A 288358-nucleotide genomic window follows, 5' to 3' on the forward strand; every position below is an offset into this window, starting at 1 on the left:
GTGCATGTGATCAGCGCAGGGCCAATCAGCACTGTCCAGACAGAGGTCAGGGGTCCTGCAGGACAATCAGGGGAGAATGAAAACTCCTCCTACAAGCTTTAACCAGTGCTTGGCTGGTTAAAATGTTAGCACTAGACCTCCTGTGTAAATCTAAAATGGCAACCTGTAGGCGTTAAAGCATCCCCTATGGATATTAAAAATGTATGTAGTTTGTTGCCGTTGCAAGGGGTGTGCGTAATTTTAAGGCATGTAATGTTTGGTATCTATTTACTTGGCATACCATCATCTTTTATATTTTACCAAAACATTGGCCAAAATATTGTGTTTTTGTGCATTAAAATGCAAAAAAGTGTATTTTTTGAAAAAAAATTGCGTTTGAAAAATTGCTGCGTAAGTACTGTGTGACATAAAAAATTGCAACACCCACCATTTTATTCACTAGGGCATCTGCTTTAAAATTATATATATAATGCTTGGGGGATCGAAGCAATTTTCTAGCAAAAAATACAGATTTTTTCATGTGAACAAAAAGTGTCAGTAAAGGCTTGGTCTTCAGGTGGTTAGAAGAGTGAGTGATGTGTGGCATAAGCTTCTAATGCTGGGCATAAACTGCCAAGATAACAACCCCCCCAAAATACCTCGTTTTGGAAAGTAGACACCCCAAACTCTTTGCTGAGAGGCATGTTAAGTCAAGAGAAGAATTTATATTTTACCACAAGATTTTGGAAAATGACTAAAAACATTTTTTTTTTTACACAAAGTAGTCACTTAAATGATATATTGCTCACACATGCCATGGGCATAAGTGGAATTTCTCCCCAAAATATATTCTGCTACTTCTCCCGAGTATGGGGGTACCACATGTGAGAGATGTTTTGGCAGTCTAGCTGCATACAGGACCCCAAAATCCAATAAGCACCTTCAGGCTTTTAAAGGGCTTTATTTCCTCATTACACTTCATGACTACCTATCACAGTTTTGGAGGCCTTGAAATGCCAGAGTAGTACACCCCCCCCCCCCAAATAACCCCTTTTTGGAAAGTAGACACCCCAAGGAATTTGATAAGAGGCATGGTGAGTATTTTGCAGATCTCGTTTGTTGCCATACATTTTTGCAAATTGAAGAAAAAAAACAAAAATATTTTTTCTTTCCTCGTTTAATTTTTTAAAGCCTTGTGAGAAAAAAATTAGATCCGTAAAATATTCACCATGCTTCTTATTAAATTCCTTGGAGTGTCTACTTTCCAAAAAGGGGTCATTTGGGGGGGGGGGGGTGCTATCCTGGCATTTCAGGGCCTCCGAAACTGTAATAGGTAGTGAGGAAGTGAAGTGAGGACGCTACGCACTTTCAGGCTTTCAAAGTGGTGATTGGATTTTGGGCTCCTGTATGTGGCTGGGCTCCCAAAAGGTCTCACACATGTGATATCTCCATACTCGGTAGAAGTAGCAGAATTTATTTTGGGATGTAATTCCACATATACCCATGGCATGTGTGAGCAATATATCATTTAAGTGACAACTTTGTGAAAAAAAATTCTTTTTTGGTCATTTTCCAAAAACTTGTGGAATAAAATAAACCTTCCATGGACTTAACATGCCTCTCAGCAGATAGCTTAGGGTGTCTACTTTCTGAAAAGGGGTCAGTTGGGGGTGTTTGTACTGCCCTGGCATTTTAGCATCTTAAGAAATGTGATAGGCAGTCAAAAAGTACAAGCTGTGTAAATTCCATTATCTATACCATAGTTTGTAGACGCTATAACTTTAACACAAACCAATTAATATACACCTATTGGGATATTTTTTTTTACCAAAGAAATATAGCAAAATACATTTTGACCTAAATTTATGATGACATTTGAGTTTATTGGATATTTTTTTAATAACAGAAATGAGAAAATATTGATTTTTTCTAAATTTCTGTTTCCTTTTTTGTTTATAGCGCAAAAAACAAAAACCCCAGAGATGATCAAATACCACCAAAAGAAAGATCTGTTTGTGGGGGAAAAAATTATATAAATTACACTTATATACAGCATTACATGACCACACAATTGTCAGTTAAACTAGTACAGAACCGTAGAGGAAAAAATGGCGTAAGTTTCAGTATCTATACCATAGTTTGTAGACACTAAAAGTTTCACATAAACCAATTAATATACACTTCTTGGGATTTTTTATTTTACCAAGTCATGTAGCAAAATACATTTTGGCCTAAATTTATGACAAATTTGAGTTTATATTGTTTTTTTTTTCAAAATTTTTGGTCTTTTTTTGTTTATAGCACAAAAAATAAAAAACCCAGAGGTGATCAATTACCACCAAACGAGAGCTCTATTTGTGGGAAAAAAATGACATACATTTCATTTATGTACAGCATTGCATGACCGTACAATTATTAGTTGAAATAGAGCAGCGCCGAATAGCAAAAAGTAGCCTGGTCAGGAAGGGGGGTAAATTTTCTGGAGAGCAACTGGTTAAATGTAGAACAGCCCAACATAGAATGGTATCAAAGTTTTCATTTTGTAGAAGACAGCTTGTGTAATTGTTACCAAGGCATCTGTTTGAGAAGTCCACTCAAACATTCAAAAGTAACCTGATTTCTGTTTCTAAGGCAAACAAACAGATCCTTTCATGTAAGTGTAAGAAAAAATCATAAAACAGACATTCATTTATATCAAATGTAACACGCCCTGCTTCTCCATCCTCTTCTCCCTCCCTTTACCAAGCTAACAGGCTGACTGGAGACTGCACTGTCCATTGTTAACTCTTTCTTGTGATGACCAGATGTTGAGGAAAGCAGCACTGAGGGAGCAGGACCCAGCAGCAAAGAAAGTTGTAAACTGCAAGTGTTCAGGTAAGAATTTTAAATAGTTTACTTGGAAGTATTTATTTTATTGTGCTCAATGTGTTAAGCTCATGGTTTGAAACAGCTTTCTATATCAGTGGGTTGAGAGGGGGGCATTACATTTGCCATGTCACTTAGTCCTTAAGGAGTGTCTCTTTAATTGCAAAAACTGTGTTGTGAGCAGCAGTTTACAGTTATAACCATCTAATAAAAAATATCTAAAACAACAAAAAAAAACAAAAAGTGTAAACCACTGGTTTTAATAATGTCTGCAAACACCCCACACTACCACCTTCCCTCATAGTCTGTCTGAAAGTTTCCATTTAGTTGGAAAGGAAACATTCTCATATACTCTGTAAAGGTAGAGTGGATGGAAAGCAGACAGTATTCTGGATAGAGTACTTTAAGCCTGGGGAAGTGCAGCAGGAGTGATCATGGTAAATTCCCTCCACCCAAAGCTTTGAAGCTCTTGTGAAGTTCTTTGATGCTACAGACCAGTAATATATCCTTCATGAACAAGCTGTGCATAATACATTATAGAAACAAACATATACAATATGAATGAATGAAACTGTCCTGAAATGTACTCATTTTGTGAATACATACAGCAGAACACCAGGTCTGATTTAAAGTAAGAAGTATCCTTCACGGTCACTTGTGAGCAATCTTCGAGTTTTCATTGGTTGTGTATAGTCTGTCCAGTGGTCTTGCCGAGTGCGAACAGATCTGTAATGTTACATAACAGAATGTAAAATATGATTACCAATAATCTACATGACAGAAGCCATGAAACATTTTGTTCAAGCTCCCTCTTGATTTGATCACAAAGTAGCAGAAGAAAGGACAGAAGGCAGTGTTCTACGTTTGGCATGCTGTAACATTCCCACATACACACACATTATCCTGTGCCGAATTTCTAACATCTGGTCTTCAGACTGCTACAGGAGTATATTATCCAATTATGCCCAGAGTCAAAGGCACATAACAAATTTACAGGTGGACCATTGTAAATTCCAAAATGAAAAAATATGTAATAGATACTACAGGAAAAACACAAAACTACATCCATTTTACAGTAAACATATGCTGTAACAGAACAATGTCAACCCCTGCATGTAGCCCGCAAACTGCTCAGCGCTAATTTGGCAGCAGAGTGACAGCAGGGAGCTGGGGGCTGGAAACATCTCTGTGTTCCAGGATCCGGCACTGAATGAAATACTGTATTGTTAATAGAGCCATCTCCGCCCAAGTACAAGCAAAGTCCTAGCCTGGAGAGGGAGAGAGAGTGGTGCAAGAGCATGTGATCAGGTAATTGATCACCAATGGGGGGGTTAACTTACGCTGCACTAACCACTAATGTGGGTGGTCACGGGGAGGAAGTTCAACTTTCATTGATATGGCCATCAATGTAGAGGGGGATGGGGGTTAACTTTCACTGTCATGACCACCAATGTGAGGGGGGGGGGGTTATCTTCCACTGCCATGATTACCAATGCAGAGGGTGGGATGAGGGGGTTAACTTTTACAGCCACTTATCACTAATGCAGGGGGGAGAGATTAAAATCCACTCATAACCACTAATGTGTCAAAATACTGCTTCAGATCAGATGCGTCAGCTGTTCAGCCAACAATTTTTTGCTTGATTTTTCAATCAGATGATGTTGGGCAAGAGGAGGTAGAATTTCAGCTGGTTCATCAGGAAGCAGCCAAAATTTGCACAATGTATGGCCAGCTTTAAGCCTAGTACACACAATGATATTATCTGATGAATGACTGTCCATTTTTATTTGCATGCTAATCTCAGATCGAAAATGAACAGGTTGCTAAAGATATGAAAATTCTTGTAAAACAAAATAAAACATTCTGCAATGATGTAATGTATTGTATTGTAATGTATTATTTTGTTTCTGAGCATGCATGGTCTTGGCTACTAGATTTTTTTTTGGATGAATACTGTACTGATTAAAACAAGAATTGTTTATTCAGTTATCGTACAAGAAAATTTTTTTGTGACTGTCCCTTCGGATAATTTCACATGAACTGTTATCATTGGCTCTCGAAAGCTGTTTACGAACGATCAGATTATCAGATGATCGCTCTGAAAATGTTTTTTTCTGATTTTCTCAAAGTGTATACTAGGCATTAGGCTGCTGAAGACTAACAGGCACATAATAATATATTTACTGTAAAAGTTTGCCTCCTTAGAGTCCTGAAACCCCCAAAATAATGGGCACTCTGGTGGCATGGGCAAGGAAAAGGTTAGTATTCATTCTCCTGCATTGCAGTTATAGCGGATTCCGTTTTTTTATGATATGGTACTTTTAAGTCACGAATAGATATGAGCAAACTAAAGCTGGCCATAGACTTTAGAGGTTTGTCAAGCACCATATATTTAGTCTAAATTTTGATGAGCTGCATCAGTCTAGTGAAAGACAACTATGGTTAGTACAATATCATTCACCTTTCCATCTCCGCCACCCCCCTCTGCCAATCCCTCCACTGGCTTCCGATTGCGCAACGGATCAAATTCAAAATCCTAACACTGATGTACAAAGCTGTCCACCATACTGCCCCGTACTACATCACTGACCTAATATCCAAGTACCGCCCAGCACGCACACTCCGCTCCTCACAAGACCTCCTTCTCTCTAGTTCCCTGGTCTCCTCCTCCCACGCCCACCTCCAGGACTTCTCAAGGGTGTCACACATCCTCTGGAACTCCCTGCCCCAACCCATCAGATTATCACCTACTCTCCTCTCCTTTATGCGCACCCTGAAAACCCATCTCTTCAGGGAAGCCTACCCCACCCCCTGCTAACCTCCCGACCTCCTCCACTCTTCCTACCACTTCATCCCCCACAGCTATCTCCTCCTGTGCCACCATCCCCTCCCTCCTAGATTGTAAGCTCGAAAGAGCAAGGCCCTCGATCTCCTCATGTTTTGCATTGTATTGGTATTGTTCTGTCACATGTTCTGTCCCCCTTTGTAATGTACAGCGCTGAGCGAACCATGGGCGCTTTATAAATACTGTATAATAATAATAATATGCACAGTCTAGAGGAAGTTCAGTCTTTTGGCATTCTGCTCCACGCTTGGGTTCCACTGGTTGAGCATTACACAGTGGATGCCTACCACACTTAGCAGGAGGGCCATCTCCACAGGTCTTTCAATTATCAACTGACTTTTACTAAACAGAAAAACAAATGATTTAATGAGTTAACTGCTACAGGAAGTTATTACTGCTAGCAATAATTAAAAACAGAGGGCTTTAACTAGAACATAAAAATGTGCAATACTTTCACAAGTGAAAATGCAAGTTTGAAGAATGGTCTGAACATTTTTACAGTTTGTTTTCAAAATACACAGATAATGCTTGAGTCACAGCAACAATAATGGTACAACTGAATATCAATATCACTTGTTATACTGAGACTGGGATGCCATTAAAGTTCATGTGCGTGTAAAGGCAGGCATCCCAATAGTTTTGGCAATTTAGTGTGTGTATATATATATATATATATATATATACATATACACACACACACACACACACACACATATACACATACACTATATTGCCAAAAGTATTGGGACGCCTGCCTTTACACGCACATGAAATTTAATGGCATCCCAGTCTTAGTCTGTAGGGTTCAATATTGAGTTGACCCACCCCTTGCAGCTATAACAGCTTCAACTCTTCTGAGAAGGCCGTCCACAAGGCTTAGGAGTGTGTCTATGGGAATGTTTGACCCAGAAGTTTGATATTATTCCAGAAGCGCATTTGTAAGGTCAGGCACTGATGTCAGACGAGAAGGCCTGGCTCGCAGTCTCCGCTCTAATTCATCCCAAAGGTGTTCTATCAGGTTGAGGTCAGGACTCTGTGCAGGCCAGTCAAGTTCCTCCACCCCAAACTTGCTCATCCATGTCTTTATGGACCTTGCTTTGTGCACTAGTGCACAGTCATGTTGGAATAGGAAGGCGCCATCCCCAAATTGTTCCCACAAAGTTGGGAGCATGAAATTGTCCAAAATGTCTTGGTATGCTGACGCCTTAAGAGTTCCCTTCAATGAAACTAAGGGGCCAAGCTCAACCCCGGAAAAACAACCTCACACCATAATCCCCCCTCCACCAGCTTTACACTTGGCACAATGCAGTCAGGCAAGTGCCGTTCTCCTGGCAACCACCAAACCCAGACACGTCCATCGGATTTCCAGACAGAGTCCAGTGGCGGCGTGCTTTACACCACTGCATCCGATGCTTTGCATTACACTTGGTGATGTAAGGCTTGGCTGCAGCTGCTTAGCCATGGAAAGCCATTCCATGAAGCTCTCTATGCACTGTTGTGCTAATCTGAAGGCCACATGAAGTTTGGAGGTCTTTAGCTATTGACTCTGTAGACAGTTGGTGACTTCTGCACACTGTGCGCTTCTGCATGCACTAACCCTGCTCTGTCATTATATGTGGCCTACCACTTTGTGGCTGATTTGCTGTTGGTCCCAGTTACTTCCACTTTGTTATAATACCACTAACAGTTGACCGTGGAATATTTAATAGCAAGGAAATTTCACAGATGGACTTTTGTGCTCAAAAGTTTGCATACCCTGGCAGAAATTGTGAAATTTTGGCATTGGTATTGAAAATATGACTGATCATGCCAAAAATGCACTTTTCTTGAAGGATGATGATCATATGAAGCCATTTATTATCAAATAGTTGTTTGGCTCCTTTTTAAGTCATAATGATAACAGAAATCACCCAAATGGCCATGATCAAAAGTTTTCATACCCTGGAATGTTTGGCCTTGGTACAGACACACAAGGTGACACACACGGGATAAAATGCCAATTAGAGGTTAATGTCCCACATCTGTGGATTTTTAAATTGCAATTAGTGTCAGTATATAAATAGTCAATGAGTTTGTTAGCTCTTACGTGGAAGCACTGACTAGGCTAGATATTGAGCCATGGGGGTCAGAAAAGAACTGTCAAAAACAGGTGCAAATTATATAGGAGGATTTGTTTCATCTCTGTGTATCACCTGAGGCCAGTCACTTCACTGGGTATATGTAAGGGTTTACAATAACTTTAAGCAAGAACTCACAAGTCTTCTCTAAAGGACCCCTACCCTGTCAATCAGGGCCATGGATAAGGGGTACCACCAGCTCTCCTGAATGGGGCCCCGGCCAGCATGAGGGCAGGTATGGTGATTGGTACAGTGTGGGGGGGAGCGCAATTACTGGAAATGATCCCCTGCGCCGATTTCTAAAGTAGTACATGTACTACTTTTGGTGTGATTTCTGTCAGATGTCTTGCAAATTGCCCCTAAAATTAGTATCTCACCCGACTGAAATAGTGTGACTTCACTGTAAGTCGCATGATTTCAAAGTCGGACTTGATGTGACCGGGGGTAACAGTAACATTCATTATATGTGATTTCAGGTGCGATTTCAATTAGCAAATCACACCTAAAATGACACCAGTGTGACCGGGCTCTTAAATCATATTTAAAGAAGACAAAACGTCAGCGCCCAGGACTCTCTTATTACACACACAATTCCCCGTGAGATGCTGCTGTACACAGGTACAAAAACCAATCTTGGTCTTGATAACGCCCTGTGGGTGGGGCGAAACGCGTTGACACACTTCCGGTTGCCTGTTCCGTCGTCTGACGTCATTTCCGGTGAGTGGAGCGCACGCCGAGCGGTGCGTTCCAAGGGGCCATCTTAGCATAGTGGATGAGTCTGCATCTGAGGTCTGCCATCCTGCTGTATACTAGGCTGTGGGGTCTCTTATGAAAAGTCGCTGTACTTGAAAAGTGGATCATTTTGAAAGATAATCATTGTTGTTTCAAATAAAATGCGGGTTATATCCCGCAAAAGAATGTGAGTGGTCTGGAGAGATTATTTTGAGGAGAAATCACTACGGTATCACGCTATGGTCTTTTCTTCTTCCTGATTTTCCTTGGGGGATTCGGTGAGAGGAGTAAGCAGAAGAGGTACCCAGACATAAGAGGAAGCAGCATTTGGAGGTCTCACAAAAAGTAAAGGGGGTCCAGGAGCCCTTAATTTTCCTGAAAGGCGTGTGACTCACTATTATCTGGTGAGTGCGGTTAATGTTGGTTTTTGCACTGGTGGATGGTGAAGGGATCAAAGGCACAGAAGAATCCAATGAAAATTATAATTTAATTACTATTTGATTTATTTTGTCACGGGACTGTTAATTCATTTTTTGGGATTTTTTTTGTCACTGGACTTATGAATTTAATGTTTTTTATTTATATATTTATTTATATATATATTTATATATAATTTATTTTTTATTTTATATATTTTTTTACTAGCACAAAAGTGGTTTTGTGTCACGGTCTTTAAGTTTGTTTAATAAGTTGAGTAATGCAATTGATTATGTGGGTTTGCGCTGGTTTTTATTGATATAAGTCTTAAATCATATTGCTCACAGTAAACATCATTGTATTTAGTTGACTCACTGTTCAAAATTGTCCACAACCTGCACCTGTCTGCTATAACTACATTTAAATGAATTGTTTGTAAAAGTAACCATGTATATCATAATCACATCCCTGAATCTATATATATAAAGTTCAAGTCTCCACCCCTTCACCTGATGTGCCAAACTATAATATTCTTTGATGTGATTGTGACATACAGATCATTGCTTCGCTCTGAAACGGCTTTACACTGATCTACAAATGCTGTGCATAGTTCATGTAAAAAAAAAAAAAAAAGAAATACACTTTCCTCCCACACCATAGTACGTAGGCATGTAAAGACAAAAGCAAGGACTGCTGCTGACTTACTAGGGGATTCAATGTAGTAACAAGGTGTACCTCTCACATGTCAATGTTACATGGCTTTGTTGGTCCATCACACATGCAGATAATGTAGTAATGATGCACAGGGAGAGGGTTTTTCACCAATGCATGCTTCTATTGGATGGGCCTGGAAGAGTACTGGAGCTAAGGGCATGGACATGGTATGATTAGACTCCAGGCACTATTTTCCCAGTGCCTGTAAATGAATGTACAAAGGACACTAAAAAAGGGCATTTTAGGGAGAGGCACTACTGCCAAAAAAGTGCTTAGAGAGTAGGCACACAAAGTTCTTTCACAATTAATTGTAATCCTATCTGTAAATAAAAGAAACACATTTCTGAGGAATCCAAGGAGGAAAAAACTGAAAAACGTTGTGAACTTAATTTTTGTGCTTTTATAAAATGCTAGCTAATCAATATTTTAGGTAGTAAAACCTGCACACATTCGTATACTTTTACCACCATGCTTCACGGTTTAGATGAGATTTTATGGCTGGTTTGCAAAGTTTTGTTTTCTCCACGCATAATATTTACCTTTACAAATTAGTTAAATTCTCGATATTTATTCATGGTATATTGCTCTAGTAGTGCTGTGGAGCTTTAAGATAGATGCAGCAATTGTTTCCTGGAGAATAGTGGTAACTTCCCCAAAACATAATTATTGTTCAATAATTTCTTTATGGTAGAATTTGTGAAGTTAAATCCAAGCACATCTTTTGTCAGCTTTTGAGGATTCTACAATATTGACCTTTGAATCAGCCATTCTTAGAGTTCTTTGGAAACCTAGTGTTCCTCTAGAGGTATCTAAGGTTTCCTTGAGCTGGGCTTGTTGACTTCCCTTTTGATGGTGCCTGCATAGTTCCAGAGCCAACACCGCTTCCGATAGCCAGAGTCATGATACCAATGATCTTTTTAGCCAAATCTAAAGGTGGCATTCTGGCCACCACAAGAGGCATTTTTCACATTGATCCCTGATGAATTGATTTTATCAGGGGTACTTTGAGACCAGAAAATTCCTCTAAGGTTTACCAGGGTTCCTTCATGGTACTGGAGTGGCAACAGACTTCAAGGCTGCTGGAGTGGCAACAATTCTGGATTCCTCCCATTTGTAATTATTCTGCCTGTTTACCAACAAAAAGGTTTTATAACCCTTTATAATCTATACCTTGACTTCACTTCATTACAGGGAATCTATAACTGAAGGCTACCATTGCTGACCTCCATCTGAAAAGCTACCTGCAGATTGTGAGTTCTAACTTTACTTGCATGCTTGTTCCATTTAGGTGACTCAATGAATGACTGGCAAGCAATGAACAGTCTCAAAATGGCACGACAGCTAGTATTTTAAAAACAGCCTTCTGTTGGGAAGTGCAGCTACCAAAAGTGTAGAAATGATTATTATTTTTTTTTTGCAATCTAATAAACATTTTAAGAGGTAATAACCCCATTTGTCAGAAATGTGTATAGAAACTGAAACGTATGCAATATGCTAAAGGAAAAAATAGGCAAAGCAGTAGAGTTGCCACCTCAGCCCTTTAATTACTGACACATATGGATTACTCAACCACTGAGGCTGATTAAATAAAGGTAACTCACTGACCGAACCTAATTATCCATATTAGATATGTCAGTAAAGGGTTAAGTTACCAATTGCAGCCCTGTAAAGAAAACAATTGCACATTGCAATTATTTATCTATTTCATAAGCATGTCACCACTGCTGCAGGTTGTCCAGATAAGGTTAATGGATCTCATCTTGCTGTAAGCGAAGGTCATCTCTGTGAAGATTGGGATGATTTATCATTTAAGTCACTGTACTGTTATTTTACGAATGCTATGCTGTTGTCTCTAAGGACTGGAATATAGCAAATAGGAATATAAGAATCCAAGATTCAACCCAACACATCCTTAAAAACACAATACAAGTTTGAGAATTACTGGGACAACACTTTCTTTGTGGTTATGTATAAAAAGTATGGCAACTGGTAAATACATTTTTGCATAAAAGAAAAACAAGAAATATCCTTGTTAGCAAACATTTCATAAATTAGCCCCATCAAGATTACCTATTTGCCGAAACTGTTGTACCCTTTTCAGACCGTTCCCATTCATATACCACCTCACATCCTGCATATTATAAAATGGGGTATCCTACATTTCATCTGGGCCTCAGCCCATCCATGCTTGGCCCACCACTTATTGCATCACCCTAAAATCCAAGGGGGCCTCGGGGTTCCTTATATCCAACATTAATATCTTGCGCCTCGAATAACTCCTTTGACCCAATACTACTTCTTAGGCAACGACTTGCCCCTTTGGGCTATGATCGATATTATGGACGCTCATCCTATCCCTTTACCCTCTCTTCCCTGGATCCCGCCGGCTTCCCGCCCTACACTTCTTAATCCAGTATTAGCTCACACTTTGGGAGTTTGGAACAGCTGCAAATATTCTGCAGGCTTGATGTGCCTTAATTTGCCATTACTACAGCTGTTTGATTGTCCCTTACAGTATTTCTCCCAGGAATAGTGGATAAACCTGATTTTTCATGGTGGATCTCTAACAGTTTCATGACAGTCCTTTCTATGCTGACTGTGACAGGCCTCTGCACTTTTCAGCAATATAAGGAAAACCATCACGAACCTTTCCGCTACTTGCAACTACGCCATTTCCTCACTCTAATCTGAAACCTTGTATAGCCTAAGTCTCTGACAAACTTCAAATCCATCTGCAAATCGAAAGCTACAACGAAGGGAACTCTGTCCTCAATTTATGCCTCTATTCCAGGCCACACCTTTACCTTTATATTGTACTACTTGGGCACAGGACCTGCGTGAATCTCTAATTTGAAGCAGATTGGGTGCCGATTTGGCAGACGATCTTGAAATGTTCCCAGAATATACAAACTGTAGAGAATGCATATAAGGTCCTAATGAGGTGGTATTTCAGCCCCGGCGCATATAGCGAAATACATTCCCGGCCCACTTTGCTTCAGAAGCTGCAAGGCTGAAGAGCCCGTGTGCCATATTTGGAGGACTTGTCCAGTAGCTCACCGCTTATGGTCAAGAGTATATAACATGATCTACTCAGTCACATATCTTAATATCCAGAAAAATCTCTTCTCCATAAACCACTCAAAGACGTTCTGCAGTGGTCACATGCCCTCATTTTGTTCTTCTTTATGGCAACAAAACAGACCATAGCTTATGCGTGGAAGTCACCCTCTCTGAATTTTGAAGAAGTCAAGTGCAGGATCCAGGGATTCTTTATGAATGAAAATTTGACGGTGGTGCTTGGGGACAAACACGACACATTTCTCTCCATTTGGCAGCTGTGGCTTGACTACTGGCCAGTCTCCTAATTCCCTACCAGGCTGCTTAATTTTTAATTGGACACTCTAGTATTGCCTCCCAAAGGGGTTAGAGGGACACGCTTTCTGGCTACTTATCCCCTGTGGTGAACGTTCCTCGACCCCCTATAAACCCTCCCCTTTTCTCTTTTTCTTCTTCCTTTTCTCTTCTCTTTCTCTCTCTTTTTCTTTCTTCGGCATGTGTTAGTTTAAACCCTCTTACATCCAATCCACTAAAAACAGGTGGAGAGGGGATCCATTACCCTCTGTCTGGGTGGATCAGCTGGCTGTCCCGTGTATACAGACAGGCAGTCCGTTTACATCCAACCCACCATAGAGGAGAACAGGCTGTATCTGTGTCCGCCTTGCATAAGTGGAGCCGACACAAACTAGTCATCCACCCTGTCAGTGGGGGATCAGCAGAGAGAAGGGCATAACTGCTGCAAATTTAAGAACCTGTCACTGTGGCAGTGAAAGGTCTGAAAGAATTACCACCAGTTTACACATCAGGAAACTGGTGCTTTATTATATCCAAGCCTTGAGCTAGTGTACAGAGGTCCAGTAAGGATATTCCAACCTCAGTGTCGTACAGATTCATGTACCTGTCCCTGATAGTTGCATGAATTGGGCTCAAGCACTGACAACTTCAGTACAGCAACATAACAGAATTCTAAAGGATGTGTACGACCCCCTTTATGTATTCCCTCCATTGTATTTACATTTACTGTATTTGCATTAAAAAGAAGAGCAACCTGCTAAAATAGGCTAAAATGTATTGAAAACCCTACAAATTATGGAGTTGAGGTGTTTCTAGTTAATGTTACATCATACAAATGCCTTTTTAAAAATTGTGCACTTGTGACACCAGTTTGGGGAGGGCCCATTTCTAGCATGACTATGTCCTTGTGCAGAAAGCTAGCTCCATAAAGATATAGTCTGACAAGTTAAAAGTGGAGGAAATTTTGAGGTACACACAGAGCCCTGACCTCAACCCCAGTAACAGAAACACAGTTTGCAAGTTAGGTGGTCTTGCCCCAACATAATCATTTCACTTCACAAATGCTTTTCTGGCTTATTGGGCACAAATTACCATGGACACTCTACAAAATCTTGTGGAAAACCTTCTCAGATGGGTAGCAGCAAAGGGGAGAGGGAATTAGTCCATAATAATGCCAATGGTTTTAGAATGGGATATCCAACAAGCTCGTATAGTCAGGTGTCTACACGTTTTTGACTAGTGAATGTAAACAGTTATTTTAGGCTAAGAGAGGTTTCCTTAAAGTTGTCCACAATGTTGCTAAGGTTAAGTGCAAGAAAACAAAATTCAAGGTATTTGCTTTGCACACCTTTAACAATGCAACAGAGCATTTGAGCAGCTGCTAATGTATGAGTTATTGTCTGTGTGTTTCAATGCCTTATTACTAATAATTGGCATTAAAGAGTATGTAAACCCAACATTTCATATCCCTGATATGTGCTTGCTGTACAATGTACTTGTATGAAACAGTATCCTATTCGCTTTGTATTGCTTCCTTTGTGTGAAATCCTGCCAGTCCCTCTGCTTTCCTATTAATAACTGACTACACTAGGCGTGAGAGCACACTGTGGTCACTTCTCTAGTTGTGCTGGGAACTCAGCCTGTTCTACTTCAATGATCAGACTTCTGCTCACATACCCCCTCCAGCACAGCCATTCACTGGGAAATTCAGTGTGCTGATGTTTTTCCTCCCCCCAGCTCTTAGTTCTCAGCTGCATAAAGAGCTTCAAGGGTATGTGATCACCTATAAAACAGAGAAAAAAAAGTATTTATAATGTTTTTTATATCTATACTCAAATGTTTTGCTTTCCATTTCTATTTTAAATTGAATGGGCTGTTTTACAAGGTGACAAAAGAGGTTGTGGGTGGAGAGTCACAGTTGCTTCCAGACAAATCAGTTGTCTATGGCTTCACAATCTCTCAAATCTTGCAAATGCTTAAGTGACAGATCCCAGGGGTAACTGACACCCACGGCTGAAGCAAAAACAGCCCAGGATCTGTGTATCTTGAGTTTGCACTGAAATTTGAATATAAATATATATTTATTTTACAAATATCTATAGCACTGAAATGTTTTTTTACAGCTCATTTAGTGAGAATGTTACACCATAAATTTAGTGCCTTTCACTTTAAATTTGCATTAGAAGGAACTTTCATCTCAAAAAGATGCACATTTAAAACACAACCACAAACTAAAATAATTTTTACAAACCGGTACTTACAGTATTTGGTTATACATTCATTTATTGATAAAGCTCAAAAATAAACTTTTGACTTGTACCATTCCAGAAGCCTATTTCAGGAAATTCAGTTTGATCCAATAGTGGACACTTGGGCAATGCTTTTCACTGCGATCCTTATCTGCTGGGTGGAATTAGTATTCCTCTTTCCCTAGACATGCTGAGATTTTTATTACAGGCTAAGTTTAGACCGCATTTTAGGTGAAAGCCTTTACACAGGTAGAGGGCAGAAAGCTGGAGGGAGTGTGTGCAGGTACCTGACATTGCACCAGCGAATCCACTGATCATTGGTGCAATGTTCTGCAAGCTCCTGTAGGAAAAATATTTAATGCACATTTTAATCGCAACTGTTATAATGGAATTCCAATAAAATGTTTTTTGGAAAGAGCGGAGGAAAGGAACCTCGGGAAGTTGTTTTCCCACTCTGATAACTATCACTTCCTCAGAGAGTGGTAATTCAGTCAGGAAATTAGGAGAAATCCCTCCAACAGGACCATAGAAGACAACATAGATACTGTTTTATGTTTGGGTAGAGAATGCATAGATACCAGGGGCAGACTGACATGGGGCCCCCAGGCAATAAGAGATAATGAGGCCCCCTGTGTCTACGCCTACACTAAAGCCAAAGCCATACCCACACAACACCCCACCTACATATTGCAACTCAGCTGCATAGAAAGGGCATTAAAAATAATTCAAAATAATAAAACAATGTTGTGGGGCCCCCCCCCTCCATTCATACCAAGCCCTTCGGGTCTGGTATGGGTGTCCCCACGCCAAAATTACGAAAAAATTAGATCCATACCAGACCCTTATCCGAGCATGCAGCCCGGCAGGTCACGAAAAAGGGGGGGACAAGCGAGCGCCCCCCCTCCTGGACCATACCAGGCCATATACCCTCAACATGGGGGGGTGCATTGGGGGATTCCCCCCCAAAGCACCTTGTCCCCATGTTATGGGGACAAGGGCCTCTTCTCCACAACCCTGGCCTGTGGTTATGGGGGTCTACAGGCAGGGGGCTTATCGGAATCTGAAAGCCCCCTTTAGTAAGGGGGCCCCCAGATCCCAGCCCCCCCATGTGAATGAGTACGAGTATCCCCGATTGATGACACCACAAGCAGCAGGGTCACACACGTGATGTCCCCGGGTGGCTCCGCCCCTTACATATTTAAGAACTGTCAAGCCAGCAGAACAGTCAGACGGCTGGGAGCCAGTGTTGGGAGTGGAGCCTTTCCCCCCCAGATTCCAATAAGCCCCACACCCTCAGATCCCCACAACCACCGGCCAGGGTTGTGGGTAAGATGCCCTTGTCCCCATTAACATGGGGACAAGGTGCTTTGGGGGGGGAGCCCACTCTGCCCCAAAGCACCCCTCCATGTTGAGGGCATGTGGCCTGGTATGGTTAAGAAGGAAAGGGGGGCGCTTGCTTGTCCCCCCCCTTTCCTGACCTGCTGGGTTGCATGCTCGGATAAGGGTCCAGTAAGGATTTTGGGGGGGGCCCCATGCTGTTTTTTTTAATTGCCGGCAATTCTTTCTTTTACATTCAGCTGTCAGTGGAAACCCTGCTGACAGCTGAAACATTAACACATGGTTTTCACTACTAAAATACCGCATGACTTGATAAAATAACTCATGCAGTATTTTAGTAGCTTTTTTTGGTGAATTCAAACTTTTTTTTCTTTTAAATGCTATGCGGTATCCTACCACATACTCAGATGCGGTAAGATACTGCTTAGTGAATTGTGCCCAGTGAAACTCTCACCGGCCCCCTACTGACCCCGGGCCCTTGGGCAGTGCCCAAATTCTCAAATGGTCAGTTCGCCCCTGATAGATACTCTGAAATTATTTCATAACATTTTATTGGGACCTGCTGGTACCCTGTAGCAACACTGACAAGAGTAAATGCCTGAAAGAGGTTCTACCCCTTTCCTACACTAATCAAAACTAGAAAGAAAACAAAATTTACAAGACAACCACTTTACATTTTTTAATCTCTAATGTGGCTTTTAAAATTGAAATGAGCATGTCTAGATCGTCTTAGTGTCACCTTTCATTGCAGTGAGGACTATACAGTATTGACTTTAAAAACATCAATACAACAGTCGCCTAAAAACAATTAAAAGATAACAATGAAGTACATTGACTCGCTTTTATTGACGCTGAAAACCAATTGCTGTATCTTACATAGAGAAAAAACCTGGTCTCACGTGTGCTGCCTATAATTTCTTCTAAATGAGCTGTAAATTGCTGTCCGTACTTTTCAAGAACCTCATTTATTCTGTAGGCCAGGCTGAGGGTTTCTGAAAAGAGACACGATAAATAGAAAATTGAACACTTCAGCTCTTATACAGACCATTTACTTTTCTTTTATCTGGCACGTGTGAAACAATAAATAATACGTAGACAACTAAGGTCTCATTGTATTTACCAACATTAGACCTTTACAAATCCATATTAAATAACTGTATCATCATCTATACTGCTTGGAATGACAAGTTAGAATGGTTGCTGTAGGACATTAATTGTAAAGTTATCTTTACGTAACAAATAAATTGGTCATGTGTTAGCAGTGGAAGAGACTCAGATATACAGTACTATACAACAGTTCTTCACACATACCTAAAACGTTTGCAAAGTAAGAATGCTTTCAAAAATATATATTCTAATTTTTTATTTTTATCAATTTACAAAATGCCAGGTCAGCAAACAGATGAAAAAACTAAATCAAATCAATATTTGGTGTGACCAGAGCCGGACTGACCATTTGGAAACTCGGGCACTGCCCAAGGGCCCGGGGTCAGTAGGGGGCCCCATGAGATGCCCCTGGTACCTTTTTCATAGGCTTTTTTGAGTTTGGGCAAGGACACAGGGGCCCCATGATCCCCTATTGCCCGGGGGCCCCATTAATTGTCAGTCCACCCCTGGTATGTGACTATCCTTTGGTTTTAAACCAGCATCAATTCTTACACTTGCACAAAGTCAGAGATTCTGTAGGATTTACAGTCAGGTGTATGATTAACCAATTATACCAAGCAGGTTCTAATGATCATCAATTTCATATGTAGGTTTCAACACAGTCATTAACTGAATGTAGGAGGCTTAAAATGGGTGAGAAACAGCCAAACTCTGCTACTAAGGTTGTGTTTCATGCCACAGGTCATACACTATGACAAGACTAAGCACAGCAACTAGACACAAGGTAGTTATACTGCATAAGCAAGGTCTCTCCTAGGCTACTATTTGAAAGCAGACAAGTGTTTCAAGATGTGCTGTTCAAACTCTTTTGAAGAAGCACAAGGAAACGTGCAACACCGATAACTGCAGACGCAGTGGTTGGGCAAGCAAACTTAATACAGCATATGAAAGACATATGCTTACTTCCCTTTGACATCGAAAGATGTCCAGCAGTGTCATCAGCACAGAACTGATGGAAACTAGTGTGTGCAGAATTGCTGCCAAAAATCCATACCTCTGATGTGGAAACAAGGCTAAACAACTCAAAAAGCTCAGAAAACATTCTCCATAAGGTAGACATGGAACAGTGAGTGCAAAATACAAATCGTGGTTTTAGTAGTACCCCAGACTTGGAAGAAAATGGTGGAAGCAATGGCTGATCTTCTATCTTAAAAGTGGTGTGTATCTCTTCAATAAGAGCCAAAGCAGTCTGACACTCCTCAGAGGTACGTTTGGAATTAAAATCAGGCAAAGTAAAGACCAGCTCTAGTAGTAATGTCCAGATTGTAGAAAAAATGTTTAAGAAAAAAATAGTGCTGGTAAAAAGTATGTTAGTCTTTTCTCAGCAAAGCCATCCTCATAAGGCACTATCAAAAAACATTCTGATAGTAGGAGGAGTTATCCTGGGCTGGCCTACAGGTATATTGCTTGCCAGTGATAATTCTCCTGTAGGTGGCAGCATAACTCAACAGTTACAGTCTTCTTGTGTCTCTCAATGGACATGAAAGAAATTGTGTTTTTAAGTAATTTCAGTTTTAAACATTCTTTGAAAGTTTACACATATGTCAAAGTCACCAAGACTACTGAGTCATTGACTTGGAACAAGCTTTGCAGCAACTGAAGGTAAAGTGAAGTTAAAGCTCCCAAAGTACTGGACCTATTGCATCAGCATGACCAGCCAATTAGCATTCGTTTCTAAAGAAAGGCTAGTAATTGAGGCCTTCATATTTTTTTAAGTACAGGTTTTCTTTAAAGCTGATCTCTAGGGTAATTCCTTCCCCCAGGCATTGCTCTTCAACGACCTCCATTTAATCCCAAATACTCCCAAGACGTCCCAAATTCTCACCTAAATATGTGGTCATGGGACATCCAAAGTCCCAAGTCTTTTATCTCATCAACTGTAGAGTGGAAGGATTCTTTGTCATATTCTGGTAACATGGGCACATCCTGTCAACTGTCCATTGGTCGAGTCCTCCCAGGGCCAGAGGATTCCAGTGGCTGCAGGATGAAAACATGAAAACAGGTAACTAGACCAAGAACCGACAATGGAAGGATCCAGTCTTCACAATTTTGTGACAGCAGTAACAAAACATGCTGGGAGTTTCCTTTTTAACATTGCAAATGGGTGGATTGTATTGATTGGGAGGGGGACCAATTTGTCTAGAGATAGGTTTTAAGTTTTCATACATATGACCACAAATTCACATTGTGTCAGTCCTGTCACTGAAAATAATTTGTGGGTTCTTTGTCAGGTTTACAAACGTGGATCTTGCGAAGATTGCCACGGACATCTACTGTTAGGCAGTGACTGACAGAGTTTCCAATCAGGTGCAGTATACTGTATGTTGACAATCTAAATAGCTTTTTATTTAGTTCCTAAATATTACCTACCGGGTTTAATACACAGTAACCATAGTTTATATTAAAAGCTCAGTGCACAACCAATTCAGTCATGTTGCAACACTGACACTCATATCTATTTAATATTTCAAGTATGAAACTGCATATTTCGTATATTACAACTCCTTTAAGAATACACTTGAAACAGTGAGTTTCCACTGGCATGCAGTGAGCTAGTAGCTGTTGAATGATAGGCACTTAGAAAGAAAACATAAGACTAAATATAGGATGGTTACAAAAAAAATGCAAAAACCTCTGTATCAAACACCACTATACACTCACTGGCCACCTTGTTAGGTACACCTTGCTATAGCCAAGAAAATATCCCCCCCACTCCATTACACCACCACCAGCCTGAACCGTTGATACAAGACAGGATGGATCCATGCTTTCATGTTGTTTATGCCAAATTCTGATCCTACCATCTGAATGTCGCAGCAACCAGTCTGCCCATTCTCCTCTGACCTCTGACATCAAAAAGGCATTTTATTCCACACAACTGCTGCTCACTGGATATTTTCTCTTTTTTGGACCATTCTCTGTAAACCCTATGGTTGTGCTTGAAAATCCCAGTAGATCAGCAGTTTTTTAAACACTCAGACCAGCTCGTCTGGCACCAACAACTATGCTACTTTCAAAGTCACTCCCTTCTTCCCCATTCTGATAATCAGTTTGAACATCAGCAAATTGTCTTCATCACATCTAGATATCTAAATGCATTGAGTTGCTACCATGTGATTGGCTGATCAACAATTTGTGTTACCAAGCAATTGAATATGTGCACCTAATAAAGTGGCTGGTGTGTGTATGCTAAGTTGATATAAATGGATTGTTTTTAAACAAAGAAAACTGGAGCAACAATCAGTTATGAATGAGGACCAGGTCTAGGTCCAAATGCATCAGGCAGGATTGTCTACTATGAAGTTGATTATACATTATACAGATCTTCTGGAGTACTGGGGGATGGCTGGCTGTCTCTGTATGTGTTGTGTAGGATGTTTGAAGGAGTGTACTGCAATGTACCACACCCAGTATGCCCTGAGCTGGAGATGGCTTGCTGAAAGGTGGGATCATTAAGTTTTTTTTTAACATTCATTCCAAAGTCCTCCAATAGTTGCAGAGATATGCATTTATGATCCTTACCCTTACTAGTACAAGAATAGAGTGATGGTTGCTCTCTATTTGAATGGAGACATGTGGAAGTGAGAACAGTGATGGTACACACGGTTGGCACCAAGAGTCATGGGGGAATGGGGATACAGTAGCACTGGTAAATGTTTCCAGTGACCTGGCTAAAAGCAATCACATCAAATGACTATTATCTAATAATGTGTACGGAAGCACATCTGTAGTGGTGACAAGTATGTCTGTCCTTTTTACAAAGGGCTTACAAAAAACAGGGAAATATCCCACTCAGTTAGGTCCTCTCAGTGCTCAAAACCTCACAAAACCTTTTCTGGGAAACATTAGGACCTTAATTTGTTTAAAATGCCTGGCAGAACAAAAACAAAATCTGACCACAGAAATACAATATATTTTGTAAGGAATCAATAATGTGTGACACTACTAGTTGATTCTCAATGTCTGCCCCACAATAAAATGACAGGACCTACAAAAAAAGGAACCACATGCTAGACTTCCAAAAAAAAAAAAAAACTGAGGACATGTAACCCCCCCTTCATGTTCAGGGATCTCCTCATATCACTATCTTTAAAATGATTAATGGAAGTACTCCTTCAGCAAACTGCAGTGGACACGTTAGCTGATTCATTTTGAGTGACAAGCCCTCTTTAGAGCTCTGAGAAAGCTAGCTTGCCTCTCAAAACACATCTGCAAAGATGGGTCTGCTGCAATTGACTGAAGAAGTATCAGTACTTCCATTGAACATTTGAAGATAATGATATGAGGAGGTACTGCCTATGGGATGTGATGAATTATTGCATGTCAAATATTTCACATTCTGCTCTGGACGAGATCACGATCCAAACTCCACAATCACATTTCAGGTTTTGGCTTGCCTCATCTTCCCCAAAGCAAACTCTTGTATCAGCAACAGGAATGCCACGCATCGAGATGCAAAATAATCTTCCTTCAATAAAAAAGCCAGCAGGAACAAATACTCAACATGTTTTGTTCTAGGCACAGCACTTTCTGAAACAATGAGAAAGTGCTGTCCCTAGCGTGAAACATTTCAGAATAGTATTTGTTCCCCCTGGCTTTTTTAAAAAAGGGAGTATTATTTTGCATCTTGGCGTGCAGCATTCCTGTTGCTGTATGGATGATTACATGTCTGTCATTTTAGTACTTTTGTAAGTATTTGATTTGAGTTTTTTAAATAAAGTGAGGCAAGAGATTATTCGTGAGTTTGGTGAACTTTCTCTTTTTGTGTTGTTAGGACAAATAGTTTGAAGATTCTCCCAATCAAGGGAGCTGCAAGGCCATTAATGACTCTATCACTTCATAAGAACTGGACTATGAGAGGTTTTTCCTATTTTGCACTTGACCTATATCCTTTAACACTCAAGCGTTGTCAGCATGTTTGTTTTATATCAGTGTATTTTGCTTCTCTTAAAACACCAACTGTTGAGCTATGTGAATATGCAGACCTAGTATTCCCAGTCCCACAAACTGTAAGCACCTTATCATTTATTACAGTGAGTAATAGTGGATACTCTACAACACAAAGTATGGTGACAATAAACTACACCAAAAAGCTCATATGAAGATATCAAGAATCAAGGCAGCAAAGGGTAACTCAGAATATTTCTATTTACTCTGTCTTTTTCAAAATTTACCCTATGTAAGCAATAATGGTTTTTATGATGAAGTTGACATGAAAGTTCAAGAACAAAGATGTCACATCCTTCATCAATCAAAATCAGATTAGTAAGCACACAGAGAATCTATCCATTAAACAACAGCTATACCAAAACCAAACTTACTCATAGTCTTTATTTTTTTCTGTTTGGAATCTTTGGCACTCTTCACCTCTCATTTTCCTTTTCCTTCTTCTATAAGGTGAATCTCACAAAGAATAACTCAGAAATGCATTGTTTCTTGTCAAAACATCAGCTATAATTATTAATTGATAAAGTCCACAGTACAGATCATGGCAACAAAGGTGTTTTATTACCGAGCATGCTAAAAAATAAAAGCATTGATCTGAGGCACTGCTGTGGTTTCATGAAGAATTGCACAGTAGGAAAACAAATACAAACCAGCAGGCAGATCAATCAATCCAGAATGACAATGATTTGTTTGAACAACACTGTCTAAACTGACTTTACACAACAACTCTCACTGAGAAAAGGGAGCTGCTCACCAGTTAAAAGCCATGATTTCAGTTTATTAATCCTACCATTGTACAAATTATACCACCTTGTATATAGAAGCTCTAAAGCATTTCACTCCAATTGGAGCTCACTCTATGAGTAATCTGCAAATGGACTAGAATGTGTTAGAGCATCTGTATTTTAGGTGGTATAGTCTGTACAATGGAGGGTTCAATAAACTGAAGCCAAGACTTTTCAGTGGTGAGCGGTTCCCTTTTCCCTTTGAGAGAAGGTGTGTATAGCTTGTGGAGTGTCCAGCAACAGCCAGGAGCCAGCCCACTGTATTGGAGAATTAGTGAGAAATAGTGCCTGCAGAGGATCATTACGTCTTGCTCTCACTATCAAAACTGAAATGAACCAAAGAAAGAAACTCCTCTCAAACACAACATGTAGCTTATAAAGTAGTGAAAGAAATATTAGGTTGTATTGCAGCTACTAGAAGCCTCCTTCTGAAAAAGCTATCTACCTAGTTCTTAAGCTGACCTTGTACCTTCAATATTCTAACACTGATCTGCAACAAGTTTGTTAGGAGTCTGACTTTTCTCTGCTACATGCATGCTTTTCATTTGGCTACATTGCATTCCTTAGGGTGGGCTTTATATTGGAAATAATAACAGATCAAATCGGCAAGTAAGCGTTGGTATTGCCTCATATGGAGCATGTCACAATGCAGAAAACAGGGACACCCAATACAAGGAGTGCAAGAACAAGGATCTTCATGGAAGTAGCACCAGGTATTATTTTAAATTTTCAAATTTAAAAAAGCTTGAAAATGACCTTTGAAACTCCATTAACTTGCTAAGGATTATATGAGATTTTGGTGATTGGCTTTACATTTACTTTAAACTGACCAAAGCATAGCTTAGAAATTGATAATGCAATTTCTCCATGGATTAAAAGGTGCTGCATGTCCCCGGTGAACTGCATATGACACTTATAGCAAGCTCTAGAGTTCAGATATTAATTTCCCGAGTTATAAACATACTCCAAAATTATGTAAAAAAAAATCTTGAAGCCGCAATGTAATTAATATTCTGTACATTTTGTGTTCCGATAATGATCATATTGCCTCCATCCAGTGCTGACAGCATGTGCAGTAATCACTGGTGTCCTTGACATATTTTTAAACCTTAGAGAGATATACATAATGTTAAATAATGTACCCATCTGTAGGAAGATGAACATGCAACACAGTGTAGGTAGAAAGCTAAATGATAATATATTTTAACTTTTCCACTAACATAAAAAAAACAAACAAGACAAAAAAATGTGTGTGTGTTTGTTTGTATAAGAGGGGTGTTCAAGTCATATCAGGACTTTTGAGTTTATATAGTAAAAGAACAAATTTCAGGGAGTGGAAACTGCATTTATCTTTCGACATACTCCCCTGTTACATTTATACACCTATCCCAGCGTATACCTAATGCCTGGAAAGTTTTGTCAGTATGCCTGAACTATCCTAAGACAGCCTGCTGCACTTCGTCATTAGTGCTGAACTCTTGACCTCCAAGGAACTCTTTTAGGGGTCCAAACAGGTGGCAATCACTCCAGGATTATCCAGGATCAGGAATGACTGCTGTGGGCTGGGAACCACCATGCCTGGGATCTCAACTGATGGACGTACGACCATCTTTGAAATGTTTACATCATTCAAATGTATTACTGCGGCTGAACGTCTCATCACCATACTGTGATTGAAGTCTTCTGTAGATATCTGCGGGTTTTATGCCTTCATTCAAAAGAAACGTCATCACCACCCGCTGTTCCATGTACGCACTAACACTGTTGTCTGCCATCTTGCCGGTCTCTGGACTGGCCTGCAATATGTGCACCACCTATCAGTAATAGGACACACCTGCCACTTACTATTACGTGCAGTACTGCCACGCTAGTATCCCTTTTTATACCTGTAAAATTAAAAGTCCCGGTTTGACTTGAATGCCCCTCGTGTGTGTGTGTACATATATATATATATATATATATATATATATATATACACATACACACTGCTCCAAAAAATTAAAGGAACACTTTGAAAAAACATCAGATCTCAATGGGGCAAAATATCAAGCTGGATATCTATAATGATGTGGGTAATGAAAGTATCAACCTACAGAGGACTGAATTCAAAGACACAGTGAAAATCAAAGTGAAAAAATGATGCAGCAGTCTAGTCCATTTTGCTGAAATTTCATTTCAGCAACTCAAAATGGTACTCAGTATTTTCTATGGCCCCCACACGTTTGTATGCATGCCTGACAACATTGGGGCATGCTCCTAATGAGGTGACGTATGGTGTCCTGGGGTATTTCCTCCCAGATCTGGACCAGGGCATCACTGAGCTCCTGGACAGTCTGAGGTGCAACCTGGCAGTGTCGGATGGACCAAAACATTATATCTCAGAGATGTTCTATTGGATTTAGGTCAGGCGAATGTGAGGGCCATTCAATGGTATCAATTCCTTCATCCTCCAGGAACTGCCTGCATACTCTCGCCACATGAGGCCGGGAATCGTCATGCACCAGGAGAAACCCAGGACCCACTGCACCAGCGTAGGGTCTGACAATGGGTCCAAGGATTTAATCTCAATACCTAATGGCAGTTAGGGTGCCATGGTCTAGTCTGTAGAGGTCTGTGCATCCCTCTATGGATATGCCTCCCCAGACCATCACTGACCTACCACCAAAACAATCATGCTGAATGATGATACAGGCAACATAATGTTCTCCATGGCTTCTCCAGACCCTTTCACGTCTGTCACATGTACTCAGGGTGAACCTGCTTTCATCTGTGAAAAGCACAGGGCACCAGTGGCTGATTTTGGAAGATTCTGCCAATTCTAGTGTTCAGTGGCAAATGCCAATCAAGCTCTATGGTGCTGGGCAGTGAGTACAGGGCCCACTAGAGGACGTTGGGCCCTCAGGCTATACTCATGAAGTCTGTTTCTGATTGTCTGTCAAAGACATTCACACCAGTGGTCTGCTGGAGGTCATTTTGTAGGGCTCAGGTAGTGCTCACCCTGTTCCTCCTTGCACAAAGGAGCAGATACCGGTCCTGCTGATGGGTTAAGGTCCTTCTATGGCCCTTTCTAGCTCTCCTAGAGTAACTGCCTGTCTCCTGGAATCTCCTCCATACTCTTGAAACTGTGCTGGGAGACACAGCAAACCTTCTGGCAAAGGCACATGCTGATGTGTCATCCTGGAGGAGTTGGACTGCTTGTGCAACCTCTGTAGGGTCCAGGTATCGCGTCATGCTACCAGTAGTGACACTGACCCTAGACAAATGCAAAACTAGTGAAAAACTGTCAAAAAGATGAGTAGGTGCAATGAAAGGCTGGACACAAACACCAAGAGCAAGTCACACACACGGTACAGGTATGATCAACCAGCACTCACACCATAGTTTCTAAGTTTGTGAGGGACACACTACCAAGTATAAAGCTGCCCTGGCACATTATGCAGCATTCACTCAGCACCTCAAGACATTGCATAATCCAACTGCAGTGTTCTTGCACTGTCAAAACCTCCACTTTTATTATCACACGATATATAGGAGGATATATCTTATGGTCATCACAATCTGCATAATAACACACACCAATAGTAATGTGAGTATTACAGCATGAAACAAACACATCTTTTGACAGTGTCACAGCATAGAATTAATACATTACCAAAGCTATGGGAAGAAGAGAAGGAAGAGTCGTCATCAAAACCACAGTGCACAGGAGATCGTGGAGAAGCATAGAGCACGATTGACCGATGAGGTCATGCAGTTTCGGCAAAAGTCCCAGCATCAGAGCATCCCCCAAACGCATGGGATGGCCTCTGATCACATCGTCTCCAGGCCCCTCCTAAATACTCCCACTCAGTGCTTCTGGCCACAATCCCAGAGTGGGCGGCGCCTTACTCGCTCTGAGACTTTGTTTCAGAGAACACTGAAGGGTTCTGTGAGGTAACAAAGTCACACCCAGTCACTTATCGCTGTCATGCCATCTAGCAGGCCTAATAAACAAGTGATCAAACTCTTATTTACATACTGCCATCTAAGTTTTCTCTAAGTTCAAGAAGTTTAAACCTTTTAGCAGTAAGCCCCCTGGGAGGAGGCCTAGATAAAGTAATGAACATTTCTAACTGCACAAACAAGTCTTATCTCCTAATTCTAGCGGTATCTTGGGACTCTGCAAGTTCCCCTTAGCCTAGAAAATGACATCAATGTCATTCTCCATGCTATTGGCATATGGGCAGCGATGTTTTATTGTAAAAATCCCCAAGGAAACAAAGGGCGCAAGGCCAGCACATTTCATAGGCATTACAGTAGGGGAAAAATGTCAGTGGCCTACACCTGTAAAGCCATTCCTGTTTTGGGGGTCATCTCACTGTTGCCCACCTAGTGCATCTGTTGTTAATTTCATTAACACCAAAGCAGCTGAAACTGATTAACAACCCCCTCTGCTACTTAACTGACCAGATCAATATCCCAGGAGTTTAATTGACTTGATGCTATACTCTGACTAAAAAGTCTTCCTCTAATTTTTTTGAGCAGTGTATATATATATACACACACACACACTCACCGGCCACATTATTAAGTACACCTGTTCAATTGCTTGGTAAACCAATTTGCTAATCAGTCAATCATATGGCAGCAACTCAATGCATTTCGGCATGTAGACGTGATTAAGGCAACTTGCTGATGTTTAAAATGAGCATCAGAATGGGAAAGAAAGGGGATTGAATTGTCTTTGAATGTGTTATGTTTGTTGGTGTTTGTTGGTGTCAGATGGGCTGGTCTGAATATTATAAAAACGGATGATCTACTGGGATTTTCACAACCATCTCTAGGGTTTTCAGACAATGGTCAGAAAAAGAGAAAATATCCAGTGACTGGAAGTTGTGTGGATGAAAATGCCTTGTTGAAGTCAAATGTCAGAGGAGAATGAGCAGACTGGTTGATGTGACATTCAGGTGGTAGGGTAAGAATTTGGCGTAAACATGAAAGCATGGATCCATCCTACTTTGCATCAACGTTCAGGCTGGTGGTGCAATGGTGTGGGGGATATTTTGTTGGCCCCAACAAGGTGTACCTAAAGTGGCTGGTGAATGTGTGTGTATATATATATATATATATATATATATATATATATATATATACGCACACACATACTGTATATAAGCAGTAACTTTGTGCCTGATTGTGAGACAGCACGTTTTTTGTTTGTTGCCCACATATTGTTTCTGGCAGGGGCATTGCAGCAGGTATACAACATATATATTGCAGGAAATAAAATTCTTAATAATGTATGATTTACCTGTGGAATGTGAGGTGAATGAGTCAATTCTCTGTTTTCTTGTATTGTTGCATTTACAGATAATACACCTGTTGCATGCATGGAAACCCTTAAGATCTGTGAATAGTGAGATATTTTTAGGAGGGTCCACTACAATGGGTGCTAGTTGATGTCTTATAGAAGTGGCTTTGCGGAAGATGATTTCTGGTCTTTCCGGTAAGATATTAGATAGGATGGGGTACCCAGAGGAAGGGAGCCCTGTATCCAGGCTTAGCACCCCTCCATCCTAAAGGGGACCTCTGGACCTAGCAGATTTACCCTAAATCCCAAGACTTGATGACCAACCCATAGAAGGAAGCTGACACATTCCGCCTACCTAAGGGATCCTTGGTGATTATATTTATATGCGCATTACCTATGCGCTTCCGGTGAGTGCGCATTTTTACTGTTGATTCCAGTCACAAGTCTTTTTGAAATCTGCTACGGAGAGGATTGTGTATTCACATTATATGAACTCTTATGAATTTTATTTATTATTAACTATTTATATCGGATAAACTTTTAATTTATCAATTTTATGAATTATTTATTAGCGCTGCACTTCCTATTTTTTCCAGTTGTATGAAGGCTTATTTTGGTTACCTTTTAGTGCCATAGCTGCTATTTCAGAGTGCTCACTTTCCCATATTATATACTTGTATATAAGCAGTGTTCACACTCTATGCCTTAATACTCCACACAAACGAACCATGTAGCAACAGGTATAGTAGGCACTGAAAGGACAGAATCAAAGCTTTATTGCGCCATTTCAGAAAGTCACAGTGCCCCTTTCTCAAGGCCTTGAGAAAGGCAAGCTGTGACTTGACGAAACATTGGTGCATCAAAACTGTTATACTGTCCTCTTCGCTCATCTGTGGAGGCCCCTTGAGTGCTTACTATACCAGATAATATATACAATATATATTCTGTGCTATAGCTGATGATGGCTGTGTAACGTCTTCCTTTGTTACGGCTGTATTATCCTTCTGCTGTATGGACAGAGTTAAACTGAATATTTATTAATGCAGAAGTGCAGCAGCTATCTTTAAGATCCAGTTTTAATGCAATGCAACAAGGCAAGGAGAAGTGGGTTGGTGGGCTGGTGATGACTGTCTTGAAGCAAGCAGACTGGGCTGCTGCTGGCTGAACATATCCCTGCCATAGCTGACCACAATTAGGTGAGGCCTCAGAAATGCAAACAGACTAAGAAGCTTCTCCTTTGGAGGGTGTGATTTGATATCTGGTGGGTTAAACTATACTAGAGAGCACTCTCACCACTTGTAAGGAAGGAAAAGAGGGACTGTCTCAGCAGGACTGAAAGAGAGAGACATCACAACAAATCATTTTCCTGTCTGAGGATTTGAAATTAATCCACAGCACATGTCTGGAGACTCAGAGGAGGGCACCTTGGGTCTGGTAAGAGACTAACATAGCACAAGTTAATCAGTTTTCTGCTGTGAGCTGTTGTGTCCCCCCCCCCCCAAACTTTTCCAGCCAATGGGTTCTATTTTTTTTTTATTCAATCAATGGCCAGTGGGATAAAACTGAGAATGTTATAGCAAGTTAGGACTGTCATTATATACTGCAGCTAGGTAAATGCAGTTCAGTTCTGATAAATTACTGTTAGTCAGAACACTGCAAGTCTTTAAACATATCTCTCAGATTAACATTATTGTCTTATTGATTGTTAGCATACATACAAATACACTTGTTAATCCTCTCTTCTCTTAGCTTATGCTTGGCCTAATAAATCCTTTGAAATACCTCAAGCTGTGTTGGTAAGTACTGGGTGTATCATCTTCAGGTATGCAAAGAAATCACAAAAACAGTTAAGTGGGGGTAGAGCTGTAGCAGTTATAAATATGTATTATGCAATAATACATTTCACCTTCATTACTTTTGAAATAGGTGAGAATGCTGTTTTAGGTGACTTCACAGGATGGAACTCTATGCAACTCCACAGGACTCACATAGACAGGAGTGCCTGTAAACTGCACTATGCATGCCTACTATGCATAGGTGGATTATTATCATTTTCAGAAATCAGTTCCTCCTCACTGGTATGAATTAGTGGCTGTTGTACTAACACATTATTAAAAAGGTGCAAAGGAAGAGATATATGCAGTAAAGTGTAAAAGAAATGGATAAAATATAAAAAAAATGCATAAGCAGACCTTAAGTGAAATCTGTTTGTCAAAATAATTAGTCAATCCAAACATATAGGCAGCAGATGTAATATGCAAAACTCCATTTTTCCTTTGAAGTTAAGCTTGGTCTCAAGCCCCACCTGCATCCAGACCCCTTATTGTTGCTTCTTTATTGTGATTGATGGCCTCATTGACCAACAGGGAGACTTGGCCACAGGGGTGTTGTCAAGTTGAACTCCAGTAGGAAAAGTCAAAATGTGTATATCACTTCAGCTGCCTAAATCTCTGGAACCCACCAATAATGTTGACTTAATTTTTTCACTGAAAATAATCTGTGATTATATATTCTTATCAATTGCTCCATTTTATTGTCAAGGATTCTAAGATGTTTAAAGGATAAGTTCACCTTTAGTAACATGTTACACCTGTATGTGGAATGTAACATGTTACTGTGCACCTCTCCCTGCACTCCCCAAGAACCCCCTGTGACAGTAGGCGGGTAATTCTCTCTCCCTATCTGGCGTCACAATTTAAAAACAGATCTGTGAATAAATGAACTACAAGTCTTGTCTGTCACCGAGCCAGATGGCTTGTAGTTCTCAATGAACTGCGAGGGTGTTTATGAGCGCCCTCACATTTCATTACTCTTCCTGCACTTCAGTAACTGTCTGCCCATACAAGACGTATAGGCAGACAGCTGTAATGAGTGTCTGTAGAAGCCTGACATTGTACTGGTGATTTGCTGATCATGGGTAAAATGCTCTTCAGGCTCCTAAGAAAAAATAATAAATGCACTTTTTTTTACTTAAGAGTTTACATAAAGTGAACTTAGCCTTTAAAGCAAATGCACTATGAGGAACCTTATCTACTAAAAAGAGGTTATATTACCCATTTTGTGTGTTGTTTGCATGTTGATTTGTAATTTGATGATATTCCTGTACAATGCTGAATACTGCTTTCAGCGTTACATTGAGATACTGTTCCAGACAGAGAGAAGACCCCATTATCATTTACACAGATTACCTGTCTGCTCTGTATGAATCCAGTTATTAAGTATTTGAAGAGAAAAGTCTGTAGACACGGAGTTCCCACCATCATCTTTGAAAACTGCCAGCGCTTCCAGTGGTATCTGCTGAAGGAATCTGTCTACCAATACTATAATGAAATCTCCAGCTTCTACTGAGGCACCTAAAGGAATTGAAATTATTGCATCAGATAAAAGTTAGAATATACACAAATTCCCTAGAGAATATCAAAACACATCATATAAGCCATGTCCAACACATACGAAAACAGCCATGTTCTAGGCTCAGCTAATATCCTTCACTAGCATACATCATTTTATGGTCTAAATACTCATTCCAGCAAACAAATTGCTGTCTTTGTGATGTTGATGACAGGAAAGCTTTATAGTGTCTTTAATCCTTAAAGATAGTATCTAGGCCAATAAAAGAAAAAAACAACTCATACATCTATGTCTTCATATAAAATTATCAAATGTACTCTTGCAATTAGTTAAAGTATCTAAATTTGACTTCCTTATGGAATTATTTCTTACGTAATTGCAAATGTTACTTAAACAAGAACTTCAACTTTTTTTCAAGTCAGTAGCTGCAAATACTGTGGCTGCTTACTTTTAAAAATCAGGTATTTATCAGTGTTTGGAGACCAGAGCTGTCTTCCTGTGGCTGGTTATTCTTTCCTGAGGAACCACAGCCGGCTCCTCACTGTGCATATGCTACCTCACAAGGTGCTCAGTAAATGGTCCTTCAACCTTCTGGGACATATGATGTGTCACATAGGGCTGCGGAAGGGAAGGGGGTGAGGCAAGTGATGTCATCCTCGCCTAGGCAGGAAATGAAGTGGGAGCGGGTATCAATTAAAACTGGTACTCGCCCTAAAACCTATAATCCAGTTACAGGCTGGAGGGAGTGAACCAGTGGTACTTCACTTTTTGAGTGATGTTCCGCTTTAACTGCAACAAGAAAAGTCAGGTCTCCAGGTTGGCCGTCTGCTTGTTAAGTTTGTGTACATTTCAATAAAAAATGGAAAAAATACATATCCTTAGAAAGGTAACACAAGTGTGCAGCACTGCTACCCTTGATCTGACATACTGGTCATCTGCCAAAATACTGTCTCTTTACCTTCAGACCTCCAAGGTGTTCTGGCTCCAGGGTACACAAAAGTAGTGGCAATGGTCAAATTTTCTGTTTCCTCCAGTCAATATACTGGTACACCAGTGACTCCTGGTACACCAGGTGGTTACTGACATACCACCTATTTTTTTTTTATCAGAACAAGTATTTAGAAAATACAGTCATAGCACCAAGCCAAAGACTGCTTGAGCTCCAAACAGCCCTGACTGCTGGTACGTACTTGATGGTGGTTTCTCTTCCTTCTTTCTGAACTTTGCTTGAACTGACTCAATGGATGAAAGTGCTGGAGTTGGTTGGAATCATCACAAAATCACCTTTCAAAGGAACAGCAATATCAGAATAGATTTATATCATTTGATTTTTCTTTTCTGAGCAAGACATTTCTCAAAAAGGTACATGTATTTTGTATCATATGTTTACAGGAAGCAAATGTGTCAGTTCAAGTCCGCGTTAACAAAAAAGCGAATGACTAGTATGTACTTACCAACCCCTGGTTGGTTAGAAACAGTTCAGTGAAGGAAACTATTTCTTCCTAAATTGCTAAGGGTGACTATGAATAAGCAGATGGCTTCCAAAAAAAATGGCTGGTGAAACATCTGCCCTAATCTGCTCTATATACAAGGCTTTTGTACACTTTAACTTTAAATATAGTGAACTATTCAATCTAACTGTATCATATGTGGTCAGTGTTACACGTGATTAATAAATAATAATATGTTTTATCACAGAATGTTTACTGGGACCTACTTTAAATGGTCCAACTCCCAAAGCGCTTTAGTTTTATATTTATGTGCATCCAAGATTCTGGCTCAACAGGTTGAAAACCAAATAAACAAAAATAGTAAATTATAAGTGATAGGGACATTGTCAAAAATTTACAAAATCTTTAAAAGTACCATACTATCCTTATAAGGAATTACACAAGCATTTTAAGTGAACTGGTCCACTGGAGGTAAAAAAAATAGTTTGCTCTCTCCATGAAGCTAAGAATCGAAAGAATGCTCCAAGATTGGAAATGTAACCAATTTGTTCATAGTGTGTTAATCTTATTATAATGTTTATACAAAGTCATTAAGGAAACAATGAGGTTGCAGAACAGAAAAATGTTGCGTTAATCCCTATTTTATTAATATTTAAAGGATTAAAGGAAAACTGATCTATATTTTCAGTAAACATTAATTAAAAAATTTAATCAAACATTTCAAAATTATTTTTTATGTCTTTTGTATATTTTAAAAGCATATGTGTTACATAATATAATTTCTTATGAAAATCTGTAAATCTGGTTGATTTACTAAAGGCAAATAGACTATGCATTTTGCAAGTGCAGTTGCTCTGCAACCTAGAAAATGAGGCAAAGCTCCACTTTGCAAAGAATACCCAATCACATGCAAGTAAAATAAAAAAAATAGCATTTTTGTTTACACATGATTGGATGATGGAAGTCAGCAGAGCCTCTCCCCATTTACTAAGCTCTGGAGCAATTGCACTTGCAAAGTACACAGACTATTTGCCTTTAGTAAATCAACCTCTAGAGGATATACAACTTTGCATGTCAACAAAATTGGTATACTTCCTGCATTGCTATTAGAAGAAAGTCATTCAGAACAGAAATGTATGATATTAAGCAAATTTACAAAAAGTAGAGCATGTGAAAATACAGTTTTTGTCCATGGCAAGCAAAGACATTCTCTAATTTATTTTCCTAAATCTCACACTAGTCCTCATTTCTTTGCTCTAGTTTAGTCAGCACTTGTGTATAAATGAGCAAGCTAGAAAGGTTTGCAGAGAGAGAAGTTTCAGTGACCCTCTAAGGCAGCCTTTGTCAAAGTTTTTAATATGAGGGAATCCTTGAAATAATTTCCAGGTTCATGAAACCATTGCTAGTAATTACTATAACTACAGCTCTCAGTGCATTAGTGAGATGACTACTAGGAAGCATGCTCCTTACATTTGTGGTCATTGGGAAGAAACCCCCCTTAGATAGCTAAAAATACAACTGCTGTCAATTTTTACTCATCTGAGAAGCAGAAATTGCTCATTGCTCAAGGAACCCCTAGAAGCCTGTGGAGGAACCCTAGTTGGGAAAGGCTGCTCTAAGATCTAAACTTTTCACACTCTCCAATGCATGAACCACACTATGGCTAAACAATAGGCGATGATGGAAATCCCACATATAGTTATGAATATTAAAAGCAAAAAAAATTGTCTAAGATAAGTAGAGCAGCTTTTCTCTTCCACCATTTAAAAAAACTTCCAGCAGGATGTGTAATAAGTAAAAGTACCAAATGCTTAATATACAGTAATAATTGCATCAAAAGATAAGAAAGCCAATAGATACCTCGGCAGAGAGACCTCCAGCTGTAGCAGAACACGGCTCAGGTAGATACTCAAAGCCTATAATAGCTCATGAAACTGTGCACTGCATTTTTTCTCACTCTCATCTTCTGGAATACTGGGCACAAACTATACAAAATCAATTATCAGAAAATATATTTTAAAAAACTAACAAGAGCTAACTGGAATTTACCTATCTGTAGCAGAAAGCAGCCAGAAAAATAAAAAATATATTTCTGGTTAGTTGATACACCTTACACATCCCTATTTCTATTTGCTTGAGCGCAGGCACTTCCCAAGATATCTGAAAGTGAGATAAAATCCTTCCAACAGTTTCTGAATTTATCTTGGTAGCTCCCTACAATTGGTTGAGCTTGGCATAACTTGAATAAGCACCTAACAGATCATCCAAAATAAATGTCCAAACTACCTCAACTAACTCCCAATTCAGAGGACCAGTGACTTGCCTATAGGGACATATGACTATTATACTTCTCAGCCTATCAAAGTGACCAAGTTTGGCAACACTATGGAATATCTATGAACATGCATTGTCTGTCTTTGACTTATGGCTTATACTCACTAGCATCTAACTATACATCCAGGCTATTCTGCATTTTCTGCTCATGAGCAGTGTGTGTAAATGTTTTCCTGTAAAGATAACTCCTCTCTATGGTGCACATGGCTGTCAGTAATGTATTACTATAAGTATCATTTGTTGTGCCTCCAGCTTCAGAAAATTGCAATAAAAAGTAATAATCACGTATAAAGTAGTAAACAATAGTTTATGTAATAGTCACATTTACACCAAACTTGTAGAAGCTCAAAGAAACCTTTTCTTTTCCTAACACTCAATAACGTGAAAACGTCAATATAATACTTGCAACCTTTAGGTGACTCCACATACTTTTACTATTTGTGGGCGCAGGTTTCCATACCATGAGAAAGTCTGATGTGCAAATCTCAACCTTCACAGAAAAAAGTCAAAGCTCAATCCACCTCTGCTTGTATCTTGTGGCTCCCAATTAAACTTTGCTGTAGTCCATCAGGCTGAAGAGCCAATATGGAACTGAAGGGGGCAGGAAGGGAGCGGCCTTAAAATTTCTTTGGAGAAACTGAAGGCTTGAATATTATGAAAAATTGAAGATATGAAAACTATGTACAGACAGCTAAAATACATGACTTGAATTACGAGCTGCAATGTTACTGAATGCTAGGAAAGGAAATGTTAAACCTTTTCATATATTGTACTAGTAACATATTTCTTGTGTATTCTTTATTTTATCACTTTCACTAAATCTGGCCATAAACAAACTGAAAATGGCAATAATGCACTCAATTTTAAGCTATAATTGGGTAATTTCTGATCTCTTGGTGACAATAATGAAAGTCTTTGAGAGATGCTTCTGATCGCACAGGATATTTATCAGCTTCCCTGTAAGCTGTCAAAATTCCATTTAAAAAATGAAGGATCAGTATTCATAATCCACTGTCACCATTAGGTGAGGATCATGGTGGGTCCTATACTTACAACAACAGTGATAAATCCCCTACTTCCTTGTACGCCTAGAGATAAAATGATTTTTGTATGCACCATAAAAATACCCTTTCTTAGAGTCCAAAAAGGACACATGAAGTAGTTCAAATTCAGTCTATACTGTTGCCTACAGGAGGAGTAGTCACTGGCAAATAAAAAAGACTGCTGGCCAGCCTCAGATACCCCCCCCCCCCCTACTTACAGCATGCCTGAGTTTTGTAGCAAAGCAACATCGAGAGCATGAACATAAATAGAGGAAGCAGGACCTCAAAGGATTTTATGGTGTGTACAAACATTTTTTCTTTCCCATCTATTGAGGAATACAGGAAGTAATTCACCTCTGAGAAACCAAAAAGCAGTCCAACTAATGGGTAGGCAACAGAGCAAACATACAATAACAGGCTCAAGAATAAACAAGAGTAAGTGGGGACTTCCTAAAGTTCAAAAAGCCACCTGAAAAACCTTATGCCTGAAGCTGGCACCAAAAGAGTCTTGAACATCCACGTAGTAGAACAAAAGACCAAACAGCAGCATTGCACTCTTGGAAACAGTAGCCTGATGTTAAAGCCCAAGAACTCACAGATCTAGTAGAGTACACCTTGACAGAAAAGGGTTGAACTTGCTCCTTGAGACTATAAACATGGAAGATGGTCTGTGTGAGCCACCTACAGATGATGGCAAGAGTAACTGGTGTACACTTTCAGGGTACATCTAAAATTACAAACAAAATAATCAGTCTTTTGGTAAACTGGAGCCAGACAGAGGGACAGAAGAATGATGCTCTGATTTAGGTGAAAGTCAGAAAACACCTTAGGCAAGAGACAAATCTTAAACCTTAGCACCCTTTGTCCCTATGCAAAAAAAGAAGGGTACCTTGCAGGATAAGGCAACCAGTTCAGATATTTACCTAGTACAGTTGATGGCGATGAGGAATACCACCTTGTGGACCAAGGTAGAGAGAAGAATGTCTCAAATTATTGCTTTTGAAATGCAGAAGAAAACAAATTCAGATCCTACAGAGTCACAAGGGAATGAACAGGGGGAGCTATAAAAGAGATTCCCTCTACAAGGGTCTTACCCAAGAAATGAGAAGCCCCCGTCTCTCAAAATATGTACTTCAACAGTCATGCTTTTAAGACCATCAATCTTGAAGCAGGATGGTAAATCAATTCTTGAGACAGAAGAGCCAGATGATTTGGAAGAGCCCATTGAGTTTTAGGCAGAAGTCTTACCAGGCTTGATTGACACATGCACTTGGGCTAATTTGAAGCTATAAGGATCACTGAAATGCCCTTTGTTTCAATCCTGTGGTGCAGATAAGGAAGAAATTTCAGGGAAGGGAAAGCATATACCAGGGTGTACTGGAGACAAATCTGTCCAGATTGTTGTTGAACCTGGAAGACAGGAGGTCCACGTCTGGCATCCGTCACCTATGACACAGGTCCTGGAACACCTCTTAGTTTAGATACCACCGTCCTGTTTCAAATGTAACAAGCTGAGGAGGTCTGCCTGCCAACTATCCACACATGGGAAATAAATGCACAGCAGGCAAGGCTGGAACATGACGTTCTACCCAGGACAGAAACTGATCTATTGGCCTATTGGCAAGACACCTGGCTTCTCCCTGATGAGGTGGTTTCAGTGTCAAGTTTTAAAGACTAAAAGTTCATTGAGACCTCTGTAAGTTCTGGACAGTAAAGGCTACATTGTCTGCAAGAACCTGCACCAGTTGTTCCCTCATTAAGAGGTCACCTAGGCATTCTCATAATGGGAATTCCCTGAGAGCACAGCAGGGCTACTAATGATGTGTTGAAAAAAGACTGAAAGGCAAGGCCATGAACTAAAAATGCAGAAGAGCCACAGCAAAGTGTAAATACTGTTGGTGTTCTAGAAAGACAAGGACATATTGGTACATATTCTTGATGTCCACAGATGCCAGGAAGTCTCCCTATGTCATATGTGATGATATAGCTGGTAGATTTTTATATGTAACTCCTGAGTTTGAATGAGGACATTCATTGATTTTAGTTTCAAGATAGAGTGCATGCCTCTTTTGAGTTTGGGAACTGTTAACAGGTTAGGTACAATGACACTCTGATCCAGAAAACCCATTAGAACTTCCTGGAGATCTGTGTGATGATACCGGGAGGTTTGAATTGATGAACCAGGCAACAGGCCTGAGAGCACAACTGTAGTTTGTAACTCTTGGAAACCAGCTGCAGCACCCACGCATCTGACTGATATCCAGGCTGTGCAAGTGCCTGCAAAGGCTAACAAACATCTGCACCGCATCTTGGAAAGTAAGGGTGCACCCTCATGCCAAAGACTTGTCTGGGAGTTTGACTTGGACTGGAAGCCAAGTCTAAAACTGAAAAGTGCAAAATCTGCACCAGATGTCAAAGCGTAATTGACCAAGCTGAGATTCTGAGTGCACCAGTTCTAGTAAATCTATCCCATAAAGCAATGGAGAGGACTTTTCTTGGCCTATAGTAAGGAGTGAGCCTTTAAACATTAGTTTTAGGCTTCCTTGGCTGAAGATGGGTACTCTCTTGCCACCTGAGAGGGCATCCAGATCATTCCAGAAAAAGAGTTGTCCCTCAAACACTTTGCAGATAAAGTGCTTCCTAGACTGTGAACAGCAGTGGTAGAAGTGACAAACTGATCCTCTAGTTTAAAGTGGTATGTACTGCATCAATAACAGCAGAAACTGGTCTTTTTTAGTTTGGCATTGATGACAGAAGACTGCAACTCCTTAGGGGCAGGTTTGTTCATCAAGTACTAGAGAGACATGGCCATCAGACAGTGTCATGGTGGCTGACGGTTTGCAGATCATGGGCAGATCAGTTAGGGAATCTGCAGGGAAAGGAGCAGAACCACACTTGTTTCCTCTGCGGTCATAGTCAGCAGACATCTGTGCTATGCGGCCCACAAACGTCTTCATGACTGCAGTGAAATCCTCCTTAGATAGAGAAGAGACCATATCTGACTAAGTTAGGGAAGACTCAGAAGATGGCAAAGACTCTAGAAGAAGAGGAAAAGATTTTCGGTTAAAAATGTTAGGCATATCAGTTGACATGCTAGAAGAAGGACCAGTGCCTCTGTGGAGTGTAACCTCTGGTCACCTGGTACAGAGGGACTGGTTCCCCTGTGTCTAGAATCAGACATGTTACAATGAAAGATGACACGGCAACATAACTTAGAGTATGAGACAAGGCTTCAGGTACTCCCAAACTGAACTGCTGGTAGCAAGTATAGCATCAGAAAGCTTTAGCTGCCCAAGTCATTGTAGACGGGAAGCAGGAACAGACTGAGGATCAGAAGATGCTTCCTCTATGCTGAAAAGTGTTAAAGAATGTGTTTTTTTCTTCTCTTCTTTCCATCTCTTTTTGTCCCTATCACTTACCATTATCAAGGAGAAAATGGATTCCCAAATTTACCAAAATATCCTACAAGATCATGATATGGTGGCTTTCTGCTAGCTGAAGCTTAGTAGAAGTTGGATGATGCTGCAGGACAATGACCTTAACATTGATGTAAGTCCACCACAGACCGACTTCAAAAAAAGAAAGTGCACCTTTTGGAGTGGCTCAGTCAGAGCGCAGACCTTAACTCCTTACAAATGCTGTGGAATGACCTCAAGAGAGCCAGTCACACCAGCTACCAAAAGCACCTGTATTCAAAAGAAGGCTTGTATTTTATCAATGGATATAGGGCTTCGTCTGAATGGCTAAGGTGGAGATTATGACATCATTAGCCTGCCTCTCCACCTCAGCCAATTATATGAAGCCTTGTATTGATTATTGAAATACAAGGCTTCCTGTGAATGGCCGAGCGGCACTCATCCCAATTTGATTTTATTCCGCAGCAGATAGGAAGTCTCCATACTGCTGCCAGAGCACAATGCCGTATACTGTATGGTGCTGATGTTACATACAATGTCTACAGTGTTGACTACGAGTGCATGTAATCTGATAGTAAAGGAAACAGTTCCTTTGGGTCAGCTTGTCTAAAAATAAAGTTTTAAGGTGAAAGTAAACACAGAGTTAGGCTTTAATAAAAAGCATATGCCCATACTGAAGGCACACGAGGAACAGAAAATGAGTAATGTCAACCAGGGACAATCATCATACAGATTCATCAAGACACATAAGTGTTGCAAGCATTACCATTGCTGGATTGTTGTTAATGTTTTCAAACACATTCCTCTGCCTTGTGAAGCTTAGTTGATGTTCCCTTTTGAGGAGATTCTGCATGGTATCTTGTTTGAACAGCTCCATTTTCTCCAACAAGCTGGAAAACATCTGACGATTCACAAAACATCAGGCCACTCTGGCTCACACTGATGAAATGAAGTAAAGACCAACTAATGCAGTAACAAGAACAATTCTAATTAACACAAAGAGAACAGATACTTCTCAGCACAAATGTTCCTTCCATTGAACAGTGCCATTAACAAACTTACTGGTTCTTTGTTGTTGGTTTAACTTTCCTTTCTGTATTACGATAACTTTTGGCTTTTCAAGTAGAGCTTCCTACAAGAAAGATCTATTGGAAACATTAAAGTAGATTTGAATACAAAGTAATTACTAACACACAGATCAGTTAGATTCAGATTCTCAAAACTCAGTAATGAACATAAAATGCTATGTGTTTGATAAACTGTAACAAATTATTGTCTCCTTTTTGTTAAATGTTGTTACAGCAACCATGTAATGTAGTTTCAAATTCTAGTACCCAAGATAGGTAAACATGGATAAAGGACCAGTAAGACATGAAAGAAAAGCCTAACTATAACTATTGTTAAAAATGTTCCCTTCCTCCTAACTATTTTGTCTAACTTGTATAAAAAAGATCTGTGTACTTATCTATTTTTAATTGTATCAAGTCTAATCATATGATCCACAGCTCCAGCTACCCTGTGTCAGTGAAAAGCTTCTGCAGGGGAAAGATGGAAGTGTCGACAATGGTTAGTACATGGAAGCCCATGGGTGGTGTCATGGCTCCTGAAAATCACAGCCGTTGTCGAGCATTCAATTACACAGAGCTACAAGATCATGTGACTGGACCAGAGGGAATTAAAATAGGTAAGTACACAAATCTTTTTTATAGAGGTTAGGCAGGATAGGTGGTGGGGGGGACATTTTTAAGAATAGTTATAGTTAGGGCTTTCTTCCACTTTAAAGGCTCACTATAACAAATAACATTGTGCTCAGTTAACTGTATGGGTTTGATAATGGTATGGAAATAATTTGGTATACAAATTCCTTTTTTTTAAATTCACGTGCCTTTATTTATATTCTTTTCCACATTAACATGCAGACCAAGCTTACAGTTACAAGGGCTGGGACACATCATATAACATTCCCAGGGGATGCTTACAATCGTCACTTTTTATTCATATGGTTGAACCTTCCCAACCCCCCACCCCTCAAAAACAAAATGTTGGTTTAACTGCTGTGACAGCACAAGGCACTGCCAGCAGGAAAATGATTGTAGAAAGGACACAAGGTTTGCATGTATGTAGAGTGTAGGACTCTGGAATATTGATTATGAGCAGAGAAAATGGGTTTTACAGCTTTCTCCAGATTTTGGTGTTCCTGGACTGGGTTACATATTTTGAGATTCTGAAATGTTTTGCAAAAGAAGAAATCTCTAACTCAATGTCCTAGTCTTGCAGAAGACCAACAAGGCATGTGTCCAGGAGCATACAGCTCTTATAACGATAGGCTTGGGCATAGCTCAGGACCCCTGTTAGGAGACAGGTGTGCTCCATCCAGGAGACAGATTTGCTTTGTCGAGAGGACAGGTGCACTACACCTGAAAACCAGGAGGTCTCAGGCTAGGAGACAGGAGGGCCTCAGAAGGGTTCCAGGAAGTCCCTATTGAGAGACCAGGGCAAGAGCCCATGCAGCAGTGTGCTGTAACTAAAGGCTGAGAGCTAGTAGAACTCAGGGAGCTAGCAGAGCTGGGTAAGAAAGTCTGAGAGACCAAGCAAAAAGCCAAAGTTTGGGGTCTAAGCAGTGGTGCTGCTGAAGAGAGAGACAGGTGAACTCTTTGTGGGAAACCCCGATGTAAGGACTTTATTTTTAAATAAAAGTGGGCCAGCAAACCCTAAACCATAGTTCCTGATTTACATGGACTCACTGAAAATGCATCTACCACTGAGCTGAATTTCCTACAACATCACACTGCTTAAAATGGAGTATGGTTTTAATTTGCCACTCAACTAGAGCTCATTCCAAGCTTAGTGTCCATTTAAGACTACTCTCTCTGCAGGATCACAATACTGACATGCAATTTCACTGTAGAACCCACAGTATTGTCACTCTGTTAAAGGAAGTGGAAAAATATCTGATCTGCTGGCAGTATCAACTAGTAATAAAATTATGTTATGGGCTAACTCATAAAAACAGAAATTGCGGTGTTAATGCTGCTGACAAACTGCATCACATAGTCCATAGTTCCACTTTAAACATTTCCGTATGCTCAGTGGTGACTGATTTTCTTTAAACTACCCATCCTGAAATGACAGCTTTTTACTCTTAGTTATATGAGATTTATATATGTCTCCTTTATTTAATTTTACTTATGTCTTTTTCCTAGGACAACTGGAAAAGAAAATTTTAGCTGATGAAATCCTTAAAGTGAGAGAGTGTCTATGCTGATAACGCCTACTATCTAACATCATTAAAAAATAGATTCATAGTTAAGAATGTAACAGTTATGGGGATCTGTTATTTGATGCCAATATGTACAATTAGGAAGTGAGATGCAGCATTTTTAGCATGAGGTCTTTCAGTTGACAATGGAGCAAATGACAGACCTCAGGGAGTCTCTCAGCTCTTAGGTCATGCATACTCTTGTGGTTGGAGGGTGTTAAAAATGCAAAACTGAGACATATTTTTGCTACCTCTCCCCCCATCCAATCCCACTTAAGTTGCAAAAGCAGCAGAAACAGGTGTACATATGTCGTGTCTACAATGTTTTGCATCATGGCGCAGCAAAAATGATCTCCACTGTCTTGCTTGGTGGGCAGTACCACCTGCCGAACGTGACCCATTCAACTGAATTGAGGAGCCCTGCAACTGCATGTTCTTTAGAGGGAAACATAATTTAAAGGATGCCCTACTCTCAGTTCCACAGTCATCTTAAAAAGGAACTTTAGTCAGACAATTATGTCCTGCTGGATCCCTTCAGGCTGGCCTCTTTTGCAGGGATAGCTATGTAAAACATTCAAAATAAGTGCCTGTACTGTTTAAAATCCAGTAATACACGGTATCACCCTGCTCTGCACATGCTCAGTTGCTCTCTATTTTTAGGCAGTGTGCTGAATTTGCAGAGGTCTATCTGCTGACAACCTAAAGATTTAAGGGTTGTTCACACCATAAGTGCATAAAAACTGATGGAAAAATGTGCAGATTTCATCTCCAGAGACACAAGTACATCGGTTTTCGTGTGCGTTTCAGTGAGTTTCATACACTTTGCATATTCCTGCGCAGAAAAAATCTGCATGTGATACTAGTGTGTTGGGAACATGCACACAGAGAACAATTGTTTTCCTTGTCCCCTTGCAGAACATGTGCAGAAAAATGCATGTCTCTGCACACTGGTGTGAATGAAGCCTTAATGCTGCTCAGGACTCTGGCCTTAAGCAAAATGGCAGCCACTGGCAAGAAGAAACAGGTACAATTCTGGAGGCAATTTACAGTGACACTGTGGAATGTATGTGCCTTGATAAAGAACATTAGTTTTATCAAGCTGTTATGAGTAAAATTCTGCTTTAAGACAAATTAAACAAAGCGACATAAAAGAACATATGTAAATGTTTTATATGTAAGCTCGAACAAGCATAATCATTTCAATCTATACATTCAAATCCTTAACCAATGGTAAGGCCAGGCTCCTGGTCTCAGGCCTCCATTTGCACTCGATAAATTGCATATTCATTGTGTGTAGATGTATACAGCAGTAAATGTGTAAAGAATAACAACCAGGGGTGGACTGACAACTCATGGGGACCCGGGCAATAGGGGATCATGGGGCCCCTGTGTCCTTGCCAAAACTCAAAAAGGCCTATGAAAAAGGTACCAGGGGCATCTCATGGGGCCCCCTACTGACCCCGGGCCCTCGGGCAGTGCCCGAGTTTCCAAATGGTCAGTCCGCCCCTGATAACAACACACAGACATCCCTTTGTGTCTGCATTTTTCAGCCATCCGTGTCAGTCAAAAAAAGTACTTAAAGCTTCCTGTTTTAATATAAAGATGAAAAGGCACACATACAATACTCCCCCCATAAGGAATATAAGATAAACAGAGACAAATAGAAAGAGACCCTAGCAGTTCACCAAGCTGACATTCAGAATGTTGACATGTAATAAATCTGAAAATCAGTTAAATCATAAAAAGTTTATAATTAATATTTATATAGGATTTTGACCTTTCTTGCTCCAGCAAGATCAGTAGTGCACTATTAGTTGTTAATGAAACACTGATCTACTGTACAGCATAGGAAATGCATGTAACATACAAAAGACAGCTGGAAGGCAATAATATGCTGCAGGCAACATCCTGACGTTCCTCTGCTTTCGTTAAAGTAATGTTAAACCTAAAAGCAAACATGTATTTTATTGCAGCTTATTAATTCTTAGATGTAATGGCTACATTAGTTCTATTTTTTAGGGTTTCCTTTATTTTTACCTTCCGATCTGACCAGTAAGTCTGTTGTTTTTAAACAGAACAAGCTGTTCTTACTAAAAAAGTTGCAGCTCATTCACTAACATGTGTTCCCAAATAAAACAATAATTAACTTAACCACTTGCCCTCCTGAGGATTTACCCCCTTTCCCCATTTTTTGCGTTATGGCGCTGCATTACTTTAACTGACAATTGTGCATTCATGCAACGCAGCACCCAAATGAAATTTACATCCTTTTATTCCCACAAGTAGAACTTTCTTTCTGTGATATTTGAAAAGAAAACAATATTTTTGACTTTTTGCTATTAAACATGTCCAGTAAAAAAATTTTAAAAATCTAATTTTGGCATAAATGTAAAACAAAATGTATTCTGCTGCATGTCTTTGCTAAAAAAAATCCCAATACTGTACGTGTAAATGAATTGGTTTATGTGAAAGTTAAAGCGCTTACAAATGGGGGTATATATAAAGGGATTTTTTTTTTCTAGTAGTAATGGTGGCAATCAGCGACTTACAGCGGGACTGCGGTGGGCATCCTGACACTGCGGGGAAACTGACTTGGTATCAATGACATCCCCAGTGACACCAATACAGTGATCAGTGCTAATAAAAAGCACTGACATTGTACTAATGGTACTGAGCAGGGAAGGGTTAATGTGGAGTGATCAAAGGGTTAACTCTGTGCTGTTTCACAGTAAACTGTGTCTGAGCCATACAGAGCAGTGTACAGAGCCATACAAAGCAGTGTGCAGGAGCTGACAGGGGAGAGCTGTATTGTTTACAAACAGTTCTCTTCCCTGTCAATAATAATTGGCGATCACCAGGCGCTGGCCAGTAATCACGGGTTGGGACCCGGTGATTGACAGCAAATAGCAGCCTCAGAGGTCTGAAGAAAAAGCGGAAGCTTTGAAACCTGACTCATCACCTGACCCATCCTCGCATCCTAATTGGTTGCCCTCTGGTTCCGGACTTCCATGCATTCCATGCTGGTTAAAGTGCCTGTCACAGCGTCCACCACTGACACAGCATTTCAAAAGTACCGTATGAAAGATTCTTACTCTTGAGATGGCGGCCAGTTGTTGCTCAACCTGTTTCCGCAGAGATCCTTCATTTCCTTTCCCTTGTAGATAATGTATGAGGTTTAGTAATGCTGCAAATTGAAAGCTGCCAGTATTGTGTGTTGCTATTAGCACTATATCTTCAATCATCATACCAGAAGAACAGCTCTATGGAGGTACAAATACAAACCAGCATAATGATAATCATAACCAACTTTGACAAAATCTTACTTTGCATACAAACTTACCCACCAACCCACTTTCTTAAAACATCCTTTTCAATAACCAATATTAAATATACACTAACATTTTATAGCCACACTACTTAGATACTGTACATATATATCACCCTTCTAGTGTAGCATGCTAGCTAAATCTGCTTTGTTGTCTATCAGGTAATCATTCTCAATCAATCAATCTATCTCAATCTTAATCAATCTATCTCAGAGGTAATCATTTACCCTGGTCTACTTAAGGTTCAATAGACTGGGAGTTTGATTGTTTCCCCCTGCCTCTGGAAAAAGCTTCTAGAGCTTAGGGCGGGAAATTCAAATGACTGGCCTGAATATTTACTATGCCCTGGCCAATCCATGGGGAGGTGTACCCAGAAGGCGCTCAGGAAAGTGGTAAAAAGCCAGGAACCCTGAGGAGACTGCCCTTTGTTCTTTTCCTCATGTGCTTCAGGGGGCTGCTTGCCCCTGAGGAAACCTTTTGGACTGAGTTGCTGTGCTGTGGTAGGACTGGAGACCTCATATCATTTTGAAGCTGAATGTTAGATTCCATTACAAGGGGATCAAGTCTGTGGAGGCGGCAGCTGTCCTGGGATTTGTGAGTAAGGACCCTGACTTACCCCTGCAAACTGTGCAGCACCCTAAGCTACAGGTAATAAACTGTGCAGCATTCATGCTACCAGTAGATGCCAAAGAGACTTGCCTCATGCTTCTCAGCTGTGAGGCCTTAGACTGTTCTGAAGCTAACCATCTGTGGTAGTTTAGACTGTGCTACATTTATAGGGAGAACAGTGTTCAATGCTAAATGTCACTGAGCGCTTTGGAGGATCCCGTGCCTTAAACTCTCTCCTGTTACAAGGTCTTCATGCAATAAATGACAAAAAGTCAACCCCTAGGCTGTATATTGGAGCCAGAGTGAGTGAGCTTGTGCTTAAGTGGATGGGCAGCCCTACGCTATTGGAAAATAACTAGTTAATATAATGGGGGGGGGGGGGGTATGCATTGCACAAAAGTTTTAAGCAGGTGTGCAAAAATGCTGTAAATTAAAAATGCTTTCAGAAATAGAAGTGTTAACAGTTTATTTTTATCAATCAAAAAAATGGAAAGTAAATGAACAGAAGAGAAGTCCAAATCAATTCAATACTTAATGTGACCACCCTTTGACTGCAAACAGCATCAATTCTTCTAGGTACACTTGCACACTGTTTTTGAAGGAACTCGGCAGGTAGGTTGTTCCAAACATCTTGGAGAAGTAACCACAGATCTTTTGAGGATGTGGGCTGCCTCAAAATCCTTTTGTCTCTTCATATAACCTCAGACAGACTCAATGATGTTGAGATCCTGACCAAATCTCCACTCCATTTGCAGAAATGCAGCCCCAAACTTGCAAGGAACCTTTAACTGTCCACTGTTGCCTGCAGACACTTATTATTGTACTGCTCTCAAGCCCTTCTGTGAGCAAACAGCCTTCTGCTACAGCCAAATATTACAATTTTTACTCATCAGTCCAAAGCACCTGCTGCCATTTCTTGCACTCCATTTTTTCATGCACAGTTGAGTCACTTAGCTTTGTTTCCACGTCGAAGGTATGGTTTTTTGGTCGCAAATTCTTCCAAGAAGATATTGCCGGTTTCTTTGTGCTTCTTTAAAAGAGCTTGAACATTACATCTTGAATTCCCAGTTTGCTTTGAAATCTTGAGACACTTAGGCCATGTTGGGAGCTAGAAAGCACTGGATCCTGCAGCCCATCCAAAAAGAAGTGTCTATGCCAGGCAGGCACCTACAGTTGCAAGAAAAAGTATGTGAACCCCTTGGGATTACGTGGAGTTTTGCATGAATTGGGCATAAAATGTGCTCTGAACGTCATCTAAGTCACAACAATAGAAGAACACAGTCTGCTGAACATAATACTACACAAACATTAGATGTTGCCATGGTTTAATTGCACATAACATGTAAACATTCACAGTGCAGGGAGGAAAAAGTATGTGAACCTTTGGACTTAATAACTGGTTGACCCTCCTTTGGCAGCAATAACCTCAACCAAACGTTTCCTGTAGTTGCAGATCACACCTGCACAATGATCTGGAGTCATTTTGGACCACTCCTCTTCACAAAACTGTTTCAGTGTAGGAATATTCTTGGGATGTCTGGTGTGAATCGCTCTCTTAAGGTCATGCCACAGCATTTCAATCGGGTCGAGGTCAGGACTCTGACTGGGCCACTCCAGAAGGCGTATTCTGTGCTGTTGCAGCCATTGTTTTGTTGAATGACTTGTATGCTTTGGGTCATTGTCCTGTTGCATCCCCCATCCTCTGTGGAGCTTCAGTTGGCGGACAGATGGTCGTATGTTTTCCTGCAAAATGTCTTGATAAACTCTGGAATTCATTTTCCCATCAATGACAACAATTCGTCCAGGCCCTGGGGCAGCAAAGCAGCCCCAAACCATGATGCTCCCTCCGCCATGTTTCACAGTGGGGATGAGGGTTTGATGTTGCTGTGCTGTGCCTTTTTTTCTCCACACATAGTGTTGTGTGTTCTTCCCAAACAACTCCATCTTGGTTTCATCTGTCCACAGTATATTTTGCCAGTAGTGCTGTGGAACATCCAGGTGCTCTTTTGCAAACTTCAAACATGCTGCAATCTTCTTTTTGGACAGCAATGGCTTCCTCCGTGGTGTCCTCCCATGTACTCCATTCTTGTTTAATGTTTTCCTTATTGTAGATGTGTCAACAAAAATGTTAGCATGTGCCAGAGATTTCTGTAGGTCTTTAGCTGACACTCTGGGATTCTTCTTTACCTCATGCAGCATTCTGCGCTGTGCTCTTGCAGTCATTTTTACAGAACGACCACGCCTGGGGAGAGTAGCAACAGTGCTAAACTTTCTTCATTTGTAGACAGTCTGTCTTACCGTGGACACATGAACATCAAGGCTTTTGGAGATACTTTTGTAACCCTTTCCAGCTTCATGCAAGTCAACAATTCTTGATCGTAGGTCTTCTGAGAGCTCTTTTCTGCGAGGCATGGTTCACATCAGACAGTGCTTCTTGAAACCAGTAAACCCAAAACAGGTGTGTGTTTGTTAAGGGCAGGACAGCTGTCAGCAACACATCCAATATCATCACACTATTGGAGTCAAGGTTGGCTCACTCCTGGCTCCAATTAGCTCTGGGAGAAGTCATTAAGCTAGGGTCTCACATACTTTTTCCTCCCTGCACTGTGAATGTTTACATGTTATGTGCAATTAAACCATGGCAACATCTAATATTTGTGTAGTATTATGTTCAGCAGACTGTGTTCTTCTATTGTTGTGACTTAGATGACGTTCAGAGCACATTTTATGCCCAATTCATGCAAACCTCCACGTAATCCCAAGGGGTTCACATACTTTTTCTTGCAACTGTATGTGGATACCCAAAAAAGAACCCAAACCAAGAAGCAAACAGAAGAGGAGAAGACTCGGGGACAGATCTACAGTATGAATGGAGAGGGCGAATCTATCAATCATCCACTCACGGATTATGTTTCATTCATAGAAGCTGTAGTACAGCTTCTATGAACATAGGAGCTGGGTGGAAAGGACAGGTATAATTGGGCTCTTTAGAGTGCCTGTCACAGCCCTTAATCTTATTAACCCCCATCAACTTAAAGATTATGGTGGGAGCAAGGGGAGGGGTGGGGAGCATCAGAGGAGGAAGATCTTAGCAAAATTAAGAAACAGTAGCACAAGGCACACATCTCACTGAAGGAAAGTAATATCCCTTCTGCCCCTTATACCTTAAAACCTAGATTTTAACTATCCATCCAGTAGAAATATAACTCATATACACTCACTGGCCCCTTTATCAGGTACACCTTGCTAATACCAGGTTGGACTTCTTTTTGCCTTCAGAACTGCCTTAATTCTTTGTTGCATAGATTCAACAAGGTTTTGGAAACATTCCTCAGAGACGTTGGTCCATATTGACATAATATGATCAAGCAGTTGTCGGCTGCACATTCAGGATGCAAATCTCCTGCTCCACCACATCCCAAAGGTGCTCTATTGGATTGAGATGTAGTGACTGTGGAGGCCATTGGAGTACAGTGAGCTCATTGTCATGTTCAAGAAACCACTTTGAGATGATTTGAGCTTTGTGACATGGTGCATTATCCTGTTGGTAGAAGCCATCAGAAGATGGGTACATTGCAGTCATAAAGGGATGGACACACTTAGCAACAATACTCAGGTGGGTGATGGTGTTTAAACGATGCTCAAATGGTACTAAGGGGCCCAAAGTGCGCCAAAAAAAAAATTCCCCTTACCATTACACCACCACTAGACTGAACTGTTGAAATACAAGGCAGGATGGATCCATTCTTTCATGTTGTTTATGCAAAATTAAGACCCTCCATCTGTATGTCGCAGCTGAAATCAAGACTCATCAGACCAGGCAACGTTGTTCCAATCTTCTATTGTCCAATTTTGGTGAGCCTGTGCGAATTATAGCCTCTGTTTCCTGTTCTTAACTGACAAGAGTGGCAGCCAGTGTGGTCTTCTGCTGCTGTAGCCCATATGCTTCAAGGTTCAATGTGTGTCTGTGTGTGAGCGGCCGGCTCTGTCCTTCCAGCGCCATCCAACCCAGAGGACATAGTCAGCAAGACAGAGGAGCCCAGCGTCCAGAGCCCAGCCACTGCTCACAGCCCACACAAGAGCCAGGCACCCTGCTGTGTTTGAGCTGGATTAACCATCTGATCAGTGATCAGTATTACATCTGAGTTGATCTGGTTTAATGAATTTCCACATCTATTGGTATCTGATTTAATGCTCATTAAACACCAGCATCTGGTGAGTTTGCACTTTGATGGGATGTTGAGCACATTGGAGAGCATGGTTGTGGTGGATACTTTTTGAAAAGAAAGATTTTGGACTTTATATTATGAATAGAGATGAGCGAATCGAACCTGGCGAAGTGGAATTCGTTTCGAATATCAGGAAAAATTCGATTCGCATCGAATCCGAATTTTAGCAAACTTCGGGTGCACGAATCGAATTTTTCCCGATCAGCCGGCAAAAGTGTCACTGCAGAGAGCTCCGCTATTTCTGACAGTTCTGACAGTTCATTTACAGCGGTTGAAACATTGTATCTATTTGTTTCCATTTAGGATACAGATGTTTTTATTCGGAAATAAATAGATACAATGTTTCAACCGCTGTAAATGTGAAGGAACTGTCAGAGAACTGTCAGAAATAGCGGAGCTCTCTGCAGATACACTTTTTGCTGTACTGGAATTCTACTTCTTTTCATTCTTCTTCTTCTTTTCATTCTTCTTCTTCTTTTCATTCTTCTTCTTCTTCTTTTCATTCTTCTTTTCATTCTTCTTCTTCTTTTCATTCTTCTTCTTTTCATTCTTCTTTTCATTCTTCTTCTTTTCATTCTTCTTTTCATTCTTCTTCTTCTTTTCATTCTTCTTCTTTTCATTCTTCTTTTCATTCTTCTTCTTTTCATTCTTCTTCTTTTCATTCTTCTTTTCATTCTTCTTCTTCTTCTTTTCATTCTTCTTTTCATTCTTCTTCTTCTTCTTTTCATTCTTCTTTTCATTCTTCTCATTCTTCTTTTCATTCTTCTTTTCATTCTTCTTCTTCTTTTCATTCTTCTTATTCTTCTTTTCATTCTTCTTTTCATTCTTCTTCTTCTTCTTTTCATTCTTCTTCTTCTTTTCATTCTTCTTCTTCTTCTTTTCATTCTTCTTCTTTTCATTCTTCTTCTTCTTCTTTTCATTCTTCTTCTTTTCATTCTTCTTCTTCTTCTTTTCATTCTTCTTCTTTTCATTCTTCTTCTTCTTCTTTTCATTCTTCTTTTCATTCTTCTTCTTCTTTTCATTCTTCTTATTCTTCTTTTCATTCTTCTTTTCATTCTTCTTCTTCTTTTCATTCTTCTTCTTCTTTTCATTCTTCTTATTCTTCTTTTCATTCTTCTTTTCATTCTTCTTCTTCTTCTTTTCATTCTTCTTCTTTTCATTCTTCTTCTTCTTCTTTTCATTCTTCTTCTTCTTCTTTTCATTCTTCTTCTTCTTTTCATTCTTCTTTTCATTCTTCTTCTTCTTCTTCTTTTCATTCTTCTTTTCATTCTTCTTCTTCTTCTTTTCATTCTTCTTCTTCTTCTTCTTTTCATTCTTCTTCTTCTTCTTTTCATTCTTCTTTTCATTCTTCTTCTTCTTTTCATTCTTCTTTTCATTCTTCTTCTTCTTTTCATTCTTCTTTTCATTCTTCTTCTTCTTTTCATTCTTCTTTTCATTCTTCTTCTTCTTCTTTTCATTCTTCTTTTCATTCTTCTTCTTCTTCTTTTCATTCTTCTTTTCATTCTTCTTCTCCTTTTTATTCTTCTTCTTCTTCTTTTCATTCTTCTTCTTCTTCTTTTCATTCTTCTTTTCATTCTTCTTCTCCTTTTCATTCTTCTTCTTCTTCTTTTCATTCTTCTTCTTCTTCTTTTCATTCTTCTTTTCATGCTTCTTCTTCTTTTCATTCTTCTTTTCATTCTTCTTTTCATTCTTCTTTTCATTCTTCTTTTCATTCTTCTTCTCATTCTTCTTCTTCTTTTCATTATTCTTTTCATTCTTCTCATTCTTTTCATTCTTCTTCTCATTCTTCTTTTCATTCTTCTTCTTCTTCTTTTCATTCTTCTTTTCATTCTTCTTCTTTTCATTCTTCTTCTTCTCATTCTTCTTCTTCTTCTTTTCATTCTTCTCCTTCTTTTCATTCTTCTTTTCATTCTTCTTCTCATTCTTCTTTTCATTCTTCTTCTTCTTCTTTTCATTCTTCTTTTCATTCTTCTTCTTTTCATTCTTCTTTTCATTCTTCTTCTTCTTCTTCTTCTTCGTCGTGCCCCGTGACTGCCCAAATGAGTGAAGTGTGCGGTGATTCTAAGATCGACGGCACTCATCTGCATGTCATACTGACTGACAGTATTATTTCTCTTCCCCAGCAGACTCCAAGGGCATTTAAATTAAAGGTACAGTGTTCTGCACTAATATAAAGGCTCTCTGAAGCCTAGAAACCCTTTTAATAAGTTAAATTCGCGGCAAATAAATTCGCATCGAATCGAATTTCTCCCGCAAATTCGGCGAATCAGCCGAATTGAATTTTTGAATAATTCGCTCATCTCTAATTATGAACTGATTTTTTTCACATTATATTATGAACTGATTTTTTCACTTTTTGCACTGTTTGGTGGAAGTATTAATATTATTTTTATTGTTTCTGTATTTACGTTCATTTGCATATATATTTTTTATCATTTTACATTTCATATAATTTTTGGGGATAGTATTGCATCTCATTAGTGAGCGCTGTTTATGGTATTTCTTTATGTACCTAATAAAGTGGCTGGTGAGTGTACATTAAACAAACACAGAAAAAAGTCAGGCGCTAAAGGTACTGCTTTGGGTCCTATATTGGACCAGTTTTAAGCAAGCTTGTAGCATCTTGGTAATGCAAACACTGTCCCACACTCTTGCTGCTCCATAGTACACAACTGAGTAGGTTGGAATCAAAGGAAAAACTGTATACAGAATATGAAGCACACAGAGATCTTGGGATAAATCACCATTATCAGGCTATATCAAAGAGAATTATCCTATATGGGCTTTATGAATAGCCATGACTGCAGTGGGTGGGTTATCCAATTGCTCAAACATTTGTAATAAAAGTCTTGCCAACTATTTATATATGCAAAAGTAGCCAACACCTTAAGATTCTCATAAGACCATTACTCACCGATATTACCAAAAAAGTTCTACTTATTGAAGCATTGGGGTTAATTTACTAAAACTGGAGCGTGAAAAATCTGGTGCAGCTGTGCATGGTAGCCAATCAGCTTCTATGTTCAGCTTCTTCAATTAAGCTTTGACAAAAAAAAAAAAACCTGGAAGGTGATTGGTGCTTATGCAGAGCTTCACCAGATTTTGCACTGTCAAGTTTTAGTAAATCGACCCTTTAAAATCTAAAAAGACATGCAAAAGGTAAAAATAATTGTATGTGGGCTTACAAAGAGAACGCAGGGGGAGACATGTAAGCTCTCGTATAAGTGTTCAAGCAATGGGATACCCACCCACTGCAGCCATGGCAATCCATATAGCTCATATAAGATTATTCTCTTTGATATAACCTGATAACGGTGATTAATCCCAAGAATTCTGAGTGCTTCATTCTCTGTATAAAGTTTTTGCAACTAATTTACAATAAAGACTGGCAATGACAAAGCATTTAAATCACAGGCACTCATTTAAAGAGACTGACATATATTCATGATGGTGCCTTTGTATAACTGGTAGAAATGTTAGACAGTTATTCAACAGATAGTAATGTGTCAGCAATAATATGTCTCTGCACACTCATTTATATAACAGACTAGAAATGACAGTACATTAAAATCACTGGCACCCGTATAATGAAAATGACACACATTCATGATGGTGCCTTTGTATAATTAGTAGCATTGTTAGCCAGTCAGTCAACGGACAGTAATGTGTCAGCAACAATATGTCTCTGCATGCAAATAAGTACAGTGTATTGGTATTCCGTGCTCCTGATTGAGATATCAGTGATACAGTTAATGTGCTATTCCTCATAATGTGCCTATGTAACTAAATGCATTATTCTGGATATTTTAATGATATTTTAGATGTCTAGGTGCTATAAGAGCATTTACACCAGATGTCAACGTGTTGGAAAGTAACATGCTGAACTATTATAAAAATGCTTTCGACATCCAATTTGTAGGTTTTAACAAATTCAAGCCCAGAATAGCTTCTTTCAGCATTTATGAAAAAAATGTATTTCCTTTTCATTTGAATTTTACCTTTCTGACTTTGACAACTGATAAGTCTGAACTGTGGCATGAATATTTGTTTTCAAATGTTTATTCATTATACACTAAAGTCTATACCAAAGCAATGGAGGTTGAACTGAAAAAAGAATATATCCCTCCATCTAAACAAACTAGGTGGATGAAAGGATTCCTCAACTCGCCCCCCCTCCCCTGTTGGGACATTGTATTCTGACAGCAATACCTGGAGCTGTTAGAATACATTGATCAGTGGTTGCAGATGATTGACCAATGCTTTACAGTTAGTCTGTTTGAATTTGATCCAAACAGTGAGGGCCCACACACAGATCAAAATGTGCCTTATCCCTGGTGAATTGGTTGAATTTCGATCCGTCAATGGTCATCCTAAGATTTCAAAGAAGCAGCCACAGCTGGACTAACATAAGAATCTGTATACCACAAGATATGAGAGGAGCAGATAATATGGTAGCCGCTAGCACAAAAGGCAAAGTAACCAACCCACAGTAATCAATTCAAATGTAAGTGCAGCGCTAAAGCATAAGTGACAAATGCAATCATAAAGTGCTTATGTGAATAGAAGTGTTCATACAATATTCCAGTGAAATAAATCAAATAAAATGTCTTAGAGCACATAGAATCATAAAATCATAAAAAACACTAAAGATCTTAATATAAATAGTGGATAGTCCGTGGTACTGCAGGTCACAGAAGGGCCAAGTGATATATGTGTGCTTATTTAGCAATAATGGTGATTATACATAGTCCGTGGCACTACAGGTCACAGCAATGCCCAGTGTTCGTGGAACTATAAGGTGCAGCAATACCAGCTGGGATGCTCAAGAGTGTTCATGATCCAACATAGGAATCCACCACCTAATATGGATATGTACTCACCAGAATGCTACTTGTATAATAGAGTTAATGCTGATCCTTATGGGGGGTCTCAGGAAGCCATAAATAAGGACCGGACTTCTCCGGGGTCAGGGCTATGCAAAACCAGCAAAGGATCCTCCTCGGGGCAGAAACTCACTACAGGAGCTGAAGGTATGGCAATATAGTGTAGTATTTATTGTAAATAGTTAAAAGCAATCCACATGGATACAGCAAAGAGTTAAATGCATAAAAGCATACCAAAATGGCCACAGCTCCGAGCTCTGGCTGCGGCAGCGGGACGTCAGCATGTAAAGCTCCACATTCCAGCTCCAGGGGTGGAGCCTTACGTGCTGACGTCACGCTGCCACGACTGGAGCGGTGGCCATTTTGGTATGCTTTTACGCATTTAACTTGTAGTTCCACGAACACTGGGCATTGCTGTGACCTGTAGTGCCGCGGACTATGTATAATCACATTATTGCTAAATAAGCACACATATATCACTTGGCACTTCTGTGACCTGCAGTGCCACGGACTATCCACTATTTATATTCAGAATTTTAGAGCTTTTATGATTTTATGATTATATGTGATCTGAGGTGTTTTATTTGATTTATTTCACTGGAATATTGTATGAACACTTCTATTCACATAAGCACTTTATGATTGCATTTGTCACTTATGTTTTAGAGATGCACTTACATTTGAATTGATAAGAATCTGTTATAATCTTGTTATAATTTAGCAGGTTAACTTGTGAGCAATGTATTTAGTATTTGCTTCCTCGGTTATTCATACTCTAAATATGACTTTTCAGCTTGAGAGTCAGAGGTCAGAGTTTATCAGAAATCTGACAAATACTATCCTGACAACTGGTTTTACAAAATGCCTTTCATCTCCCAAGGATACATAAAAGCGTCCTGCAGTGGACTCAGAGCTCTGAGCACATAGCTTATCACTGGTTTTGACCCTCTCCTCCTTTCATTGATGTCACTTCCGCCAGTGCGTTCCATGCTGGTTCCGGTGCACTTCCTGAGATACACAGGGCGTCCTCTACTGCAATCCATCTTCAAGTTGGATTGCAGTAGCGGACACTGCAGGACTTTAGAGTGAGCGGTGACCCAATAATGAAGAGCCTGTAATATTCACATATCTTGTGAGTGTTTTTAATCTTGTATTAATAATTACTTTTACTAATGCTGCACTTAGCTGGCGCCCCCCCCCCTTTTCTTCTTGCATCTTTTTACAGGTCCACTGTCAAGATACTGGATAGTAATATACAGATGGAGGTAAACATCTATTTAAAAGCTCTATAATTGTGATTAAATGCTATCAGAGTTTGCAGGGAAAAAACATTCTGGCTAGCTCCTCTTCCTACTGGGCATGCATGCCACTGCCCTATACATTCAAATGAATGAGACATACTCCAGTAAGTGGCTGGAGGACATCACCGGTAAAAGTTCATCTATAGAATGAATGTGGCCAAAGTAGGCATGAACGGTAGAGAGAGGAGGTGGGAGGATTTCCATTCAATGGCTTTGTGTGGTGCCAGACAAGATAGCAGAAGGAAAAAGGCATGCTGAAGAAGGTAAGTATTTTGCCAGATAGGATACATTTGGGCGTTTGGGGGGTTTAATTTAAAGTGTTACTAAACCCAAGACCCTGCATTCACTATATCTGGTCTCGCACAATACACAGAACATGGAAGTACAATTATTTTAGTAAATATAAACTGTTAAATACTTTTTCTCATCATCAGTTACAGCAGTCTTGTTACTTCAGCTGAGCACTGGTTAAAGCTTGTAGGAGGAGTTTTATTTCTGCCCTAGGAGGATGCAAAACCCCTATCCTCTGTCTGGACAGTGCTGATTGGCCCTATGCTGATCACATGCACTCCCCCCAAAAAAAAAACAAAACACATCTCTAGCAATACACACCAAACTGAGCATGTGAAGAAGAGCTACGGGTTCAACCTGTCTTATCAGCATGGACATTTGAACAAGAGGAGGGGCAGAGAAGTCAGGATCAAACAGCCTTTTATACAATGCAGAGGATTAACTCCTTAGATTCCACAGTGAGTATAACAAGCATGCTTTACTGCATATACAGACTGATTTTTCTGTTGTGGGTTTAGTAACACTTTAAGGACAAAATCTACTAAAGGTACAGCTGTCCTGTAATATCATTTGTTTCTTAAAACCTCTGTATATGAAGCAACAAGGCAGTCCCTCTATTTTCTTTACACTTTCTTTGCAGCATATTTTTCCTATGACTCAGACAATTAATTATTTCATTATTTGTGTAATAAACTAACAGACATACGATACAGATTCCATACACAAAATAAAAAAAAAGCTTACCTTAAAAGTTGCAGCTTTCTTTGCCAGCTGATGTAGCTGCTATTACTTGGCTTTGTATTGGCATCAGGCCATTCAGATTCATTATCACTAATGGTTCCTGGAGTTTTTCTTTTATCCTATAAGACAAAATGTGTCAAACCGCAATCAACAATTTAAGTAAAGTGTTGTTTTAAGGTAGTTTTTATGGCATTCAGCTATATATTACATCAAACAGAATACAAAAATATAGCTGTATATGACATTTGCCAGCAACCAGCAGGAGCGCCATGCCAATGTTATTTTGTCTCAGCAGATTGCTGATTAAAACATGTAAAATTCGAAGCCATTTGTAGACAGCTGTTGCTTTTTAGAAGACTAAATCTCTTCGTCTTTGCTGCACATCTCTTTTCTCTAATAACAGCAAGCACAGATGACAAGAAATAAACATACCAAATAATGTTCATTCCAGTACATGTCTGCATCAAGCGGATCGACTGTAAAAGACTGCAGCAGGAGGCATCTTCTGGTTAGATACAAACACCATGCCTTCAGATCATTACAACCACCTGCTAGTGTCAAAGTACTCGCCATCTGAGACAGCACGCAGGAAGATATTGTACGGCTAAGCGTTTTCCACTCCTATACCAAACAGAAAAAGGAGAGCAGTTACTGAACACAATTACATAATTATCATAGATGAAGAAAATATAGGTCCTATAGTGTGTGACTGTGACCATGACCTCAATTGAAACTCCATTTAGAAACAACGTATGAAACTGAGCAATGTCTCTAAGAGAAGGTCACACAGGGTACCTACATATACACTATATTGCCAAAGGTTTGATAAGATCTAATCAGCACAACTATACTCACCGGCCAATTTATTAGGTACACCTGTTCAATTGCTTGGTAACACAAATTGCTAATCAGCCAGTCTCACGGCAGCAACCCAATGCATTTAGGCATCTAGATGTGGTGAAGATGACTTGCTAAAGTTCAAACCGAGCATCAGAATGGGGAAGAAAGGGGATTTAAGCAACTTTGAACATGGCATGGTTGTTGGTGCCAGATGAGCTGGTCTGAGTATTTCAAAAACTTCTGATCTACTGGGATTTCCATGCACAACCATCTCTAGGGTTTACAGAGAATGGTCCAAAAAAGAGAAAATATCCAGTGAGTGGCAATTATGTGGACAAAAATGTTGATGTCAGAAGTCAGAGGAGAATGGGCAGACTGGTTGCTGTGACATTCAGATGGTAGGGCCAGAATTTGGCAGAAACAACATGAAAGCATTAACCATCCTGTCTTGTATCAGCGGTTCAGGCTGGTGGTGGTGTAATGGTGTGGGGATATTTTCTTGGCACTAACAAGGTGTAGCTAATAAAGTGGCCGGTGAGTGTACATGGGGTTGATTTATATAAGGCAAATAGACAATGCGCCTTGCAAGGGAATTTTCACTAGAGCTTAGTGAACGTGGTGAAATTTCTCTTTGCAAAGAATTCCCCATTACATGCAAGGAAAATAAGAAAAACAGCATTTTTGTTTGCACATAAATTGATGATGGAAGTCAACAGAACTTCACCTCATTCTCTAAGTTCTGGGGGAAATTCCTTTTCAAAGTGCAACTTCCCTTGCAAAGTGAACAGTCTATTTACTGTTAGTAAATCAATCCCTATGAGTTTGTTAGACATCACATTTCAGAAGCATGGGAATTATTATGGAGTTGTCCCCCTTCTCTGACCCAAATCTCAACAGTCCGACTATCCACCTTTAGGTAATCCCTGAAAACCCATCTCTTTAGGGAAGCCTATTCTGCCTCTACCTAACAACTGAACATTGACGAGGGGTTAACAAGGCCTATAGTGACAAGAATACCATCTCCACTGTGAAGTATGGTGGTGGCTCACTGATGTTTTGCAGGTGTGTGAGCTCTAGAGGCACAAAACATCTTGTAAAAATTGATGGCACGGTGAATGCAGCATGTTATCAGAAAATACTGGCAGACCATTTGCATTCATTTGCACGAAAGCTGCGCCTGCAACACTCTTGGACTTTCCAGCACGACAATGACCCTAAGCACAAGGAAAGTTGACCCTCTAGTGATTACAGCAGAAAAGGTGAAGAAGTGGCCATCACAGTCTTCTGACCTTAATATCCTCAAGCAACTCTAGGGAGATCTCAAAAGTTCATGCAAGATTACTAAAGACTTTGCATGACCTGCAACTATACCAACTGAAAGAATTTGGGGCCTCGTAGATAACTATTACTAAAGTTTGCACACTGTCTGCATCCCAGTCCACTGGCGCTCAACACATGTTCCCACTATTCAAGAATGGTTTGCAAGGATCAACAAAATTGAGGAAATGGAGGAAATAATTTCTGTAGCAAAAGACCGTCCCGAGAGATTCAGGAAGACATGGGCTTGTTGGAGTCATTTCAAACCACCACTACCTATCACATATTATTGCATGAACAACCTACACCCCCTGATTGAATTATTAGACACAATGTTGACTCGGGGGACGCGCTGTCCGCCGGTGACGCATTTGTGGCGCATTTGATTGGATTGAGACTAGGCATCGTGGCCTGTATTTTGGGTTCTTGACCCAGGTGTTGCCCCATTGAATGATCTTGTACGTATTGAATCCTAAGCTATATGGCTATCTTTCTGGCTCGTACAAAACTATGTGATTTATTTCATCTGCAGCTACCTATTCTAACATCCCCTCTACTCCTTGCCCATTCTCCCCTCACTCTACATCTCCTCTTCTATCTATTCACCTCTCTGACTTCTCTTTATCTCACACCTTTTGTACGCTTTCATCATTCATATATCCCCAACAAACTGTAGCACTTAATCTCTCATACAGGTGTGACTAATTTCTCCTGGATCACACGCTCCCGAACCGGGCACACAAATCATAACGAACACATCATCATGTGCTATTCTTTCCCAACATTTCACATTCCCTCAACATAAGGGCTTACAAGTAGATAGGTTAGTAAATATTATACCTATAACGATTTATCTATTATATTCTAGGTATCTGCTGGTTTGCTATATACCTTTGATATAAAGATTTACCTCATCTTGATTTGTAATACAATTTAAACCCATAGCCCGCCTGCGAAACGGGATGCTACATATTGTGTCTATGTTCGGACTGTAATCTATATTTGCATGTACATTGATCTGCCTTAACTTTCCTGATAAAAATTTTTGGAAAAAAAGGTTGCACACTGTCATTAATATTAAAGGGGGAATACACAGTATTAGGAACAAAGAATATGCAGACTTTTGAACAGGGGTCATTTTGTTTACTTGTTGCCATATTTTGTTTTATGATTGTGCCATCCTGTTATGATCTACAGTTGAATACGAATCAAATAAAAAAATAAATGTTTTTTGCCTGCCCAAGGCTATGAAAACTTTTGAGCACAACTGTATATATATCCAGAATACTCAGAAACTGCAACTTACAGAGAGGCCCATGTTTTGCACCGTTGAATGTTCTGGAGCATACAAATCTGTTTACTGTGTGCACTAGGTCAGGATTAGTATGTATCAGGATTTTGAGTTCAAAAGACACATAGGAGAGAAGCATAAAGACAAAAAAGTGATTTTTTTTTACTTTTTATCTTTCTCTCCCAGCTCTATTCTCCTGTTCTTTCTTTCCTTCAGAATTCTTACTTTTTTCCATTCACTCTTTGGGGCCCACTTAAAATGGAAAAACAAACCAGCTTTGCATGTTTCCTGATCATCAAAGACCACACCAGCTGATGAAATGCAATGCTATTTACTGCACTTTCTCATCTACAATTGACAATTGCTCAACATTTTTCTGTCATTGACTGATACATTATATTCTTGCAATTTGCTTGTTATATGCAATCCCTGTCCTAAGTAAAGAATTTACTAAACAAATTAAGTAGCACTATGTTTTTTTCCTATGTGGAAAATCAACATGCAAATTTCAAGCAGAGTTAAATGCAATGCTACAATGAGGTTATGATAATCCCTGTACTGACATAATTGTTAGCATTATAGGTAGAGTATATTATCACAGCTGGATTTATACTTTCCACCCCCCTAGACCAACTGTATTGTGCCATTCCCTCCCCCATCCTATCCTGTCTAGATCGGATGTCTTAGGGCAAGCATTTTACAGGGGCAGAGAGGTAAGACAAGTAATAGTTTGCCGTCAGTACACCTAGAAGCAATGACTAGAAGACTAAGACAAACTGTTACCCAGGCAGGCTTGTTGCCCTTGGCCACAGCATATGTTGGCGATGCATCAATTTGTCCCCATATATAATGTAATCTTTCCTTAGCTACCTCAAGGCAGTTCAGCTTTTAGGGCTCTATTCGCATCAGTACATTTTAATTGAAAGACGACCCTTGATATTTTAAGCAGCTGAGATGACAGAGAAAACTGTATGACCTACCTGAGGAAATGAGGCACCAAAACTGCATTCTAAACATTATTTTCATGCACCATATTGCTAGTCCTCACATATACAAAGAGAAATGTTAATATCCCTGCTCAACAGAACTATTTAATTGCATACTGTATATCTCTCAACCACATTAAAATGAAAGTTCAAATGAGACAAATTTACTGATTTGCATAAAAATGAAGAAACAGTCTAAACATGGAAAACAACTACAAATAAAAAGTATTGCAGCTGTTGATTATTTTTCAATAAAAAAAACAAACAAAAAAGAAAAAAAACAGTTTCTTTGAATGTAGTCTTCTGCTTCAGCAACCAATCAGTGCCTTAAATTACACAGAAATATGTTAAAGTTGGCCTCTAGAGGAGTGTGTTCTAGGGTTCTAGGAGATGGTTAAGTACATGTTGGGTGTAGGTGTGGTTTGTTTAAAGGCAGCAGCATGGGAAAGTTGTGAACCTGAATCTGTTTTTGGACAATAAACTACAAGAAAAATACTAGAAGAGTTTTTTTTGAGGAAATGTTGCCAAATCACACAACCACGGATTTCACAAAGAATTTCTTAGACACACTCTCACTTGTCTGCATGATATATGACAGTGCAGGTGATGGATTTATGTACCTCTCAGGAAGAGGGACATGCATGAAGGAAGCAACACTGAGGCTGGAGTGTCCAAACCGCAGACACGCAGTCCTTAGTGCATGTTTATCCGTCTGCTAGCTAGGACACTGTTGGTGGCTATGCAGCAGACAGCATCCTAGCAACTGACAACCTATCCCTGGCCCTCTTCTGCAGTCAACCAGGAAATTCCCCTGCCGGCCACTGAAAGTAAACAAAGGGACAGGGATGCTGACTGATATAATTATCCAAACATGACCAAATACTGATCAATGATACCAGCATCCCAGCAGCTCAAGACCCTTGTGTGGGAGGCTGTTACATTAATGACAGATTCCCAGCACATACTGTATTGCTCAACTTAGAGTGTTCTGTCCCATTTATCCATATTTTCTCTGTGGTGTATTGGACTGCATCAGGTTATTATTGTTCTGTAGTATGCTGATATCTAGTGATGGTTTAGAGCCACTACAGCTTGTTTACTTACAGTACTGTGCAAAACGGGCAGAAGACAGAGGGAAATACCAATCACATACAGTACTATGCAAAAGGCAGGTGTAAAAAAATGTTGTAATTTAAGAATGTTTTTATAAATAGGAGTGTTCATGTGTGATTATTTTTTTTCAATTAACAAAATGGAAACTAAATGAACAGAAGAGAAATCCAAATAAAATCAATATGTGGTGTGACCACCCTCTGCCTTCAAAACAGCATCAATTCTTCAAGGTACACTTGCACACAGTTTTTGAAGGAACTCGACAGTTAGGTTGTTCCAAACATCTTGGAGGACTAACCACAGATCATTTGTGGATGTAGGCTGCTTCAAACCCTTCTAAACACACATGAACTTTCCTATTTCTGAAAGCATTCTTAATTTACAGCAGTTTTTTCACACCTGCTTGTGACTTTTGTACAGTACTGTATGTGATTGGTTTTTCCCTTTGTCCTCCACTCCTGTTTAGCGCTAGTTAGTGTAGTCCTCCTTGTTTCTTCTATGTTCCCTAAGTCAGTGTTATTTTATCATAGAGATAGGGTTTAGCAAAGAAATTGTCTTCTTACATTTCACTTCACTTACACTTGGTCTAAGGAGTTACGTCAACGCATAATGTGGCATTTGAAACAGAACACTGAGTACTGACATCTTTCTGTATGTCAATTCAGAGTCGTTCTTAATTACCACCAGTTTATCTGCGGACTGGCAGAAATTCTAATTGAATATATTGCAGTTATAGCAACAGACTCTAAAAGTGGTTTCCAAAAAAAACTACCTACATTTGGTGCATGTTTCAATGCTGATACTGAAACTGCCTCAAACCTTTCATGAATTACTGTAGTACTGCAGGTCATGTTAAAGGGGGTCATACTGCCATATACAGTTATGTCCATATATATTTGGACACACGCACAATTTTAGTTTTTTTCAGGTATTTACCAAAACAATAGAAGACTTCACGAGAGCAAATACAGAGGATTCACCACAAGGTGCAACCATTCATAAACCTGAAGAATAGAAAAGCCAGATTAGACTTTGCTAAAAAAACATCTAAAAAAGCCAGACCAGTTCTGGAAAAGCATTCTTTGGATGGATGAAACTAAGATGAATCTGTACCAGAATGACGGGAAGAAAAAAGTGTGGAGAAGGCTTGGAACAGCTCATGATCCAAAGCACACAACGTCATCTGTAGAAAATGGAGGCAGTGTGATGGCATGGGCATGCATGGCTTCTAGTGGCACTGGGTCATTGGTGTTTATTGATGATGTGTGATGGACCTAATTTTCCTTACCTATGGCTCACTAATTTAAAGGAAAGCCTCCTCTAAGATCTGGTCAACGAGCTATATAAGGACATGTATGGTTTTACCTTATCTGCTTGAGAAATGCAGGATCACCAAGCCCACTGTCCCCCTTAAAAGGTGATAGTACTGTCCAGACAACTTTGATTTGTCATCTACTTACATACTTGCCTGTACCTACCAGGGGCGGACTGACCATTTGGAAACTCGGGCACTGCCCGAGGGCCCCGGGGTCAGCAGAGGGCCCCATGAGATACCCCTGGTACCTTTTTCTTAGGCTTTTTTGAGTTTGGGCAAGGACACAGGGGCCCCATGATCCCCTATTGCCCGGGGGCGCCATGAGTTGTCAGTCCGCCCCTGGTACCTACTACAGTTCAAACTGGAATAAGCTAGTCCTCTAACAGAACATCTAGAAGCACATGTCTGCTTAGATCATCTGCCAAAACTGTTGGAAAATGAGTGGGGACCTTTGGAAGAGCATCTATATTCTACCTGCAGCTAAGTGTTTTTTGCATCATTTGATACTGTTGCATTTGTATTTTTGTCACTATTTCTATCATTACTTAATTTAATTAATTAAATGTTATACTTATAAATATTTGTGTGATCTCTCCTTGCACATATCGAATATGACCCCAAATGTGAATTCTCACTTATCAGTGATACAACAATGTGACAGAAGACAGAAGCAGCCAGTTGAATTCTGCAGTGTTTAAAGATATACTATCAGCCCAGATTCAGCCAAATGCAGCAAAGTTAATTGGACGGCGCTTCACAGTACAAATGGACAATGATCCAAAACACACTGCAAAAGCAACCCAGGAGCTTTTGAAGGAAAAGAAGTGGAATATTCTGCAAAGGCCGAGTCAATTACCTGCTCTCAACCCAACTGAGCATGCATTTTACTTGCTGAAGGCTAAAATAAAGACAGAAAGACCCACAAACAAAGAACAACTGAAGACAGCTGCAGTTAGAGCCTGGCACAGCATCAGAAAGGAGGAAACCCAGTCTTTGGTAATGTCTATGGGTTCCAGACTTCAGGCAGTCATTGCCAGTAAAGAATTCTCAACAAAATATTAAAAATGAACATTTTATATATGATTATATTGATTTGTCCAATTACATTTGAGCCCCTGAAAATGGAGAGACTGTGTATAAAAATGGTTGCTGTTTCTAAAATTTGTACTTGATATTTATGTTCAACCCCTTGAATTAAAGCTGAAAGTCTGCACTTCAAATTAATTTGGATTGTTTTGTTTTGTTTTATTTTAGTCTGGTGACAGAGCCAAAAGTATAAAAATTGTGCCTGTGTCCAAATATATATGGACCTAACTGTAAGTTTTGTTATGGCTTTATTGAATTCCTCTAATGTTCAAGTATTATTATAGAGGTGGTCTGCATGAAAGACGCATCACCTTCTAGCCTAGTCTGTTTCTGCTCACCTCTCCTATCCTCTTGTATCTACATGAGCTGCAGATGGTGATCTCGCATTGGGTATAGATAGATCCTGCCAAGGTGGGAACCCTCCTGGCCCTCTACTCTCTGTAGCCAACACTATGTATTGAGTTCTTGTTGCTGTGTCAGTCTTTGACTGACCTCCAATGTCTTTGTTTTGCTGTTTTTTGCCTTTATGTATGCTCACTTCCACTGCAAATACCACTGCTAGCCCCTGCATGGGCAAATCTATTGCTTACCTATTTTCTGGTAAAACCAAATAAAAATTATTGAAATCGAAAGAAGCTAATATCCTCCATACCTGGCTTAAAATTTGCAATCAGTTAATGTATTTGTATAGTGAATAACACCCACACCAAGCAAATTCATCCTGGGGTAGGTACCTACAGACAGAAGATTGCTAAATGCAACTGTTAAAGCTTGCACACCTGTTCAATAGAATTATATTCAGGGGTGGCTCTGACAAACTCTTCTATCATGACAGTTGCTTTTTCCTCCTGTAGTTTTTTACTTTCCTCACTGATGGCAAGATACATTATTTCTAGTTACAGTACAGAAAAATCCAGTTTCTTTTTAGCAAGTTTCCTCGGGACAGGCAAATGAATACCCCCTGCCTGTAACACAAAATTAAATCATGCTGAGACATAATCCACAATGTCTAAAGAAGGATTAATATGTTTTGTAAGAAAGAGGCAGAAATGAAAGGAAATACTTCAGATGAACCATAAAATGTATGGCATGCACTTTGTATGAAGGCTATTGAAATAACACATAAAACATTTATTACTCTTTATTTAGCTCAGTGCTACCCATATAAGCATGTCAGCTATGGGGATTTCAGCAAACAGTAAACAGTGACAGCAATGAGCACAGTCCTTGTCATCAGTTTGATACATTTCTGAGATCATTCAGAATTCATTGCAGGTACAGCTAACCAGCAGTTTCAGCTGCTTTTACATTCCCATAGATTGGTATGGGGACAGAATAAAATCCCATCGACATTCGCTGCACACTTTTCTTTTTAAAGAAATATTATTCATCACTTTTTTTGGTCTAATTGTCAGCCAATAATATTTGATCTAAGCTGGGTATTTTATTAAAACATTTAACAAAATAAAAACCGTACATATCCTTAAAAACAGGAGGGTACAATTTATTTAGGCAGGCAAATTAGCTACAGAGCTATGGTTTCTTCTGGTCACACCTTCAGAGGCTACAGTATACTTTTACTGTGGGATGTATCAATATTATATGTACCTACACGATTTGTAACTGCACCGAGTATACAATTCCAATGGGGGAGTACACACTCTGCAGAGGATTTTAAAAATTGTTGTATGTCTATGCATATTCAATAAAGTAATAATGTTAGTTAATATGGTTGTAGTGCCCACAGAGTCCACTCAATGGCCCTCTTTCTTTTCCAATAGTTTGAATAGGATGTGGCACTTGGGAGCGTTGTATAGATTCTCACAGTCACCACTCTGTGTTGGATACCATATCTTTACAGTCTGGATGCGGTTTGAACCACATCCAATCTGCATGACATATGAAAAAACATTGCTTCCTATGGCGCCTGTTCACATACTGTATGTCCGATGCACCCCAGTGCCGTTTCAGTGCAGATTCATTGCGGCAGTAAAAAGAGTCATGTCCGATTTCTGAGCAATGGCGTCCGGTTGAGGTGCAGATTACAGTCTATTGACTTCTATGTTTAGAACCGTTTCTAAACTGCATATGTGTGAACAGGATAAAATCCTGAGCTAATCCTGTCCTGAACCTGATGTAAACTTGACGTAAACCTGTGAACAACTACTGTATCAAGTAGCTGTGAAACCTGAGCTTCAATCCACACCACGCATGTGTGAATCAGCTCCTAACTATTTTGTGTATAGTAAGGGTTAAATGATTGTTTAGTCTGGGTGGAGGGATAAATAGAGGGATACCCACCTTATTTCTCCCTTGTTTGCCAGCCATCTCAGTATGTGGATGGGTCCATGATGTCCTCAGATACAATTCCTGCACTAAAGATCTTTGTTCAGGCACTTTCTGTAATAGCGTAACAACACACTGTCCTGTCTACCTATTGTACTCCTGTATTGCCAACCCCTCATACAGAGTTCTAGGGGAAAGTGGAAGTTTCAACACACATTACACAGGCCTGGTCACGGAAGTGACGTAGAATATGCAGGAGATGGGCAGCAAAGAGATACAAAAGATGAGAAAAGGTTAACAGAAAACAATTTTTAGAAAAAAAAGGCACTAGTCATTCTACTAAGGATTCTACTTTAAATTGCTTTCAAAAACCTCTCCAGAATTTATGTTCTATAGAAAAAAAAAAATTCCCATTAACCCCTTGAGTCAATAAATAACGCACATTGTGTGCTATCATCACATTTTCTGAATTGCCATCCCCCGCTAATTGAAAAGAAAAACATATTAATATTCTCTAAATTAACATAATTAATCATTTTAGCTTACCTGCCCCACTCTGATATGGTTAGCTTTACATTTAATTCACCCAACTTCTAATGACATTCATGCACTAAGGAAACTAGTGGAAAGTGTGCAAAAATGAAGTAACTAAGCACTGCGAATGACCAAGAGTTTTACAACACATGCCCACATATTTCACCTTGTGAAGGTTTTCTTGTACATCTTTTAATTTTAAAAAACCTGCATTTGTATCACAGCACTACTAACCATATCAGCAGCCATTTAAAAAAAAAAAAAAATTAGATAGTGGACATAAGAAGTACAAGGCATGGATACGTAGATGACAGTACTTTTTACTCTTGAATGTTTTGTGTGACACTGATGCTGAAACACTAGCACTATATTTAGATATAAACAGCTTCTAAGACAGAAATACAATAAGTTACAAAAAAGAAAAATCATAAATGTAACGAAGTAATTGCATTGTTTACCTAACTTCGGGAAGTATTTTCAATGCTGTACAGTATTTGTTCTGGTATGCTTATTGCTTGTTTTACAATAATATATGCATCCCAATAATAACTGTATTTGCCTTCTTCATCTTCCACTGTCCTAGCATGGATTATTTAAAAAAAATGGAAATAAGTGAACCAAAAATAACAAGAATGCTAGAATAAGGCGGTCAAAAATAATGAGAAAAAAAATTGAAATAAATAAAATATTTCCACCCACTCATTAAATTGGAAATCCAGGTAAATATTTAAAAAGAACACAATAGCCTAGTAACGCATTTATTCAAAAACACATTAAAGCAGACCTATAGTCTAAAAATAAATATTAATTAGGGCTCGTTCACACTTGGCTGTTTTACCTACGCTTGCCAAATGCCCCTATAGCGTTTGGCAAGCGTTGGTCCCGCGTTTGCGGAGCGTTTTTCTAACGCTTGGCAAACGCTCTGCAAACGCCACATGCGCAGTTTAGCAGGGGTTGCTAGGCGTTTGCTGGGCGTTAAAAAATGCCCCACAAACACCTATAATGCAGTTTGAATGGTGTTACCGCTCCGCAAACACCCCGAAACCACGTCGCAACCGCACCACAAATGCCGGCTGGGTGTTTGCGGAGCGGCACCATAGACTAGAATAGGAGGCTTCAACGCAATCTGACTCGACCAGAGGCGTCCGTTTTGCCGCGACGCAACGCAACGTAACGCAAACACTCCCGTTAGAACAGCACCATGTGCTGTAATGTGCAGAATTGGCAGAGGCGTTTGGGAAGCTGTAAAAACACTTCCCAAACGCCTCTCTGCCGCCTGCACACAACGCTAGTGTGAACGTAGCCTTATTCTACCAATCCTAAACCCAAGGGGAGGAACAAGAGTTGCCCAATACCTAGCTCTCACGGAGTAACCACCCATCAAGTTGTTTGTTTTGATGAAGAGGCTTGTGGTTATGACGTTCAGAAGGTGCTGCTCAGTCAATGGCTCGACCTGAACACTGGACTTATTTCTACAGTAAAGACTATGTGATCGACATTCAGGATTTTTCTCATAGCATGTTTTTCTCATGGCACGATAGAGGGCTTGTAGGGCTAATTACTGTTCTTGAGACAGTTTAGGAAATGTGTACAAGACACAGGGCAGCTCTGAATTTGAGGCAGGATCAACAGGTATTTTTGGCACTTTTTGAACAGCTATAACAAAATGCTTTCAATGGCATATTAAACAGATCAAAAGGGAGCAAAAAGGAGTTCTTTCCTTCTATGTCTGTTTTCAAAACTGGTATAATTTGTTTTAAAATTATTTTTACTAATAAACATTTGCAGTTTCCAGAGTATGTTTTTAACCCCTTCCTGCTGACAGTATGCATACATGCGACCCTACTGAACTGGGCTTTTATCCATGGGGCCGCAGAAATGCGCATCTGTCTTTGTGCTGTGAGCATGCTGCACAGCACACTCCCAGCACAGAGACTGGGCTCTCAGCGGGAGCCCTGGATCCCATACTAACGATCAGGTTACCTAAGACTCCCAATTCCGGGTCACCTGATCACTGTGATAGCCTCTGATTGGCTTTCACAGTGATCACTAACTGTGCAGTCAGCCCCCGTGTTTACAATCTCTCTGAATAGATATATATATATATATATATATATATATATATATATATATATATATATATATCATATCTCTCTCTCTTTTTGCAGGAAGAAAGCCAAGTAAAAAAATGTGTGTAAAACAAAAAAAACAAAAGCAAAAAAAAAAATCAAATTAAAAAAATAAAGAAAAATTAGCTAGATCGAGGATAGATCTAGGTCAGTGCCAGGGTTTGTGTTAGCGTCAAAGGTCAAGGTCAGTTTATTTTGGGCAGGATTTTTTATTATTAAAAACAATTTTTTAAATTAGTATCAGTTAGTGTCAGTGTCATTATGTTTTAGGCAGGATAAAAGTAAGCAAAATGTGCACTATTGTTTCTGGGCCTTACTGAGGGTACAAACAAATAACATACACATATGTGGTATTGCTTTGATCATCAAAAGCAGGATTTTGTGGTGTTCTTTGGTGCTAGATTATGGCAGTAGCAAGAAATGTGCAGCTTAATTTAAAATGTCCTCACGTAAAATGCAGAAAAACAGATACAATTCCTATACTAACGATTTTTGTTAAGGCACTTTCTGTAATAGGGTAACAACACACTGTCCTGTCTACCTATTCTACTCCTGCATTGCCAACCCCTCATACAGACTTCCAGGGGAAAGTGGCAGTTTCTACAGCTAAATTTAAAAACTTTTTTTTTTTATTTTACTATTTTGGGACAGTTATTCTTTGATAATAAAAATCAATAGATATCAGTTACCATCTAGAAACAAAAGAAAGCATCATTTGGCCCCCCAAAAAACTATCTACCTGGATGCACAAAGTAGTTGTGATGATATGTACAGTTTTACTAACACATTGTGTTGAAAAATTGAGTCTAGGCATTAACACTTGTTTACCCTAAGTCACTAAGGGGTTAAATAAAGTAGAGCACTGCTTTTCAGCTTGTTGATTGTTACTGTCTAACTAACAATTTATAAGGATTCATATGATCTAGAAGACAGGGAATGGAGTATGTACCTCTGACTTGTTCAACTGTTTGCCATGAAAAGACATTAATAGCTGATGTCACTGCAGAAATCCCAGTTACAGCCTCCTGTTGCCTACAAGTGGTATATATAAAATGTTCATATGTAATATTTCATGCAAATAAACTTTTTTTTTTAATTTAGCAGGCTGGATAGATATACTTAAAACACTATACATTCTCTTTGATGGTATATTGTGTGTGTATTTATTATCTTAAAAGTGGAGATTTCTTTTGATTCAACAATGTACAGGTAACACATGATATAGCATTGTAAAATACTGAAATTCAATAATCTGAGGTACAACCACTCAAACCACAATTAAGGGAACAGCCAAGAAAAAACCAACTTGTCATAGGATCACACATGCAGAAAAATAAAAATTGCCAGCACTCTGCAAATCTTGCAGCATATTTTATTGAAACTTGATTTTATTGAAACTTGAGTAAAACTAGAAATGAAAAAAATAACATTCAGTGTATACAATATACAAAATATACAGTCCTGACACACTAGTCTAACTAGAAAGGGTTTTAAACATACCTGCGATGTTTCTGATAGGCTGACGACAGAACTGCAGCTGAATAAGTGTGGAGTACTCTGGAGGAGATGTAAGATGGCTGCTAGGAAATATCTCTAAGACCTCATAGTGAAGACCATAGGATGATGGGAAAACTACGGTGGCTTTTAAGCAACAATATGTGTAACTACAGAAAATAATCTATAAAAAACTGTAATTATACAAAAGAGCCACTAGTTGGCGATATTACAATTTACCTTACATTCCATAGCATAATAAACTAACAAAGGACATGACATAAGCATATGCTGAAGGCATGACACCTTCGCTATTGTTTTTCGCGGAGGTCAAGAGCTGACCCAGCAGGGAATGATGCCTCAGAGTAATACCTGCCAGACGTAGATTAAGAAGAGCTTGTTGTAGGAGCAGGGGATTGACTTTTGCAATAGTTTGTGTAAAATTTCATAAACCAAGGTCCCAAACTTTTGTGCCACCGGGCTAGTCTGGATGGTACCGGGTGCCATCAAAAGAGGACTTTATAATTGGTCTCAACAACTGTTAAATGTTTGGAGCAGGACTTGGCAATACTTTATATTATACACTGCTCAACAAAAATTAAAGGAACACTTTTTAATCAGAGTATAGCATAAAGTCAACTAAACTCCTGGGATATTGATCTGGACAGTTAAGTAGCAGAGGGGGTTGTTAATCAGTTTCTGCTGCTTTGAGTGTAAATCAAATTAACAACAGGTGCACTATATGGGCATCAATGAGAGGACCCCCAAAATAGGAATGTTTTTACAGGTGGAGGCCACTGACATTTGTTTCCCTTCTCATATTTTCTGACTGTTTTTTGCTAGTTTTGCATTTGGCTAGTGTCAGTGTCACTACTGATACCTGGACTCTACAGAGGTTGCACAGGCAGTCCAACTCCTCCAGGATGGCACATCAATATGTGCCATTGCCAGAAGGTCTCAAGAGCATGGAGGAGATTCCAGGAGACAGGCAGTTACTCTAGGAGAGCTGAACAGAGCTGTAGAAGGTCCTTACCCATCAGCAGGACCAGTTTCTGCTCTCTTGTGCAAGGAGGAACAGGATGAGCACTGCCAGAGCCCTACAAAATGACCTCCAGCAGGCCACTGATGTAAATGTCTCTGACCAAACAATCAGAAACAGAAATTTCATGAGGGTGGCCTGAGGGCTCAATGGCCTCTAGTGGGCCCTGTGCTCACTGCCTGGGCACCATAGAGTTCGATTGGCATTTGCCATTGAACACCAGAATTGCCAGGTCCGCCACTGGCACTCTGTACTTTTCACAGATGAGAGCAGGTTCACCCTGAGCACGTGTGACAGACATGAAAGGGTCTGGAGAAACCACAGAGAATGGTATGCTGCCTGTAACATCATTCATCATACGTTTTTGTGATGAGTCAGTGATGGCCTGGGGAGGTATATCCATGGAGGGATGCACAGACCTCTACAGGCTAGACAATGGCACCCTGACTGCCATTAGGTATTGGGATGAAATCCTTGGACCCATTGTCAGACCCTACACTGGTGCAGTGGGTCCTGGGTTCCTCCTGGTGCACGACAATGCCTTATGTGGTGAGAGTATGCAGGCAGTTCCGGGAGGATGAAGGAATTGATACCATTGAATGGCCCCCATGCTCGCTTGACCTAAATGCAGTAGAACACCTCTGGGAGATCATGTTTTGGTCCATGCTGTATCATTTTTTCACTTTGATTTTCGGGATGTCTTTGAATTCAGTCCTCTGTAGGTTGAGAATTTTCATTTCCATCAAACGATGGGGCATCCTTACGTTCCTAACACATTACCCAGTCCACATCAGTATAGATATCCAGCATGATATTTTTCCCCATTGAGATCTGATGTGTTTTCGAAGTGTTCCTTTAACTTTTTTGAGCAGTGTCATTTTTATTCATATAAATACAGTATATGACATGAATAATAACTAGAAGTGGTGCAAAAAAAATAGATGACTTGATGGTTAACTGGTTTTATCTCATCAATTGTTAGTAGGAGTGCTGATAAAAAACGCCAGTAAAGAGAGAATCTACAGATCTCTATAGAAAATATAATCAGGAAATCTAGATTGGCAAGTATGTCATACTGTATCCAAAATTACTTTCAGGTAAAATAATAACTCAAAATGATTACTCAGTTTCCACTTACAGTTAAAGTGGTTGTAAACCCTTACATAGAAATGAAATGACTCACCTTAGGTGATACACAGAGACAGGGCTCTTTTCTCTCAGAAAATAGGTGCAGGAACTCAACCACGACTCCCCAAAGCATCCACACACACACCCTCCAAACCACATCAAATAGTGGGCATGGCCAAATTTCACTAAGAGAGGGTCTTAAAGGGGCATTAAATATCAGGAGTGCATAGTACAAAACAAAGTACAGAGTGCAGAGTTTGCGGGGTTACGCACAGAGTGCAGAGTTTAGAGTTGCACTGCATTCAGAATTTGGGGGAGTGCTACGTACATAGTGCAGAGTTCAGGGGTACACTGCATACAGAATGCAGAATTCAGAGGTGCACTACACACAGTGCAGGGTTCAGCTTTCTTCCAGAGCTGCTTACCTCTATATCTCCCATCCACATCCCACTTTCACCCCTCTTCTTCTCTAGTACCTTCCTGCACACTGTAGGTGGCTCCACCTCTCTCACTTGCAGGAAGATCATCCAGTGGAGGTGTCAGCATCCTCACTACACACCAGACACATGCATCTTCCTTGTCTTCAACCTGCGCTCAGTGGAAGCTGCTCAGGAGACCAGATCTGTGGGAGCCGTTGGGAGACAAGCTGTCACTTCTAAACACAGAAGCCAGGCTTCTGTGTTTACAAGTGATAGTGGTGAGCAAGGAGCAGAGGACCTGAGCCAGAGGTGGTGGAACTGAGTTCCACCAAGTTCCAGCTGAAAGAAAGCCTTGCATAGAGATGAAACAAATTCTCCTACATAAGTTGTAGTTGTTTATCTGCACCCATCTCGTATCCACAGCATTTAAAGTATAAAATCTATACAGCATCGCTGATCTTCAGAAGGCAGGGGGCAAGGATCTGAAGTTACATACTGCACATGGAGTGTAATCTGAGACATGAGTGGAGGAAATGGACATACCCTCCTATACAGAGTCTCATAAGGAAACATGCACAGCTGAAGCTCTCATCCTGCTGGATCCCTTGAAGTTAGAAGTGACTCATGCAGATAGAAGAGTAAGGAGACAGCGGACAGAAATCACACCTACAGTGGGGAAAATAATGATTTGATTCCCTGGGTCTACAATCTTGTCCCTGACACCCTTTGGTCCTGCCCATCGTGGTGCCCAATTAAAAGATTCTGTGGACAGGTGTCTTTTATACACATAACGAGCTGTTGTTAGCAGTACCTTCTTAAATTGACAAAACGAATCTGTGTACCATATGAACACATAGCTAGTCTGTGGGAGCCAGAATATTGTTGGTTGGTAGGGGATCAAATACTTATTTTACTTACTGAGCTGCAACTCAATTTATAACATTTGTGTCGTGGTTTGTGGGGATTTTTGATTAATATTCTGTCTCTATCATTTAAAATACGCCTATGATAAAACTGATAGACCCATCATTTCTTAGTAAGTGGGAAAAATTACAAAATCTGCAGGTGATCAAATAATTATTTTCCCCACTGTATGTTCTTTGGATTGGGGCAAGTACACACTTTAGAAGGATATCCATTGTTCATTTTTCTTTTCAGAGGTTTACAACCACTTTAATATATCACAAAAAAGGAGGCAATCCAAATGATTTTGGGTCGGTTCATACTATAGAAACGTGTGTTTCCAGTGTGTTTTTACCCTATATTTCTCTTCATATTAAATAGGGACATATGCATTCTTGGTGCTTTTTGGTTCATTTTTGATGCGTTTTGCAGCATTCCAGTATAGTTCAGTGCAGAAAAAATGAGGCATGTTTTTTCTGCATTGGAACTGACAGCATTAGTGTGAATTAGGCCACTGGAACTCATATAACATATTGTCCATGTTTTTTTGATGAAGGAAAAAAACGTACTGGACTGCATCTGGTCTGAACTGGCCCTTCAGCAAGTTAATGGTGAAACTTCTTCAAAATTGCAAAAGTCCAGTTAAGTGTGACTGACTACTACTAATTATCCAAAATTTATCTAAAACTGCAAGCCATTATGAAAGTGATGATCCCTTTTAGATGGGCAGCCCAATGTCAGATTTCTAGGATCACGTAGGTCCTAGAAATCTGATATTTGTTTTGTGTTGGTGGATCTGGTCTTTAAAAAAAACCTTTTGTTCAATATAAAGGAAAAGCATGATATTTATTTACTATTAGGATATGTTGAAATTACTTAGTAACACCAATTAACACAGTCACCACATTTTGTTATAAGATAAGCTTGTAGGTAAGGTTTAACTTATTTCCCTCCTTGTAGGAAGTGACATTATAGCTTTGCCTGTTCTGTCAGAACCCTCATATATATATATATATATATATATATATATATATAGTGAATGAAGTTTAGTAAAGTACTGTGGCCTGGTTGAGCAAGATGAATAAGTGAGGTAGTGAAACATTTCTCTAGGTTGCCCTGTGTGGGCTTACCCTGCCATGGGCTTTCTTGTACCTGACATGAAGTGCTGATCATATGGGAAAAATAGACTTAACATTATACCAGATTATGTGGGTTTATAGACCTTAACATAGTACATAAAGTGTTACTAAACCCACAACAGTAAAATCAGTCTGTATATGCAGTATAGCATGATTGTTATACTCACTGTGGAACCTAAGGGGTTAATCCTCCTCATTGTGTAAAAAGGCTGTTTTATCCTGACTTCTTTGATCCTCACATTCTTCTAGTGCCCCCTTCTTATCTCCTGATAAGACATATCATATGGATACACTTTGTACATGCTCAGTTTGATGTGTATTGCTAGAGAGGTTTTTTTTTCTTGGGAGATTGGCACAGGGCCAATCAGCACTGTCCAGACAGAGGTCAGAGGTTCTGCAGTCTCCTATAGAAAAATGAAAACTCCTCCTACAAGCTTTAAAAATTGCTCTGCTGGACACTGATAGAAGAAGTCACAAGACTGTTCTAACTGCTGATGAGAAAAGGTACTTAGCAGTTTATATGTACTGAAATAATTGCACTTCCATCTTGTGTGTACTGTGGGAGACCAGATATAGTGAATACAGAGTCCTGGGTTTAGTAACATTTTAAAGTGCTATAATTTGTCCATTTTATGTCAACACTATCTGGAAATGTTGCCATTTTATTTCTGGAGTAAATAACACGAATTTGGCTTCTGGCTGGAAGTGTTTTTATTCATACAGGATGCCTGGATACTTATGTATCAGCTTGTAAAGTGGGTTTGGATGCCATTGGACTGCAGGCAGCTGTACAAATAATCTGATTCATATCATTTGCTGGACTAGTAAAAATGTCAGGGTCCTGCATGACAAGGTTCAGTCTGTACACCCAGTCAGGTCAGTGGTGGCTTATGGGCCCTAGGTGCTTGGTTGGACCTTCTGAGCCTTAGCCTGAAACCATGAAGAGAGTGCAAGGCTTTGCAATCTAAGTAACTCCCTAGTGAACAGAGGGGTTCTGGGGTGGGCCAGGGGAATGGGGTAGTGGGGTTTAGAACATGTGTTAGATGTACTAGCAGAGTCAGATACATTAACAAATTGAAGGCAAACCCCAGCTAGTACTTCATAAGCAGTTTCAGCAAACAGTTGGTTGGTTGAATGACTAGAATGTTATATTCCACAAGCTTTAGTTGCTTTTGAAATATTACATTAGGCATTCCAAAGTTGAAAACATGTTTTATAAGTTACATAAAGATGTTACTTATCAGGGGATTATCTTGCTACATGCAAGCTCAGTTAAGTATACAATTTGAATAAAAGCTGTCATAAGAGAAATATGTAGGCTGACATGTTCAATTACTTCAGGGAGATTCATTCTGGGTAGGTTTGGACTGGCAAATTTGTCATTTTCTAGAATAGCTAAGAGCTGCTAAAAGTTCTTATGGGCAGGTCAGCCAATATCAGCCCTCCAGTAAATGGTGGATGTTTGAGGTTTGTTAACATTAGTAAATTACAAGTCTATGAACTATTATGTTTTCATGTTATGGTTGCTCAACCCAACTATGGAGCTAAGAACATGACATGCCAACCAGATATTGCAACACTGAGTACATGCTTGTTCACAGGTAATTCCATACCATTCATTGACATTTTGACATCATTGACATGAGTGTTGATTGAAAGAGAGGCATGTTGCGTACCAATGTAAAGATAAATGACCCATACCTTTCTTTCTCTTCCATCTTTTTTCTTCAACTAAACCTGTCTCATTTAATGAACATGTGGTTTCATACAAAAGCTTTGCATTCCTCTTCAGATCTTTGGCTTCCAGAAACAAAGACCTGGCTTGTCCATGATTCTTCTTACAGTTTGCCAGTACTGATAATAAATTACGACATTTACCTGTATACATGATAGGATTCTTCTACCAAGATCTATCAAAGAAGAATGTTGAAGGAACCAGTACAACTAGGGTTTTTAACCCCTTTTTGATGTCTTAAAATGCATATATAGAATGTTTCTTACTTGCTCAGGGCTCCAGTCTTTCAGCTAAGTTTTGTATTAGTGCACCATTCCACCGTATTTCCTTTCATCGGTGATCTGAAACCCCCTCTTGCAATCTTCTTTTATTCCAGCAAAAGGGGCAATTCCCACAAACTCTACAGGTTCATCTTCTATATAACAAAGCCTGATTGATCAAAGAGTCTCTACTAAATTCATCAGGGACACTGTCAGAGCCTGGGTTCAAACCTGGGCCTTCTGCGGTGAGAGGCAATGTTTCTTCTTGCTGAGCCACCTGGATTACTGGACAGCTCCCTTGACAATTATTTGGATCATCCTACCTTGACCTTGTTTATCTTGAACCTTGAACCCCTTGCTCCTCCCTAGAACTTCCTGATAAAATCCATGTCTCTGCATTTCCTGTTTGCCAGATTATTGTGCCTTCTCCAGCCAATATCCCGCTTGTCTCTCCTGCTGCCGTCTATACCTACGCTACCGATCTTTGGCTTGTTCCTGGACTACGATTCTGCCTCATCCTCATCTACTACTGTTTGTGACCGACCCTTGGCTTGTTGACTGTCTCCGATTCTGCTTGATCCCTAACCTGTTCGATCTGCTATTGGGTTCCGGCTTGCTCATTCCCTGGTGGGGTGATCCTGAGATCTGCAACCCGATACTATCACGCAGCCAAATCCATCTCCACCATTAGGAGCTCTGGTGAAAACTGGTTAGTGCTTAGACTCCGCACCTCAGGTGAGCCTGCGTCATTTCCCAGGGTGACCTGCTGGTGTACCTATCCTGCTGGTTTCAGGTAAGCCTTACACTGCTGTAGCAACTGGTCTCTGAACCTGACCCAGACCGTGACAGACACTGTTCAAATACGTTATTGAAAAAAAAAAATACAAGTAACAACAACATCATAAGATACATAAAGATAGGTTGTTACAAAGGTATCCCACCATAACTGTAGATGTAAGTACACTCTTAAAGAGGATAAGCACACAGAAAGATAATATCAGTTACATCATATCAGTAAGATGAGTTCCATCAGATACACTTTTTAACAGCTACCAATCCGGTTAAAACCTAAATTAATAGTTTGAATCTGACCAAAGTAAATAAACACAGAAGGACTGCTATATCTATATCTAGGACAACTATGTGTCTTAAACACATAAAAAAGCCTTCCAATTTATAAAGATGTTCCTGTAAAAAGACATTATTTAAAATAGATTTATGTTACCTTTGTTTCACATTTTGTACATCAATGTAATTTTCTTTCCAATGTCATTTAATATTTCATAATATATTATACAGCTACTGTTTTGTCAGAGATTAAAGAAAAGTGTTCTCACCTGGAATGACTTATAATGCTTGTGACAGAAGGATTCAGGCTGATTGCAAATGCCCAAGCTGTATCAATATATCAGCCTTCTTCACCCACAGATAAGGAAGAGAAAGTCCACTCAATCCTTTCCCATCTGCACGTATGCTCAGCAGCTAAAGAGAAACAACAGGATTAAAATGAAACGGTTCACCAAAATAAACTCTTAGTCCAGAATATATTCATACACAACATAGGTCTTTACAGAACCCTTCATATATTATGCAATTCATTATTCCAAACAAGCCTGTGCTTTTTTATTTTATCCACTATGAACCTTCATCAGCTGTACAAAAATGCAGACTTATTCGCTAGCACAAACAGCACTGTATTAAGAACTGTAAACTGTAACCTGAAATCAAAAAGCTAAAATCTGACTAGAATAACAAATGAATATATATAAGCTGCAAAAAACAACCTATATCTCCACGCTTGAATGGAAAGAGTCAAAAACTCTCATAAATCATCAGTTGATCAGATATAATAGACTCTAACAAAGCAGCCATTTCAAATAAATAAAATGAAATGAATAAATGCATTGGACACCCTGGCTGCCGTTGTGCTACATGCTGGGTGTCAGGTGCGCTCCCATGTCCTTAATGAGGGGTGGGCTCCCTCAGGTTCACCTGCCCTTGTTTCTATCCATTTAAATGCATGTGCCTCCATTGTGAGGACTCTCAAGATTTATAGAGTTAGGACCACAGATACTCAGGGTGCCGTGATGTGGCTCTGTGGCTTATGTATGTATTTGCGAATGTGTGCTAACTAAACCCCTGTTTTTAAACGTATGTTCTTAGACAGGTTAATTTGGTTTTTGATAGTTGGCTAACTGGCTGGCAGTTTGAACTGGCTTTCTTATCCCCCTCTTTTGATAAGTTATACTTTATCCATGTTCCTTGCCAACAATAGCCATTATTAGACTGGGGTAGGCTGGCAAGTTGAACTGGATAGTCCTATTTTTTACTTTGTGACGCCTTCCATGTTCACTGTTTAAAAAGCCAGTTATAGACCTGGGTAGGTGACCAGTTTTTTCTTTGTAAATGAGTGTTAGAACTGTTCTCATAAAAAGCGCTCAGTATTGCAAAATTAGGTATACAAATATCGCCTCAAGAATATATAATATATAACAAAAATGAGTGCTGAGTTTGCATTCTGATGGGGTGTTAATCATGGCAAGATCACTATGATGGATGAAATTATCTGAAGAAATTAGTGAATTAATTCAAATGAACTGAACTTTTCACATTTGTGCACTTTGGTGGAAGTTTATATTTTAATTTTTTTTGTTTAATTTTAATTTTTGTCATGATTTTTGTTATATATTATATATTCTTGAGGTGATATTTGTATACCTAATTTTGCCATACTGAGCGCTGTTTATGAGGACAGTTCTAAAATCTGATTAGTTGCTACAGGTTGTTGCATTCGGCACCAGTTAACTGCATAGGCATGATCGTGTCTGACATGGATTAGGAGCTCACCCATCAGTGGTGGAGCTAATGTGACTACAGTAGTGTTTTTCAGCTAGAAATAAAACGAATGTAGGTACTGGCTCCTTTACCCATATTAAAGCAGTAGTACAATGCTGCTTTTCATAAAAAAAAAAAAAAAAAAATCCCCTGCAAGGCAATGGCATAAGGCATATAAGCATATTATAAAATATTTACCTTATGAGGAAGCTCTCCAGAGGTGTGCTGTCACTGCTGACAGGGCTTCCATCTTCCCCCGGTCTTCATTCTGGGTTCACTGTCTTTGGTCCTTTTGAATGGCTGAGCAGCAATGACGGTCACATGGGAGTCACCGTTTAGGACACTCAGCTATCAAGGCATGGCCTGCGTATGCCATCCCTTCAGAGTGTGTAAGCCGTGTACCGAGGTGGGCTCCCCAGGATACAGTGAAGTCACGAACGAGGAAAGCAACCCTGACACCAGCTTTTGTCACAACAGAATTCTACTTAGATGTGGCAATTAAACAAAACCACAAAAGCTGGAATATACAATAAATTTACATACACTCAGCCCAAAGGCTGAGACCCTTGTGCTGCACAGCACGGCGCCTTCTAATGGATGAAGGTAGAAAGTGTAGTAATTTACCTACTGGCGGTCACAACTAAGCTGCCACACCTTACCTGTTATTACCCTAAAAGAACAAGAACCAGTGTATGGGTGTATGGTATGGGCTAGCCTGCGGTGCAGCACAACAGCTTACAATCTTACACAAATCTACAGTATTCCCCCTCCTATAACTGGTCCTGTGACACGTACCTGAGTATTCCTTCTGAGCAAAACGCCAGTCTGGCTTGAATTTGTAGGATTTTATCAGCTCTCCAATGTGAAATGTCACTTTAAGTTGTGGAGTCCTTCCAATGATCAGTAACAACACTTGTGGCCTGACACAAACAGAGACCCTAACTAACTAACTATAGGCCTGTCTCAGTCCTTTAGGCGCCAACACTGAAATGAGGTGTGTGCACGATCTTACCGACCCGGGTCTGCTTTGCATCCGCTGGTGACTCTGAACAGAACAGATGTCTCTCCGCAAAGAATGCGATGTCATCAGCAGTATATGTTGCTTTGCTCCTCTGTCCTCATCAGCTTCCTGGCAGCAAATCTTCCTTTCTTTGAACAGGGTTAGCGTCTTCAACACCATCAGTTTCACTCAAGTGAATTTCTGATTACAGAGGGCCGTCCTCACAGCTGGATGGTGACGGATTCTCAGATCACTCAGCCATCTTCTCTCTCAGGCATGGCTACCCTTCTTTTTCCTGTTCACACTCCAAGTGTCAAACCCCACCCCTTCATGAATATAGAAATCTCTATGCAGTCTGAGGCTGTGTTTGAAAAAAACAGTGACATCTTGTGGCTAAACTGCAGAATGTCAGTCAGAACGTTTTTAATTTACTTCAATCAGTTTTCAAACAATGAAAGCTGTTTCCCCATCTCACAAGCGCATGCACCGGAGACGGCACCAGCTACATCCAGTGTGAATATCTCCTAAACACCCCAAGTTTAGGAGATTTTCACTGTACCTACAGGTAATCCTTATTATAGGTTTACCTGTAGGCACAACTTCAAAAGCAGACTTTACTATCACTTTAAAGTGTATATATTATATTATTATATAATACCAAAACTTTTTTTTTTCTAAGTTGTGTATGCAGTAAAGAGGGCTTAAATTACTGCTTTTTATTGATTTAGTCAAGGACCGATGGACTGAAAGTGCAGGCTAAGATGCAGTCCACAATGGGAAAAGCTGAAGGCTTCTAGATCAACAACATAGACAGGAACTGAGACTTTGGGGTAGATTTACTAAAATTGGTGAACTCAGAATCTGGTTCTGCTGTGCATGGTACTCAATCAGCTTCTAACTTGAACTTGTTTAATTAAGCTTTGAAAATAAAACCTAGAAGCTGATCGGTTTCTATGCAGAATTGCACCAGATTATGCACGCTCCAGTTTTAGTAAATAACCCCCTTTATGTCAGGAAGGCCATGCCAGTATACATAATGGTGCATTGGGATAAACATATGTGAGCAGGCTGGCACAGTCACACATATGCAGAGGTGTGTGTATGCGTGCATATGAGAAGGCACTCATCTGTCACTAGTGCTGGTGCCAAGTGGGTTACTGTGCACTTCTACCCCCTGCACAGACCAATTTTCAGCTTTCAGCACTGTTATAGTTTGACTGACAATTACTAGTGCTGTCACTAGTGCTGGTGCCAAGTGGGTTACTGTGCACTTCTACCCCCTGCACAGACCAATTTTCAGCTTTCAGCACTGTTATAGTTTGACTGACAATTACTCAGTTATGCAACACTGTACCCATATGAAATGTTGGTCCTTTTTTTCCACACAAATAGAGCTTTCTTTTGGAGGTATTTAATCAGCACTGGGGTTTTTATTTTTTGCGCTATAAATGAAAAAAGACCAACAAATTAAAAAAAAAAACAGCATTTTTCTTTGTTTCTGTTTATTTATTATTATTATTATTATTATTATTTATTATTTATTATGTATTATTTTGCAAATAAGTAAATTTTCTTCATACATTTTGGGCAAAATTTATACCGCTACATTTCTTTGATAAAAATAACCTAAATCTGTCTATATTATTTGGTCTGTGTGAAATTTATAGAGTCTACAAGCTATGGTACCAATTAGAGATGAGCGAATCGAAGTATCCGAAGTGGAATTCGAGTCGAATATCGGAAAAATTTCGATTCGTGCCGAATCCGAAAAACAGCCTAATTCGGACGCGCGAATCGAAATTTTTCCGAAAATGGCGGCTGACATGTGCGGCGACGGAGCGGGGATGTCGGGGAAGGCGCGCAGACAAGGCGCGCTGCCCCATAATGCATTCCTCAACGACATGTGATCGCATCAGCCAATCAGCAGCCAGCCAGCCAGCACTGTGTAATGGTCGAGGTATATATAGCGGCCATTTTGGAAATCTTCATTTGCCTGCAGTCATTGAACAGAGGCAGACCGCTCTGTACTAGGGACAGGGACAGAGTTAGGGCCACAGAAACGAGAATTGGGGACAGAGAGAAGTTACTTAGGGACAGAGAACCATTACTCAGGGACACAGACTTGTTAATGAGGGCCACAGAATCGTTATTTAGGGACAAAGAAACGCTAGTTAGGGCCACAGAATTCATACTCAGGGACAGACAGAATTTTCACTCAGTGCCAGAGAATTGTTACTTAGGGCCACAGAAACGTTATTAGGGCCACAGAATTTTTACTCAGGGACAGACAGAATTGTTACTGAGTGCCAGAGAATTGTTACTCAGGGACAGACAGAATTGTTACTGAGTGCCAGAGAATTCTTACTCAGGGCCACAGAATTCATTCTCAGGGACAGACAGAATTGTTACTCAGGGACAGACAGAATTGTTACTGAGTGCCAGAGAATTGTTACTCAGGGACAGACAGAATTGTTACTGAGTGCCAGAGAATTGTTACTCAGGGACAGACAGAATTGTTACTGAGTGCCAGAGAATTGTTACTCAGGGACAGACAGAATTGTTACTGAGTGCCAGAGAATTGTTACTCGCACAGACACAAAATTGTTACTTGCACAGACACAGAATTGTTACTCGCACAGACAGAATTGTTACTCAGGGCCACAGAATTCATACTCAGGGACAGACAGAATTGTTACTGAGTGCCAGAGAATTGTTACTCAGGGACAGACAGAATTGTTACTGAGTGCCAGAGAATTGTTACTCAGGGACAGACAGAATTGTTACTGAGTGCCAGAGAATTGTTACTCAGGGACAGACAGAATTGTTACTGAGTGCCAGAGAATTGTTACTCGCACAGACACAAAATTGTTACTTGCACAGACACAGAATTGTTACTCGCACAGACACAGAATTGTTACTCAGGGCCACAGAATTCATACTCAGGGACAGACAGAATTGTTACTGAGTGCCAGAGAATTGTTACTCAGGGACAGACAGAATTGTTACTGAGTGCCAGAGAATTGTTACTCAGGGACAGACAGAATTGTTACTGAGTGCCAGAGAATTGTTACTCGCACAGACACAAAATTGTTACTTGCACAGACACAGAATTGTTACTCGCACAGACACAGAATTGTTACTGAGTGCCAGAGAATTGTTACTCAGGGACAGACAGAATTGTTACTCAGGGACAGACAGAATTGTTACTGAGTGCCAGAGAATTGTTACTCAGGGACAGACAGAATTGTTACTGAGTGCCAGAGAATTGTTACTCAGGGACAGACAGAATTGTTACTGAGTGCCAGAGAATTGTTACTCGCACAGACACAAAATTGTTACTTGCACAGACACAGAATTGTTACTCGCACAGACACAGAATTGTTACTCAGGGCCACAGAATTCATACTCAGGGACAGACAGAATTGTTACTGAGTGCCAGAGAATTGTTACTCAGGGACAGACAGAATTGTTACTGAGTGCCAGAGAATTGTTACTCAGGGACAGACAGAATTGTTACTGAGTGCCAGAGAATTGTTACTCGCACAGACACAAAATTGTTACTTGCACAGACACAGAATTGTTACTCGCACAGACACAGAATTGTTACTCAGGGCCACAGAATTCATACTCAGGGACAGACAGAATTGTTACTGAGTGCCAGAGAATTGTTACTTAGGGACAGACAGAATTGTTACTGAGTGCCAGAGAATTGTTACTCAGGGACAGACAGAATTGTTACTGAGTGCCAGAGAATTGTTACTCAGGGACAGACAGAATTGTTACTGAGTGCCAGAGAATTGTTACTCGCACAGACACAAAATTGTTACTTGCACAGACACAGAATTGTTACTCGCACAGACACAGAATTGTTACTCAGGGCCACAGAATTCATACTCAGGGACAGACAGAATTGTTACTGAGTGCCAGAGAATTGTTACTCAGGGACAGACAGAATTGTTACTGAGTGCCAGAGAATTGTTACTCAGGGACAGACAGAATTGTTACTGAGTGCCAGAGAATTGTTACTCGCACAGACACAAAATTGTTACTTGCACAGACACAGAATTGTTACTCGCACAGACACAGAATTGTTACTCAGGGCCACAGAATTCATACTCAGGGACAGACAGAATTGTTACTGAGTGCCAGAGAATTGTTACTTAGGGACAGACAGAATTGTTACTGAGTGCCAGAGAATTGTTACTCAGGGACAGACAGAATTGTTACTGAGTGCCAGAGAATTGTTACTCGCACAGACACAAAATTGTTACTTGCACAGACACAGAATTGTTACTCGCACAGACACAGAATTGTTACTCAGGGCCACAGAATTCATACTCAGGGACAGACAGAATTGTTACTGAGTGCCAGAGAATTGTTACTCAGGGACAGACAGAATTGTTACTGAGTGCCAGAGAATTGTTACTCAGGGACAGACAGAATTGTTACTGAGTGCCAGAGAATTGTTACTCGCACAGACACAAAATTGTTACTTGCACAGACACAGAATTGTTACTCGCACAGACACAGAATTGTTACTCAGGGCCACAGAATTCATACTCAGGGACAGACAGAATTGTTACTGAGTGCCAGAGAATTGTTACTCAGGGACAGACAGAATTGTTACTGAGTGCCAGAGAATTGTTACTCAGGGACAGACAGAATTGTTACTGAGTGCCAGAGAATTGTTACTCGCACAGACACAAAATTGTTACTTGCACAGACACAGAATTGTTACTCAGGGCCACAGAATTCATACTCAGGGACAGACAGAATTGTTACTGAGTGCCAGAGAATTGTTACTCAGGGACAGACAGAATTGTTACTGAGTGCCAGAGAATTGTTACTCGCACAGACACAAAATTGTTACTTGCACAGACACAGAATTGTTACTCGCACAGACACAGAATTGTTACTCAGGGCCACAGAATTCATACTCAGGGACAGACAGAATTGTTACTGAGTGCCAGAGAATTGTTACTCAGGGACAGACAGAATTGTTACTGAGTGCCAGAGAATTGTTACTCAGGGACAGACAGAATTGTTACTGAGTGCCAGAGAATTGTTACTCGCACAGACACAAAATTGTTACTTGCACAGACACAGAATTGTTACTCGCACAGACACAGAATTGTTACTCGCACAGACACAGAATTGTTACTCAGGGCCACAGAATTCATACTCGGGGACAGACAGAATTGTTACTGAGTGCCAGAGAATTGTTACTCAGGGACACCTAATCGTTGAATTAAATAGTATGTCAGACAACATGCAGAGGAGTGGCAGAGGAGGCAATGTTTTAGGAGCGAGCAGACGTGGCAGCAGAGGAAGGGGTCGAGGCAGCAGTATTCGCAGCCAGAGGCCAGTGCTCCCGGTGTCATCCAGCGGTCGTGTCTCCACCGACAACCCTGCCGTCATTGATTGGTTGGCTCGGTCGTCTTCCTCTTCCCAGGTCACCTCTGACACCTACAGCCAACGGTCGGTGGGTACGTCAGACACAACCGTTAGTTGGCATGGCCCGGGAGCAAGCCCACTGAAATCACGTGTCCTCTACCTGCCCCTGTCCTTTGCTGTTCCCTCACCAAGCGAAGTATCGCATGCTGTGGGCTCAGCCCCACTGTACAGTGAGGAAGAGCTAACAGAGGGCGGTCAGGAACGGGGGGAGACATCGGCCTTTTCAGCAGCCAAGCGAACAAGTACTGGCGAGGAGAGTGGCTCGGTAGCCGGTCTAGAGACAGGTCTGTCTCCTGACCCAGACGCAGCCGAGGGGGCTAGTAGTGAGGCGGAGACCCTACTTGATGATGAGGAGGTTGATCGCACTTGGCAGCCTCGTCGTCATCAGGCAATTTCTTCCGCATCATCAGGAGAAGAGGGTGGCAGCTTGGCAGCGAGCAAAACAGTCGGTGGGTTGCCCAGGAGACAGCAGCAGGGTCGCATCAGTGTCAGTGGAGCCAAACGTCCACGGAGTAGAGCACCAGCTCCACTGCAGCCTACCACCACGGCCAGTAGTGGTGCCGGTGCGCACGGAGGAAGTAGCAGTCAGCCAGTGAAGAGTAGCGGGGGCAAAGTTTCCTACTCGGTGGTGTGGCAATTTTTCCTCAAGCCGCCCGAGGAAGTAAACGTAGCCGTATGTCGACTATGTGGCCAGAAATGCAAGCGTGGCCAGGGGGCCCATGTTGGGACTACAGCGTTGCGTCAGCATATGCAGCGTCACCATTCGGTGGCCTGGGAAAACCGTGATAAACATACGGCGGTTCTGCCTGCCCCAGCCCCCGCTCCATCACCCGCTCCGTTACTTGCTCCGTCACCCGACGTCGTCAATCGCCCTCTATCAGCCAGTCAAGGCTCCAACACCTCTGCTGAGGGGAGTTGTCGCTCGTTGGCATCTTCCGCTCGTTCAGATGCTCCTTCTCCTGCTACTCCTCTTCTCGGATTCCGTCAACAGTCTTTCTTGGAATCCGTATCCAAGAGACAACAGTTTGCGAGCACGCACCCGACGGTGCAAAAGCTGAACGTCCTCCTGTCCAAGTTGCTGGTGCTGCAGTCCCTCCCTTTCCAACTGGTGGACTCAGCACCTTTCCGAGAAATGATGGCTTGTGCCGCGCCGCGGTGGAGAGTGCCAAGCCGTCATTTCTTTGCCCAAAAGGCAGTGCCAGCCCTGCATTCACATGTAGAAGAGATGGTGGGCCAGTCTTTGAGCATGTCGGTCTCTGCCAAAGTGCACGGCAGCGCCGACGTGTGGAGCTGTAACTACGGTCAGGGACAGTACATGTCATTTACGGCCCACTGGGTGAACGTGGTGCCGGCACAGCCGCACCAGCAACTTGGACAGGTCACGACGCTTTTGCCTCCACGTTTGCACGTCCTTGGTCCAGCAAGCATGTCCGCCTCTACCACCTCTTTTTCCGCCGTGTCCTCAGCCGCCACCCCCGTGCCAAGTCCCATTACCCGACCGGCATATCACATGTGCAGGGCGCAACGGTGTCACGCTGTGCTGCACCTGGTATGCCTTGGCGAACGTAGTCACACAGGGGAGGAACTGCTGAGTGTAATGAACAGAGAAATCGACAGATGGCTGTCTCCGCGCAAACTAAAAATCGGAACCATGTTGACTGACAACGGAAAGAACATGGTGTCTGCTCTGCGTCAAGGAAGGTTGTGCCATGCGCCATGCATGGCTCACGTGTTCAATCTGGTTGTCAAGCGGTTCCTAAAATCCACCATCCCACTGCAAGACATCCTTAAAATGTCACGTAAACTGTGCATGCATTTCAGCCATTCCTACACCGCAAAGAACACCCTCATTGAGCTGCAGCGGCAGAACGGAATTCCACAGCATCGCCTGATCTGCGACGTTGCAACAAGGTGGAATTCAACCCTACACATGTTAGACCGCCTTTACGAGCAGCGAAAGGCCATCACCGATTTCCTGATGTTACAAGCGGATAAAGGTACTCCCCTGTGTAACTTAGATGTCAGCCATTGGCAGCTCATGCGTGACACCTGCCGCTTGCTCAGGCCCTTTGAGGAGGCCACGCTATTCGTGAGTCGGCAGGACTATGGGATGAACGACGTCATTCCTCTGTTGCACGTCCTGGAACAAATGCTGTTAACAATGGCTGGTCAGGGTGCGGTAGACGTGGCGCACAGATCTCAACGCCACATGACCCCTGTGGGGGCAGGACAGGAAGAAGAGGAGGAGGTAGAGGAGGACATTTGTGCTCAGGAATTATTGAGTGAAATGGGTGGTTTTTCCACTCAGCGGACAGGAGTGGAGGAGCAGGAGCATCTGGTAGAGGAGGAGGAGGAGGAGACAGAGGACCCAGACGCACCGTGGCAGTATGCTGTGGAGATGGAGGCAGGGAGTCCCTCGCATTCCTTGGCACAAATGGCCCATAGCATGCTCGGTTGCTTGCGTAGCGACAGCCGAATAATAACCATCAGACAGAGGGATGACTTTTGGCTGTCCACCTTGTTGGACCCTCGCTACCGGTCCAAAATGGTGGCCTTTTTCACACCTGCTGAGAGGGAGGCCAAAATTACGTACTATAAAAACCACCTATGTAGTCAGTTGGTCTCTGCCTTTGTGCGCCAACGTCCATCCTCAGACACTGTGGGCCCTGTGCGCTCGCGTTCCGCTGGCATGGCAGCAGGGGAGGGGTGGGGTGGTAGGAGCAGTGGCAGCTCCACCAGCAGCGGCTGCCTCAGTCTGCAGTCGATGATGAGTAGCTTTCTTCACCAGCGCAGTGAGGAAACTACTAACCAGCCGCAGCAGCAGCAGCAGCATCAGGTGGACCTGGAGCAGGAGCTCAAACAACAGGCTTGGGCCTACTTGGACAGCACCCTGCCAACCGAGGTAGACAATCCCCTTGACTACTGGGCAACGAAACTTGACCTTTGGCCCCAACTAGCTGAATTTGCCCTTGAAAGGCTGTCATGCCCGGCCAGTAGCGTGGCATCGGAGCGCGTGTTTAGTGCGGCAGGAGGTATTGTAACTCCGCGGAGGACACGACTGTCCACCCAAAGTGTGGAGAGACTCACGTTTGTGAAAATGAATCAGGCGTGGATTAGTCTGGATTTCAAACCACCAGTTCCTGACACAACTGACTAAATCCGCCATGAATCATGCCTCAAACATGTGCCACTTTCAGGTCTCCTCACACTGCTGGTGTGTTTAATTTTTTGACATAGGGTGCTGGCAGATTACGGGCCTCCTATAGCTGCTGCCAGGCCCCTAATCTGCCATAGGCCCCTATATACCGCCTCCTCATGCTGCTGCTAGGTCCAGAGTCTCTCATGGGTCCCTGTACGGCCTCCCATTGCTGCTGTCTCCATCGCCACACTCTGCTGCCATGTGCCACTTTCAGGTCTCTTCACACTGCTGGTGTGTTTAATTTTTTGACATAGGGTGCAGGCAGATTACGGGCCTCACATAGCTGCTGCCAGGCCCCTAATCTGCCATGGGCCCCTATATACCGCCTCCTCATGCTGCTGCCAAGTCCAGAGTCTCTCATGGGTCCCTGTACGGCCTCCCATTGCTGCTGTCTCCATCGCCACACTCTGCTGCCATGTGCCACTTTCAGGTCTCTTCACACTGCTGGTGTGTTTAATTTTTTGACATAGGGTGCAGGCAGATTACGGGCCTCACATAGCTGCTGCCAGGCCCCTAATCTGCCATGGGCCCCTATATACCGCCTCCTCATGCTGCTGCCAAGTCCAGAGTCTCTCATGGGTCCCTGTACGGCCTCCCATTGCTGCTGTCTCCATCGCCACACTCTGCTGCCATGTGCCACTTTCAGGTCTCTTCACACTGCTGGTGTGTTTAATTTTTTGACATAGGGTGCAGGCAGATTACGGGCCTCACATAGCTGCTGCCAGGCCCCTAATCTGCCATGGGCCCCTATATACCGCCTCCTCATGCTGCTGCCAAGTCTAGAGTCTGTCATGGGTCCCTGTACGGCCTCCCATTGCTGCTGTCTCCATCGCCACACTCTGCCATGTGCCACTTTCAGGTCTCTTCACACTGCTGGTGTGTTTAATTTTTTGACATAGGGTGCAGGCAGATTACGGGCCTCACATAGCTGCTGCCAGGCCCCTAATCTGCCATGGGCCCCTATATACCGCCTCCTCATGCTGCTGCCAAGTCTAGAGTCTGTCATGGGTCCCTGTACGGCCTCCCATTGCTGCTGTCTCCATCGCCACACTCTGCTGCCATGTGCCACTTTCAGGTCTCTTCACACTGCTGGTGTGTTTAATTTTTTGACATAGGGTGCAGGCAGATTACGGGCCTCACATAGCTGCTGCCAGGCCCCTAATCTGCCATGGGCCCCTATATACCGCCTCCTCATGCTGCTGCCAAGTCTAGAGTCTGTCATGGGTCCCTGTACGGCCTCCCATTGCTGCTGTCTCCATCGCCACACTCTGCTGCCATGTGCCACTTTCAGGTCTCTTCACACTGCTGGTGTGTTTAATTTTTTGACATAGGGTGCAGGCAGATTACGGGCCTCACATAGCTGCTGCCAGGCCCCTAATCTGCCATGGGCCCCTATATACCGCCTCCTCATGCTGCTGCCAAGTCCAGAGTCTCTCATGGGTCCCTGTACGGCCTCCCATTGCTGCTGTCTCCATCGCCACACTCTGCTGCCATGTGCCACTTTCAGGTCTCTTCACACTGCTGGTGTGTTTAATTTTTTGACATAGGGTGCAGGCAGATTACGGGCCTCACATAGCTGCTGCCAGGCCCCTAATCTGCCATGGGCCCCTATATACCGCCTCCTCATGCTGCTGCCAAGTCTAGAGTCTCTCATGGGTCCCTGTACGGCCTCCCATTGCTGCTGTCTCCATCGCCACACTCTGCTGCCATGTGCCACTTTCAGGTCTCTTCACACTGCTGGTGTGTTTAATTTTTTGACATAGGGTGCAGGCAGATTACGGGCCTCACATAGCTGCTGCCAGGCCCCTAATCTGCCATGGGCCCCTATATACCGCCTCCTCATGCTGCTGCCAAGTCTAGAGTCTCTCATGGGTCCCTGTACGGCCTCCCATTGCTGCTGTCTCCATCGCCACACTCTGCTGCCATGTGCCACTTTCAGGTCTCTTCACACTGCTGGTGTGTTTAATTTTTTGACATAGGGTGCTGCAAGATAACGGGCCTCACATAGCTGCTGCCAGGCCCCTAATCTGCCATGGGCCCCTATATACCGCCTCCTCATGCTGCTGCCAAGTCCAGAGTCTCTCATGGGTCCCTGTACGGCCTCCCATTGCTGCTGTCTCCATCGCCACACTCTGCTGCCATGTGCCACTTTCAGGTCTCTTCACACTGCTGGTGTGTTTAATTTTTTGACATAGGGTGCAGGCAGATTACGGGCCTCACATAGCTGCTGCCAGGCCCCTAATCTGCCATGGGCCCCTATATACCGCCTCCTCATGCTGCTGCCAAGTCTAGAGTCTCTCATGGGTCCCTGTACGGCCTCCCATTGCTGCTGTCTCCATCGCCACACTCTGCTGCCATGTGCCACTTTCAGGTCTCTTCACACTGCTGGTGTGTTTAATTTTTTGACATAGGGTGCTGCAAGATAACGGGCCTCACATAGCTGCTGCCAGGCCCCTAATCTGCCATGGGCCCCTATATACCGCCTCCTCATGCTGCTGCCAAGTCCAGAGTCTCTCATGGGTCCCTGTACAGCCTCCCATTGCTGCTGTCTCCATCGCCACACTCTGCTGCCATGTGCCACTTTCAGGTCTCTTCACACTGCTGGTGTGTTAAATTTTTTGACATAGGGTGCAGGCAGATTACGGGCCTCACATAGCTGCTGCCAGGCCCCTAATCTGCCATGGGCCCCTATATACCGCCTCCTCATGCTGCTGCCAAGTCCAGAGTCTCTCATGGGTCCCTGTACGGCCTCCCATTGCTGCTGTCTCCATCGCCACACTCTGCTGCCATGTGCCACTTTCAGGTCTCTTCACACTGCTGGTGTGTTTAATTTTTTGACATAGGGTGCAGGCAGATTACGGGCCTCACATAGCTGCTGCCAGGCCCCTAATCTGCCATGGGCCCCTATATACCGCCTCCTCATGCTGCTGCCAAGTCTAGAGTCTCTCATGGGTCCCTGTACGGCCTCCCATTGCTGCTGTCTCCATCGCCACACTCTGCTGCCATGTGCCACTTTCAGGTCTCTTCACACTGCTGGTGTGTTAAATTTTTTGACATAGGGTGCAGGCAGATTACGGGCCTCACATAGCTGCTGCCAGGCCCCTAATCTGCCATGGGCCCCTATAAACCGCCTCCTCATGCTGCTGCCAAGTCTAGAGTCTCTCATGGGTCCCTGTACGGCCTCCCATTGCTGCTGTCTCCATCGCCACACTCTGCTGCCATGTGCCACTTTCAGGTCTCTTCACACTGCTGGTGTGTTAAATTTTTTGACATAGGGTGCAGGCAGATTACGGGCCTCACATAGCTGCTGCCAGGCCCCTAATCTGCCATGGGCCCCTATATACCGCCTCCTCATGCTGCTGCCAAGTCTAGAGTCTGTCATGGGTCCCTGTACGGCCTCCCATTGCTGCTGTCTCCATCGCCACACTCTGCCATGTGCCACTTTCAGGTCTCTTCACACTGCTGGTGTGTTTAATTTTTTGACATAGGGTGCTGCAAGATAACGGGCCTCACATAGCTGCTGCCAGGCCCCTAATCTGCCATGGGCCCCTATATACCGCCTCCTCATGCTGCTGCCAAGTCTAGAGTCTGTCATGGGTCCCTGTACGGCCTCCCATTGCTGCTGTCTCCATCGCCACACTCTGCCATGTGCCACTTTCAGGTCTCTTCACACTGCTGGTGTGTTTAATTTTTTGACATAGGGTGCAGGCAGATTACGGGCCTCACATAGCTGCTGCCAGGCCCCTAATCTGCCATGGGCCCCTATATACCGCCTCCTCATGCTGCTGCCAAGTCTAGAGTCTGTCATGGGTCCCTGTACGGCCTCCCATTGCTGCTGTCTCCATCGCCACACTCTGCTGCCATGTGCCACTTTCAGGTCTCTTCACACTGCTGGTGTGTTTAATTTTTTGACATAGGGTGCAGGCAGATTACGGGCCTCACATAGCTGCTGCCAGGCCCCTAATCTGCCATGGGCCCCTATATACCGCCTCCTCATGCTGCTGCCAAGTCTAGAGTCTCTCATGGGTCCCTGTACGGCCTCCCATTGCTGCTGTCTCCATCGCCACACTCTGCTGCCATGTGCCACTTTCAGGTCTCTTCACACTGCTGGTGTGTTTAATTTTTTGACATAGGGTGCAGGCAGATTACGGGCCTCACATAGCTGCTGCCAGGCCCCTAATCTGCCATGGGCCCCTATATACCGCCTCCTCATGCTGCTGCCAAGTCCAGAGTCTCTCATGGGTCCCTGTACGGCCTCCCATTGCTGCTGTCTCCATCGCCACACTCTGCTGCCATGTGCCACTTTCAGGTCTCTTCACACTGCTGGTGTGTTTAATTTTTTGACATAGGGTGCAGGCAGATTACGGGCCTCACATAGCTGCTGCCAGGCCCCTAATCTGCCATGGGCCCCTATATACCGCCTCCTCATGCTGCTGCCAAGTCTAGAGTCTCTCATGGGTCCCTGTACGGCCTCCCATTGCTGCTGTCTCCATCGCCACACTCTGCTGCCATGTGCCACTTTCAGGTCTCTTCACACTGCTGGTGTGTTTAATTTTTTGACATAGGGTGCAAGCAGATTACGGGCCTCACATAGCTGCTGCCAGGCCCCTAATCTGCCATGGGCCCCTATATACCGCCTCCTCATGCTGCTGCCAAGTCTAGAGTCTCTCATGGGTCCCTGTACGGCCTCCCATTGCTGCTGTCTCCATCGCCACACTCTGCTGCCATGTGCCACTTTCAGGTCTCTTCACACTGCTGGTGTGTTTAATTTTTTGACATAGGGTGCTGCAAGATAACGGGCCTCACATAGCTGCTGCCAGGCCCCTAATCTGCCATGGGCCCCTATATACCGCCTCCTCATGCTGCTGCCAAGTCCAGAGTCTCTCATGGGTCCCTGTACGGCCTCCCATTGCTGCTGTCTCCATCGCCACACTCTGCTGCCATGTGCCACTTTCAGGTCTCTTCACACTGCTGGTGTGTTTAATTTTTTGACATAGGGTGCAGGCAGATTACGGGCCTCACATAGCTGCTGCCAGGCCCCTAATCTGCCATGGGCCCCTATATACCGCCTCCTCATGCTGCTGCCAAGTCTAGAGTCTCTCATGGGTCCCTGTACGGCCTCCCATTGCTGCTGTCTCCATCGCCACACTCTGCTGCCATGTGCCACTTTCAGGTCTCTTCACACTGCTGGTGTGTTTAATTTTTTGACATAGGGTGCAGGCAGATTACGGGCCTCACATAGCTGCTGCCAGGCCCCTAATCTGCCATGGGCCCCTATATACCGCCTCCTCATGCTGCTGCCAAGTCTAGAGTCTCTCATGGGTCCCTGTACGGCCTCCCATTGCTGCTGTCTCCATCGCCACACTCTGCTGCCATGTGCCACTTTCAGGTCTCTTCACACTGCTGGTGTGTTTAATTTTTTGACATAGGGTGCTGCAAGATAACGGGCCTCACATAGCTGCTGCCAGGCCCCTAATCTGCCATGGGCCCCTATATACCGCCTCCTCATGCTGCTGCCAAGTCCAGAGTCTCTCATGGGTCCCTGTACAGCCTCCCATTGCTGCTGTCTCCATCGCCACACTCTGCTGCCATGTGCCACTTTCAGGTCTCTTCACACTGCTGGTGTGTTAAATTTTTTGACATAGGGTGCAGGCAGATTACGGGCCTCACATAGCTGCTGCCAGGCCCCTAATCTGCCATGGGCCCCTATAAACCGCCTCCTCATGCTGCTGCCAAGTCTAGAGTCTCTCATGGGTCCCTGTACGGCCTCCCATTGCTGCTGTCTCCATCGCCACACTCTGCTGCCATGTGCCACTTTCAGGTCTCTTCACACTGCTGGTGTGTTTAATTTTTTGACATAGGGTGCAGGCAGATTACGGGCCTCACATAGCTGCTGCCAGGCCCCTAATCTGCCATGGGCCCCTATATACCGCCTCCTCATGCTGCTGCCAAGTCCAGAGTCTCTCATGGGTCCCTGTACGGCCTCCCATTGCTGCTGTCTCCATCGCCACACTCTGCTGCCATGTGCCACTTTCAGGTCTCTTCACACTGCTGGTGTGTTAAATTTTTTGACATAGGGTGCAGGCAGATTACGGGCCTCACATAGCTGCTGCCAGGCCCCTAATCTGCCATGGGCCCCTATATACCGCCTCCTCATGCTGCTGCCAAGTCCAGAGTCTCTCATGGGTCCCTGTACGGCCTCCCATTGCTGCTGTCTCCATCGCCACACTCTGCTGCCATGTGCCACTTTCAGGTCTCTTCACACTGCTGGTGTGTTTAATTTTTTGACATAGGGTGCAGGCAGATTACGGGCCTCACATAGCTGCTGCCAGGCCCCTAATCTGCCATGGGCCCCTATATACCGCCTCCTCATGCTGCTGCCAAGTCTAGAGTCTCTCATGGGTCCCTGTACGGCCTCCCATTGCTGCTGTCTCCATCGCCACACTCTGCTGCCATGTGCCACTTTCAGGTCTCTTCACACTGCTGGTGTGTTTAATTTTTTGACATAGGGTGCAGGCAGATTACGGGCCTCACATAGCTGCTGCCAGGCCCCTAATCTGCCATGGGCCCCTATATACCGCCTCCTCATGCTGCTGCCAAGTCTAGAGTCTCTCATGGGTCCCTGTACGGCCTCCCATTGCTGCTGTCTCCATCGCCACACTCTGCTGCCATGTGCCACTTTCAGGTCTCTTCACACTGCTGGTGTGTTAAATTTTTTGACATAGGGTGCAGGCAGATTACGGGCCTCACATAGCTGCTGCCAGGCCCCTAATCTGCCATGGGCCCCTATAAACCGCCTCCTCATGCTGCTGCCAAGTCTAGAGTCTCTCATGGGTCCCTGTACGGCCTCCCATTGCTGCTGTCTCCATCGCCACACTCTGCTGCCATGTGCCACTTTCAGGTCTCTTCACACTGCTGGTGTGTTAAATTTTTTGACATAGGGTGCAGGCAGATTACGGGCCTCACATAGCTGCTGCCAGGCCCCTAATCTGCCATGGGCCCCTATATACCGCCTCCTCATGCTGCTGCCAAGTCTAGAGTCTGTCATGGGTCCCTGTACGGCCTCCCATTGCTGCTGTCTCCATCGCCACACTCTGCCATGTGCCACTTTCAGGTCTCTTCACACTGCTGGTGTGTTTAATTTTTTGACATAGGGTGCAGGCAGATTACGGGCCTCACATAGCTGCTGCCAGGCCCCTAATCTGCCATGGGCCCCTATATACCGCCTCCTCATGCTGCTGCCAAGTCCAGAGTCTCTCATGGGTCCCTGTACGGCCTCCCATTGCTGCTGTCTCCATCGCCACACTCTGCTGCCATGTGCCACTTTCAGGTCTCTTCACACTGCTGGTGTGTTAAATTTTTTGACATAGGGTGCTGGCAGATTACGGGCCTCCCATTGCTGCTGCCAGACATGTAATCTGCCATGGGCCCCCGTACCGACTCCTCATGCTGTGACGTTGCAACAAGGTGTAATTCAACCCTACATATGTTAGACCGCCTTTACGAACAGCTAAAGGCCATCACAGATTTCCTGATGTTAAAAGCGGATAAAGGTACTCCCTGTGTAACTTAGATGTCAGCCATTGTCAGCTCATGTGTGACACCTGCGCTTGCTCAGGCCCTTTGAGGAGGCCACGCTATTCGTGAGTCGGCAGGACTATGGGATGAATGAGGTCCAATCGGCCATGGGCCCCCGTACCGCCTGTTCACGCTGATGCTGGTCCCACAGTGTGACCTGGGTCCCTGTACGGCCTCCCATTGCTTCCACTCTGCCATGTACCTCTTTGAAATCTCCTCACACTCCTGCGGTTGTCCATTTTGTCATAGGTTGCTGGCAGATTAGCGGCCTTCCATAGGTGCCGCCAGGCCCCATATCGACCATGGGCCCCCGTACCTCCTGGTCACGCTGCTGCTGAGCCCACAGTGTGACCTGGGTCCCTGTACGGCCTCCCATTGCTTCCACTCTGCCATGTGCCACTTTGAAATCTCCTCACACTCCTGCGGTTGTCCATTTTGTCATAGGTTGCTGGCAGATTACAGGCCTTCCATAGGTGCCACCAAGCCCCATATCGGCCATGGGCCCCCGTACCGCCTGGTCACGCTGCTGCTGGGCCCACAGTGTGACCTGGGTCCCTGTACCGCCTCCCATTGCTCCCACTCTGCCATGTGCCACTTTCAGGTCTCCTCACGCTCCTGCTGGTTTCCATTTTGTCATAGGTTGCTGTATGGCCTCCCATTGCTGCTGCCTCCACCGCCACACTGTGGCTCCAAACACTGGTTTTGGCCCCGTGACTGGCCAAAGGAGTGAAGTGTGCAGTGATTCTAAGATCGACGGCACTCATCTGCATGTCATACTGACAGACAGTATTATTTCTCTTCCCCAGCAGACTCCAAGGGCATTTAAATTAAAGGTACAGTGTTCTGCACTAATATTAAGTCTCTCTGAAGCCTAGAAACACCCTTTTTTAAGTTAAATTCACAGCGAATTTATTCGACTCGAATCGAATATTGTCCACGAATTCGCCGAATCAGTCGAATCGAATTTTTCATTTCTTCGCTCATCTCTAGTACCAATCATTGAAAATTGATCACACCTGATGTACTTCTCATTTCTTGAGACACTAACAAGCCAGGACAGTACAAATACCCCCCAAATAACCCCTTTTTGGAAAGTAGACAGTCCAAGGTACTTAGTAAGAGGCATAGTGAGTTTTTTGAAGTTGTAATTTTTTCCCACAATTCTATTGAATATGAAGATTTTTTTTTTTTTTGTTCCACAAAATTGTCATAGTAACAGGCTATTTCTCTTACACAACATATGCATACTTGCAACTACACCCCAAAAACACATTCTGCTACTCCTCGTGAGTATGGGGATACCAACATGTGTGAGAATTTTTTACATCCTAGCTACACAGAGAGACCCGACATGCACGGAGCACCGTCAGGTGTCCTAGAAGTATAAATTACACATTTCATTTCTTGACTACCTATTACACATTTGAAAGCCCTGAAGCACAAGGACAATGGAATTACCCACAAAATGACCCCATTTTGAGAAGCAAACACCCCAAAATATATTGTATGGGGCATAATGAGTCTTTTGAACATGTCATTTTTTTACACAAGTCTTCTTAAAATGTGGAAAGAAAATGAAAAGGTGTTTTTTTTTTTTTTTTTTTTTTAAACACAATGTTGTCCATTTATAAGATTTTTCCAACACAAAAGCACGTACATACCAAACATTACACACCAAAATACATTCTGCTACTCCTAACTATGGGGATAACAAGTGTGTGAAACCTTTCCACAGCCTGGCCACATAGAGGGCCCCAACATCCACCTTTAGGCCTTCTAGAGGCAAACATTACACAACTAATTTCTTGACAACCTATCATGTTTTTGAAGGCCCTGGAGCACCAGGAAAATGGAAACACCCACAAAATGACCCCATTTTGGAAAGAAAAAAATCCAGTGTATTTTTTTGTAAAGCATAATGAGTCTTTTGAATACATTATTGCAAATTCTACAATCATTAATTGATATACTGTACATTAATAGGAAACGTATTTATTTAGGTAACTATGTTAAATAAGGCAATACCTCAAAATACATGGAAATAGACTTATAAAATTAAAGTTTTATTACAATTTTTTCATGAAAATCCTTTTTTGAACTGAAATGAGCTCACCTACACACACTAAACTCCATTCTTCTTCCCTGTGAGGCTCCTCTTGGTGCATTTACGCTTGCGAGTAGCATCTGGAATGTCTCTCTGAAGCATCCAACAGTAGTCTGCCATCATTGTAATGCTCCATTTTCCCTGGTATCTCCTTTCCATCTCTTTAATGTCTTGGTGGAATCGTTTACCTTGTTCCTCACTCACAGCTTCCAAATTTTCAGGAAAGTAGTCAAGGTGGGACTGGAGGAAATGCACTTTCAAAGTCATCAGGCAACCTAAAGCTTGAAATGCTTTCAGCATTCATCCGATCTTTTTGTAGTGAGGATCTTTGTTATTGCCTAAAAATTTCTGTACAACTTCTTTAAATGCAATCCACCCTTCTTTTTGAGGATCCGTCATGGTATTGACAAACTCTTGATCAACTATAAGCCTTCTAATGTCTGGTCCGACAAACACACCTTCCTTCAATTTTGCCTCTGACAGGCCTGGAAACTTGCTGACCAAGTATTTGAAGCATTCTCCATCTCTTGGAAGTGATTTTACAAATTGCATCATCAATCCCAATTTTATGTGGAGAGGTGGTAGGAGAACTTTATGGGAAGGTACCAAAGTTTCTCGGAGGACATTTTTTTTTCACTGACTGTTAGCACCCTCGGCTGCCAACTCTTCTTGGTCCAGTGATTTTGTCGGTCTCTACTGTCCCATAGACACAGAAAACAAGGGTATTTGGTATCCCACCCACTGGATTCTGAGGAAAGATTAACCCCTTTTACCATTAGAAGCACAGACTCAGGGCTGAGGCTTACACATACAGCATGCTGCTGAGTATCCCAGTAGTCAGACATGTCACTCAGAGCAGCACTTGTATTCACCCCCTTTGCAGGGGGGGAGGGGCAGAGATTGTTTACCTGCAAATAACAACAAAGGGCCAGAAGAGAACTAGGGAAATGAGGAAATAGAATTTTTTTTTCCCTAAAACTTGCTTAGCTTATGTATATATTGCTGACCATCAGATTTACAGTGCTATTTTTTTTTTTTTTACATAACTCGGACAACCACTTTAAGGTTTTTTTTGCATTTTATATCTTAGATGCACTTATGTGAATTAATTAATAGTAATTTGGACTTTAAATTTGGTTAAAAACCCATCATATAAAAAAAAATACCAAAAATGTAAAAAATTTGAAGACCGTTTTGCATTTTGTGGCAAATCATGATGTCTAGGAGTTTTTTCAATATTTTATTTGTTTTTAGCACACCAAAAAACATGGAAATTAGATGAAAATAATCAAACAGCTTTTTAGTCGCAGACCTGTGGAATCTTCAGGTGAGGGTGTGGGAGCATTCTAGTGCCTTCTGTGTATAGACTCAGCAAATAACTGGGTAATTTGGGCCAAAAAGGCTCCCATGACTGTAGTAAAAACCTCTGCTGAAAGGGGATTGAATCTAGCTATACTCAATGAGCTAAAGATAACTCCAAGGACAGGATGAACTCCAACAGCAGAAAGCAACAGGATGTCAGGCTGCAAATACTGGCACCATCAGTAGGGATGCTGCAAGAAGCCCTGGTGCCCTTTGCAAAGCATGAGATTGATGCACCCTGTACAGCAGAACTAGAAATCGGTCCGCAGCCATCTTTTCAGAACAGAGTCTAGAAAGTGCTAACTGTACTGGATAACTGCAATCAGAGAGACATAACTCCTGAATGAAAGAAAAAACTGAAGAATATAAAAAGTGCTTGCAAACATATGTGTTCTTTTATAAAACACAGCTGAAGAAATGGTTCCTTTAAGTGTTCAGGTCTCCTGTAGCTGGTTGTAAATCCCAAAGGTTAAAGACTTCCTGTGTCCCTCAATGGACGAGAAAGAAAAATACCTGTGAGCCCATTAACACATAAAAAAACACAGCAGTTAACATGGCTTAGTATAGGCTTAGGGGAATGTGATAATGTTCCATTACAGTTCTGCATGCAGATACTTACATAGTTGCTTTGTAAAATGGTAATACACTATATTTTAATACATAATGGATTCATTGGCATTCTTAAATCTGTCTGATGTTCAGCTGTAATATTTAAGTTCATATAGACACTGTTAATGCACACCTCCTATGGCTATACTGTCCGATAAGCTTTAAATATTAGGGTTACATAAAGATGCTACAGCATTGCAGCTTGACTGAAACATTGCTCATCATTGATTAAAGATGGATATACACTAGTAGGTTTTTGAATGAATGAATGCTTGTACAAATATTCCTTCTAAAATTTGTACGAAAATTCTGTGTACAGTATATTCCATGACTGTACAAATCTCATTCATGAGTCCTTAACATGTTTGTTTGCTTTTAACATTTGATTTTGGAATGAATGTAACTTGAAATGAAAACCACAAACACTTAGAAATTTGTTCATTTGAGAAAAAATTTCCATCCTGCTCCTTCAGATTTTTTTTCATCATTTGTGGTTGAAAATGAGTACTGATTTGACCACACTAACCATTAGAAAATCAAGTAAATGTTCTGAAAAGGAAAAACATTCTACTAGTATATAGCCAGCAGTAGTCTAAAAGGTGGCAGCTTAAAACAGATTTCACAGAAGGCTGCTTTCTCTGCTCTCTTTTCATAAGCAAAAGCAAATGCATCAATGTGCTGACAATCACAGCCTGCAATTGCACTGTCACTACAAGTGAAGGCTGACAATTGTACTGTCTGGCAGCTCCCACAGCAGCAAATCTCTGTTTTGCTATACAGAGCCATGATCAAAGGTTTAGTTTTTGTATAAAGCAGGAAACATCTTTAAAAGACAACTATACTTAGAATTGTATAAATAAGGAATACACATCCCTGCATCTCACATCCCCACCAAACAAGACACAGCAGTGGAGAATTAAAGAAATGAATAGTAAATTAGTACTTACTGCAAAATTCGTAACTTGTGAGATATATATATATATATATATATATATATATATATATATATATATATATATATATATATATATATATATATATATATATATATATATATACACACACTATATTTCCAAAAGTATCGGGACACCTGCCTTTACACGCACATGGACTTTAATGGCATCCCAGTCTTAGTCTGTAGGATTCAATATTGAGTTGGCCCTCCCTTTGCAGCTATAACAGCTTCAACTCTTAAGGGAAGTCTGTCCACAAGGTTTAGGAGTGTGTCTATGGGAATGTTTGACCATTCTTCCAGGGGAGCATTTGTGAGGTCAGGCACTGATGTGTGATGAGAAGGCCCGGCTGCAGTCTCCGCTCTAATTCATCCCAAAGGTGTTCTATTAGGTTGAGGTCAGGCCAGTCAAGTTCCTCCTCCCTAAACTCACTCATCCCTGTCTTTATGGACTTTGTTTTGTGCACTGGTGTGCAGTCATATTGGAACAGGAAGGGACCATCCTCAAACTGTTCCCACAAAGTTGGGAGCATGAAATTGTCCAAAATGTCTTGGTATGTTGACACCTTAAGAATTCCCTTCACTGGAACCAAGGGGCCAAGCCCAACCCCTGAAAAACAACCCCACACCATAACCCCCCTCCACCAAACTTTACACTTGGCACAATGCAGTCAGGCAAGTACCGTTCTCCTGGCAGCCACCAAACCCAGAATTCACTGAGCTGCTGAGAGCAGCCCATTCTTTCACAAATGTTTGTAGGAACAGTCTGCATGCCTAGATGCTTGATTTTATACACCTGTGGCCATGGAGGTGATTGGAACACCTGAATCCAATGATGTGGAGGGGTGTCCCAATATTTTTAGCAATATAGTGTGTGTTTTATTTATATATATATATATTGCCTTGAAAAAGTATGCATGCCCCTTTTTTAGATTTTTCAAATTTTGTCATGTTACAGCCAAAAACGTAAATGTATTTTATTGGGATTTTATGTGATAGCCCAACACAAGGTGGCACATAATTGTGAAGTGAAAGAAAAATTATAAACGGTTTTTAAAATTCTTTTACAAATATCTGAAAAGTGTGGCGTGCATTTGCATTCAGCCCCCTTTACTCTCATACCCTTAACAAAAATCTAGTGGAACCAATTGCCTTCAGAAGTCACCTAATTAGTAAATAGAGCCCACCTGTGTGTAATTTAATCTCAGTACAAATACAGCTGTTCTGTGAAGCACTTAGGGGTTTGCTAGAGAACATTGGTGAACATACCGCATCATGAAGGCCAAGGAATACACCAGACAGGTCAGGGACAAAATTGTGGAGACATTTAAAGCAGGGTTAGGTTATACAGAAAATATCCCAAGCTTTGAACATCTCAGGGAGCACTGTTCAATCCATCATCCGAAAATGGAAAGAGTATGGCACAACTGCAAACCTACCAAGACACAGCTGTCCAGCTAAACTGACAGACCAGTCAAGGAGAGCATTAATAAGAGAAGCAGCCAAGAGGCCCATGGTAACTCTGGAGGAGCTGCAGAGATCCAAAGATCAGGTGGGAGAATCTGTCCACAGAGCAACTATTAGTAGTGCACTCCACAAATCTGGGCTTTATGGAAGAGTGACAAGAAGAAAGCCATTGTTGAAAGAAAGTCATAAGAAGTCCCATTTGCAGTTTTTTACGCCACACATTTTGGTGTCATCTGATCAGAGCATCATCTTCCACATGTTTGGTGTGTGTCCCACACCAAGAAGAAAGCAAGAACACACCAAACATGTGGAAGATGATGCTCTGATCAGATGACACCAAAATGTGTGGCGTAAAAAACTAACACTACACATCACCCTGAACACACCATCCCCACCGTGAAACATGGTGGTGGCAGCATCATGTTGTGGGGATGCTTTTCTTCGGCAGGGACAGGGAAGCTGGTCAGAGTTGAAGGGAAGATGGATGGAGCAAATACAGGGCAATCGTAGAAGAAAACCTGTTAGAGTCTGCAAAGGACATGAGACTGGCATGGAGGTTCACCTTCCAGCAGGACAACGACCCTAATCATACAGACAGTTTAGATCTAAGCATATTCACGTGTTAGACAGGCCCAGTCAAAGTCCAGACCTAAATCCAATTGAGAATTTGTGGCAAGACTTGAAAATTAATGTTCACAGACACTCTCCATCCAATCTAGCAGAACGTGAGCTATTTTGCAAAGAAGAATGGGCAAAAATTTCACTCTCTAGGTGTGCAAAGCTGGTAGAGAGATACCCAAAAAGACTTGCAGCTGTAATTGCAGCAAAAGGTGTTTCTACAAAGTATTGACTCAGGGGGGCTGAATACAAAATTGCAAGAGGTATATATATATTACAATACTACCTTGCGGAAGATATCCCTTCAGCAGCTATAGTACATGCTTATCTGCACATGAAACCTTTTTGCATATGCTTTGGCTTAATTAAATTGGGAAAAACTGCATGCACTTATGCACAATGAATGATGTAAAGTTTTTTTATGTTGTATAGTTTTATTGCCAATAAGTAACATTGGATACAAATCAAAAACACATCAGAGAGTTTTGGTGCCTAAAAGTTGTGGGCCTGTAGGGGATAATTCAAGTGTAAGGGTTAGGGATCAAGGTTAGAGTGGAAAGAGAAGAGAGGTGTTAAAGCTTATTTTGAATATTTATTGCTGTCTGGATAACTCTTAACCACTGTAAAAAGACATGGGGGGGAATCTCTCCAAACGAAATGCAAACAGCATTTAAAGCCTGACAAAGGGGGGCGCATGCGCGGCCAGGGATGATGGCAGACGTGTTCTGCTGAGCTCCGCTCATCCCCGGCCAGGAGTGACTCACCCGCACCGCACTACAGCTGATCCTCTGCCTCGGGTGAGTCACGTTTATCCAAGCACCCGGCCCAGCACCAGGGAGAGGCTTCTATGGGGAAGATAGGGCGCTGGAAGCCCCCCTCCCCGCAGCCTCAGGACCCGCGGCCCTCGCCTCTGCGGCGCTTCCTATATAGGCCGCAATCCCCGGCCTCTAGTGAGAATAGAGGTCCGAGGACTGATCCCGGACCTCTAGCGGCCGCGGAGGGTACTGCACCCTATATAATCCCAGCACAACTGCAAACCTCTGCTCCGATCCTTCCACACATGGGGGATCATGACCCCCAATTGACAGCAGGAGAGGCTATGGACAACCCTACTCCAGGGGGTCTCCCAGCCCCTGGTCTGAATCTTCAGCAGACAAAGTCGTCTCCTCTGCTCACAATCTCCGCGTTAGACGACAAGCTACAAATTTTTTTACGAAACATTACCGCCTCTATAGCCGCTGAAGTGGGAAAATTGGCTAATGAGCTCAGAGGGGAAATAGCCCAGATTGGGGACCGCACGGATAAGCTGGAAAGTAAGTTTGATGATTTGGTGCAATACGTTCACGTTTTGGAGGAAGATAATGCCTATCTGAAACATTCCATGTCCCAAATGCTGCTCCAGCAAGAGGACCTGGAAAACAGGGAACGGCGCCAAAATATCCGTATACGTGGTTTGTCCGAATCTGTTGCTGATGCTCAATTGCACCGCCATCTACTGTCCTTCTTCATCGCTACTGCCCCCATGGTCCCAGAGGTGGATTGGCGGATGGATAGGGCCCATCGCTCTCTGGGCCCTAAACCGATTGAGGGAACCAGTCCACGTGACGTTATAATCCGCTTCCACTACTTTCAAAGTAAAGAAGCCTTACTATCAGCAGCCCACCACAAATCTTCTTTGGAGTTTAAAGGTGATAAACTCCAACTCTTCTGTGATCTTTCTCCGATTACTCTTGCTAAGCGACGGGCTTTTAAGCCGATCACCACACATCTTCAACATCATCGTGTCCTGTATCGTTGGGGGTTCCCCTTTAAGCTGGTGGTTGTTAGGGACAACACCCATGTTGTCCTCCGTGATCTTCAAGAGGCGGATTCTTTCCTTAAGCAGTTGGGACTTCCACCTCTACCTGATGATATGTCCTCGCCGCCGCCTACTCCATCCCGCCCTTCTGCCACCCCTTCCAAGATATGGACACCAGTCCGCGGAGGTCGGAGGAGACGCACACCGCAACGTCCACGCCCTCCCCGATCAAGCGACCCTCCTGCCTGATGATTTTCAGGGGTGACCTTTTGTGCCGAATTGGGTGTTTTGTTCGGCCATAGCCTTGCTGGGTGCATTTTATTTTGTTCTTGTTTTCTCTGGCCGGGTTTGACGTCCTCCCGGAAGTGTCAGATGTCGTGCTGCCCTCGATACTGTCTAGCCAATGGCCTAGACGACTTGGGCTTAGTTGACGTTCCCAAGTTTATATCCTTGCGGATACCTGCTCTTCATTGTGTATTTTTTTCTGTTGTGTTATGTTTTCTGTTTTTTTTCTTTCTACTACATCGATGGTAATTTTTCCATTTGTCATGCTAACACATGTAGCCCAGCCACTGTTCTATAATGGCTTTGAGGTTTCTGTCATACAATGTTAAGGGCCTCAATTCTATTCAAAAAAGGTGGATGGCTTTGAAGGAATTTCGATCCTCAGGAGCAGATATCATTTTTGTCCAAGAGACCCATTTCAAATCTACAGGCTCCTTTCGTTTTGCCTCGAGATTTTTTCCCCGTGCCTACTCGGCTTTTGATCCTTCTGGGAAGGCCGGAGCGGCAATTTTGATTGGGTCACATTGCTCCCTTCGGGTTGTTTCCTCCAAAGTTGACCGACAGGGTCGTTTCATTCTTCTGGAGTGTATGTTTGGTGAGACTCCCATAGTTCTGCTGAATTTATACGCCCCCAACACAGGCCAATTGCAATTTCTATCCCAAACACTCGCCGAACTGGATTCCTTTTCCACTTCGCAGGTGATAGTTGGGGGAGATTTTAATCTGATTCTTTCCCCCCATAAAGACAGGAAGGTTCTTTTTGAGTCCTCTCCCTCGAAGCGGCAATGCTCCTCTTCAAAATCCTTTCGTGGATTAATTAGGGAGCATCATCTCTTTGACGCATGGCGGATTAAACATCCTCTCCATAAACAGTTCACATTTTACTCTACCCCTCACCGTAGTTATTCTCGCCTAGACCATTTTTTCGTTTCTGCTCCATTGCTTCCACTTCTGGTATCTTCTGATATTAATCCCATTACTTGGTCCGACCATGCCTCTTTGACTTTAAACCTTTTTTTCCCCCCTCTTATATCCAAACCTTGTCATTGGCGCCTTAATGAGACCTTTCTTTCCACAGACCATCTTAGAGATGAATTATCACAGGGACTTGATACTTATTTCACCCATAATGTTGGTTCCGTAAACTCCTCCTCAACTCTATGGGAGGCTCACAAGGCGGTTTTTCGAGGGCTCTGTATTTCTATGGGTTCTCGTTTAAAAAAGTCCTCGGCGAGTGCTAGGGCTTCCCTCATACAACAGCTATCTTGGGCGGAAGGTCGGTTATTGGCTAAGCCATCTATTCCTGGGCTCCAGAGGGTAATTTCTCTACGGGATCAGGTTAAAGCTCTTGACTCCAGTAGGACTGCTCAATCCCTCCTTTGGGTCAAGCAGAAATTCTATGAATTTTCCAATAAGCCCCATCGTATGTTAGTCAATCGTCTCAAAGCTCAGTCCCCTTCCACGATGCCTGACTTACTAATACAGCCAGATGGAAGCCCCACTTACGATCCTCGGGCTATGGCACCTCTTTTTGGCTCATTTTACGGGAAATTGTATAACTGTTTAACCCCGGACCTGCACCCACCCCTCACACAGTCATTATTTGATAATTTTTTTGATACATTGTCACTCCCGAGTATTTCACCTTCGGACACTGCCACCCTTAATGCTGACATTACCCTAGAGGAATTACTGGACACAGTCAAACTTCTCCCTTCTCGTAAAGCTCCGGGACCGGACGGACTGCCCTACTCCTACTATAAAACATTTATTGGTATTCTGGCACCGCATCTCCTCTCTCTATATCACAATCTTTTTAAGGGAATTATACCTCAGTCTGAATTTTCCCGTGCATATATCTCGGTCATCCCTAAACCCGATAAGGACCATTCTATCGTGGACAACTACCGCCCCATTGCCCTACTCAATTCCGATTATAAGATTTTCACCAAAATTTTAGCCAACCGATTGTCCGGAATCATCTCCAAGATCATACATAGGGATCAAGTGGGCTTTGTACCTGCCAGACATGCCGCAGATAACACTAGGAGAACTATTGATCTGGTAGATCTGGTTAACAGGTCCTCTACCCCTACAGTGTTATTAAGCTTGGACGCTCAAAAAGCTTTCGACCGTTTAAGCTGGCCTTATATGTTCATGGTCTTGGAGAGATTTGGTTTCAAAGGTCCATTTGTAGCAGCTTTGAAGGCCCTCTATTCATTCCCCCTTTCACAGGTCAGATTAGCTTCTTTTCTCTCGCCTCCCTTTCAGATGTCAAACGGAACGCATTCCCATGAGTACAAATTATCGTTATTTGCAGATGACATTCTTCTCACGCTTACGAGTCCCCATACTTCTTTACCGATTTTGCATAAGTCCTTGAAACAATTTGGGGCTATTTCAGGTTACAAAGTCAATACGTCCAAAACTGAGGCACTCCCAATACATATCCCTCCTATCGTTTTGTCCTCGCTTCAGGAAGCCTTTCCCTACCGGTGGTGCACACACTCTTTAAAATATTTAGGTACTAATATTTCTCTCTCTTACCAATCCATATACGAGGCCAATTTCCCCCCTTTGTTTATAGCAATCTCTCGCTCTCTGAAACGTTGGGATGCCTTGCCCATCTCTTTTCTCGGTCGCATTAATGTTCTAAAAATGACCGTGTTACCCAAACTCTTGTACTTGTTTGCAACTCTCCCCGTTCCCGTTCCCATGTCCAAGCTTCACTCGCTTCAGAAATCTTTCCTACACTTTATCTGGCACAATATGCGGCACAGGATTGCACGTTCTGTTCTGCTTTCTCCGCGTTCTAGGGGAGGTCTGGGAGCGCCAGATATAATCAAGTATTATGCAACTCACCTTAGTTTTCTTCTGTCATGGTCCACGCAACACCCTCCCAACACATGGACTGAGATTGAATCTTTACAACTGTCCCCAGTTCATCCATGTTCCCTTCTTTGGTCCACCGCGGCAGTGGATATCTCTTCCTTCCGCCATCTATTCCTTGGTCCCATGCAATTTTCATTGACGGTATGGCAGAAATGTAAGACTCAATTTACTCTAGCCTCTGAATGCTCCCCTTTGACAAATATCCTCTACAACCCTAACTTGCCAGACAATATGGCCATATCTCGGATGTCTCTTTGGGTGGTATCTAACCTTTTTCAATTGCGTCACATGGTACATCCGGTGACTCGTAAATTACATTCATTCCCGGATCTCCAGAAAAAAGCTTCTTTACCTCCTCATCACCTATATATATATTTCCAAATACGCCATTTTTTCTCTACTCTATCACCCTCATTGATTCTGGGGAAGCCTACACCCTTCGAACGTTTATGTATGCAAAGCCCCCACCAAAGGGGTATTATCTCCAATACTTATAAAATTCTTATGGCTGCATCCCTTTTATCTAATGAAACTCACCTTTACATGCGTAGGTGGTCCCAGTTTGTACAACGTGATATTGATTTACTGACGTGGAAGAATATTTGGGTAAATGCATCTAAATCTTCTGTTTGTGTGGTTTTTAAGGAAAACATTTATAAGATTATGATGTTATGGTACAAAACACCTGAGGTTCTTCATGCTTTCAACCCGAGTGCTTCTCCTGTCTGCTGGCGCTGTGGTAAGGATTCAGGTTCTCTCTATCATATTTTTTGGACTTGTAAATCTATTGTTCCTTTTTGGGAGGATGTCCGTTCCTTGTTGCAATCAATGCTGCATGCCTCGCTCCCTTTTGACCCTCTGCATTTTTTGCTGGGCTTGCATTCCCGGGTCTATCTAATCCAGCCAGAAAACTTGCTGCTCACGTGTTGACCGCGGCCAGGAGAAGTATTCCAATGGGTTGGTTATCTTCTACTCCCCCCACACTGCTGACTTTGTACAAACTTATTGCTGAAGTAAGACGGATGGAGTATTTGACTGCTTTACATAATTGTTTGTCTGCTGTATTTGAGTTGATTTGGCTCCCGTGGGATTCCTTCATTTCCTCTTTGCCGACTCTAATCTAAGATCCTGATTGTTTCTGCACTGATTTTGTATGACTTTGTATGATTCTATTGGACATGATTATATGTAGTTATGCCATCGATGTTTCTCTCTGTTCTGTTTATAATTTACTTATTTGAAAACCAATAAAAATTGTTAATACAAAAAAAAAAAAAGCCTGACAAAGGGGTTCTAATTCTTCCACATTACGTTAACAAAAGATAATTTAATAGTCACGTCTCCTAAATATATGCAGATTAAACTTCATCTTAGATTAACATTGTTTGATTAAAAGGTTAATCTAATAATTTGTTCTATTAAATAGTTAGATTAAAACTACATCAGGAAAATGGCAGGGAAAGAAAATTTGTGGACCCTCCCTTTTTTTTTTTTTTTTTTTCTATGACCACCCACAAGTGACACAGTCATTAGAAAAATCAAAGTGAAATAACAGCACCCTGCAATGGAAGATAACTTTCTGGTGGTGATTATGAGCATGATACGCACGTCTTTAAACTCCAAAGGCACTACAAGGCACAGTTACGTAGTCACTGGTTGGAAGAATCATAGTGTAAAACAGTGACCAGACATGTGACATTCCTAAAAGTGTTGGATTCCAGTAGCAACCGTACCTCTGCATAAAAACAAAGATTGAAGTTTCTACCCATCAGAAAGGAAAGCATGAGTAATCTACTTCTGTAGAGTGCAGTTTTTCCAATTTGAGTTTCCTAACCACAGGGTCACATTAAGCCTAAGTTAAAAAGCTGTGCTCAATATTATTTTCCATTTTGTTTTTATGAATAACATAACAATGCACATATTCACATACTGAACAAATATTTACCTTTTGAAGCCTATAAAAAAATAAGTAAATGTTATAATATACACCTTCTCAACTCTTCAATCTAAAATTCTACATTTCAACAGTTTGAAGGCATTTGTGTTGTTGAAACAACTATAGAAGCCCACAGGATTTGTGGCTTACATTCCCTTCATGATACGTCCAGTAACCCCTCTCACTAACTCCATTCCACAGGCCTTGCTGCAATATTTCAAAGTTCCTAATCCATTACTAGAATACATACAGTAGTTAAATACATTGCAGTTTACAAACTTAACTCTTTAGATTATTTAACAGCAAATTTAAAAAGGAGGATACTCAACAAAGGTCACTTTGGGGGAATTTGAAATTAGAAGCTGATTGCCTACCATGCACAGCTGCACCAGATTTTGCACTTTCCAATTTTAGTAAATCAACCCCTTTGTGTTCATATTGGAGATACTGAGAAGAATTTTGGAAATGTAGAGAAAATAATAGTTTTTCAAATTGCTTTATTTTTTCAAAAGATGAAGCCCTACAATGATTGTTTTAGGTAATAGATCTATTTTTTTTTTTGCTCCAATTTGTGCTGACATTGCAATGTAACATTGCTGTCTTTCATTGTGCATAATCACTTCCATAAAAGAATAACATTATAGTTCACATCAGATGAACAAGATACATTTCGTATATTATATGACATCCTATCTTTATGATGTAGGAAATATGGATAACTTTTGCTACAAAAAATGTGCAAAACCTCCATTTCAGAGAATAATTTATCATCATCTATCAATACCTATTGCTTTAGTGTACTGGTACCCAACATGCAACCCACCAAACCTCAGCATGTGGCCCACAGTGTTCCAGACCTTTGTGCAGGTCTGGAGCACAGGGTTGCATTTACATATGCAGAAGCTGCTCTTGGTGCTCCTGTAGGAGTGAAGACAAAAGCCACCAGCTTGTTAGTTCAGGATTGTTAACACCCACTTTTCTCATGGATGCCACACTGCTCCCAGCTTATTAGTTCAGGAATGAAGACAACTGCTCCTTCCATGGTTCTGTCCCCATCAATTACACTGCTCCTCTCAGCTCTCGCTATCAGACTCCTCTTCTCCTGGCCTTCTCCCCTTTTCCCTAGTCAAACTGCTCTTCCATGACCATGCCCTCTTCCCCCCTGCTTCCCCAGTAAAATATTTTCCAGCCATCTGTCTCAATGTCAGACCCCTAACCCTTTCTCCAACACAAAGCAGCAGCCTCCAGGGATTGTTAGTATAAATGGGTTTGTTTATTTTCAGACAATTCATAATGCAAGAATGGGTTTGAAAGTAAACACAGCCATTCATTTGAAAGACAGCAGATGAAAAAAGACAATAGTGACTGTAGTGGCTTCACGACAAAGTAGTAAAAAAATTATGAAAATAAAACAGTTTCTCCAATAAAAAAAAATAAAAAAATATTTTATTATTTTTAAGCAGTGATAAAAACAAAAGTCCAACTACAAAATACTCCAATTATTACATAAGGCAAAGAATATTTTTTACAACTATAAGCCATAAGTGATTTTTGTATTTTTTTTTTTTTTTTTAATATTTAACACACTATCTTTGGACCCATCAGGCTGCCAAGGACACACCGCCTGGGGGTACATCAGAAAACGTTAAAAAACAAAACCCTTTGGACATGTCAGGGGCCACACTTGAGACACTCTACATTTATTAAGTCGACTATCACTCTTTTTTAGAGGGATAAGAATCTGATTTAAATAACGAACATCTACCAAAATCTTAAATATAAAATTTGTGTTTATGGACCCTTTGAAGAAAACCCATATGCTTGATTTAAAAACTAAACTCCATCTTTGTTAAAAGGAAAAAAAATTAATTCCTCCCAGGTGAACGGAATATATTTCATGGATTCTGATCAAACTTTATCACAGATTCTTAAGATGCTGGTGGAATTTTTGCATGGACCACTTACCAGTCTGACTACTTAATGGGAGCATCTACTTAACAAAACAGGCTCTTCTGGACTGCATTAGGCAGTGGAATTGCAGGAATTGAGAGAAATTATAGTACAATTAATGTGAAAATGATGCCCCTTTAAAATTGGTAAAGTGGTCACTTAGGTGCAATGTTCTTAGGTTTATATGTCAATACAAATTCAAATGGATACTGCACTAGGTGAACCCTTAAAACTTTGTGAGCACTATGAAGACCTTCACACCTCTAAAAAGTGATCAAAAATGTAAAAATAAAACACTGCAATAGTTAAACTAAAGTGCATACATTTACCCTATGAAGACCCTCACCACTCTGAAGGGCAATCAAAATTTGAAAAAAATTATTTGAATAAACTGAGTACAGTAATCATAAATACATGTAAGAAACTGTAGTATGTGGTCAAATTAATCTAAAATTTCATGCATTATCTATGAGACCTATGAAGACCCTTACACCTCTGAGGAGTGATCGAGGTTGAGGATAGGTCAAATCTCAATGTGCAAAATATTTGCCTCAAATATGCATAAAAAAGTTAGTAGAAAATTTTCAAAAACAAAAGCAGAATAACAAAAAGTCCATATAGACATAAACCATAAGTATGAGAAGAAAATTCCACAATCAATGGTATTATTGTAGACATGGCTGTAATTGCAAATAAACTTGCTTCAACTGGTCACCAGATTGCATACCACCACCAAAATAACGAATGGAGGCTTAACTGAAATGATAGCTTTGAAAATACAATACACGTTACCTTTTAAATAGTTCAGGAATTTCCTGGGAACAGAATCAAGAGCCGACATGGCACCACCTGAGGTTTATTACAATAGAAAGATATGCAAGTGATGAATTATCAGCTTGATACAATCATTCTACCAATATGAAGATTTGCCAAATTAATTAATGAGCACTGGCAAAGGTTATTATTCAGTTGTTTTTAGCAATGAATATGTAACTCACACTGCTGCAGACTCTGTCCTGATCAGCAGGGGATCCACTCACAGATCCCCTGCTGATAAAAGCTGGTAGATGACAGATCTGTGTCTGCTCAGTTTATTCAGAGCGGACATGGACAGAGCCCACTCTGCTCTGTGGGTGGCCGGGGGTGAACGGACCCCACTGTTAGGTTACACCCAACTGTCCTACGATCCGATCTTCCTAGACAGAAAGGGATGGATCCCTTTCCATTTTTTTTTTTGTTTTAGTGAACCGTATCGGACTGGAGGTAGGTGGGTGTAAACAGATACAAGTTTGTGTATACCTGCTGGTCCATCAGAATACATGGACCATCTGATAAGGTCCTCCTGAAATACTGACAGGCAGACCTGATCGGGCCTTAGAGTCTATGAAGTCTGTAACATAGGCTTGGGGTATGATGTTTTTTTAATGTACAGATCTTCCTACAAAGAGCTGCTGTTAACATATTAATGTTTACTGTACTGCTAATTAAGATAAATAAACTGTAGTATAATTTATTCTGCAAATCTGACTGCCATTCTCTATGTATGATTACTTCTGTCTCCTGCTGGTCATAGTTCTTTATAAGACTTACTGATTTTACAATGGTACTTCTGTTTTGTGACGTGTGAAGATGTATCTTGCTTAAATGCATCTCTAAACTCTTCAGGACAATCAGACATGGCTTACTCATCTGCTTTTGAAGGTAATACATCAGTTGGTCCTTTCCACTTCGGATTCTCCTTGACCGTGACAAGCTGAAATAAAAAAATGAATATATGGAAACAAATCGTCTTAAACTGTTTCTAAGCCATATAAATTGAGAGGAAGAGTCTGTGCGGTGGTAAGTTTCAATTTTTTTCATGAGTTTCAGTAGCAATTATATTTCTCTGTATTGGTAAAGTCTATCCAGTGAAACCAAGTGTTATGAAATTTTTCATCAGTGCCCTTAAGGGAACTAAAGTAAGGTCCTCCCATATTTTAACGTAAGGTCCTCCCATATGTTTAAGTTTAATTTTATTGAATTGAGCAATTGTAGGTGGATATGACTTTTCCCAGGGGTAGGTATACATGGATTTAAAGTGGTAGTAAACAAATTTTTTTTGTATTTTTACCTACAGGTAAATCTATAATAAAACTGTAAAATGGATATCTCCTAAACATGCATCTCTCTGGTCAGGGCATGGGCTGGAACTCGAGATGGCGAAGATGAAACGCCCTCGCATGGTTGAAGATGGATCCGAAGTGCCAGATGTCCCCTTTAAGGGATAAGCGGGTGAAGATTCCTGGGTTACAGAGAGTTCCCCTCTCTGGGACTGGTAGGTGGATCGCAGCAGGGCTCTGAAAATTTAAAGCTCCTGCCTATGTTGATTATAAATCTCCAAAAATGACCATGATCAAAACTCTTAAAAGAAGAGCTTTTAAAAAGTCGGAAACCACTTAGCAACCAGCACCTGTAGGTTTTTTTCTCCCACTCTCAAGCCTTAGTATCCCTGCTGTTTCCCTCCAGCCAGTTGCTATATTTAAACTTCAAAATTTTTTCCATCAAACATGAGGGTTCTACAAGCAATTTGACAGATTATAAATCTTTATTCTGAGGGAAGAGTTCTGCTTTACTCTCTACACAAGTGTATAATAATTACATTCAGAATTGAGATTATAATAACTACAGTAGGTCCTTTTTTATAAGATGACGTAATATAGTAGCTCTTTAATTAACAAAATGTAGCTGCTGTAGTCACGTTTCATTCATTTTACAGGGGCCAGTAGTAGGGCACTCTGCATGGGTCTGTGTTGACAAGCCTCTCATTATGAATGAAAGCCACATGTGCTTCAGAGAACTTTTCACCCTTCTCGTTGAATAAAACAACAGTCATTCAGTATATTAGGGATTCTGGGGTCACAGGTAACTATTTCATGACTTTCTACATTATATCTCTTGAAGGAAAGACTACATAACAATGATATTTAGTTCTTACATCCAAATTATCCTTTCAGTGCTACCAGCATATTCATGCATGCAATTGAAAAATGCAGAGCTCTTTGAAGAACCAAGTTGGTTTTCCCAAGTCTAGTACATATGAGCAAGTTAGTGGTACTGGACATAGAGTACACCTTGTTGTTCAAGCAATTCCATTTTACCTATGCATAACAATATGTTATTTTTAAGGTAAAGCAGTTTGTGCCGAGTCTACTCTTTACAACTGGAAGCCGCTACAGAGCTAGTGTTCCACACTACAGCCAGTTAGCTTTACCTCCCTCCAGCAGCTTCCAAGGTGAATTCTGCTTTAACCAGCTGCTTGACTGCCAAGCTCTGCAGCTAAAGATGGTCCCTGGAGGTCCCCCAAATCTTCTTTTATGAAGTAAGTGCAATATATGTTTTAGCCCTTTGTGTTAATAAATCTTCTACACGTAGATGGAGGTGCCCTCATGTTTTTTAATATGTGCATTAGGAATATGCAAGACCTGTGTATTGAGGAGAGCTATCCATCTACAGGTTGCCTGTTATTGTCCCTAATTCCAGTGGAAAATTGTGACTTTAGTGAGTCTGTCAGCGCAGTAGTCTTTTTTATTTCTTTTTTACTGTTGGAGCGATTATCCCTTCACTTTCTGTCCCAGTGATACCATTGCTGCTACTGGAAGTGAAAAGAAAATCTCACCAAGATATACAGAAACCCAACAGAGCTCTGGTAGGAGTTCCACTTCAAGCAAACTATACATGAGCTTGAACTGTTGTAGTATTTGAGTTCACTGAAAAAAAATCAGTTCTATAGCTGACTTTGTATGGGCACAAATAATTGCAATAGAGCAAATCAAGCAAATAGCCAAATAAATTAGTACGTAGATTCCTTTAGTTTTTTTTGCAGATTAAACAGAGGTAAATCTATATTGCTGCATGTGTTTAGTTTGAATGAAAAAGTTATTTAAAGAACTCTTTTAAAAAAACTTTTTTTTTTAAATCTGCTGGGTTACTTCCTCCAACAGAAGACTTGCAGCTCTCCTACATAAAAGCTGTACTGTTTTCCATCCACTCCTCTGCCCATTCACAGATTGCTTTGCATTTTTGGTTTACAGATCACAAAGCATTCTGTGATTGTACAAGAGAGGCAGGCAAATGACAGGATTGCTGCTGTGTATGAGAGCCAATATTCTTCTGTTGGAGTTTTGAATTTAGAGCAAAAACTATACTGTTGTAGCTCAATGACAGTATACAGTAAATTGTAAATAACAGGCAGCAATCCAAGAGGTGGCATACACCTCCTGAGATTTAATTATTTGTAAACCAGAAGTTTTTGGCTTTTTTTCTTTATTTCTTAAATTTGTTTTCCTTGGAGTTCTTATTCCTCTTGACAAACAACCAGAAGCCCTCATGTATTGAATTTCTTTGGAGTTTAAGAAATAGTCTTTGTATTCTATAGATCAAGTGATTCTGGTGGCTCTGTGTAGTAAACATTGCTAATCTCCAAAACTGCACAAATGTACAATATAGCACAAAATATAGTGACCAGAAGTCACTTACCAGCTTAAGGAGACCCTGTCGCCAGTTCATTTATTTTCACAATTGTCCCATAAGAGACCATGTGCATTTAAAATAGCTTATGCATGTTGTTTATCTGTAAAAGCCTTTTGTGTGTAGGCATCTATACTCAGACAAAAAAAAATTTCCAAAAAAAACCAAAAAGTGATATAAAACCAAAGCAAAAACATACAGAAACGTGTATAAATTAAAAAAAAAAAAAAAATGAGCAGACTCGATGGACCACTTGATCTTTTTTTTTTTTTTCTGCTGTCACTATTCTATGTATCTATCCAAAAGCCCTGAGCCTGCTGCTGGGTGGCGCCATCGTGGATGTGATGTTAGCAGACTCTGTAGTCTACCCCTTTGCTTCTTGCCCTGCAGCCACCTAAAAGGTATGGTAGGGAGAAGCCGAGGAGTTAGAACAGCACAGACAGTAACTCCCAGAGAAGAAGAGAACTATGACAGGAGGGCTTGGGAATTGACTCTTCCTGAAGTCAAATTTCTTGCAAGTTCAAAAGATACAAAAAATAATTTATGGGAAGGAAAAATTTTGCAAGTAAGCATTTAAAACAATTTACTTTTCTGCTTTTGCCTGCAAATTTTTAAGCTTGTGACAGGGTCTGTTAATGAAAGAAAATGGCTGTCTGGCTGCTGATGGATTCAACTGTCCATTACATCATTAGCTGCTTTCCTGCCACCCTATAGCAGAAATACTGCTACAGGGCAGCAGGGGTGCGCAAAATCACATATATTTATGTAATTTTGCATTTCCAGGTAGGGGGTGTGCAGCTCGGCTGTCAATCACTGGGTCCCGGCCAGTGATTACTCGCTGGCCCCCGGTGATCGCCGAGTATTACTGATGGGGGAGAGAACTGTATGTAAACATTACAGTTCTCTGCCCTGTCAGCTCCTGCACACTGCTTTGTATAGCTCTGCACACTGCTCTGTATGGCTCAGACACAGCTTACTGTGAAACAACACACAGCTAACCCTTTGATCACCTCACGTTAACCCCTTCCTGCTCAGTGCCATTAGTACAGTGTCAGTGCTTTTTATTAGTACTGATCACTGTATTGGTGTCACCCAGTCAGTTCCCCCCAGTGTCAGAATGCCTGCCCCAGACCCGCTATAAGTCGCTGATCACGGCCATTACTAGTAAAAAAAAAAAAAAAAATTCCAGTATATATACACCGCCATTTGTAAATGCTATAACTTTTACATAAACTAATTAATTTACACATATTGGGATTTTTTTTTAGCAAAAACCTGTAGCAGAATACATTGTGGCCTAAATTTATGATGAAATTTAATTTAAAATTTTTTTACTGGACATGTTTAATAGCAGAAAGTCAAAAGTGGTTAAATAGCCTCAAGCATGATTGAGTAAAAATTCCAATTAAAGATTCTAAACATACTCAGTTACATAAAAGTTACCTCACTTGTTTCTTCCTTTCTTTTCTCTTTATGGGATGAAGCAGATTGTGGATTTTGAACAGAGGCCTGATTTTTTTTTTAATGATTTCATGAAAGAAGATGCTGCAGACAATGACACCTACATTGAAAAGAAAAGTCAGACTTCTTTAGAAATTATACATAAGAACAGTCTGCATTATTGATATTAGAACAAATACAAAGTCACAAATAGTGATTCTCAAAACACATGATCTATTCCAACGGTCAAGCTTCCAAACAGTATGACCACTGTTTCATATATTAAGCAACTGTTAGGTCTATAGTTAGAGATGAGCGAATCGAACTAGGCGAAGTGGAATTCGATACGAATTTCAGGAAAAATTCGATTTGCGTCGAATCCGAATATTTGCCTACTTCGGGTGCGCGAATCGGATTTTTCCCGATCAGCCGGCAAAAGTGTCCCTGCAGAGAGCTCCGCTATTTCTGACAGTTCTCTGACAGTTCCTTCACATGTACAGCGGTTGAAACATTGTATCTATTTGTTTCCATTTAGGATACAGATGTTTTTATTCGGAAACAGATGTTTCAACCGCTGTACATGTGAAGGAGCTGTCAGAGAACTGTCAGAAATTCATCCTCATCCTCAGAAGAAGAAGAAGATGAGGATGAAGAAGAAGAAGAAGAAGAAGAAGAAGAAGAAGAAGAAGAAGAAGAAGAAGAAGAAGTAGGATGAAAAGAAGAATAATTCCAAGCCGGCAAAAAGTGTATCTGCAGAGCTCCTCTATTCTGCAGATACACTTAGAGGAGTTCTGCAGATACACTTTTTGCCGGCTTGGAATTATTCTTATTTTCATCCTACTTCTTCTTCTTCTTCTTCTTCATCCTCATCCTCAGAAGAAGAAGAAGAGGATGAGGATGAAGAAGAAGAAGAAGTAGGATGAAAATAAGAATAATTCCAAGCCGGCAAAAAGTGTAACTGCAGAGCTCCGCTAAGTGTATCTGCAGAGCTCCGCTAAGTGTATCTACAGAGCTCCGCTATTTCTGACAGTTCTGTGACATTCACTCCATACAGCGGTTGAAACATTGTATCTATTTGTTTCCATTTATGGAAACAAATAGATACAATGTTTCAACCGCTGTATGGAGTGAATGTTGTTGAAACCGCTGTATGGAGTGAATGTCACAGAACTGTCAGAAGTAGGCTATTTCTGACAGTTCTGTGACATTCACTCCATACAGCGGTTGAAACATTGTATCTATTTGTTTCCATAAATGGAACCATTTATGGAAACAAATAGATACAATGTTTCAACCGCTGTATGGAGGGAATGTCACAGAACTGTCAGAAATAGGTATCTGCTCCTTCGTGCAAGGGGGAACAGGATGAGCACTGCCAGTGCCCTAAAAAGTGACCTCCAGCAGGCCACTGGTGTGAATGTCTCTGATGAAACAATCAGAAACAGACTTCATGAGGGTGGCCTGAGGGCCCGACATCCTCTAGTGGGTCCTGTGCTCGCTGTCCGGCACCATAGAGCTTGATTGGCATTTGCCATTGAACACCAGAATTGGCAGGTCCGCCACCGGCGCCCTGTGCTTTTCACAGATGAGAGCAGGTTCACCCTGAGCATATGTGACAGTTGTGAAAGGGTCTGGAGAAGCCATGCAGAATGTTATGCTACCTGTAGCATCATTCAGCATGACTGTTTTGGTGGTGGGTCAGTGTTGGTCTGGGGAGGCATATTCATGGAGGGAAGCTCAGATCTCTACAGGCTAGACAATGGCACCCTGACTGCCATTAGGCATCGGGATGAAATCCTTGGACCCATTGTCAGACCCTATGCTGGTGCAGTGGGTTCTGGGTTCCTCCTGGTGCATGACAATGCCTGGCCTCATGTGGCGAGAGTATGCAGGCAGTTCCTGGAGGATGAAGGAATTGATACCACTGAATGACCCCCATGCTCGCCTGACCTAAATCCAATAGAACACCTCTGGGATATCATGTTTCAGTCCATCAGACACTGCCAGGTTGTACCTCAGACTGTCCAGGAGATCAGTGATGCCCTGGTCCAGATCTGGGAGTTAATACCCCAGGACATCATCCATCATCTCATTAGGAGCATGCCCTGATGTTGTCAGGCATGCATACAAGCACGTGGGGGCCATATAGAAACTACTGAGTACCATTTTGAGTTGCTGCAATGAAATTTCAGCAAAATTTACTAGCCTGCTGCATAATTTTTTTCACTTTTATTTTCAAGTTGTCTTTGAATTCAGTCCTCTATAGGTTGATAATTTTCATTTCCATCGAATGATGGGGCATACTTATGTTCCTAGTACATTACCCAGTCCATACCAGTATAGATATCCAGCATGTTATTTTTCCCCATTGAAATCTGTGTTTTCAAAGTGTTCCTTTAATGTTTTGAGCAGTGTATAAATGTGTGCACAATAAGCCATTCTACAAAACAAGATACAAAATGCATAGGATATCAGAAGAACACCATATGGTAATATGGTAACATAGTAATTGACTCCGCCTACTTTTAAACTGCTAACAAACATCATCAGGTATAATGGTTTCTAAAAATTCTAAAAAGTTGCGGCTTTAGGCATAAACAACAAGGACATCCTATTTTTCTGGCAGTCCTTAAGTGACACTATGACTGGCCATACATTAATACAATTTTCCTTCAGATTTAACAAAACCATATAACCTAAATACTTTAAATTTTTATGCAATCAGGTAGACCCTTGCACTACACAGTAGAATGCAAATCTAAAGGAAATTGAATAAAATTGTATAATAGATGGCCAGCTTATGTTCCAGAAAGATGAGGGAGAAACGAAGCAGGAGCCAACATCAATGAAGCCCAATTCACAAAGCTTAACAAAAGGACAAGGATCTTTATTTTTAGCAATATGACTAATTTCTCATTGGATTGTCAATTTTTTAAAAAATGTTTTACAGTGTATAATAAATTTACCTATAAGTGGTAGATTCTATTAAAATGGACATGCACCAATGGTAAAACTTTGTTTGTAGTTTGTAAATTGTATACATTTTATTTTCTATAGGTAGTACAAGTAACTATTTAAAGGTAAATTGCACTGAATAGGTTCAGTGGAAAGAGAAGAGAGTGAAGACAGCCACAGATGGATCAAATTCAACCTGTTCAGTAGGGACCAGCCAAATTTCTATCCATCTATGGGAAGGCTATTTTTTGATTAAGAGATCGAATTCTGTACAACAAGCCTGCTGGAAAATTTTCACTTGATCAGTGCCGCCAGCTATAGCCAGTGGTTCTGATGAGTGTATTTTGATGGTGGGGAAGTCTCCCCACTGCCAGAATACAATAGCTCTGTGGGAGGGAGCTTCTGAATTGATTCATTTTCTTTCATTCAACCTACTGGTTGAATGAAAAAAAAATGAACCATGTGTGGCCTGCTTTATACCTAGTGTATAAACATATCTTATCTTCTTACCACTGTGTGATCTCTGTGTTGCGCTCTACTAAGTCTCATCTTCTCATTCTACCTTGCCTGGATGTCACAGATTTCCCAGTAATTTAAACATCCTAAGAATATCTCTGATCGTCAACTTTGATCATTTTCATATTCAATGTGTTTATTGAATTTTACAAATTAAAGATAACAATAACTGGAAGGCACATGGGAGACAGGATGTGCAGGAGATATTACAAAGGTACAGTCTAAATTATATTGAAATCAGCATAGTGAAGTGGGTTTACAAATTACAGAAGTTCAGATTTCCAGGGAGTAAAGGCTCAAGGGTACAATGGTAAACAAAAAGAAAGACATAGTGCCCACTGGGATGGAAGTAATACAGTCAACTGAAGGAATTTTCAATAAGATACCCTATATGTCCAAATGCTAGAAGGAAACATGATCAACCAGCTGGGGTACCCAGACTGACATCCATGTTACAGGGAGATAGGGAGGACAGGAGGGGTTGGAAAGGGGATCATAGGGGTCTACATGATGAAAGACTGGCTAAAGCTTACTGAGTTATAGGCGTGCAGGCCATTATGTCAGGAGCAGCAGTGTGTTGTAGAAGTGCGGGGGAAGATAATGGTCAATGCGTGGTTACCAAATGTTAGTATATTTTGCAACTATGTTGTGTAACACTGCTTTGCACCATTTCTTGGTGGTGCCCACCTGTGTCCTGTATCCATGTCTGCAATAGAAAAGACAAAAGTCCCCTGTGCTCAAGAGTGGTATACTGATGATACAAGAGTATCAGGTCCTAAGCACATCCAATGTCAGCACAGGCCTTGCTGCCTTCTAATGGTTGAGGAAACCCAGGAGAAACACTGTAAAACAAGGAAAAAAGGTGCATTACATGGGAAGTAACTTTGTTAGATCCAAAATAGATGTATACGCACAAACGACTGTAGTAACAAAAGCATATCAAAATCGAAAAGCGACCAAGTCACAAGGTTAGCTCTCTAGCACAAGAACGCCCTCCAGATGGCTGCAGCATTTCAAGGGGCGATCCCCTGTTCCTCAGAGCCAATCTTAACTGTTGCATTAACAGTCTTATTTTAGCAAATTATGAAGGCACAGCTGGAACTGGGGCCTTAGTCAAGGTAGAGGGAATTATGAACAGTTCCAAATACCAGTCAATATTGGCACAAAACCTTCAAGCCTCTGTTATCTTTCAGCATAACAACGACCCAAAGCACAGATCCAAATCAACAAAGGAATGGCTTCACCAGAAGAAGATTAATGTTTTGGAATGGCCCACCCAGAGCCCAGACCTAAATCCGATCAAAAATTTGTGAGTTGATCTGAAGAGGACTGTGCACAGGAGATGCCCTCACAATTTGACAGATTTGGAGTGTTTTTGCAAGGAAGAGTGGGCAAATATTGGCAAGTCAAGATGTGCCATGATGATAGACTCATACCCAAAAAGACTGAGCGCTGTAATAAAACCAAAAGATGCTTCAACATAGTATTAGTTTAAGGGTGTGTACACTTATGCAACCATATTATTTTAGTTTTTTATTTTTACTTCCCTCCACCTAAAAGATTTAAGTTTGTTGTTCAACTGAGTTGTACAGTTTATAGGTTACATTAAAGGTGGAAAAAGTTCTGAAATGATTTATCTTTGTCTCTTTTGCATCACAGAAACCTGACATTTTAACAGTGGTGTGTAGACTTTTTATATCCACTGTATGTTGTATTATTTGGAAAAAAAGTATTATAGTCATACGAGTGAAACATGCGATTGCTTAAGTGCATATTGTCAAGACCCTAACGTAGATAAATGAGAGTCACCATTTGTCAAGACTTTCATGTAGATAAATGAAGGTCATCATTTATGCAAAGTTTGTGCCTTCCTTGACACATCTTTGTATAAGGAATGAATGTTCGTGATTATTGCAATATTGAAGAATTTGTAAAAAACCCGAAATGTGCTGTGCTGCCTTGCTGTTAAAAAATTAATCTAGCATTCTCGGACACCTGCTCTTGGTCTTGTCATCTTTTTCCTTTTGTACTCCTCCTTCCTTTTTTTTTTTTTTTTGGTGTGGCAGTGGATAGTTGCTTTTGGTTTGAGTTACTGTCCGTGTTATACCAATGTTTTTGTCATTTATGTGCCATTGATAGCCCCTGTGTGGGCACACCTTTTGCTCTGTTGGTGTTAGAGCACTGTTTTCTTTATTTTTTTATGTGCAATTGATGGCCCCTGTGTGGGTGTGTTTTGTTGCTCCTGTCTTCTTAAACTGTTTGTAAATTAATAAAAACATTGAAATACAAAAAATGAATCTAGAGTTGTTACTTGTAGAGTGTAGTGAAGTACTACAACACACCTCCCTATACAATATGTGTTTTGTTGTGTACTTCTTCCAATTGTGCATATGAAATTGATGATAAATAAAATATTAAATTGAAAGTGCAGTTGCTGAGATCTGAGGGGAAGCTCTGAAATTAAGGGAAGCTCTGCTGATTTCTATCATCTAATTATGTGCAAGCAAACATGCTGTTTTTTTTAAATTTTCCTTGCACGTGATTGAGTATTGTTTGCGAAGTGGAGCTCATTACTGAGCTCTGGAGCAACTGCACTTGCAGTCCACAGTATATTTGCCTTTATTAAATCAACCGCACAGTGTGCAGGAAAGTACTAGAGCAGGCTGGGTGCTTTAACTTAATACTACAATAAAAGTAAGACATGTGGAAGATGGTGGAACTTGTAAAGAGTGGGGGGGAGAAGATGGAGGCAGTGAAGGAGGGGTTGCATGCAGAGGACAGACCTTAAGAGGGGTGAAAGTGAGATGTGGATGGGGTATGCAGAGGTAAGCAGCTGTGGAAGAAGGCTGAACACTTCATTCTGTGTGTATCGCAAACCTGAACTCTGCACTTTGTATGCAGTGTATCCCTGAACCCTGCACTATGTACGTAGCACACCCCCAAACTCTGCACTCTGTGTGTAACCCCCCCAACTCTGCAGTAATGTTAGTAATGTTCCTAGCTTTTTGCCTATGTAGTGTCTACTAGGAATCTTATTAGGTTGCTGTACCATATCTGCCTGGGCCAGTCTGGAAGAAAAAGTCACCAGAATACTCTCTTTCTTCATGATTTTAAGAGTGGAAAGTCATAGGTCAGAGTGCACTGATCCTATGGAGCCAACAAAGCATCAACTGTTTCAGCTAGAGAATCTGTGTAGCTGGAGCCAAACCTGTACAATTTGTTGTTAAACCTGGAGGCCAGGAGATCAACATTCCATGTCCCCCCACATGTGACACAGTTCCTGGAATATCTCTGGGTGTAGGGACCACTCACTTGGATCCAGGTTCTGCTGGTTGAAATTGTCTATGCCTGGAATGTACACTACAAACAAGGAAGGAAGGAACAATAAGTTCTGTCCAGCACAGGATCCTATCTACCTCTTTTGCTGCATTGAGACTTTTGGTTCCTCCCTAAGAGTTGAGGTATGCCACCACCATGGTGTTGTTTAATTGAAGCCTATTAAATGACCCTCCAGCAGAATAGTGCAACCTGTAGAGACAGCCAGAAGCTCCAGGATGTTAATTATAAGACAGAGTGCCTGTTCTGCTACCTGGCTCAACAAGCTGGCATACGTTGTGATAATCCTCTGAATGACAGGAAGGAAGGGCTTCTCTAATTCCAGAGATGGATTTATGAGAAACCTTTATCTTCGTGACAAGTGAATTGGTCTGTCTAAGGACCAGATTGACTTGTCCCAATACCACAAATTTTTAAATTCTAGATGTAATGAAAAGAGGCTGCCAACAGGCAGAACTCTCATACAAAGGTGTCAGATGAGCTTGAATCACCTTCATGCCAAGGTAAGCTTACCTGAGAAACTGGCAAACTCTTAATCTCAACCCTTGAGGGCAAACTGGGAACTAGTCTTAGAGGGTCTTGACAATGAAGTTGGGGGAGTGGAGAACCAAAGGGAAAGTTTTTCATCAGTCAGAGAGAGGAAAGACTTCACAATCTGATCCTTAGGCTTCTTCTGCTAAGGAAGATGGGTGCTCTTGCCACCAATAACATCTTGATGATAGTATGAATAGTTGGTCCAAAAAGAGATTATCCTTCAAAGGCTAGAGTGGTGTGCGCTGCATCAATAAGAGCTGAAAGAAACTCTTAATTTGAGAGAAATAGCAGCAGACTAACTCCTCAGGGGTAGCTCATCAGTCAAGACTGTCAGGACTGTACTATCTCCACCTTGTTTTGAAGCAGACATGTTATCGCCATTCGTGTCAGTAAGGCAATGTATAGACTCAGGTAAGAAACAAGGCTTTAGATACTCACAAAACTCTGACAGCTGGTAGCAGGTGAAGGCCAGATGGTCCGAGGTGACCAAAGTTACTGCAGGCAGGCAGCAGGCACAGATCAAAGATTCAAGTTTGTTCCTCATGGGTTTTTGCAAGCAGAAGCACCATTAGGAAGAGGTTTCCTCTATGCTACATGATGAGAGAGAAAGCATGAAGTGTGCTTACAACACTTCACCTATTGGTGACATCAGTGCTCAGTCCCATATCGGTATACTCTTCTGTGCTTGAAACAAACAGAAACAGGAAATAATGGCACCCAGTGACTTATAAAAATGAGGTAGTCACTAATGCTTGGCCTAATCACTGAGTCTTTAAAAACATGAAAAGCGCTGAGGTAATGGTGAAACTCAGGACCTGCAATACGTCTGTAGACCCTAATTTTACCAAAACAGGGTCTAGAAAGTCTGGAAGTGACCATCACTGAAATGTCCATGCCATTGGGGTCTGGATGCAGCATATCAAAAGCCATGCTAAACAGCAATTTAGAAAATAATTTTGATTGAATAAAAAAATTGAATCATAAAAAAGTGCTAGCAAGATATAGGTTAGTCTTAACACAGTAGAGCTGAAGAAATACATCGCTAAGACACTAGCAAAAACTGAGGGTTTACCCTAGGCAAGCCTTTAGTTTTTTTATATGCCAGTATCAAGTCCTGCTGGAGGTATGGCAATAGAACCCAAAGCTTAAAGATTTCCTGTGTCTCTGAATGGACAGAAATAAAATAGACCATACACAAGACTTACAGGCATGAACGCTTTATTCTAATTAGTGCATGATAGACAATGGCATGGCGTTAAGCTGTTTGATGTTTTTCACAAATACTTCTACCCTCTTTCCAAAAACAAAGAAAACAAACAAAAAATAAGTTTTGGATAGAAATACAATCTAAAGCACTCTTCACTTCCAGTATGAGAATGTGCATTACATTTGGCAAAGTTGTTCTTTAATAAAGCCCCCGACCCACCTTAATGCAGACAGCCAGGACTTATGCTTACTTTCAGTTCTGACTTAGTAATCTTACCGCCATCACGGACCCAACAAGTGTGTCTTCATTCTGATTTCTGAACATGCATACAAAGAACTGTTTAGTCCTATGAGAGACACAGCAACCACTGGAAGCCACTATTAGTACAGCTGCCCATAGAAATGAATGTAGCTGCAACAGCAATGCGCATAATGAAGAGAAGACGGCTGGGTCAATTTCTGTAATTCGTTAACTGAATCAGGGCTGAAGGCAGGTACAAAACTGGGTTGCTTGCACTTGGGGGGCAGGGGGTTTTGTTAAAGGACAAGTTCTGCTCCTTGTACTTGCTTTTACCAGCTAAGGATACACAGTGCTCGGGAAAACAGCAAAGAAAAATAAGGTCTCCTGCTATATGGCATAGCTGTGTAAACATCAAAAATAGGGCAGAAATACAAATCTCTTGGCAGGTAACATTGATTGCCTGGAGTTCAGCCTTAATTAATGAGCAGAGAGAAATAGAAGTGACTGATTTACAGTCTGTGTCCAGTACTTGGCAGAATGTTGATGGTTTCATCCAGCACTTTGAGACCCGAATCCCAGTCAGTCATTCTTATCAGCATGTAATATGAACAGCAGCTCAAACTCCAGCTTTCAGGCTTGGCTCTACATTACACCCATCTAATTCACTAGAGATGGCTGCAACACAATAACATTACATAGATTAAAGCCAAAGAGATAAAGGTAACAGATTAAAGCCAAAGAGGTAAAGGTATGGCAGAGGCTGTACAATTAACTGCTTTCAGTGTCCGAGTCAGACAAATACTATCATTAGCATACATCAGTGTGTTATTGGCCCAAAATGTATTTTACAGCAATCAGTTATAATGAATACTTGAAAGGAGCTGGAAATCTATATGGGTCTACATGTGACAGTCAGTGATAAGCCATGGTTCTCTAGATGGGTGAAGTTTTCAGTGACAGTTTGTCTTTCACTAACTAGAAGACATAAATCTGAGTAGATGAACTCTATACCTGCAGAGTACCTGCATGTTAAAGATCAGATCTACAGGCCGTAACATGAATATGACCAACAGGGTTCTTCCATCATTTTATTTATCACAGCAACCTCCCTCCAATATGTTGGCAGCTCTAAAGTATACTGTACAATGAGACTGTATGGTCAGCATAAGAAAGATCAATCAAGCAAAGTATATTTCTTAAGCTGACTATAGATGTTTGACAGTACAATCTCCTTATATCTTTTTTATATATACAGTTGTGGCCAAAATTATTCAACCCCCACTGAAATTGAGTGTTTTGGCCAGTTTGACATTGCTTTTGATCATTCAGTCATCTTGCTTACATTTACATTAAAGAGGCACTTGTAGGTCAGACAAATATAACATAACAGTTATAATGAAATAACCACAAATGTCTTTTCTGTGCTCACAGCATTATCAGTTTTATTCAACCCCCAAGTGACATTCAATCTTAGTACTTAGTACAGCATCCTTTTACAGTTATAACAGCTTTTAAACGTGAAGCATAGCTTGACACAAGTGTCTTGCAGCGATCTACGGGTATCTTCGCCCATTCTTCATGGGCAAAGGCCTCCAGTTCAGTCACATTCTTAGGCTTGCGCACTGCAACTGCTTTCTTTAAGTCCCACCAGAGGTTCTCAATCGGATTTAAGTCTGGTGACTGCGATGGCCACTCCAAAATGTTCCAGCCTTTCCTCTGCAACCATGCTCTAGTGGACTTGGAGGTATGCTTGGGATCATTGTCCTGTTGAAAGGTCCAACGTCTCCCAAGCCTCAGGTGTGTGACGGACTGCATCACGTTTCCATCCAATATCTCCTGGTACTGAAGAGAATTCATGGTACCTTGCACACGCTGAAGCTTCCCTGTACCTGCAGAAGCAAAACAGCCCCAAAGCATGATTGACCCTCCACCATGCTTCACAGTAGGCAAGGTGTTCTTTTCATCATAGGCCTTGTTCTTCCTCCTCCAAACATAGCGTTGATCCATGGGCCCAAACAGTTCTAATTTTGTTTCATCAGTCCACAGAACACTATCCCACAACTTTTGTGGTTTGTCCACATGGCTTTTGGCATACTGCAGTCGACTCTTCTTATTCTTTGGAGACAGCAAGGGGGTACGCCTGGGAGTTCTGGCACGGAGGCCTTCATTACGCAGTGTGCGTCTTATTGTCTGGGCTGAAACTTCTGTACCCACATCTGACAAATCTTTTCTCAGTTCCTCAGCAGTCACACGGGGACTTCTCTCCACTCTACGCTTCAGGTAGCGCACAGCAGTCGAAGTCAGCATCTTCTTTCTGCCACGACCAGGTAGCGTTTCAACAGTGCCCTTTGCCTTGAATTTGCGAATGATGCTTCCTAAGGTGTCTCTTGGTATGTTTAACATCTTTGCAATCTTCTTATAGCCATTGCCCTTCCTGTGAAGAGAAATCACCTCTTCTCTTGTCTTCCTGGACCATTCTCTTGCCTTCACCATGTTTGTAACCACACCAGTAAATGTCTAGAAGGAGCTGAGTATCACAGTCATTTTAAAGCTGCCTAATTGGTGCTTATTATGCTTGATTGCTGCTCGGTGACATCCACAGGTGTTTTCAATACCTGATGGAAAGCACCTGTATGAACCTCTGTTCTTCAGAGTGGTAGTCTTTAAGGGGTTGAATAATTGTGGCAATGAAGAAACCACATAAGAACCATTTACTACTGTATTACATAAACAATTGATGTCATTTTAGTTGCATTTGGGTAGTTACAACGTCCTTGTAGGATTTGATTCTGAATACAATTCCAAATGTACACTATAGTCCCTAAACCCCTTTACAGCATTGGGGGTTGAATAATTTTGGCCACAACTGTACCAAAATGATGCAAGATAACTGAATGATCGTACACAATATGTATAAAAATGTCTTGCATCTGGAAGCATTATATTTCTATAATCTGGCACTGTTGCATATGTATTTTGAAGTATATTTTTTTTCCAAAAGAAAATGGTCACCATTTATGGAACAATGTATAATGCAAATGAAGGATTGGCCAGGTGTGGAGAGTATGGTCATATCATTGAGATGTTAAAAAAATATATACTGTTACGGTTTATTTCAGTACCTTCAAAACAGAAAAAAAGTCAAAATCTGCAATGAAGTTTGTAAAACTAATCAAAATATTTTATAAACAGTTGGCTGGAGAGTCCCTTTGAGAGAAGCGTTGTCAAGAGCTCTACATAACGAGTTGTCCTGTAGCTGCTATAATTACAAGAACATTCTTTTACTAATTTACATCTGAATCAATCTGACAAAATGTAAATTTCCAGTCTTTTGGATCATCCAACAACACATAATCTTTTCTGTCATTAATAAATAATAGTGAGCAGTTTTAAAGTATGGAAAATATTGAAATACAATGAATTAACTCAAGGCTTGTCAATCGTTAATGAACATTCTCCTTATGATAACTCTTACAAGAATAAACAGATGAAGACATCTTTTGAGCAGGATTACTTAATCATGTACCTTTAGGATTATATGGGTCATGCACTTCAGGGTTTTCAATTCCTTCATAGGCCACAGGTGAAATAAAGTGGTAGCATTCTCTGACCTGTGAAAAAAGAAAATACACATTATTATTAACAATTAGGTCTTCGGGGAACCTCTTAAGCACAAATATGGAATAGGTATATCCTCTTAAAATCTCATTACTTTTCATTTTGGTGAATTTCAAATAAGAACAACTGAATAATTAATTGCGCTACTTTGAATAAGAAACGGCTTCTTTTTGATTAGTTTTAGTATGACTGTGAATGTTTATTTATTCTATTGAAGATGTTTCACCACGCTTCCTTAAATGAGTGTTGGTAATATACCCTAGTGCTTATAGCCACACTGACAAGCAGTCATTTTAGCCAAACACAATGGTATTGTTAAAATTGCTGGGCAGATGCTGATTTCCAAGAACATAACAGAAGGTTTGAAAGTTTGTTAAAATGGGTCCCTTACATTAAGTCACTTACAGTACGCAAACCGCAGTATTGCATCTGAATCCACGGCTTTCCACAGAGACCTTAGAAACGCAAACTATTTCCATCCAATAGCTATTGCCAAATTGCTACATCACAGGTCTCACTAGTGCAATTTGACCTGATCCTGCTAATGCACTGCTATAGACATAAGCATTTCATTAAGAATCAATTTTCAGCCGAAAATTTGATTTTCGGAGTTTCATATGTATACGAATCTCCAAATGGACATAATAACTAATGTCATTGAATCAAAAAAAAAAAAAAAAAAGTTATATAAAAAAGGAACAAATGCTTTTGTTTCATTCGTATGCCGTCTCATGATGCGATAGTAGTTTGGGCCCATGGGGAAATTAATTCAATTTTCAACTTTGTTCAATAATTTGGAGTAAATTTGTGATTTAAATTAAATTTGTAATTGTCACAGTCAGTCAGTTCAGTTCCACAGTCTAAAGCAATTCTTAGGTTTGAAAAGGGCGGGGCCACCAAATTTTGCATTATTTTTTCTGTTGCATCCGAAAATATCAAGTCCTTCTGAATAATCTCAATTTCTGATATGATATATATAAACTTATAATAAACTTTTTGAAGAAACCACATATAAATATCGAATCCACCTTAAAATATATAGCAATCCACCCAGACCAACAAAATTAGGAAACGAATACCAAAGATTTGAAACGAATCCCGAAAACAAATCAGTTCAACGTAACAAATATGACAAAACAAAACTCTTCAATTAACTAATGCATCCAAAACTAAAATTAAAGAAAAATGTCCAGCATGCGCATGTCTACACTGTAATGCACAATGATGGAAACCACATTATTCTCTATGGTGCATGTTTGCATCAATGCAACATGGTACAGTGCGATTTTTGAAAAGGTGCAGATCATTCCTTCTGTGCAGAAGAGAATGTTTTTGGTAGGAAATTGTGCTTAATCAGTCTCCTCTGATGACTTTTTTTTTTAATTGCATGTCAAAGGTGGGCTTTTATTTAAAGTGATTTTAAAGCTTCAACTTTTTTTTAATTAAAATAATAATTATGTTAAACTCACCTGCTGTGTACAATGGTTTTGCACAGAGCAGCTTCAATCCTCCTTCTCGGGTTACCTGTCGGCACTCCTGGCTCCTCCTCTTCAGTGAGTGCCCCCATAGGAAGCTGCTTCCTATGGGGGCATTCGTGCTGGCTTGCTCTCCCGCTGTTATGGATTTGCCCTATGAGGAGGGACAGAGCAGAAAGAGCCGCTGCTCTCATGCACAGTGCTGGATCGCGATAGAGGTCAGGTAAGTATAATGCGGGGCTGGGAGGGATCCCAGTGACAGAGGTTTTTTTTACCTGAATGCATTCAGGTAAAAAGCTTAAGGCTTTAGAACCACTTTAAAGTTCGCAGAATTTAGTTTAGATGCATTTGGAAGGGAATATATCTTATTTTTTAGATGATATCCAACACTGACCACAGGTATCCCAATGCTACAATGTGGGCCCTACGGTAAAACTAATCATAGTGATTAACATTAAAGTGGGAAGGGATGAGACCAGCATTCGCTGTCACTAGAAAGCTCATAATAAAGTAACCCACGACTCTTTACATATAACAAATAACAAAGTCCTTAAGAGGTTCTAGTTCCTTAGCAGATCTTGTTAGTGGAGAGAAAGCATGCCAAAAATGTTTAGCTGCCTGGAGTGTCAGGGAGGTGCTGCTGGCTTCATCTTTAAATCTATATATATATCTAAATAAAGAGATCACATTGCACCGAAATCTGGCAAGGATCCCCTGCTCTGTTCCTCCTACAGACCTATCTCACTTTTGAAATACGACCTCAAAATTCTGTCCAAGGCCCTGGCGAGGAGACTGATGAAACTTCTCCCTTCACTTGTTAGTATTGACCAGACTGGGTTCATCCCAGGGAAATAGACAGATATTCATTTGCGCAGAGTTTTAACATGTTCAACTCCCTTCAACAGAGTCATCCTCTCATATTTGTGTATTGTTAGATGTGGAAAAAGTTTTTGACTCTGTTGGTTGGGCTTATATGTCTATGGTACTGGAGGTGATGGGATTTGGACTGTATTTCCGTTCCTGGATAAACATTCTGTATATTACACCAATGGCATAAGTAAAACTAGGAGGTGATCTTTCCAAACCCTTCCCTATAGGTAGGGGGACAAGACAGGGATGCCCACTCTCCCCTGCCCTTTTTGCATTGGTTATGGAACCCTTGGCACAGGCTATACGTATATCCCCCAGTATAAGGGGAATACGGGTGGGCACTATTATCGAAAAAGTAGCACTATATGCTGATGACAGTCTTATTCTTTCATGACCCAGGACTGTCTCTTAGAGAACAGATTATGATCTCACAGATTCACAGGGGAACAAATAAAGGGAACTTCATGAGAGATAACCTGTACCAGGGTCCTAATCAGTCAACGAGAAGCCAGCAGCCTCTGAAACAAGATAGAAAGGGCATAAACCTGACCCTTGATAGTGCTGTGAGCCAAATGCTGATTCAGACCCAGCTGTAACAAAGAAAACTTCCTAACAGTTAACATTGTAGGAATCAATGATTCAGAGATTCCTGTCTCTTAGGACTTCAACAGCCATGCCATTAAAGTCAGGGACTGTGAAGCAGGATGGTAAATCAGTCCATGAGACAGAAGATCAGAGATCTACATCCAACATGTCCCTGCAACAGGTGCCAAAACACCTCTAGGTGTAGGGACTACTACCTCAGGTCCTGACTTTGCCAGATGAGGCATTCTGTCTGCCAACTGTCTATGCCTAGGATGTAGAAGACAAGGCTGCAATGTTAAATTCTGCCCACAGCATTATCCAATCTATTTTCTCTTGCTATGGTGAGACCTCTGGCTACTCACGGATGGCTGATGTACACCACTGCTGTGGCATTGTCTGACTGAATCAAAACTGGATGGCCCTCTAAAAGAATAGTCCAGCACTGCAAAGATAGCCAAAATGCCCAGAGCTCCAGGATATTAGTTGGTAGTCAAAACTCTGATGACAACCAAGTCTCCTCCACCCTCCAGGTGTCCAAAAGGCCCAAAAGGATGGCATCTATTCTACAAAAAGGTGGGAAACAATGATTTTACCAATTCCAAAGACAGATTCCTGAGCTACTAAACCAGGGACAACCTGGTGCTGCATGCCAAACAAATCAGTCTATCCAGAGACTAGATGGACTTGTCAACAACAGAATGTTGTGTTGTGTAGGTATGAAGCGAAGCTGGAGAATGTCCACTTTTTCAAGGATTCATATGGTATATCTTATAAAGAAAAAAACATAAAGACAATTCGTCACTCATACACAATCCCCAACATTTCATAAACCTGATAGGGTATAGTATTATGAAAGATACCCTGTGAGGTCTGAACAAATAACTTTTTAACAAAGTCCTCTTCAAATAAGTACAAGGCTAAAAAGTGCTCAGGGGAAACAAACATCTTGCCAGTGGGTGCACTGAGAAGGTCTTTGCGGTCTTCAGGGCTCTAAAGGACCAGAGACTCAGAATAGCACTAGTAAAAAATAAAAGGCTCATCCTCTAGGAGTGTGCAGCATATCAATAAGAGCCAAAGTGGTCTCTTCTCATTTGGGAGTAATGGCAGGATACTGCAACTCCTTGGATGCAAGCCTATCCAATAAGGACTGGTGAAGCTCCGAATCAGACAGCTGATGACTCAAGGGCCGCTAAGGCCATAGAATATCAAATACAAACATAATTCCAGGAGGCAAGCAACACCAGAGCAATTAGTAGAATGTGAGCAGGTGATTTGGTACAGTGGGTCAGCTCCAGGTACAAGGCAAGGCTGCAGGTACTCACAAAACCCCAACAGCTGGTAGCAGGTAAGGGTCAGATGGCCAGAGATGACTAAAGTTACTGTAGATGGGCAGCAAAAGCATTTCAATGGTCAAAGTCCCTTGTGGCTCTTTTCAAAGCTGACACAGCAGAGGGGAGTTGTTTTGTTGGCACTGTATGGTAGGAAAGAATGTGGGGCGCTCAGTGCCACAGCCTCAATCTCTTCTGCAGCGCTCAGTCCCACTGCAATAACACCCCTTCTGCAGTGGAAACTGACAGGAGTGGAGAAATTGAAATGTGACCAGTGACCTGCATACTTCTGATGCTCAGCCTGACTGGCCTACTTATAAAGTGAGCCTTCAGAGAAAGGGCAAGCACTGAGGCAATGCCAGCAACTCTTGACCTGTAAATGACTGCAGCTAAATTTTTACCAGAATCGAGTCTGTAAAAGAACTTACATGAAACTCGGTGCCTGAAAGTGACTTGCTAGATCCGGAACATCTGGTCCAGCTGGGTTTGGGCACAGCATTCTAAAAGACAGTCTGAGGACAGCCGTGCTGGATTGTTGCAATCAGAGAGACCAGCTCTAGTAGCAGTGCAGACAAGAGTCTTGATTGAAGAAAAATTGGTGCTAATACAAATAGGTTGGTCTTTTACATACAAGAGCTGAAGAAAAGTTGTCCATCCACCTAGCAAAAAACAGAGGTATGCTAGTAGTAGGAGGGATTATCCTGGGCTGGCATACAATTGCCCAAGTGGTTATATAAATCAAAAGTGAACAATTTTCTTTGTCTCTCAAAGCATGAGAAAGAAAAGGTTGAAAATGGCGAAACCCATATTAAAAAAAGGTAACTGTTTAATACACAGTACTTTATCAAATTAAAATTTTACCCTGTTACAGTTTGGATTTATTTTAAAGCTCAAATCCAGACAAAACATTTTCTTTCATTTTGGATAGAACAGGGAAATTCATTGTCTTTTTTTTTTTTATTACTGTTTGCATTATGTTCTTACAGGGGAGATTTCACCTCACTTTCTGTGTGGACAGGAAGCGATGGGAAGTCTCTTCAAAGAGGACACAGAAAGACTAGAACTTCTGAAAGTGTTAGGCCAATATCAACAAGTTTTTGTTGGCTTTTTTTCTTGAATCAATCTTGAACTATTTACTGTAGAGCATTGTTCTATACATTATATGATTTAATTTGCCTATTTAAGTGTGTAATTAAAAAAGAAATAAATTATTCCTTGGACAGCTCTTACCTCATCTATTCCTTGCTTTAAATAAAAAACTATATATTCTTACTTTACTGCTTTGATAAGCTGATTAATTTAAATGAAAACATATTTTTTCTGTTGCAGTATTAAAACATACCGTGAACTTATTTCGAAGGCTTTTATGGCAGACAGAAGCAAGTGTTTCTTCCTAGCCAAGTTCTCCATTATGTTCTGGCCCTAGAAGCAGGCAGTAACGCTTAACATCTCACATCCTAATGTAGAACTGTGCCTACAAGAGTGCCCAGCAATTTCCTAATTACTTATTGAATCACGCACTGGCATTGTAATGTTTACAATCACGCATTAGTATTCTTCTGCACCACAGGAATAGCCATAAAACACCAATAAGCATTTACTCAATTGTTAATTTACTTAGCCTTAATGTGGAAAAAATAAAGGATATAAAATATACTGGCAATAACTGGTGCCACTTCTATAATGTAGGAAATGGCATGCAACCAACAAGTACAAGGCTGTTGAGAAACCAAAAGATCCAGCATTTACTTGAGATATTTTCAGGCCTAGCATGCTGGGGCTTGCAAGACAGAAGGTCAGGTGTTATCAACACATGATATAGGAGGCTAACCTATAAGCAAATCTTTTCCCCTTTCTCTGAAAAGCACATCAGCATACAGATCTGACTGCTAGGATGAAATTATATTACATTGGTTAAGCAAACTTTTCTTTTACTTACAATCACTGTTTTCCATTTACTGGTTGACTGAGACACTAGTGATGTAGCCCTGGTCTACATCATAAGTACCTTCCTATAAAATCTTGTTTGTAAATTTTGCAAAATCTCAGGGAAAAGACATACTAAACATTTCTAAATGTACCTTTGTTGTAATTTGTAAGATAAGGGTTAAAGTTCCTCTTTAAACTAGACTAAAGGTGTATGTAAACCCTAAAAATTAACTCTTTTGACCAGTCAACTACACTGTTGAAAGCATTATGTTATATCTAGATGTAGGCAAAAAATAAAAAATAAAAAGTCCCTTGATCATGTCAGAAATTTAAAGATGTCCTGTGTCCTTTTCACTCTCTGTATTATCTGGAGTGTAATAAACCATTTCAGTTCTTGTCTTGGATCACATAACAATTATTCTCCTGTTCTCTACAAGATACAGTAGACACTGAGAGGGTTTGAGTACAAAAGATAACAGGGTATGGTTGACATAATTTAGTTGTGTTGTCAGCCTACAACAGGACTTAGAGTGCCTTGAAAAAGTATTCATACCCCTTGAAATTTTCCACATTTTGTCATGCTACAACCAAAAACGTAAATGTATTTTATTTGGATTTTATGCGATAGACCAACACAAAGTGGCACATAATTTTGAAGTGGAAGGAAAATGATAAATGGTTTCAAAATTCTTTACAAATATGCATTTGTATTCAGCCCCTCAATACTTTTTAGAACCACCTTTTACTGGAATTACAGCTGCAAGTTTTTTTGGGTATGTCTCTACCAGCTTTGCACATCTAGAGAGTGACATTTATGTCCATTCTTCCTTGCAAAATAGCTCAAGCTCTGTCAGATTGGATGGAGAGTGTCTGTGAACAGCAATTTGAAAGGCTTGCTACAGATTCTCATTTGGATTTAGGTCTGGAATTTGACTGGGCCATTCTAACATAAATATGCTTTGATCTAAATCATTCCATTGTAGCTCTAGCTGTATGTTTAGGGTCATTGTCCTGCTGAAAGGTGAATCTCCGCCCCAGTTTCAAGTCTTTTGCAGACTCTAACAGGTTTTATTCCAAGATTGCCCTGATTGTCTCCTTCAATCTTCCCATCAACTCTGACCAGTTTCCCTGTCCCTGCTGAATAAAAGCATCCCCACAACATTATGGTGCCACCACCATGTTTCACAGTGGGGATGGTGTGTTCAGGGTGATGTGCAGTGTTAGGTTTCCATCACACATTGCGTTTTGCTTTTAAGCCAAACATTTCAATTTTGGTCTCATCTGACCTGAGCACCTTCTTCCACGTTTCCTGTGTCCCCCACATGGCTTCTTGCAAACTGCAAATGGGACTTCTTATGGCTTTCTTTCAACAATGGCTTTCTTCTTGCCACTCTTCTATAAATGCCAGATTTGTGGAGTGCACGACTAATAGTTGTCCTGTGGACAGATTCTCCCACCTGAGCTGTGGATATTTGCAGCTCCTCCAGAGTTACCATGGGCCTCTTGGCTGCTTCTCTGATTAATGCTCTCCTTGCCTGGCCTTTCAGTTTAGGTGGATGGGCCATGTCTTGGTAGGTTTGCAGTTGTGCCATACTCTTTCAATTTTCGGATGTTGGATTGAACACTGCTCTGTGAGATGTTCAACGCATTGGGATTTTTTTTGTATAACCTAACCCTGCTTTAAACATCTCCACAACTTTATCCCTGACCTGTCTGGTGTGTTCATTGGCCTTCATGTTATTTTTTGTTCACTAATGTTCTCTAACAAACCTCTGAGGGCTTCACAGAACAGATGTATAAATACTGAGATTAAATTACACACAGGTGGACTCTATTTACTAATTAGGTGACTTCTGAAGGCAATTGGTTCCACTAGATTTTAGTTGGGGTATCAGAGAAAAGGAGCTGAATACAAATGCACACAACACTTCAGATATTTGTAAGAACATATGAAAACCATTTATCATTTTCCTTCCGCTTCAAAATTATGTGCCACTTTGTGTTGGTCTACCACATAAAATCCCTATAAAATACATTTAGGTTTTTGGTGGTAACATGAGAAAATGTGGACAATTTAAAGGGATATGAATACGTTTTCAAGTCACTGTATGACATCATAGACCAGGGGTGGGCAAACTTTTTGACTTGAGGGCCGCAATGGGTTCATATATTGGACCCGAGGGCCGGACCAAGAGTAGATGAATGATGTGTATGTGTCATCCATAGTAAGTATAGTAATATTCCCCCATAGTAAGCATAGTAATTAATCCCCCATATAGTAATTCATCCCCCATAGTAATTCATCCCCCATATAGTAATTCATCTCCCATATAGTAATTCATCCCCCATAGTAATTCATCCCCCATAGTAATTCATCCCCCATATAGTAATTCATCCCCCATAGTAATTCATCCCCCATAGTAATTCATCCCCCATAGTAATTCATCCCCCATATAGTAATTCATCCCCCATAGTAATTCATCCCCCATATAGTAATTCATCCCCCATAGTAATTCATCCCCCATATAGTAATTCATCCCCCATATAGTAATTCATCCCCCCTATAGTAATTCATCCCCCCTATAGTAATTCAGTCCCCCTATAGTAATTCAGTCCCCAAGTCCCCCGTATCAATTCACTTACCTTTGCTCCGCGCGTTCCTCTCGCCCTCTTCCCGCGCCGTTCCGGTGTAGCATGAAAATCTGTCTCCTATGAGGATCTGTCCCCCTCGACGTATCTGCGCATGTGCCAGTTTCAGGCATTAGCAGCCGATCGGCGATCTCCGGCACATGCGCAGATACGTCGAGGGGGACAGATCCTCATAGGAGACAGATTTTCATGCTACACCGGTCTTCAGGGCGAACTGTGAGAGGAGCCTAGCGGGAGCCTAGCTCCGCGGGCCGGATTAAAAGGTCCGCCGGGCCGTATACGGCCCGCGGGCCGTAGTTTGCCCATTGCTGTCATAGACTATGCAATTTTCTTTCCTGCAATAACGGGTTGTAGGAAAGAAAATCGCTTGATTCCCTCATCAACACGGACAGTGTTGATGGAAGAATCCCTCTCATGAAGCTATTATGTTCTCCCTGTAGGGGAATATGTGGGGGGAGCCATCCCTACCAGGAGAACACAGTGAAAAATCTGACATGCTGGTTGTACCCAAGTCATACAACAATTGAATTGGGAACAATCAGCCTGCGCATAGATGATTAGAATCCCAGCTGAACTGTTCAAGATTAGAACCTTCTATGGCCGGCGTTAGGAGCCAATTGCATTTATTGTGGATCAGCTGGTGTTTTTCTGTACTTGCAGGGTCTTTAAAGAAATAAAAACACAGGAATGTGCAGACCCCATTTGCTGCTATGCCTGCTTGTTGGTGGGCAGTTGAGGGTTAGGGTAGGATTGGTGATAAAAATGTAGATCAACTGCTGGCTTTTATTGACCCCTTCCTTCCTGTGTGAAGTCCCGGTGACTAAGGTATTACCAGACGGGCAGGGAGAGAAAATCTGCAATAAAAACACAGACAGCAATTAAAAATTGTAACGGTATATTTATTTCTATCTGTGTTGATTTTGGAGAAATCCCCTGACTTTCAAAGTGACAGTAGGCAAAGGGGTATCTCTCCAATAAAGCCCAAGAGCATTGAAAACTAAAATGAAAAATGTTTTAGTTAGAAAAACATTTTAATTCTAAAATATGCTGGATCTTTTTGTATTTTGTGATAACAAATTCGGTGCTGAGGCTTTATTCACACAGGAATATGCATATTTCCTACACGAAATGCAGGCTTCTGCTGGCAGAACATCATAAAATATGCACCTTGTGTTTAGATCCAATGGCTTATGCATGTATGCGTGCATGCCATTTAGCACACAGTTACATGCATTTATACATATACATACAAAAAAATCTTCAGATCTGTGCAGCCCTGGACACAGCCAAGTCCTGCTTTTTTTGTGCAATGCTAAGTGTGGTGCACATTTATGCATGTGTATGGAGCTGTGTGTATGGGCTTATTGATTACTTCTACTACTGCTGTGTTTAGATGTATACAAAAATGTATACATGCAAATGCAGCATTTTTTTTTGCCTGTGTGAATAAGTTTCAAATGTTAAAAGAGGACTTGTCAAGTTTCAGAACAGTAATGGAATTTATAAAAAATGAAACTGTGACCCTTATCACTATATATGTGTAGCAACCATTCAATAAAATGATCAGTCTAGAAACTGTTGATTGTTTTTTACAACCAATTTGATCACTTTTAACTGATTTTATAGGACAGGATTAAAGATGAAAAAGGGCAAATTAATTGGAAAATTCTGTTGGCTTTCAGGATAACTGCATGGTGAGTTTGGAGCAATCAGTCGATTCTTAAAGTGTTACTAAACCCACAACAGTAAAATCAGTCTGTATATGCAGTAAAGCATGATTGTTATAATCACTGTGAAACCTAAGGGGTTAATCCTCTGTATTGTGTAAAAAGGCTGTTTGATCCTTTCTTCTCTGTTCCTCCCCTTTTTCACCTCTTATCTCCGAACTTTAGGCATTTGCACATGCTCAATTTGGTATGTATTGTTAGAGAGGTTGTTTTTTTTTTTCTTGGGAGAGTGCATGTGATCAGCACAGGGCCAATCAGCACTGGTCAGACAGATATCACAGGTTTATCATCCTCCTAGAGCAGAAAGAAAACTCCTCCTACAAGCTTTATCTAGTGCTGTTCTGGACATGGGATAGAAGTCACAAGACTGCTCTAACTGCTGATGAGAAAAAGGTAGTTAGCAGTTTATATTTACTAAAATAATTGCATTTCCATGTTCTGTGTACTGTGGGAGACCAGATATAGTGAATGCAGGGTCCTGGGTGTAGTAACACTTTAAGCTATCACTTTCTAATTTTATTCACTTTATTCAGTAAACTTTTCACCAGGAAAGGTCACTGGATTGATGGAGTAAAATCTACATTTTGTGTTGAATGATTGTTTAAGAGATCTGATTCATTAAAACTATTGTATCACATAACATATTGATTAATGTGGGGGCAGCATTATGATGTGCACACCCTATTTGACACATCTTATGTCCTATTTTCCTGTAGAGTCAACATCTTTGAGCAGACCACAAACAAAATAAATAGCTGGATTATAAAGTAGCTAAACTCAAGAACACTAATATCATAAACTGCAGCTTACCAGTCTCCAAATGTGGTGGCTGCATTATTTTTCTTTTTTATGCTTGCTTCCCTTTATTTTCACTTGATTCTTTCAGTAACACATTTACTGCCCTAAGGTGACAACTCACTATGGAGGAGCATTATTAATCTAGCAAACGAGGACTACAGAATACCTTCCCTGCTCATCTTTTCTATAACATAAGGGGGAGGTGTCCTGTTGTACACATAAATGGCTGCTTAAGTGCAGCACAGGGAGAGAAAGCACAAGAATCTTTTTATTATAGGTATTTATATAGCGCTGACCATTTATGCAGGCTGTACATTAACATCAGTCCCTGTCTTGAAGGAGCTTGTAATCTAAGGTTCCTGTCTCATATATATACATACTAGGGTCAGAGTTTTAGACAGGAGTAAATTTACCTACCGGTATGTTTTTGGAGTGTGGGAGTAAACTGTGATATCTGGCGGAAACTCACACAAGCACAGGAAAAACATGCAAGCTCCATGCAGATAGTGTCCTGATCGGGATTTGAAATGAGGACCCAAGTGTTGCAGGGCAGGACCACTAAACTGTCCCAAATTGTCAGATCACATTACTGGCTGGATCAATGGGTGTATTTTCTCCCTATCAGACAGATAAAACACTATCAATGGTATTGTATATTTACGAGACCAAAACAGGGCAAAAAGCTTGTAAGAGATTTAGTAACCAATGTGAAAAGTCAAATTTTGTATCAGTCACCAGACACATGGCTCTAGTTTTTTTTAATACATATGGTGTGATATGAAATGCAAGGTTAACACTACTAATGAGATGATGATGATTATTATTAATAATAATAATAATAATAATAATAATAATAATATTATAGCTATGGAGCGGTATAGATATTCTATAAGAGGCAGACATAATCCTTGTATTAAATGAAGAAAAGGATTTAGCAATATTATATTGTGGCAGCAGATGTCAGTGTTGCCTTTCAGTTGGGCCCAGTTCATAAATAATGGTGAGGACAGAACTATTTTGTAGTTTGGGTCTATAATATAGCCTTACTGCAGACAGGTATTTTGTAAGCACTCAATTCACTGTTAATCAAATAAGTCTTTGTGTAAATTAAATATAACATAATAAAAGCAGCTAAACAAACAGACACTGGAATATTTTCTATGTTTACCACTAAGGCCAGTAAAAGAAGAATAAAAAGAATACATAGAAACGAAACATTAACAAAAAACTGAGATATTGAATTGCATTTTATTTAGAAAAGAACATAATAAGTAAATGAAAGAATAATATATAAGCTTTGTCAGCCATTGCACACAAGAATGAAGATCCAAAATGATCCATGTCTGGTTAGGACAGCATTATTTGCTTTGTTCACGTCCGTAGTTAAAGTGGTTGTAAAGGGTCAAGGTTTTTTTTACCTTCATGCATTCTATGCCAGAAGGTAAAAGCAATTCAGTGTGCAGCAGTCCCCCAATACTTACTTGAGCCCCATCTTGATCCTGTGATGTGCAGGAGATCATCAGCTGTCTCGGGACTCTCCCTTTCTCATTGACTGAGACAGCAGCGGGAGTCATTGGCTACCCTACTGTCCATCACGGCCAGTGAGCCAATTAGGAGAGAGCGGGGGACAGGGCAGAGCCACACCTGTGTGCGAGTGGACACACAGAGCTCAGGAGCAAACCTACTTGGGTGCCCCCATAGCAAGATGTTGGCTCTGAGGTAGAGGCTAAGTCCTCGAAACGCATTAGCCAGTTGGAAGTCCAGGGTTCCATTGTTTTAGATTTATATGCTATATGGATTGGACAACGCTGTTTATTGTAATGTGCCTTTGTTTTATGTCCATTGTGAGTATGATACCTACTTTTTATCCTTTTAAATAAATATTCTTTACGATAATGAACTAGACCGGTGCATCCTCTTTTTGCTTTCTTTTGTATCCAGTGACTTTGGACTACCCCAGTCCATTGAGGGCAGCAAGGAGTGCATATTCCAGGATATCTGAACTGATACCAAAGCCTCGTCCAACAAATATTTTATATACAGTATATGCCTTTGTGTTTAGCACATGTAGCGCTACCCTCGAGAGGGCCGTTTGTATGTTTGCCCCAGTTTGCCCTTACTTCGCCCCGCAGCCAGACACAGTGTATTTCGTCAGCCAAATACACAAACACACATTTCCTCTCGTTGTCTTCAATGATCAGTCTAGGGGATGTTTGTTTTTGGAGTTTTATTGTAGAACTGGGGATAGGGATGGGACTGTAGTAGGATACTCCAAACTTAGAACTATTTACATTGAGGACATCTGAATTTATCTCTCAGTTGAGCGATATAGAAATCCCAGCTAAGAGCAAATAGCAGACTTCCTTGTAACATATATCAGCAAGTAGTTTTAGGAATGAGATCCCCAAGATCTCTCAGTGTCTGTACTCACAAGTCCAAGGACAGAATGGTTGCCTCCTTCCAGTCTTCCAAGCGGCTCTCTCCAGTGGTACCAGATAGATCTTTGGCAGACAGTTCCCCTAGTTAGCTTACTGTGGAATCAGGGTCACACTCTCTAACTTTAGGCCCTCAGGTTGACCTACCTGAGGCCACATGACAGCAAGTGCCAGGCAAGGCAGCCTCCCTCCAGCCTGGCTTGGTGTAATCCACTCCCGGGAAAGACCCAGAGCCCATCTGCTCCCAGAATATAAATACCACTCCCAGCATGCCATGGGGCCTCCCCGGCAACTGGCCAGGGCTGTATCCATATTCATGCTGTTCATTTGCCTAGCCCCATCCACGTCCTGGAAGGCTCTCGTAGCTTCTTGAAGGCGGGCAGAACAATCACAGCACTCTGTTAAGCAGAACACCTCATTGAATTTACCTGGCAGCCTCTCTGGTAAGCAGAGAAATACAGCTATGCTTAACCCAACTATACAAATCCTAGCACCTGACTAGGAGTGGGCTACACATATGTCCCAGCATGTCACTGGATTTGGCCACCTGACTTAATCAGTTAGCCAGACCTTTGCTCGGCTAAATATGAAAGACCTGAAAATGTACTATCTCACCCAGACTACCATAATGTGGCTGGCAAAACGGCAGACAAAAAAGGCCACATAACCTAATGAAACATCCACCATATTACCAGGTTTTCCATCCTCTGTGTCCATATGAAGATAAATTGGCAATAGAAGTCTATACATGAAAATCATCAGCAGATAAGACAATGCACTCTACCTAATTATTGCCTAAATGATGGTTTGATTTCCATATAGACATCCAATGCATATAATACACAGAAAACATACGTACACGTCCTGTTTTCTTACCTTGACACCAAACTTTAAAGCTCTCTAGGTACAGGAAAACATTTCTAAGTCCTGAGCACTGTATGCAAAATGTGCCTGGTTAACGCTGCCAGTTCCACAAGGGGATCCGACCAATTGCAATCCAGGGTCATTTTCAGCACCTGTCAATGATACACAATATTAGCACTGAATGACTTGGAGTGGTAATATTTTAGTTTAGGGTACACTGGATTAATGATTTCATTTTCATTCAGAGAAATGAACAAATCCTCCAGCTGTGTAGTCTTAGTCTTAATCTGACCATAAATAGCAGATTGTGCTGCCTGACAGTCCTTGTGTTCAGCTGCAGGGAGTGTGATCTGCAACCACCAAATCTTCCCAATACTGATGTTCAGCACCCACAGCAGAATAACATCAATAGACACATGTCAATATGGCTCTCTTAGGACTGCATCGTCCATCTTGGTACATAACCAAGCCTGTCAATCTCAACAATGTATTTGGGGCAGCTCATACATGGCTCAATTAAACCGCAAAAGAGGAAAAAAAACAAGTTATATTGGTCCATGCGTGGGCAAAGTTCAGACAGCAATCTGGGCTAAACAAATATTGGCTAAACAGAAGAGGCATGAGTATTCTTACTTGAATCTTTGGGGGAGTGTAACTAAAACCGGTGCAACTCTGCATATTAACCAATCAGCTTCTAGGTTGTATTGTCAAACTGAACAAGCTGAGGTTAGAAGCGGATTGGTTACTATGCACATCTGCACCAGATTCTGTGCTCCAGTTTTAGTAAATCTCTCTTTGTGTCCTTCCTGTACATCTTACAAATCTTTGCAGTTATCTTGCATAAAAGAACTCCTTCAATAAAGACTGGTCAATGCTGCTCTCTGGTCTTGTGCTGAGTGACTGGTCTTGAGTCTGCCCACTCTGTAGCTTTGTGCAGGCAGCCTGCCCACATTTAAGAAAAATATATTTTAAAAATATTCTTCCCAAATATATTGACATATTTGAAATACTACAATTTTGGACATGTTATATATATATATATATATATACACATACATACATACATACATACATACATACATACATACATACACACACACACTGTATGTTGAAATGCGTTTTTATTACAAAATAAATGAAAAATATTTTATATTTATATTTAATAATATACTGTATGTCTTTAAAAGTACAAATCTACATTTTTGGAATGCATTTACAAATATATGTAAAAAATATATATTAAAATGACAAATATATATACTGCATGTTGAAATGCGTTTTTTATATATTACAAAATATATGAACATTTTTTTAAAAAATATATTCTTCAGATTTTTTTAACATATAAAAAAGCCATTTTAACATCGATTTTAACATATATTTGTAAATGCATTCCATAAATGTAGATTTGTATTTTTAAAGGCATACAGTACATTTGAAATGTATTTTTAAAAATATTTTTCATATATTTTGTAATAAAAACGCATTTCAACATACAGTATATATATATATATATATATATATATATATATATTGAATATGTCCAAAATTGTAGTATTTCAAATATATGTCAATATATTTGGGAAGAATATTTTTAAAATATATTTCAAATATATTTTTCTTCCATATGGGTGAAGAGGGTGGACTTTCTGGATCTCACCTGCTGCTCTACTCTCTGCACAGGCTATGTTCAGCACAGTGATGATGTTACTGCTATTTATACAGAATAAGGCCTCATGCACACTGGACATTTTTGTAGTTGCTCCTAGGGGCATCAGGGTTTTTTTTCCTGCCTCTTACCTCCCCTGCATGTTAACCTATGTGTCCATGCTCATATAGGCTTTTAGCAGCGTTTAGTGGCAGGTGCTTTCAGAGGCCGTAAAATAAACCCCACTGCCAGTATGTCCAGGAGCGTTGGCAGAAAAAACGCTTGCCGCTGCTAAACATGTCTAAACACGTCCAAATGCTAGGCGCGTTTAGCATTTGAGGGTTTATTTGTTTTAATAGCCAGAATAAATGATTATTTTGGCCAATTAAATTAACGTCCAAGCTATTGATGCCTGTAAAACGCACCTAAAAGCTTTAGACACTTTTACAAGCATCGGGCTTTTTTTCTGCCAAAATGCTACTGCCAGGAGGAAAGATTTCTAAGAGACTTTGCAAAATGTCCTGCGTGCATGAGGCCTTATATCTGTGTTTGCAAAGGCGTTTGGTGCACACAAAGGGGATATACTGTATATATCATTGGAGGCTAAAGAATATACAGCATTATGAGCCCAGAGTACAGCTAAGCTGCCTAGTATGGGCCAGATCTCTACAGTATAATACTACACTTTTAATCTGCATCAGGCAGCATTATAATTGAGAGCACAATCAAAGGATGAAAGAGAAAACATCACATATCTTTCTTAATTTAAGCCTCTCGCCCTGCACCAGTCTTCTTAATAGTGTCTGGACTCCCGGGAGATGGAAAGGATCAGTAATCATGTGACCTCTGTGATTGGATCACTTGATCAGGAGTTGGTTTCACTGATCATTAGTGAGGACCGAGAGCACAGGAACATCGTCTGCCCAGTGACACATGTGTATGGCATGTGGGAGTTAAAGTCCAATCTTTTTCTGGCACGTATATGGGTTACATGGGTGACAACAGGAAAGTCTTTGGAAAATAATCATTTTTAATGCTTGAATAAGAAGTCTCTGTAGAAGTTTAAAAGGCTTCCAGGTGCACATAGTACTTGCCCTTGTTAAAATCTGTTCTGTGGATGCTGACCAGCGTGGTCAGACTGCTCCTTCCACCACCAACCCTCCAACAACCACCACCACTAGCTGACCATGCTGAAGCAAGGAGACAAATACTTAATTACTGCCTCCTCTGCTCCCTTTGCTTTGCTCTGACAATCTTCTGCAACCACCAGCTAGTTCAGGGGATCTTACTACAATAGTAGCTGGTGGATGGTGTTGTGAAAGATGGCAGCTGATAAGGAGCATCATCAGTCACACAAACACAAGCCAGCTACCACATTTGTCTATGAGAGACTAGTGTAGTTGCTGCTGGTGTGTGTTTTTGTGAATGATGGCACACCTCTCCAACCACCGGCATTCACAATACAAGCTGCTTGCTACTACTGTAGGAATCTCCTCTGAACTAGCTGGTGGCTGTAGGAGGTCACAGGCTCAGGCCTTTATTGGTACAAAGGAAGCAAAGGAGGCACAAGGAGGCTACATGGCAAGGAGAACTGCAGATTGGAGAGGGGGCTGTGATATCAGTGCTACCTGTGCCTCCCGATAGTGTGATGGATTTGGTAAAATGCCTATTCTGTTTTCTGTTTAAAATATACATTTTATACATATTTACTTTTCTACTTTTTTATATTTCTAAATATATGTGTTGTGCGTATATATATATATTTTGTCTGCTGGGCTTTGCAGTCCTCCTTAACTTGTTTTGCTCAGAGCGATGCTCTCAACCCCTCCCTTCGCACTGAGAGGACCTTTTACTTAGACTTTGGGAATGTGAAGGGGAGTGAAAAGATAACGGGATGAGAAGCAAGCATCAAGTTTCTACATTTCTCCTATATTTCAACCAAGCAAAATGTGCCTTTTAGAATGTGACTGTATATACGTAATAGTGACGTATACTCTATGTATAAAAGGTTAAGCACCGCCCTGCAATAAACAGAGATGAGATGATGTGAAAGTGGTTGTACTGGACAGTTGTCCGTGTAATTATTTTCCGGCGTGCACGCACTCCATATCTCAAAATTAGGAACAGCAGCAGAAATCCTACCCTGAGCCTGATTGTGGTTCTCCCAACCTTTTTAATAGGAGTGCCCATAATTTGGGCTTTGGGGTGGAGCTGCAGCTAGGATGGGTAAAGATAAAAATGGCCATCTTATTTCCAAACCATAGCACAGATTTTAACAGGGATAAATCCAATTTGGATTTATCGAGTATTTTTAACTTTTGGTGAAAGCTTTTTATGTTGTAGTTCCTACAGTGGTTGACAATGCTAGCACAAGGTTCTGTATTAAGCCATACACACGGGTAAAATACATTGACATTACAAACTGAAAATGATAAAAGGGAGTGGTTTCTGCTTTGATTGAAAGTTTGGGATGGTAACACAATGTGGATACTTTTAACTTGGCTCTGAATCACACATTGTCTTTTTCTCGGTAATTGATAAAAGGGAATCTTTTCCAGACATACAATGATTCTCCATGTCTTCATCTGTCAATGTGGGCTCTCTCCAAGGTATAGTATATGTAAGGAGTGACTGGGCTTTATCAGATCCCCAGGTGGTAGGGATGTAATTAGCTGTTAAAGAAGCTCCCAGGCTTTAGCCACTAGGATTGCCCCCACTGGTGACACTTGGACTGGACCTAGTGGAATAATCACGAGGGTGAGTTGTAGTTAAATACTAAAAATAGGAGCAGGCATCATAGTGAAACAACTAGGCAATATAGTAAGGTTTGTCCAAATTTATTTCGCTGTCACTTATTGGACAGCTGGGTCTGCATGTAACTGTGTAGAAAATTATAAATTAATACTTGAATTAAAAGGAATGCATAGCTAAATGCGATTATGTTTAATCAGAAGAGTGACCCTTCAAAACTATTATGAGATGGCTAGGACCAACTATCTCCACAGAGTAGACATTCAGTTAAGAAGTAGTGCACTTGCTGGGGCGCAAAACTTGCTACTGACCAGCCAGTACTAGAAACAGTCAATTTTCAAAGCCATATTTCCTAACCACTGTATGCTATTGTATTTCCTAATTACTAGAGTCAGGAACAAGTGAAAAGACCTACTTCTTAGTGGGAATGTAACGTAATTGCTCATTTCAGCCTTTCAGGTACAGTTAAGTGCTCAGTATAATCCACAGCAGACTATTCTCTATTTAACGTAGAGAATTGTGTTATTCCACAGAAGTTGTTACGGTTATATACAAAATAATTTTGACTTTTCTTCTTTTGACCTTTTCTTACCAGCAAGAATTCAGTAACTTTCACAAAGATTGTACGTTCTACTAGAAATAAACTGTGCAACACTTTTTAATGTTTTGTGTAACAAGTTCATATCACAATAATAAGAGCTATTTTATAACAATGAGCAGCAAAAGGTGGTTATCGGGTCATGCTTAAATTTATGCTTTCATTATGAACTTTCTAGCAACCTTAGTCCTTTCATGATTCAATTACACCTTTATGACTTATATCTAGAGTTAATATCACAGTGCTTACCTCAATTAACCTGAACGTGGTAATAAATCCAAACGCAAATATTTATTTTCATCATGAAAAATGCATGGAAAGTGTTTTCAAGGTACTCAGATGGACAAAACACTGAACAAAGGATGTTCCTATCAAGCTTGTCACACATTAAAATGACCAATTCACACCTCAGAACTCTCCCACCCTTGGAAACAAAAGATATGTTAATGACCATTCACACCTCAAATTCCCCATGAAGACCACTCTACCAGACACCTGTCCCACCCTTGGAAACAAAAGAAATGTTAATGAGCAACTCACACCTAAGCTAATATCAACACATACTGCTGTCTCTGCTTCTACTCTCTGCATTTCTCTGAAACAGTCTGAAATAGTTAATAATTTACAAGCTTTGAGTGCATTCTGGGCATTTGGGAGGATCTCCTGTGCTTATCTTTAAAAAACGCTTCTAAATGCAAACTCACATAAACGCGCATAAATACGTTATGCAAACATGGCTAAACAGACGTTTTTTAACCTATGTTTTCCAGCAGTCAGTTTGCATCATTCAGAAGTGTCCTGTGTACATGGGGCCTTAGCTGCAGTTTAGCTTCAATTTGTTAGTGTATCTAAATCTGCTAGTACATCTAACACTCCCCCCTCCCCCCAGATTGACAATGCTGCTGCTCAAAGGTGCCCCCTTTGCTCATTCATCTAGAGTGTGGGCAGTCCAATACAGGAGGTGTGTTAGGCCCTGTACACATGATGAGAATATCGGACGAATGATTGTCCGGTTTTTAAACATTTTTTTTGCATGCTAGTCTCATATCAAACGTAAAGAGCTTACTAAAGTTACGAAAATGTTTAGACAATAGAATAAAAATTCCAAAGTGATGTGATGTATTGTATTCTCAGATGAAAACTGTACTGATTAAATGAAAATCATACGATCTTTTATCGTATGAGGAATATTTTCGTGCTTGTCCCTTCGAATAATTTAGAATAAAAGCTGTGTACTAATGATCAGATTATCGTGCAATTGCTTCAAAAGCGGCATTTTTTGTATGATTTTCTGATCGTGTGTGCTATGCTTTATTGGCCAGATTACCAGGTGGAAACAGAAGGAAAACCTTAAAAAAAAAAAAAAAAAAAAAAAAAAAAAAAAGAAGATTGGTAGGCTGCAACACATTACATTTTTCGTTTTGGGTTTAATACTGCTCTAAAGTAAAACTGTGGCCAGGCTATGAACACATAACTAATTACACATTCTTAACAAGAAAAAAATAAACTTCAAAACAAGCCCTCACTAACCTCTGTAGCTGCAAAGATCACAAGAGAAGCAACAAAGTCAAGTCAGGTTGATACACACTGTTCTCACCCCCTCCTTTACTGTGCACCTGCATTGTGTTTAAATTAGAGCCCTGGTGCCCAACCTGTGGCCCTTTTGGCACTAAGAGTGTACCAGGAGCACAGCAAAAGATAAGCTGCAGGATCCCAGGGAAGCAATATGGCACAGCAACGAGAAAGTCCAGGACAGCAATATGGTACAGCAAATAATAGGTCCAGGGTCACAAGGTTGCAATCTGGGAAAGGGACAAGCAGCATGATCACAGATGCAGCAGGCAGCAATACAGTACAGAAAGGACATTCCAGCAAAAGAGAAACTGCAAGCCTTAGCAGTCCTCAGCAGCATGCAACAGAAAAGAACCTACTAGTCTCAGCAGTCCTTACCAGTGCATGACAGGGAGAGCACTACAAAGCTCAGCAGGAAGAAATGCACACACAGAAGCCTGCATAAGCACAGGTACTGGCCTGTCAGTCTGGGTGAAGTACGTCTGTCTGGCCTTTCTGCGGACCTTAAAAAAGTCCTGAGAGGCGCAAGCAGGAAAGAGAAGGGTGGAGATGTACATAGGCTGTTTCTGAGCAACACCCTGAGGGTTGCACAATCAATCGGGATCATTGCATTTGTTTTTGGGAGGCTGGGACTTTTTTTTTTTTTTTTTAGAAATCTCAGTTACAACTTAGAAAACATTTCCTCACTAGTTCCTTACAGAAATATCACAGGGATGGAGTTTAATGTCCACTCTCAGCCAAATATTTTCTTTTTTGGAACAGGAAAGAGTTTGGCTCTCTGTTTTTATTGCCATCTTTATTCCTGATAAGGAAAATTCCCTCGCTTGCTCTATGACCACTGAGACAGGAAGCGAGTACAAATCACCCCCGGGGCATACACAGTGCTGACACTGACAGTGGTTCTAACCATTCCTCATGCCAGTCAAACTAAAAAAGAATGTTTTGTTGGAGTTTCACTTTAATCATATGCACATTTCAATCAAAGTTGCTATTATACAATTGCAATCAGCTTAAAACCATAAATACTTGAGTTAGGCTTGAGACAGTAAATTCCATCAGTCCACGTCCACGGCAGAAATGCATTTCTAAAGCAATGAGGACTCTGGTCATTGGGTTCTGTCCTTCATTATTTTCCTAGAAAAAGTACATACATCATTAAAAATGACATTATATTGCGTTGGTTTTAGCTAAATATGAAAAATGATGAGTAAGGGTCCATCTATTGTGTTGAGCATGCAGGAATACTGGTCTTTACTGGAAAATATTGAATGCAGTTTTACATAAACTTAGAGACAAAACCACTCCACTCCAGATCTTTCTATATAGTGCTTGACCTTATTCCCATTGCAGATTGGCGACTTGACTCATTTAAGCCTAGTAAATCCACTGTAAAAACATGTGAGCTGCCCTCCACACTTCAATTCCACTATGCACTGAGTCAAAACACAGCTTGGCTATGCTCCACCTTTTGACCTGTTTCACACTGTACCAAAGCTTAGTCATCAAATAAAATGCATTAGAAGAAGGAGCCCAAGTGGGCTGTGCTTTAACCACTAGCCTACCGGGCACTTATACCCCTTCCTGCCCAGGTCAATTTCCAGCTTTCAGCGCTGTCACACTTTGAATGACAATTGCGCGGTCATGCAACACTGTACCCATATGACATTTTTATCATTTTTTTGCGACAGATAGAGATTTCTTTTGGTGGTATTTAATCACCTCTGGGATTTTTATTTTTTCTTAAACCAAAAACCACTGAAAAATTTGAAAAAAAAAAATGTTTTTTCTTAGTTTTTGTTATACAATTTTGTAAATAAGTGATTTTTCTCCTTCACTGATGTGTGCTAATGAGGCTGCAGTGATGGGCACTGATAGGCTGCACTGATGGACACTGATAGGTGGCACTGATGGGCATTGACAGGCATCACTGATGGGCACTGAAAGGCAACATTGATACATGACACTGGTATATGGCACTGTTAGGCGGCACTGACTGGCACTGTTAGGCGGCACTGACTGGCAGCACTGATAGGTGGCACTGACTGGCATTGATGGGTGACATTGAAAGGCAGCTCAAATGGGCACTGATATGTGGCATTGATGTGCACTGATATGTGGCATTGATGTGGCACTGGCACGCGGCACTGATGAGCACTGACTGCTGGCACTGATGGACACTGACAGGTGGCACTTCTGGGGCCACACTGATCATCAGGGCACACTGATCAACAGTGCCCTGATGATCAGTGTACATGTCCCCTCTGCGGAAAGCCAATTACCGTCTCTCCTCTCCTCTTGAGCTGTCAGCGTGACAGCTCGAGAGGAGAGAAATGCTGATAACCGGCATTTCCGTGTTTATATGTGATCAGCTGTGATTGGACACAGCTGATCACATGACCGAGCCAACATCTTCGGCTCTTTCCGTGATCTGCTGTGTCCGTGTCACAATCTGGGTCAGGTTCAGAGACCAGTTGCTACAGCAGTTGTAAGGCTTACCTGAAACCAGCTGGATTGGTACACCAGCGGCCCACCCTGGGAATGACGCAGGCTCACCTGAGGTGCGGGGTCTAAGCATCCACCGGTCTTCCCCAGAGCTCCTAATGGTGGAGATGGATTTGGCTGCATGTGAATGCCAGGTCGCAGATCTCAGGATCACCCCACCAGGGAATGAGTAGGCTGGAAACCAAAAGCGGATCAAACAGTTCAGGGATCAAACAGAAGCGGAGTCAGTCACAAGCCAAGGGTCGGTCACCAATGGTAGTAGATAGGATGAGGCAGAATCGTAGTCAGTAGCAAGCCAAAGGTCGGTAACATAGAGGAAGACGGCAGCAGGAACAGTAAGCGGGATATTGGCTGGTAAGGCACAATAATCTGGCAACCAGGAAGTGCAGAGACATGGCTTTTATAGGAAGTTCATGGGAGGAGCAAGGAGTTCAAGGTTCAAGACAAAACAGGGCAAAGGCAGGATCATCCAAAGATTTGTCAAGGGAGCTGTCCAGCATTCCAGGTGGCTCAGCGGGAAGAAACACCGTCTCTCACCGCCGAAGGCCCAGGTTCGATTCCAGGCTCTGACAGTCCGAGGGACACAGCGCATCGGCGATCGCCATGCTGCATGCTCCCTGAGCCGCGCATGCGCGGTGAGAATGGAAGGACGTCATAAGACGTCGTATCAGAACGAGAGAACCACCTTGCACCCATCATTGTACTATATGGCGGGCGGAAGGTGGTTAAAGCGGTTGTAAACCCTTCCATATTCTCAGTGAAGTGACTGATCTCAGGTGATACACAGAGATGAAACAAATCCTCCTACATAAGTTGTACCTGCTTATATGCAGTCTTCTCTTCTCTACATCCACTCAAAGTCCAGAATTTATAAAACTTGTCTCAACTGTCAGAAAAAAGGGGGTGGAGAGCTAAAATTACACACTGCAGAGCTCAGTGACAAAAACTTTGGGTGCTGATTGGAAGGAAGGAACACCCCCCCTTCATACAGCGCACAAGAACAGAGTTGAGGCTGTCAACCTGCTAGAGCTCTGTCCCATCACCTTTATTCTCTTGGTGTTAGGAAACTTGTAAGAAGCGACTCATGCTGATGTCAAAGGAACAAAGCAGGAGACAGAAATGACACTTAGTGCTCTTGTAAAGACAAGTACACTTTATAGAGGCAGCACAGTGGCTAAATGGTTAGCACTTCCGCCTGGCAGTACTAGGGTCGTTGGTTCAAATCCCAGCCACGGCACCTCCTGCCTGGAGTTTGCATGTTCTCCCTGTGCCTGGGTGGGTTTCCTCCCACACTCCAAAGACATGCTGGTAGGTTAATTGGATTCTGTCTAAATTGGCACTTGTATATGAACGTGAGTTAGGGACCTTAGATTGTACGCCCTTGAGGGTTAGGTACTGATGTGAATGTATAATATATATATGTAAAGCACTGTATAAATTGACAGTGCTATATAAGTACCTGAAATAAATAAAATAATAAAAATAAATAATAGAGGGATTTGCTTTGTTCATATTTCATGTCTGAGGTTTACAACCACTTTAATGCCTAGTTAATAAAGATCTTACATACACTCACATGTGAAACTGCAAAGGTTTACCATGCATTGCTGCATGGGTTTAAACAGCTTAATGTGCATTTTTTTAATCATGGACAGTACTTAGGAAGACCTTCAAGCATAGGAAAAAAATTGACTGACATGCTTTAAAAAGCACAAAACCCTATACCACATACATTTCATGCAGTAAAGCTTATTTCTGTAGGCGCAGATAAAAACATTGCAGCAGAAAATAACAGTGAGGCATCTTTTTTCCTCCAGGGCACCATGGTAATCTGAACAGCCTGCATACACTGCATTAGTGTTTGAGGCAAACTCATACATGAAAAAGACCCATAAAAATACAAGTCTACAGATATGCCCAATGTGCCAAAAGACCTCCCCTGCAGCAACTTTATTTAACCAGCTCCTATGGTGCATCACTGTAAAAGGTCATCTTCCAACAGACTTAGGCATGCTTCAGCAAATACACTGCTCAAAAAAATAAAAGGAACACTTTGAAAACACATCAGATCTCAATGGGGAAAAATATCATGCTGAATATCTATACTGATATGGACTGGGTAATGTGTTAGGAATGTAATGATGCCCCATCGTTTGATGGAAATGAAAATTATCAACCTACAGAAGACTAAATTCAAAGACATCCCGGAAATCAAAGTGAAAAAGTTATGCAGCCGGCTAGTCCATATTGCTGAAATTTCATTGCAGCAACTCAAAATGGTACTCAGTAGTTTGTATGGCCCCCATGTGCTTGTATGCATGCCGGACAGTGTCTGAGGATGCTACTAATGAGACAACTGATGGTGTCCTGGGGTATTTCCTCCCAGATCTGGACCAGGCCATCACTGAGCTCCTGGACAGTCTGAAGTGTAACCTGGCATCGTCAGATGGACCTAAACATGGTGTTCTATTGGATTTAGGTCAAGTGAGCATAGCGGGCCATTCAATGGTATCAATTCCTTCATCCTTCAGAAACTGTTCAGGGTGAACCTGCTCTCATCTGTGAAAAGCACAGTGAACTAGTGGTGGACCTGCTAATTCTGGTGTTCAATGACAAATGCCAATTGAGCTCTTTGGTGCTTGTGAGTGAGCACACAGCCCACAAGAGGACATCGGGTCCACAGGCCACTCTCATAAAGTCTGTTTCTGATTGTTTGGTCAGAGACATTCACATCAGTGGCCTGCTGGAGGTCATTTTGTAAGGCTCTGGCAGTGCTCATCCTGTTCCTCCTTGCACAAAGGAGCAGATACTAGTCCTGCTCATGGGTTAAGAACCTTCTACAGCCCTGTGCAGCTCTCCTAGAGTAACTACCTGTCTCTTGGAATCTTCTCCATGTTCTTGAGACTGTGCTGGGAGACACAGCAAACCTTCTGGCAATGGCACATATTGATCTACAATCCTGAAGGAGTTGTACTGCCTGTACAACCTCTGTAGGGTCTAGGTATCACCTCATGCTACCAGTAGTGACAATGACCCTAGCCAAATGCAAAACTAGTAAAAAAGTGTCAGAAAAGATGAGTAGGGAACAAAATGTGAGTGGTCTCCACCTGTAAAACCATTCCTGTTTTGGGGGTTGTCTCATTGGTGCCCATCTAGTGCACCTGTTGTTAATTTCATTAACAGCAAAGCAGCTGCCACTGATTAACAACCCCCTCTGCTATGTAACTGACCAGATCAATATATCCAGGAGTTTCATTGACTTGATGCTGTACTCTGAATAAAAAGTGTTCCTTTAATTTTTTTGAGCAGTGTACATATTATGAAATACGGAAGACATGGACATTTTGCACACAAACATAATAAAGGTTTCTATAACTGCATACACAATCAGCAGACAACAATGTACAACTACATTTACATCCCAAAGGAAACAATAGGAAATCTAATTGCAAAATCAAGTCACCAGCCAATATAATCATCTTGTCTGTGCAAATTAAGAGAAAACCTAAGAATATAAAATATAAACTAGTCTAGAGGAATCTTTTGCTTGCTAAAAAAATGAAAATCAGATCCCTTGCACACATTAGTCTTGGTCTGGGACACCCTCTCCCCAATATTGAATCTGTCAGAGCTGTATAGGTAGCCACCTGGTCAGAGAGTTGGCTTTGTGAATATGGGCATTCTCTGTAACATAGCAAGTGTGGGGTAATACTAATAGAAAGACACTAATAGAAAATATGGCTTTCTTGTAAGCTAGTGACGACCCCCCCATATTTGTGAGGAAGAGGGATACCTTGCAGCACAACATGTGTAGGCAAAGTACATCTTGCCTCTAGGTAAGGGACCCATGATGACTTAAAAGAGAAGTTTAGGTTTGGTTTTTTTTCGGTCCGATGCTACCTCTGTCACCTGCCGGCTGTGAGACTAAGAAATCGCTCAGTGCTCCGTGAGCAGAGAGCTGATGACTAGTTACCAGCTCTCTGCTCTGCCCCAACCGCCCCCCCCCCACTCCTGCGCTCAATGGAGCACTGGGCTGTGGAGGGGGAGGGCGCTGCTGGCTTGGGCTCACAGCAGATCACTGAGAGGCTAAGCCAGGTGCCAGGCCAGACATCTTGGGGGATCTTTCCCCAGCCTGGACCGGCTGAGTGACGCCAGCCGACCTAAGCCCACTGTCAGCTGAAAAAACAGGACAAAGGACTGCAGAACAAACTGCACTCCTGTGATCCTCAGAAGTACAGCCAAACAAGCTTTGGCTGTACTTTTCCTTTAATATGCAAAAAATGAATGGTTAAATTCACATGTGCTTTATTTACCATCACTACTTTTACTTTACACAGGTTTTTCAAAATAGGACATGCAAACATTTTGAGGTTGGATGAAAGTTTTTGTGTAGTAAAATGCTTCAGTTTGTTAAACATTATATTTTTTTATTAAAGGTCTATACATCAGACCAAAAAGAGGGATGAATGAGAAGAAAATATGGTAAAAGTTTTTTGACTACAAATGAGGTACAGTTGGTAATCACTGTGACCCACAACAAAAATGGCAGTTGCTGCTCAAGGCTTCACCAGGCCCTCTTGTATGGCAAAACTCTAGGAGCATAGGGAAAGGATGTCCTAAAAGTTGCACATCACAGCAAAACACCGTAAGGAGATGTATGCTAGCCTCAGGCCAGTTCCAACCAGGCAACGTCGCCCAACACATTTCATGAGAAATCATGATTAAGCTCCGGGGGCCGAGTGAAACGTGTTGGAAGCATGGATTTGCTGGGCTGAGGCTGTCATACACCTCCTCACAGGGTTTTGTTGTGATGTGGGACTTTTAAGACTTCATTTCCCTAAGGGACAGTTGGTAGCTAAGGAGTAGTCTAGAAAAAATTCTAGACTTTAGGAAACCATAATTCCATACTGATAAGTAGAAAAGCCACCAGATCATGAAGCAATTGTATTTATATCTTTACAATGTAACTCCAGAAAAAACTTTTTTTAAAAAATCTTGGACTGCTGTCTGAGTCTCTTCATAGGAAATTTCCAAGCACTTCCATTCCCCATGACCACATTCACCAGGAACAAAAATGAATTAATCAACAGGAACACCTAAAGTAAATAAAACTGAGCACACTATCTAACCATTAAAGTTGTTGAAAATCCTTACATAAACCCAGTGAAATGACTGGCCTCAGGCAATACACAGAGATAAAAAAAAACAAATTCTCCTACAAACGGTGTACCTGTTTATCTACAGCTGTCTGTCCTCTAAATCTACCCAGTGAAATGACTGGCCTCAGGCAATACACAGAGATAAAAAAAAAAAACAAATTATCCTACAAAAGTTGTACATGTTTATCTACAGCTGTCTGTCCCCTACATCCATTAAAACTGCAGAATTTACACAGGATCTCTCAGCTGTAAAAAGCAGGCAGCAGGGAGCTGAAGTTACACTCAGTGACGAGAGCTCTGAGAGCTGATAGGATAGAAGGGACACCCCCCCCCCTCCTCCACACTGCACACAGAAACAGAGTATGCTTTGTTCATATATCATGTCTGAGGTTTACAACCACTTTAAAAATTGCAAAAATAACAAATAAATGAAAATATGATTTATTTGTTGAGTGTCTCCCCACAGGGGGGCATCTTCTGTCTCAGTGACAACTGTTACTGGGGTAGGAATAAAAAGGAAAATTGTTCCTATCAGAGGCATCGGTAAAAACATGAACAAAGTTCTAATCTCCAATCGAAGAAAAAAAAATTGTAGCGGAGTTATGCTTTAATATAAATAGAACAGCAATTTGACACAAACCACTTCACTAAATAGATAGAATAAAATTTCACAACACAAGAGCTGTAACTATGAGCACACACCAATATGCTGTATGTAGTAATACTTTAAAATTCCATAATAATACCTAATGTATTATCTATATATCCTGGGGATGATACCTCAACATAAAGTTCCCAAAATATAGGGAACACTGATGACACTGTACAATCTCCAATTTTTGGGTATCCTTTATGCAGATGGTACCCAAACTGAAAAAGTACCTTCAAGATGATGTCTACTTTTGACAGAAGTCAGACAAAAAAATTACAAATCCAATTATTCAATAGAAGATGACAAATGACAACGTTATAGACCAAATAAAAAAATGACAATTGTAACAATAGGATATTTCATTTCAGTGTCCCCAGGAATTCTGCAGAACTGAACTAATTAAATTTCATGAGTTCTAGTCTTTTGATATTCAAAGCACAGTATACTTGTGAGATTATATGGTAACCTGAAGGCTAAAGTGTAATGTCAATGTCATTTTTGATGGCTTTTGAAATCTACCATTACAAAAAGTGGCCTTATGTTTAAGGCTCAATGAAGAAAGCACAGAATGAGGTGATTATCTACAAAGAACCCTTAGATTAATTCATCAGAAGAGCCAAGTAGCTTACCAGTGCCATCCAATTTTGGTCAATGTTAGAAATGTTAGAACCATAAAAACTTAATTAATTTCTCAATGAATACTGCTGAAAATTATACAGTACCTCCAGGGCAAATTTTATATCAGGAAGACTATTTGGATCAATTGACAAAACATGTGCTGTGCTTGATTTTGTAGGTCCCTTCCTCGACAACCTCTTTCTCTTCTCTGTATACTGACTTTCTGGTCTTTTTTTCTAACACAGGTATCCAAGGCTGAATTAAGCCGTTGGTAATGTATCAAGAGTATCACCAATAGCACTGGGTTTCTAAGCAACAAATAAGAAAAGCTGAAACTTTGGTGAACTGTTCGGTACATGCACATGAAGGTGATTAGGTTAAAGCATACAATTACGAAAAAGTATTGGTCTGGAGAAAGAAGGATTTATTTTATGAAGAATTTGAAAACAAAATGAGCTGTTTAAACTCTTCAGAAAGAAAAAAAAATTTACATTTATAAAACAAGAGTCACAGTTATCTTATGACTATCGGGAGTGATGACAGTAGATGGGATCACGCTCACACTGCTTACATCTCTCAAATGTTATATTCAAATCACTTGTGTTCACTGTCTCATTTGTTCAATGGTGCAGTATTCCAGAGTAACAAATAGCCAGCAACTTAATTACCCCACTATCATTCACCCATATAAATGTCAGTTTTTCGTGGACTGATCAACAACATAATTAACAACAAACGAGTAAAAAAGTATCACAAACCTTCTTAGAAAAAAAAATTATATATATATACACCACACACACACATATATACTTGAATTCCGAGTTACCCCTTGTAAAAAGGATCACCGGAAGCTAGCAACAATAGCCCCCCCCCCAGCAACACTGGAGGTCCATAGGTTTCAATATTGAGTTGGCCCTCCCTTTACAGCTATATCAGCTTCAACTCTTCTGGGAAGGCTGTCTTCAAGGTTTAGGAGTGTGTCTATGGGAATGTTTGACCGTTCTTCCAGAAGCGCATTTGTGAGGTCAGGCACTGATGTCAGACGAGAAGGCCTGGTTCGCAGTCTCCACTCATTCATCTCAGAGGTGTTCTATTGGGTTTTGGTCAGGACTCTGTGCAGGCCAGTCAAGTTCCTCCACCCCAAACACTCTCATCCATGTCTTTACGGACTGTGCTTTGTTCACTGGTACACAGTCATGTTGGAACAAGAAGGGGCCATCCAATTTGTCCAAAATGTCTTGGTATACTGACGCCTTAAGAGTTCCCTTCACTGGAACTAAGGGGGCAAGCCCAACCCCTGAAAAACAACCCCACACCACAATCCCCCCTCCACCAAACTTTACACTTGGCACAATGCAGTCAGGCAAGTACTGTTCTCCTGGCAACTGACAAACCCAGTGAAAAAAAAAACAGGGTATTGATTGATGAATTTGTCTTTGCCTTAGCCCCAATTTGGTATGAATTGGAACACTAAGAGCCAGGTCTTCTTGCTTAACATCAGAACCTGACATTATAAATGATCTTTTATCTTAATGGGCACAACTACCTACAAACTCGCTCCACAATATTGTGAAAAGCCTTCTCAGAAGAGTAGAGGTAATTATAACTGCAAGGGAGAGGGGGGACAACTCCATATTATGCTCATGGCTGTGGCGAGAGATATCCAGAAAGCTCAATATGCATGATGGTCAAGTGTCCAACACACATTGCCAAGCATGGTCCATTGTTGTCATTATCAAAAAAAGGGAAAACAATATTTTATGAAAAAAATTAAAAAACAAAATCTAGTTAGGGTTTAGACCTACTTTAAAAACATCTGGTTCGAAGATCCTTATCTTACATGCAGTAAATCATGTACATACACTGCTCAATAAAAATTAAAGGAACACTTTTTAATCAGAGTATAGCATCAAGTCAATTAAACTCCTGGGATATTGATCTGGTCAGTTAAGTAGTAGAGGGGTTTTTAATCAGTTTCAGCTGCTTTGGTGTTAATGAAATTACCAACAGGTGCACTAGATGGGCAACAATGAAATGCTCCCCAAAACCGGAATGGTTTTACAGGTTGAGGCCACTGACATTTTTTTCCCTACTTGTCTTTTCTGTTTTTCACTAGTTTTGCATTTGGCTAGGGTCAGAGTCACTACTAGTAGCATTAGGCAATAACTGGACCCTACAGAGGTTGCACAGGCAGTCCAACTCCTCTAGGATGGCACATCAATACGAGCCATTGCCAGAAGCTTTGCTTTGTCTCCCAGCACAGTCTCAAGAGCATGGAGAAGATTCCTGGAGACAGACAGTTACTTTAGGAGAGCTGGATAGAGTCCTAGAAGGTCCTTAACCCATCAGCAGGATGGCCTGAGGGCACAACATCCTCTAGAGGGCCCTGTGCTCACTGCCCGACATCATAAAGCTCAATTGGCATTTGGCATTGAACACCAGAATTGGCAGGTCCTCCTCTGGTGCCCTGTGCTTTGCACAGATGAGAGCAGGTTCACCCTGAACAGTTTCTGAAGGATGAAGGAATTGATACCATTGAATGGCCCCCTTCACCCTGAGCACATGTGACAGACGTGAAAGGGTTTGGAGAAGCCACAGAGAATGTTATGCTGCATGTAACATCGTTCAGCGTAACCGTTTTGGTGGTGGGTCAGTGATGGTCTGGGGAGGCATATCCATGGTGGTACGTACAGACCTCTACAGGTTAGACAATGGCACCCTGACTGCCATTAGGTATCGGCATGAAGTCCTTGGACTCATTGTCAGACTCTATGATGGTGCAGGGGGTCCTGGGATCCTCCTGGTGCATGACAATGCCTGGCCTCATGTGGTGAGGCAATTGATGATGAAGGAATTGATACCATTGAATGGCCCCACGCTTGCCTGACCTAAATCCAATAGAACACATCTGGGATATCATGTTTCGGTCCATCCGACACCACCAGGTTGCACCTCAGACTGTCCAGAAGCTCTGTGATGCCCTGGTCCAGATCTGGGAGGAAATACCCCAGGACAACATTCGTCGTCTCATTAGGAGCATGCCCTGACGTTGTCAGGCATGCATACAAACACGAGGGGGCCATACAAACTACTGTGTACCATTATGAGTTGCTGCAATGAAATTTCAACAAAATGGACTAGCCTGATGCATCATTTTTTCACTTTGATTTTTGGGGTGTCTTTGAATTCAGTCCTCTGCAGGTTTATAGTTTTCATTTCCATCAAACGATGGGACATCCTTACATTCCTAACACATTACCCAGTCCATATCAGTATAAATATCCAGAATATTTTCCCCAATGATATCTGATGTGTTTTTAAAGTGTTACTGTAATTTTTTTTTGAGCAGTATATAATTCGGGCCTTAGTCCCCATTTAATGACCAACCTCATGTGTTGACAGCCTAACTTGTAATTCTCATACTATTCAATTCTATGTAATTGTATTATTCTTTATTTAGAATGACAGCATCCCTGAAGTACATGTATGATCACTGAACCAGAACCTGCTGGGAACCAGATAAACAGAACCACAAGTGGCTCCAGGCACTAACATCACAAACGGGAATCAACATTGTCAACATATATCACAATTGACCTGGAAAGTCTCTGTTCACGTCACAGCTCGGTAACTTTGTCAATGTCCAGAGCTAAAAAGTTTTAAGTACTTGAGCTTCAGCAAGATAAGGAATCTTTCTTATAGATTACATCTTTCCTGGCAACACTAAAAAGCGTCAGGCTGCCCAAAACTGTAAAAACAAAGATGTGAGAGAGCAGCCCATGTTTCAGGTGCATAAAGTAACCTGTATGCTCTCTAGAGGTTTCCTATGGCATACATTTACCTTGTCTTTCTATCAGAGTTTTAGCTGAGTCATAATATATGACATTGAAGGGGAGGGAAATTACCCATCAAGTGAAGACTCACGATCAGGGGTCAGGCTCAAAAAACAGTTGCTATAGCAGTGGAAAGGCTCACACCAAAACCAGCAGGATAGGAACACAGGCAGGTCATCGTGGCAGAGGAGTGGGATCACCCGAGGTGTGGAGTCTAAGTACCAACTGGTGTTCACCAGAGCTCCTGATGGTGGAGATGGATTTTGCTGCGTGTTGGCACCAGGTCACGGTTCTCAGGATCACCCCAGGAGCAGAGCAAGCGGAGGTCCAGTAGTGTATTAAGCAGGTAAGGATCAAACAGAAGCGTGGTCAGTAAACAAGCCAAGGTCGGGAATGAGCAGTTGCAGATTGGGATCAGGCAGAAGCGTAGTCGGGAACAAGCCAAGGGTCAATAACGATTGGTAGCAAAATATAGATGACATCAGAGAAGGTAAGGAGTGAGATACTGGCTGGAGAGCACAATAATCTGGAAAACAGGAAGTGCAGAGACATGGCTTATATCAGGAAGTTAATGGAAGGAGCAAGGGGTTCAAGGTTCATGACAAACAAGGTCCAGGCAGGATCATTCAAATAATTGTCAAGGGAGCTGTCCAGCATTCTAGGTGGCTCAGCAAGAAGAAAGATTGCCACTCGCCACAGAAGGCCCAGGTTAGGACCCAGGCTCTGACAGGCTCACAAGCCCACTGACCAGATCACAGCCTCAGCAGCCAAGTATTAGGTCTCATACACACTGGGCAATTCTACAGCTGCTGTTTTGGGCGTCAGGAAAAAAACTCAGAACTACTGCATTTGAAGATGAGTTTTTCAGCTGTAAAAATGCTCTAACACTGAAAAATGCTGCAAAACAATGCAAAGTACGGCTATCTGGCCTTTATTAGCATTTTTGAGCCTCAAGCTTTTGTGTGCGTATAGTTTTGCTAAAAAAATTTTTTTGAAAAACACTAAAAAACCTGACAAAACTCACATTTTTAATGTGACATTCTACAGCTACTGTCGTTTTATAGTGTTCAGTGTGCATGAGGCCTTAGAAGTGAGTGTAAAACAAATGATGAGCTTGGACGAATATGTATTAATCTAAATAAACACTACATTTTTAAAGTTAAACTCTAGGTAAACAGATACATTACATAGCCTAAATACCTAATAAGTTTCCTGATTTACCTGTAAAAATACTGTATTTCTGTCCATCATTTGCTAAGATTTACACTGCCTTCCAGACAGAACAGTCCGGTTGGTGAGCTGACTTTTCTCTATTACAGATATGCAATCCAGCATGGACACCTCCCTGTCTCCAGCCTTTGTCTGGACAGTGAGGGAGCAACAGCAAACTAATGAAGTAATCTGTCTGCTTTCCATCTCTCAGCAAGATACTTGTCCGTACGTGTGCAAGCAGTACACGTGATTGGCTCCTAGTGTGGCCCCTTCCTCTCTCACTATAGTGCACATGCAATAAAAGGAGGATGATAAAAATACAGTCTGATGATTACACTTGTTGCCCTTAAAAATACATTTCCCTATTTTAGTTGCATTTGCACATCTTTTTTTTATATACATCTGGTTAGGTTTAACTATGGGTATACTTTACCAAATATATGTCAACCTATCAATGTTTTTTTTAAATTTCATGTTGGCATGGTAACACTTTCTTACCTATGGTCAATCCATTCAGAATCTTCCTCCAGATTCACAGGGACACAAGGTGCTGAGTGCATACTTGTAACTTTTGGTGGAATGGGATGTTCATTGATTTTACAATCCTCTGGACGATAATTGATATAGGGTCTGAGATTAAAAATCCCATTTCAGTCTTTGCAGATGACACCAAGCTGTGCAGTGGAATAACGTCCTTACAGGATGTCTCCAATTTACAAGCTGATCTCAATGCACTGTTTAATTGGGCAACTATGTGGCAAATGAAGTTTAATGTTGATAAATGTAAGGTTATGCACTTGGGAGCTAAGAATATGCATTCATCATACATGCTAGGGGGGTACAACTGGGGGAATCAATGATGGAGAAGGATCTGGGAGTTCTGGTAGATCACAAGCTTAAAGCGGAGCTCCACCCAAAAGGGGAAGTTCTGCTTTAAGGACTGCTCCCCTTCTCCCCATTAAGGATTGGCACCTTTGGGGAGCGGGTACCCGAATTTGACAGGTACCTGTTCCCACTTCTGGTCCTATCGCCTAGGCGATCAGAAGCGGACGGTGTCCCCCCTCCCTCCCTTCCTGTAGTCTTTTGGGACATGTGACAGGTCCCAGAAGACTACAGGACCATTCACAAAGCGCAGCGCTACTCGCACATGCGCAGTGGGTGCATGGCTGTGAATCCGCAAGCAGTCACAGCCGGGTACCCACACTGAAGATGCTGGCCTCCTGGAATACAGGACGGCCGGTGAAACGAGCTGTGGGGGGACTGAGGGACAGGTAAGTGGCTGTTTTTTAAAAGTCAGCAGCTATGGTTTTTGTGGCTGCTGACTTTTATTTTTTGATAGGTCGAGTGGAATTCCGCTTTAATAATGGCATGCATTGCCAAGCTGTGGTTTCTAAAGCAAGCAAATTCCTCTCTTGTATTAAAAGAGGTATAGATTTCAGAGAGAGAGATTTTACCCCTGTACAAATCATTAGTAAGACTGGACTATGCAGTTCAGTTTTGGGCACAAATTCACAAAAATAACATTGGGGAATTTGAGAAAGGTTGTACATCAGTAGCAGAAACGTCAAAAATAATTTTAGATATTCTAGCTCCTGTGCATAATTTTGGACTAGCTTATAGGCATCAACTATTTTTGTGCAAACACACTCAAATCTGCTCTTCTCTGCTATTTTAAATTGATAAGAGAAGGTGGTACCGAAAGCCTTGTTCCTGAAAATCATAGAGATAAGCTCTTCTTTACTTTCAACATAATATGCTTTAGCAATAAATAGTCTTGCAGCATTTAGGAATCGACTACGTTTTCTTTTTTCTGTATAATGTTCATATTTCCTATGTTAAAACCTCTACTCAAAATTGTCTTAATCAGTGAGATCTTTTACACTTCAAGCTATTAAAGACATGGTAATGTCTCCATATATTCCAAAGAGACAATATATTCCATAGCAAATGGAAGAACCAGTACTGACAATTTTTTGCCGGCACCTCAACTGAAGAGTGTAACATCATGTAACATCTACTGTCACAAGACTGACCTAACAATCCCCAAGGACATTATAAAGCCAGTGCCCAAACCAAAATAAAATGGGAATAGCATCCTATACCACATTGTTTTACAGAAATACAGATATGATGGTCACTTTGTAATGCACATTTTACAGAATATGAAGTTGTAAGGTGATGCTTGAGTAATTAAATATCCAGAAGTTAAGCCAACTCTAGAAGGCTACATTCACACTGGTGATTGAACCAGGTACGAATTGCAGTGACAGGAATTTTCCACACATCCATTGATCACTGCAGGTAATCGATGGTTGTGCGTACAGCTCCATGTTTGGAGTGCCATTAAGGCTGAAGTGCATACAAACACACATCAAACATTTAAGTGCAATGTGGAATTGGTGCGATTCTTCTCGCGATTCCAAATTGCCTAAATGTACACAGGCCTTACAACATAACTATGAAGAAATTTAAAGTGTATCTAAAGACATAAATCTAATATATTGCAGCTTGTAATGACTACATTAGTTTTCTTTTTAGGTTTTTTTACCTGGTAATCTTTGGAATAACACTTTCTGTTCCTTCATTTCTACGTTTTTTTCTTCACTGTATCTATAGGGCAGCCATGGTTGTCATGCAGGCTGGACTTCAAACATGCCTGCTTTTGTTCATCTCCATTACCCTAGGTTCACACTACTGTGGGCCGTGTGGCCTGCCCACTTGAGTGGGCTGCTGTGCCTATTCATCCCACAGAATAAACATGCGGTTTCCCTGTGGTTCCAGCACCCACAAACACATTGCGGATTGAGATGCATGAGCATGTCATGAAGAATGAATGGCAGCCCCACATATCTCATAAGAGTAGTGCAATTTGGCTGCAGGTGGTTGCGGGTGCAGGAGTGGGTGCGGGTCCAGCATCCGCAACCAGCCCACAGACTGCGGGCAAGCACAAACCTAGCCTTACATGGAGGATTCATAGGTCTGGTAGTTTACACAATAAAGATAAGGTTTTTGTGGCAAGTTTAAAGCTCACAGGAAGTGACAAGGACACTGCATTTCTAGCAAGATCAACAAGTATTTCTTGTATCTGTTGAAAATGTTAGCCTGAAAAGTGAAAACTAATGTAACCACCATATGTAAAGACTTGCAAGCAATGTATATTTTTTTTGTTTTTGGAGACAAATTCATTCAAAGGAGTTGTGCTATCTCAGAAGTGTAGAACAAAAGACTTAACTGGAGTCAGGAAACAGACCACTTGGCACAACTTAAATGCCGCCCCCATAAAAGACGTAGCAAAGCTGGCACAGTTCCAATAGTATGGGCACACAAATTTGATAACAGAAGACACACTGCCCAAACTTGATTGGGTTAAAAAAAATAAAATGGCATAGAGGTGCCGGACCTGAAGCTTGGCTTTCTTCAGATGCATCTTAGCAGTGGTCCTTCTCAGATGTACAGAGGACACACTCAAGTTGAGGAGTTTATGTGAACAAAAAGGACTATGTGCACTGTCCATTATTCATGTATTAAGCTGTGTGATAGCTCTGATGAAGGGGGATTTTTTGGCGCCAGTAACGTATTGGATACCTCTTTCTACTGGTTGTGACTTTACCATCAAGAATAAAAGATAGGTAGATAGATGGACTTTTGAAGTTGATTCATCAGTGCTTGTTCCCTTCTGTCCATGCAAACTTACTTGGGGTCCTACATAATAGGGAGGCTTATTTTGAAAAGAACAAATAATATTAGGATGCAGCAAACAACCAAAGTCTAGTCTGGAATTGAACAATGACACTGGCTAAAAACTAAGTGAACTGGCAGGTTTTTGGCAACTCCTCAACACCACAAGAGGAACAAGTAAGCAAGTTATTGCATGCAATATTCAACAAGGAGAGTGCAAACCCCTTATAATGATATTAGTCATCTGTCTCTGAGAAATACCAACCTTTATGTGACTTAACTCTCCAGAAGCTACTAAAAAATTAAATAACAGTTCTGGTTGCACAAACATTTTAAAGAGATTATTAATCTTAAAAAAACAAAAACAATATAAAAGTCAGCAGCTCCAAATACTGTAGTTGCTGACTTTTAAATATACAACACTTAAATAGGTTGATCCAGTTTAAAAAAATGACATATAATATATTTAACTCTAGCCAGGCTGCAAAAAATATACCCGGCAGTCTCTTCTAATTGCTGGCACGGTGGGGACCTCATGACAGACTTTCTACACATATTTTGGCACTGCCAGCAAATATGTACTTTTTGGGAAGAAGTTCTGGGCTTCCTACATTCTCTGACCACCATTACTATTCCCCAATATGTGCCTATTGGGATTTGGCAATGCTCTGGCTAAGACTACACTGTGTGAAAAATTATTAGGCAAGTGAGTATTTTGACCATGTCTCTGAGCACTGAACACCTTGTACTTCTGGGCACTCCAGGTATGTTACAGTTCTGGAATATGACAGCACTGAAGGATAATGGGTTCCTGGTAGATTCACGTTTGATTCTTCTCAAATCTTTGGCAGTTAATTTGAGTCTTTTTTGTCAACACGTTTCTTGTGACCCTGTTGACTATTTGCAACAAAATGTTTGATGGTTCTGTGATCATGCCCCAATATTTTAGCAATTTTAAGAGTGCTGCATCCCTCTAAAAGAATTTTTACAATTTTTGACTTTTCAGAGTCAGTTAAATCTCTTTTTTGGCCCATTTTGCCTGAGGAAAAAGAAGCTGTCTAATAATTATGCACACCTTGATATAGGGTGTTGATCTCCTTAAGCCACACCCTCCCTCATTACAGAAATACACATCACCTTAAAAACAATGCTTAAAAACAATAAGCATTCAAGTTTATACAGCTTGGAGTTGGAAAATTTGCATACAAATTATGATTTGGTCAAAAAACTCACTTGCCTAATAATTGTAGACACAGTGTAGAGCGATCAGAACATTGCTTGGTTTAATCACTTTTCTACATCAGGAAGGCTATAGTTTTGAAATGGAAGACTGAGCACCCTCCCTCTTTGAATCAATGGAAGGCACTTGTCAACTCTGTTATACCTTCACATAAGTTAACGTACCTATCTAGGGGATGCCCTAAAATATTCAACAAAATTTGGGACATATGGTTCGAGTCCTCTTCTAGGACTGATGGAGACACCTCATAAGGGGAAATAATGTGTGATAACCTAAGGGGAAGGGGAGGATATTCAACAGTTGTGAACACATCCATATCCAAGCAGCTGAACACACTATATATAGGGAAGGTTTGTTTGTGTTTGCCTTACTCGGAAAACCCCCCAATTACTATTAGAATGTTGGGTCCAGGATTATGTGTCATCTTCCAGCTTCTGGGAATATGTGTTTCTTCTCTCCACTGGCTTGGATATGTAACAATTTGGGCACTCCTATATGTCATGCTTTTTAACCCAAAATTAAAGTGAATTTAAATTTTAGCTATTCCGGGGCTTGTGACTGTATTGACTTCCACAGGGTTGGGAGCGCTCCTTTATTTGTTGTTTTGTACTATTAGAATGTGTCTACTCTGGAGGATTACTCCAACACGGATGACTGGTATGACTGCCTTGATCACCCATCCATAGAATCTTTTAAAAAATAAATAAACTACGCTTACCTATTCTAGAATCCAGTGCCATCACCAATTTTTCACCAGCCTTCAGGTCCTTGGTTACAACATGTTACTAAGGAAATCCAGATGTGACTCCTAGCATCTTTCCAGCCGGCTTCTCACTGCACATGCTGCACTTTGTGAATTTACCTGCAGCCTCCTGGGACATGTCTCAGGTTATGGGGGGGGGTATTCGCTCTGATTACCTGCCCCTCCCTCTTAGATTGTAAGCTCCAAGGAGCAAGGCCCTCAAATCCCTCTTGTATTGAACTGTATTGTTGCTGTATTGTCTCCCGTTATATTGTAAAGCGCTGAGCAGACTGTTGGCGCTATATAAATCCTGTATAATATTAATAATTACCTAGGTAAAACTAGGTACCCACTCCTTCCCCCCCAAAAAAACCTCCAAAAGTGAGAGAGGAGGGGGGAAGGAAGTGTTAAAGGGTGAAGTTCCCCTTTAAATAAAGTTAGCGTATCACTTTGAAACCTGTAGTGCATGAATAATCTTAGTTTTCTACTATTGGACATTTTAAACTTATGTTGTTAAGCCAATGTGCCACAAACAGTTATTGTTTACAGATGGTTAAAGTAAATGGGAGCTTCCATTTACTTCTGAAATCACAAATCAGGAAAGGCAGAAAATGGGCAGAGCTCCTAATCTACATATTCTTTCTGAAGATAGTCAGCAAAACAGCCAAGCAACTAGCATTTTCAAAATGAAGGGTATGCAATGGCAGTCTTCTTGTTTACGTTATGGCAAGTTTTCTTTAAATTACTCAGCAGCAAAAGAATGAAAAGGTCTACATAATTTATCCCTAGGTAATCTGAAAGCCTGCAATTGTGCGTAATTATGTATGTTTTTTCTTGGAGCTTTTAGGTTTCTTCTCCTCTTCCTGATTTCTAATGCTTTGAGCTATGAAACAACAAGATCAATGTATTATGAAAAAAAATCAAAAGCAAACAGTATTTTCAGCTCAAGCACTGACTAACCTCTGCGTTGATGAATCAGATTTCTGCAAGCATTCTCAATAAAGCCTTCTCATCATTGAACAGCTCAGTATTGGACTTAGAAGTCTCCAGATCTGAACTTGAGTCTTCTTCTACTGCTCTGGACACAGATCAAGCCTTTTGTGCTAATGATAGGTTGTAAATAAAACCAACAGTTTAAAAAGTTCAATCAATACAGTTTCCCAGGTAGATATGTGTCCCATTTAGACCTCGTTCACATGGGCATTTTTCAGCGTACACCTGTGCAAAGGGCATTGTTTGCCCTCATGGGATGCACGTGGGACACAACGGTTGCATGGACACAACTACTGCTCCCATTATGACATCCATGTGGGTACATGTCCCCGAATGCAGACAGTGAGCCCTTAGCCTCCATTCACACCTAGTAAGCATGTAATGTAGTAAGCGCTTATACATGATTTTTTTTGCTTGTTTTTGCATGTGCATACACAAGTTTTTTTAAGTGTTTTACAAGCATTTTTGTACTTGTATGCAAACTCCTGGGTAGGAAGAGAGGAAGAGGACTACAAAGAACAGTTGGTATGTGCAACAACTAAGGCGAAAACAATCATGTTACGTGTTTACAGTCACTTCCATTGCAGTCTCTGGAGCCAAGAACATGTAACAAAGTTCCAAAAAACTTCCAGTAGCTAGCTTAAAGTTACAGAGTGTAGAGCCTGTATTGAAGAGAATGTGATTCCTATTGCTAAGCACTGTCTTGCGTAGGCTTAAGCATCCCATAGATTATGTAATTTTCTTTCTCTCTTTCCACCACAGGTAGAAGGAAAGAAAATTGCTTGATTCCCTCATCGACACAGTCAATGTTGATGGGGGAATGCCTCTCACAGCACATTTGTGTTCAGCAAAACACAATGATCACTGCTGGCGGCTATAGTTGCCAGCAGTTATCCCATGAAAAAGGCTGATTGAATGACTTCAGTAAAACCAGCCTGCCCATAGATGGATCAAATCTTGGCCAGTCTCTGATGAACCGGCAGAGATTTGATCCATTTATTGCTGGCTTTAAGCAAAAAAAAAAAAACATACATAAATGATGAGCTGTAAATGGGGCTTAAGATATTATATAAAATTAAAGCATTGTTCTGAAAAACCAAAGGTCAAGACCCAAATTGAGTTGTGGATGTGTTTGTGATGGGTCACCACATGATTGTGTAGTAAATGCAGTCTAGTTTGTCCAAGAACACAATCAGTAGTGAGAGATACAATTCACTTTATCTATGCTTTGAATCTTATACTTCTGCTCAGCTGTGGCCTATAAATAATTTTGTAATGTACCATGTTCATTACTACGGGATGACATGAAATATGATTGACAGCAAAGACAGAGAGACTGGGGTACTACAGAGCATTCAAAGCAGAAGGCAGTGGGAGAATTGGAGGGATTTATACAGGCAAGGTATATGTAACACTGCTTAAGAGCACAAACTGAAATTTACATACAGGTGAATGACTCAGAGTAGTGAACCCTGCCCCTCTCTCCCTCTCCTTCCAAGGTTTACGTCAGAGAAAGAGTGCCTGAAAGGAGGCATCTGCTGCTATACTGTCTCTGTACAAAACTCATGGGGGAATTTATCAAAACTGGAGCAGTCAGAATCTGGTGCAGTTGTGCATAGCAACCAATTAGCTTCTATCTTCATTTTGTTCAGATTTTTTTTTTTTAGATAACAAACCTGTCATACTTACCTGCTCTATGCAATGGTTTTGCACAGAGCAGCCCCGACCCTGCTCTTCTTGGGTCCTCCGCCTGGAGCTCCTGGTCCCTCTCTCCTGCCAAGTGTCCCCAGAGTAAGCAGCTTGCTATGGGGCACCTGAGCAAGCTCGCTCCTGAGCCACTGTTTTGTGTGTCCATTCACACACATGGCTTGGCCCGCTCCCCCCCAATCACTCCTCATTTGTTCACTGGCTGTGATTGACAGTAGTGGGAGCCAATAGTGACCTGCTGCTCTCTCAGCCAAAGAGGAGGGAGAGACCCCGTAGAGCAGAAGCTCTTGTGCACATCGCATGTGGCTCAGGTAAATATTGGAATATTGGGGGGGAGGGTAGCTGCTGCACACAGAAGGTTTTTTACCTTCATGAATAGAATGCACGAAGGTAAACAACCTTGAGCCTTTATAACAAGTTTAAGCTATGAAAATGAAAGAAAACTGACTGGTTGACAGGCACAGCTGCTCATACACACACCAAAAGCAAGTATAAAACTATGATATAAAAACTTAGAAACATTAAAGTTGGCCCAAACCAATGACAGTATACCTACATGTTTGTATTTGTAGCAAACATTTTTTCATGATCCTTTAAACAGTACACCTGCCTAATTCACATGACAGATGTTTAACCCTTTGATACCCAAATATCTTTAGAACAAATGTATAGCACATACTTTTCATTTTACACTTCAGAGAATAAAAAGGTTAGACATGTCAAAGATATTGCATATATTATGAATGATGGAAAAAGAAAATAAACTTACAAACAGCTGGTGTGGGCACATTCCAGTGGCTATCATCATAAAAAAGGCAAAATCTGTATGCGGTCCCACACACGTTCCAGACCTCCTGTTTCCGAGCAATTTCAGCCAAATCTGCTCAGAGTTTGGCCCTAGTGCAACATCAACAAACATGAAACAATGGAAGTGCAAAAAGATGTAATAAAGAATTATATAATATAATGACATACAATATAGTATTTCCTCCAATAATGTTCTTGATTTGACAAAATATAGATCAGTAGAAATAACAATAATAATAATAATAATAATAATAATAATAGAACCATAAAAAATGTTTGGATAATGAAGTAGAACTTCACCCAAAAGGAGAAGTTACGTTCTGCCTCCTACTCCCCCCCCCTAATCCTTGACATTTGGAAAAACACATTTTTTGCCTTCTCAACAGGGTAGCTGTCCGCTGATCCCAGATGGATGACAGGTCCATGTCAGCTCCGCCAAAGTCATAGTCCGCTGTTCTTTATGGGCAATCGGATGTAAACAGACCACCTGTCCATTCGCATCCGACTATCATCTGATTAAATCCACTAGATGGATGGGGAATGGTTCCTCCATCCATCTGTTTTTAGCGGATCGGATGCAGGAGGGTGTAAATGGACACATGGAGGTTTACATCTGCCTCTCCATAGAGAACAATGGATGGTCCGATCGGGTCCATCTGAAAAATGGACAGGCGAACCCAATTTGTCCGCCTGTGTGAAAGGGGCCTGAAGGTGGTCCGCCTGCTTCATCAGTTCAGTCACGTTTTTTCGGATCAGTCAACATCAGTTTTATACATATGTCTACATTTCCCTTCAGTTCCATTTGTCATTCATCTATATCTTATTATAATCTGTTTGCCATCTGTTTACACCCATTTATGTTTAACAGCCATTTACATCTGTCTTTCGTCTGTTCTGTTTTTTTTTTTTTTAATGGAACAAAAAAAGGATCCAAAACAGTCGTTGATAGATGCAGATGTAAACATTCTTAAAACAAACTTCAAATAAAATTCAACTAGTGTATGGTTGGATTAAAGTGTAAGTTTACTCATTCAAAAAAAAAGAAGAAAGTTGAACTAACACCCTACAACCTCCACACCTTGCCGGTCCCTGTTGCACTTACCTCTGTGGGTGATTAGTTGTCACTGCCCAAGCAGCCGGTGCAGTGGTCCAGGGATCTGAAAGCCCTGCTCTTTCTCCCCATCTTTCCAACAGGGCAAAGTGGCTAAGTGCCAGCGTGTGACCCGTTGGAATCACTCTAATCCATCCCAGAAGCCCCAAGGATACATGGGGAAGAAGAAGAGGGCTTTCAATACCCAGGGCTGTTGCACTATCCGCATGGGCAGTGACAGCTAATCACTCACACAGGTAAGTACAGAGGGGACTGGGGGAGGGGGGTGTGCAGAGTGCACAGTGTTAAATCATTTTTCCATTTTTTTGAAAAGGTGAACTTCCACTTTAAGTAAACTCTGGGGACTGGTTGAAAAGAGGTCCCAAATAAATCAGTGTTTTACAGTTCTTCTAAAATTCCCCTATAACTCTTCGACAAGCAAATCGCATAGCACTGTCGATCAGCCACAGAATAAGGGTTACAGAACAGGACAAAATAATGGCCTTTGAAACTGAACTGAAGAAGACAAGGCAGAGTGTACCTGCCTCAATCACCACCTTTGCAGTCTAATATTCACTACAAAACAGAATCCATGTTACAGTGAGCAGTACAGTAGAACACGGCACCTGTGATTACCATCTGAGTGGCCAAATACACGATAAAAATCAGAGAAACAGCAAGCATTTTCCTGATCCTATTAATGGAACATCCAAAGTTGTTTTGTAATTAGCTAACAAAGAAAAAATGCAATTTCAACTCATTTATTAGGTAGCCCCTTCTAATACAGCACACAGCATGTGCAAATCATAATAGCTCTGAAACATACAGCGAGATCTGTCAACTTCAAATTATTGATGCACGCTGCGGCAAGTTGATTGCATTTTAATTCCAGTGAGAGATGAGCAAGTTCAATCAGCACAGGAATTCTGTAAATAAATAACAATTCAAAGTAAATTATTATGGCTTAATAAAAAAGAAACAGCAAATAAAGTGGGTCGGTAAATTCTGTACAAAAAAAAAAAAAAATTTTTGGTATTATACTGAATTATACCATATCCGTTAAAGAGCTTTAAGTAAATATAAATCGCGTGTGGGCAGTGATAAGCATTAAAGAGCAGCTCTACTTTTGTGAAAAAATATAGCAATTAAAAAAAATACAGTATATAGCATAGTATAAGGGCAAACCAGATATAGTGGATGCAGGGTCCTGGGTTTAGTAACACCTTACTTTCATGTAATAAGCTAAACAAATGTTCTATAAAACTCAGTTTTGTCACAATTTTGGAAATTTATCTTGTGTTCATTGAGATATTGATTAAAATCTTACTTTTCAAAAGAGGTGTATTCATTTATGCTAAGCACTGTATAAGGTGTCCCCATCAGAGTGCAACTTTACATAAGGTGCCCCCAGCAGTGTGCCTCCTTACATCAAGTGCTCCTATCAGAGTACCTAATTACATCAGGTACCCCTATCAGAGTGCCCCCATAAGTCAGGAACCACAAACAGAATACCCTCATATATCAGTTGCCCCCATACATTAGTCGTCCCCATCAGAGTGCCTTGATACATTTGGTTCTCCGATCAGTGTGCCCCATGTATCAGCTGCCCCATCAGAATGTCCCCATACATCAGGTGCCCCTATAGATCAAGTGCCCCCATACATCAGTTTCCCCCATCAGTGTCTCCGGTACAGATCTGGACCATGGTCCACCATTTACTGAAGGCTGATGTAGATTAAAGTAGTGGCAGTTGAAATGTATTTATGTCACACAATATTTGCATTACTGTTTATAAAATCTAAATTTTTAATCAAAATAACACATGAAATAAATGTATTCCTTCAAAATTGTCCATTGGCAACACTTGTAAAGCCTTTACTGTTCCTCATTTTAGAGTTAACAGTGAATGGTGGCCCTAGAATTATAACCATTACTGTAATGTGCACAGCAATGCCGAATGTGTGTCATTTTCAAGTGCATGTGTAGCTGACACACACATTTGAATTGTGTGTACATGTATGTGGAAGTGGGGGAGTTAGAATTTTGCGTTTTTTTTACATTTTTTTATTAAACTTTAATATTTAAAACTTAAAGCGGAGTTCCACTCACCCTGTACAAAAATAAAAGTCAGTTACCTATCCCTCGGTCCCGCAGTGTGCCCCCCCACAGCCTGTTTCACAGGCCATCCTGTATTTCAGGAGGCCAGCATCTTCAGTGCATCTCACAGCACCTGGCTGTGCAGCTTGTGGCTGCGTGAGTAGAGCTGCGCTTTATGAATGGTCCTGTAGTCTTCTTGGACCTGTCACGTGTCCCAAAAGACTACAGGGAGGGAGGACACCTTCCGCTTCCGATCGCCTAGGAGATCGGACTGGAAGTGGGAGCGGGTACCTGTCAAATTCGGGTACCCGCCCCCCCCAAAGGTGCCAATCCTTAATGAGGAACGGGGGAGCAATCCTTAAAGCGGAGCTTCCGCTTTTGCATAGAGCTCCACTTTAAGTGATAAAACTAAGTGCTTTTGAAAATTTTCACAAAGCACAGAGAAAGATTTTCAGGGTGAAATAGTTTTATATATGTTTGTCATGTCAGTGTTTGCTAAAAAAAATGTTTCTCTCCACACATAACACTCAATCCACTATATATTCAATACCTAGTTATAATGATTGTTACCTGCCATAGTTACCATTATTTTCAGCAATGATACCCAATAGGTTCAGTTCACTGATCTATGATGCATGTGGTGTTTGCTACAATGATCGCCATGTTATATCAATTCTTGTTGGTTACCATCATTCAAAACAATGGTTAATTTGTCTTAAAATAGCAATCATTATCTCAAATTATACAGTATTTACATGTATTATAGCTTAACCCTTTTGCTGCCAGGTCTGCATGGTTTACGGACCTACAGCACAGTTTCCAGCTGGTCAGGTCCATATGTTCTATGGACCAGACATTCCTCCTTCTACTATAAACTCATGGTCAGTGACCATGAGCTTACAGCAGAACTGTTCAGCAGACTCTGCTGAACAAGTTAATAGCGCTGATTAGCAGCTAACAAGCTGCTGATCAGAGTTAATAACCTAAAATGTGACCCCCCCACAACCTGCTACTGCTTCTCTGCCTCTCACCCACTGCTTCCTGCTGCACCTCCACATCCTTGCCACTAGCTGCTAAACTGCCCCCTACTAAACAATATGGTAGTGTGACCAGAGCACCCCTACCCAAGGAAAGGAGGTTATTAAATGATCCACGCGGAGTAATATGGGTTCAAAGATTACAAACAGTATTTTATTCGATCACATGGATCATAGGGAGGTTAAACATGAGCACGGTGTACATATCAAACAATTAAAATCATTTTAAAAGCACTTGGCGTCCTCATTTCTGGGTCATTTTGGCAAGTAGAATACCATATAAGGCAATGTAAGGTAGTGGTGTGGCTTTGGTTCTAGGTTTCCATAGATCTCCAGCTTGTATTAGGATAAACCATATATTCGGTAAGTATATTTTCAGTATGAGCCAGGGTGTGTAGAATAGCCTTCTGGCCCGTGGAAACTGGAACATAAAAATAGAAATAAGTATATATGAAGATGTAGGAGTTAATCCCAGCTAAGCCCCACCAGACCTCCCTGTAAAGTGGTCAGTGAACATTTCATTACCTTCTCAGTTGTAAGCCTGTCATACCCGCTTCTCAATTATAGAGACTTCCTGGGTAGCCACCCCAAGTGAAAAAAAAGTCCACAGTACCAAATGATTCTGGGGATATATATAAAAATTATAATATGGAACACAAAGCATCAATTAAACCCTGAAAACAGAACCAAAATATGGGTATATTACCATCAATGAGGATCAAGAGGACTCCCGTCGACTTGAAATAGGATCAGGTCCTTGATGCTTGTTTAAAGATGCATATGGGGGTGGGAAGCCAGGTGGTCTCAACACATATAATATAGCAGTAGCAGGCCGTGAGTACCTGAGTCTATAGACCCAATGAAGGCTTTCCAAAAGTTACTCACTCTGAGAAATATAAAGCGGTTTATATAGGATTTGGCTTTGTCACAGCAAACCGTGCCTCAATAGGATTGCATGTGTATATACATATATTTTTAATCCTCTAAAGAGGATTTCCAAAAGATTCCCCGAAAAAATAGGGTAAATTAGGCACATATAGTATACCCTCTTAACTCCATATATGCTCTATGAGTCTAAACAGCAGTGAGCTAAAATAACTTGCCACCGGTGGAAGATATATTCCCATGGGGGATTGCCGTTTGCGGACCGCTGTAATAGTAGCCTTATGGTAGTTTTCAGAGGGCCTCGTGCCTTCCTAGCAGGGAGCTGTGACACCGCCGTTCCTTCCCACCTCGTGGGCGCCGCACCCTATGAAGACGCCGAGTGTAGTGACGTCATTATGTTGACGCGTTTCGTCCGCCAATCACCGCAGACTTCGTCAGAACTGGGAGGGGACTTCATTCCTTTGCCTTATATAGTGCACTAATTGCATACCAGCGAGTCTCCATGTCGCCCTCTTGTGTTCAAAAAATATCACTACATTCAAAAAATCAAATATCCTTTTTAAAGATGATCTGGTTCACTTTAGTATGGTCCCTCTTCTTTATTACCAGCAGTCAATTTAAAATTTAAATACATGCTTTTTAATTCACTTTTGATTTTTTGAATGTAGTGATATTTTTTGAACACAAGAGGGCGACATGGAGACTCGCTGGTATGCAATTAGTGCACTATATAAGGCAAAGGAATGAAGTCCCCTCCCAGTTCTGACGAAGTCTGCGGTGATTGGCGGACGAAACGCGTCAACGTAATGACGTCACTACGCTCGGCGTCTTCATAGGGTGCGGCGCCCACGAGGTGGGAAGGAACGGCGGTGTCACAGCTCCCTGCTAGGAAGGCACGAAGCCCTCTGAAAACTACCATAAGGCTACTATTACAGCGGTCCGCAAACGGCAATCCCCCATGGGAATATATCTTCCACCGGTGGCAAGTTATTTTAGCTCACTGCTGTTTAGACTCATAGAGCATATATGGAGTTAAGAGGGTATACTATATGTGCCTAATTTACCCTATTTTTTTGGGGAATCTTTTGGAAATCCTCTTTAGAGGATTAAAAATATATGTATATACACATGCAATCCTATTGAGGCACGGTTTGCTGTGACAAAGCCATATCCCATATAAACCGCTTTATTTTTCTCAGAGTGAGTAACTTTTGGAAAGCCTTCATTGGGTCTATAGACTCAGGTACTCACGGCCTGCTACATACATATTATATGTGTTGGGAATTACGTATTGAGACCACCTGGCTTCCCACCCCCATATGCATCTTTAAACAAGCATCAAGGACCTGATCCTATTTCAAGTCGACGGGAGTCCTCTTGATCCTCATTGATGGTAATATACCCATATTTTGGTTCTGTTTTCAGGGTTTAATTGATGCTTTGTGTTCCATATTATAATTTTTATATATATCCCCAGAATCATTTGGTACTGTGGACTTTTTTTCACTTGGGGTGGCTACCCAGGAAGTCTCTACAATTGAGAAGCGGGTATGACAGGCTTACAACTGAGAAGGTAATGAAGTGTTCACTGACCACTTTACAGGGAGGTCTGGTGGGGCTTAGCTGGGATTAACTCCTACATCTTCATATATACTTATTTCTATTTTTATGTTCCAGTTTCCACGGGCCAGAAGGCTATTCTACACACCCTGGCTCATACTGAAAATATACTTACCGAATATATGGTTTATCCTAATACAAGCTGGAGATCTATGGAAACCTAGAACCAAAGCCACACCACTACCTTACATTGCCTTATATGGTATTCTACTTGCCAAAATGACCCAGAAATGAGGACGCCAAGTGCTTTTAAAATGATTTTAATTGTTTGATATGTACACCGTGCTCATGTTTAACCTCCCTATGATCCATGTGATCGAATAAAATACTGTTTGTAATCTTTGAACCCATATTACTCCGCGTGGATCATTTAATAACCTCCTTTCCTTGGGTAGGGGTGCTCTGGTCACACTACCATATTGTTTAGTATGCAATTCTTTTTGGGTTTATGGATCCACACTTACATGTTAAGTGAGTCGGAGATATGATTATGACACTAGCTATCAGTGTCATTATAGGTGGCTTCCCTTAGTCTATTTTTGTGATATATTTCCTTAAAGGTTATTAGAACCTGTTCTGCCACCTTTCTGGAGGTTTTGATTTTGTTTAAACATCTGCACGGTATACATTGACTGCTGGATAAATAATATTCTTTGACCAAATCCATACGATAGGTCCTATTCCCCTTCTCTGTTCTGGGAGGGGAGAATATTAGGGGGAGAAATGGCTTACCAGATCAATGAGGAGATGGATGCTGAAATTAGATCAGCATTCACAAAGAACTTTGACCCTCGGGTAGAGGGAAATGAGGGGGACATGAAGACCAGGTTCAAACTACATAAGAAACTAACTACTAAATATCTGAATAGAAAGTAGGATATTACATCCCTTGAATCTTACATAGAGAGAGGGATCATTCCCAGGGGATTAAAAGAAAGAGTAATTCCAGCTGAACATCTCCACACCCCCAGATTCCTGGAAGGGTGGAAAGAGGTTCGTATAAAGCATGGCATAGAGATCATGCGATTAATTGTGGAAGAAGAGAAGGTTCAGCTGAATGAACCCTCTAATGAAATTGATGAGAGTGCGAAATCACTTGATCCCTTGAAGAATGATCCCGAATTCGAAAAACATAATGACTTCCTTAGAAAAGAGATTGAAAAAATACAAAAAAATCTGAAATTTACGAAACAACAGAAATTTAGAAGAGATCTAGAGGATTGGGAGAAAGGTGAGATATTCGATCTATCAAACAGCAGAGGTAGGAGTCGATCAAAACGCAAAAAACACTACTCTAGGAACAATAGACAATATTCGTCAATGAGTGAGGATGATGATGAAATTAATAAGAGATCTGTTAGTTTTTTAGAGGAAAAAACGGTCAGCGAAAACCAGGGGATACTAAAGCAGACAAACAAACTAACAAACGGGACAAAGGAAGAAAGAAATACCACGGCTGCCCAGAAATTACCCAATCAAAATCGAACCAGAAGTCACAAGAGGTAAAGGCCAATTCAGAAGAGGGAACTAATGATCTTAAGGTAATTAATCTTTCTAAGTTTGTGCTGAAAAAAAGACATCATGATCTATTACGGAAAGGCTTGACTTTTTCCCCTATGGATAAAATGGACCTCTTTGAGGTTTATAAAGATCTAAATCTATTTTTGAGAAAGATCCTTTTAAGAATTCCATATTTATCTAGAGAAGAACTAAATCCATATGACCTTAACTCAGAGAGGGAACAACAGGCACTGGGTGACCTCATAAGTCTTCTTGAGGAGACCTCTATGAGTGGGGAGACTGCGGAGGAAGATGGCTCAGGCAAATGGAAAAGACACACTAGACTTAAAACTCCATCTAGAAGAATGCCTAATATTAGGGAAAATAAATGGTTAAGTACTTTTTTAGACTTAGTACATGATGATCTTGGCAAAATCAACTGGACAATGAGGAACCCTGATAACCTGACTAAAGGTGAAAGAACAGCCCTTAGGGAACTCAAGAACGCTAAAAATATTGTGATTAAAAAAAGTGATAAAGGGGGAAATGTAGTACTACTAGAGAGCGTGGAATATGAAAAGGAGGTACTTAGACAGCTGAAGGACCTCAACACATATCGTAAATTACATACCAATCCTTTCCCCAAAATTGTTGTTGCCCTGAATAAGAAAGTGGAATTGGCACGTGAAGCAAATCTTTTAACCAAACAGGAATGTGACATGTTGACAGTTGAAGTTTTTAATATCCCCACCTTCTACGTAATCCCAAAAATACATAAAAATCCTACTCAACCACCGGGACGCCCCATAGTATCTGCTATTGGTGGTCCGCTGGAATTAATAGGTAGATTTGTGGATGACCTAATTAAGGATCTGGTCTTGGGACTTAGATCCTATGTAAGGGATACGGGAGATGTGCTGAAAAAGATTCTAAATGTAAAAGTACCTAAGGGTGCACTTCTGGTGGGTATTGATGTAGAATCATTATATACCTCCATCCCACACATTTGGGGATGGAGAGCTGTGGCCTATTTTTTGGAGACATACTTCCCTGAGATGGAGGCTCAGAATGAATTTATATTGGACCTGCTGGAATTTATGCTGACACATAATTGCTTTCAGTTTTTGGGTTCTTTCTACCAGCAAATATGCGGTACCTCCATGGGAGCACCATGGGCCCCAGCATTTGCATGTCTACATCTAGGCCTATGGGAAGAGGAGTGGGTATATCCCTCCACTCCCTATAAGCAACATGCAAAACAATGGCTACGATATATTGATGATGTCCTGATGGTCTGGGATGGAGGTATGGACCAGTTGGAAAAATTCATGGAATTAGTAAATGAGAATGATAGAAATATCAAACTTACTTATACAGTAGATAAAGAGGTAATAACATTTTTGGATCTATCAATCTCAATACAAGGTAATAAACTAGCCACTAAAACGTTTAGGAAGGAAACAGCGGCGAATACACTCTTACATGCTAATAGTTATCATCCTAGGAGCTTAAAACAGGGAATACCTATCGGTCAGTTTCAGAGAATAAGAAGGAATTGTACAGAAGAAGCCCAATACAGAAATGAATCTATTCAGCTCTATAAGAGATTTAGAGAGAGAGGCTACTCACATAGAACCTTAAGAAGAGCGAAAAGAAGAGCTCTTGGTAAAACAAGAGAGGAGCTCATAAATAAATCTAAACCAAAGATTGAGGCGAATTCGGTAAATCAACCGATAAGATTTATAACTAAATTTGGACAACAATGGGGGGAAGTCAAGAAGGCCCTGGACTCTCACTGGCACTTACTAACTCAAAACCCACAGATAGCAAGAGTGGTAGGTGAGAGCCCACAAATGGTAGCAAAAAGAGCTCGGAATCTTAATGACATACTAGTACAATCAGAGTTTCAGAGGGCTCCAAAAAGGAATTGGTTAACTAGGAGGACAGGCCTATGTGGTATGTTCCCATGTGGCCACTGTCAAATTTGTCCATTTGTACATAAGTCTAATCAGTTCTCTAATAACGATAAATCCAAGGTGTTTCAGATACGAAGTTTCATTAATTGCTCTAGCAGTAGAATAATATATATGATAGAATGTCCATGTAAGAAGATGTATATAGGAAAAATGAAAAAGAACCTCAGAACTAGAATTGGTGAACATCTGAGAGATATTAGGAATGAGAATAGGAACGTAGGGAAGGGAGAAAAAGAGAACCCACTGGCACAACATTTTAGAGAAGTACATGGGGGGAAAACAGAAGGCTTAAAAGTGAAAGGGATCTTTCTGCTGAATATTTCAGCTCGACGGGGTGACTTTGACAAAGTCCTCCTACAAAAAGAAAAATTTTGGATTTATACCCTGGGTGCACTTGTCCCATACGGACTAAATACAGAACTCAACTTTAAAGTTTTTATAAACTGAGTTTTTTGGAATCCTTATTATCCTTTGAGCTATAGCCTGCATTGAGTTATTATGTATGGGAAGGAAATATGGACGTACCTGGATAGAGTATGAGTCTAACCCCGGGGCCCTCTCTCTTTTCCCTATCATAGACTGAATTCTTACCATAATTAGAATAATATTGAAATTAGGATCTTGAACCTGGTCTTGATGATCCACCCCTTGAATTACAATGACTACCTTTCTCTATTATCCTTTTTAAAGATGATCTGGTTCACTTTAATATGGTCCCTCTTCTTTATTACCAGCAGTCAATTTAAAATTTAAATACATGCTTTTTAATTCACTTTTGATTTTTTGAATGTAGTGATATTTTCTGAACACAAGAGGGCGACATGGAGACTCGCTGGTATGCAATTAGTGCACTATATAAGGCAAAGGAATGAAGTCCCCTCCCAGTTCTGACGAAGTCTGCGGTGATTGGCGGACGAAACGCGTCAACGTGATGACTTCACTACGCTCGGCGTCTTCATAGGGTGCGGCGCCCACGAGGTGGGAAGGAACGGCGGTGTCACAGCTCCCTGCTAGGAAGGCACGAGGCCCTCTGAAAACTACCATAAGGCTACTATTACAGCGGTCCGCAAACGGCAATCCCCCATGGGAATATATCTTCCACCGGTGGCAAGTTATTTTAGCTCACTGCTGTTTAGACTCATAGAGCATATATGGAGTTAAGAGGGTATACTATATGTGCCTAATTTACCCTATTTTTTCGGGGAATCTTTTGGAAATCCTCTTTAGAGGATTAAAAATATATGTATATACACATGCAATCCTATTGAGGCACGGTTTGCTGTGACAAAGCCATATCCCATATAAACCGCTTTATTTTTCTCAGAGTGAGTAACTTTTGGAAAGCCTTCATTGGGTCTATAGACTCAGGTACTCACGGCCTGCTACATACATATTATATGTGTTGGGAATTACGTATTGAGACCACCTGGCTTCCCACCCCCATATGCATCTTTAAACAAGCATCAAGGACCTGATCCTATTTCAAGTCGACGGGAGTCCTCTTGATCCTCATTGATGGTAATATACCCATATTTTGGTTCTGTTTTCAGGGTTTAATTGATGCTTTGTGTTCCATATTATAATTTTTATATATATCCCCAGAATCATTTGGTACTGTGGACTTTTTTCACTTGGGGTGGCTACCCAGGAAGTCTCTACAATTGAGAAGCGGGTATGACAGGCTTACAACTGAGAAGGTAATGAAGTGTTCACTGACCACTTTACAGGGAGGTCTGGTGGGGCTTAGCTGGGATTAACTCCTACATCTTCATATATACTTATTTCTATTTTTATGTTCCAGTTTCCACGGGCCAGAAGGCTATTCTACACACCCTGGCTCATACTGAAAATATACTTACCGAATATATGGTTTATCCTAATACAAGCTGGAGATCTATGGAAACCTAGAACCAAAGCCACACCACTACCTTACATTGCCTTATATGGTATTCTACTTGCCAAAATGACCCAGAAATGAGGACGCCAAGTGCTTTTAAAATGATTTTAATTGTTTGATATGTACACCGTGCTCATGTTTAACCTCCCTATGATCCATGTGATCGAATAAAATACTGTTTGTAATCTTTGAACCCATATTACTCCGCGTGGATCATTTAATAACCTCCTTTCCTTGGGTAGGGGTGCTCTGGTCACACTACCATATTGTTTAGTATGCAATTCTTTTTGGGTTTATGGATCCACACTTACATGTTAAGTGAGTCGGAGATATGATTATGACACTAGCTATCAGTGTCATTATAGGTGGCTTCCCTTAGTCTATTTTTGTGATAAACTGCCCCCTACCATACTGTCCCCTTCCTTTTCCACCAATCCCCCCCAGCACCGATCCCCTGTTGCTCAGATCCCCTGTGGGTTTTTTTTTTTTTTTTAAAAAGCATTTATTACATTAGTATCAGTAAGGGGCTGATTTACTAAAACCGGAGAATGCAAAATCTGGTGCAGCTCTGTATAAAAACCAATCAACATCCAGTTTTTTTTTCTTGACAAAGCTTAACTGACCAAGCTGAGGTTAGAAGCTGATTGGCTACAATGCACAGCTGTACCATATTTTGTACTCACTAGGTTTAGCAAATCAACTCCAATGGCTCTTTCCATCATCACAGCCAAGACTGTTTTTTTAATCGAATTATGCTATTACCTATCATAATGGAGTCAAGTGAATATAGTTAAATGAAACTCAACCTCTATTAAAATAACTGTACCTTGACCATGATACATGATCAGCGTGCTTGATCTCATATATGATTCCTCCTATCTAATCCACAATCACTTCAAGACATCCAAACGCATGTCCATGGTAAGGGGCTGTGATAACTGCCCTTTATGTAGCATAGTGATCATCCCAAATAAGAGATGATATGCAAAGTGCAATAGCCCTTAGCAAGCAGTTCCAGATCAGCAAGAGCCAATGTTAAAGCCTATGCCCTGTTCACATTATTCAAACATTTGGGAGATTCTGCTAATTGCAAAATCATTCAGTTACTTTAAAAATTCATGACACTAAAAGAACCAAGAACAAAATAAGTAATTAAACTTACTTTTCAGATGTGGATAAGGATAAAGCAGGTTCCTGAGCTACAACCACAAGTTGATAAATTTTGCTTAGACTTGTAAAAATGTCCTTTGTTGTCAAAGAGCTGTTTAATTGCCTAAGTGAGAAAATATAGAGCAGGTGACATTGGACAGGACAAATTTTCATGCTCACTACCATTACTGCAAAACAGTCCACCCTAGCTACCAGTGCAAAACCAATTTCTAAGTCTCCTTCATTTTATTTGTCTTTCCTGTTGGCATGGCCCTGCCAACTGCCGGTGACAGCAGAATTGTGCATTGTCTGCATCGGTATAAGAACAAATGGCCAAAAAATACACATCCTCTTTTCCACACTGCATAAACTACTAGAGGCAGAATCTCATTTTACATACACCGGTCAACCACAACATTATGATCACCCAGCTAATATTGAGTAGCCCCCCTTTTGCCACCAAAACAGCCCTGACCCATCGAGGCATGGACTCCACTAGACAGTATGCTGTGTTATCTGGCACTAAGCCGCCAGTAGCAGATCCTTTAAGTCCTGTGGGTTGCGAGGTGGTGCCTCCATATATCAGACTTATTTTTCCAGCACATCCCACAGATGCTCAATTAGATTGAGATCTGGAGAATTTAGAGGTCATGTCAACACTTCAAACTCATTGTTGTGTTCCTCAAACCATTCTTGAACCATTTTTGCAGTGCGTCAGGGCACATTTTCCTGATGGTTCAATAAAACTCACTTTGGACTTATTGACTATTGGTGTGGCACCTCTTGTACTACTGTATAGTTGAGTCTATTAAGATGTCACAGTAACAGCAGATAACGTTGACTTTTTCTTTCTTATTGAAACTTTATGTGGAGCACAATAATCAGTGAATGGTAAAGGTATACGTCCCTTTTTTCATAAAGCTTTGAAAAGTTAAAATGGCTAAACCATAAATAGTATATAAATAGTATATAGTGCAGCGCTACCTGTGATATAACACTAAAAGTGGAAAATTGAATATAAAGGGTATACAACATAACAAGCATACAACACTATAGTTTACAATAATAATAGTGAAAAGTGGATAAAGTCCAAAATATATCAACACCGCTGTGATATTTTAAGTTCAATTCCAAACGAAGTCACCATGACTGTTCAAATGAATTAGGAGTGGCACTCCAAGTGAATATAGTTGCTCAGTGATCCACCACCTCTATATACCATGCATGCTTACCAGAGCAAGTGGACCCACATACAGTAACTATAGAGTCAAACCAGCATATGTGATTCAAAACAGCCGGTCAGCAGGGTGAACCCATCAAGATGTACATCCACCACCCTCTATTCATTAGATCAGACACTCTCATATGGACCCCATATAAATGCTCAGCGCAATCATAAATCAACCTCTGATGACAAGGGCATGTGTGGAAACATCAAAAATATCTACATAGTATAAAACCACTAAAAGATAGCTTTATTTAAAAAGTATTGCACTTACTAGATTAAAAGAATGAACGTGCTTCTCACAAAAGTTCATCCCGGGAATACACAAGTACTTCCTTCATTCAAATACATGATGATGTCATGCACATGGACTCCACCCAGGTGGAGTCTGTGTCATTTACAGAGTAGGGGCCCATGATAGTGCTTAATTTCCACTGGTATTTGACATATCCACTTAAAAACCTTTTTTAATTTTTCTGTTGTATCACCTAGGCATGGCATTATAACTGGAAGGTGAATTTCCCCAGTGAATAACCCATACTTACGATCTTGACTTTTGAATTTTATAGATGACTGACAAACTTGCTGAACTTTTAGTTTCCTTAGCCACTTTAGCAGAGTCAATTAATTTGTGATGCACCTAAATGTAAGAGAAAAATTAATTATTCATGGCAGAGAGAAAACAAACATCAAATGCACTTTGCATGTATAGATCTAATTGACTAGTCACATGGATAGAGGCGGTTTACATAAATTATTAGAACAACTCGACTATACTAAGTACAGATAAAAAAGACTTTGTGAACCAGGATTCTCTTAAATACGCACAGATTCACCTGTTTTCAAATTCTGTCCTGGGATTTCAAAACCATAGCAGGATTCTCAGTTTGGTATCCCATCTCCAACTGGAAACTACAGGTAAAGTGAGATCTACTGCTGTCTAGTGAACATATTCCTTTGATAAGAAACAATAGTTGTATCTAGAATTATGGCTACAACATCTCAGTGAATACAAGCAGACATCCTTCTAAAGGAAATTTTCTTTTACATTTCCTTCTGCAGTAATAAAAAGTTATTTGCAGAATTATATAGCTCTGTTCTGTTTCAAGGCTGCTATTAAGTCTGTGTTACATCTGGTTCATATAAAAAGCCTCAAAAATGCAGCTAAAATTGTCATGAAAGACCTACGAACACATCTAAAATGATTTGTTGTCTTAAATGGCTGCATAAATTAACCATGCTATAATTCAGGCAACTACTTCTTTTTTGGCTAAATAAACTTTGATGGGATGTCCCAACTGTCAGGGTATTTTGGTGCTCTGTGTGGAGGAAAAAACCCCAGCTGTCACAAACCCACTACTTTCCTCTTTCAAAAACTCTCTGCATTGCTGAACACTGACGGCTGCATCTCTGCTCATCCTGCACCACCAGGATCCATCTACACATCACTGGCAGACTGAGGTCTTACCAAAGGCATTCCTTTACCATGCTATTATACTTCTTACATTTGTGAGTAGCTTTTAAACCTCTTGTTACCAATACATCTTTAACCCTCTACACTGAGATTGGCACCCCCTTGTATCTGATTTATTTTCTACAGAGTTCTCCTTCGCTCTATGGGGAGCTACCTTCACTATCCATCCACCACCTAGGACCCTTTGACTATGGACTTCCCCGTCTCCATTTGTCGCTTCATCGCCACCCCATTTTGAACTCATTACTATTGTATGCTTATTCCCCTATTTGTATTTCTCCTGCTGTATCCATCATTTGTCACTAACCTATCTAGACTCTTTATGTGTGGTCCTCTCCCAGCGCCGATTTGTTTTTCATTTGAAAAATGTTCCAGCAACGTATAGTTCTAATGGCCACCACCGGGTATCTTCCTCCAGCTCATAGACCACCTTCACCCATTGTCACCTGAGCTTGATAAGCTGAAAATTGAGGCCACCCACCCAACATTCGTTGCTTGTAAAAAAAAATATTGTTGTAGTGTTCTCATCCTCCTCCTTGGTTACTCCCTTTAATCTATTTTACTTATAAATGAGCTTAATAATAGATTTACTGCAATGCAAGGATTCTGAGCAGCAAAGGAAAGCCTAAGTAGTCAGTCTGCGCTCAGACTTGAAACAAGGTGTGAAGGGAGTCTGTAGTTGAATGGTGCCAATGGTAACACTTTTCCTGTCTTCTTTGCCTGGCTGCCTTTAGATTTTATATCCCTTACTCTCCAGCAAAACTCCAGGATCCCAGCCACATTGACCGTTAGTTTACTTTCTCCACCTTCAATAAAAATGCTTTTAAATTAAAAAAATGCTTTATTTCTTGAGACATTAAGTTTTATATTTCATGTGATGTCATCAGCTCCTTCTTTCAGTGTTACTTTGCATGGGGAAACACAGTGGCTAAATGGTTAGCACTTCCACCTGGCAGTACTAGGGTTGTTGGTTCAAATCCCAACCACAGCACCACCTGCCTGGAGTTTGCATGTTCGCCCTGTGCCTGCATGGGTTTCCTTCTGGTACACCAGTTACCTACCACACTCCAAAGACATACTAGTAGGTTAACTGGATCCTGTCTAAATTGGCCCTAGTATGTGTATGTATGCATGTAAGTTAGAGACATTACATTGTACACTCCTTGAGTGTTAGGGAGTGATGTGAATGTACAATATATATGTCAAGCACTGTCCAAATTGATGGCACTATATGAGTACCTGTAATAAATGGGCACTGGGGGGGGGGAGGCTATAGCCACATCCAAAGCTGGGAGACTACATTTCCCATTATATCAAGAGAATTTACTGACATCCAAGCAGGTGGTGCTCATGTCAGAGCTTTCATGGCAGGTGGGTCACAACCAACCGCAGCAGAGATCAAGCTCACTCAGAAAGTGTGGCGTCAGCACGTCAGAAAAACTACATGGAAAAAGGTAGAGGAGACAATTCTCTGTAGGGAGAAAACTGCAGTGCACAAACTTTAACAACCATGAAACAGGAGGAATAGGGGGCGTGTTAAAAAGAATACATTTTAAAACAAAGTTAATGAAGCACCTTTATAATTATTATATAGGATTTATATAGCGCCAACAGTTTGCTCAGCATTTTACAATATAAAGGGAGACAATACAGCAACAATACAGTTCAATACAAGAGGGATAGGAGGGCCCTGCTCCTTGGAGCTTACAATCTAGGAGAGAGGGGTTAGTGGTACAAAAGGTTATAACTGTGGAGGATGGACTGGTAGGTAGAGTAGAAGATTCCATTATTAGCTGAGGGCAGGATAGGCTTCCCTGGAGAGATAGGTTTTCAGAGATTGCCTAAAAGTGAGCAGAGTAGGCAATAGTCTGATACATTGGATTAAAGAGTTCCAGAGGATGGGGGAAGCTCTGGAGAAGTCCCGGAGATGAGCATGGGAGGAGGAGACAAGGGAGCTAGAAAGCAGGAAGTCTTGTGAGGAGCGGAGAGTACGGTTTGGGTGATATTTGGATACAATATTGCTGATGTAATTTGGGGAAGAGTTATAAATGGTTTTATATGTTATTGTTAATGTTTTGAATTTTATCCGTTGGACAATGGGAAGCCAGTGGAGGGATTGGCAGAGAGGGGTGGCAGATACAGAATGGTTAGTAAGGTGGATGAGTCTGGCAGCAGCATTCATGGTAGACTGAAGAGGGGATAGCCTGCGATGAGGTAGGCCAATGAGGAGGGAGTTACAATAGTCAAGGCGAGAGATAACAAGGAAGTGAATAAGTTGCTTAGTAGTTTCCGAGGTTAAGAACGAGCGTATCTTGGAGATGTTGCGGAGGTGAAGTCTACAAGATTTGGACAGCGATTGGATTTGGGGCTGAAAGGACAGATGGGAGTCTAGGGTTACACCTATCACCCTGGCATGAGAGGAGGGACTGATGATTGTGTTATTGATCTTGATGGAGAAGTTAGGGGAGGGGGCACGGGCTGGAGGGAATAATAAGAGCTCAGTTTTGGAAAGATTGAGTTTGAGGAAGTGGAGTGACATCCATGCCGATATGTCACTTAGTAGGTTAGTAATGCGAGAGGAGACTGAAGGGGTGAGGGGTAGAAAGATAGATTTGTGTGTCATCAGCATAGAGATGGTACTTAACCTCCCTGGCAGTATGATTATTTCAGATTTTTGGTGCTGAAAGCGGTACCAGTATTTTGCATGGAAATTTGGCGTTTTATATTGTAGGCCTGTAATTCTTAGGAATAACTCACTTAAATCTGTCCAAACCAGAGTCTAGTAAACATCCCGGGTAGGATAAAACTTGAAACAGAAAATCATAAATTATAATTTAATAAATAATCATAAAAAATAATATAATAATACATTTAATTCAATAATATAATCAAACCAAAAACACTGAAATTTGAAATATAGCGCCAAGTTCGCACATCACTGAGCAAAGTCGCAAAATCGTTTTCAGTGCTGATGACGAATTTCCCCACGAATCATTATCACTCAATTCTGCAAGTGGTTCTAATTTACTATCGCTGTTCTAAAACTGCTTTGGACCTAAAGGGCGCTTTTTGGACGCCATGGACGTTTCTCAGTTTCCAGGCAGAAAGAATAGTAAAAATGCAGGCAGGGCACAGGACAAAGCACTCGGGACAAAATGTATGTGAAATAGTTTGATACAGTAATGGAATACTATGTGGTTTTAGTGAATGTCGCTTTTTGTCATTTTCAAATTTCCCGCCGTTCAGTCCCCCGTACGTCCCGACGCTCGCAGGGGATGGAACCCAGATGACAGATGCTGGCATCCGCTGGATTACATTACCGGGGACACTGCAGGAGGGGCATCGCGGGAATGCAGGACAAGGTAAGTGAGCAAGGGATCGCGGAGCAGCGCTGCATGGTATTCCCGAGTGTAGCTCGGGGTTACCCCTTGTAGTACTGAAACTTTACCCAGAGCTACACTCGGGAATACCGCCGGGGAGGTTAAAGCCATGGTAGTTTATAAAGTGACCAAGGGAGGAGGTGTTGATGGAGAAGAGTAGGGGCCCATTGACGGAAGCTTGAGGGACCCCTACAGAAAGAGGGAGTGAAGAGGAGGAGCCAGAGTTATAAGTAATGCTGATGGAGCGCTGCGATAGGTAGGAGGAGAACCAGGAGAGAGCAGAGCCTCGGAGGCCAAGAGAGTGGAGTTTTTTGAGGAGTAGGGGATGGTCAACTGTATCAAAAGCCGCAGAGAGGTCGAGTAGTATGGAGTAGTGGCCCGTGGTTTTAGCAGTTAGTAGATCATTAGTGAGTTTTAATAGGGCAGTTTCACTGGAGTGTAGAGAGCGAAAGCCAGACTGTAAAGGGTCAAGGAGGTTGTTGTCTGTGAGGTAGGAGCTCAGGCGATTGTAGACTAGGCGTTCTAAGAGTTTAGAGGTAAATGGGAGCAGGGAGATGCGTCTTAAGTTGTTCAGGTTGGTGGGGTCCAGGGAGGGCTTTTTAAGTATGGGAGTGATGTGCGCATGCTTTAGAGGGGTGTGGAAGGCACCGTTAGAGAGGGAGAGATTGAAGATGTGTGTGAGGGAGCATAGGATGGAAGAAGAGGGTGACCATAGTAGTTGTGAGGGGACAGGATCCAGGGGGCAGGTAGTGAGACGGGCTTCTGAGAAAACCTTAGTGACCTCTTCAGGAGTAGCAAGGTCAAAAGAGGAAAGTGTCGAGGGAGGTTTAGTATAAGGTATGCTAAGTGGGATAGATGTCTGTGAAGTAGATGTCCCTACGAATTGCATCAATCTTGCTTTTGAAATGATTTGCAATCTCGTGAGCAGTGAGTGAGGTGCTGGGTAGAGGTGAAGGTGGAGAAAGTAGAGAGTTAAAAGTAGAGAAGAGATGACAAGGACTGGATGATAAACTATTGATAAGAGTGACAAAGTAGGCTTGTTTGGCAGCATGGAGGGAGGAATTGTATGTTAAGAAAGCAGATTTATATAGGGTGAATGCTTGGTGAGATTTGGTTTTATGCCACACTCGCTCCAGTGCACGTCTTTGTCGTTTAAGATTTCTGGTGTCGTCAGTCTGCCAAGGTTGTAATGGTCGGGACCTGATGCTTCGTGTTGTTAGAGGAGCAAGTGAGTTTAGTGTGGATGAAAGCGAACTGTTGTAGACAATAGTGGCCAGGTGAGGGCAAGACAGGGGAGAGATTCTGTCATAGAGGCGGTCAGTTGCAGAGTGTAAAGGAGCAGGGTTCAAGTTGTGAAAGTTTCTGCGGGTAATTGTTTGCTGCTTGGAGGGAAAAGTGTTTGAAGATGTGATGAGACTGTGAAGGTGATGAGATTGTGATCAGAGAGAGGAAAGGGGGTGTTTGTGATGTTGTAGGGAGTGCAAAGATGGGAGAAAACAAGGTCTAATGTATTCCCATCAGAGTGAGTGGAGGACTGTATACATTGTGCTAATGCAAAAGATGAGGTTAGGTTGAAGAGTTGGGATGTAGCCAGGTTGTTAACATTAATGGGGATGTTAAAATCTCCGAGAATGATAGTGGGTAGTTCAGAGGAGAGAAAGTAGAGTAATAGATTATAATAATAATAATAATAATAATCTATTCATCCAGGCTGGAGTTCAGCTTTAACTTTTTACCTGTTACCTTGTGGCTCTGGTCATCAAATTTCCTAGACCAGCATCCTGCTTCTCTCTACCAGTATCTCCATGTACATTGTGTATAATTGGTTTTGCATCGATTTATTGTTAACATGCTCTACTTTACTTACACCTGTTCAATTTATTATTGTGTATCATTGGCTACCTTGTTATTTGTTTGCAGTGTTTACCTGCTAATCATGCATTTTTAGTATTACTCACCGACTGTGCTTATTAATGTAATTCCTCTACAAGGTATCGTTCTTGCTGCACCTCACAAACAGTATATACAGTATATCATAGATATGATATAGTACAGCTCTCGACATTTTGTTTTATGTAGGTTTTGTTATCAATCAGCATGATGTAATGGAGTGGACACATTCAAAAAGTTTACAAGGGAGGTAGGAAATGGGAAGACATTTAGCAGCTCCTCCATCTCATGGAAGTAGGCCTTTAGGGCATTTTTCACATGAGCATTGCTGGTGCAGCAAAACCATGCAATTAACACATTTTTAATGTGCATCAGCCACCTGTTACAACTGAAGAATGGCCACTAGACAGCCCCATGCATATTGCCATGACCATGAGGCTTTGCAGTGTGACTCAGAAAAAATTAGGGGGAATTTTGCACTTGACAGGTGCCTGCTAAAGCACTCCATAGAGATGTATAGGGCCACAGCGATGTTTCACAAAAAATGGCCTGGTCAGGAAGGGGGGTAAATCCTCTGGAGGGCATGTGGTTAAACCAATACACTATTATTTTAAGAGTTAATCTACAAGAGATATTAATACAGATACTTAGATCACACATAAAATAAAGACAAAGAAAATTACCATCTTAGAAAATAGTAGAGGGTATTTGTGAGGGACATCGGCTTTAATAAACTCAGTAGCCAGTGATGCACAGTCCTGAGCTTCCTGTATCTTCTGTTCATCCAGCAAAAATTCTAACAGCTCCCTAATAAGACAGAGGAGTAATGTTTGCCCAAGTAACATGACTAAGCAAAGAAAACATTTGTGAGCGTTCTCCTTTCAATAAGACAATCATCATCCATTTCACCCAAAGCTTTCAAAACACTAGCATGGCTATTAGTAAGGAGATGACAACTGCCTGGCTTCAGAAATGGACGCATGGCTGGCCAGTATAGGACAGAGACATTGTACACCAGGAAGTGGTAACTGGAAAGAAACAGGTGAAAAGATCAGTTTATGTAAAAGTACAGTAGATTGTAGGTGCAGCTTTGCAGCCCAAGTCAGCTGACGACTTCCTATGCATCTTTCATATTCAAAAAGCAAGATCTAGCAGGGAGAGTGGAGCCTCTCGGATTGAACAAGCCCAGGACCCAGGGTTCGATTACAAAGAACATAGCAATAGAGCCCCACGTTTGGATGGAATTATGAGTTTTCTGTGTAGTAGCATATGAGTTCTCCAAAAATGGCAGAAACAGACTGTAGCATCATGCAGTTGAATTTATGCTGTAGACACAAAAAATTGTGGCACTTTTTATTACTCTAAACCAGACTTTCTTAACCAGGGTTCTGGGGAGCCCTAGGGTTTCTTCCAGAGGTTGCCAGGAGTTTCTTGAGCAATAAACAATTTATGCTTCTCAGATAAGTACCCAATAACACAAATTATCTTTGTGGTTATCACTAAGGTGTTTTATTCCCAGTGTTAAAGGACCTTTACAATAGGAATAAAGGGCCTAAAAGGGCCAACTGACTGCCAACGTAAAGAGGAATCACTACAGTTTTAACTGTCTAACCGTAGCCATTATTATCATGTGTTTAATTTCTATTATTTTTTATTAGTCCTAGGTGTCAAAAAAGCTAATTATGCCACATTGTTATTTCATTTATCCTTATATACAGTCATGGCCAAAAATATTGGTCCACCTGCATTTCTGTCAGATAATGCACCACTTCGCCCAGAAAAGTGTTGCAATTACAAATTTTTAGACATTCTCATGTTTATTTCTTTTGTTTGTATTGGTATGACACAAAAAAGTAGAGAAACAGCCAACTCTGACACATTCCACCCAAATCTCCAAAAATGGACATCATTGGTGTCATTGGGAGAAATCGTGCCCCATTGTTGGTGTCATTGGGAGGAATTGTGCCCTTTCATTGGTGTCAGTGGGAGGAATTGTGCCCCATTGTTGGTATCAGTGGATGAAATCGTGCCACAAGGGCCGGGTAAAAGTAAATAAAGGGCTGCATCTGGCTCCTGGTCTGCAGAAATCCACTGCTCTATGTTATAAAATGTTGAGAAAAGCTGCTGTAAACATTCAAGAGCAAACAGCTGAAATGGGCAGTTCACTTTTTTCTTCCTATTTGAATGTTTAAATGCTCTTTTAAACCACTTAAGAGTCTGCTACTTCAGGCTCTGGTGAATAGAGAGCCAGGTCTCTCTTGGAGTTGCTGGATCCCTTGAAGCGCAGTTGCAAATGGCACTGGGATCCAGATCAGAGTCCCAGATCAGAGTCCCAGGGGCACAAGAAAGGCATTCAAGCGACAATTTTAGCAAATATAACTGAAACATATGGCAATTACAGGATAGACAGGTGGTGAATGCAGCAGGAAAAGACTTCTGTCCAATTATGAACATCATTATTACAGGTGACACTTGGCAAAAGGTTGTGACAGTGGCATGTCTAACAAAAAATTTGTAAATTGATGATTTAGTACTATGAAAGTTCATATGGAAAAGATCAGATATCTATATCACATGTTTATAAAAATGAAATAGATTGATTTTGCTCAAACCTTTGCTGCTTTGTTGCAAAATCAATTGATTTCAGATAGCAGACCACTGACTTTTCCAGTGCATCCCAAAAGAAAAATATGTAATAACCTATTCACATCAAACAAGATGTATTTACTGTATGATTTACTGAATAATTAAACAGACCGGAGATAAACACATATCTATCCTTGGGTTTAAATATTAAAGCTGAACTCCAAGCAGATATAAAAACACCAATCAATGCAGTTGAGTATTTATTAAAATAGGTGTATTTTTAAATACAACTAGTTAAACTTTATACGTTTCACCTACTTTCTGCCCCTTGTAATTTACTGTTCAGCATTTCTTAGCCCGCGAGAATTTAGGAAAGTATTAGGAGCCAATCTGACAAACCTACTGTCAAAAGGAGAGAGCAGTGAGATGACCTCATCAGTCTGTTGCTGCTCAGTGTTGCCATATCTGTTCCATTTTCCAAGTTACTTTGGCTCATGGGTATTCTAGTTTGGCTACAACAGTGTCCTTGTTTCTAGATTTTTTAACTTTCCTCTAACAATATCAGTTTGCAGCCTAATGTTCATACAATTTTCAAATAGTTATGGGGGGTCAAATTGAAGTGCATTTTCAACTGCAGTGATGAGGGAAATCAAAGGAGAAGGATGGAAAATGTTTCTTGCATGACTGAACTTCTACCCGTCAAGGAAAAATCATGCTCATTGTATGCACACATGGATCCCAAAAAAGTAGAATTTAAAATAAATGCATGGAAATCAAAATTTTATACAAAATTTGTTGAGTCCATAAGGGTACTGTCAAATGCTCAGACAAATTATTTTTCTGAATTTCCCTTAAAAAAATACTAATATGAAAAGTGAGAAGAGTATTATTATAATAATAATAATAATAATACAGGATTTATATAGTGCCAACAGTTTGGCAGTGCTTTATAAAGAGCAGGAGAAATTACAGTTACAATACAATTCAATGCAAGAGGGATCTGAGGGCCCTACCTGTTAGAGCTTACAATCTAAGAGGGAGGGTCAAATGATACAAAAGGTAATAACGGAGGTGGATTAGCTGATAGAGAAAGTAAAAACACAATATATTTGTTAGGAGCAGGATATGTTTCTTTAAAGAGAAGGGTTTTCAGGGATTGCCTAAAGATGAATAGATTAGGAGATTGTTAGATAAATTGGGGTAATGAGTTCCAGAGGATGGGAGAGGCTCTGGAGAAGTCCTGGAGGCAAGTATGGGAGGAGGTGACGAGGAAGCTAGAGAGCAGGAGGTCTTGAGAGGGCTGAAGAGAATGGTTTGGTTTGCATTTGGAGACCAGGTTAGTGATGTAGCTGGGGGCAAGGTTGTTAGAATTTAGAATTTTACTTGTTGGATGAGTGGAAACCAATGCAGAGATTTACAGAGAGGAGTAGCAGACACTGCATGGTTGGTAAGGTGGATGAGTCTGGCAGCAGCATTTATGTTGGACTGAAGGGGGATAGCCTATGTAAAGGTAATCCAATGAGGAGGGAGTTGCAGTAGTCAAGGCAAGAGATAACCAGGCAGCGAATTGAAAGCTTTATGGTGTTGTTGGCTAAAAAAGGGGCATATTTTGGAGATTTTGCTGAGGTTGAGACGACATGATTATGACAGCGATTGGATGTGGGGCGGAGAGAAGAATTCAGTGTCCAGGGTTACCCATAGCACTTTGGCATGCAGGGACAGACTGATAGTTATGCCATCAATCTTGGCAGAAAAGTTAGAGGAAGGGGTATGTGGGGGAAGAAATATTATCAGGTGAGGAAGTGGTGTGACATTCATATTGATGTCTGTTAGCAAATCAGTGATACGTCAGGAAACCGATGGGGTGAGATGAGGGGGTTCAAATATAGATTTGGGTGTCCTCAGCATAAAAATAGCAGAACCTTGGGGGACCCCAATGGAAAAAGGAATAGGAAAGAAGGAGAAAGAGCTGTAAGGGACACTGAAGGTGCGGTGAGGTAGGTACAATGAGAACCAATGAAGAGTACAATCATGGAGACTAAGGGAATAGAGTATTTTGAAGAGGAGGGGGTGGTTAACTGTATGAAAGGCTGAAGAGAGGTCCACGAGTGAGAGTACAGAATAGTGGCTATTGGTTTTAGAGTAGCTGAAGTATGCTGCTATGTATTTGTGGCAGGAAAGGAAAATTACTTTAAGTGTTTGATACAATTTTCCATTTTCCTGGCACCGACATGGCAGCATACTAAAACACATTAATGCTGCCATGGAATGGTGCCAGGATAGGAAAATGATGGTAAATATTTTACACAGCACCTTTTATGCACACAGAGAGATACTTCTGTGTTGGAAATCTACCACTCTGTCAAATGTTACTGCCTGGCGCTCAACCAATAATACTGTCTTGCCATTATACAAGCTCATGTATGTTAATAGAAACAGTCTGAAAAAGATCAACAAAATATGGTCTGCTTGGATAGACTCCTGGGGCTCAATTGATGAACATTTAACCCAGTCCAGGCTAGATAATGAGCCTCTAACATTATTGCCTCCCCTTGTACTTGCCCCCCTCCCCTTTTTTCTCCCTGCCCTGTCCCTGTACTTTCTTTACACCCTCCCATCCTCCTTTCTTCTTCCTACTGCCCTTCCCTCACCTGTTCCCATTCTTAGTCCTTCATACCTTCCTTTTCCTTGCTCCTATATTTTGGCTAGATAGCCTGGATTTCGGTTGGGGATTGTATTATTTTATGGCAATTTTTTTACTGGATGAATGGCATATTGCTCCGTGTTTATCCCTAGATCAACTTGATATGTTGTCAAACTATGTGAAATTGCATTCTATACTTGACACTATATTTTTGGAGATGTCTTTGTGTCTGTATAGTACAGTTTTTGTTGGCACTTGAATGACTTGTAAACTATTTGTACTTGAAATCTTTTTTGTCAATAAATGTTCACTTGTAGAAAAAAAAAAAAAAAAAATAATAAATATATATATATATATATATATATACACATACATACACACACACATATATATATATATATATATATATATACATATACATATACATATAAATATACATACACACACACAAGTTTTTTTTTATACAATTTTCCATTTAATGTGCACAAATGGCTGGAACTGGAACTATAGACAGAATTTTTTTTTTATTTTGAATAGAGTAAGAGAGGATTGTAACTAGAGATGGGAATGCCTGGTAAAAAACTGGAAAATTGGAAAAAAAAACTGTTTTTGTTTTGTTCTTTTAGAGGCAGTCTTTTGTTATTTTTCTGCAGAGAAATGAAAAAAAAAGTGTGGTATTGTTCATTTACAATGATAAGTAATATATCTGTAAATAAGAAAACACAAAATATAGGACTTTACCAACATTGAAGGGAAACCCACACTTTTTTCTGTATACAATTATACATTTTATTCATAACATCAGAACAATATAAAAAAAGTCTATAATAAAATTGCTCAATGTCAATACCAATGCTTCCTACTGCTGACTCACTCTACCACAAAAATAGCATGGAGAGGACTACTTAAGTGATTTGGTAGCTGGTTGCAGGCCACAGTGAAATTAAAAGGTTCAGAATTTACATTTTTTATTTTGAATAGCATAAGGAACATTTTCCTCCTGCAAAAAAATGGCCAGCTGATCCACTTGATCATTACCACTTGTATTTTTATTTTTATTTTTATCTATGAGAAATCGATTTCTCAAAGATAAAAATAAAAATACAAGTGGTAATGATCAAGTGGATCAGCTGGCCATTTTTTTGGATTTTAATGTTCACTATAAGAAGGTTGAGAAAATCTTTAGAAGACATTGGCCATTATTAAAGGCAGATCCGATTTTAAAAGAAATGATATCAGAGTTTCCAGTTTTTAGGTATAGAAAAGCCCCTTGTTTGAGGGATAGAGTGGTAAAAGGTGTTTTAGATCCCCCCTGCTAAAAATAAGGTTACGTTTTAGATCAAAAAGGGTTTTTCCCATGTAAAGCATGCTTTGCCTGTAAAGCCACAAAAGGAAAGAATATAAAGAGGAAGAATTTTATTTCATCTAGTAATAAGAAAGAGTTTGCCATTGATGAATTTATTTCCTGTAGAACGGAGGGTGTCGTTTATGCACTGCAGTGTGGCTGTGGTTTGCAGTATATAGGGAGGACAAAAAGACCCCTCTGTGTTAGGTTACGGGAACATGTACAGAATATAAAGAAAGGGTTCCCAAAACATAGTGTGTCAAAGCACTTTGCCAAACACCACAATAAAGATCCTAAAGACTTACTATTTTGGGGTATTACTAAATATAGGAAGCATTGGAGGGGCAGTCACAAAGTGAGATCCCTAAGTAAATTAGAATCCAAGTGGATTTACAACATGCAAACTTATACTCCGAAAGGGCTGAACATAGAGTTCGATTTAAATTGTTTCATTTTGGATTATTGATACAAGTGAGATTATTATTAGTTATGAGGTATTTGGTAAAGTTTTCTTTGTGTGTGCTCAGAAGATTTATATGCAGTATCCCTCTTTTAAAAAGGTTTGGTCTGTGCGTTTATGATTTTATATGAAAAAATTCTGGTGTACTTTGTTGTTTTTAGAAAGGAATTTTTTAAAAGATAGTTTTTATAAATAATATATAAATGTATATGGCTTGATTGTAAACTCAGGTTTTTGGATGTGACCTCTATGGATTTACAGTAATAGGCTATAGGTGGGGTGTCAAAATTTTTTGATCCTTTTTTGTGTATTTTATATATATATATATATATATATATATATATATATATTTTATATTTTTTATATTTTATTTAGGTATTTTTATATATATGATTTTAATAATTAATTAAATATTTTAAAAATCTATAATAAATAAAAATCATAATGAAGGGTTGTGTATCGCTAATGTTTATTGTTTTTTTGGTTGGCTCAATTCCAGATAGTGTCTATATATGTAGTGCTTTATTCTAGAGTAGCTACCACTATTTACATCCATGTTTCCTGCGTTATTGGTACAGATAGGGTATCAATAATATATGTTAGTGGTATAATATTCGTTTATATACTCTTTATACTGGTCCGTTTATATACTATTGCGTTATGAATAGGTCCACTGTGTAAGAGATGCATATATATATATGGATCTATCTAGTAGAGATTCTAGTTTCCGTCCCCATTCTCTGATACGCTAGCCCTATTGGGCTGAGCAATGTATTTTTTGCTACAAAAACATGGCCGCGGAATATCCTGTAGAGCGGGTGTTGACCCGCCTTTGGGGAGGTACACTCGATTAAGCAAGGTATTTATAGGAAGTCCTCCACTACGCATGTCAGCCCTGAGGAAGTCACATGGTACTGTGACGCAACGCGTAGGCCCGACGTAGTGACGTATTTCCGGCGTGGCGGCCATCTTGGTACACCTTTTCTTACCCTGTACACCCATGCAGATAACATCCAAAAGCATGTGGTAGGAGCCTTGATTTATACTAATGTAAGTGCGCATTCTTTTTTACCACACTTTGGCAATAAACATATTACACTATGGGAGTTTTGTGTTTATGTTACATGTGAGTGGTTAGCGCAGTATGTGATCCTGCCTGGAGAAGAAGTTATTATTGGAGTCCTGATCCCTAGAGAGAGATCCGCATATATTGGGAGCTGTCATTTGGAGTGATACTAACCTGGAGGATCTGTGAGAGGGATTCTGTATAAACGCTTTGACTCGCAAGGGTCGAGTCTGTAAGGTGAGAGGCTCATTCAGCCGGTGATCGGATGATTTTCTATACAGCTATCAATTCACGTTTTTTCACACGGATATCAGCACGAGTTATTTTGTTCACTGGAGTGTGATTATTGAAAGTTGGACTTTAAAAACGCATGAAAATGTATATTGTGTGTATATTATTGCACTTATTTTAATTCACTTTTGCACACGAGTTTGTTTTTATTCACTTTATGAGATTTGTGTAGGTGTGTGTATATATATATATGTACATGTATTAAGTGCATCTTATATGTCTATATATATTTGGTAAAACACGCACTATTATCAGTCACTAGGACTGTTTTTTCACCATCACTATAGGAGTTTTTTTGTGTGTTTATAAACACGAGGCTATTTAATAGACATGTTTATTTACTTATAATTGAGGGGACATATAACATTTTTGCACTTTGTTGTATTTTGATTAGCTAGTGATTTAATGTTGGCAGCTTCTTGCTTTTAATTATTATTATTAAATATTATTGTGAGCGCAGGAGGTTCACACCACTATTTTCTTCCTGCAGATGCTATATGTCGGCAGGAGAACCGAGAGGATCAGTTCCTGTATATGCCGCTCCTCCTGTCCAAGCGTAAAACAGAATGTGACAGGGAGACTGCACAGGCCCCCTGGTGTATGGCGCAGGGTTGCCATTGCAACCCCCGATGCTACATCAGTGGTTAGGGGTGTGTGTTGGTGGTAAAAATACGGGTCAGCTATGGAGTTTTACCATCCCCCAAATCACAAATGTAAGTGAGCCCTTACTGTCCTGAGCTCTCTATAAATTTGTTTTCACAGGTGCTTTGACTCGCACCTGCGGCTCTCCTGCGGGTTAACTGTGCTTTGCCATAGACTTCTGTTATATCTTGCAGGTGTGGTGCACTTTCAGAAAGCGCACCAAACTCACAGGATTAAAAGAAGTGCACTTTCTTGGTTTGAGGTTGAGGGCCACATCAGGGGGCACTGAGGGGCACATATGGCCCACAGGCCACAGGTTGAACACCCCTGATGTAAAGGCTTAAATTATTGTAAGTTCTCTCAGCTGAAAAGAAGTAAATCCTGGAATACAATTCAAGAAACACTATACTTCTAAATGCAGTTCTCAGACCGAAATATGCATTTGTGCCACTGGGGGGCACTGAAGAGGAAAGGCCCCAATTTAGTATGCTTGTGGGCTCCATCTTGTACCTTCTACAGTTGTGTGTGATTGTTGGGATACAGTAGATGATATTTTCTGTTGTCTCAGGTCTTCATTGACAGGTAAGAGGGTAAAATTGTCTGACAAATTAGTTTATCTTTATAGCCTTGAAATGATTCCTACTTATATTCTTCACCACCACAGCATAATGTTTATCTATAGTCAGTCTGGCCAGTAAATTGTTTTTTCTCTTCATCCTCTCAGTAAAATGGTGAAACAAACATCTAGAGTTTGGAAACATTTCTACAGTGCAATTTCTGCTGAGAGCAAAGCTGCAATTTGCAAGTATTGTGAGAAAAAAATATTCTTTTCCAAATGCTACAAGGATGACAAAACACATCCCTGCATGCCAGAGATGCCCTAAAGACATTACAAAATACAGGTATTTTATGAAATTAAATGATGAGGATCATACTGAAAGTGCGAGTAGCTTTTCCCGTCAGGGTTCTCATTCCAGAAACGTTTGTTTCTGCTGCTTTTGGATCATCACAAAGAGTTTTTTCACCAGCAGCATCTTCAAATAAGGAAGTGTTCCAAACCACTGTCTCACAAAAAAATCCTCAATACCTTCATTTATAGATATTATCATTTCTGGAAATTAGCAAAACATTGATCAAGCTCTAGCAAGAAAAATACATGCTTCTGGATCTTTATTGTCAATAAGTGAAAATGCATACTGGCAGGAGGCTTTTAAATTATTATGAGGGAAAGAGGGTGGTTACTTGTTCTCATGTATAGTTGAAATGGTCTTAACATATACAGTCCTTGTTATTCCATTTGTAATTATAAAAAAAAAATAATAATATGAATAAGCCATACTTTTATTTCATAATACTCTTATAAACACTGCATTTCACCTTAACAAAATTACTTTCAATTTGTAAAACTACTCCACAATCAAATTTTTTTAATTTTTATGGAGAATTTCAGTTTTTCTCCGAAAACAAAACTGAGATTTCTTCAAAACACGTCCCTGTATATTGGGGTACACAGCGGTGACAGCAGGGGGCATTTGCCTCTAGGACTCCAGACCTTGCAGAAGCTCCAACCATCTCTCCAAGCAGTGTAATTTCAACTTCAGCCCATTCTTTCCCCTGCCAGTGGCCTCAGAGTTGTTTGTGAGTGCAACCATTGATTTTATTTTGTCCATTAAACTTCCTTATGCATGCTACACTATGGGGTGTCTCTCCTTCCTTGTTTTACACAAGTTTGCAGCATCAGCCCATGTAGCTCAGCAGCAGCACCCTCTCAGTTTTTTAGCAGCTTTTGAGCTGTGTTTTAAATCTGGGCTACTTGCTTTTAGATATTATTATTATATCCATATTGCTTTTTCACTTTCTGTATGTTTTTAATCATGGATTAGATGTACACTATATTGCCAAAAGCAATGGGACGCCTGCCTTTACATGCACATGAAATTTAATGGCATCCCAGTCTTAATCCGTAGGGTTCCATATTGAGTTGGCCCACCTTTTGCAGCTAGAACAGCTTAAACTCTTCTGGGAAGGCTGTCCACAAGGTTTCAGTGCGTCTCAGTGAGAATATTTGACCATTCTTCCAGAAGCGCATTTGTGAGGTCAGGCACTGATGTCGGACGAGAAGACCTGATTCCCAGTCTCCGCTCTAATTCATCCCAAAGGTGTTCTATCGGGTTGAGGTCAGAACTCTGTGCAGGCCAGTCAAATTCCTCCACCCCAAACTCGCTCATCCATGTCTTTATGGACCTTGCTTTGTACACTGGTGCGCAGTCATGTTGCAACAGGAAGAGGTCATTCCCAAACTGTTCCCACAAAGTTGGGAGCATGAAATTGTCCAAAATGTCTTAGTATGCTGATGCCTTAAGAGTTCCCTTCATTGGAACTAAGGGGCCAAGCTCAATCCATGAAAAACAACCCCACACCATAATCCCCCTCCACCAAACTTTACACTTGGCACAATGCAGTCAGGCAAGTATCATTTTGGCAACTGGCAAACCCAGACACGTCCATTGGATCGCCAAAACAGAGAAGCGTGATATGTCACTCCAGAGAACACATCTCCACTGGAGGTCTTTAGCTATTGACTCTGAAGACAGTTGACGACTTCTGCTCACTTTGCGCTTCAGCATGCTGCTCCTCTCCTGCCTGACACCATTTCACTTATTTATTATATTACCTAAAGTAAATAGAAATGTTCAATATGATGGATGCCCTAAAACAGACATCAAGAGTTCAGACTTTCAGTTGAGAGTTCAACTGTCTCTTCAGAAAAAGGCAGCTATGAAAATAAAAAATTTGGATATGGATAGTTGGCAATGTCCGCTGTTTTCTTATGAGGATTACAAATTTATCAATTTACTGAAATTTGTAAACAGAATTCCTCACTTCTAATGAACATGGTGCAGTCAGTCTAAAACTAAAGTTCTGAAGGAGAAATGTGGGAATACAAAAAACAAACATATACAGGTGAAACTCAAAAAATTAGAATATCATGCAAAAGTTCATTTATTTCAGTAATGCAACTTAAAAAAGTGAAACTAATATATCAGATAGACTCATTACATGCAAAGCAAGATAGTTCAAGCTGTGATTTGTCATAATTGTGATGATTATGGCTTACAGCTCATGAAAACCCCAAATCCACAATCTCAGAAAATTAGAATATTACATGCAATCAATAAAACAAGGATTGTACATAGAACAATATCGGACCTCTGAAAAGTATAAGCATGCATATGTACTCAGTACTTGGTTTGGGCCCCTTTTGCAGCAATTACTGCCTCAATGCAGCGTGGCATGGAAGCTATCAACCTGTGGCACTGCTGAGGTGTTATGGAAGACCAGGATGCTTCAATAGCGGCCTTCAGCTCTTCTGCATTGTTCAGTCTCATGTCTCTCATCTTTCTCTTGGCAATGCCCCATAGATTCTCTATGGGGTTCAGGTCAGGCGAGTTTGATGGCCAATCAAGCACAGTAGTCCCACGGTCATTGAACCAAGTTTTGGTGCTATTGGCAGTGTGGGCAGGTGCCAAGTCCTGCTGGAAAATAAAGTCAGCATCCCCATAAAGCTTGTCTGTGTAAGGAAGCATGAAGTGCTCCAAAATCTCCTGGTAGACGGCTGCGTTGACCCTGGACTTAATGAAGCACAGTGGACCAACACCAGTAGATGACATGGCTCCCCAAATCAACACAGACTGTGGAAACTTCACACTGGACTTCAAGCATCTTGCAGTGTGCGCCTCTCCATTCTTCCTCCATACTCTGGGTCCTTGGTTTCCAAATGAGACGCAAAAGGTTGCCCAGGTAAGGCGCTTCTGACGTTGTTTGTTGTTCAGGAGCGGCTTGCCAAGAGGAATAAGACATTTGAAGCCCATGTCCAGGATCTGTCTGTGTGTGGTGGCTCTTGATGCACTGACTCCAGCCTCAGTCCACTCCTTGTGAAAGTCCCCAACACTTTTGAATGGCCTTTTCCTGACAATCCTCTCCAGGCTGCGGTCATCCCTGCTGCTTGTGCACCTTTTTCTTCCACACTTTTCCCTTCCACATAACTTTCTATTAATGTGTTTTGATACACCACTTTGGGAACATCCAACTTCTTTTGCAATTACCTTTTGAGGCTTTCCCTCCTTATGGAGGGTGTCAATGATGGTTTTCTGCACAACTGTCAGGTCAGCAGTCTTTCCCATGATTGGGATTCCTACTGAACCAGATTGAGAGATGATTTAAAGGCTCATGAACCCTTTGCAGGTGTTATGGCTTAAATTAGCTGATTATAGTGGGACACTTTGAGCCTAGAATATTACACCTTTTCACAATATTCTAATTTTCTGAGATTGTGGATTTGGGGTTTTCATGAGCTGTAAGCCATAAGCATCACAATTATGACAAATCACAGCTTGAACTATCTTGCTGTGCATGTAATGAGTCTACCTCATATATTAGTTTCACCTTTTAAGTTGCATTACTGAAAAAAATGAACTTTTGCACGATATTCTAATTTTCCGAGTTTCACCTGTATAGTCACCGCAACCGGTGACCGTCACAGATCTGACGCTGATCTGATGCTGCAGCTATTCCTTCCTAGCACTAAGCCAGAAAACTGAGGAATCACATAACCGCCGATCATCTAGTTCTTTGGTCTTTTCTGAGCAGAGAGTGGTGACTGTCAGTCACCGCTCTCCCCCTTCAGCACTCACTGCAGAGGTGGGCTAGAAAGAGGATGGGAGCAGCTGGCTAAGACCCTCTATGGCTTATTCAGAGCCTGAGTCTGGTGGATCCCAGCTTTAATGTTAGGATCCTTCCAGAGTCTGGAGCAGCTCTATGACGTCGGTTGACAATGGGCTTTAGCCCACTGTCTGCTGATTCTAGGTCACAGGAGAACACAGGTATGTGCAGTCCTGCAACGCACAAGAGAATTATGACCAAAAAAAAATCTTTGGATATACTTATTTTTTTGAATGTGAGGAAAAGATATAATTAAATTCATTCCACACAGACAGTGGAATATATCTAGTAACTGCTGCACATTACATGATTTATATGCTTTGACAGACATAAATAAAAATGTAAAGCAGAATGCAATGGCCTTATGGCAAGCAATTTGAAACCACATTTTCTTACCTAGAATACTCTCAGCTCATAAAAGTTAAATCCAACTAAAAAGGCAGAAAAAAAAAAACTCACTAGAGGAGAATGTTGCCAACATTCCTATCAATACCAAACATATAGCACTGACTCCATTGGGACATTTCAGCCAACCAGTATTGACAATGTTGACAATGGAGTACACCCCTTACATTTTTGTAAATATTTTATTATATCTTTTCATGTGACACTGAAGAAATTACACTTTCCTACAATGTAAAGTAGAGTGTACAGCTTGTTAACCGTGCAAATTTGCTGTCCCCTCAAAATAACTCAACACACAGCCATTGACCTCCCTAGCGGTATGATTATGTCAATATTTCTGTGCTCAAAGCAGTACATTTTTTTGCATGGAAATATGAAGTTTTCTTATTGTAGGCCTGTAATTTGTAGGAATAACTCACTGAAATCTGTCCAAACAAGAGTCTAGTAAACATCCCGGGTATGATAAAATTTGAAACACGAAATCATAAATTATAATATAATAATCAGAAAAAATATTATAATAATACATTTCATTCAATAATATAATCAAACCAAAAACACTGAAATTTTAAATATAGCGCCAAGTTCGCACATCGCTGAGCTTAGTCGCAAAATCGTTTTCAGTGTCTGATGACGAATTTCCCCAGGAATCCTTATCACTCAATTCTGCAAGTGGTTCTAATTTACTATCGCTGTTCTCTGGCTGGTCTAAAACCACTTTTGACCTAAAGGGACTCTTTTTGTACACCATGGACATTTCTCAGTTTCAAGGCAGAAAGAACAGTAAAAATGCAGGCAGGGCACAGGACAAAGCACTAGGGACAAAATGTATGTGAAATGCTTTGATACAGTAATGTTATACTGTGTGATTTTAGTGTATTTTAAGTGAATGTCATTTTTTAATTTTTAAATTTCCCGCTGGTTCCGTCCCCCCGTACGTCCCGACGCTCGCAGGGATCGGAACCCAGAAGACAGATGCTGGCATTGGCCGGAGGAGATGGCCGGGGATGCTGCAGGGGGGACATCGCGGGAGCAAAGGACAAGGTAAGTGCAAGAGGGATCCCTGAGAAACGCTGCAGGGTAATCCCGAGTGTAGCTCGGGGTTACAGCTTTTGGTACTGAAAGTTAACCCCGAGCTACACTTGGGAATAACGCCAGGGAGGTTAATATCTAAACTGCTGGCAACAAAAGTGAGTACATCCCTAAGTGAAAATGTCCAAATTGTGCCCAGAGTGTCAATATTTTGTGTGACCACCATTATTTTCCAGGACTGCCTTAACCCTCTTGGGCACGGAGTTCACCAGAGCTTCACAGGTTGTCACTGGAGTCCTCTTCCACTACTCCAGGATGACATCACAGAGCTGGTGGATGTTAGAGACCTTGCTCTCCTCCACCTTCTGTTTGAGGATGCCCCACAGATGCTCAATAGGGTTTAGGTCTGGAGACATGCTTGGCCAGTCCATCACCTTTACCCTCAGCTTCTTTAGCAAGGCAGTGGTCATGTTGGAGGTGTGTTTGGGGTCGTTATCCTGTTGGAAAACTGCCATGTGGCCCAGTCTTCCGAAGGGAGGGGATCATGCTCTGCTTCAGTATGTCACAGTACATGTCCTCAGTGATAGCAGCACTCATACAGCCCCAGACCATGACACTCCCATCACCATGCTTGACTGTAGGCAAGACACATTTGTCTTTGTACTCCTCACCTGGATGCCACCACACACGCTTGACACCATTTGAACCAAATAAGTTTATCTTGGTCTCATCATACCACAGGACATGGTTCCAGTAACCCATGTCCTTAGTCTGCTTGTCTTCAGCAAACTGGTTGCAGGCTTTCTTGTGTATCATCTTTAGAAGAGTCTTCCTTCTGGGATGACAGCCATGCAGACCAATTTGATGCAGTGTGCGGCTTATGGTCTGAGCACTGACAGGCTGACCCCCCACCCCTTCAACCTCTGCAGCAATGTTGGCAGCACTCATATGTCTATTTCCAAAGACAACCTCTGGATATGATGCTGAGCACGTGCACTCAATTTCTTTGGTCAACAATGGCGAGGCCTGTTCTGAGTGGAACCTGTCCTTTTAAACCGCTGTATGGTCTTGGCCACCGTGCTGCAGCTCAGTTTTAGGGTCTTTGCAATCTTCTTATAGCCTAGACCACCTTTATGTAAAGCAGCAGTTCTTTTTTTCAGATCCTCAGAGAGGTCTTTGCCATGAGGTGCCATGTTGAACTTCTAGCGACCAGTATTAGAGAGTGAGAGCGATAACACCAAATTTACACACCTGCTCCCCATTCACATCTGAGACCTTGTAACACTGAGTCACATGAAACCGGGGAAGGAAAATGGCTAATTGGGCCCAATTTGGACATTTTCACTTAGGGGTGTACTCACTTTTGTTGCCATCGGTTTAGACAGTAATGGCTGTGTGTTGAGTTATTTTGAGGGGACAACAAATTTACACTGTTATACAAGCTGTACACTCACTACTTTACATTGTAGCAAAGTGTCATTTCTTCAGTGTTGTCACATGATAAGATAATACAAAATTTACAAAGGGGTGTACTCACTTCTGTGAGACACTGTATATATTTTTATTTTTCACATCATAAAAAGAAAAAAAAAAAAACACAATTAAAACTACACAGCATCTTATAATATTTTTTACAGCATCACAACTTTCATTTATATACATCATAGTGAATACCCAAATTGACCATATATAAACTACTATGTCCTTGATGTTACAATATTTGTTCCAAAGTCGGGATGTACCCAATGCATTTTGAACATTGTAAAGTAAAGTTGCCAATTTATTTGTACAGATTAAAAACACTCACAAAATAGTAGTGGAAAAATAGCTCATCTGATGTCCCAGTATCGGTCTCTAACTCCTTTCTATGGAGAGCTGCAAGCCATGGTCCTGGTAGTAGCCAGTAAGATGTCATGGTTACCAGGAAGTCCACGCCAACCAGTGTAAAGTGCACGGGGCCGATGTGACGTCACCAGGAGTGTCACAAGACAGGAAGGGGCTACTAGTGAGAAGCAGGCTATGCGCTCACAGCTTCTAGCTCCTTCTACAGACCTAATCACCACACTACTAAGGGATCTATATATACACTAAATGGAGCACCACTACAATAACCAGCCGTTGATCGTAAATAACAACAGTATACAATAATTATGTGGTTGTAAAGGTGGGCATTTAAAAAAAAAAAAAAGGCAGCTAGTACAGAGGAGAAGATCCCCCGCTAACTGTAACAACAGTGATAGGGGGGGGGGTTCAAGGTCCGGTATGCTTGTAACATATTACGTATTACACTCTGAATATGGGTGTAACATGTAAAGAAAGGTCTGCTCAAATGCAACCTCCCTGAATCATTGCCTAAATAAAATACATGCCACATTATTAGCAGATGGGGGGGGAGTGCAATTGCACAGGTAGGCTTTCCCAGAAACTGGTTTGGGGGAGGTTTGCTGTTTCATACATTTGAAGATGGTCTTTGGTCACAGAATGAGTTCCAAGTTGCAACAAAGCAATATGATAGGAAAATGACCCATTATTGTTAAGTTACTACTGAAAGACCAATTACTTACTGAAAGACCAATTAATTTACAAACAAAAAGTGCTATGCAAAAATAAATAGACAGCAGCCAAATAGCAGTCATTACAGACACCGACTTCCAGACAAGCATGTGGGTGTAGTTCAAACTTAAAAAGTAACAAATCAATAAGAAACTAGAACAAATCAGGAACTGTAAAGGTCACTTATATTTGCCGAAAAACATACAAAACACCAAGTCCTTATCCTGCTTTGTGATAAGTTTCTGAACAAAGATTTAAGTTTACAAAACTAATTAGAGAGCCTTAAAGTGGAACTAAACCCATTGACTTAACGGCTTCCCAAAAGATACTTTCATTGCATGCCATGAACGATAATGGTCACAGTTGCTTGTGCTTGCAACCAAAACAGCAAGCCATCAAATATCTGGTGTCATAACTGATCACATGTGTAGCACCATAGCAACTGCGATCAAACTGAGGCTAAGATGGTAGCTTCCTTGGCTGTAAAGGACAAGAGAGTTTAGGAGGGTTTAGTTCCACCTAAAGTAGAAATATACGCAAAACCCTTTTTTTTCCATTTTGGACAGTAAGGAAGGGTAATAACTCATTTGATTTTTTTTTTGCCATCTATCTTCATTGCACAGTGTTCCCTGCTATAGAACGCCATCCTTTACTATGAAGAAGAGGAAAGGGGAGGTGTTGTATAGTTCTAGTGTGACAACGCTGATCCTCTGTAGATAGCCTGAAAATTAAAACTATTTCAGCTACCATATCTAGGAACTGGGAAGCTGCAAAATGTAACATTTTTGGTGAGTTTGTGTTTAGATGAACTCTCAATTGCAAGGCATACTTGTCAGCACACCAACATTTTCCCAATTCCTGACAGCTGAAGAAGACATTCTATGTATCACAGTGGGTGAATTGTGAGAAATTCGGCAGTGGAAATATGGCAGCCTATTTTTTTGCCAATTGATCCAGAAATGCACCTACAGTACACATCTCTGAATATATTCCCTGACTATTTGAATATAGTTACTTCTGTATCTGGCTACTATGATTATCAGCAGCTACCTTGGATAATAAGAGTAGCTACTGTAGCAAGCTCCAAATGGTCCATAAATCCCTGGATTCAATGTGACACTTACATTTCATTGATTACATTTAAATTTTTCTTGCCAAGGAAATGTACGTTTAATTGGTTATTTTGTTCCTGCTTTTGTCCCACAGACTTTCCCCAGGGAGTTTCTTTTTTCCACAATCCCTGAAAGTGATTGTAAAGCTTTATTTATTTATTTTTATTAAAATAAGAAACATGTCATACTTACCTGCTCTGTGCAATGGTTTTGCACAGAGCAGCCACGATCCTCCTCTTCTTTGGCCCCCTGCTAGCACTTCCTACTCCTCCTCTATAGCGGCATTTGTGCAGTCTCACTCCTAAGCCCCGCTGCCTCAGTCCATAAACACAGAGAATGGGGCTTGACCCTGCCCCCCGCTACCTCATAATGGAGTTTGATTGACAATAGCTCCCGTTGCTATCAGTCTGCCCTGTGAGAAGAGACAGAGCAGAGAGAGCCGCTGCTCTCATGCACTGCACTGGATCGTGATGAGGCTCAGGTAAGTATAAGGGGGGGGGGGCTGGGTGGGATCCCAGTCACAGAAGGATGTTTTACCTTATTGCATAGAATGCATTTAAGGTAAAACAAAAAAACCCTTAACCTCAGCAGGGCGCGGTCTGCATCCTGGTGATGTGATGACTGCCTACAGGATCCCTACAGGGTTCTGCAGCATTCAACAGGGACATCATGCAAGGGATAGACAAGAAAATAGAGAATCATTTAAGGCCACTGTTCAATGCCAATGAAAAAGGTGCCCCAAACATCATGACAGTGCATTCATAGAAGTTTTTATTTATTTATTTATTTTTTGGAAAAAAAAAACGTTTAGGTATGCACAGGGAGGTTCGATATGGGAATGTTCCTTTGTTTGCCTGGAGTTGGGCTTTAAACATGTCAGTTTTCATTCTGTAATACAAGAATAATAACTGTGATATGACAGACTGCTACAGGCAACACTATGACTTTCCTTTCACACAATGCTGATACATGATCATTACGAGTACAAGAAGACCTTGATTAAGGCTCAGTCAGCTTAAGCAAGCATTCTCCCATATCTTCCTTGCTACAGACACTTACTTGAAGGGCTTGTTCTGCACATAGGACATACAGATCAGAGCTGAACATTTCTGGGGCATCTCTTGCTGATCCATCCCAGTTAGCAGCTTTAATTAATTTGTACGTACTGTGCAGGGCATCGGCATCTTGACAGAGGTTAGAATATAAGATAAAAACATCTGTTGGAGCACACAATTAGTGTCAGGGGTGCCCCTCCGTTCCCCGCTTAAAGACAGACACATGCACAGTAGTCTCAGGCGCTGCACATAACATATTAGTTAATTAGTGAATAGAAGAAAAGTTAACAAAAACAAGAAAAGAAGATAATTTATGAACATTGTCAAATACAAAAGAAAAAAAGGGTACCTTAACATAAATAAAAAGATAAAACTGAAATTTCAACCTAAACTTTTTTTTTTCTTTTTACAATATAACTTTTTTTAGATTTGGATAGAGTGGTGAGGGGTTTGAGCCACTGTCAGGTTTCTATTGCCGTTTGTTTATCCATTAAAGTGGCACTAAATTCTGGTTTAAACAAAGAAAATTCTATTCAAGTATGTATTCTTATCTCAAAAAATACCTTCTGCTGTTCTTAGACTCCTCCAAATTATATTTCAGTGCAGTGATCTGATTTCCTTTTAGAGGAGTGCTACGTTCCTTCTCCATGGTCCCACTGTATACAGGAATATAGACACCATCTAGTGAATGGGGCTGCGCTGCAACCATATGCGCATGTGCGTATGTGTAGTTGTGGCATGGTATGGCAGGCTTCCAATGGTTAAGACACGTGTTAACACAGGTGTTTAGGAGGTCACACGTCGATTCCAAGCTACCTGTCAAATGCCTCTGAAAAATGATCCACTGTGAACCCCCCCCCCAATTCATGTAAGTGGGGGTCATAGGTTTGAGGTTAGGGGGCTGTGGAGTGTTACTATTAGGCCTTGTTTAAATATTGCATTCCTGCTTGTGATTCTGAAAGTCTGATTTACACACATTTCCATGTTGCACATAGGGCAGCCTATTCACTTTAATGGGGTGCCCTATGTGCGTTTTTTGACCAAAAGAATCCTATTTTAAAGCCATGTTTTGTGGCGATTCTGTTGCATGAAAATCGCAGCAGAATTGCACTGCGTTAGGGATGCCATTAAGAATAATGGCACCCAAATGCGTTGCAAATTTTGCTGTGATTTTGAATCACTGAATGATCACAGGGCCTTAGTGATGAACTTGGGTGTGAGCCTTCCAGGAAGCTGTCATCAAGGGGTATATATATATGGGGCTGTGGGGCAGAGAATGCCCCAGCCGCAGATGAATGTGAAAAATGATAGTATATTGAAAAAAAAACTAACAGTTGTTTAAGGTACACAGTTCTTTAGCAAACTAAATGTCATTCAAACAGGGTTTACATCTACTTTACTTTGTAGAGGTCTGTTGACTTTTTGGCATAAAGATATATTATTCCTGGTAGAAAATCATTTCAATGTAACTGTCCTAAATTATAGATATCTTCTATAATTGGATCAGTTTCCAGGCTTCATTTCTTCACAAGCTATGAACATTTTCATCTTCATAATTCTAACACTCCTAAACTGATCTCAATGATTTATTCACAAATTATTCTACTAACCTCACATACTATTAATTCTTATGTAACAAAATGTGAGCAAGATCCTCATCCGTGCAAATCCCTACAGACCTTGGACAGAGAATTGCAATGATCTGTGGATCATTGCTCCATAAATATATCAGCAACAAGTTATATGGATATGATATGCTGGCATATAATGCTGACATGCATTGATTAAAGCTGAGCTCAATGAATTCAGCTACTTTGTGAAATGTTCTGGATTAGTAGGGGTTAACTGCAACAAGGTGCATGCTACGTCGTGGATATATCTCTTTAATTTACAGTTTAAATGTTTTCTAACACCAGAAGCATAACTCTGGCTATGCTTCCAGCGCTCTGATGCTGGACTCTCTGGTCACAGCTCTTGAGACTACAGAGTTGCATATTTCCACTATGCCCGCCCCTCTCCTTCTCCTGATCAGTCAGAGAGTGCTTTGTATTAGATGTACTCATTCACAGAATACAAAGGCTTCTGTGAATGGACAGCACAGGGGAGGGTTGGTAGGTGTGAATTGCTGTATAAATAGTGTAAGAACAAGGACCAATAAGTAAAACAAATTCATGTCCTGCTATAATCTTAACCATCTGACATCCAGGCCATTTCTGACATTTCTCATGTACATGTATAAATCTGCACTTTATGCTAGAAAATTACATAGAACCCCAAACATTTATAAATTTTTTATGCTGAGGCCTGGAGAATAAAATGGTTGTTGTTGCAATTTTTAATGTCACAAGATACTTGCACAGCGGTTAATTAAACGCAAATTTTAAGGAAAATAAAAAACTTTAATGAACTTTAGTGAACACAAAAACAATATAATACACACTTTTTAATATATATAAAAGATGATGTTATGTTTAGTAAATAGATACCAAACATGTCACACTTTAAAATTGCACATAGCAGTGGAATACCAACAAACTATAGTACATTCAATTTTCCATAGGAAACATTTTAAAGGCCTTTACAGGTTACCAGTTTAGAGCTACACAGAAGGTCTTGTGCTAGAATTTTTGCTCTCACTCTGAAGTTCTCATTGATACCTCACTTGCATGCGTGCAGGACTGATGTGTGTTCACATTTGCACGTGAGCACAGGGGAACAGGGTGCTTAGAAAAAAAAGAAAATAATTTATTTTATTTAAAACTTTTTTTTACACTGTACTTTTTATTTTTTATCAACTTTGTTGCTATCACAAGAAATGAACAATTTTCCTTGTGATAGCATGGGCCATGATAGGTCCTCTTTATGGAGAGTTCTGGGGTCCTTTAAATCCCACTAATCAAACCGAGATCGGCTTGATCAGATGTACAAGCCATTAGTGGCTTGTAAATAAACAAGCCAAAACCACCAGCGACAAAATCCTTTCTGGCATCACGTAAAGGGGGAGGGAACCTATGTTCCTTCTTTTCCTCTAAGCGCACCAGAGGCGGTGGCAGGAGGGGGCTGTAAAAGTGATCCAGCAGCTGTATAGCCATTTGGATCACTTTTACCGGATAAGGAACAACCTCCTGTACAAAACAGTACCAGGATCATGTTTGTAGGCTTAACAATGATTCCAGTATAACCATATCAACCATATATATGTATGGCAGTATTGAGGTGGTTAAAGCGGAACTCCAAAAAAAGTAAAAGTCAGCAGCTACAAAAACTGTAGCTGCTGATGTTTAAAAAACAGACACTTACCTGTCCCTCGATTCAACAGTATGTTCACGCCGGCCGGGTTCACCGGCTGTCCTGTGTCCCTGGCATCTGCATCTTCAATGTGGGTACCCAGCTGTGACTGCTTGCGGCTTCACAGCCGGGTGCCCACTGCGCATGCGCAAGCAGAGCTATGTTTTGTGAATGTTCCTGTAGTCTTCTGGGACCGTTCACATGTCCCAGAGGACTATGGGGAGGAATGGGGGAGAGGACAACTTCCGCTTCTGATCACCTAGGAGATCGCAGGAGAAGTTGAACTACCTGTCAAATTTGGGTACCTCCTCCCTCCTGCTCACCAAAGGTGCCAATCCTAATTGACAAAGCCTTAATGCTGAACTTCCCCTTTTGGGTGGAGCTCCGCTTTTACTTTTGCAGAAACGTTAGAGAAAACCCCACTGTATTTTTGTTACGTGTTATGTGTTCCATGCATACAGCGTACCTACAAATAATATTTAAAAAATATTTTTTACTTTTTGGATGTTTGTTTGGAGCAGGTCTCTGGGCAAACTACAAGCTACTCTGAACCAATTTCACAGCAATTTTGTCCCCAATGACCAAAAGGGACACACTGACCTTCCTTCATTAACATACAATAAAAGAAGCCCAACTTCTAGACAATTTTAACAATTTGTTAGGATAGACAGTGTTCAAATACAGGGCACAACTGATAATGAGATCTGCAAGCACAGTACAGGTCAGGTTAATAGTGGTAAACATGAACTCTTGAGCCCCTCATAAACATAACAGAAAATGGAAAGCTAAGTAGGATTGTTTAGTCTTGGAGTTTTCATAAAAGAGCTTTTAAAAATGTAGGCAGCAATTTTAAATACACTGCTCAAAAAAAATTAAAGGAAGACTTTTTAATCAGAGTATAGCATCAAGTCAATTAAACTCCTGGGATATTGATCTTTTCAGTTAAGTAGCAAAGAGGGTTATTAATCATTTTCAGCTGCTTTGGTGTTAATGAAATTGACAGCAGGTGCACAACCATGAGACGACCCCCAAAACAGGAATGGTTTTACAGGTGGAGGCCACTGACATTTTTCCTTACCCATCTTTCTGATTGTTTTTCACTAGTTTTGCATTTAGCTAGAGTCTGTGTCACAACTGGTAGCATGAGGTGATACCTGGACCCTACAGAGGTTGCACAGGCAGTCAAACTCCTCCAGGATGACACATCAATATGTGCCATTGCCAGAAGCTTTGCTGTGTCTCCCAGCACAGTCTCAAGAGCATGGAGGAGATTCTAGGAGACAGGCAGTTACACTAGGAGAGCTGGACAGGGCCGTAGAAGGACCTTAACCCATCAGCAGGATCGGTATCTGCTCCTTTGTGCAAGGAGGAACAGGATGAGCACTGCCAGAACCCTACATAATGACCTCCAGCAGGCCACTGGTGTGAATTTTTCTGACCAAAAAATCAGAAACAGACTTCATGAGGGTGGCCTGAGGGCCTGTCATCCTCTAGTGGGCCCTGTGCTCACTGCCCAGCACCATAGAGCTCGATTGGCATTTGCCATTGAACACCAGAATTGACAGGTCCACCACTGATGCCCTGTGCTTTTCACAGATGAGAGCAGGTTCACCCTGAGCATATATGACAGACGTGAAAGGGTCTGGAGAAGCCGTGGAGAACGTTATGCTGCCTGTAACAGCATGACTGTTTTGATGGTGGGTCAATGATGGTCTGGGGAGGCATATCCACGGAGGGACGCACAGTCCTCTACAGGCTAGACAATGGCACCCTGACTGCCATTAGGTATCAGGATGAAATCCTTGGACCCATTGTCAGAGCCAATGTGTGGGGTACCATTAACAATTAATGGTACCCAAAGAGCAGAATATTTGTCTGAGTGTCATGAAAGAGCACAAGTTTGCATGCTTTCCGCGACAGGCAGTAATGTGAGCCAAGCCTTGGACAGGGGTGCCTCGAGACTGAAAATACTTTTCAAGGGCGCCCTGACTGGAAAAGGGTTGAGAAACACTGGGCTAAACAATGGCACCCTGACTGCCATTAGGAATCAGCATGAAATCCTTGGACCCATTGTGAGACCCTACACTGATGCAGTGGGTCCTGGGTTCCTCTTGGTGCACGACAATGTCCGGCCTCAGGAATTGATACCATTGAATGGCCCCCACTCTCCAAATCCAATAGAACACCTCTGTTATCTGATATCATGTTTCGGTCCATCCAATGCCACCAGGTTGCACCTCAGACTTTTCAGGAGCTCAGTGATGCCCTGGTCCAGATCTTGGGAGGAAATACCCCAGGACACCATACATCGTCTCAGGCATGCATACAAGCACATGGGGGCCATACAAACTACGAAGTACTATCTTGAGTTGCTGCAATAAACTTTCAGCAAAATGGACTAGCCTGCTACATATTTTTTTACTTTGATTTTCTGGGTGTCTTTGAATTCAGTCCTCTACAGGTTGATAATTTTCATTTCCATCAAACAATGGGGCATCCTTACATTCCTAACACATTACCCAGTCCATATCAGTATAGATATCCAGCATGATATTTTTCCCCATTGAGATCTGATGTGTTTTCAAAGTGTTCCTTTAAATTTTTTGAGCAGTGTATTTGGTTTAGGCCTCATGCACATTGGACTTTTGTTTAACTCTCTTAGAAGCCTTCTCCTGGCAGTAGCGTTTTGGGAAAAAAAACACTTGAGGCTTGTAAAAGTGTGTAATGCGTTTAGCTGCGTTTATCCGCTTCAAGCTTTTGGACGTTAATTAATTTCACCAGCCAGAATAAATAATTTATTCTGGCCATTGAAATAAATTAATGCTCAATCACTAAACATGCCTAGATTTAAGTATAAGTTCATTTTTTAAGAACATGTTACGTGCTCCACCGGTTTTTAGGTTGGAACAAGTCATGTGTTTCCACCACTGCAGCCACTGTCCGATCCTGATCCCCCCGCCAGGGAAAAGTTCCCAGTACTAGCTGTCATTTTTTTCAGCCTTTGCAGCTGTTGGCTTGTAGTTCTCAATGAACTACCATGGCACTGTGGAGCTCTCTGGTAGTTCATTGAGTCTTCTTGTCAAATTGTATCTGCTTGTCTGTACAGGAGCTACGGGCACGCAGATACAGTACACTGACAGTTTGCAGGAGTCCTGCATGGTGCAACACTTTCCACAAAAAAACAGTAAATGCACATTTTTTTACATGCAAAAAAATGGCCATTTATTTTTCTTTTTTTTAAAGTGAACTTATCCTTTAAGGTGCATTTAAAAGCGTTTACACATGTCAAGCATTTTTTCTCCACTAAAATTCTGGTGCTCCTGGATGCTCTGACAGAGGGTTTTTTCTGCCTCCAAACTCTCCTGCCACTAAACGCCTCTAAAACTGTATGCATGGACACATAGGCTAACATGCAGGGGAGTTTAGAGGCAGGAAAAAAAAAGCCAGACACCCCTAGGAGCAGCTGTAAAAACATCCAGTGTGCATGAGCCCTAAAAGTTATGCTATATGAATGAGGAAAGGTAACAAATATAAAATAGATGGTATCCCAATTTGGCTGCAAAAGTGGAAGTATTCGTTAACCCTTGAAAGTTAACTGACATTGGTTTTATATTATGCTAACGCAGCTGCTTTAGCAGATGAGTCCCCGTCATCTTAAAACCAAGAACAAAGCAATAGCCAAATAATGGAACTGGATAATTAGGACTACCTTTCATGCAGAACACTACCTCGACATTTTTCTTTTCCAAAATCCACAGCCCCTGTCTGAAAAGATAATTATCTTATCGGCAAGCTTTTTAGGTCACGGTGTCTTGTATGCAGCCGTGTGTTGAAATTAAATCTTGATAAAGCAGAGCTTCATTACAGATGCAGAAGAAAAGAACATTCATTACCAAAAGCTCCTGTACACGGAAGCCTTTCAACATCCTGTATTTATCTTCTCAGCCAACATACGCTGCATAATACCTGTCAAAATATGGAATGGGTATTAAAGTGTTTTATATGATTAGAATACACAAAACTGTTTATGACTGCATAAAATACCTCTATTCATAAGATTGTCAGTCGTGCAGTAACATTAAACAGCTAACTCTACTTATTTGGTGGAGAGATGCATGGAATGTAGCTGTGAATAAATATAAAAATAAATTTGTCCGACTTTAGTTATTTCTCCTAAATTTAGTTTCTAACCTGAAAGTTTCAATGTCTGCTATTTGTGAAAAAGTTGTGTGATATCTGTAGAGCATAGCTCCCTACAGTCCCTGATTTCGAGTGACTGTCCCTCATTTGGAACGAAGTCCCTCTGTTCCTCTTTCCTGCTCATTTGTTCCTCATTTGGTCTGATCTATATAGTTGTATATAAAATGCATCATTTATCTATCAAAAAGTATTTTACAGTGCGAAAACTTTCATCAAATTCCTAAACTGCTGCATTCAGATATTTCCAAAGCCAATAAAAAGGAATAGCAGTGGTCTGTCCTACCTTCTCTGCAGTTATGAAAGGGTTACAGAGGATTACAGGCAGTATAACCTTTGATGTCCACACAGTAAAGAGTCGATGATTGATAACCGATGATCTTTTACTGATAACATGTGACATAATGAGAATGGTAAAACTGAAATACAAACATAATAAAACAGACATGAGTACATATCTAACTTCCTAGCTATATGCATAACATTCCACAGTACATAGGAAGGGTACTTACAGACTTTGGGGGTCTAATCAAGCCCATATATGAAGAGAGAACAGCATCCCACATCTACTTGCATAGTAGAATTTCTTCAGTCTGAAGAGATGAGGTCACTTCCTCCCAAGTTAGCAAACAGGAAGTCTCTGGCCTTAAAGGTGACAGACACTGCTGAATGCTAAAGAATGCATTGTGTAATACAAGGCAGCACATGGTCAAAAAACTACTTGTGGGTTTAACCAACAATTTTTTAGGGGGTAATTCTCCTTTAAGGGGCCATGGCAGGGGGCATGTCCTATGCCTACATACTTTTGCTAATAGGTGTCCCTCGTTCCCATCTTAGAAATTTGGGAGGTATGGTAGAGGGTTAATATATATTATTTTAACAAAAGAGATAGTAGGCTGAATGATAAGACAGGGAGTAAGTGTAACTTGTAGTTTACTAAACAGATACAAAGCAAGTGTTTATGTCCTGTTAAGAAGATTCTCCTTACCTTCCTTTAATAGTGATGGAACAAAAAGTAAGATGAAATCTCTACAAAGTGAGGGGTATTACCCTATTAGACAGTTTTACCCTTTGGAAGATTTACCTTTGTCTTCTGTTCTGGAGACAGCTGTAAAAGTTTGCATTTCTTAACATGTTCTATATCTGTGACAATAGTCATCAGGACAGATAGAGAGACTGAATTTCCCTGCTTGCTTCAGGAAAGTGGTCACAGTTAAGACAAGTTACCATTATGAAGCAGCCGCCTCCTTTTGGAGCTATTGTCGAACTGTCCATGTGTAGGCTGGTGCAGTCTGTACTCCCCACTGTATGTGGCGCTTGACCTAAAGCAAAAATGCAGCAAGGGGAGGAGGTCCTGGGGAACTCAGTTCCTCTATTATTTTCTGTGGGTACCTGGGATCAACTGTCTGACCATATTTATCCACTTGAGCTCTGGAAGGTTTTCCCCCCTTTCATGACTAGGCCATTATTTGCTATTCAGCACTGTGCTACTGCAACTGTTCTACTCTGGGAGGGTGATCAGGGTTGTTTTTTTTTTTTTACACTACTATTGGTTATGCAGAGATGATCACTGTATAAGCAATAGTTTTAGCTGTTATGAATGGCTTTTCCATTCATGAACAGCTTGATTACTGTTTTGATCTGTGATTGGCCCAGAGCAATCACATGGTAACTGGCTACCTGTACCATATGATTAGCTGTAGCCAATCACAAACATAAGCAAGCTTTCATGAATGGGAAAGCCATTCATAGTGATCTTGGGATCGCTATGACCAATCATAGCAATCATATGATACCCGGTTACCTGTAACAGTGATCCACTGTGTCCAGTGGACACATTGGTCACAGGATGGGCATGGTGCACGCTCCTAAACCAGAGCAGGCACAATCTTGTATATAAACAGTACATAACGGAGTCTGCAAGTGGTTAAGTCCCTGCCCCCCTGAATGGGTGTGCATTTTGCGAGAGGTTAGAGTAGGAACAGGCTCTCTGCCTGTTAGGGATAGCATTTAGCAACAGGGAAAGGTTCTCAAGGAGTAGGGAAAGTGCAAGGACTTCACCTCTCACCGTGTAGCTTCCCAGTTGGGGTTTGACTGGCCAGGCCCATTTCCACTCCTCCTTGCAGACTCTGTCAGCATGGCTCTGATCCTGTGAACCACTGCTGTGAGTTTTGCATCTGTTACCGAACAGCTTTGCTCTCCTGCCAGGCCTTTAATTTTTTGTAACATTTCAATACATTCTATTCACTGCAATCCACCCCCATGTGCTCTCTTCCACCACCACTCCACACTGCACCTTTCTCACACATGGCTAGTGATAGAACTTCTTCAAGCTGTTCACATACTGTGCAATTTTTGTCTAGTTCCTGATAAACTGGCTGAACATATATTTGTGGGTGGCCTTGTTGGCCCCCTCATGTCTGACAGCCTTTGATTGAAAAATCAATAGAGCCAAGCAGAAAATTGTGGTTTGAACAGCAACTGCATTCATTCAAATTCATCCATCTGTATTGTTAGCAGAGATGGAAAAGTCTGCTCAAAATTTTTCATTCAGCCCGAAGCCCTAAAATTCACACTGTCTGTAGCTGAAACTAGGTGTTAGGGCGTGTAGCAAGCCTGCCCTATGCAGTTGTGTATTCAAATATAGAATGTAATCCAAAACACGCACACTGATATATTGTCTATAATACAGTTTGATCTACAACCTATCACTATGTAAACCCTTTGGATTATACTGGGGGAATCCCAATGCATTTTGTTCACGGGTAATAGATGTTGTATGGATATGTAAATTTCTGCTCTTGGAACATATCATGGGTTGTTTTCATGTATTCCTGATTATCTTCTCTTATATTGGTATGACCTACCTTGTCTCAAGATGTTTTTCATATATTATCATACGCTTTATCCAATGTGTATAATACTTCCACGTGATTTTGGTATTTAAAATAAATAAATAATAAGATTAAATATAAATTTAGATTGTGTCACTGCTAGGCTGTAACCAGTCTAAGCTGCTTATTTTTTTGGGGTTCTATAGTTTTTTCCTAGGCCTGGTGCGTTGATTGTTTCAACTTGTTGCTGAAATGAGATTCCAGTAAGAAGTGGGGGAAGGAATAACTACTAGGCCAATAATATTTATCTGACTCAATTCCTAATGGTGTTATTCAGAGGTACAGTATGATCTGGGGAAATGATAAATGTTTGGGAGCACCCATCCAGAACTCTCCCTCCCTTGGAGGAGACCTGTGTGATAAACTGGCTACAGCTGAGTCATGTGCTGAGGACCCTGGATGCCAAACCACCTGCTAAAGTGCACGCCTGAAGGGAGCAAGGCTGAATAGAGATACCCTTACCAGAAGAGGATCACAGAGGAGCTGGAGAGAAGCTGGCTTCTTGACCTGTGCTGGGCACAATGCCAGCAGGTTGCCATATTGCAACAAATTTTTGTTAAAGTTTTAGAAAATTACTGAGGCTGCAGTTTGAAATGAAAAGGTAATAACATTAAAAAGTAACTCCACTTTTGTGGAAATAAAATTAAAGCAAATAAAAAAATAATATAGCATATACACTTTTTTCAACAAAAGTAGAGTTACTCGTTACATTACAAAATGGCTTGTGTAGCAAATGGATATACAATTTAATTTTTTGTAAGCAAAAGTGGTGTTTTCGTTTAAAGATTAATAGATATTTTATACAGTTGCATTGGTCCAGCTTGGATGCATATGCCATACTGTGCCGATGCCCCTGAAAGCTGGAAATCACTGAAGCAGACATGGCTTCTCCAATGATCTCCATTTGCTTCCAGGTCCCACACTGAGTGGCTGCCCTGCTGGATTCTGAATGCAGGAGGTTGGCAGCTTGGCACAGGCGCCATTCAGAGAATGATTTTCATTTCCTGAAAGAATGAAAAGCATCCTCTGATTGGATGATTGGATGAAGTTGAGGGGCAGGGTGGTAATGTCATGTTCTGCTTGTCCAATTAGAGAATGCTTTGCATTAATTCAGAAAATGCTAAGCATTCTCTGAATGGCACCCATGTCAAATAGCCGACCTGTGTTGAGAATGCATCAAGCCAGCCACTCAGCATGGGACTCGAATCCCAGAGAACAATGGGGTAGAAGTGTCTAAGACAGTGATTATCAGCTTTCAGCAACATTGGCCAGGTATTGTACATACAGTGTGTAGTTCCATTGGTCCAAACTGGACCAATGGAACTATGTATAAAATATCCATACCTGGAATTCGTCTTTAATGAAGTTACTTCCAAGCTGTTTCAATTGCTGGTGAACTGCTCTTCCACCAAAAGGTGGAAGTTGATAAAAATAGGCATGGCTTCATTATACCATATGGGCAGCTCTAGGCAGGGTTAGCACCAATCAGGCCAATGCTTACATTTGTCTTTATTTTAAATTCTGGTCTGTTAGGAGATAATGTTCTGTTTATACATTTTGCAAAACCTTTTGCAAATCTTTTGCAAAAGCAAATGTATCACAGTAGTAGAAGAGTATAACGAAAACAAATATACTAACAGCTTGAATTCCTCCTAAAAGCCTAGGCTGATTACGCGGGAAAGTTTTAACTGACTTCTGTTACATATTTCATATAAGTGTGCCAGTTAACAGCTTTTTAAAGCTTTGCATACTTTAATGTTGGGAAATTTCTGCATTGCTTAACTACAGTGAAAAAAAATCCCTGTGTCTTACTTCTTACCGTAAAATATTAATTGAATTTCATGAAATATTTGTGCCCATCTATTTTGTGAGATGAAGCCTAGCTAGAACGTAGTGTGAGCTGTGGAGATAGAGAGAGAGGAAGCTGGAAATCCTCTATCAAATGGCTCACATGTACAATCCTCTCACAAACCGAGCTCTGGGGCTTTGCTTTGCTCTTTGCTGCATTCCTGGGTTGCACAATTAAGCCAAACTCAATATTCATTCCAGAGAGGAGATGAGTTTAAAAAGAATGCAGGCCAATTGGAAGCATGTAAGTAGGAATTTTGTTAGTGATGGGCAATTGATTCCTAACCGCACAAATATGCATAGTACCACAACAGTTTAATATCTGATGAACCCTTTCACTGCCACTAAATCATGTCATGTTGGCAGCAGCAGGGGGGAAAGGAGGGTTACACACGCTCCTGGCTGCTTCAGCAGCTAGAAATACATGTAAATCTGTTAAGCTGTACTGTTGGCTGTCAAATGGAAGCAATCTGGTGGCTGTGCAGCTGCCTGATTGCTTCATGCACCCCTGATACATTCACCCCCACTCCATGTTCCTTAGGTTCCATTTCTCTACCTGCAGGCCTGGGAACCATATGACAAGTGCCAACAGGTAGAGGGGAGGGAGACCAGCAAATGCCCATTCGCTGATCTCTCTCACCTACTAAGAACCTGAAAGAGATGTGCATTACATCACTTCAGGGTTTGACTGTCACAAGGAAGAAGATGCCCTCCATTAGCTTCAAGAGCGAGTCAGATACCATGGGACAAACAGACCCAGTAACAACCAAAATTGTATCACTTTGTTTTCCCGAATGTGGTATGCAGTCTTAGTTAAAAAGAAAAATTAATAAAATAAAAAAAAGTTACACCCAAGCCCTTAGTTCCCCCCCCCCCCAAAAAAAAAGTTGAGCCCACCCAGCCTATGTACATGCACAACCAAAACATTGATTGTACTACACATCTAAGGGGGTGCTTGTTTACGAAAAACTTTGATTGCACTAGACATCTCAGGGGGGTTCTAATTACAAAAAACCATTGACTACACTACACATCTCAAGGGGTGCATAATTCCGAAAAGCATTGATTGCACTACACCTCTTTGGGGGCACCTAATTCCAAAAAACATTGATTGCACTGGACATCTCAGGGGGTTTCTAATTACAAAAAAATCATTGATTGCACTACAAATCTCAAGGGGTGCCTAATTCCTAAAAACATTGATTGCACTACCCATCTTAGGGGGTGCCTAATTCCAAAAAATATTGATTGCACTACACATCTCAGGGGTGCCTAATTAGGAAAGAATTGATTGCGGTACACGTCTTATATTGTGTAGCTCATGCCAGAGTGAGAGCAATAATTCTAGGGCCATTGTTTATGGTTAACTCTACATTGATGACATGTAAGGGTTTTTAAAGCACTGGCCATGGAAAATTTAGGGGACCAAAGTTTGTTGCCATTTCACCTCATCTTTTATATTTTACAAAATTGGGCAATATATTGCATTTGTCTGCACTAATATTAACTTCGGTGTATTTTTACTGAAAATTTGTTTTTGACAAACTATTTCCCAACTATTGTGGCATAAAAAGATTGGAACTTCCACTATTTTATCCACCAGGGCTTCTGCATTTATAAAATATATTATTCATATAGACACTATGGAATGGGACTATGTAAAGGAACCAAGAACTGAACAAAAATGTGTATAAAAGAACAGATTAAAAGATATAAAAAAAGTTTAAAAATTGTTATCAAAATTACAAGAAGAAATTACGAAGCATATTTTTCAGTCCACCATATAGACATTTCTTCAATACATCAGTGGTATCAATGATGCTGAACTTCGTTATGTAAATGATGTTAAACCCCAACGTATTTCAAGTCACCAAGAGTTTTCCTCAGGGGGCAAATCACAAAATCTGTAATATAAATATATATAGAAATACATCAACAATGGAGAAGAAAAATTGTTTCACACATTGTTTTTCTTCTCCATTGTTGGTGTATTTATAAATATTTATGATGTTTGATATGGTGGCTGCATTAGTTTTTTTAGGCTTTTTTCCCCTTAATTTTGACCTGCTGATCCAGGCAGTAAGTCTTTTATTTTTTAATTTCCTTTAACAAAACAAGCTCTTCAAGTAAAGTCGCAGTTAGAGAGTTGAGAAAAACTATTTTCCACTGACAGGGTTGCTTGCAATGGTCATCTTTTATTCCTTTTTGGAGTTCAGCTTCAATTTGTTAGTAAAGTTTATGTTAAAGTGTTACTAAACCCACAACAGTAAAATCAGTCTGTATATGCAGTAAAGCATGCATGTTATACTCACTAATTGGACCACGCATAAACTAAAATACAATACAAGAAACAATAAATAATAATATTGTTACACATGTGATAAATAAATAATAGTAACATTCTGTCCCAATTTTATGAGAATAAAGTGCCCAGATGTGAAATGCTTAGTGGTGAGCTTCATACAGAAATGACAGGTGCTCCACTGTGCTCAAACGGTGCCCCACATGGATGTGCACTCACCGTCATCTATGGACCACCAATCTCTAGGATGGACTTATGCGCTTTGTTTGGGACTAGCCCAATATGTGACAATATAGATCGCACCAATATCCTTCCTGGGGAAAATGCGATATGGTTGATGGTAACCAGCAAGATTATGACCAGCGTTGCTATTAGTAACGATCTAGTTTCATAAGAGCTGTTTCAAAAATCCTCCTCTCCTCCCAGACAGTAAAGCAAGTTTCAGCATGCAAACGGAAAAAAACGGACATCCCATAGTGTAAAACTAAAAAAACTTTAATGTTGGGGAGAAAATGTAAAAATAAAACTCACAAGCAAAGTGCCCATAACCTGGCACTTAGTGTATTCAGCCTTGCTGCCTGTGAATGGGAATCAAGATGGCCACCGAGTTCCAGCGTGCATTCCCAAGGGTGGAAATTACATCAGTGGAAGTTGCGTCATCAAACCTCAACGCGTTTTGATCAATAAAAATGGTCAATATTGATCGAAACGAGGTTTGATGACCTCCTGTAAAAAAGTAAAAAAAATTGGTTCCAATGTTGTAATCCATCGCCAGATGTTTGTGTGTTCAGCAAACACATGAACACCCAATGTTCGAGTCAAATCCATGTTTTACTCAAACGTATAGACCATTCCTACTGCTGATGAGAAAAAGTATTTAGCAGTTTTTATTTACTAAAATAATTGCATTTCCATGTGCTGTGTACTGCGGGAGACCAGATAGAGTGAATGCAGGGTCCTGGGTTTAGTAGCACTTTAAGCAGATTATTTTTTTTTCGTTCAATCAGCGGGTTGAATGTAAAAGAAAATAAGTCAATTCCCCTATCCGCACACATGATGTGAATGGTGGAATCCCTCCCACTGAGCTATTGTATTCTAATGGCGGTATCAGGGCTCTGTCCACAGCAGAAGTACTCGGTGACCTGGCATTCATGCCAGTACCGTGAACCAGAACACGCATGCGCACTGGCGCATTGTTACGCACGCATTAGCTCAGTTTGGCGCCGGATGGCCTTTATAAGGAAGCCCGTCACTACCTCAAATTGCTGGTTGATCTCTGGCTCCCCAGTACCTTTGTCTGTGTTCCTTTGCTACTGTGATCTGCTGTTACCAATTTGGCTTGTTCCTGGACCTGTCTTCTCTGCCTGACTCCTGATCTGAGCCTTGCTTGGCTAATGGATATTCCCACCTGCTCTTCTGATCTATCCCTGGCTTGGCTAATAGATATTCGCACCTGCTCTCCTGATCTGATCAGGCTTGGCTAATAGATATTCTCACTTGCTCTTCTGTGTATGACCCCGGCTATCCTATCGACTACGTCTGCTCCGATCTCCACCCGGAATCTGACCTTGGCTTTGAATTGACTACTCTGTGGTCCTCTGCTACCCTGAAGGCCTGCATACCTCTCACAGGTGCCACCTGTCTGCAGACACCATTCCAGTGCATCAGCTGTACTCCTGGGTATACCTCTGACAAGCACTCCTACAGGCGACCCATGCTACTTTGGGCCTGACTCCTTCTGTCCCATATCCAGGGGAGTCTGGAACTTAGCTGCAAGGGAAGCCCTCTCTCCATTGGCCTCTAACACCAGGTACATGATAGGCGGGTAGACTTCCCTGCAGTCAGAATACACTGATTAGCACAGCCAACTATAGCTGATGATGTTGATCAAGTTGCAAAAATCCAGCAGGGGAGTTGTACAGACGTTGACTGACTTCTTGCTTTCCCCCTTCACTCTCCGTCCCCTGGCAGCATTGGTGATACACAGGGGAGGAGAATAGAGACTGAAACTTCTTCTCTTTTCTTTAATGGATGTTGCAACAGAGGAGGATTATGTGACATATAGTTTTATGGAGAAGCGCTGCACTGTAAGTGGATGGGGCAGTGCCCTGCAAACAGAGAAGGAGAGAACTGAGAGTTTCCTTGGCAAGAGGTCTGGGCAGTGCAGTTTGGAAAACTGAGGAGTTCAGACCTGTTGCTGTGGTGTCTGTGCATGGTACTAGGGAGACTGGGCCTGTGTGGAGACCGGATTGCCATTGTTGTGTTCTGCATGCCCAGAGAGAGGGAGGAACTGAGTCACTGAAAAGTTGTTTCCTGTGCTGGGATCAAAGCTGGAAGGACCCATTGCCGTGTGTGTCTACAGCAAAGAAGTACCGGTGAGAGCATGTGCACTGGGACTGAGCCTTGTGAGGACCTACATGCTGAGCCACAAAGGGACTGGATTCCTGAGGCCAACAGACTGCCAAGTGTTCTGGACCAGACAAGTTGTGTACCAGGAGTGGTAAGTGGAATCAACTATGCTTATCCCATCACTGGCAGTTTAATGCCAGTAGAGAATGTTCATTACTTAGCAGCCCAATATGAGACAGTAGCAAGTGCACCACTGTAGAGATGTGCCCCAACATTAGCTGGCCTAATTAGCTAATCAGGGACTAGACACTTTTCAGCCATCTCCAGGGGTACCTGTTTCAGGAATGTGTACAACCACCTACTCTTAGGGGTGTATGTGCAAAGTGCACTTGATGACACTTTTTAATAGTTATTGCCAAGAGTTACAGAAATTTTTTTGTGCCATTCATGTTTTTAACGGTTGATGTTGTTCTTACCAGTTTAATTTGGTTTAGTCTTATTGTAGTTATTACAGAGTTACAGAGACTTTTTTGTGCCATTCATGTTTTTAACGGATGATGTCGTTCTTATCAGTTTAATTTGGCTTCGCCTTACTGTAGTTTGTCAATTGCCATAGTTAAAGTTAGTATTCCCCTCAGTTAGTCGAAGTTTAGCAGTTTATATTTACTAAAATAATTGCATTTTCATGTTCTGTGAACTGTGGGAGACCAGATAGAGTGAATGCAGGGTCCTGGGTTTAGTAAAACTTTAAGTTATACAGATGCTTTCAGTCTTTTAATTATATATTACCAGGTGTGTCAGAGGGGATGGAGCAGTTTGCAGAGTTGTGGCAGAACAGAGAACCCATCATACCAAGTGGCTCCTGCAGAGATAAGGGCTACACTGTAACAAATGGTGGCAGCTTCTTTGTGTGTGTGTATGTGTAAAGGGTTACCAATACAGGTATCTAACTGTATTGATGATCACTATTGGTCTGCTGACACTTAGAGACGGAAAATCAGTGTGCAAGGTGAGACTGAGAGTACTATTGCTATTTTTGTAATACGTGCTAAAAAGATCATGTAACAGATAACATCTGAAAGATGTTTCCTATAGAATCTCTACATTTAGATTAAAGCCTGTCAGAAAAATCAGCAGAAGTGACAGTACTTATGGTATATGCCTGGCCTTGCTGCCCCCTCCTTCATTCATAAGAGCTGTACTATAGTTTCTATGAATGAAAAGCGATCTATAAATGGAGGATGGGTGGATAAATTAATGCTTTAGTCCAGCTTCCATATATGGTGGAAGGGCGGAAAGGGTGGGTATACAGTAGATGGCGCTCTTAATGAGTACATATGACAGGTCCTCCCTCAGCTCTATTAACCGCCAGGGAACAGGTAAATAGTAGAAGGGGGAGGGGAGATTGGAGAACAGAAGATTTTAACTAAATCTGCTGCAAGCAGCACAAAGGGCACATTTCAGTAACTGTAAGTAATGTTCCTTGTGCTGATTTTTAAAACATGTTTTTCCCCGGTTAGGCTTTATTTAAACAGGTATCCTTTAAAGTTTTGGGGTCCTACGTGTCTCACATCTAGAAAACTATGCTTCTTAAAACACAAATTCATGGTAGGGTAATCAAAGAAGAACTTAATGTGAACCAAGACCTAGATTTTTTAGCCGTCATCAGGGGTATGAAAAGAAACATGGAAGACAAATAAAACAGATTTTATTTCTTTAATTTCAGATATAAAGAGAATAAGAAAAGAAAACTGAACACTGATCTATCTCATACTATATAAAGAGTTAATAATAGGCACTACATGTAGAAATTATAATGAGTAACCAGTAGGGATATTTTTTATAATACATTACATATTATAATACAATAATATATTAGCAATACAGTATTCAGACAAACTAAACATCCGTAGCACCCTCCTAGATAGGTTGCTAGACACTGTAGGTATTAGATAAGTTTAGTTTTGGCTCCCCTGTACACAGTGGAGCAACTTGTGATTACTTTGGGCTGTTCTGGGTTTCACTGGTTGCATGTTTGACTAGCTCCCCTTGCCTTCTGCAGGGTGCTGGAATGTAGTGGGCTGGGAAAGTCCGATTTGAAGCCTGAATACTTATGTGGTCCAACTAATCCCTGGGGGAGAGTGCTCAGTAGATGTGTATAAATAGTCTGAAGCCTGGGGCAGTGGGGTTCTTGTCTAAGATGAGAAGTTCCCAGCCTGAAGTGCTGCTGCCCTTCTGGGCAGTCCAGCTGTACCCAGTAGTGTACTTAGATTTTGTGCTGCCCTAGGCAACACAAAAATTTGAGCCCCCCCTCCCCAATGAGAGAGCGAGAGAGTTCAATAAGTGTGTGTATGTATATAGGATTCTCTCTCTCTCTCCCTTTCTTTCTCTTCTCTCTCTCTTCTCCCCTCTCTTCCCCTTCTCTCTTTCTCCCTCTCTCTCTTTCTCCCCCCCCCTCTCTCTCTCTCTCTCTCTCTCTCGTTTTCTTCCCCTCTCTTTCTCCCTGTCTCTCTCTCTTCCTCTCTCTTCCTCTCTCTCCCCCCTCTCTATCTCCCCCCCCCCTCTTCCTCCCTCTCTCTCTCTTTCTCCCCCCTTCCCTCTCTCTCTATCCCCCTCTCTCTTCCCTCTCTCTCTTCCCTTTCTCTAGTTCTCCCTCCCTCTCTCTCTTCCCTCTCTCTTCCCTTTCTCTCTCTCTTCCCTCTCTCTTCCCTTTCTCTCTCTCTTTCCTCTCTCTTCCCTTTCTCTCTCTCTTTCCTCTCTCTTCCCTTTCTCTCTCTCTTTCCTCTCTCTTTCTTCCTCTCCCTCTTCCCCCTCTTTCTCCCTCTATCTCTCCCTCCCTTTCTCTCTTCCCTCTCCCTCTCTTTTTCCCTCGCTCTTCCCTTTCTCTCTCTCTCTTTCTCCCTCTCTCTCTTCCCTTTCTCTCTCTTCCCTCTCTCTCCCCCCCCTCTTTCTCAGATCATATGGGAACACCCCCCCTCTCCAAGGGGCTGCTGATGGGGGTGGGGGGGTGGGGGGGAGAGAGGTGTGTGCAGTCCCATACGATTTATCAGTGATCAGTGTCAGTGTAACGTACTGGATGGATGACAGGAGGGAGAGCCCACTGAAAACAACACAGCTCACCTCCTCCGGGCTCTTTCCTCTCTGACACTTCTTCTCTCCCTGCTCCAGGCTGTCCCCTGGTCCTGGCTCGTCAGCTGCTGGAGGGAGAGGTACTCAACCTTTGCTCTGCAATTGCCCTCCCCCATGCCCCACCACATCGATCTTCCTGCTGTCTGCCATTGCTCAAAAGGTGCCGCCCTCCTAAAAATTGCCGCCCTAGGCAAACGCCTTGTCTGCCTTGCGGTAGATGCGCCCCTGGCTGTACCTCTACATGTGCTCAATGAGGTCATTTGTGAGCACAGACCTGTGTGCAGGACCCTAGTGACTGCTAATATTTCTTGTGCATCAATGCCAGAGATTACTTAAATTTGGGACATTCCATTGGAGTCTCAGTGCTACTCAAACTCCTTCGTGGCTGCTAGAGGAATCATACTAAGCAGCTTGAGAAAGTAAGAGTGTCCTCTGTTACTACATTGTGTTACTGGAGTATCCCACAGCTCCCCTGATCCCCATCCAAGTTTATTCAGCAATAAATATAAAAAAACACCCCTAGACTGATCATTGAGCAAGAATAGTGTTGCTGTGTACCTGGCTGCTGCTATACTAGTTTGGAAAAAGAATCTGGGGGCAAAACAGCTGGTTCAAGGGTGAACGCTACACATCAATACAGTTAAACATACATCAATATAATTATAACTGATTATAATTATAAAAAGATTTTGATGTTATGTACTTAGAGATATGAGCTGCATAATGTATTCAATGTCAGGATTCAATTTAACACAGAATCTTGTGGATCATCATTAGAGCAAGCCTACTTTCTGCAGCTGGTATAATATACTACACTGGAAGTCTACCCATGTTCACGCCTGTAATTGTCAACGGAGTTTAGTTTACTTGGAAATTCCTTTTAAGCCTACCATTCAAGGAAAAAAGTCAGACCTGGGATATGGCATCTCTATGCAAAAAAAGATGATTACATCTGCAAAAGTTTCATAGTGTAAGACAAATGTACAGTGAAGCAGACATCCTTAACAAATATATCACAGACAAACACATAATTGACCTTATTGAAGACAGAGCTATATTTATTTGTCTTTCAGTTCTCATTCCCATCCTCGTTATACATGCAGGATGCTGCCAGTTCTCTGGCTAGATGAAATCAGCCTGCAGGTCCTTTATCTTCCTCTGTTTAACATATTCATCTGCTTGCTTTTATCTTTCCTAACATCAGGTTTTAAATTTTGACTTTTTAATATTAATTTAGAAATGATTACATTGCCGGCAAACTGATATTATTTCCTTTATTATTCTTCATCTTCCTTTGCATATGTTATGTTCCAAATGATAATTCTAGGAAAGATAAATATAAATGCTTTCCAGGAGGTTTCTGGCAACATCTGCAACATGCTTTGCCTCCTTTCTAAAACTTGTAGCGGAATGAAAACATTTTGCTCTAGCAGCACAGTGCATACTCTAATTCAGTGGTCTCTAAACTGTGGCCAGTGAGCTGCATGCGGCCCCTTGCTTGCATATACCTGTTCCGCAGGGCACTATTCCTCACAGTGACACCAACGATGAGGCACCATTTCTTCCACTGACACTAACAGTGGGGCATAATCCTCCCATTGACACCAACAATGGGTCATAATTCCTACAACTGACTTAAAAAATGGGGCCATGTTCCTCCCACTGACTCCAAGTATGGGCAGTATTCATCCCACTGATACCAAAATGGGGCCATGTTCCTTCCACTGACTCCAAGGTTGAGGCAGGATTCCTATCACTGATGCCAACATTGGGGAAAAATTCTATCTGCTGACACCAACAATAGGGCACTGTTGTGCCACTGATACCAACAATAGGACACTATTCCTCCCACTGATATAAAAAATGGGGGACTATTCTACCCACTAAAATCAATCATGGGGCACTATTCTTCCTCCTACTGACCACAGGCTCTGTGCATTTTTCTATTACCTTATTACTTACTGACCACCAAGTCTGAGGCATTGTTTACTTCCACTGTTGCAGGGCAATTACTATTCCAACTTGTTACAGTCTGCCCCCCCCGAAGGACAATAAAATGGCCCTTTGTTTAGAATGTTTGGGGGCCTCTGCCCTTAACCATGCCCACCATTCTGCATCTAGGCCCAAGGAAGTGAGTACTTATTGTTGGTATACTTATTAACCACCTTCTGCCCGCCATATAGTACAATGATGGGCACAAGGTGGTTCTCTCGTTCTGATAGGACATCATATGACGTCCTTCCATTCTCACCACGCATGCGCGGCTCAGGGAGCATGCAGCGCGGCGATCGCCGGTGCGCTGTGTCCCTCGGACACAGCGGATCACGGAAAGAGCCAAAGATGTCGGCTCGGTCATGTGATCAGCTGTGTCCAATCACAGCTGATCACATATAAACACGGAAATGCCGGTTATCTGCATTTCTCTCCTCTCGAGCTGTCATGCTGACAGCTCGAGAGGAGAGCCGGTAATCGGCTTTCCGTGGAGGGGACATGTACACTGATCATCAGGGCACTGAGGATCAGTGTGCCCTGATGATCAGTGTGGCCCCAGAAGTGCCACCTGTCAGTGTCCATCAGTGCCAGCAGTCAGTGCTCAGTGCCATGTGCCAGTGCCCATCAGTGCCACATTAATGCCACATATCAGTGCATACCAGTGCACATCAATGCCACATATCAGTGCCCATCTGAGCTGCCTTTCAATGTCACCCATCAGTGGCAGTCAGTGCCACCTATCAATGCCAATCAGTGCCACCTATCAGTTCCACCTATCAGTGCCAGTCAGTGGCGCCTATCAGTGCGCATCAGTGCCGCGTATCAGTGCCAGTCAGTGCCACCTAACAGTGCCAGTCAGTGCCGCCTAACAGTGCCAGTCAGTGATGCCTATCAGTGCCAGTCAGTGCTGCCTATCAGTGCCAGTCAGTGCTGCCTATCAGTGCCACCTATCAGTGCCATATATCAGTGTCATGTATCAGTGCTGCCTTTCAGTGCCCATCAGTGATGCCTGGCAATGCCCATCAGTGCAACCTACCAGTGCCTCCTCATCAGTGCCCATCAGTGCCACCAGTGCAGCCTATCAGTGCCCATCACTGCAGCCTCATTAACGCAAATCAGTGAAGGAGAAAAATCACTTATTTACAAAATTGTATAACAAAAACTAAGAACAAACGTTTTTTAATTTTCAGTGGTTTTTGGTTTGTTTAGGAAAAAATAAAAATCCCAGAGGTGATTAAATACCACCAAAAGAAAGCTCTATCTGTCTCAAAAAAATGATAAAAATTTCATATGGGTACAGTGTTGCATGACCGCGCAATTGTCATTCAAAATGTGACAGCGCTGAAAGCTGGAAATTGGCCTGGGCAGGAAGGGGGTATAAGTGCCCTGTAGGCTAGTGGTTAAACAGGTGGAGGTTACTATAGATCTAAGAGTGTATATACTTAGTGCTTTTCTTTGCTTTGTTATTCTTGCCCTAGAAGTTGGTTAACACACACAATTGTTTGGTCACGCATTTATGCACATTTTTTACTTAATGCAGAGAATGCATTAAAGTAAAAAAATGTTTTGAGTTTAGAACCACTTTAAAACTGATCACCGGGATAAGCAAATAATGTCAAAATACAAAGGGCAGGTGTATTCTAACTTGAATCCTGGTGTGCTTTATGTATTTCTTCCAGATCTGTACACATGTACAGATGATCCACATGTACAAAATGTTGTCAGAACATCTTTTTTCCTCTTGAGAAACATAGCTGGCCTGTGTCCTATGCTATCATACACTGCAGCTGATTCATACATTTGTGTTCTCCTGACTTGACTTTCGCACTGCTGTACTAGCTGGTGTATATCAATCCACCATTAATCAACTACAATATGTACAAAATTCTGCAACCAGAATTCTCACTAGGTCTGGAACAAGTGACCCTGTTTCCCCTATCCTGGAGTCCATGCACTGGCTACCTGTCAGGTTTCACAAAGACTTTAAGATTCTCTTGTTCGCCTATAAGACTCTTAATGGCTTGGCACCCCATTATCTGTCTAAACTTTTATCAACTTACTCCCCCCCTCCGCTCCTCAAATTCTGGTCTTCTGTGTCCCCACTCACCTACACTCGATGGGAGACAGAGCCTTCTCCTGCTATGCTCCAAAACTCTGGAATTCTCTTCCAAGGAACATCAGAGAGTCATCTCCTCAAAACTCAGGTAAAAAAGGTAAAAACCTTTTTCTTTAGACAAGCTTTTACTTAATGGTCCTTTTTTTCCCTTTGTTTTATCCTATGTAGTTCTTATTTATTTTTTTTGTAAAGCGCTTTGACAAGCTACTGTTAACCACTTGTCCTCCAAAGGATTTACCCCCTCTTCCTGACCAGGCCATTTTTTGTGTTATAGCGCTGCGTTACATTAACTGACAATTGCGCGGACATGTAACACTGTACCCAAATTAAATTTGCGTCCTTTTTTTCCCCACAAATAGAACTTTCTTTTGTTTGTGCATTTTACATTTTTTGCTCTAAAAAAAAAAAAAGACCGACAATCTTGAGAAAAAACAATATTTTTGATATTTTTCTATTAAACATGTCCACGAAAAAAAATTTTAAAGATCACATTTTGTCATAAATTTAGACCAAAATGTATTCTGCTTTGTCTTTGCTAAAAAAAATCCCAATATGTGTTAGTTGGTTTACGTGAAAGTTATGTACTGGGATTTTTTTTACTAATAATGACAGCAATCGGCGACTTATAGTGGGACTGCGTCAGGCATTCTGACACTGGGGGGGGAACTGACTTGGTGTCATTGATATCCCCAGTGACACCAATACAGTGATCAGTGCAAATAAAAAGCACTGACACTGTATTAGTGGCACTGGGCAGGAAGGGGTTAACATGTGGGGCAATCATAGGGTTAACTGTGTGCCATTTGACATAGTGTGCGCTGCACTGTAAGCACACTGCTTTGTATGGCTGTGCATGCAAAGCAGTGTGCAGGTGCTGACGGGAGATAACTGTATTGTTTACAATGCTCGGCAATCACTGGTTGCTGGTGAGTAATCACTGGCCGGGACCCGGTGATTGACAGCCGAGGCCGCGAATGGTGGCACGGGTAGGGCATGCGTACACCTCACGCACGCCTCCTACCTGGAACTCTGGCTGTCCATTTTAACCGCTTCTTGTCCACCCTATAGCAGAAGTACATATATATATACGTGATTTTGTGCACCACTTGCCGCCCTGTAGCAGTACTTCTGCTATAGGGTGGACGAGAAGCGGTTAAAAGGCACTATATAAGATAAAGTTTATTATTATTACTATTATTATTATAGTAATCCAGCATAAAACACTTTCCTTTGTGCAGGAGCTTCGTCATTCACTGCTGCTCTTGCCTTGTGCAGGGTGACTGGTCTGGTCCACGCCCTTTCCTGTAGTTTTCTGTAGGCAGCCTGTAGTGGGTGGAGCTGCAGCGTCCCTCCCACCCCTTTGCTCTCTACACAGGCTATGTACAGCACAGTGATGATGTCACTGCTGCCTGTACAAGGTAATAACTGGGTTTTCAAAGGTATTTGGTGCATAAAAGAGGGTTTATTTGCTTTGTAGTTATTTAAGAAAATATATACAGTAAACCTACATACCTTTTGTGTTTGAAGCCTTAAAATGTTTGTAAAGGCTCAAGGTTTTTTTATCTTCATGTATTCTATGTATAAAGGCTAAAAACCTTCTGAGTGCCGCAGTGCCCCCACTCCCCCCTAAAACTTACCTGAGCCCCATCTTGATGCAGAGATGTGCACAAGAGCCACTGTCTCCCTTCGTATTGACTGAAACAGCAGCCATATGCATTGGCTTCTGCTACTGTCAATCACAGACAGTGAGCCAGTGGGGAGAGAGCGGGGCCAAGCCATGCTCCATGCGGAAATGGACAGCTGCTTGGTAATGGGAGCAATAGGCAGGAGGGAGGGGCTAGGAGCGCCAACGGGGTACCCGAGAAGAGGAGGATCAGGGCTGCTCTGTGCAAAACCACTACACAGAGCAGGTAAGTATAACATGTTTTTTTATTTAAAAAAAAAACCAAACAAACCTTTAATATCATTTGATAAGGATCATGATAAAAAGTAAAGTGTTTTTGATATGACACTGCTGAATATGATACAAATGTAATAATACTGACTTTTTTTGTTACTGAAAGGTCCATTTTAACTCAGTTGCTTGTGTGCACGAAACCATGCAGTTCACTTTTCTGACCCGTACCCTTGGGGTAGTTTAGCAGTTTAAATTGTCTTTCTAAAAAATATTTATTTTATTCCTTGCTAAACGGCCAAACATCCTATCATAGTCTATCCCTGCTTTTATTATGTGTGTATCATTCTAGATCCACCCCACCTCTAATCCTCCATTAACCCACATTCATTATGTTTCTTGTTGTGTTTTGACAGATAGCGGTGTGACAGGGCACATTGTGTAATTGTGCACGTTTCTGATAATTATTCACTTCTTGCTCAGTTTTACTTCCATGGTAATTATCATAATATCACATTTGTCAAAACAGAGCCTTGAAAAGGAAATATATATCTGTATTCTTATCTAGCTGGCTTGGAGGTGCATAATGTGATATAATGAAGCGTGTAATTAAAATTTGTATAATACCTTGTAACGTTTGGTATTTTAATCTTACAGTCAGAATTTTTGACTGCAAATGATTGAAACAAATGAACTGCAACGTTCTGCAGTCATTTACTTACACTAATAAAGTCATCATAATGTCTAAACAGCGGTGCTTATTAAGAATGTTTAGTTAAATTTAACACAGACATTGCCCTAATGTGTTCAGAAGGCATCATTTGTATTTTTGCTACACTAGGTCTGTATTTTGGTGTCCGCCAGCAAATTCTAATCTTCTCAAAACTTGGATTTTAAACACAGCCCAGCTAAACACTGGACCAGCCAAATCATTGTACCCTTTTCCTAGGAGCAGAACAGGCTGGGGTAACTTTATTAAAGGGTATTCACAACCAGAAACAGGGACAGTTTTAGACAAATTTGAGGCTGCTCTTAAACACTCACCACTTAGTGGTATTTTTAAATTGACACTGAACTCTGGTTTAAAAAATAAAATCTATTCAGTTATGCATTCTTAATTCAAACAAGTCCCTTCTATTGCTCCCTGCCTCCTATAAATCTCCATATTTTTTTGTTGTTCTGATCCGACTACCTGTTAGAGGGTGACTATGTGTTATCTTCATGGTCCTAATGTATGTAGGAATGTAGACACCCTCTCTTTTTTGCTCCCAAAATGGACTATGGAATTTGTAGTGTCCTTAGAACAGTGCACATGACTGAAAGTCTGCAGGACTGAAAGTGAGGTGGAAAAGAAAAGGTTCATGGAAGCAAAGCATGGTCAGTTCTCCATCTGCGCTGGGAACTCAATGTGCTCTAAATCAGAGTTCTGCTCACATGCCCCCCCAGCACAGCCTTTCATCCAGCTCTCTGTTCTCAGCTTCATAAGGAGCTTAGAGGGTATGTGAACACTTATAAAACATGGAAAAAGGGTATTTATAATGTTTTTATTTCTATACACATTTGTTTTGCCTTTCATTTCTATTTTAAATTGAAATGGTTGTTTTGCAAGGTGAGGGTTTACATACTGTATATTTAGGATATTGTTTAAAGTCGTTTTAACTCATTCAAAGATTTGCCACTCTGACACTCTATCGGCAGTCATCTCTGGGTTACACTCACATTCAAACAGGGATAGGTGCTCTCTTGACTCTAATATAAAGTGACAGGTGGCTCTACACATGACCTGCTTCCTAATGGTTCTCTGTATCTTTCTGTGACAGTCGCTCTGCTCCCAATTTAGGTAGAGGTCTGGAACACATGCCTACTTGCAGCTTAAGATCACAAAATCACAGAAGCTGGGGAATCTTCAGTTAACTGCTCTCGCAGTCCACCAAAGAGGGAGATCCTCTATGGGCTAAGCCTGTACAAAGCCACCCATCATTGCACCTTATATCCCTTGCACAAAATGTGCCCATGCGGCCTTCTAATCATTGTCTAAGCAGCTGGCTCAACATTACTTTTAAGTTAGTGCAGAGCCTGATGAAAGGTAAAGGTCTTTCCTATGCATGTAACTCCTCCATTGTCCCCCACCCATGTTCTTTTGTTAAAAGTATGCACTAAACCTGCTCTCTACTTAACATCTAGTGTATATTTAATTTGCGAGAAATCACCTTGCATTCCAGGTACGTTGTTATATCCCAAGCCTTGTTTTTCAGATAGGCTACAATGTATTTTGAGTGGTCCACATATTTCTATTAAAAAACCCATTTGAGGTTGCTGATTGGAAATGATGTATCATGGCCTCCCTAGGTAGTAATAAATAAATAACTTACACAAGGCAGTGGCAAGTTTGGCTAGTCTACAAAGCTAAGCTTCAATATGCACAAATCTGCTATGCAGTTGGCATCTAGTTATTTTGGATCCCTTACTAGTTGACTTGGGAGACCCATTTTTCATTTGGTTAGCAGTCTTAAATAAAGAAGGATAATTCCGAACCCAGCTGGGTGGCTGTGTCATCTTTTATAGAGAAATGTAATCTTAAGTTGGAAATGGATTATGTACCTGATAAAGTAAATCTTGGTACATCTTCTCCACCAGTTGTTTGGGACCTTGAAATTAAAAATTGTTGTGGCAGGTACATATTTATAATCTGAGTAATGTTTGGAAAACTAAAAAAAGGGTCCTTTACTACACATCACACATTTATTGAGTATATGTAGAGCTATCCCTTCAGGAGTGGCTGAGAATTCTGGGTACCCTGTTCACTACTGAGCCTCGAGCACAGTGTTCTCCCTGCTGACACCACTGAAATACCTTGGCCAGATGACGCCCTGGCTATCACACAAAGGATAGACACATACACACTGGTGGGATAAATGTTTAATGTGACGGAAATGGCAAAACAGGCAAAAGAAAACAATTGGCTGAGTCTTCCAAAAAAAAACAATCACTAGCTAGAAAGGCAATATAACACAGTTGTCAAGAACCATGAACCAGGCGGAGACAGAAAGTGCAGTTAAAATCACACCTTTAATGAAATAGCAAATATAACATAGATCAGGAACGTAATGAAAACAGAAGCCAGAGCAGGTTATCAGACAAGCCAGAGTCAGGAAACCAGAAGTCAGTGTAGTCAGGAGCCAAAAATCAGGAACAGGAATCAGAATAGAAGTCAGCCAGACCGAGTTGTACACAGAAACACAGGCAGGAACACATTGGAGATCATAGACCACACAAGGGCAAGATAGAAATGAGCTAAGCTGCTAAAATAGCAAAAAGGGCTGTGAATCACTGTGGAGACAATGAGTGACTGGTAACTAACCGACAGCTGAGCACCTTCTGAGCACTGAGAGAAAAGAGGTGTAGCAGGAACCAGGCCCTGACAACAGTACAGTACCAGTTTAGGCCACTCCTACCTGTCATGCAGGACTGAAGATTTAAATGTTAGCACCCAAACCAAACAAAATTCCCTAAGTGTGTAAATGAAATGAGAAGAGAAGACCAAACACAAATAGGGTTACCCAAGAGATGGTAAAATGGCCAACAGATTTCTCCTTCAGTAAATATGGGTAGAGTGAAGAGTCACTTTAAAGACATCGGATGGTAACAGAGGTTGCTTTAGAGGTTCAGATTTTGGCTGAACTAAGTCCCTATTTTTTTTCTTAATAGTTCCTTTATTTATCAGTTATTGCACACAAGTAAGACAAACAGGTTACTAGTACAGGCAGATCACTGGATATCATAAGAGAGTGCAATGTCATATAGACAATATTAAAAAGACTTACATAACCAGTGAAAAACAAGCACGTAAGACAAGAACAAGAGTCAAAAACAGTGGATTGTTAAAAGCATCACGCACAACATTGTGGGATTACAAAAGAGGTTACCCAAAGATAAAAAGGGGTTGAAGCAACCATTTAAATAGGTTGTGACATTCCAATGGCACTGGTGGGCTGAAAAACAGCAAAAGGGGCTTTGCCATCCACTTATCTGGGGGCAGAAAAAAATATAGGAAAGAGGCTAGCGATGTGGCATGATGGTGCGTACTGTAATGTCAATAGATGATGGGCGGAAGATGGGGGGGCAGGAGAAGGGAAAGAGTAAGGGGCACAAATAGGGCAAGTTAAAGCAATCTGTTGACAAAGAAAAGAGGGTTATACAGGAAGTAGACAAGTATCAAGCATCCTCTCCCGAGTACAGTGAGAAGGGTCAGGAAAGAGTTAGAGTTCATTCAAGTAGGTGTCTGTTTAGAAAAAAATATTGCCAAGGTTGCCAGGTGTCCTGGAAGGTCTCTAGTAAGTCCCTTTTTAAATTGAAACCCAAACTTGAGAGGCTAATTTCTTCCTTGGATTGCTTGAGCCAGGTTGGTAGTGTGTGTAGAGTTCCTGCATAACAGGGAAGTGAAAGAGGTGATCCATTGTATCCTGCAAGCAGTGTTGATGTAGACAGTAGGGGTAGTAGATTGCAGCACTGAATGGGCTATAGCACCTGTGCCTAAAGGTAGAGTCCTGTGCTGTAAACTGTTCTAAACTCAAGCAGCTGAAAGCAGCGTCTGTGCCTAAAGGTAGAGGCCTGTGCTGTAAACTGTTCTAAACTCAAGCAACTAAAAGGAACAAACAGGCTTGAAGACAATGGCAGCGTCATGTGGGTTAGGAACCCTCTCACCTGGTCTCACGGTGCAGCAGGGTGAAGCGATAACCTTCTGGTTGGCGGGGGGGCCCCTTTGGTCCTCCTCTGGTATATCTGTGAAGACAGTGATGCCCTGGTCCATCTACCTTCAGGCTCCACTAACCTGCCTCCTCAGGATGATCAACTCTCTGACAGCTTGTGCAGATTTTTGGCTCAGCCTGATCTGGCCTGGGCCTGTATGGATCCACTCTGCTCTCTCTTTCACATCCAGCCTCCCATCTACCTCGTGTTCCCAGGTTTTTCCCTTTTGAAATGCTCACGGCCCCTTTCCCAGTTCACCTGGGCTGTGTATTTCAGTTTCAGCTAATCTGGATGAAAGATCCTGTTTCCAGCATACAGGCCCCAGCATCCCCAGTCTTCCTGTATTGGGTCTTTTGATACTAAGTTGTAAAGCAACAAGTCTTGCAGCCAAATCCAGTTCTGTATAACAGTAGCAATACACAGCGTTGTATATCATTTGAAGTAGTAAATATACTGTACGTCTTTCAGTACTCACAGTTTGAGTCCCCAAATCCCAAATTTGTATATAATTTGAGTTGTTTTTATTTATTTTATTTTTATCATTACCTACAGAGATGCAAAAGTTACGAAACTAGGTTTTCTACTGCTCCATTGGAAGACAACAGTTATTCATTTTTATAATTTATTAGTTTGGCACTCATAAAACGGATAAAAGTGAAATACTCATAACTCATTATGTGCACTTGGAGATTCACATTTAGAAAGTTAGAATAAATACAGAAAAAAAATCTCAGTAACATATTGAGTTCACTAATGCACAAGAAGGGGAGTATGGAAATAGAGTTGGATGGCAGAGGGTCCACTATACAGCACACTGGTGTTTTAAGAGATGTTTTTGTTAATGGGTTCACTGCAGAGGAAGATGGTCTACAGAACAAAAACATTTTTTTTATATTAAAGATGCATAAAGTTCAACACAATTTTCAACAGTGCTTCTTATAAAAAAAGATGACAATGAAACATTTAATCATACAGACACACCAAGTGGAATAAAAAGAATGAATTTGTCTTCTCACCAGTTACCTGCAACACAAGAAAACATTTTATAGAAAAATAGTAATTCCCATCTTTTAAAAAATAGGCTAGATATGACTTAGAAAAAGATACAGCTTGTAGCCACAGATTTGCTACCAAAGGTACCTAGAAACTTCCTGGAGTTTTTTTTAGAGAAGTAGCATAGTTTATCAAAATAAAAAAAATATGATACGGCAGGTCAAGAAATTGAAAATTTTAATTTTAAAAGACAGCCTAATGTAGAGGGATTGTCTAGTCCTAAAGCGGAACATTCTGATAATGATAATACTGCTTGACTGCTGCAGCATTTTGTTTTATCACACAGGCTATTAAAGGAGAAGTTTGGGGTACAAAAAACCCCAACATCCATACTTCTCTCCATGTTGCACTGCTGGTTTGATGTTGCAAATGTTTCCCTCCGTCTCTAAGACCTAGAACATGACCACTGATCACTCTGTTCTCAGTCTTCCCATCTCTCTGGTCTTCTCCTCCAGCACTCACTGGAGTGCTGGGCTGGAAAGAGGGTGAGCGCAGCTGGCTTTGGCTTTTAGCCACTTGCTAAGAGGCAATCAGGCAGCTGGGTGGATCTCAGGGGTGGACTGACAACTCATGGGGCCCCCGGGCAATAGGGGATCATGGGGCCCCTGTGTCCTTGCCCACACTCAACAAAGCCTATAAAAAAGGTACCAGGGGCATTTCATGGGGCCCCCTACTGACGCCGGGCCCTCGGGTGGTGCCCGAGTGCTCGAATGGTCAGTCCGCCCCTGGTGGGTCCTTACATTATTGTCTAGTTCCTTCCAGAGCCTGGAGCAGCTCTATGATATCAGTCGAGGGTGGATGTTAGCCCACTCTTAGCTGATTCTGGGTCACAGGAGTGCAAAATTAAGAGCACTTCTGTTCCCCATGAGAAAACCTGTGTCCATACTTCCCTTTTAACTCCCTGAACCCTTTTCCTGCTTCTCAGTCTTATGCAGAATTTAAAGCCCTGAGAAAGGTGGGGGGATAAACAATCCCCAAAATGTATTGGAAGTAACATCTTGGGTGAGTATTACCTTTGCAGAGGACTGATCAATTAGACTGGCTGCTGCTAGCAAAATCACAAATGTGTACCGGTGAACAAATGTGTGATTGCAAACATAAAAATTGCTGCCCTGCGTTTGTTTACTTCACTTTGTGTTTTTTAGCATTTAGCAATAAAAAACTGTCAGACTTTCTAATCCAATACAAAATAGGTGTTTTTAGCTTTCTAAGTGGTAGCATAGTACCTATGGACATGAAATTTGTCAAAAAATGTTAAATATGAAAGTACAAAAAAGTCACTCCTGTCTCACTATCAATGGCTGACCAAGTGCTAACTGAACAATAAACCTTCATTTGCTTTTATGACAGTAGAAGTGAAGGAAAGCCGAGGGCTGGGCCCACAGATTCAGAGGGTACACGATGCCACACAGACACAGACAGTGGTTCTTTTAAAACAATTACGTTTACTGAACAGTTATAGTGATCATGTAGTTGAGCATACGTAAACAGAATGATAACAGCGCATAACCATACAGTAAGAATAATACTGTCTAACACTAACCCCGTACTTGCGGACTTTTCCCCAATGTCCAGAAAGCAGCCTGGCTGCGCCTGAATGTTCCTGAGCAAGATATAACGTTGGGGTGCACCCTAAGTATTGCGCAATACTATTTGTAATCCAAAGGAAAGCGGAGTGTGTCTCTTGTAACTTTCTGGTAGATCCAAAATGTCACTGACCACGTGTGGTGCGATGTGCTGCGGCAAAGCCGCACTTACAGTTCCCTGGCAGGCTCTTGGTGCTTTTCCCTGATCCACTTCCGAACCGGACCATACAGTCACTTGTTTCCTGGTCTCGTTGTGAATCTTCCTTAGGTGCCGTCGCCAGATTCCACTGTGAGCCGTAAATCCTCTTCCAGGCCCCACACAGATTCTCCAGACATCCTCAGCATCCATCAGCCAGACCCAGACTTCACTTCCTCCTCTGCACCGGAACTCCTCCCCTTCCCATAGAGTTTGTGATGCAGTAAGTAATTTCTTAATTGCAGCCTCAAACCTGCATTTACAGTTCACTATGACCCTTCTGAGGGTCCTACGCAGCCCCTAAATTAGCATTCATTAAACTTTATAGGGTAAATAAGCATTTATCTTGTCTTAGCAAAAGTCACTACAAAATCGATTCTTGTACTTTGCTGCCATCTACTGACCAAAGAGCATATTGCAGTTTAACATTACACACCAGTATTTATCCATGCGTCACACCCTTACAGAAGTATGCAAAGAATCAATATGTGGAGGCCACTCTCAGCCTTTGGTCGATAATTAGCTTTCTTTTGTTGATAAATTGCACCTTCTTGAATAACTGGATATATTAATAGGTATATTAGCATGTGCAGGGGTGTATCTACCATGAGGCAAACAAGGCATTTGCTTTGGGCGGCATTTTTCAGGGGGGTGCCACCCCCAGGCAGATGGGATCAGTGGTGTCAGTACAGGAAGGCAAGAGGGGGCAATTTCTTGCCCCCATGTGTTCCCCCTCCATGGGCGAACTGTATCGGCTTGGGCAGTCTTCAACAGATGGGCAGTCTCATCTGGGCTGGGTTTGGGTGGTCTAGGCTGGGCTCTGGTAGGGGGGGCAGTCTCGGCTGGGCTCTGGTGGGCTCAGCTGGGCTCGGGCGGGGGGGGCGGTCCGGCAGTGATGTCATGGCGCCGCTTGGTGCCTTTTATGACTCTCAGCAACAGCTAGGACTAGCTGGGGAGGTGGGAGTGAGCCTCAGGGTGGGGTACTGCTGTCCTTCGACTTCACTGTGATGTGTGACTTCCATCAAATTATCTATTATACTGAGAGGTGAGCAATGGAAAGCATTGCAGGAGACTTTTCTATTCCCTATGATGACCATTGTAGCAATTGTATGTACAGAGATGAACGCGGTCATCCAGCTTGCTAAGGATCCTCCATCTTGTATCAATCTCTCTCCCTCCAATCCCCCCTCCCTCAGGAATGTGGTCTGTATGTATGCCGAGAGATCACAGGCATCAGGCCCAGCTGGATAGCTTTATGGTTATAAACTCCAATTAGTCTGGGCCCAGTATGTCTGTGAGACTCTTGCTTGGAGGTAATCGTAAAGCCATAAACCAGTCCTTCACTGGACTTTAAACGCATTCCGGGATAGCTGTAAAACAGACATCACATTTAAAACCCACTTTTCCATATAATTTCATATCTGGAGATAGGAAATAATTACAATCGAACAAAGCATATATTCGGATAGCTCAGTTTAATGCGAGTCGCCTGATATCTTACACCCCTAGTCTGAAATAGTGAGGTATGGCATATTTGATGTCGAGACGTGCAGGATATCATTCTGCATATTAATCTACTAGTGGCTAGGCTGCTACATGCACTTAGGGAAGGTTATTGACCATGATATAAACTGAAAGTGATTTGGTCATAGCCTGAGTTCCCCGCCTAAAACACCCCTCCCCAAATGAGGCGATTGGTTCTCTGCTGTAAGGAGACACCCTGCTGAGTTCCTAGGAAAGAGGTTGTCAGGTTTGGAGTAGTAAGATGAAGAGATCTCCCTTTTAACATCAGGAACCAACTTGGGAGATGGTACCCTTTTGTTCAGGAAACTTGATCTGCTTAAACCAAGGCTGACGGCAAGTATTCTACCTCTCTAAACTTCTTTCTGTTATCTCTCTGTTGTGGTATTGCTCTCTGTATTTATATATATATTGTTACATCTTTTTCTGTCAATATTTTTATTGCACCATTTTGACCTTTTTAGTAATAAATCCTATTTTCTGGAAAGTGTTGAACTGTTTCTAAAGCTCTTTAATGCAAACTAAGAATCCCTGTCTTTGAAGAGCGCTAGTGTGTTGTAAACTTCTGCATACATCTGTCTGCGGTGACATTGTGTATACAGACGCTTATTCAAACATCGTAGTGTTATTGCTAATATTGGCGAGTTTCCTCCTTTTCTCTACAAAAAGGCGGTGGTGGCAGTGTGAAGGGTTAATTGCGTAATTAACCTGACCCAGTAACAATCGCTCTCAGGCTGCAGGTACATAGATTGTGGTCCATTATCTGGAAAATCTTTGTGCAGGGTGCAGCTGAGCGTGGCATTGTTATGCACGTGACAGCGCGGTTTTAGATTGGCTAGTCCTTCGGTCACGAGTTGGTGAGAAGGGCTGGGGGTCTGACACCGTGATCGTCACAACCATGAATGGTCCTTACTGGGGAGTCATGTTTGCAGTCTCTAACCATCTCCTGTATCCTGTCCGCAGTCTCTAGCCATCTCCTGTATCCTGTCCGCAGTCTCTAACCCTCTGCTGTATCCTGTCCGCAGTCACTGACCATCTCCTGCATCCTGTCCGAAGTCTCTGACTATCTCTTGTATCCTGTCAGCAGTTTCTGACCAAGTCCTCTGTTATGTCTGCAGTCTCTGGCCATCTCTTGTATCTTGTTTGCAGTCTCTGACCAACTCCTGTATTATATCCTCAGTCTCTTAACAACTCCTGTATCATATCCGCAGTCTCTGACCATCTCCTGTATCATGTCCGCAGTCTCCGACCAACTCCTGTACCATGTCTACAGTCACTGACCAACTCCTGTATCATGTCTGCAGTCTATTAGGAAGAGGTGAGGCCTAAAGAGGAAGGGGTGGAGTTTACAGATGAAGGGGTGGAGGCTAAACAGGAAGGGGTAAGACAAATGTAGATGGGGGAGCCCGATTTTAGTCTTGCCTAGGGCAGCACAAAAACAACATACACTACTGAGCATGTGTATGCATGTGTACAGGATACAAGCTCGACTTACACCCTGTTACAGTATATGCCAACTGGTACCTGGAAGAAAGAACATACCATATTTTGTAAAATGAAGGCATTTGGCATTTTGTATAATTTGCATCTTAAATGTACAGTATTATAGTATATCATACATAGCACATATTTTTGAATTTGACAATTATATCTGCAGGGACTAGAAACATGTTAGCTAATTATTAGTTTAGAAACCCCCTATAGTTCGTACTTTACTTCATGCAAAACATTTCCATCCATTGGACCTGATACACTAATACAGTATATCAGAAAAAGGAAAATGGAAAACTCTTTGACTTTTCTTGAGTTTGTAAAAAAAAAATTAGATCTACGTTTGCAAAATTTTTGAATATTTTGAACTATGATTAAAAAATCTCTGTTTATAGAAGCAATTTTATAATGGGCATTTTTTAAAATTGCTTATCTTTATCTGCACTGTACCCAAGCAGATAATACCATGTGATTCAGATGTATTTTTTTTGTTAATTACTTTCCTATGTTAATTTATTACCTTTTACTGGCTTCAACATCCATTTAACAATTGGCTCCTGCCAGGTTATCTGGCTGCACTGTGGCAATGCAGGTGCTGGTCTGGAGAGGAGATACAGGAAAGCATGCTCTTCCCACTATGTGACACTCATTACATACTCTACAAACATAATCTGAGATGGAGGTGTGTTTGTGGATATAGTGTTCAATCTCACGAGAGCTTGTGTACACAGTGGCCAAAGACATTCCCATGCTGCCATACATGGGCTGTCAATAGGGGAAACTGCAAGTGAATCTAACTGCAAAGGACAATTCAAAGGTTATCGCATGCGTTATGTCGGACAAGTGACCACATATTACATGTGATACTTAAAATGTCATTTCACTATTTCTAGTATGCAGGGTTCCCCGCTGACAGCTGAATGTAAAAAAAGAATTGCCGGCAATTAAAAATTAAGAACAAAATTGTTGTAGGGTCTCCCCCCATCCATACCAAGGCTTTCAGTTTGATATGGATTTTGAGGGGAACCCCCATGCCAAAAAAAAAATGGTGTGGGGTCCCTCCCAAAATCCATACAAAACCCTTATCCGAGCATGCAGCCCGGCAGGTCAGGAAAGGGGGGGAGGGACAAGTGAGAGCCCCCCTGAACCATACTAGGCCACATACCCTCAATATGGGGTCTGCTTTGGGGCAGGGGGGGCATATGTGAATGGGCACTAACTAATGCCTGGAAAGCTTCGGCATAGAAATATTTGTCAGTGCGCCTGAACCATCTTAGGACAGCCTGCTTCACTGCATCGTAATTGTGTTCACCGTTGGAAAGATTCACAATTTTATGACAGGGTTTGGGTCGATTATCCAGGATCAGGCGTTCCACGCGGTGAATGTTCATAGGAATGACTGCTGTGGGTGAACATCCAGGCCGGGATCATCACTGATGGACTTACAGCCATATTTGAAATGTTTACACCATTCAAATGCCTTATTACGGCTGTGCATCTCATCACCGTACTGTGCTTCTGTGCACCATACAGTACTGTTTTATCAGCAGATTTTACGCCTTCGTTTATAAGAAACCTCATCACTACACGCTGTTCCATGCATGCACTAACACTGTTGTCTGCCATCTTGATTAACTGTCTCTGGACTGGTCCATGACCTGTGCGCCGCCTATCAGTAATAGGACACACTTGCCACTTATTACTGCCACACAAACTTTCTTTTTTATACCTGTAAAATTAAAAGTTCCGGTTTGACTTGAACGCCCCTTGTATATATATATATATATATATATACACTGCTCAAAAAAATTAAAGGAACACTTTTTAATCAGAGTATAGTATCAAGTCAGTTAAACTCATGGAATATTGATTTGGTTAAGTAAGTAGGGGGTTAAGTAGCGGAGGGGGTTGTTAATAAGTTTCAGTTGCTTTGGTGTTAATGAAGTTAACAACAGGTGCACTAGATGGGCAACAATGAGACGACCCCCAAAGCAGGAATGGTTTTACAGGTGGAGGTCGCTGACATTTTTTTCCCTACTCAGCTTTTCTGACTGTTTTTCACTAGTTTTGTATTTGGCTAGGGTCAGTGTCACTACTGGTAGCATGAGGCGATACCTGGACCCTACAGAGGTTGCACAGGCAGTCCAACTCCTCCAGGATGGCACATCAATATGTGCCATTGCCAGAAGGTGTGCTGTGTTTCCCAGCAGAGTCTCAAGATCTCAAGATATTTGCTCCATAAGACGCACAGACATTTCCCCTCATTTTTTGAGGGAAAAAAGTGTGTTTTATGGAGCGAAAAATACGATATATATAATATATATATATACACTGTACATATGTTAAAAAAAAGTACAGAAACTTTTTAAAGAACTCTCTTATATCCACTCTACCTCACTGTACAAATCAATTTGTCAGGCTTGTGTTCATCAAGTACAGCACTGAAAATTAGCAGCTCTGCCTCTACAAGGATAGTTTCCATGATAATTTGAGCAGTGCCATCTTTTTCAAATTTCAGTTTCCAAGAAAGGTGTGCTGATACTTTAGTTGTGGGAATACACCTTATAAATGACTTATTGATACATCTCTAATCCTTTATAGAAGAGATTGCAATGAACCTGCAGTAGATGTTAAACAGGTAATCAAAAGGATTCTCCAGAAGAACAGAATTTTGTAAGAAAGAAGTAGGGTGGACTGTAGCCCTAAAGCAATGCCTTGATGAAAATCCTAACCCCTAAAGACTAAAGACACTCCCTGCAAGCATCCTAAGATTTCATGTTCCACTATAACTAGAGTCTACCTTTAGGTCTGCATATTTTATTTACTAAATGAAACCTCACATTTTTAAATGTCATAAATTTATGGATATAAAGCATACATTTTCAAATGTGCATTTTTAATGGTCATAATTTTTTAAACTGCTTTTGTTCATCTCACTTAGGACACACCTACAATTAAAAATAAATACAAAACCAAGCTCTGTTTGGCCTGAATGTTGATCATGCAAGCATAAACTGCCATCTAGTTTGATGGACCATGGAAAGAAGTGTGTTTTTCTTTTAGAATGAAGCAGAAGGAAGAACAGTGCTTTAAATCCAGATATATTCAGCCAGAAGCAATATCTAGCGCTACACATAGTTCATCAATTACAGGGCAAGTCAAGGGATGTCATATGCAAGAATGCCAAATCTTGACAATTTACAACCAATCACTTATACATTGACACTGTTAAGACAAACTATTCAAGTAAATGATTGGCAAAATAATTTTTTACATTATGTGTGACTGCATACATTTTTAGACACGCAAGTGTTGCCCTAAAATGTCCTTTAGGAATTAACTGGCTCTGGTTCATTAAATTAGATATTAGTAGACATAAAAAGCATACTTTAGCTCAGTACAACTAAGACTTTAAACAATGGCACAGGAAGAGATACCCATTGCGCCGTCAGACCCCTGACCTGCTCACCAAACTCGTGACCGAAGGACCAGCCAGTCAAAAACTGCGGTGTCACGTGCGTAACAATGCCTTGCCCAGCTGCACCCTGCACACAAATTTTCCAGCTAATTGGACCACAATCGATGTACTGGCAGCCTGGGAGCCATTGTTACTGGGTCAGGTTAATTACGCAATTAACCCTTCACACTGCCACCACCTCCTTTTTGTACAGAGAAGGAGGAAACTCGCAATACCAGCAATAACACAATGATGGTTGAGATAATCATCTGTATAACACTGTCACCGCAGACCGGTTATACAGAGGGTTAAACAAACACAGTAGCGCTCTTTTAGAGGCAGGAATTCATAAATTGTAATAAAGAGCTATAGAAACAGTTCAACACTTTCAGAAGGAAAGATTTATTACTAAAAGGTCAAAAGTGTGCTATAAAAATATTTACAGAAAAAAGATGTAATCAATATATATATAAATATACAGAGAACAATAGCACAGTAAAGAGATAACAGAAAGGAATTTAGAGGGTTAAAGTACTTGCCAATCAGCCTTGCGTTTGCAGATCAAGTTTCAGAGCAAAAGGGCACGTCTCCCAAGTTGGTTCTGATGTTAAACGGGAGAATTCTTCAACTCAACTCTCTTAGGCCTGGCAGTCCATTTTGTAGTTCCCTAGCAGGGGGTGTCTCTTAAGTCAAGGACCAATGCCCCGTTTAGTGAGGGAAGGTCTGGGCGTAGACCTAAACTAGAGCCAAACTCTTTCATAGCTCATATTTTGGCTCATAACGTTCCCTAGGTACAAGTAACACTCCGCCCGTGGGTAGATTAATATGTAGACGCATTTGAGGAATGATTAGATATGAAATATGAAATTATACTCTAAATAGTTCAAGAGATGTAATTTTCTGCTTTCCTAGGTATTCCAGTCAGGGAGTGTGACCTATCAAACTGTTTGTCTTCTCGTGGGCAATCTGAAGAGAGACCTGGTTTTTATGTAAGTCTCTCATATTCCAAGATATAAGACATAGGGGAAAAAAATGGATTTTAAAAGTGTTATCTGGTTTGTGCTCCTCTGGAATGTCTTTGAACTCATGGGAAGGCTTGCGTTATCTTTTACGATGTGCTATATTGAACAGCTTTCTTAGACAGCCAGGCGCTCAGCTCAGAGAGGTTTTATAGCTCGGGGCTCGCTACTGGACCCTGGCCTGCCTGTGACACTTGTAACACACATGCACACCGGCCAAATGTCCCTGTAACTCTCAGAGAGGGAGGGGGAGAATGAGGAGAGAACATGGAGAATTCTTAACAAAATGGAGGGTTGGAGCAAAATGGTTGAACCACGTCCATCTCTGTGTGTACACTTGCTACAATCCCAAATTATCAAATTGCAATTTTACATAAGACATGCGAAAAGTGCCACTTGACTGCTTAAATGTACCGATACATATGTCAACATCCACTGGAAGAAAAACAGTGGGGTTGATTTACTAAAACTGGAGCATGCAACATCTGCTGCAGCTGTGCATGGTAGCCAATCAGCTTCTAACTTCAGCTTGTTCTATTAAGGTTTGACAAAAAAAAAAGGAAGCTGATTGGTTTCTATGCAGAGCTGCACCAGATTTTACACTCTCCATTTCTACTAAATCACCCTTAGTATGTCTGTGCAACCCCCCCTCCCCCCAATACAAGTTTATCAGATCTCATATCAAAGGGGCCTTACACGTTTTAAGCTATTCCACCATAACAGCCATCAGTTGCTAAAAGAGGTAGTCTAATATTCACTGCCCTCAGGAAGCCAAATAACCAGCATGTCTTTGGATTGTAGGAAGAAACCACAGTATCTGGAGAAAACATTAAGAGCTGATTCACATATGTGCAGTGCAGATTGAAGCTCAGTTTTAACAGCTAATTGATATAGTAGTTTTTCAGCGGTTCAAGTCAGGTTTACATAAGGTTCAGGACAGGATTAAGTCAGGATTTTATCCTGTTCACACATATGCGGTTTAGAAACGGTTCCCAAAGAAGTCAATAGCCTGTAATCTGCACCTGAACCTGAAGGCACTGCTCAGAAATTGTACATGACTCTTTTTCAAACCAAATCCTCACTTAATCCGTACCACAAGTGCACAGGACATATGTGAACAGGCTCCATAGGAAGCATTGTTTTTTCACGTCATGCGGATTGGATGTGGTTTAAATCACATCCAGTCTGCGTATATGTCAACTGGCACTCAAACTCCATAGTGTCCAGGATTCAAACCAGGCAAGGCAGAAGTGCAAACCACTAAGATACTACAGATTGAAACTGAGGATGGTACTAATTGTATGAAAATTCTCGTGTGACATAATTGTATGAAATTATACAATTAATTGTATGAAATTATACAATTAACGGAAATAACATTAATGTAAAAAGACGTTATTGGTTGGGATCATTGTCTGTGGGTGATGTTGGGGAGATCAAAACAAACAAGGTGAAGGCTCTCCACCTCAGCGCTTCCTCGACCAGTCAGTAAACCAATCCAGGTGTAGGCTTCATAGAGAAAACCTGTATGAAACGTACAAATGTCTGGGTACTAATGGCTTCTCAGTATATATTCCATGAAGTGGTAAGACAAAGTCAACCAGTACCCAGGGCAACGATGCAGAATTGCGCCCCTGCTCCCCCCCTTCCTAGATGAAAGAATTAACATTGCTGTCAGAGGACCCAATAATAACTCCCAACATAGAAGTGAATGAACGCATTAATAAATCCCAGCATTGGTGTCAGTGGACACCATAATAACACCCAACACAGGTATCAGAGGATGCATAATACTTCCCAGCATTGGTGTCAGTGGACGCCATAATAACACCCAACACAGGTATCAAAAGACGCATAATACCTCCCAGCATTGGTGTCAGAGGACACATAATACTTCCCAGCATTGGTGTCAGTGGACGCATTATTAACCCGCAACACTGCGGTCAGTGGACGCATTAATAACCCTAAGTCTCGAAGTCAGTGGACGCCACAATTACTGCCAGCATTGGTGTCAGTGGACACCATAATTACACAACAACACAGGTGTCAGTGGACACATTATTAACTCCCAATAAAGAAATCAGAGGATGCATTAATAACCCCCAGCATTGGTGTGAGTGAATGCATTAATAACACCCATCATTGGTGTGAGTGAATGCATTAATAACACCCATCATTGGTGTTAGCAGATGCCATAATAACCTCCAACACAGATATCAGAGGACACATTAATAACCCCTAACAATGCTGTCAGTGTATGCATTAATAACCCCCAGCACAGATATCAGAGGATGCATTAATAACCCCCATCATTGGTGTCAGTGGACGATATAATAACCCCCAACACAGCTATAAGAGGACACATTAACAACCCCTAGCACTGGTGTCAATGGATGACATATTAACCCTCTCCCCCACATTGGTGGTCAGTGGCATTGAAATTTACTCCACCTATGACCACCAATGTGGGGGGAGAGGGTTAACTTTCACGGATATTACTACAAAAGCAGAAGAGGGGTGGTGGGTTAAAACTTCACTGCCATGAGGACCAATGCAAGTTGGGGGATGGGCTGGTGAAGTCTGAAAGAATGCAGAGCATTCTTTGGATGAGCTGGAGAGGTGGGGCAGTGAGTTGCTGAATGTTCAACCTTTTGTATTTGCAATGCATGAGGCTGGCCGCTCAGCAGGGGACCTGGAAGCTAGTGGAGATGAGTGAACTAGAGGTGTGTGCTTCAGTGATTTCCAACTTCCAGGGGCATTGGCCAATTACAGTATAGCTGGATATATAGTTACAGTTGTGTTCAAAATAATAGAAGGGTTTTGAGCTTTATTCACTTTTTTCAACACACTGCTAATAGCTTTTATTTCCATACACACAAATGCATTGGGAACACTACACATTCTATTCCAAATCAAAACATGAAGAAAAATATATCAAATTTGTGTTGTTCCTCTAAAAAATTTGAAGAAAAGTGAATATTAGACAGTTCAAAAAAATAGCAGTGTTTGTATTCTTCTTTACAAACTCAAACATTCACTATAGAAACTGAAAAATGTTTGAAGATTTTGCTTTCCTTTGAATCACTTAATGAATATTTAGTTGTATAAGCACTGTTTCTGAGAACTGCTGTACATCTGTGTTGCATGGAGTCAACCAACTTCTGGCACCTGTGAACAGGTATTCCAGCCCAGGATGATTGGACTACATTCCACAGTTCTTTTCTATTTCTTGGTTTTGCCTCAGAAACTGCATTTTTGATGTCACCCCACAAGTTTTCTATTGGATTAAGATCCGGGGATTGGGCTGGCCACTCCATAACGTCAATCTTGTTGGTCTGGAACCAAGATGTTGCACGTTTACTGGTGTGTTTGGGGTCCTTGTCTTGTTGGAACACACATTTCAAGGGCATTTCCTCTTCAGCATAAGGCAGCATGACCTCTTCAAGTATTCTGATGTATTCAAACTGATCCATGATCCCTGGTATGCGATAAATAGGCCCAACACCGTAGTATGAGAAACATCCCCATATCATGATGCCTGTGCAACCATGCTTCACTGTCTTCACAGTGTACTGTGGCTTGAATTCAGTGTTTGGGGGTCGTCTGACAGACTGTCTCCGGCCACTGGACCCAAAAAGAACAAACTTACTTTTATCAGTCCACAAAATGTTGCGCCATTTCTCTTTAGGCCAGTTAATGTGCTCTTTGGCAAATTGTAACCTCTTCAGCACATGTCTTTTTTTCAACGGTGGGACTTTGCGGGGCTTCTTGCAGATAGCTTGGCTTCACATAGGCGTCTTCTAATTGTAACAGTACTCACAGGTAACTTTAGACCTTCTTTGATCTTCCTGGAGCTGATTGTTGGCTGAGTCCTTGCCATTTTGGCTATTCTTCTATCCATTTGAATGGTAGTTTTTCGCTTTCTTCCATGTCTTTCAGGTTTTGGTTGCCATTTTAAAGCATTTGCGATCATTGTAGCTGAGCAGCCTATCATTTTCTGCACTTCTTTATATGTTTTCCCCTCTCCAATCAACTTTTTAATCAAGGTACGCTGTTCTTCTGAACAATGTCTGGAACGACCCATTTTCCTCAGAATTTCAGAGAGAAATGCACTGTAACCAGCATGTACAACATTTGCTGCCTTCCTTCCTTAAATAAGGGCAATAATTGCCACCTGTTTTTCAAAGAATGAATGACCTCACTAATGGAACTCCACACTGCTATTATTTTGAACATGCCCCTTTCAATTAGTGATTCAATTACACAGAATCAGCAGCATGCATGTCATGACTGTTGGGTCTGTTGGATTTCTATTACTCTACTACACCTGCCAGTAAATTATTTGCCATGTAGAAATATCATTTCTACCAAAAACAGTGATTGATCAGGTTAGTGATGTCTGACTGCTATTATTTTGAACACAACTGTAACTACATAAAAATATAGCATGGTATGCAAACTGTCAGCATTTTGGTTAAATGCTTTGGGTTTCAGCAGTTTTTAAGTGCGCCGGGGGCTTCAATCATTTGAGGACCGCCCTCCCGCAATGTACTACAGACGGGCAGCCCATGCAGGCAAAGCAAAGCAACATACTGGCACGTTGCTGTATGCTTTCGGGGTTAGGGCGTGTGCAAGCGCCCCCGCCGACACCAGTGTGAGTCTGTTAGCAAGTCCAGACCCATGATCCACAGCCAGGACCTGCTGATCAGCTGAAACAAATCACAACCCAGAGCTCTGTATTGGAATTCAATACAGAGCTCTCTACATTTTGACCAACATCTATGAAACATTTTTATTAGATCTTTTAGAATAAAAAGTCACTTTTTTAAATTTTTCAGCCTTTTTTTGTTTAAAAAGCACATACAAAAAAAAAGATTTTTGATTAAATACGAAATTTTGTTTGCATACAGCATTCCATGACCACAAATTTACCAATTAAAATAATGCAGTGCCGAATAGCATAAAAAAGCCTGGTCATAAAGGGGGAAAAATCTTCCGAAGCCTAAATGGTTAAATAGCTCCTGAGGGTATCAGAAGCTATCCTGGACCTCTGCACAAAGTTCTCTAAATGAAACTAAACTACCTTAAGTACAAAAATAATGATGACATATAGCTCCATTTCCATGAAGATCAAAATTATATAACTCCCATTACAGTGTAAGGGGAAATCTGATGTAAAGGGGAACACTGCACACCATGACGTAAGGAGCAACACTGCAGACTGTGGTGTAAAGAAAAACTTGGATGTAAGATGGTCTCTGGTCAGCAGGGACCCCCCTTAAAACAGAGACCACAGCGTTTCTCTTAACATCAGAGTTCCCACTTACATCAGGGTCTGCAGTGTTGCTCCGTACACTGTAAGGGGGAATCCTGGAAACTCTGATGTGGTGGGAATCTAGTGATGACAGAACACCTTCAGCAGAGTGAATACACGGAGGTAAAGGGGGGGTTACTGACATAAGGGGAAACCTTTATAGAAGTGTCCCCCCTTACCGTATTCACTTCTCCTTACATCAGTGACCCCCCCCCAACTGGGCCCAGACTAGCCTTGCAGCGCTGTCACTGACCTATTCCTCAGGTGCCCCATGCAGGGCTCAGATGGTCCTCTCCGTGCTCCAGCTTGGCAGCTCTGGTTCCATTCTATAGTCTCCTCTCTGCAGTTCACACACGTCTCACTCCTCCCGTGATCCTTGTCCCGGCAGCTCCCACTCATGATTCCTCTCCAGGCTCCTCCTCAGAGACTGCAGACATGATACAAGACAAGAGATGGTCAGAGATTGTGAACATGATACAGGAGATGCTTAGAGGGTGCGGACATGATACAGGAGATGGTTAGAGGGTGCGGACATGATACAGGAGATGGTTAGAGGGTGCGGACACGATACAGGAGATGGTTAGAGGGTGCGGACATAATACAGGAGATGGTTAGAGGGTGCGGACATGATATAGGAGATGGTTAGAGGCTGCGGACATGATACAGGAGATGGTTAGAGGCTGCGAATATGATACAGGAGATGGTTAGAGGGTGCGGACATGATACAGGAGATGGTTAGAGGGTGCGGACATGATACAGGAGATGGTTAGAGGGTGTGGACATGATACAGGAGATGGTTAGAGGGTGCGGACATGATACAGGAGATGGTTAGAGACTGCAGACACGATACAGGAGATGCTTAGAGGGTGCGGACATGATACAGGAGATGGTTAGAGGCTGCGGACATGCTACAGGAGATGGTTAGAGGGTGAGGACATGATACAGGAGATGCTTAGAGGGTGCGGACATGATACAGGAGATGGTTAGGGACTGCAGACATGATACAGGAGATGCTTAGAGGGTGCGGACACGATACAGGAGAGGGTTAGAGGGTGCGGACATAATACAGGAGATGGTTAGAGGGTGCTGACATGATACAGGAGATGGTTAGAGGCTGCGGACATGATACAGGAGAGGGTTAGAGGCTGCGGACATGATACAGGAGATGGTTAGAGGGTGCGGACATGATACAGGAGATGGTTAGAGACTGCAGACACGATACAGGAGATGCTTAGAGGGTGCGGACATGATGCAGGAGATGGTTAGAGGGTGCAGACATGATACAGGAGATGGTTAGAGGCTGCGGACATGATACAGGAGATGGTTAGAGGGTGCGGACATGATACAGGAGATACTTAGAGGGTGCGGACATGATACAGGGAATGGTTAGAGGGTGCGGACATGATACAGGAGATGGTTAGAGGGTGCGGACATGATACAGGAGATGGATAGAGACTGCAGACACGATACAGGAGATGCTTAGAGGGTGCGGACATGATACAGGAGATGGTTAGAGGGTGCGGACATGATACAGGAGATGGTTAGAGGGTGCAGACATGAACAAAAAAAAAAAAGAGGGAAAGGCATGGGAAGTTGGGCACTGCCGCTTTATTACAGTGATAATCAGATTTTTACTGATCACTGTATTAGTGTCGCTGGCGACTTCCGATAGTGTTAGCGCCCCTCCCAGACAGTGCCAGTTTGCCCGCTAGTACACCAGTAATCCCATTTAACCCCTTGATTGCCCTCCAGTTAACCCCTTCACTGCCCTGTCACCAGTGTCATTGATTACAGTGAACAGATTTTTACTGATCACTGTATTAGTGTCACTGGTGACTTCCGAAAGTGTTAGCGTCAGTTAGCGCCCCTCCCAGATAGCGTTAGATTGCCGCTAGTACACAGGTAATCACATTTGACCCCTTGATTGCCAGGAACACGCTCACTTGCACGCTAAACCTCCATTGCTAGTATGGTGTCTGATTGGATAAATATCTTTGATCAGATCAGCGCTATACCAGCGTTCACATTACTATAGTATCCCCAAAAACGTGGCATTAGCGGGATCAGCCCCGACACCTGCCAGCACCTGCGTTTAGCCCCTACGCCCCCCCTTCTCCCCCAGCAAGTGCAATGTCAGTAGATAACTGTCACTTGATACATTACACACAAAACCGCAGTGTTCACAGAATCAGGCCTGATCTCTGTTAGCACTTGTCGGTAAATTTTTTGTAGCGGTTCAAGCAGTCCCTGACAGCCAGGCGCTCTTTTTCCCGTGAATCGCACTATGTCAGGAATGGATTCAGCACTGGTGGTGGGACTCTCCTGCCGTGTGGGCTGCAGTACCAGAGCTGACCAGCGGGTGCTCTCAGCACTGGTGGTGGGACTCTCCTGCCGTGTGGGCTGCAGTACCAGAGCTGACCAGCGGGTGCTCTCAGCTCTGGTGGTGGGACTCTCCTGCCGTTTGGGCTGCAGTACCAGAGCTGACCAGCGGGTGCTCTTAGCAGCCAGAAGCTCACAATCAGCCAAACCTGGGGCTGATTACAGAAAGGTGTATATAAGGCATGACCAGGCCTGTGCTCTGCGCCTTGGTGTATGTCTCCCCATGAGCCCCTGTATCCTGTTCCTAGTTCCTGTGAGAAGATACCTTGTTGCCGACCCTGCCTGATTCTGATTCCTGTTGACCGTCTCCTGTTCTGACTACTGGCTCATCCCTGACCATCCTTCTGCCTGATCCTCTGTACTGCGCTGTCTGTGAGTTACTGAACCCGGCTTGTGACCTAGACCATTCTCTGCCTGCTCCTTTGATACCTTGCTGCCCGCACGTTGCTGACTTGGCCCGTCTGACCACGCTCACTACTCTGCCATCCATCCATCCTGCACGGATCCAGCCGTACCTGCACATACCTCTGGCGGATCCCTCTATCACTAGCAGGTGTCCTCAGGGGCCGCGACCTGGTTCCTGTCTGCTCCAAGTCCATCCCCACCATCAGGGGCCCTGGTGAATAGCAGACTGGGACTTAGACTCCGCGCCCTGGGGAATCCTGTCCTGAGGACCGCTAGAGGTACCACCAGGCAGTCGTTACAGAACCCTACGGCCGGCCTGACCATTCCACCTCTCCAGCCCTGATTACGCCTGTGTTCCTGCACCTCCTAAGATTAGTGGAAGGTTAGTTTGCTCACTGTGCGTTTATATATATATCTGGGTGGCTAATAATAACCTGTATTATACTATACCTGAAACCTGCGTTTCCCTGTGTCAGTCCACACCTTTCTGGTCATTCCTTGATTCCTGACACACTAGGTACCTATAAATTTAGTGGCCAAAATGTCCAAGCAAAGGTACACTAGTGAAGAGTCCTATAGGATTCTGAGCATGTCAGGGGAAGACTCCCTGACAGAATCAGGCTCAGAATACGAACATGTAGACAGCAGCGGCACCCTGACAGATAGCTCAGACGACGGAGAAGAGGTCCCTGCTAAGATCAGGCATACCCAAACCCATTTCTAGGTTGCTGAGGTGGTACAAACACATAATGACTCTCATATGCAGCAAAGTGCCAGTACTAGTGCCTCACTACCTTTTGGTGAACTGGCGAGCAGCAGCAGCCTAGTACGTCCTGGTCTTATACATACCAGCACTGCAGTATCACTTGGTGACGCGGCAAGTCCCATAAGTGCAGTACAAGCTGGTGCGGTGGCGAGCACAAGTAGTGTCCCGCAGCCACCAAGAATTCACACACAGGCCCGTAGAGCCCCTAGTATTCTTCCGGATGTGCTTGCAAAACCCGACTGGCAGCCCACAAATTCTGAAGCACACTTACTTCCCCCATTCAGTGCCAAACCCGGAATTCAGCTGGAAACAGCAAATTTAAATACTCCTCTTGATTTTTTTGAGCTGTTTTTCACAGATGATCTTTATGAATTGATTGTGGATCAAAGCTATTTATATGCACGACAATTTATCGCCGCCAACCCAAATTCAAACTTTGCCAGACCATTCGCATGGAAACCCAGTACGGTTTCCGAATTTAAAGTTTTTTTGGGCCTAACCCTCAACATGGGCATTAATAAAAAAAATGAATTGCAGTTGTATTGGTCCACAGACCCACTTCTTCACATGTCCGTGTTCTCTGCTGCCATGGCCAGGCATAGATATGAGAAGATATTGCGTTTTATGCACTTCAACGACAACACACTCAGTCGTCCTCGGGGTGACCCTGAATTTGACCGGCTCCACAAAATTCGTCCCCTCGTAAATCACTTTAACCAAACATTGTCAGACGTGTATACTCCCCAGCAAAAAATCTGCATCGTTGAGTCCCTCATTCAATTTTCTGGCCACCTTGAAATCAAACAGTATATACCCAGCAAGTGTGCCAGATATGGGGTCAAGATGTATAAGACCTGTGAGAGGGCAACAAGCTATACATGTAAGTTTACGAGGGAGGAGATAGTCATGTGGAGCCCCCCGGATGCCCAGACTACATGGGGAGCAGTGGCAAGATAGTTTGGGACTTGGTGTCATCCTTTTTCCATATGGCGTACCACTTATACGTGGACAATTTTTATTCAAGCGTGCCACTATTTAGACATTTGTTCAATCTGGGAATTTGCACATGTGGCACTGTGCGACCTAATCGCCGGGACTTCCCCCAACGGCTTGTAAATACCCGTCTTAGAAAGGGGGAAAAAGCCTGCTTGAGAAACGAAGAATTGCTCGCAGTGAAGTGGAAGGACAAACGGGATGTTTACCTCCTGTCTTCCATTCACGCAGATACGACCGTCCAAATTACCACTGCAGCTGGTGTTGTTGAGAAGCCCCTCTGTGTCCACTACTATAACCTTAACATGGGAGGGGTGGACTACAACGACCAGATGATAAAGCCATACTTAGTTTCCCGAAAAGCCAGACGCTGATACAAAAAAGTGTCTGTTTATTTATTTCAATTGGCTTTATATAACGCTTTTGTTCTCTACAAAGCAACTGGACATAGTGAATCCTACCTAAAATTCCAGTTAGAGATCATCAGGGCCCTTTTGTATCCAGAAGGTGCTATGCCCCAAACCCCCAACCCAGATGCAGTTAGCCGGCTGCATGAGAGGCATTTTCCCGATGCCATTCCTGGTAAACCAACACAAAGAAGACCCCAAAAAAGATGTCGTGTCTGTAGCAGACATGGAATTAGGCGTGACAGCCGCTTTTGTTGTCCCTCCTGTCCTGACCAACCTGGCCTCTGCGTCAAGAACTGCTTCAGTACAAATCCCCCCCAAAATTTTAAATTTTAAAAACCAAAAATAGTTATAGTTTTTTTTGTTGTTGTCACTTTTGTTATTGTTCTACTTTTACTGTAGTATTGTTAACCTTTGCTGTTTGCAGGAATGCTTTCAGCTGCAGCACTGACCTGTTTATTCTGACAGCAACAGGAACTTGTTCTCAGAATATACATAAATCAGTGTGGGCAGCGCTGTTGGATGAGTTTTTTCATCCACAGTTAAAAAAAGAGCATATATGCCAAAGCATGGGGGCCTGGGGTGGCCAGTGGGTGGATGACCCCTATGCTTTAGCATATATACTTTATATTTGTTGGCACATTTCATGTGTGCCCGCCCTTAGAAGTGGATGGATGAAGGGAGGTTTTCTAATGGTGGGCATACCACCACACACTTTTCCTTGCAGAGATATTACATCTATAAAGTTTTTTTATTGAGTTACTGTTTTATTGTTAACCATTGTTGATTTCTTTGCAGGAATGTCAAACTGCAGCACTGACTTGTTTATTCTGACAGCCATAGGGTCTTGCTCTGAGAATAGACATAAGTAGGTGTGTGCAGTGCTGTCGGATGAGATTTTTCATCTGCAGTTAAAAAAAGAGCATATATGCCGAAGCATGGAGGTCTGGGGTGGCCAGTGGGTGGATGGCCCCTATGCTTTGGCATATATATTTTATATTTGTTGGCACATTTCATGTATGCCCACCATTAGAAGTGGGTGGATGAAGGGAGGTATTCTAATGGTGGGCATACCACACTCTTTTTCCGGCATAGATTTCTTCTCTCTTTTTCCCATTCAGCCCACAGGCTGCATAAAGAAAAAAAGAAAATAGCATATATACCCAACAAGGACCAGCGACATACTGGTACATCACTGGACTTTGAGCGGTTATACCAGGGTGATGCCTGCTGCTGCAGGCATCATCCTGGTATTGTTTTTTTCAGCCGGCGATAGGCTTTCATGTAAAAGCAATCCTAGTGGCTAATTAGCTGCAGGATTGCTTTTACAAGCAGCAGGAGAAAATGCCCCCCCTCCCCTGCTGCCTTTCACGGCCTTCTCGGGCAGTCCCGTGCCATCGGGGAAACCTGAGAATGCAGCCGGTGTTTCTGCCAGCTGATCATAGAGCTGATTGGAGACCGTAGTGGTGCCAATCATCTCTATAGTCTAAGAAATCAGAAGCTACAAGCATTTCATCACTTCAGTTGCGCAGGATATAAACAGCTCCATTTGTAAATTGGGAAAGCATCTGATCACAACCATCTTGGTGAGATTAGATAATGTAAGGGCAGAGGAGAGATCTAGAGTTTGATAGATCCCAGCTTTCTCAAAAAAGAATGTATGACAATGCCCATTGAAGTTATAGGGGATATTTGAATTCCCTGTGATAGCATTAAAAGTGATCAAAAAAAAAAAATCAAAGGGACAGTGTAAATATAATTAAATAAATCAGAATAACAAAACAAAAAAAAATACCCTAGCCCCCCCCCGCGCGCGCACCTGCGGTCGTGAGCGTTGACCCTGTGCCAGTATGAAAACAGCGGTTGCACCATGCATGTGAGGCATCGCCACGAACATCAGATCAAGGGCAGTAATTATAGCTCTAGACCTCCTCTGTAAATCTAAAATGGTAGCTTGTAAAGGCTTTTTAAGCGTTGCCTATAGATATTAAAAATGGATGCAGTTTGTCGCCATTGCAATGATTTTAAAGCATGTCATGTTTGGTATCTATTTACTCAGCATAGCATAATTTTTTATATCTTACCAAATAATTGGCCAATATATTGTGTTTTTGTGCATTAAAATAAAAAAAAGTGTAAATTTTTCAAAAATATTGCGTTTGAAAAATCATTGTGTGAGTACTATGTGAGATAAAAAATTGCAGCTCCCACCATTTTATTTACTAGGGTGTCTGCTCTAAAAATATATATAATGTTTGGGGGTTCAAATTAATTTCCTAGTAAAAATACTGATTTTTTTAATGTGAACAAAAAGTGTCAGAACAGGCTTGGACTTCAGCTGGTTAGAAGAGTGAGTGATGTGTGGCATAAACTTCTAATGCTGGGCATAAAATCAATTTGGGGGATGGCCCCCATCCCCCAAAATGACCTCTTTTTGGAAAGTAGACACCCCAAACTATTTGCTGAGAGGCATGTTGAAGCAATAGAAGAATTAATTTTTTTACCACAAGTTTTTGGAAAATGACAAAAAAAAAAAAATTACACAAAATTGTCATTTAAATCATTTATTGCTCACACATGCCATAGGTATGTGTAGAATTACTCCCCAAAATACATTCTGCTACTTCTCCTGAGTATGGGGGTACCACATGTGAGAGATGTTTTGGCAGTCTAACCAAGCACAGGACCCCAAAATCCAATAAGCACCTTCAGGCTTTTAAAGGGCTTTATTTGCTCATTATACTTCCTGAATACTTATCACAGTTTCGGAGACCCTGGAATGCCAGAATAGCATCAACCCCCCCCCCCCCCAAATGACCCATTTTGGAAAGTAGACACCCTAAGGAATTTGATAAGAAGCATGGTGAGTATTTTGCAGATCTCGTTTGTTGCCACAAGTTTTTGGAAAATGAAGAAAGAAATCAAAAACATATTTTTTATTTTCTTTTTTTATATTTCAAAACCTTGTGAGAAAAAATGAGATCTGCAAAATACTTACCATGCCTCTTTTTGTATTCCTTGGGGTGTCTGCTTTCCAAAAAGGGGTCATTTGGGGGGGGTTTGGTGCTATCCTGGCATTTCAGGGCCTCCGAAACTGTGATAGGTAGTGAGGAAGTGAAATGAAGAAGTTACGCACCTTCAGGCTTTCAAAGTGGTCATTGGATTTCAGGCTCCTGTATGTGGCTAGGCTCCCAAAAAGTCTCACACATGTGGCATCCCCATACTCAGTAGAAGTAGCGGAATGTATTTTGGGGTGTAATTCCACATATACCCATGGCTTTTGTGAGCAATATATCATTTAAGTGACAACTTTGTGTAAAAAAAAAAAACAAAGAAAAAATGTTTTTGTCATTTTCCAAAAAGTTGTGGAAAAAAAAAAAAATCTTCCATGGACTCAATATGCCCCCCAGCAGATAGCTTAGGGTGTCTACTTTCCGAAAAGGGGTCATTTGGGGGTGTTTGCACTATTCTGGTATTTTAGCACCTCAAGAAATATGATAGGCAGTCAGAAAGTAAAAGCTGTGTAAATTTCAAATTATCTATACCATAGTTTGTAGATGCTATAACTTTCACACAAAGCAATCAATATACACTTATTGGTATTTTGTTACCAAAAACATGTAGCAGAATACATTTTGGCCTAAATTTATGACGAAATTTGAGATTTTTGGATATTTTTTATGACGGAAATGAAAAAATATTGTTTTTGTTCAAAATTTGGGGGTTTTTTTTGTTTATAGCGCAAAAATAAAAAGCGCACAGGTGATCAAATACCACTGAAAGAAAGCTCTATTTGTGTGAAAGAAAGGACATAAATTTCATTTATGTACAGCATTGTATGACTGCGGAATTGTCAGTTAAACTAGTGCAGCGCTGTATAGCAAACATGGCCCACGATCACAGCCCTCCGTATATCACAACTCTTTCATGTTGTAGCCCCATTTACATCACAGCCTTCCTGCACATCCGTCCCTCCTTGACATCACAGTCCCTCTTGCAATCACAACCCTCCACCAGGGGCGGACTGACCATTTGGAAACTCGGGCACTGCCCGAGGGCCCGGGGTCAGTAAGGGGCCCCATAAGGTGCCCCTGGTACCTTTTTCATAGGCTTTTTTGAGTTTGGGCAAGGACACAGGGGCCCCATGATCCCCTATTGCCTGGGGGCCCCATGAGTTGTCAGTCCACTCCTTCCCCCCACTTCACAGTTTCCCCACTCCTGATATCACAGACCCTTAATATCACAGCTCCCTCCTCTCACATCACAGCCCCCCATACCACAGCTCCCCCTCTAACATCAAGGTTCTCCCATATCACAGCTCTACTCACATCACAGCCCCCCCAGTATTAAAGTTCCCACCCTCACATCACAACTCCCCCCTATCACAGCCCCCCATCCTCATTTCACAGCCCCCCATATCACAGCTTCCCCCTCTAACAACCCCCCCCCTTGGATATAGGTCTGGTATTGACTTTGTGGGGGAGGTCAACACACTTGTTTTTGCATAGGTGTCCCCCATAAAATCTATACCAGACCTTTTCACCTAGTATAGGTGTTGAGGAAAACTCCCCGACTCCATTGTTTAGAAACCAGGTCCAGGATTCAAACCAGGCAAGGCAAGGCAAAAGTGCAAACCACTAAGCTACTACAGGTTGAAACTGAGGATGGTACTAATTGTATGAAAATTCTCGTGTGACATAATTGTATGAAATTTCTTGTGTGACAGTCTCTTTTGTTGTTTTCTCTGATTATGCGCAGTCTTTTTTCCCCTGATTTTTCTTGTATGAAAACCATACGAAAACAGTACACATTACATGAAAACATTAATTCTGTTCACATACGAGAAATATTTTGGTGTTTGGTGTTTGTCCCTTTGGAAAATTTTGTTTGGAAAGTCTGAATCGGATGTTGAAAGTTGTGTACACACTATACAAAAATCATATGATTATGCCTCGTATGGAATTTTTCTTCTCATTTTCTCATATTGTATACTCCACTTTAGGCATACAGGCTGGGTCATAGTTAAAATTCTAAGGGCATTAAATCTACACAACTAAGACAGCTAAACAAAACAGAAAAAGCAGAGGGGGTAAGTGACAAGCAATGATCCTGATGATATGGCGCATCTGTGGTCAGTTCTACTGTACTACATGCTCAACTGTTTACCTTGTAACAATAACGTTCCTTATGGGCCACCTCCCTCCCTCATGCCCCATAGCAGCAGTCTGGCCAGCTATGGCTACTTTATGCCACTGGTCACTAGGAACTGACTATGGAGTGAGGATTTGGCATTAAAAACCAAAGGTTTCTGAATGAATAACCCTGCCACTATTGTAAGCCCTAACCCTTGCAGAAATGTACAACAAACCTCACCATACTCTTGCTAAACAAAGAGAATTAAGAAGCATTCAGTCAGTGTAGTAATGGTTGTTTTAAATGCACAGTATTGGCTGGTTTAATGTGTAAACAATTTTTTTGTAATATTCTTTTTCCTGATGCTGACAGGTATAATCAGGGCCAGCATTCTTTTTTTTTGGAGGGGGGGGGGGGGGGGTTAGATAGAGTAAGGAAAACCATTGTCAGTTTATTTTTTTTTTCTGCCTGTGTGCCATTATGGGGATTTCCTTCCTATCTTCCTATCTTGGAGTAGCAACCGGATTGAAATGAAAGTGAGGAACATTTCCTCTTCATAACATTTGTCATCTTGGAAGTTTTTTGCTCTATTGCTCTTCTGGTTACAACCCAAAATTCTGAATTTTGCCTTGCCTTCCGTTCTGAAGACAATGGTTACCAGGACAAATAGATAATCTCCCCAACAGGGATACAGACAGCAATAAAATCCCACAGGGCTTCTAGCCTCTTACCATAGTATCCCGCCAAAAAGTATGGACTTTACATACATTTTAAGGGATCACATGTTTCTACTCTTTTCATCCCAAAGGCTATTCCTGTAGTGGTACTGAATATAATTGCTTTTATATGAGTTATATAGAAACTATACAAACATTCTCTTATCCATATGTTTCACCATTGCTGTTGCTGCTTACTTAAATTACTAGGCAGCCATAGGGAGCCATGGACCCCTTCAATTCTGGGCCCCATAGTGATCACATGATATGCTGTGGCTATAGTTATGCAGTTGGTGTTTGTATATGATTGCAAACATAACTTTTTGCCTATAAAATTTAAGAACTTTTTCTTTCTATCTACGATGAGGGTAAAAGGTACTGTACATTGCCCACTACAAACCACATACAAACATAATTATTTAATACTATAATCGATTTGGAAGGTATTAAAGTAACTTAACATATACAGTAATTTAATTTCAAACTCCTTTACAAAACCATTTATTTTATATAACCATTTTTCTTTTATATAATAATTCAGATGAACTGCAACGTAATGGCATGATGACAATATTATCCATACAAAGCACAGAAAAACATAACCCACTAGAGGATATAGACAATAAACACATAATGGTATGAAATTGCATTGTTGTCTCTCCTGCAACATAATGTCAAATAATTTAATTCAAGATAATTAAAGCCATTTTTCAATGTTTAGCAACAAACAAGTGTGAATGAATATTTAGGGAGTCTGATTATCGCTCTCCAAATAGCTCTTACAACTGTTATTCTTCTTAAACAATAAAAGAAGATTAAAAACATTTCCTTTAGGTATTCTTTGAGAATGTTCCAATCAGACACATGAATTCTAATGGAAATTGCTACTTAATTTTCAGGAAGCGATATTCATTAGGTGGTGGGTGTAGAGCTGTGTATACCTCCTGGCTTGACATTGATTAAATATACCTGTTGCTTTTCTTTCTGTAAAAACTGCCATCTGAATATTTATGCCTGTACCCAGAGGTGGCTGCACATTCAGATCTTCATTTTGGTTGTTTAAATCTGCACATTCATATCATTTAGGCATTCAGATCTGCAAATACTGACTGTGGCTGGAAAGTCAACCATTTCACCTGCCTCCTACACCCAATTATTGGTTAGTGAGACAGCACAGAACATTAGGGACCCAATAGGGAAGCAGCAAAACCTCCCCTATTTATTAATAGTGTTTGTCCTGCAAAGTCCCAAAAGGGAACTCAAAGGAAACTGAAACTGAGAAAATATGGAGACCTCCATTGCTGACTTCTCTCTTTGAAACTGTTTATTCAGCTCCTTCGATACTGTCTGAGGCACTGCCCTGGAACAGTTATATAGACTTTACTTTAACATTCTAATCTTCATGCTTGATCCAGGGTAGTGGTCAAACTATCAAAGCTAGGCAACAAATAATAATAGGAGTTAATTCATTGTAACACTTATTTCCTCACTACAGATTTTCCTTAAAGCTGACCTCCAGGTTTTCTGCTGAGCTAGGGATGTGCTATGTGGCAGAGCTGTTGAAATCTCAAAATTAGATAAAGAAAATATATATGCATTTCATCTCTGCTTTTAGCTGTATGACTGAAGCAGAGCTTCAGTGTGTTTGTTGGGATACAGTGTTCAAGTATTTTGTGCAACAACTACATCAGTATTCAGTAGAGATATATTCCTCAACCAGTAGATGTCAGTGCTTATAACTTTGTAGCTGCATCTATGGTAAACTCCATGTCTTTTCCCTGAATAAAGTTTCCTGTTTCCTTGTTGCAGTGAAGCAGAAAAACACATATGTGGACTGTGTACTGTCTATTCTATATCCATACAGAATATCTAACAGATTATGGGCCCAGACACCCAGGCATAGCCAGCTACAGAAAATATGTGCAAGATACAGCAACAGAATAAAAGAAATGGCCAGTAACAGCTGCAACAAAGCTTTCATTTGCAAATATGACAAATCATAACTACCAGTCTTAGAAATTCAAAACGAAAATGCTAATAAAAGAAGGTACGTATAAAGGTATAAATTAGGTCAGGCCAGAACACCATTCAGATGAGTGGATAGAGAAACATCAGAAATCTCTCTTAGCATAAAAGATGGCCAAATCATTTGTATATGTAAGTGTGAAACTGCTAAAGAAATGTGGGAAGAATTACAAAAGCTGCATGAAACAGCTAATTTCAGCAATAAACTGTATTTAATTAGAAAGCTATACCAAACCAAGCTGATGAAAGGCCAGGATATGCAGGCATACATAAGGCACACCTTGAAAATGGTTGACCGCCTGAGAGGTTAAGGAGAAGAAATAAAAGTATTTTATGTCACAGCACTATAACTTAGTGGTTTACCAGAAAGTATGTAATGCTTGTCACAGCACATGATGCACATCCAGATGATGAACTGACATTGGAATATGTTAAGGGAAAGCTTATGGATGAATATATGTTTTCTGACTCCAACTGTTGTATTAGTGACTTATCCCTTGCTGGCACCTCTATGCCTGGCCTGTATAAGCAGATACAATCACCGCTAACATTCTTTATCAGATAGCTGAACTCACCAAACACAAGCTTGATTCATAGCTCCCAACTGTCATTGATTTCAAGGGACTGTCCGTGATTTGGAACAAAGTCCCTCTGTCACTCTTTCCTCCTCATTTGTCCCTCATTTTGGTCTGATCTATAAAGTTGTATATAAAATGCACTTTTTATCTTTCAAAAAGTGTTTCCCAGTGCTAAACCTTTCATCCAATTTCTAAATTGTTGCACTTGTACATTTCAAAAGCCAGTATAAAGGAACAGTAGCGGTAAAAAATTATGGCAGAGTGTGGCAGGGTGTGTGTCTTATGCCTACATACTTTTGCTAATAGGTGTCCCTCATTCCCATCTCAAAAAGTTGGGAGGTATGTTGATTGCAGATCAGACACACACATATACACAGCAGGCTGTAGGAATTCGACCATGTTTGACTATTCAAACTCCAGCTGTTGTGTTAGTGACTTATCCCTTGCGGATACCTCAATGCCTGGCCTGTATAAGCAGATACAAACACCGTTGACATTCTTTATCAGATAGTTGAACTCACGAAACATAATTTTCTCATCCACAAAGATCTTTATTGAATGTAGCGGGTTACAGCAGACAACAAGATGTGGAAGATGATTGTAAAGATGGTATTTGCTGGTCAAAACATGGTAATGTGTTCCCTCATGAGAGCAGATTAACATGTTGCTGTGAGGCTAGCAGCTATCTTTATCCCATAAAGAATTGTAAGAGGAAGAAGGAAGTGCATCATAATGATGGGAGGGAACACAGAAAAAGATGGTGCCATAACCAAACTGACCACAAGATGACAGTATATTAACCAACTATGCTAAGGTCAATAAACCATGGCTTAAGGAAAATTAGTAAAATAACATGAGTGAAAACAGCTCCAAAAAACTTAAATTATATTATTGTGTTATATTCAAGCTGCTAAACCTCACCCTCTAATAAAGATTATAGTGTAAGTCAGAAAAAAGGTAGTGCTTACTAAATCAACTCAATTCAGTGATAATGATATAACAAATAAATCAAACCTTATTTGTGATGGCGATACAACAAATAAATACAAACTTATTGTGAAAAAGTATATATAAATCTTCATAAAAAAAGAGCTTAAAAAAATGTCTCTGAGGTCTCTCAATTCAAATAATACGATGTGAAAAATAATACGATGTGAAAAATCCATTAGCGAGTGGCGTATAAATTGCTGGCATGTAGTGACGTTCACCCCGCACAGCGCATTCCCAGCACAAAGACTGTGGTGTCACTGAGAGCCCCGGGTCCCGTTCTAATGATCGGGACCCGGGACTCCCGATTCCGGGTCACGTGATCGCTGTGATAGCCTGATTGGCTATCACAGTGATCAGTCACTGTGCACCCCGGACCCCTTGTTTTTTTTCTCTCTCTATGAATGGAAAAGAGATACATTGCATCTCTCTAACTCCTGGCATAGAGAGAAAAAAAATGTTTGTAAATAAATAAATATAAAAAATAAAATAAAAAAATAAAGAAAAAATACCTAGATCAAGGTTTGATTTAGTTCAGTGCCAGGGTTAGTGTTTGGGTCAAGGTCAAAGGTCAAGGTCAAAGGTCAGGATTTAAAAAAATGGGTATCAGTGTCAGTTAGTGTCAGTGTCAGTGTGTTTTAGGTGAAAAAAAAGACAAAAACAAAATGTGCACTATTATTTCTGAGCTGTACTACGAGTACAAACAACAAATAACATACACATATATGGTATCGCTGCGATCGACAAGAGCTGGAGAATTTATTTTGGGTTGTTGTTTGGTGGTAGGTTATGGTAGTAACAAGAAACACACAGCTAAATAATAAAAAATGATTTTTTTTTTACTATTTTGGGCCAGTTTTCCTTTGACAATAAAAAAAAAAAAATCAGGAGATATCCATTGCCATTTACCACCAAATGAATGCCCAATTTGTCCTGAAAAAAAAACGCGGTATAATTCACCTGGATGTACAAAGTAGTTGTGATTAGGTTTTACTAACACATGTCAATGTTGCAAAATTGTGCTTAGGCATTTAGATTTGTTTTACCCTTTGGCGTGAAGGGGTTAAGTAATAGGGCTTTAATTTGCCTGTCCATAAACTGATTCTTGAGGCCTACTGCTTGCTTCCCTTGACCAGAACATTTCCTAAGGCATATGCCACCTAAAGCAGTATTAAACCCAAAAACAAAAATGTAATATATTGAAGTTTACCAATCCTTAGATATGGTGGCTGCATTAGTTTTCTCTTCTAATGTTTTTTTTTCCTGTATTTCACCTGGTAATCCAGCCAGTAGCACCCTTCCTGTCTTGGGATGTCTGCCTTCTTGATAAAGTAGCAAAGCAGACACCTTTGGACAGGAGCATGCCAGTCTGGGGAAAGATAGTGGTAGACTAGCAGATTTAGATAGAAGTGATTGGCAATGTAAAGCAAAACTCCAAGCGAACACTTTATAAGCAGTTAAAGCAAACTTTTTTTTTCTTTTGGGATATGACTTTTACATAAATTAATAAAAGCTGATCATTGTAAGCAGCCCTGTTAGTGTTAAATGGTTTGCCACAGTCCTCTAACTGCTACTTTGTCTGGATAGTTTGTTCTGGTAAAGTAAGATAAAAAAAATAGACTTACTGGTCAGATCACCAGGTGAAAATAAAGTAAAAAAAGCCTAAAAAAGAAAACTAATGCACCGACCACATCTAAGAGGAAAACTGCAATTTAATGATGTTTTAATTTTGGGTTTAATACTGCTCTAATTCTTACATATGTAGTTAAGAAATTCTTAACTACAAGAAATTCTATATTTCTTGGATCTCTGTACGTGTTACAATATTCCAGTACAATGTTTGTACAATCAACTTTAGCTTTACTAAAATTATGTAATTTGAGGATTTTCCAAAAACTATCCAACCATTTTGTATCAGACAGGCCCCTTGTACTACAAAGTTGTTGGTAGAACTAAAGGAGATTTTACAGTCAATGTTAATGTGTTTGGTAAGTATTACATGTGATCCTTCTCCCTCTCATCAGTATAACTCCTTCCCTTGCCAGAGGAAAAACCTAAGGCTCACACATGGGAGCTGCTGCGAAACTCAAACTTTACTTAGCTTTCTCCTCAACTGTCTATTATTCAACAGTGGAGTAAAGCAGGCTGAAACTTGTGAAGATGCTGTCATCTTGGTGGCACTTATCTCTTTCTTTTTCAGATGGCATTAGATCTCATAAAACATACAGGTGGTATCTGGCACTCATGTGAATCTCACAGTGAGTGGTTTACTTGCTGTTCAAAGTAAAACTTAAATTATATTTCCACTTTTGCAGCAAAATTGGGATAATCCTACTTTTTGTTTGTTACACATGTTCACATTTACATAAAATATTTTTTAAAAATCCTGTTTAAGATTTTAGATGCTCTGTTATGAAATCTTCAGAACTAAAAAATCCTGTATTTGTTTACCGTGGGGCTGGGCAACTATGTTTGCCATAATTAACCCTGTGCTGTGCTGGTAGATCTCATTATTAACTGTAAACTAGTTTTGAAAGCTATCTGAACAAAGGGTTAAAGATTTAGAAACTGGCCTTTCTGCATTATTTGTTAACAAGATGAAAATAAATAATTCCTATGCCTTCTATTGGAATAGACTCATTTTGAACTTATTTAGAAAAGCTTGCAGTCTGCTATGACTGATATAGGGACCTGTTGCCCTCAATGTTGCTAATGTCACAGAGTTATGTATAGTTATGCATCAGTACTCCTGTCTCTGAAAGGGCTGGATGAAAAACCCCAGAAGAAGGAAGAGGAGAGAGACCAAGAAAGTGTGAGACCACATGTTCTTTTCATGGAAAACCTGCTGCAAAAATCAGACCAGAAGGGGTTAAAAGGCAAGTGTACCTATGTTTACTAGATTACTATTTGTGAACCTGTTTATTGCATTAGAATTTATATGAAGTTCTTGTTATTTTTAGCTAACCCTGTCCATTTTGGTCTGGAATTATATAGCTATTTTTAGCTAAGGGCTCACTAACCAGCATAGGCTAGAGCAAGGTAATGCATCTAAAGCCACTTCTGGTAGTTAGAGGTCCAGTTCCATGTAAGATTAGAAATTACTAGGGACAAAATTGCACAGTAGATAGGCTGACTCTGAGTTCCAGTGCTACACCATGCTTTCTGTGTGTGAGAAGCTGCATTCCAGGCTGGTTGGACAGTGACTGAAGAGTCTCCACATCACTGCAGATCTTTTCTTCAGGTCTTCAACACCAAGATGAATGCTGCAATGCACTCATTCTAAGTGGCTCCTCTAGGTTGGACTTTGCTGCAACTTTCATCTGGTGGTATCCCTGTTAATAACTATATATATCTGTTTATATGTGCACAGGTCCACCAGGACTCCTATCGGGCCCTTTGTTGATAATACCTGTTTGTACATTAAATGTATGTACTGTCATAAATCTTTTCTTATATAAAGCTTGCATTATTTCTATACTGGTGTGCATCTATATACCTAATGGTTAATGTTATATGCTGGTTGCAGTAGTTCCTCTGCTCCAATTTACTTTGATTAGATTAACCATTAATTTCTCCGAAAGATAATCCCCTATTTTCATGGAGACCCTGTCCTGCCAACTTTATTATCAAACACACTCTTCCACTTAGCAAAGGTGCTGGTTCTCTTATTTACCTATAGGTTTAGTGCCATATCCTGTTTGGGGAGGGTAATTTCTCAACCCTCACCCCCCCCCCCAAAAAAAAAAATAAACTAACCAATGACTGACTTCTCTTCATCTGCAAGCTTCTGATTGGCCAGGAGAGAAGAACACCAATTGTTAACAGGTCAAAGAAAATCTTTACAACTCTCAAGAGCTATTCTGTGTATGGAAAATATAAAGAAGTTCACGCAATCTCCCCCCTACATCTGTTATACATATATCCCTCTGGTATCAAATGATCCTGGCCCTTCTCTGTTGTCTCCTTAGACATCAGGAAGTCTAGCACCAGACTGCATATTAGCAGCTTACCCTTTGCATGAAAAGCAGGCAAAAGTGTTAATTGGTTACGCTGTATTTAGCAATTTCATATATTTTAACCAGCCTCATTTTGGTTTGCATAAAACTACAGTCTAATTAAAACTTTTAATTATCTTAATGACAAAAGAATGAAAAATGCCAAAGTGCAATTAGTTTGCCAAAAGGGTGTCAACTTGCCCTGACTAAGGAAGCATCCTATAATTTGTACAGATTTAACCTACGGCATCAGTCAGCAAGCCAGAAAGTTTAATGAAAGGATTCTACCTTATGACAGTAACGTGTTCTAGCAGCTTGAGCAGATGGAGGGCTCTGCAGGGATGTCTCAGACGTCAGCTCATCAGTGTATTAGTCATGGCTTAACTCTGATGCAGCACAAGTATTACTTTCATAAAGAGTTTAGGGCTTTTTATTGTTATTTTTTTTTTCAAAAAATTATTTTGAAAAAGCTGTCAGTTGTATGAAAAGTTGCAGAGTCTGTGAGACTGGAGAAGAAAAAACCACGGAGGTCAGACAGGTACTCTTTGATTATCTAGAACACCATAGTGGTCCAACCATAAACTACAATAAACATTGCATCAGCTGCCTATTTTAAGGTTTAAAATGTATCCTCAACACAAATGAATTTACAATGTTCTTACATTTTACATATGTGAATGTGGTCTATTTAAGCCCAACTCCAGCCTTGTATGTTTTAGATCCTTTGGCCTCGTGTGTGCCTGTTTAATGTTGTGAATGCACTACTTACCTTCTCCTTGATACAACTTTGCTTTTAGCATTCTCCTTAGGCTGTGGTCACTATACCAGTTCCTGGTTGAATGACGTCATCCAACCCCTTCCTGTGATTTCCACAAAATCATGGACAGAGCCCCTGGTCCTCAGCATGCTCAGGCTCCATAGATCAGTGCTCACAATTACAAGGATATGATGTCAGAGCACCTCTGAAGCCCACGTATAGCCTGTAGGGACAGTGGTCATGACATGACTGCAGTTATATTTGCAAATTTAAGGCACTTATTAAAAATATATATATATTAAATGATAAGTGTGGTCAGGTGGGCTGGGAGGGGGAGGGAAAATGACTTTGTTTTTTGTTTTTTTTTGGAGTTGTGCTTTATTGTAAATAATCTTATCATTATATTAATGATAATATAATGTCTATATGATATCCAGTTATCTCAAAAATGTTAATTGAACTCTGTGACATAGAGAAAGCCAAATGAGGGACAATCTATAAATCATCATTAAAAATTTGACGTGGCTAAAAAAGGATCAATGATTATTCTTTTAATAAAAGTTTAAAAATTTTAAAATATTCAAAATCTCATTTGAAATTACATTAACATGTTTTCTACCCCGCTGGAGCAAATTGGATCATGCCTAAATGTTTTTTTTATTTGCCTTCCTCTGGATAAACTGTGGGTGTAGGATTGCGTATATAGAGGGTTTTTCTGTTTGTTTGCTTTTTTTTCTATTGGTTAAACCAGATGGACTTGTGCCTTTTTTCAATAACTATGTCAGGCTCGCCCCCGCCAGCCCACCCACACCTGGCAGGTCCATGTTGAGGGGAAAACAACCCATACACAAACAGGGGGCCTGGGCGTCCCAAATGGCCCAATCCATGGGCCCCAACCAGGGCCATCTTTAATGTGGGGCAGGTGCTGTCAGAGCAGATCAGCTGCCAGGATGCGGAGGAGGGTGGAGTGGTGGGTGGATCCCTAGTATGTGCAGGTGGGTGGGGCCAGGGGGTGCCAGCAGAATGCCATGTGGAGGAAGAGGTCAGGGTGGAGGTGCCCCCCCCCCGCTCTTTGTTGCAGCTGCCTCCAGAGATCCTGACAGAGATGGGACATAGGCTCAGCTTCCCCTCCTGGCACCAGATCCTCTCCACTGACACCATATGGAGGAGTTGTTATTGGACAGGTGAAAGCTGGGAGGACTGGTGCTTCCCAAGGTGTGTGTGACACTGTCCTGCTTCCTCCCCACCTGTCCTGCTTCCCCCTACCTGTCCCGTTGTCCCCCATATGCCCCACTACCCCCCCTCCTGTGATGCTGCCCCCTTCCCGTGACACTTCCCCCTTCTGTCCTGCTCCCCCACTCTTGTCCGACTGCTTTCCTCCTGTCCCGCGTCCCCCCTTTTGTCCCGCTGCCTACCTGTCACGCTGCCCCCCCTCCTGGCTTCTAACTTATTTAGCTGGCTCCTAGATTCAAAGCAAATTTGTCAAGCACTGAATTATGTATTTATGTTAAAATGTATATGAGGTTTTAGTAATTGGGTTTACATATACTTTGAAGTTAACCTGTCAGGAGTTAAAGGGGCCATCATTACTGACTCTTTGAGAATATCAGTTGACATTTAAGAATGTCTACATTGTCATGTTGAAACTTTGCCTTAAAAATTCTATCTTCCTTTGTAGTGTCCTGAGAAGTTAATGACCTGCTAATGGCTTACCTAAGGTAATCACCCTTATTACGGAAGGATATCTGTGGTGCAGTTTGTCAATGAGTAGTTTTTTTTCTTCCACTTTTTCTGAGCAGATTACCTCTAGTGTATATCATAATTCATACATTGGGTCTTCCTGCTCTGCTCCTTCCCTGCTGGGTGGTCTTGCACTTCAGATTCCCCTATTAACCTCGTAGTTAATTTTTCAATTCAATCATTCCATTTGAAAAATTAACAAAGTAGGACATTTTGAAAAGTGAAACATGCCCCAGTGCAGTGGGATATAATGATATTGTAAATGACTAAAGGTGTAAAAGTGGACCAAGGAAGGCATTTGACAAAAAGGTATCTTTGTCGAATGTACCGCTAACGTACTTGGTGGTGGAACCTGAAGTGCAGAGGAAGGCCTCTCTTACAGCTCTGGCTCAGGAGCCCTGGTAAAGTAACAGGGAACACTGAAGTACAGAGGGGCACGAGTGCCTGGTAAGACTTCTGCTGATGGATGCTGATGTGCGTCTGGTTCACAGGAGCAACTGGCAGAAGTGCAGGAGCAGCTGGCAGATGGAATGCTGACAGAAGTGCAGGAGCAGCTGGCAGATGGCACACTGGCAGTAGTGCAGGAGCAGCTGGAAGATGTCATGCTGGAAGAAGTGCAGGAGCAGCTGGCAGATCGAATGCTGACAGAAGTGCAGGAGCAGCTGGCAGATGGCACGCTGGCAGAAATGAAAGAGCAGCTGGCAGATGGCACGCTGGCAGAAGTGCAGGAGCAGCTGGCAGATAGCACGCTGGCAGAAGTGCAGGAAATGGATACCAGCAGGGATAAGCTGGTTCAGGTGCAGGAGGCAGGAGTTGATAACAGGTCAGGTTGTCAACAGATGATCAACATAGGAACAGAATGCACGGATGCTGAAACATAGTAGACCAAACAGCACTTATACAAGGTACTATCGCAGCTTAGATAGTCCACCTGGTGCCAATGTGCCATCATGCATGCGCACTTGCGCACACCTTCGTGCATGATCACGCATGCACACCTGCTAATTGGCCATGAGCAGGGCTTACAGGGATTCTGCACCTTCGCATACATATGCACAGTCCCTGACATTGCTCCCTCCTTACAGGCAGCCTCCAGATGCCCAACTAGGCATGTTTTTCAGGATGCCTGTGGTAAAATGCTC

The 288358-nt window shown here is 41.1% G+C and overlaps 1 pseudogene; it reads right to left on the reverse strand.

The window, feature by feature from the left end:
- Positions 1-17050: 17050 nt before the first annotated feature.
- LOC149451694 (uncharacterized) lies at positions 17051-220589 on the reverse strand (annotated as a pseudogene).
- Positions 220590-288358: the final 67769 nt, after the last annotated feature.

The sequence above is a fragment of the Staurois parvus genome, unplaced genomic scaffold (genome assembly GCF_062004578.1).
Source record: "Staurois parvus isolate SC_StPar_1 unplaced genomic scaffold, SC_StPar_1.0 ptg000525l, whole genome shotgun sequence".
Classification (NCBI taxonomy): Eukaryota; Metazoa; Chordata; class Amphibia; order Anura; family Ranidae; genus Staurois; species Staurois parvus.